A 277,253-nucleotide genomic window follows, 5' to 3' on the forward strand; every position below is an offset into this window, starting at 1 on the left:
ATGCTGGGACTATAAGGTGTGCCCCACCCCACCCCCATACCTGATATGCCCAAACCAATGTCTTCAGTGCAATGGCTGGAAGCTAAATTCCTTAGAAGGGATGGATGCTTTCTACTGCCTTGTTAGCTTGCACCTCGCAGATTCAGGGACAAATCCCAGGCCTGTCCATCCCCAAACAGCCTCAGCTATACTGCAGCCCCCTGACATTCCCATTGACTGGGATCAGGGCTCTGTTAGAGAGCTGTCTCCAGCCCTTCTCAAAGCAGACCTCCGCAGCCACTCTCCACCCTGCAGGAAGTTGCAAGCAGGAGCAGCAACAGACAGTTCTTCCCCTGCCTCAGCCTCTAGCAGAAGCCATGGACACTTTTCCAGGATGGGTTGGATTGGGTTTGACTAAGAACCACTGGGCCAAAAAGCCCTGAGCCTTCTCCTGACTATATTCAGCGAATATAACTTAGTTCCACGCCCCAAGCCCCACTCCCACCCGTGATGTGTCAGTCGGAATCACTGGCAGGAATGGAGGTGATGCCAGCCCCTCTGAACCTAACTAAGGCTGCCCTGGCCCAGGCTCAGGGTCTTCCCAGGGCTGAGACAATGGCTTATGCTGGCACCTCTCTCACCCCCAGCAAGAGCTGTGAAACAAGCCCAGATGCCCCTATGACACCTCCTGGAACTCCAGTTTCCTTCTCTACTCAGGGAAGAGAACAGAAGTCCTGCCTTATGGGGCCTCCGTGGAGCTTCTGCCTGCTCCTCTCCCTGTCAGGGGCAAAGTTAGAGGGAGCGGAGCGTCACGGGACCTAGCAGAAGGAAGCCCATCTCTGCCTTCTTTCTTTTCTTTTTTATTTATTTTTATTTTATGTGCCTTGGTGTCTTGCCAGCAGGTATATTTGAAGATGCCCGGTTCCTTAGAATTGGAGCCACAGACAGGTATGAGCTGCCATGTAGGTACTAGGAACTGAACCCGGGTCCTCTAAAAGGGCAGTCAGTGCTGTTAACCACTGAGCTCTCCAGTCCCGCCCCTGCCTTCCTTTCAATCAGTCAATCCCCTCCCTTCTCTCAAACAGCCGAGATCAATCTTCTGAAGATCTGAGTCCCAGTCCAATTCCTGCCACCCCGGGACGAGGCTGGTGTCCTAGTTAGGGTTTCCATGGCTGTGAAGAGACACGGTGACCATGGTAACTCTAACTTCACCGGGGCTGGCTTACTGCTCAGAGGTTCAGTCCACTGTCATCATGGCAGGACACATGGCGGCATGCCAGCAGACAGTACAGGAGAGGCAGACAGCAGGAATACAGTGACACTGGGCATGGCTTGAACATCTGAAATCTCAAAGCCCACGCCCAGTGACACACTTCCTCCAACATGGCCACCCAACAGTGCCACTCATGATTCTATGGGGGCCGTTGTCATTCAGACTGCCACAGCTGGACAGATCAAGGGACATTCAGTCTCCTCATCTGCACAATAGGTACAATCACCTTTGTCTTATGCTCTTCTCAGCTCCCCCTATGAAGAGGGGAGGGGTGGGTGCCCATTTGGTGGCCAGTGACAAACTTCAGATGACTTAGAGGCACTGTTAGAATGCACCCATGGATCCACTTCCATAGAGCCTAGGGCCAGGAGATCCCCCTTCACCCCAGAACCCCCCACCCCTCCCGAAGATGCCTCTCCTTCCCTCCCTGGTTGATAGGCTTCAGACTGGGCATTTCCATCCTAAGACTGACTCCCAACTGTCTTCATTAGACAAATGCACGAACTGTGATAATGAGCCGTGGAGGGGTTTGCCCACATCCTCCAGTCACAGCTTCCCTTATGTTTGGCCACAAATGCTGCAGGATTTAATTCTCTTACTGAAGGATTTAATTCTCTTATTGATGGGGAGCCTACTTTTTTTTAAGATTTATTTATTTATTATATATGAGTACACTGCAGCTGTCTTCAGACACCAGAAAAGGGCATCAGAACTCATTACAGTTGTGAGCCACCATGTGGTTACTGGGATTTGAACTCAGGATCTCTGGAAGAGCAGTCAGTGCTCTTAACCTCTGAGCCATCTCTCCAGCCCAAAGGAGCTCACTCTTTTTTTTTTTTTTTTTTTTTTGGTTCTTTTTTTTTTCCGGAGCTGGGGACCGAACCCAGGGCCTTGCACTTCCTAAGCAAGCGCTCTACCACTGAGCTAAATCCCCAACCCCCCCCCCCTTTTTTTTTCTTTTTTCTTGGGAGCTCACTCTTGAAAGCAGCCCTTTTTGCTATAGGACTGAAGGTGCCAAGCTGGACTTCATGCTTCCTTTTAATAAATGTGACAGCTGGTACCCTTTTCCCCCCAACCCCTCTCTCATAAACACACACACACACCATAAAATACACCACATACATACCACATACTCCACATGCACCAAAGCACACACAGACACATAGAAACACACACACACACACACACACACATCACACAGATATATACACACCACACACTCATACACATTCACACACACACACACACACACACACACACACACACACTCACGACAGGACAGACCACAACACACAACACACATACATCACACACAAACCACAACACATACTGCACATACATTATATCATACCACATACACCATAACACACAACACAACACACAGTACACTAAAAACCGTAACACACACTCACTCTCACACACACACATACACACACACACACACACACCACCATCACCACCACCCACCACCAGCAGTGAGTCAGTAGCCTAACTTTCAAATATTTGAGAAATGCCATCTCATAACTGGTTCCCAGACTCCTCAGCTAAATCCTCCCGCTCTCAAAGGTTGTGGGAACCCTGGGAACAGGAGAGTTCTGAGCTCTTTTCCTACTTCCCCTGTGGGAATTTTTTCCCAAGATGGTCAAGAAAGGAGTCTTTGTCTCCCCACCCAGCACTTCCCATACCCGGGGAAGCTGACCCTGTTCTAACTTTGCACCTACCTGGCACCGCCCTTTAAGAAATTCTGGTCAAGGGGCTGGGGATTTGGCTCAGTGGTAGAGTGCTACCTAGGAAGCGCAAGGCCCTGGGTTCGGTCCCCAGCTCCGAAAAAAAAAAAGAACCAAAAAAAAAAAAAAAAAAGAAAGAAAGAAATTCTGGTCAAATCCTGATCTCCCTCACCTGCCTCCCACCCTGTCACCTGCTACTGCCTGACTTCTGCTTTGATGGGGGTACAGCACCCGTTGCTGCAAGCTGGAGGCCTAGAATCTGCTGCCTAAGGTTCTGGGGGGAATGGGGAGAGAGGCCAGGCAGGAGAGGGTAGTAGTCAGATCCAGGAGGAAGGGATGAAAACTCAGCAATGGGCATCAGATCCCATTACAGATGGTTGTGAGCCACCATGTGGTTGCTGGGATTTGAACTTGGGACCTCTGGAAGAGCAGTCAGTGCCCTTAACTGCTGAGCCATCTCTCCAGCCCTGGTGGTACATACCTTTACTCCTAGCACTTGAGAGGCAGAGGCAGGCAGATAGATCTCTGTGAGTTGAAAGCTAGCCTAATCTACAGGACAGCCAAGGTCTACAGGGTGAATCCTATCTAAAAATGAGAGAGAGGGAGAGGGAGAGGGAGAGGGAGAGGGAGAGGGAGAGGGAGAGGGAGAGGGAGAGGGAGAGGGAGAGGGAGAGGGAGAGGGAGAGGGAGAGGGAGAGGGAGAGAGAGAGAGAGAGAGAGAGAAAGAGAGAATGTGTGTGAGCTTATTAGCACTCACCTACTCAGACAACTGAGGCTGGAGGATTGCGAAGTTCCAGGCTACGTATTAAGACTCTAGGTCAAAAACGAACCCAACAAATACTTACAGAGCTAAGATTGTGTTTTATTTTATTGCTTTAATTTTTACATTTGTTTATTTGCTTGTTTATTTTTTTAGTTTAGTTTAAGTCTTCCTCCAGCCCTCACCCTCACCCCACACACAAGATCTCACTACAAGGCCTGAAACTCTCTATGTAGACCAGGCTGGCCTCAAAGTCACAGACAGCCATGGTTTCAGAGAACTAAAAGCTCATGACACGATGCCTGGCCTGACCCTGTTCATTTTAGTGTGTGTGCATGCATGCGTGTGTGCATGTGTGTGAGTGTGTGTGTGCATGCGTGTGGTATGTGTGAATACATGTGTGTGTGTGCACATGTGTGTGCATGTGTGTGGTGTGTACTTGATTACGCAGTTCTCACATGACAGGTTTCCCCATTCTCTGACTCTCTGGTTTTCTGGGTTCTTTTTAAAAAATACTTATGGGTGTTCTGCTTATATACCTGTCTGTATATTGTGTGTGTGTGTATGTGTATGTGGGTGTGTGTGGGGGGGGTGCACATGGTGTTCACAGAGGCCGAAAGGGACTGGAATTACAGGCCATTGTGAACTGTGAAGTGAGTGTTGAGAATTTAACTTCAGTTCTCTGGAAAAGCAGTCAGTGCCCTTAACTGCTGAGCCATCTGGCCCCAAGTTACAAATATTTCATATTTTATGTATACATGGATTTGGCCATCCAGCCCCAGGTTATATATATTTTATATTTTATGCATACAGGTGTTTGGCCAGTCTGAGGAGAGCACTCAGGACTCGGTCCATACATAGCATGTACTCTAGGGACAGCAAGATGGCTCAGAGACAGCAGCTGTTCACTTGTGGGTCACAACACATTACTGAGAGTCAAGCAACCCTTTCACAGGGGTCTTATATCAAATGTCCCACATAGAAAATATTTGCTTGGGGTTGGAGATTTAGCTCAGCGGTAGAGCGCTTGCCTAGGGAGCGCAAGGCCCTGGGTTCGGTCCCCAGTTCGGGGGGGGGGGGATATTTGCTTATAGTTCATAAAAGTAGCAAATTACAGTTATGAAGTAGCAACAAAAATAATGTTATGGCTGGGGGTGGGGGTGGGGGGTACCACAACATGAAGAACTGTTGGAGGGTCTCAGCATTAGGAAGGTTGAGGACTACTGGCTCCCTGGAATCCACAGTAGAAGAAGAAAACCGCCTCCCACCAAGTGTCCTCTGGTCCCCACATGTGCACGTGAACATGCACACAAACAATTAAAAAGGAATACTAAGAAAGAATCCATTCTGCCCATAAGTTACACCACCAGCCCTGTTCCATACACATCTTTTACCACAATTGGAAACAAACAAACAAGCAAGACAACCCTCAAAGTGGGAGAAAATAATTGTTAAAAAATAAAAGTAGGCCTCCCCAAGAAGAAGCCCCAGGGGTTCTGAGGCCTGGCTCTGAGTCAGGCAGACCAGAGGAGGTGGAGACCCCACACAGCGTGGGAAAGCAGGGTGATTCTGAAAATCCTCCCTCCCCTGTGGTCTTCAAGCCACCCCCATAGCAACCCTGAGCCAGAAACCCAGAAACCTTGAAAGCCAGAAACCTTTAATCTCAGAACCACCTCAGGAGAGCAGACCCAGGATGCCACAGAGAGTAGTGTGGCCTCAAAGCTGGTACCCAGGCCCCAGAGTTGCCCTTAGCAGGAAATGAAGGCCTGTGAGAGCCCAGCAGGGTTCCAGCATAGCCTAGACCTTCTCTCCTACCTCCAACCCTGCAGAGGCCCCATTCTACAACCCCTACACACAAACCACCTCCTACTCTGCCCAAACTCTTCATCTGACCTCGGAAGCCAGGCATGTGGTCCAGGTGCATGGTGATATGAAGATCGGGGCTCTTTGGCATCTAACAGTATACCTCCTGTAAACCTCCTTCCTTCCTTCCTCCTTTCTTTCTTTCTTTCTTTCTTTCTTTCTTTCTTAAGATTTATTTAGGGGCTGGGGATTTAGCTCAGTGGTAGAGCACTTACCTAGGAAGCGCAAGGCCCTGGGTTCGGTCCCCAGCTCCGAAAAAAAGAACCAAAAAAAAAAAAAAAAAAAAAAAGATTTATTTAATGTATATGAGTACACTGTCGCTGTCTTCAGACACACCAGAAGAGGGCATCAAATCCTATTATAGATGGGTTGTGAGTCACCATGTGGTTGCTGGGAATTGAGCATTCAGGGCTGAATCCGTTCCTTTTTTTTTTTTTTTTTTTTTTTTTTTTTCGGAGCTGGGGACCGAACCCAGGGCCTTGCGCTTGCTAGGCAAGCGCTCTACCACTGAGCTAAATCCCCAACCCCGAATCCGTTCCTTATATTCAGTCCTTCATCTGTAAAATGGGTACAATAATGCCTGTTTTTGAGTTATGTTGAGTATCACAGCAAATAAATGGCTTACGTTGATAGAGGCCAGCATAGAGTGGTACTTATTCAATGGTCTTTTGCTTCCATTTCTACTGTAGGACCCAGTGAGCTAGCAGTGTTCCCTCTCCTCAGCCACTAATTTCCGGGTTAACTAGGATGAACCCAGTGCCATTTTACCCCACTGCAAAATGCATGCATACACGTGTCAGATGCTGGGCTGGGGAGATGGCTCAGAGGTTACGAGTACTGGCTGCTCTTTCCAGAGGTCCTGAGTTCAAATCCCACCAACCACACGGTGGCTTATAACCATCTGTAATGGGATCCGATGCCCTCTTCTGGTGTGTCTGAAAACAGCACACTCGTAAATAAAATTTTAAAACAAACAAACCAAGTATGGGATGTTTCAACTGCCTAAAGAAAAGGCCAGCCTAGGTCGAGTGAGACCCTGACTCAGACAAACAAACAAACAAACAAACAAACAAACCAGGAGCTGGAGAGATGGCTCAGTGGTTAAGAGCACCGACTGCTGTTCCCAAGGTCCTGAGTTCAAATCCCAGCAACCACATGGTGGCTCACAACCATCTGTAATGAGATCTGATGCCCTCTTCTGGTGTGTCTGAAGACAGCTACAGTGTACTCCTATATAATAAATAAAATATTAAAAAAAAAAAAAAACAACCAAGGCTGGGGCACGCATGGAGGTTCACACCCTTAATCCTAGCACCTGGGAGGCAGAGACAGGCAGATCTCTGAGTTCGAGGCCAGCCTGGTCTACAGAGTAAGTTCCAGGACAGGCAAGCAGGGCTAAACATAGAAATTCTGTCTCAAAAACAAAAAGAAGGGGTTGGGGATTTAGCTCAGCGGTAGAGCACTTGCCTAGCAAGCGCAAGGCCCTGGGTTCGGTCCCCAGCTCCGAAAAAAAAAGAAAAAAAGCAAACTAAAACTGATCAGCTGCACCGGAGTCATCTTGAAGATGTAACACAGAATGGTCATAGCAAGCTCCCTGCCAGATGTGGAAGACTCCAGCACAGTAACCTGCTAGGATCAAAGCCACGAGAAACGTCATCAATTTGCGAGGAAGACGCTGGCTACAACAACACCAGGGACACTTCTGGGGTGCTGGAATGTTCTTCAGAGCAGTCTAGGCCGGGGCTACACAGGCCTATAGCCTGGAAACTCGGGGAGCTGGAACTATTAAGTTCCGTTCGTGCATCCAGCGCCACCTAGTGGTACAATGTCATCCCATCCGCTCCCCAGGCTGATGCAGAAGGAGCGTTAGTTTAAGGCCAGCCTGGGCTACAAAGTGAGTTGAAGGCCCAGCCCAGGCAACTTAAATGAGACTTTTTTCTTAAAGTGAACAGCAGAAAGAAGGCTAATCATACAGTTCAGAGGTAGAGTGGCTGCCTAGCATGTGTGAGACCCGAGGTTCAATCAGTCCCTGATGCCGGACCAGCTCTCTTTCCGGCTTCTTTCCTCACTTTTGCTTTGTCATCACATCCTTCAGCCCAGTGAGCCCTTCCTCCTCCAGCCTTTCGTATTGCAGGTCTTTTCTTCCTTCAGATCCTTCATCGTTCTGGTTGGGTGTTTGCTTAAATGTCGCTGCCTCAAAGAGGCCTTCCCTGTCCCGGAAGTCCTGCCTCAGTCTCTCTCTATTGCATCATGCTATTCTCCCCCCACCCCCAGTTGTTACACAGTACTGTCCTCAAATACCAGGCTTTCCCTGTTCTCTGACTCCCTCTAGGAGCATGTGAGCCTGAGAGGAAACACTGACCATCCTGGTTTAACATATTTCCACACAAAGCCTCTCAGCTATAATTAAACATTCATGACTGAGAAGGCTGTTACCAGAGCTCATCAGAACTGCACTTTGAGGTCACAAGAGGAGATTCAATATTTGTTTTTGTTTTCTACCCCATGCTTTAAAAAAAAAAAAAAAAAAAAAGGCCTACGATGTACCAGGACAATCTGAAGCCTCAAGGTGGTGTCATGGGGCAGGAGAGGAAAGAGGGAAGGACCGTGCCCAGAGCAAGCTCGGGATCGGCTCCATCTCTGAGTTCCTAGTGTCAATGCCCCATTGTGGATGCTAGGGGTGGCAGTGGTGGCAGCTGAGCGACAGAGGTCTGTGCCTTGGCAGAAATCCACCCACTTTTAAAAACCCAGAGAGCACCAGCCAAAACCAGGCACCTGTTGCTGAACCAACTGTCCCAAGCCAATGGCACTGAAGAGGCACAGGGCCAGGACTTGACAGACGTCCTCTATGCCTCCTTTCTTGAGAGAGAGGTCCTTGGCCTATCTGAGCTGCCAGCCACAGCAGAGATCAGCGTTGTGTGGTCTTCTTGAAACAAAGTATCATGTCACTCATGCTGGCTTCCAACTTGCTATGTGACCAAGGGTGACTTTGAACTCCTGGTTCTCCTGCCTTTGTCTTCCAAGTATTGAGACTCCAGGTATGTCTCACTCAGTTATCACCATTGTGTGTTTGTGTGTATGTGTGCACCATACACAACTGTGTGCACTGCTGCCTAGTACGACAGTGGGCAGCTTCTCCCCCAGATGGGCTGGGGGATGCAGTAGGGGGAAGGATGATGTCTTTTTTTTTTCTTTTTTTTCTTTTTTTCGGAGCTGGGGACCTAACCCAGGGCCTTGTGCTTGCTAGGCAAGCGCTCTACCACTGAGCTAAATCCCCAACCCCAGGATGATGTCTTAGTTAGGGTTTTATTGCTGTGAAGAGACACCATGACCAAAGCAACTCTTTTTTTTTTTCTTTTTTTCTTTTTTTCGGAGCTGGGGACTGAACCCGGGACCTTGCACTTGCTAGGCAAGCGCTCTACCACTGAGCTAAATCCCCAACCCCCAAAGCAACTCTTATAAAGGAAAACATTTAACTGGGGTGGGCTCACAGTTTCAGAGGTTCAGCCCGTTATCATCATGGCAGGAAGCATGGCAGCATCCAGGTAGGCATGGCGCAGGCAGAGCTGAGAGTTCTACATTTTTTTTTTTTTTTTGTTCTTTTTTTTGGAGCTGGGGACCGAACCCAGGGCCTTGCGCTTCCTAGGTAAGCGCTCTACCACTGAGCTAAATCCCCAGCCCCAAGTTCTACATTTTCATATGATGGCTGCTAGCAGAATACAGGCTTCTGGGCAGCTAGGATAAGGGTCTTAAAGCCCATGCCCACAGTGACACGCCTACTTCAACGAGGCCACGCCCACTCCAACAAAGCCACACCTCTAAATGTTCCTTCTCCCTGGGCCAGGCATATTCAAATCACCATGGAGGATAAGAGCTCTGCTTCGCTGAGCATTTACTATGTCCATAGGCCACCCTCAATTCTTTCCAGGTGTTTGTTTTGTCTCATTGAATTTGTATTGCTTGGTTTTGTTTACGGAGTCTTCTTATGTAGCCCAGGCTGCTCTTGAACTCACGACGTAGCCTAGGCTGGCTCTGAACTCATGGCATCCCTCTTGCCTTACTGCTGGAATTATAGGTAAGAGCCACCACACCTGGCTGCCGTGAAGGTCTTCATTCCAAGTCACATGAGCCCTCTGCTGCATGGGCTGTTTCCCCTTCGCAGAAGAGAAGAATAAAAGCGACCGGTGACATAACTTCCTGAAAGTCTCCTAACAGGCCGTGAAACAAAAATTAGAACCTGGGCAGCGGGGCTCCAAAGCCTTGACCCCAACAACAGGGAGAGCATCTCTGCTACTGGTGCTGCAGCCCGGCCCGGGAAGATAGTCGCAGATGAAGGCTTTCCCTGGTCTCTGCTAAAAATGGGCAGAAATAACCCCAGTGGAAAGTCCCAAGGAAGCGAGAGAGGTACAGGGGCCTGTCCAGGGCAGTGGGGTAGAAGAGGGCAGCCTGGCTCAACCCCTGCCTTTTGGCTGTCAGCGGAACTCAGCCCTGGGGAAGGATTCTCAGCTAAGGACTAAAGAGTATCGGGAAGGAAGCCACCTGCTAGACCGCCTCAGTGGCCAGTTCTGTGCTTCCTCTCCTTTACTCACAGGTATTCCTGGGCCCACTAGGAGCCTGGCAGCATGCTAGACCCAGAGGATTCTGAATTTCACAGATGGTAAACCAGAGTGCCCTTGCAGGACCTGTGTTCCGCAGGGAAGCAGGCAGCAGGCAATCAATAGCCCTTTGAACCAGGGCAGTGGTAGCTCACAAGTCTAATCCTAGCACTCGGGAGGAAGGTGGATCTCTGAGTGCGAGGCCAGCCTGGTCTAGGCAGTGAGTTTCTAGTGTAGCCAGGGCTACACAGAGAAACCTTATCTTGAAAAATAAGCAAAAAAGGGAGGAGGGGCAGGGGAGGGGGGTGGGGAGGGGGAGGGGGAGGGGAAAGGAGGGGAGGGGAGGGGAGGGGAGAGAAAAGAAAGCAGGGAGGGAAGGAAACCATCTTAACAATTCCCCACCATTCAAGCCAGAGAAGCTTTGGGTAGGTGTGGACAGAAAAGTAGAGTGGAGTGAACGGTGACTCTCAGGACAACACCATCAGCAACTTGGCAATGAGGGAAAATGTAGGGTCTAGGAGAGGGGTGAGGGTCAGGCTGTAAAGTAGGAGTGGGGAGGTGCATGGTGGTCTATCCAACAATAATTTGTGGACAGAGGAAAATGTGGAAGACTTGGGTGGGGCTTTCTAGAACTTTCTTTGGTCTCTTCCACATGCACTCCAGTTTCTGTAGTCACCCTTGTAACATCTGCTGCCAAGGTCACAAGCACACTGCTTCCTGCCAGCAAGCTGTTCAGAAAGCTTGGAAGCCAAGGACCAGGCCAAGATGTCAAGAGTCCCTTCCCCTACCTGGCCTTCAATAACCAGCCCAGCAGAGGACAAAGGAAGATAAGGCCCAGGAAACAGTTCGGAGGTAACATTTCACTTTCTTTTTTTTTTTTTTTTTTTTTGGTTCTTTTTTTCGGAGCTGGGGACTGAACCCAGGGCCTTGCGCTTCCTAGGCAAGGGCTCTACCACTGAGCTAAATCCCCAACCCCAACATTTCACTTTCTAATTGGTTAATACCAGTCAAAAAAGATTACATAGTATCCAATAAGTAACTTGTTAGTTTTAAATTATACACATTCTGTACTATCCGGTGCCCAGGATAATTAACCTTCCCTTGAGCCACCTACCAGCCATCTAAGGTCAACTGTCACTGTTTGTCAGTGTTAGTGTTCCTGTAACTTTTTTGGGGGAGAGGGGTTGGCTTTTCGAGAGACAAGCTTTCATTATATAATAGAGCCTTGGCTATCCTGTACACACTTTGTAGACTAGGCTGGCCTCCACTCCACCTACCTCTACCTCCCCAGTGCTGGGATTAAAGGCGTGGGCCACCATGACTGGCCTAGCTATTTCATTTTTGAGGCAGAGTCTTATTATGTACCCTTGACTGGCCTGCAGTTTGTAGGGATTCTTGGTTCTTCTGTCTCTCAAGATGGGGATTGTAGGCATATAATCAGCTCTGGGTGTATAGGTGTGCATGTATGTATATATGTGTGTGCATGTGTTTGTATGTGTGCCTATATATGTGTGTGCATGTGTATGTATGTGTGCCTATATATGTGTGTGCATGTGTATGTATGTGTGCCTATGTATGTGTGTGCATGTGTATATGTGTGTGTTCAGGTGTGTGCCTGTGTATGTGTGTGCATGTGTATATCTGTGTGCATATGTATGCATATGCATATGTGTATGTGATGTTTCTGTGTGTGTTCTCAGGGGAGTATGTGCATGTATGTGTGTGCATATGTGCATGTATGCGCATATGTGTATGTGTATGCATGTGTGTGCTTGTGTATGATGTGCATGTGTATATGTGTGTGCATATGTGTGCATGTATATACGTGTATGTGGTGTTTATGTGTGTATGTTCTTAAGGGAGTATGTGTGTGTGCCTGTGTATGTGTGTGCCTGTGTTTATGTGTGTGTTTGTGAGAGAGTGTGTGTGTGCCTGTGTATGTGTGTGTTTGAGTGTGTGCAGGCGTGTATGTGTGTGTATATGCATGTGCGGGTATATGTGTATGTGTTTGTGTGTTGACGGTCTCAGTAGCCCAGGTTAGTCTCAAACTTATTATCCTGCCTCAGCCTCCTGAGTACTAGGCTTATAGGCATGTTCATCACAGCTCGCCCAAGTAACCCTCGTGAAGCCGAGTACATCGGCTCTGGTCTATAATGCCAGTATTAGGCATGCTGAAGCAGGAGGATTGCCATCTAGACTACACAATACCCATCCAGAAAAAAAACAAAAACAAAAACACAAAACCCAGGCTGGAGAGATGGCTCAGTGGTTAAGAGCCCTTGCTGCTCTTCCAGAGGTTCTGAGTTCAATTCACGACCATCTGTAATTAGATCTGATGCCCTCTTCTGGTGTCTGAAGACAGCGACAGTGTACTCACATGCATAAAATAAATTATTTAAAAACAAAAAACAAAAACAAAGAACCCACAAAACCCCACAAAATCCAAGCCCCTGAAAAAACTTAAAAATCAAGTAATGTGGGGTTGGGGATTTAGCTCAGTGGTAGAGCGCTTGCCTAGCAAGCGCAAGGCCCTGGGTTCGGTCCCTAGCTCCGAAAAAAAGAAAAAAAAATCAAGTAATGTTCTTTTACTTAATACAATAGATGTTCTATCTTGTAGTTAGCCATTCTTTTTTTTTTTTTTTTTTTAAGATTTACTTATTTATTATATGTAAGTACCCTGTCGCTGTCTTCAGACCCGCCAGAAGAGGGCATCAGATCTCATTACAGATGGTTGTGAGCCACCATGTGGTTGCTGGGAATTGAACTCAGGACCTCTGGAAGAACAGTCGGTGCTATTAACCGCTGAGCCATCTCTCCAGTCCTCCCCCGCCCCCCCGTTAGTCATTCTTATTAATCACTTACTGTGTCTAATTTATACACTTTTGTTTTGTTTTTTTAGAAGGGATCTCACCGTTCTGGAACTTGCTATGTAAACCAGACTCTCCTGGAACTCACAGAAGTCTGCTTGCTCTGCTTCCCGTGTGCTGGGATCACAGGAGGGCCACTACCACACCCAGTTTTTTGTTTTGTTTTTTCTTTTTCTTTTTTTCCGGAGCTGGGGACTGAACCCAGGGCCTTGCGGTTGCTAGGCAAGCGCTCTACCACGGAGCTAAATCCCCAACCCCACACCCAGTTTTTCTTTCAGTACCAATGTGACCTTGGGCAGGAACTGAAGCGGTGAGATCCTCAGTGTTTTCACCTGTGAAATGGGAATAAGTACACCTCCAGAGAACAGCTGGAGAGCCACCCCCCTTGGAGCTGTGCCAAACATGGTTTCCTTTCACCAGGGCCGGGATGACCAGGAGCTGATGCAGCTGGTTTGTTGTGTTGTCGTTTGAGAGAATTTCACTATGATGCGAGGGACCCACACATCTGACGTGGAATTGATACAGCGGCCTTCACTGTTGTATGAGCGTTTCACTCATACACGTGTAGTAACTTATCCCGGAGCTCATGATGTAGACCAGGCTGGCCTTGAACTCACAGAGATCCTCCTGCCTCTGCTTCCTAAGTTCCGGGCTGAAAGGTGTGCATCCCAACAGCTGACTTCTTAGAGGCTCTTCCTTAGTCTTGATGGAAAGCACAAGTTTGGCACAGCAGCATCTCACCTTAATCCCCCAGCATCTAGAAGCAGATGCGAGCCATAAGAATAAAGGACTCTTAGTGTGGCTGCGGTGAGAACAGATTTTTACTTCCAAGGAATTAGCTGTTCTGTAAAGTACTTCCTGCCCCATTGAGAGTCTCTGGCTAATCGCATTAACCGTCCTGAGCATTCTCAGTAGGTGCACCTCTCCCAAGACGCCTTTGAAGTCCGGGGCCCTTTGATGTGAGTGGGGAATGCGCTTTGCCTGGAGATCCTGAGACCCCTGTGGTCAGTGGTCCACAGAGCAAGGATGCAGGGAGTCTGGGCTGCAGGTGCCTCCTCCCTGCCTGAGGTGACCCAGGGTGGGCTTTAGAGTCATAGAGCTGAACTCTAGTGCTAGTCCTGCCATTAACCGTTGTGACCTTTGGTCAGTCACCCAGCCTCTGAGCCTCCCACGCTTCCCCTTTGAGTGAGGAGGATAGAAAAACCTACTGGGGGGTGGGGGACGGGGGGGGGGGCAGTCCCTCATCTCACCTGCTTAGGAGCAAGACTCTCTGAAATGGCAAATCTTCCTGGATCTCCTGCAGCCCCCAAAACGAGACTGCCTTCCAAAGACCTTAGAGAATTATAAGCTGTATTCAAAAATATTCTCTCCTAACCGTAGTTTTCTTCAGAGTTAGGAACAAACATATAAAGAAGAGTGTTATGTTTCCATTGTTGACACTTAGTTTAAGGAATCTGTTTCTTCAGTCTTATCTGTTTGTTTGTTTGTTTTTGGTTTTGGGGTTTTTTTTGGGGGGGAGGGGGGTGTTTGTTTTTTGCTTTTGAGAGCTCTGGAAGTCCTGGAACTTGCTATGTAAACCAGGTTAGCCTTGAACTTGTGGCGGATCCTTGCCTCTTTCTCTCAAACGCTGGAATTACAGGCTGCTGGGAACCAAACCTGAGTCTTCTGGAAGAGGGACCAGTGCCCTTAACTACAGAGTCATCTCCCAAGCTCCCAACCATGAAATCTTTTAAAAAATTTCAGTAAAGCATTACAAAATGGCTTTGTAAGTCTTTACTGTTTATCCTTTTGAAGTTATTAAAGATTCAAAGAAGAACACTTATAAAAGTAAAAAGTTCCTGGGTTCGGTCCCCAGCTCCGAAAAAAAAAAAAAAAAAGTAAAAAGTTGGGCTGGAGAGATGGCTTAGTGGTTAAGAGCACTGACTGCTCTTCCAGAGGTCCTGAGTTCAAATCCCAGCAACCACATGGTGGCTCACAACCATCTGTAACAGGATCTGATGCCCTCTTCTGGTGTGTCTGAAGACAGCGACAGTGTGTTTATATACAATTAAAAAAAAAAAAAAACAACTAAAAAGTATCCCACAACTCTGACTGTGCATATAATTTTTTTGTTTGCTTGTTGTTTATTTGTTTTGGCAAAGTCTCAGTGTACAGCTTTAACTGGCCATGAAGGCAGATGCCTTCAATCTCGGCACTCCGGCAGGCAGAGCAGATGGATCTCTGTGAGGACAGCATGGTCTACATAGTAAGTTCCAGAACAGCCAGGCTACATAGTGAGACCCTGTCTCAATCAATCAATCAATCAGTCAGTCAGTCAGTCAGTCAGTCAATCAATCAAGTCTCACAGTGTCTGACTGGCCTGAATCCACTACGTGGTACAGGCTAGGCTTGAGCTCATGACTGTCCTCAGCCTCCTGAGTGCTGAGAATGTAGGCTCAAGCCACCATAGGGCTCTGTCTTTTCTGTTTCGGTTTGTCTTTTGGTTTGGGTTTTGAGACAAGACCTTGTGTGGCTCAGGTTAGCCTCTCACTAGTACTTACTAAGTAATGAAGGATGCTTTTCTTTTTTCTTTTTTTTTTGGTTCTTTTTTTCGGAGCTGGGGACCGAACACAGGACCTTGCGCTTCCTAGGCAAGAGCTCTACCACTGAGCTAAATCCCCAACCCCGAAGGATGCTTTTCAACTCCTGATCCTCCAGCCTCCGCTTTGAAATGCTGGCATTGTAGCCAGCTGCTTGCTTTTAGTGGGTACCCTACCTGATCATCATCATAAAGCAATTTGGGGGACAATCTGCACCTTCGCACCTAGAAAACAGTTTGGGTGTCATTACATCCCCCTATGTAGACACACATACACATACATGGGGATGGGGGTGGGGGGCACTCTGGGCTCAGGGCTCAAAGCTGAATCAGCAGTGACTTCCTCCAAGGGACAAGAGGGAGGAGAGAGACAGCAGACAAGGGCTGTGGGAATCTCAGAAACTCCACAGTGGGAGGAGAAGCCATCTTCCTGGTGGCCTCTGTGTTTGTTTCACAGAACTGTCCCACTCCCCAGGGTTCCCAGGCCAAGGGACCTCCTGACCCTGTGGGAAGCACCCAGCTGTGCTCCCACTGGATAGGGCCCAGGATGAAAAGTCTCAGGAACTTCAGACCTGCCTGGCCCCTGGTGTTAGTCCAGTTCAATCCAGTCTGTCAGGTCAAGATGGTGCTAGCCCAGCTCAGGACGCAGTTCTCACCAGGTTCCTGAGAGGTTCACACAGAAAGCCATTGACACAGACATCATCTGGTCCTCTGTCATGGTCCCAGAAAAGTTGGGGAGAAGACTCAGACCAGAGGAAAGCGGTGACCTGGGGCTCATGTCCTTTTGGTAACCACAGCACCAAGAAGCATCTGCCCATCCTCACCCTCTCCCACCTTGAATCCCCACCCCAACTCCAGTGCAGGCACCGGGTAACATGTACTCATGCAACAGACACATGTCGTGTTTCTTTATGTGTGTCAGAGATAAGCCAGTGGCCCACTGATGAATTCCTGTTGTAGCTCGAGGATGGGGCTGAGGAGGAGACCGTTAAAACGGAGCAACTGGCCACAAACGCAGTGAGTTCATTTCTGGTGAGGAAGGAAGTGCCCTGGAGATGCCCAAGCCTCTACCACACAGCACTGCCACACAGGAGGCTCCTTAGCTGCAGGGAATGAGGGATGGCCTCCCTGGGGAGCCCCTGGCCTGGGTTTACAACTCTGGAGGACTTAGGGCTAATCCCAGCCTGTTAGGTCTCTTTCTTAAGCGAGCTGCTAAGCCTTCTGAGTCTTCATTGCTGTCTGTAATGTGGAGGTCAACATCCTAGCAGCTCCTAGGACTCGTAAGGGGTCCATACTTAGTGTGCTTCTAGTTTACCCAACCTGATGATCACCATCAGGCTAGGTGATCATAGGTGATAGTCACCATGGGGGACAGTTAGGAGTGGCAGGGGATATCCAAACCTTCCTGAGTCTTCACTTCCTGATTCCAGGTCTTTCTCAATATCAATTTCAATATTCAGCTGAGCTTACAAACCATTTGACTTTTTTTTTTTTTTTTTTTTTTGTTTTTCAAGGACAAAATTTTTTTCTGTGTAGCCCTGAACTCACTCTGTAGACCAGGCTGACCTCGAACTCACAGAGATATCCACCTGCCTCTGCCTCTAGAGTGCTGGGATTAAAGGCATGGGTCATCTTGCCCATGGGTTTGTCTACTGTTAACGATTTAATTAAAGAACCTTTGAAAACTGACAGATAAGTCACTGCTGTCGGCCAACCGGCTGCAGGCACTTTGCCGTCTCGGCCCACGAGTGCCAGGCCCTTTGCTCTGCACTCAAACCGTGTAACCGGCCTGTTTGCAGAAAGCTCTCACAGTTTTCTTTCTTTCTTTTTTTTTTATTCATTTATTATATATAAGTACACTGTAGCTGTCTTCAGACACACCAGAAGAGGGCATCAGATCCCATTACAGATGGTTGTGAGCCACCATGTGGTTGCTGGGAATTGAACTCAGGACCTCTGGAAGAGCAGTCAGTGCTCTTAACCACTGAGCCATCTCTCCAGCCCCGCTCGCACAGTTTTAAGGACTCCTCTCCTAAACAAAGGACAGGCAGGGATCATTCCTGAAGGACAGGGTGTTGTGAAGGAGCAGCGGACAACGACCCTGGAACTGGATTCTGAGGAACATATTGTTTGGTTTCAGACCCCGGGACAAGGGACCGAGGTGGATATTTTACCTTCCAAAACAGACCTGGCCTCCAGATTCTCCAAACATCCCTCAGTCTACCTGGCATACCCTGCCCCCAGCTCTGAGCTTTCCAGCCCAGGGGCTGGGCTGCACTTACCCAAGATGCTCTTCCCTGTATAATCCAGACATTTTGGTCTCTTTCTCTCTCTCTTTTTTTTTTTTTCCGGAGCTGGGGACCGAACCCAGGGCTAAATCCCCAAACCCAGGTCTCTTTCTCTATTCCTTTTCTCTCTCTTCCCTCCTCCTACTCCCCAACACCCCCATGGTGACTTCCCTCACTTTGGTCCTTGGGGCCAGTGAACTTTGGGGCCACAGAGCTTCCCAAAAAACCTGCCATTAGGGCTGGAGAGATGGCTCAGCGGTTAAGAGCACTGACTGCTCTTCCAGAGGTCCTGAGTTCAATTCCCAGCAACCACATGGTGGCTCACAACCATCTGTAATGGGATCTGATGCCCTCTTCTGGTGTGTCTGAAGACAGCAACAGTGTAGTCATATGCATAAAATAAATCTTTAAAAAAAAAAGAAACCCTGCCATTAATAAAATCTAATCTGGCTTGAATTGGCTCATTTCACCAATGGTGGAGAAATAACCTATCACAAATAAAAATGCATGTATACATTTACTTATCATTTGGGTTTGTTTTTGTTTTTAATATTTTATTTATTTAATGTATATGAATACACTGTAGTTAGCAGTCTTCAGATGCACCAGAATCTGTTACAGATGGTTTTGAGCCACCATGTGCTTGCTGGGAATTGAACTCAGGACCTACAGGAAGAGCAGTCAGTGCTCTTAACCGCTGAGCCATCTCTCCAGCCAGGTTTTTGTTGTTGTTGTTGTTGTTGCTGTTGCTGTTTTGTTTTCTTTTAGAGCAGAACCTAGTTTCCCAGGTTACCCTTGAACTCATAATTCCCCTGTTTCAGCCTCCGGATTATGGATATTACAGGTGTGAACTGTCTATTTATTGAACTAACTAATTAATAAGGGCAGGGTATACGTAGCCCACACTGGTCTCAAACTCCCTTTGTAAGCTGAGGATGACTTTGAACCTCGACCGCCCCCACACACACACCAGTGCTGGGGTTTATACCAAACCTAGTTTATGTGGCTTTGGGAGTAGAATCTTGGGCTTCATGTATGCAAAGCAAGCAAGCTGTCAGCTGAGTTGGATCCCCAGCTCCACTTACTAATTTTGAGAGGAGTTCTCCCTGGGTTACCCAGGCTGGTCTCAAATTTATGGACTCAGATCACTTTTGTCAGCCTTCTTAGAAGCCGAGGCCATTACTCAGAATCCCCATACTCTGGTGATAGTAATGTTTTGTGGAACTAAAGAGACAAAAAGATTTCTGGCAAAGTAAAAAGAAAGGAAGGAAGGAAGGAAGGAAGAAGGAAGGAAGCTGTGAACATCAGAAAAGGGCAGTCATTTTGTGGGGCTGGAGCACACTTGGGGTGAGGTGGGAGGCTGGAGGGGAAGACGGTGAGCTTCGAGCTAGAGAACCTCAGTATCTCAAGACCACAGAGAGCCCGGCAGGGGCCTAGACAGGGACCTCACAGCTCTGGGTGTCCATCTCCCAGAGCAGTAGTATGGGAAACAGATGGGGTGGGACCCTGAACGTGTAAGCAAGAAGCAAGCCTCATGTCGGGGTACCTCTGCCCACTGCTGCTGCTATTTATGGAGTCTCTCCAGTTTAGGTCACAGAAAGCAATGATGGTGGGGCTGAGGGCTTCAGAAAGAAATCAGAAATTGTCCTGCTTCTAGGAAACTCCGTCTGGTGGCTGTCATGGGTACATGGCAATGCATGCTTGCTTGCTTGCTTGCTTGCTCGCTCACTCTGTGTGTCTGTCTGTCTGTCTGTCATTTTTTGAGGTAGGATCTTACTAGGACAGCTGCTGAGCAATACTTTAGTCATTTACCCATTTATTTATTTATTTATTTATTTTTTAGATTTATTTATTTATTATATATAAGTACACTGTAGCTGTCTTCAGATACACCAGAAGAGGGCATCAGATCTCTTTACAGATGGTTGTGAGCCACCATGTGGTTGCTGGGAATTGAACTCATGACCTCTGGAAGAGCAGTCGGGTGCTCTTAACCGCTGAGCCATCTCTCCAGCCCCCATTTATTTATTTTTGAGAAGGGGTCTCACTATGTAGACCTGGCAGGTCTGGGACTCAGAAAGATCCACCAGCATCAGCCTCCGGATTGCTGGGATTGCAGTCACTTGCCCCTACGCTGGCTGGTAGAAGCTTCTCTATGTATCAGGAGTCTGTACAGAGAAGAGGGTGTCCCCTCATCCCCAAGTACTGGGGGGAACCTAGGTCCTTGCACACAGCTAGCAAACTACACATTCACATCTCCAAATCCTCTGAGACAAGGTCTTCCACTAAGTTGCTGAGGCAGGCCTTGAACTCGTGATCCTCTAGCCCCAGCTTCTTTTTTTTCTTTTCTTTTCTTTTTTCCCCCGGAGCTGGGGACCAAACCCAGGGCCTTGCGGTTGCTAGGCAAGCGCCCTACTGCTGAGCCAAATCCCCAACCCCCAGCCCCAGCTTCTTAATAGGCCTTTTGGCCCCAGCTCCTGAGGAACTTTTATTCTGTGTTGCTAGAGGAGTTGGGGCATACTGAGGAGAGGCAGTGGAGACAGTGGAGAGATGAGAGTCTTGGGCCTTACTTTCTGATTTTTTTTTTCTTTCTTTCTTTTTTTTTTTTTTTTTTGGAGCTGAAGAACCCAGGGCCTTGCGCTTTCTTTCTTTCTTTCTTTTTTTTTTTTTTCCGGAGCTGGGGACCGAACCCAGGACCTTGCGCTTGCTAGGCAAGTGCTCTACCACTGAGCTAACTCCCCAACCCCTGGGTCTTAACTTTCTCAATGGGAGTCTGTTGAATCATTTGGTACATGTTATAAACGGATGCTAGAAGCTGCGCTGGGCACTGAAGGGATGGAAGCTGGAAGGCGGATGCTCGCCACCGCCACAAAGAACTCGATACTGACTTCTTTCTCTGTGTGTGACTTCCGTGTGCTAACACATACAGTTGCCCAGGACTTCTCCCAGGCACCAAAATCAGCCGAGGCTCAAGTCTCATACAAAACAGCTCCAGGTCTACTTATAAACTATATAAACCTCCCAGAGGCTCTTTACAAAGTCTCCTGCAGCCCAGGCTGACCTTGAACGTCTGATCTTCTTGCTTCTACCTTCCAAGTGCTGGGATTACAGCTGTATGCCTCACCACGCCAAGTTTCTGAAGTGCTGGGGAATTGAACCCAGGGCCTTGCTCCGTGTTAGGGAAGTACTCTACCAACTAAGCTACCTGCCTAGCCCTTCTCACACACTTTAGACTATCTCCCAGCAATTCATAAAACCAAACACAAAGAAAAAGCTGGGCGAATGGTTATTACACCCTATCTGTGATAAGTTAGTTTTCCTAGAATCCAAAATGGTTGAACCTATGGGTTAAGAACCTGCAGACAAGGGGTTGGGGATTTAGCTCAGTGGTAGGGCGCTTGCCTAGCAAGCGCAAGGCCCTGGGTTTGGTCCCCAGCTCCAAGAAAAAAAAAAAAAGAAAAAAAAAGAAAAAAAAAAAAAAAGAACCTGCAGACAAGGAGGCTCGGATAAAGGCAACCGGTGTCAAACCGGGCACTAAAGCAGAGTGTGGTGGGACATGCTTTTAATCCTGGCACTCGGGAGAGTTAGAGGCAGGAGGATCTCTGTGAGTTTGAGGCTAGCCCAGTCTACAGAGCAAGTTTCAGGACAGCTAGAGCCTTGAAAAACCAAAATACCAAAATCAAACAAATAAAAAAGTAATCATACATAATGAATGTGTCTGATTCCCTAAGAATCACGTCTGAGGTACCAGGCTGAGGCACTATGGCACGACCCGATTTATTGAACGAACTGTCAGTTGCTGCACGTGGCACGTCTCTCTGCATGTCCTATCTACGGCACTTGTGTTATTCAGACATTATTATTGATCTTCGTTTTTTTTTTTTTTTTCCCGGAGCTGGGGACCGAACCCAGGGCCTTGCGCTTGCTAGGCAAATGCTCTACCACTGAGCCAAATCCCCAACCCCTGATCTTTGTTTTATAGTCACTCAAGCTGCAGCATCAAAACAGATCTGCCAAGAAGGCTCGGCAGATAAAGGAACAAAGACCGGGACCCACAAGGAAAAACAAAAGACAACCCCGATTCCTTTGCCCTCCACACACATCATGATCACGGCACATGTCTGGTCAGTACATCTGTACACATACTCGAAATAAATCAGTGCGGCTGTTGTTTTTTTTTTTTTTTTTTTTTTTTTTCAGAGCTGGGGACCGAACCCGAACCCAGGGCCTTGCGCTTGCAAGCGCTCTACCACTGAGCTAAATCCCCAACCCCGCGGCTGTTGTTTTTAATTTAGTGAGCGACTGGTCCTATACATTGAGGGGGTTGGGAGAAAGATCCAGATCTGCTTTCCAAAGCCTGACTTCAGATCCCTAGAGCACTCCCCCAGCCCCACACTAATGCTCAGGTTAGGAGAGGGAGGGAGGGAGGGAGGGAGGGAGGGAGGGAGGGAGAGAGAGAGAGAGAGAGAGAGAGAGAGAGAGAGAGCAGCCTGCTGCGGGAAGCCTTTTCGATCTCAGGAGACTTTGCCCTCCACCCCACCCCCAGCAGCTGCTAGGGCCTCAGAGGTTATCTCTCAGGTCAGTCTGTCTGGGGAAGTGAGAAACTGTCACCCTCTGCCTGAGGAAAGAGCACTTCTGGCCTTTCAGGAAACAGCCCTGGGACTAACTATCGAATGTCCTTCGTTACCAGAGAAGGTTGATGTGACAGTGGCCTGTGTCCTGAAGAGGCTTGGATCCCCTTCCAGTGCAGCAAGGGAATGCAGGAAAGGGAACAAGCTTTGTCAGACAGTCCAGGGAGAAAGCCCAGATCCCCGTGCAGATGGGGGCCAATACACACAAGGAATGAGCTCTGTCTGCAGCCCTGGGTCACAGGAGGGCAAGACTAAAAAAACTCTTCCTCCAAGATACACATTTATTTCATTTAGTTTGGTTACTATGTAGCTGAGGCTAGCCTGGAACTGCTGGTTTTTCTGCCCTCATCTCCTGGAATTCTAAGATCACCTATATTTCCTTTCCTTTCCTTTCTCTTTCTTTTTTTTTTTTAAGATTTATTTATTATTTATATGAATACACTGTCACTGTCTGCAGACGCACCAGAAGAGGGCATCGGATCTCATTACAGATGGTTGTGAGCCACCATGTGGTTGCTGGGAATTGAACTCAGGACCTCTGGAAGAGCAGTCAGTGCTCTTAACCACTGAGTCATCTCTTCAGCCCTGATTTATTAAAAATGTAAAACATGTACTTATCTATTTGTGTGTGTTGTGGCATGGCAGAGGACAAGCTGCTGGAATCAATCTCCCTTCACTCTAGGGGTCTCAGGGATACAAATTCAGGCCACCAGCATTGGCTGCGAGTGCTTTTCTCCACTAAGCCATCTCACAAGCTCTTTCTTCTCCTTCTCTTCTCAGTTCTCTTTTATGGGGAAGCCCGGGAATTGAAACGCGGTCCTGGGAAATGGGTACCCCTGCCTCTCCCTCCTGATGGCTGTTTCTAGTGCCTCCAGCACAGCACGTCCTGTCCTTAGCTTTCGATCTGTTTCAGCTGTCTTGGACATGGGATGGATAACGCAGTCAATGGAAGCTTCCAGCAGTACGGCCGATGTGCTCGTCAATGTAGCCATTGTTAATATCATTAACTTCAACTCAGTTCTTACACTTTCCATGTGCCACACGAGACACGGAATGCCATAAGATTAATGATTCATTTCAAGAAGCTTCTAGCCTGGTATTGACGGTAGATACACCGCCTTTATCGTTCCTTCTCAGATCTTGGTGGGTAAATCTGCCCTTAGCCACCAGAACATCCCAGGAAGTCAGAGAGTGGCAACCCTGAGGGTTTTAGAATTCCCATCTCTTCAGCGTATTAGTCCGGATCTCGCCATGTAGCCGTGGCTGGCCTGGCACACCACCTGCAACTGACCCCTGGAACCTGCTCTGCAGGATCAGGCTGGCCTTGAACTTACAGGGCTCCTAAAGCCTCTGTCTCTGGGGGAGTGCTGGCATTAAAAGCATTTCCCCCTATACTTAGCAAGCTGTCATTGTTTGAGCTGTACAGGCTAGGATCCAGGTGCCGACAGCCTCTGGGGAGGGGTCTGCTGCAGGAGGCAGGGTCCCCTCATTCCCCATAGCAGATATTTGTTCAATCCTTTCCCCGGGGTTCAGACCCTCCCAAGCACTTTAGCTTTAAGTGCATAGGAGGAGATCTCGCCAGCTGTTTTGCTGGGGACACATCCTACCCTGTAACCTGGCCCGCCCAGGCTTCCAAAGCCTTCAGATAAGAACCGCTGGGGTGCCTGATGAATATGTAGATCGACACGCCCTCTCTCCAGATTCGACTTCAGAAGTCTGGAGGGAACTGTGGAGTTTCACAAACAGCTCAGGGGACAGTATCCTTGGGCAAGTCCACACACGTTCTCTGCACGGTGGGTGTGAAGCTAGGGCTGGAGCTCAGTTCCTATTGTTTTTACTTAGCACACCGGAGGCCATGGGTTTGAATACCACGTAAACCAGGGCACAAGTAATGACTACTTAGGAGGTGGAGGCAAGAGGAGTCATCAAATTCGGAGGTCGTCCTCAGCTACAAAATGAGTTCAAGGTTAGCCTGGGCTACACAAGACCCTGTTTGGGGCGGGGTGATGCTGGTGCTTAGAACTAGACTGTGGTATTGGATGGGACGGCAGGATAAGCCAACGGGTAGGTCATCAGGATCTGCAGGGGTCCTACAACCCCAGGCTCCTTCCAGCTGTTTAGAACAGCTCCCAGATCACGAGGGGCTGCAGGCCCCAGGGTGTCTCTCTCTACTTCTAACACCTGTTCACCTTCCAACCCGTAAAAGAGCCCAAGTGTGTAAAATACCCACGCATAGTAGGTGTCCAGTAAATGTTAGGCAGCTGCTAATGAAGGCTTGAAAAGGGTCGGGTGGGGGTGGGGAGTAACTCAGGAGAAAGCCTGCAGCAGAGGAAAACAGGGGCGGGGGGGGGGGCGGACTTCGGGATGAAATTTACATTTCTTTAAAGGTAATTCCAATCCCGCCTTTCCTTTTGGAAACACAAAGCCTAGGGTCTCTCCTTAATGGCTCCCTTCCTATGAACTCAAATCATTTACACAGTGTGAAAGAGTGTCCACCCCTTATGCATATGACGTATTTGTTATGATGAGTTTCCACACAAACGAGAAGACTGAAGACAGTTACTTTGAGAAAAATAAGACTTTTAATTCCCTTTCGTTTCGACCAGGTAAGTAGGCCTCAAGCTGAGCATCGGTCTGGAGAGGGACTAAGATCTCCCAGGGCTCTGTCCCCACTGGCAGGAGATGCAGCCAGCAAACCACCAGCTTCCCCCCACTTCAAAAACTCCCATACCAAGCAGTTAAGGGCCTGTCACCCCCAAACTACCTAGGTTGCCTATAGGTGGAGCTTCAGCTCCCACGAAATTTTCCTTTTGCTCCCCAGGAGGGCACTTTGGTATTTGAAGCTGGCATTTGTCACCAAGGACGCTCCCCTAGAGCTCACCTTTGTTCTCCCAAATTCCCAATACCCTGAAGTTACCTAGGGGCCTTGCCAATGAGGGCTGTAGCCCAGGCTGGCCTGGTGCTACCCAGAACAGAGGATTGGCCCCTATTCCAGCACTCCCTACCTGCTTTTGGGTGAACTGGAAAGAGAGGACCGCCTGGGGTCCAGAAAGGGCAGAGTAAGGAAGCTGTTATTCTGGGGTTGAAGCCAGCAAGGGCTCCAGCAGACCTCCAGCTCGGCGATCGCTCAATTCGGAACAGGTACTGGTCGGCTCTGTCTCAGCAGGAAGACTTGGGGTAGAGGGGCAAGGTGCGGAACAGCCTAGACTCAGCCTCTGTATCCACGCCCCCCACACCCCCCCCCGCCCCGGTCCCAATTTATCAGAAGTCTTTCTCAGCACATCACACCTCCTCCCAGCAGGGACTCCCCTGCCCTGCCCCTCCAGGGGGTGTTATAGGTTCTTAAGGTTTCTTCGGAGGGAGGAAGGGAGGGGGGGCGGGGCGGCGGCGGCTCAGATATAAGGGACCCGGGCGTTGTTGGAGAGTCCAATTAGCCCACCATGAGTGTCCACTGCCTTCCCGTTCTTCTTCTCCAAACCTGCTGGACCCTACTCCACCCGCGCGTCGCGACCGCGGCCGCTTTGCCTCTGTGGACACGGGGGCAGCCCTCGTCACCGTCCCCTCTGGCGTACATGTTGAGCCTCTACCGAGACCCTCTGCCTCGGGCGGACATCATCCGCAGCCTCCAGGCGCAAGGTAGGCTGCAAGCCTGGCCGGGTCAGCACCCAAGCGCGCACGGCGGGGAGGCGCGTGATGGTTGCAGTGGGGACTGGGCATCGAGAAGCGTCAGAGTCTGGGATTAACTGTGTTTCCCTGTGGGTAGGATCAGGGCACAGCGCTGGTGGCCCGGTCGGAATGGAACCGGGGGTCACCGCCTTTCCAGCTGGTTCTACCTCAAATGGTAGAGGGTAAAAAGGGTAGGGCGAGGGCCTGATCGCACCACTGAGCACCTGCGAATCTAGTAACTCGCAGGACCTTCTTGATTGATAGACTTATGGAGGGGACTAGGTGGCAACGCCCCATTTCCCCCCATATACGCTCTGCACAAAACCGGGCGTACAAGAAAACAAGTCGTTACTGAGTTTTATCCCGGCTGCAGCAGATGATACCAGGAACTAATAAGGCTCAACGGTCCGAAATTAAAGATGGGGTGTCGGAAGTCCAGAACTCAGGCAGCTGTCATTGGGCGATGTCAGGTGTCCTGGGTGACCACAGGGTCGGAACCTACTTGGATGGAGGTGTTCGTGTATGTAGTTGGCCCAGTGACCTGAGTGATGCTCTCCGGAGTAGGCCGACAGGTGGGTGCCCAGGAGAGGGAGTCCGGACTCGGGATTCCTTTCCCCGGTGCAATCAACATCCCGCCCCTTGGGCAGCTTGGCCAGCCTGGTCCTCTGTTCTCTGGGGCCAGACGGCCCTCCGCGGGACCCGGACTCAATCCACATCTTCTAATCCGGTCTGACCCGCCGCCCGCCGGCCGGCCCTCGCGACCTGGAGGCGGAGCCCCTAGTCCCTGCCTGCGACGTCTAGGGTGTGACTGCCGGTGACCCTCTCCTGAAGGGTCATCTGGGGACCACGGAACAGGACTCCCTGGAGGGCAAGGCAATGGGAAATCAGTGGAGTGCTAGGCTCCTCCACCTAGGGTAGGACAGAGGTAAAGCCGGAAAAACATACCTTTCCAGTTCACTTCCCTTCTAGAAAGTTCCGGAAGGTTTGTATGGTGATGGGACAATCTGGGAGGCAGGTAAACTGCCGAGGTCCTTCAAATTATGTTTTGCTCTCGCCTGAACCCCCGGCAACATCACCTCGATTTTTCTTTGCTTTTGTAAATCAGGGGACTGCTGTCTCTTGGCTTGTTCGTTTAAAATATACCCAACTAACTTTAGCGTTTTAACTATTCGATAATGGTGTCAACGGCCTCCATTTCAGCAAAAAGGCTCTACCTGGAGGGAGTCTAGAGGGCAGCATCTTCCTCTCCATTCCCTCTCAGGCCACTCCCCTCCCTCGCTCAGAACTTCATCTTACTCCATGGGGTCCGCCTGCTGTCTGTGCCCGCTTGTTCAGCAAATGGTAGTACGAGGGTGTGGAGGCAGGAGACTGTTCATGTAAGGCCTGGGCATACGAGAAGCAGAAAGTAGCAAAGATCTTATGATAGCCCCTTGCCTCCTGGGCGGAGGGGAGGGACAGGTAAACCACCTCCGTTGTAGCTCTTTTCTTTAGAATTGGAGGTGGCTAAACGTGCTAATGGTTCTTGCTAGATCCACACTTGGAAGAGTACATTTCGGGTGTCCGTGAACCCCTTCCTCCTGCCCATCCGTTCACATTTATAGTGTGGTTTGTTTAATGAGCTACAGTTGTATCGGGGGGACTCTCTATCCCAGGAAACCCTGGGAGCGGCCTGTGAGGAAGTAGTTTCTTCCAGCCTGCACACACTGATGAGTGAGTGTGCTCAACCAGTGTCACTAACTGTTCTCAGCCCAAGGTCTTGTTGTGCCTGACTAGCTGGCTACCTCATTTCATTTCTTACTTCTGGGCCTAGGCAAAGAGAAGCTTGAAACAGACAACCTTTGAATACTTTGGTTATGCTGGGCAAAGCCTCTTCTTCGAGTATCTCAGGAAATCATAGCACAAGCTATTTGAAGCCCAGAGAAGGAAAACCACTGAGCCAATGTCAAACCGGAACTCCTCAGGTCATGCTGGCCTCTGCTTTTAGCTTCAAACCTTTTGCAGACACTTAAGATAAAAGTTTCAGAGGCTGGAGAGAGATGGCTCAGTGGTTAAGAGTACTGGCTGCTCTTCCAGAGGTTCTAGAAGAGTTCAATTCCCAGCAACCACATGGTGGTTCACAAGTATCTGTTTTTCCCAGCAACCACATGGTGGTTCACAAGTATCTGTTTGTTTGTTTTTTAAATTATTTTTTATGTATATGAGTACACTGTAGTTGTCTCCAGACGCACCAGAAGAGGGCACCTGATCTCATTACAGATGGTTGTGAGCCACCATGTGGTTGCTGGGAATTGAACTCAGGACCTCTGGAAGAGCAGTCAGGTGCTCTTAACCGCTGAGCCATCTCTCCAGCCTGCAGTCAGTGCTCTTAACCACTGAGCCATCTCTCCAGCCCCACAAGTATCTGTAATGGGATCCGATGCCCTCTTCTGGTGTGTCTGAAGGTAGCAACAGTGCACTTGTATAACTAAAATAAATAAATCTTATAAAAAAAAAAAAAAAAGAAAAGTTTCAGATCACTTGCAGGCTGTTGGTACAGGGTGCAGAAGAGCGTATCCCACCTAGCACCCAGGGTCAGTGGTATTTGGGGAGTCTCCGAAAGGGCTGGCTATTGATGTGGCTAAAGAGGAAGGACGTGGAAGTTAATTGAGAAGGCAGTTAGAGACAGGTGAAGGACAGGAGTAGGGGTTAGGGGGGAAGCTGCCAGAGGCTGAACTCTTGTCAGCCCAAAGATGAGCCAGGAGCAGCTGGAGCACCCCAGACCTCCGCCACCTCCAGGACTATTCAATACACCCATCGGAGTCCTTCCGAGTCCTTGCTTTGCTGTTGGTTGGCCTTATTATTTATCTCTGATGAAATAGGCTCGTGTGTAGGGCTCTGGTCTTACATTTGCTAGATTCCCAAAGCTGGCCTTGAATTCCTGGCCCTCCTGTTTCTATGTAAAAGCCTTACACATGGTTGTAATGCAAAGAGAAAAGCAGGCTTGAAAAAAGTGAAAGATCACTTCACTTTTTTTGTTTTTTTTTTGTTGTTGTTGTTTTTTTTCCGGAGCTGGGGACCGAACCCAGGGCCTTGTGCTTCCTAGGCAAGCGCTCTACCACTGAGCTAAATCCCCAACCCCTTGTTTGTTTGTTTGTTTGTTTGTTTTTTTTTGAGACAGTTTCTCTGTGTAGTCCTGACTGTCCTGGAATCCACTCTGTAGTCTAGGCTGGCTTTGAACTCAGAGATCTACTTGCCTCTGCCTCTGCCTCTGCCTCTGCCTCTGCCTCTGCCTCTGCCTCTGCCTCTGCCTCTGCCTCTGCCTCTGCCTCATCCAGAGTGCAGGGACTGAAGGAGTGTGCTGCCACTCCTGGCTCACTTTTTTTTTTTTTTAATGTAAACTGGCATTTTAGCCTGCATGTATTTCTATGTGAGGGTGTCAGATTCTTGAGTTACAGACAGTTGTGAGCTGCCATGTGGGTGTTGGGATTTGAACCTGGGACCTTTGGAAGAACTGTCGATGCTCCCAACTGTTGAGTCATCTCTCCAGTCCTGCTTTAAACTAAAGATTTATTTATTATATATAAGTACACTGTAGCTGTCTTCAGACCAACAGAAGAGGGAATCATCTCATTACAGATGGTTGTGAGCCACCATGTGGGTGCTGGGATTTGAACTCGGGACCTCTGGAAGAGCAGTCTGTGCTTTTAACCACTGAGCCATCTCTCAGTCCCCCCTCCCTCCCTTTTTTTTAAAGGCACCATAGTGTCTCATTCTGCAGCCCCAACCGCCTGCAGACCCACACCTGGACGCTGGGATTGTAAGCATAGGTGACCACGCCCACTTGGTCACTTTTAAAAGGACATTGATGCATACTGGTTCCAGACATTAAACAAACTTCATCTAGGACTAAAGTAAATGGGGTACACTACCCCAGTATTTCTCACTGAGTGAGAGTCGCTCTGTCTTGGGCTTGAGGTTCAGGGGCTGTGTGCCTGCCCTGCCTGTGTGAAGAAGCCAGACACATAAGCGGTCAGGGTGAGCCTCTTGCTGGTAGATAGGAAAGGCGGAGTCGGGAAACCGAGGGCCTCAAGTCTGTGGAAAGTAGCTTCTGAGTCTACAGGGGAAGGTGGGGAGAGGTTGGCCCGTCTGTTGATCCTTCCCTGACAACTCTGGAGTATCTGTGATATTTACATCTACTCAGCTGAAGCAAGCTGCCCTGTCCATTGAGAAACGTAGGCCTGAGATGGTGACGTACTCGAAGCTCAACAGGACGAGTAGAAGCCCAGGGTCTAGGTGTGACAGCCTCAGCCTTAGACTTTTGGGTGAGGTGTAGCAAAGCCATCTTTTTGTTTGTTTTGTTGTTGAGACAGGTTTTTTGTTTTTTTTTTTTCTTTTTTTCGGAGCTGGGGACCGAACCCAGGGCCTTGCGCTTGCTAGGCAAGCGCACTACCACTGAGCTAAATCCCCAACCCCGAGACAGTTTTTCTCTGTGTGAAGCCCTGTCTGTACTGGAACTTGCTGTGTAGAACAGGCCGGCCTCCAATTCACAGAGACAAGCCTGCCTCTACCTCCAGAGGGCTGGGATCGAAGGTGTGTGCCACCAGTGCTGTTCTCTGACTGCCCAGGGTCAGAGGTGACCAGAAGAGAGATTTGAGCTTTGGGCTTTGCCGTCAAGCAATTTGAAGCTTACTCCTAGTTCTCTCTCTCTTGCCCCTTCTTCCTTCCTTTCTCTTGGCCACCCAATCCACCCAATCTCTAGCCCAGAATGACCTTGAATTCTCAGTGAAGTCAAGGATGACTTTGAACCGTTTGAGTCTCTGATTCCGCCTCTGGAGGGCAGAGATAGCAGGCTTGCTCCATCACACCCATAGTTCATGCAGTGCTGGGGCCAAATCCAGGTCTTTGGGCTTCTAGGCAGGCGCTCTGCAACTGAGCTACGTTGCTTCCCTTTTCAAGATAGAGTCTTATGGGCTAGAGAGATGGCTCAGCTTTGACTGCTCTTCCAGAGGTCCTGAGTTCAAATCCCAGCAACCACATGGTGGCTCACAACCATCTGTAATGAGATCTGATGCCCTCTTCTGGTGTATCTGAAGACAGCTACAGTGTACTCAAATAAAATAAATCTATATTTAAAAAAAAAAGTCCTTGCCTAGCAAGCGCAAAGCCCTGGGTTCGGTCCCCAGCTCCGAAAAAAAGAAAAGAAAAGAAAAAAAAAGTTTTATGTACAAACTCTCATACCTCCAAGGCCTGAATTTCCTTCATCTCTAAAATGCACTATTCACACACACACACACACACACACACACACACACACACACGTATGTATACAATCTATGTGTGTATGCATTTATATATATATAAATGCATATATATATATATAAATGCATATATATAAACTGAGTGTATGATCTATCCAGCTATTGAGAGGCTGAGACAGGAGGATGAGGCCCAGTTGAAGATAAATAATAGCAGGTTCCAATTCTGTCTTAGTATGAAACCATTTCAAAAGGCCAAAATAAATATGGACTCAGTAATATTACAAGTCAATGGGGTGGGTGAGGGTGAGAGGTGGGTGGTAGACAGTCCACCCGGCTTTAGTTAACAGAACTCTAACTGTCTCCACGCTGGTTTCTCTCCCAGATGTGGATGTGACTGGGCAGAACTGGACCTTCACGTTTGACTTCTCCTTTTTGAGCCAAGAAGAGGATCTGGTATGGGCGGAGCTCCGGTTGCAGCTGCTCAGCCCTATGGACAGCCCCACCAAGGGTCCACTCACCATTGACATTTTCCACCAGGCCAAGCCGGATCCAGAGCAGGACCCGGCTGACTGCCTGGAGCGTGTTTGGATGGAGAGGATCACCGTCACTCCTTCTCAGGTCACGTTTGCCTCAGACAGCACAGTCCTAGAGGTGACCAAGCCACTCTCCAAGTGGCTAAAGGACCCCAGGGCACTGGAGAAGCAGGTGTCCAGTCAAGCAGGAAAGTGTTGGCATCAGTCCCACACCCAGCCTGTCCCTGTCACCAGTACCAGTGTGCTCATGCTTTACTCCAACCGGCCTCAGGAGCAGAGGCAGCTGGGGGGCGCCACTTTGCTCTGGGAAGCGGAGAGCTCCTGGCGGGCCCAGGAGGGACAGCTGTCCGTAGAGAGGAGTGGATGGGGCAGAAGGCAACGCCGCCATCATTTGCCAGACAGAAGCCAACTATGTAGGAGGGTCAAGTTCCAGGTGGACTTCAACCTGATTGGCTGGGGCTCCTGGATCATCTACCCGAAGCAGTACAATGCCTATCGCTGTGAGGGCGAGTGTCCTAACCCTGTGGGGGAGGAGTTTCACCCTACCAACCACGCCTATATCCAGGTATGATGCTTGGCTTGGAACAGGATGCTAGACAGGGGATGGGGCTCAAGGTTTGCTGTGAGATACCTGGGTCTAGTCATTCACGCACCTCTGTGCTAGCTCTTGTGAGGATGTGGCGATGCATTATTACAGCGCGGAGTCCTGTTCCCATGGAGTTACCTTGGGAGAGGGCATTCGCCCTCGCTTTCTGACACCTCCCCCCCCCCCCGACCCCAGACACATATTACATGGCCCAGGATCACTTTGAACTCCTGATCTTCTTGCTTTCTCAACCCTAGTGCTGTGATCACAGGCATGTACTACCACAGCCCGTTATTTCAATACCGGGGATCAAATCCAGTACTTTGTACATGCTAGGCAAACGACTGAGCTGCATCTCCCTTTTTCTTGTCCCCCATAATTAGATGATGAGGAGGGAATAGAGCAGAGGACCTCTGCTCCTCCAGCTCCGACATTCAGAATTTGGACTAGGCAAGCTTCCCCACTCACCATTACTGGGTGACATTAAGCTGCGTATTTGCTGAAACCTGTCTTTTTCGAGGCCCATTCCACAGGCATGGCGTGGGGGTTCGTGAGCTGGTTGTCTGTGCAGCATTCTATTTGTTTATGAAAATAATTTGCTATTTTTGTACCAGAAGCTAATTTTTCACTTTAGCCAGAAATAGTAATTCTGCCTTTGCCCCAGTGTAAACTGACTCCCTCCCCCCCTTCCTTTTCAGAGCCTGCTGAAACGTTACCAGCCCCACCGGGTTCCTTCTACATGCTGTGCTCCCGTGAAGACCAAGCCACTGAGCATGCTTTATGTGGACAATGGCAGGGTCCTCCTGGAACACCACAAGGACATGATTGTGGAGGAGTGTGGGTGCCTCTGACAGAGCCAGGAGGAATGCTGAATCATCGGCTTGCCCTCCACAATGCTGGTGAACTCTAAGGAGACTCCATTGTGTCTATCCGGGGAGCAGAAGTGGAAGAGCTCTGCCTGCTGGAGCTATAGGAGAAGGCCCCGCCCCCTGTGCATACAGGGCTCTTAGACCCAACAAGCCAGAGGCTACTGTGGGAAGGCAGGATTGGGAAGCCTTGCAAGGGCTGGCTGGGCTCCCTGGAAACAGAGTTTATGAACTGCTTAAAAGTGTGCAAAGGCTGGAGTGTATATTATATATATATGTATTTATTTTTGAGGCCATCTGTAGCTTTTTTGTATTCTCAAAAGTGGTCTGTGACCTGCTGTCCCTCCCTCAAGATTAGTATAATTTTATTAGATTAAAACTAGCCATTTCGCTCTCCCTGCTTCAAGCTGGGCTAGGGGAGCCCCACAACTTTTTGGCTGGCTGACTGGCAGTGACAAGCTGGCCTTGGTCAGGGTCTCTCTGATCTCCAATGAGTTGCCTAAACAATAAAGTCACTGTCCAGTTCTCCAGGGCCAGCTGGTGCCTTTGGCCAGAAAGGTGGGCACTTGTCCAAGAGGGGACTGGCCATGGTGGACTTTAGAAGCCAGAGCCCTCGGATGTCTGCTTGGCAGACACAACCCAAGTCTATTAAAAGTCAGTGACAATTCACCTCCGTCTCACAATGTGTTTCTAGGATCCTGAGGTTCCCGCTCCAGCGGGGGATGGGGTTGTGGTCACAGCTTTTGCAGAGGCTGTGTGGGGTTTGGGGAACTCACTGCCTAGCCTCTTCTAGTAAAACAAAAAGTGGGAGAGCCTGCTTAGTATATGTAGGACCCTGGCTTAAAACTCAGCATGAAAAAGCTAGGCATAGTAGTGCACGCCTTTATTCCCAGCAGTTGAGGCAGAGGCAAGCAGGCCTCTTGAGTTCTAGGACAATCAAAGGGAGGGCCATGGGCCTTCAACTGGATTGTCTTCTAGGCCTTCTCCCGTCTGAGTGCCTTAAAGTTTAAGGTTAAGCCTCACCCCTGTTCTAAGTCCAGGTTCTGCATCATAGCAGGTGACACAGCACACCCTAGGAAGCTCTCCCACTGAGATGTCCGAGTACCTCTCTTTTGGCAAGGTGAGGGAGCTGCTTCAGGGGAAATGCAAGTCCACAGGACACCCCCTCTCCTTCCTAGGGTGCTCATCCACTCTGTTCCAACCTTGGCTGAAATCAAGGCAGTGAAACTGGTCCGGGCAGAGACTGGGCTGGCTACAGCCAAGTCTGGGATTGAGAAAGCAAGAACACGGACGGGGCAGAGCAATGGATTCAGTCACCACAGAGTTCTGCCTTGGGTTTTCTTTTCAGCTCAGCCTGGCTTCAAATTCTAGGCAATTCTCTCTTCCTTGATTCTCAAGTACTGGGATTACTCACCTCTACCACCAAATGATTTCACTTTGAAAACAGCCTTATGAGTTTCACTTGTCTACTTTCCTAAATGATACCCCAGGAAGGCCTTGTGGGCGTCACAGCAGAGTTGAGAGATCCAGGGCACCTGAATGGCATCTAGAGGACCAGGCTGACCTAGTTTAGACAAAGCATTGTCTTCCAGGACTCAGGCCCACTGTAGAGTCTAAGTTCTTGGAGGGAAGTGGCCTCTCAGGGCTTTGGGAAGCAGGTGCCTGCAGTCCCTACACAGCCTGACGGCCGGGCCAGAGGCCACGGCTATTTGTGGCTCCAGCTTGTGGGAGTGTTTACAATTGGCTGTTCTGTAATCTTGGGACAAAGCTTCCCCCCCCCCCCCCCCCCCCCGTGACAAGGCACTGCCCTACCTCAAGTGGAGGATGAGGACACAGTGGCCACCTGCAAGTGCTGATTGCGTTCACCATGCTGGCTGTAGCGCCACTGTGTGACCCTGGCCAGGGCTATCTGGGTATCAGTTCCTAACAATGGTTCTGGACCTGGTCCATGGCTTGGCTGAAGGCCTTGCACATTCTGGAGGGCTGCCTCTGAGAACTGTCCTATCTGAAGGTGGGCCTTCAACAGTTATTTGCTCTTAAGGTAAAGGTCTGACACTTTGTAACTGCAAGCAGAGCCAAAAGGAAACAACCGCCTTGCCTTCCTGGAGGGCAGTGCATGGGTCTGGCAGTATCAGAGACAGATGGGAACCAGAAGACAGAAAGCACAGCTGTGACCCTCTGCACCATAACCTTGGTTTATCTCTGCTTAAGCGGGGGAGGGGCTGAGGCTGAGAGGTTAAGAGCACTGGCTACTCTGAGGTCTTGTGTTCAAATCCCAGCAACCACATGGTGGCTCACAACCATGTGTAATGGGATCTGATGCCCTCTTCTGGTGCTCTGGAAGACAGTGACAGTATAGTCATATATATTAAATTACAGCAGGAAGACCCCATCCCTGCGAACCCACACACACCTGCATGGAGGCTCTCCGCAGGCTGGTGATTCCTTCAAACCCAGCTGAGCTTAAAGCATTTTGAGAAGAGTCTCACAGCATGGCCCATGCTGTTCTGGAACTCATGGTATTACATTCTGCTTCAGCCAAGCAAGTGATGGGTGTTCGTACCACTTCGGTACTTTTACAAGAACCGGTTGTACTGGTATCTAAAAACCTGTAAGATGATTTCTTCATCCTGATAAGATGGGAGATCTAAGAATCATGACATGAGCAGTGAGCTCCTGACCAGCACGGCTGAACTAAGGCTGATCTAGCAACTAAACCTCCACAGTCTTCACAAGACGCCTCGTTTCTCTGCGGACCTGTCCAGAAAAGAGGCCAGGCCAGGCTCCTGAAGAACAGCCTAGCCTCTAGGCCCTGTCATACATACAAGGCAGCACACCGGTTCTGCCCGGCTACTCCAGGCCAGGGCTCACCAAATGTGACTAACTCGCAAACGTGCACTGCACACTTCTGTGGTTTTGTGTCTGGTCCAGACTGGCCTAATTGTCAGCAGCTTTCTGCCTTGGTCTTCTGCCAATTAGAATTACATGCATGGTGCCTGAATTTAAAAAAAAAAAAAATATACCAAGAGGCTGGGTGTGGTGGCAACCAACCCCTTTAATCCTAGCACTTGGGAGGCAGCAGCAGGTGGATCTCTTTACCATCAAGGCTAGGCTGGTCTCCATAAGTTCTAGGCTAGCCAAGAGCTACAGTGAGGATCTGTCTTAAAAACACAAACATTAATACACCAACTTCAGGCTGTCTGCACGGCTGTTTGCCCTCAGCAAATGACAAATGCAGGCTTCAATGCCCAGCACACAAACCACCAAGTCAGTATTCAAGGTCTTTATTTAACTGTAACAGCAACCGCTGGTGAGGATTTTCTCTTAGTTTCAAACACCTGCTTGTTTGGCAGGACAGTGAAAACAAACCGGTTATGGAATCACACATGGTCTTAGGATGGCATTGCTGACAGTGACTGGGGATGGGTGGGGGCACAGCACACCAGAGGAACAGAGGGGAGGCCAGGGAAAGCGCTGGCAGGCGGTGAAACCCCATCCCACACGGCTGGGACTGCAGCAGTGAGCAGGGAAGGGTAAAACAGAAAACATAAAGATGCTAAAAATGGACAACTGGGAACCAGAGTCCTTGGAGGCTCCTCAAGTCACCTTAGGGATTACTGGAGCTGGCCCGCATGGGGCAAAGGCATTGGTGTGAGCCTGTGTGGTCCCCACGGGCCTTGCCTCCTGCCACTATCCCCTAAATCAGGGCTGGGCAGTTTTCAGAAGACTGAAGTGGAGAGGAAGGGGGTGCAGAGGCAAGCATGGGCATTCTGTGCTGGATTCATGGGATCTGGGTCTGAAGCCCTGATAGGGGCTCCCTGGGCAAACACCAGCACAGCCATGTGTCCACCAGGCATCCAGCCTCTTGCTGCCACCCTCCCACTACTGGGCATGCAGTACGGCCACCAGGGCTACAAGAAGAGCTGAGCAAGCAGGGAGGAACCATGGCCCCCTGAAGACTAGAGTTACTTTCTGCCAATAGGCACCAGGTCCCAGAACCCGCCTGGAGGAAAGCTACAGTTTCAGAGGGTGGCGAAGGTGTCTTGGTTGGTCAAATGGAAAAATAAGGACCTGTCAGTCATCCTTACAGTCTTCAGTCAAGTTTCTGTGAGCTAGCCTCATTAAAGCCACCACGTGGAAACCCATTACCAGAGAAGGAAACACTGCTAAGCACTGAAGGACCAAGCCAACTGAGGAACCCGAATTCCCGGCACTAAACGCCAGAGGCTAGGGGTTAGGGCAACCACACCTACTCCAAGTTCAGACAGAACCTTCTTCCCCAAGAGACGGTGTCCCCTGCTACACGGGAAGGCCCCACCTTCCCTCGGGAAGGACAGGTCAGTGATTGAGTTTCGCAGATTGATAAATAGCTGCCATGGGCATGGAGTCCAGAAAACACATCAAAGGGCTTGAGCCACATGAAGACAGCGGTGCTTTCCTTCTGGAGGCAATGAATGGATTATGGCACACCCTCAGGCAGCCAACATTCAAGGTGGAGATGGGAAGAAGGTTCCATCCTTGTTACATGACTGCCAGCACCAGAGCCTTGTACGAGCTGGCTGGACTTTCAGTGCAACACAGCTCCAGTGAGAAGGCCTGAGAAGCCCAAGGAGACAGTATCCAAGCCATTCCGGGCCCCTCCTCAGATCAGAAGGAAACCCACAATCCACTAGTACCTCAAGTACACACTAAACAAGCATGGCTACAGGGAAGAGACTGTTAGAGAAGGGCAACGCATCAAACCCAACAAGAGCTTCCACCTAAGGAAGGTGAGACCGGCTAGCAGGAAGCAGCAGCCGTCCTGTGAGGCACTGGAGAGCTACCTTTTAAGCTTCTCTTACAGGGTTTTTTAAGAGCACACTTCCAACAGGGCACCCAGGAGGCAATACGCTAGTCTGCATGCCACACTGACCAGGGCTATCAAGTGCACGAACATCTGCATTCTCGGGTGTTCCTGGCTCAGGGAGAAGTTGCTTCTGGGTGGGAGACCTTGACTAATGCACTGACTCAGGTGGCCCCTGGCTTCCAGACCATCAGCAGAAGGGAAAGAGAACTGCTTCTTGTTCTGCAGCTCAGGAACCTGCAGAATCTAAGCCTGTTCTTATTTAGAAAGCTTGTGTAGTTCCACAGAAATGCCCCCAATTTCTTTAGTCAATTCTTAGCTAAAGGAAACCAGAAGTGGTAAACAATGCTTAAGGTGGCTACCTCGGAGACTTACAGAGCAAGCATTCTTGAGAAGATGGCAGCTGAGGATGCAATCTGGGAATCCTTACTTCCTGCCACCTCTCCCTAAGACAAGCAGGTAGAGGTCTATCTTGTACCCTGGTTTGGTCCCAGCTATAAGGCTGTTCTGATAGCAAAATGCACTGAGCTTATGGCTGTGACTGCCTCCACCTCCCTCATCTCATTTTCCTCATTTTAGGGCGTGGCGACTTAAAGGCACTGCAACTTTCTTCCTCCACCTCCTTCTCTGGTATCAAGTTCAGGAGGAAGCAGGGTTCTCTGGTACAACATCTACCCCAGAGACCCACGGGGGCATGATCAAGGAAGGGATCCTGCTGATAGCCACAGAAAAAGGTGGAATTCTCCAGCTGCAGATGACAGCGGCCCCTGTGCACGCCCATGCTAGTCTCCACGCTCAGCAGCTCCCAAATCCCTCCCTACCCAAGGGAAGGCCCCCGATGGCGGACCATTTCTTACACAGCAACAGATAACCCATACAAGCAGGACAGGGCTTGTGCCAGCTTTCCTGCTCCTTTGCCCCAGAGAAGGCGGTTCCTATTTCAGAACAGGAGAGCTGGGAGCTCACAGGGGAGAGCACTGCAGGGCACTGGGGAGAGGCTCTTCCTCATGAAGGCTGTTGTCCCCAACAGAGAAGGGGCACAGATGGTCACTAGGATGTTAACACCTGTCTCACTCAGAGGGGGTGGGGGACTGGCAAACTAGAGCATCGCACACCTCCACTTAAGGCTCCAGCTATGAGGCTCTGTACACACCCAGAGGTGAAGCCCGAAATGGACTCTGCTTACTAGAAAGTGGCTCACGTACAAAGAGGCTGTCATTGGAAGCTTATTTCTTGTCTTGTGCAATTATCTTACAGCGCTGATTCACGGAGGTCAAAGAGCGGGTGACAGCTCAAAGAATACTAGACCATGTCCACTGACTGAGGGAAAAGGAGGTGCACATGCAGACTCCCCAAGATGGCAAGAAAAGGGAACCAGTTCCTTGCTCGGCGCCGGCTCAGATCCATTCCCAGCTGTGGTCCAGAAGGAAGCTGCTCTGCCGCAGACAGCCGCTCCGTGAGGAATCAGATGCTCTTCTCTCACCAGCTCCTTCCTTCAGCAGGATTCAGAGTCCACAGGAGGCACTGCCAGTATGTGAGGAATCATGAGCCTTGCTCCCAAAGAATCAAGCTCCCAGGTAGGAGTGAGGTCCTGAACAAGCTTCTTAGCCCAGTGATAGCACAGCTTAAGTTTTTCCAAGACTCCATAGGAAATGAAATTTGGAGTTTAATTAAAAACACAACAGATACATTTAACAGAGAAATAAAACTCTTGTGATTATCACCTTGGAGACTCCAAGAATCCCCAAGCAATGGAGACCCCCAAGCTTATTCCTGAGACAGAGACCGTCACAGAGGGTTGCACTCCGAGCTATTCACATTGTGTAGCAGAAACCAGAACCAAGGTCTGAAGATGCCCTTTCTTTTTCCTAAAGTCTTCACAAAAGAGGGTCTTTCCATGGTTCAAAAGAAAAACAGCTTTCTTTCCCAGCCAATGGGGACCTGAAATCTTACTAAGAAGGCTTAGTATAGGCAGCCTATACAACCAGAAACTCCCAGGGCACCCTGGCTGCTTTACTGTCTTCCTATAGGAGGATAGATGTATGAGCCTGTCTGTCAGAAGCCGCTCTCCTGGGATCTCCTCGTGGGCCCATGGTACCAGGAGAGTGGGGGTTTGGGGGGAGGAGAGGGGGGGAGAGAGAGAGAGAGAGAGAGAGAGAGAGAGAGAGAGAGAGAGAGAGAGACAGACAGACAGACAGAAGAGGAGGGGAAGAAAGAGAGGGGAGGGGAAGAGAGTTTTCTTCAACAGCTTATGGCAAGGCAGACTGGTCCAGTTCCACAAAACACCCATTTCACACTCCAGATAGCCCCCAAAACTTGAGGGCACAGGAAAGCACTCAGAAGGAGCTATGGGAGACAAGGGACAGTGACAGCAGGGGACATGCCTACAAACATTGTTTTTGCTTTTTTTTCTTCTTTTTTTAAAATAACCTTCCCAATACTGGAAGATGTTTTGTTAAAAAAGTCGCAGTTCAAAATTGTACTGAAAACTTATCTAAAAATAGGTCTGTAGTCATCTTAAAAATAAAAGGTCTCTCCTCTGATAAGGAGAGACAGATATTATCAGATACCAACATGGGAGGCATCTCTGATGTAGATTTGGAAAATGGCCCGGTGGAAGAACCAGAAGGAAAGAGAGCGAGGGGGAAAGACAAACGGACTAATGATGAGGAGGGCGAGACACGTGGGAGGAATGAGCCTCAGCCCGTACTTCTCTCTCTCTCTGCAGCCAAGCACAAAGCAGATCCGAGGCAGGGAAGAAATGTGGGGACTCATGGTACAGTGACCTGCAGAACACCAAACCTACCAAGGCGGACCCGGTTTAACCATGACCGCTGAGGCTGGCTGCACCGTGGCTCAGTCCTCAGCGGCCACTGAGATATTCTCAGGCGGACTGCTGCCACCCAGCTGTACCCACCAGGTGCAGGCCAGTGTTGGCACTTCTGCTCTGGGAGCAGACAGAAGTCACAGGGTGTGTCAGGGTGGAGAGGCTCTGCCTGCAGGATGCAGGAAAGAGTGTCAGACAAGCAAAGACCAGCTGGTCACCAAGGGGTCACCAAGTGGGGCTTAAAAAATACCCGTGCCAATGAATTAGGTAAAGGAATGGGGGGGGGGGGGAGATGAACTATCACACCCAAGACAAGACAGAAGCCTTCCTCCCAGAGAAAGGGAGGCTGATGTAACACGTCTCAGGACTGTAGTCGGAAGTGCGGGAGGTACAGGAGCTGTGCCCCCGTGCTGAGGACAAACATCCCCCCCCTCCAGCACGCCATCAGCAGTAGGCTGCAGGGAAAGACAGGGAGAGCCCAAGAACAGCAATGGGCACTAAACCTCCTTCACCCCCAAGCCCCTGCAAGCAGAGGTGCTGTTTGGAGACTGTCCTAGACTGGGGGCAAATCTTAATAGGGCAGGACGATTCTTGGGAAATGACCAGGGAGGCTACAAGGACTGCTTTCGTCTGTGGACCGGTCAGCTCCACAGAGTAATCCATGGGCTTATTCATCAGCCTAACCTTAAGTGGGCAGAGGGCAGGAGATGGGAAGATGTGGCTGGACAGAGCACATCTCCCATTATTTGGCACCCAGAGGGGGCAGGGGGACTGGAGCTTCTCTGTACACGGTGTTCCTACTGGTCCAGTCAGGTGCACACGGGCCGTGTCAGGGGCCGCCTTCGACACTGCAGCAGGGTCAGATGTCCATCTCAAACTGAGCCTCATCCCCTGGTTAGCAGGAAAGAAATGTAAGTTCAGTCCAAAAAGAAACAGCAAAGCTTTTCCCGTATCTTTCTCAACTTGCAGAGGGGAAACTAATACAATCTGCCCCGTGCTCTGCGGCCTCAGATACCTACTCCTGAGTGCAATACTTAATCAGTACTCAAACTTATTAATACTCAAACTCAGTATTTAAACAGCTCACTTATTTTCTTTCGGGTGGTCTACCTCATCTGGGGTGGGTGTGGAGAGAAGAGCGGTCACATGGGGAAGGTACAAGAGCATGTTTGCAGGTACAAGGAACACTCTTCTGGAGGCTTTGACCTGACTCTTGCAGTGGGTGATGGCAGCTTACACCCTAACTCAGGCACACAGGAAGCTGAGGCAGGAAGACTGCTGCAAGGCTGAGGCCATTCTGTCAGCTTGGCCAATAGTGAGACCTTGACTCAAAAAAAGCCAACCAGACAAAACCAAAGGAAACCTCAACTGGAGCTGAGGCGAGCCTGGAGCACAGAGACAGAGGTGAGCGAGATGCTAGCCCACCTCACCCACTACAAACAGCCCCTAATAAAGTCACTCTGGGAAGAAATCAAGACCCCCTCTCCCCCCACCCCGGTCTCTCTGTAGGGCTTCTCTGGGTTACCCTGGCAGCCCTGGAATTTGCTCCATAGGACCAGGCTGGTTGGAATTAAAGGTGTGAGCCACTAGCCCCTGGTCAAGTTTATTCCTAAGGCCGGTGGGGTGTGTATGCGCATGTGTACACTGGTTTATTATTATTATTATCGAGGAGGTTGAAGGGGCAACATGTGCACAGCCATGTCTATGTGAGGGCAATCCCTAGAAAATAAAGCCGCCTGCAGGCATGGTTCTAATCCACATCTGGGGCCCTGGCTGCTTCACAAAGACCTGCCCGTCTCTGCTTCCCGTCTACTTGGACTGAGGCATAAATCTGGCTTCCTTCCTGATTTGACTGTTTTTCCTCAAGCAACTAGGTGGACACGGAAAGCCTCTTAGTACATGTTTAGGAAGAAACCATCAGACATACAGCCAAGCAACATCTCCAATCTACAGAATACGGACAGTCCAGCCCAGAGCCTTCCCTCCCAGCCCCGCCCCTCACCAACTGCGTGCTTCCTGTCGTGATTGTTCAGGTTGTTCAAGTTGTTCACTTCTACTTTGGAGTCTTCCATTAAGGCGCCAGGACTGGTGACTCCAGGGATATTGGGCAGATGGCAAGGTGGGGTCTGCGCCATGGGAGAATTGCGACGGTCCAACAGAAACTTTCGGTCATAAATGATTCGTGTTCCTGAAAAACAGTATTGAAGAATTTCAAATAAATTAAGGCATCAACACAATGACCACCAAGAATGGCTGCCTGCGTGGCTCAGTCCTCTTCAGAGGCCACCGATATATTCTCAGGCGGACCACTGCGACCCAGCTGTACCCACCAGGTACAGGTCGGTGTTGGCACTCCTGCTCTGAAGCAGACAGAAGTCATGGTGTGTCAGGGTGGAGAGGCTCTGCCTGCAGGATGCAGTAAAGAAAAATGGCAGACAGGCAAAGACCAGTTGCCACCAAGGAATTCCTTTAAATGCCACTTAATTCTTAAAAGCCGTCAACTCTGCCAAGAGGAGAGTCTACCCTCTTCCCCATGAACAGGGGGGTGCTCTGCCCCTGGGAAACTTCTACTGGTTCTCCAACACCACTTCCTCTAGGAGCTAAGTGCCCCCCTCCCACCCCCGACTCTCTCCATTCACTCAACACATTACCTCACCTCCCACAGGACTCCCCTGTGTACCAGCCTGTCTACAGACTCCAAGCTCCACAAGTCAGCCATGTTGTATTTACGACCAATACCCTAACATTTTCAATCTTCAAAGCAAAGTTGGTTCTTTCTTTTTCTCCTCCTCTTCCTTCTTTTAAAGAATTTAACCTAGATCTAAATCTTGTTTCAGCTACTAACCTACTAGACCAGTAACTTAACTTTCAAAGAGTTTTTTTTAAACAATTTACTTATTTTTATTTTATGTACATTGGTGTTTTGCCTAAATGTATGTCTGTATAAGGCTGTTGGAGCCCCAGGAACTGGAGTTATGGACAGTTGTGATACGCCATGTGAATGTGGGAACTGAACCTGGGTCCTCTGGAAGAGCAGACTCTTAACTGCTGAGCCCCCATCAAGGCAAACTTCTTTTTTTTTTTTTTCGGAGCTGGGGATCGAACCCAGGGCCTTGCGCTCTACCACTGAGCTAAATCCCCAACCAAGGCAAACTTCTTAATGAAAGAATAAACAAGAATATCAAGTATGTGAAAAAGTAGACAACCGCCTTCTGTTTAAACAAGCTTGGCAGCTGACCTCCTCCCTAGAGAGACAGAACACCATATTCCTTCAAATATGGACCTGAAGGCTGGCTTAGCAAGTGGACGATGCACTTGCTGCCAAGCCCGGCCATCTGAGTTCAATATCAGGGTCTCCCAAGGTAGAAGGAGTCTGGGGAGTCCAAAAATCTGTCCTTTTTAAAAACAAGATTTATTGTTACATATGAGTGATTTACCTGCATGTATGTGTGTGTGCTGAATGTGCCGAGAGGTCAAGAAGCACTGATGTCCTGGCACTGTAGTTACTGATAATATGAACATCTGGAAACAGAATCCAGGTCCTCTTGAAGAGCTTGCAGTGCTCTCAAAACACTGAGCCATCTCTCCAGCCCCAAAAGTTGTCCTTTGACATTTGCACACACTATGTATGGCAAATATGAGACCATGACACACACACAAAATATATAACATGTAGTAAACCAGATGCCCCACTTCTGGTCAGTCACCTAAGGTTTTGTCAACTACACATTACACAGGGTCCATGTTACCTGACAGAAGCAGGAAAGCCTGCTACTCGTATGAGTTGTCTTATAGGCACAGTGCTGATAATCTCTGAACTTGAGATTGGGGCAAGAACTGCCAAGAGTTCCAGGCTAGCCTGGACTACAGCAAGAGACCTATCTCAATGTCTCCTGCTAAAAATAAAGGAAAACACACCCAAGGTTCCCAACTCAAGTTGTAACAGGCACATGAAGAAGATATGCGGGGCTGGGGATTTAGCTCAGTGGTAGAGCGCTTACCTAGGAAGCGCAAGGCCCTGGGTTCGGTCCCCAGCTCCGAAAAAAAGAACCCCCCAAAAAAAAAAAAAAAAAAAAGAAGATATGCAAAGCATCACCAAACCTTCAGAGAAACGCAAACCAATACCGCAAGAGATGAGTGCTGGCCAGGCGAGGGAGAATGATGAGCTGGTGCAGCTCATAGGGTAGAGGCAGTATGGAAAATGGGATGGATGGATGAGTGGTCCTCAAAAACTTACAAACAGCACTTCTAGAGTCCGCCCATCCTACCTGGTATAGCCCCAAGGAAATGAAATTGGTAGCTCAGAGACAGACTTAGAGTTACTCTTAACGCCACATTCACTGTCTGTCAGAATTGGTGGGGGTGGGGTGCAGGAGAGCTGCTACCAATATGAGGTCAACCTGAGCTACACGTAAGTTACAGACCAACCTTATAGGAATGAGACCTTGTCTCAAAAAGCCAATAAACCAAGACGGGTGCCATAGCACATGCCTTTAATCCCTTGGGAAGAAGGTGCATCTCTGAGTTCAAAGCTAGCCTGGTCTACAGAGTGATTTCTAGGACAGCCAGGGCTACATAGAAAAACATTGTCTTAAAAAACAAAACCAGGGGGCTGGGGATTTAGCTCAGTGGTAGAGCGCTTACCTAGGAAGCGCAAGGCCCTGGGTTCGGTCCCCAGCTCCGGAAAAAAAAGAACCAAAAAAAAAAAAAAAAACAAAAACAAAAACAAAACCAAAACCAGGGGCTGGAGAGATGGCTCAGCAGTTAAAAGCACTGGCTGCTCTTCCAGAGGTCCTGAGCTCAATTCCCAGCAACCACATGGTGGCTCCCAACCATCTGTAATGGATCTGATGCCCTCTTCTGCTGTGTCTGAAGACAGCGACAGTAGACTCATTAACTCAGACAGGCATCTGAATTATGAGCACTGAGGCATTCTAGACTGCAGAAGACAGTCTGCATAAGTGTTTCTGAGTAGCTGACATGGTACATATTTATCATCCCTGCACCCAGCTTGGGTTACACCTGAAGTCTGATGCTAGCTAGGAATTCAACAAAGACAGCAATAACAACAAAATCTTCTGGTTCTATTCAGCCACACTTTGTGCAGCTGAAACTGTTACACCCAGTGCTCCTCCAGGTTCCTCTCAGGTGTTCCCATGACACAATACCATAGACTGCCTGGAGGTTTCTAGTGGTGGACTGACAGGTGGGAGAGAAGCAAGCTTGCAGCCCTTCCTACTTATGAAGGTGCCAGCCTCATCATGGGAGTCTTAGCCTTCACGGTCTCATCTATAGGCAACCTCCCCAGCACTCAGTCCCATCATAACTGCGCAGCAGAGCGTCTCTGCAACTGTGGGCACAGCAGATTCCTAGCTACCGCAGCCCGATGCTTCCTTCTAACATGTCTGGAAACCCATGGTCTGCTTTTTTTTTTTTTTTTTTTTTTTGGTTCTTTTTTTTTCGGAGCTGGGGACCGAACCCAGGGCCTTGCGCTTCCTAGGTAAGCGCTCTACCACTGAGCTAAATCCCCAGCCCCCATGGTCTGCTTATTATCATGCTATGACTTGACAGAACGTGGCTAGAGGGGCAAAAGGCTGAAAGGGGGCGACATGGCCTTTGTAACCCGGGAAGAGCTTTAGCTCTACATCCCCACTTTTGACCAACATATTTATGATGTTCATATGTATATTAGCTAGTTATTAACTTGGGGGTAGTTGGCACATTTACTACCATAAATTTTTATCATTCCCCCCACCCCCCCCCCCGGAGCTGGGGACCGAACCCAGGGCCTTGCGCTTGGTAGGCAAGCGCTCTACCACTGAGCTAAATCCCCAACCCTCATTTTTCCTTTTTTACAAAAATTATTTATGTTTTGCCTACATATATGTATATATAGATATGTGCCTATGGTTGGTTGTTTTGCCTACATGTATGTATGTATTTATGTATGTGCTTATGGTTGGTTGTTTTGCCCACATGTATGTTGTATGTATGTATGTATGTATGTATGTATGTATGTATATGCCTATGGTTGGTTGTGAGCTGCCATGTGGGGATGGGCACTGAAATCTGGGTCCTCTCCGAGAACAGCAGCGCTCTTAATTGCTGCACCATCTACCCAACCACAATATCATTTTAGTTTTTGAGACAGAACCTCCCTATGCAGCCCTGCTGGCCTTGGACTCAAGCGTGTAAGCACAGCACAGCCCAAATGGTCTTGTTTGTTTTTTTAAAAAATTATAGTATGCGTGTATATACACGAATAGGCATTTATGTGTCAGGGGTCTTTAAAAAAAAAGATTTTGGGGTTGGGGATTTGGCTCAGTGGTAGAGCACTTGCCTAGGAAGCACAAAAAAAAAAGATTTATTTATTTATTATATATACAGCAGTCTGCCTACATGTATGCCTGCAGACCAGAAGAGGGCACCAGACCCCATTACAGATGGTTGTGTGGTTGGGAGCCACCATGTGGTTGCTGGGAATTGAACTGAGGCCCTCTGGAAGAGCAGCCAGTGTTCTTAACTTCTGAGCCATCTCTCCAGCCTGGTCAGGGTTTTTTTTCTGTTCTCTCCTACCAAGTGGGACTGGGGGAATTGAACTCAGATCATCAGGTTTTTCAAAGAGCACCAAAATTTCTTGATAGTACATTCAAATCCCATCTTCTAACTATGGCTACGCAATAATCTGCGTTTTCAAAGTGCTAAGTGGACAATTTCAGTTTCAAAGACTTCCTAAGTTTCAAATAACTTGCATTAGGACAGCATGGTTCCAATTATCATCAGTTACTGCTGAGCTCTTGCTGTTTCAACTAACAAACGGAGCTCACCACAGGGAGAGAGGGAAGAAATCAGCAGCAGGGTCTACTGCTCCCTGCATCTCCAGCACTGGAAGCCCTTCTGAAACCCACCCCTGGGCGGGTCGGGGAGATGCCAGTAATGTGTACCTCACATTTGTTAATCTCAGCAGCCGACTGGCATATGGCGGTTGCAACACCGTAACCTTCAGGAATGACACTGATTCAAGATCTAGATATCCACATACAGGTTATGGTGTTAACAGCCATTCTCCCGGAGGACACACCAACACGGAATGGCTAAGTTACATGCTAACCGGTTTCGGAACTGCTGTTTTCCAAATGACCTCAGACTTCACACTACTCCTGTCGGCAGTGTGAAGGCACCAATTTCACACAGTGCAGCTGACAGTCAAGTCTTTTCCTTGCTGGGCACCCTAGCTTGTGTGTGCTGGGCAGGCACACTACTTCTGGCCTCTCAATTCTTTCCCAGTGATACGCATGCCAATGCAAGTCACAAGTTTTGAACCCAGGAGACGAGAGTCCTCCGAGTCTGTATTTTTATTTTCTACAACCACGTGGCTATGTCAGGTCCCTTAGAGTTCCATGTGAATTTCAAGATTGCTCAAGAATGACAGCTTGGGCTGACCCCCTACTGTGTACATCATGTACTGGTCTATCCTCAGAAGTGCCTCTCCATTTACTTAGGGTGTCTTGAATTTCTTCTAACATTAATCTTTAGTCGCATTTTATTTATTCACTGCGTGTGCACGCACACACACCTGTGTGTCCGAGGGCATAAGGCTATGCAGTGCCTGTGGACAGTGCAGAGGACAACCTGCAGGAGTCCACCCTCCTAGCACGTGCATCCTGGGGATCAAGCTCGAGTGTGGCAGCAGGCCCCTTCCCTGCTGTCCACCTCAACAGCCACCCAACACCCTGCAGCACAAGTTGTTCCTGCTGAGCTAAATTATTACCTTGCTGGACCAATTATTCAATAAATTTAAATTTAAAATTTTCACTGCAGGTGGAAAAATTTACTAAGTTATCTTCCCCATGGAACACAACAAAATAACAAGCAGTGTGCTAGCAATTAACATGCATGTGACATTCCAAAGAACCAACCACTCTTAGAAAAATGTTAATTACCAGAAAAAATCCTTTAGCTTCTAATGAATATATCTGTGCTTACTGTAAAGAATCAAAGACAATCTATTAAAAATTCAAATAACCCACATCCCTGACACATATTAACTTGTGTGTGGAAGGAAGCACGGTCTTACCCCATCACTCAGGCTGGCCTTGAACTCACAGCAATCTGCCTAGCACACTTGGGAGTTGTAGAAGTGCAGTGTGTGGACTATAGACTAACTGGGTGGAGAACCTTGCCCGGCATGGGCATGGCTGACACAACAGAGGAGTGTGCTTGTGTTCCTAAAGCTACACAGAACAGGACTATCTATCACTGCCAGGGCAGCAGAGACCATGAGAAGGCCCTTCAAGCTCAACTGAATGATGACCATGGGTAGGCTGGGCACAGTGAGCACAGCCCTTGCTGGGCATGATCTTGGCCCAACGCAGCTCCAGAACGGGGAGACAGGGAGGCGGGGAGGTAACTGCATTTAAAAAAACAGGAGCCAACAAGGTGACTCAGTGGCTTACAAACCTTAAGCCTGGAGCTCAACCCCTGGTTCCCACAGAAGGACAGAATGACTTCTAAAAGCCATCCTCTTACTTCCACACTTGCACCTCAGCACACACACCAATAATTTGTGTGTGTGAGTGTGTGTGTGTGTAATTAAAAAAAGAAAAAAGAAACCAGGCTGAGTGTGACAGCATATTCTACTAATCCCAGCACCTGATCTCCATTGTGAATTACAGGCCAGCCAGGGCTACACAGTCAGACTGTATGAAACAAAACAAAACAGATTAATAACCCAGCACTTGGCTAGCAGCCTTGGTGGTCTGTGGGAATCCTTCTTTAAGACTTATTTTTCATCTTTAATTATGCCCATTTGTTTATAAAGATATGTCCACAAAAATGCAGGTGTCCAAGGAAGCCAGAAGGTGCTGCCTCATGGAGCTGGAGTTACTGGCAGCCGTTAGGACTGATGTGGGTACTGGGAACCAAACTCCACATTTCTGCAAGAGCCATACACACTTCTCAGCCACTGGGCCCTCCTCTAGCCCTGAGGTGTGTCTTTAGCCCTAAGGCTGGCCAAGAAACCATGAACAGCAGCCAGTGACTTTGATGCACTCAGAAGGCTGGGCCCTCCCCACCCTTTATGGTGGAAGATGCTGCTGTGAAGGGCTCCACGGAGTTTACCCCCAACCCAGGAAGCTTTGTCTGCCTGCACCAGAGCCTGGAGGAAAAAGTTAACACACACTTGTTCATAGAGGCCCTCAGTGACTGCTAAAAAGCTCTGTGGCTGACAAACCAATGAAAACCAACATGCCTAAGCCACAAGCTCCTGGGAGACTGGTTGGTGGCCAAACAACATTTACTTTGCATAGCCACCAAATCCCTGTCGTACTAATAAAATCTGTCAGTTTATATAACTGCCTTATAACTGAAGGCACAGTGGAGCTTGAGGCCTTTTGTCATAATGTGACTAAGTGCTGTAGCAAATGGGAACCTCCAAAGATCTGTGGATGGTCTAACAAATCCTTTAAGCCCATGCCCCAGTAACGGGGAGCAAAGGCCTCCAAGCACAAGTACTCGAGGATGATCCCCATCTGATTTCTGCACAGCAAGAGAGGAATGGCTGTCTCCTACTAGGACGGTTCATTGTTGGGGAGACATTGGAGAGCAGCCCTCTTTACAAAGAAAACAGTCACAGTGACACAGGAGACACAAGACAGTATAATTAACGCAGGTACTCAGGTAAATCTGGTTTTCTCAAGACTGGGTTGCAAAATCAGTTGAATCAGGTGTTTTTTAGCTAATAGCTGGGGTCTGGGGATGTAGCTCAGTTGGTATTCACTTGCCCAGCATGCACAAACCTGTAATCCCAGCATTTAGGAACTAGAGGCAGGATCTTAAATTCAAGGTCATCAAAGGCTCCATAGTTCTGATGAGACTAGGCTACAAGAGACCTTGTCTCAAATCAAAAAGGAAAAAAAAAAAAACAAACAAACAAACAAAAAAAAACAAAAAACAAAACCCAGTTAATACTAAGTCCAAAATGGCTCGTGACCTGTAAATGAACCCAGCCTGGGGGCTTCTACTACTGCTTGGATGTGAACATTCACACATGATTTAGCCAGAGCACCAGGCTGACTTGACGTTGGCAAGTCAATTACTGCAATATACCTTAAAGAATAAGAAACAAGTCACATGATAACCTCAACAAAAGATTTGCGGACAAGAGGGTCACCCAAATGCCCAAGTGCTTAGTAGTCAAGAGGCCTTGAGCTTTGACCCTCAAAGTCACCCTCTCAGAAGACCTCTGATATTCTTTCATGATGACTATATCCACAAACCAGGAACAGAAGTCAAATCCCTCGACTTCTAGTAGAAAAGGCACCTGTAAGAACCACAGCTAAGATACCTAGGAGACTGACGGGAGACTACTTTCTAAGGTCAACGTGCCCCATGCCACCACACTGAGGGCCCTACCCAGGAGAACTGGGCAAGAAAAGCAAACCAAACACACATCTAGACAAGGATGGAGACCTTCAAGTGCAGATAACAGGAACCCACAGGACCAGGATTGTATTTCCCAATTTATTTTTGCTTTTGAGGTTTTTATCTTCTTAAACTACTCAGTGAAATGAAGAGATTCCATTTGTCAGGACATGTGCCACAGAAAGCTATAGTCAATATTAAAATGGAAACGTGCAAACATTCTGAGCTTCTAGTTTCAAACTATGGCCTAAGAACCAGATAAGGAGGTCTGTAAAGAAGGGCTCTCCATCCTGCAGCTGTGGTACAACCTGTAAACCCAGCATTGGGCAGGCAGGGGCTGGAGGTTCTCTGTGAGTCTGGGGCCAGCCTGGTCTACCACTTACCAGCAAACTCACCAAGTGGAGCAGTTGTAACTTTCCTGTTTGGTCTGTAAGGTTTACACACACAAACTACTAAGCCTACAGAGTTCACAACGTTATAGAATCCCTCTGTGAAGCTGCCTGTCTTAAGCCTCCAGTCCTGGAAAGGTCTCTGCTGATAGGCTGATGCCAGTTTCTCTGTCCTCTGAAGGCTGGCTGGCAGAGGAGGGCTACCTTCCCTGTCACTCTCTCCCAGTGTTGCCTGGCTAAGAAATGACCTTGGCCTCCCCCAGGTTTGCAGGAAAGCTGAAGGACAGACACCCCGGCCAGGTGAGCACACAGCTGAGGCTGTGGAATGTCACTTCGCTGCATTTTGTTATTGAGGATCTGAGTTCAGATCCCAGCACCCATGTAAAGCTGTCTGTGGCTCTGGGTGGCCTGTATTCCAGAGCTTGTGGTTTTTTTTTTTGTTTTTTTTTTTTTGTGGAGGGAAAGGGAGGATGGGAGGAGGTTGGAGGTTGGAGGTTGGATGTCAGTTGCTAGAATGTGCTGCCTAGTCAGGCCAAAACCACCAAAGCTCAAGTTTCAGGACAGACCCCCTCTAATGGGAATAAGTAGAGAGGAAGCAATGTTTCTCTCTGGCCTCGGGTCCACAGGGGAACACAAGACATAAAAGAGAATTAAAGTTAAAGACATTGTGTTGGCTCAGAATAAACAGGCCACACTGACTGAGATTCCCGAAAGCTTACAGAGCACTGCTCATCCCTCCAACAAAGGACCACCTGAAACAGCAGTTCCCTATATGCTTTTGATACAGCTCACTTTAGTCTAAAAGACAATGCTTTCCCTTTTCAGACCTTATTTATTTCCAGATTCTTCCAGTGGTCCTCAGGTAACTCTACCCTAGGACTCCAATAGCAGCAGAGAGGCGGGAGCCACGGATTTCAGGCCACAGTGATTGGTGGTTCTCTGCTCCTACGTGCAGTGTTCTTTCCCATAGCTGGAATGTGATTAGGGAGCGCAGTGAAGAGGAAGGCTAACATGGGTCACTATAGCTCTGCCTATTCCCTAGAGAAACATGGTGCCAGCCAGCATTCCAGAGGTAGAAATGTCTCAAAAGGTCTGCCAGCTTCCTTTCCCAGGAGGCTAAGCATCTAAGAAGGCAGAGGTAGAAACTAGGCAGTCACAGGACTGCTCAATCTGAGGCTACCCACTGATACTGATTGACTGGCAATATCAACAGGTTAACGTCTTTGGGTCTCAGGGTTGTTTAATTACAAAGTGAACTCATTAAGGTCCTCCAGCTACCCTGACTGGCAGAGAGGAAAACTCAACTACCGGAACAAGCTCACCTTCCCTGAAGGCGGCACAGCTTCTACTGGATGAACCAACCACCACCAATGGCGCTGTGGGTAGACAGGAGAAAATGAAGCAAGCTTCCTTGTCCCTCAGTAACTAGCAGAGTCCTCTTACACAGCAAAAGCAGCTCAAGATGTCACAGCAAGTCTTGCTTTTAGCTCAGCTCTCATTTTCAAACCAGAGAGTTTTAAGAAAGCCTCCGGGTAGGCTTGGTTCCTATGAATCACCGCTGAATGAATAAAAGGGTCTTGCCCCACCAGGGCCAATCTTACAAGGCAATCAGCAAATCAAATGTGATCCAGGAATGGTCCCTCCAGGGTGTGGCACTTCAGGTTTCAGACACGAAGGCAAGAAATGCATTCCTTTCCCTTCTCATTAAAGAGACTCCCCATCCAACCCTGCAGTTTTCAGATCTGACATTCAAGCCAGTCACTTGGCTATGCTGTTTACCCTACCCACGGCTTCCATCCCTTCCAAATCAAGGGGACCATGCAGAACAAGGACTACACTTAATACTTTATTTTTTGAAGACAGGGTATCATGTAGTCCAGGTTGGCCTAACTCTATCTAGGACAAGCTGTCTTTGGATTCTTTTTTTTTTTTTTTTTTTTTTTTTGGTTCTTTTTTTCGGAGCTGGGGACCGAACCCAGGGCCTTGCGCTTCCTAGGTAAGCGCTCTACCACTGAGCTAAATCCCCAGCCCCTGTCTTTGGATTCTTGATCCTTTCTCTTTTTCTACAGGCCCATGCCACCTGCCTAGGTCTGCTGTCTTGTTTCCTGTTAAGTGCTGACCACAAAACTCACTGAAGACCTTATCAGCCACTGAGGTAAGAGGACAGGTGAGAGGAAGGGAGATAAAGCATCAGAGGGCATAAATTTTCCCAAGCAGGACGTATCGGGATAGCCCAGAGGTAAAAGTGCTCACCACACAAGTCTGATGACCTGAGTTTGATCCCAGAAACCCCAGCGAAAGGAAATCAAATGTTGCCCTCTGACCTCTATTGGCAAGTCAGCACACTTGTGCATGCATGTATGATCTCTCTCTTTCTCTCTCTCTAACACTCACACACACACAACACACACGCCTCGATACCAGTAAAAAAACCTGTTTTTAAAATGTTTTTGTAATAAGCATACGTCTGTGTGACATATACTATGTGTGCAGAAGCTGGGGAAGATGAGACTATCAGATATGGAGCTGGAGGTATAGGCTGCCCAGTGTGGATGCTGGGAACTGAGCTCAGGTCTTCTTCCACAATACTGGCAGGCACGTTCTTAACTGCTATGCCCTCTCTCTAGCCCCAATAAAGGCCACCTTAAAATCATTCCAAAGGGGTAAAAGTCAGCAAGCATTGTACATCTCTAAATGCTGCCACCGAGCTAAATGCTATCTATACAAGACTGTCTAGCATGCCATGGGGCGCATATTTTTAAACCCAGCACTAGAGAGGCAGAGCTGGTCAGGGCTACACAATGAGACCCTGTCTCAAAAATCAAATCAAAACCAACTCAGCTCCAACCCCTCCCCTGCAGTGTCATCTCCTTACAACCAGGAAGCAAGCACTCCTCATCAAAATCCAAAGACTGCTAGGCACCGTAGCCTTTAATGCCACTGCTCAGGAGGCAGAGGCAGGGGCATCTCAGTGAGTTCCAGAACAGTGAGACCCTACCTCTGAAACAAACGACTATGTCTGGAAGCTCTATAGAGGCAGGCTGAGAATGCCCGGGCATGCAGTGACTACATAAGAAGGGTAAATGAACGAGTATTTGCAGCAGACCTTCCCAAGTATCCCAGAGCTAATTCAAGCTGCAAGACAGCTTCTACCTCTAAAGCGAGGCTTGGAGACTCAGTGCCTTTCCTGCTTCTGAAAGCAAGCAGCTTGGTGTTTGCAATATGACCACAGGCTTTTCCCTCAGGAGAACAAGATTAATGTCAGTTAAAAAGTCTGCTTCCTCCCCAAGTAAATCAGAGCTAAACGTACCTGCTATGGTCACATGTGCTCTGAGCTGCTAGAAGCATGGCACTTTACTGACTCTGGAGTAAATTACAGTTCTCTCTCCCACACCTTAGGAATGATTTTTTTTTTCTTTTTTGAGACATGCTCTTACTATGTAGCCTTAGCTGTCCTGGAACTCACTATGTACAATGGGTTAGCCTTGAAATCCCAGAGATCAACCTGTCTCCGCCTGGCCAGTGCTGGCCACTAATCTCTGTTTCTTAAAAGTTATCTGTTCAAGTGGAAACAATTCCACTCAGGGCTGACCAAGATCTTTTCTGATTTTTGTTACACCAGATACAGAGGGACACACACCAATAAATCCCAGCACTCAGGAGGTTAAGGATGCAAGGTCATGGGTTTGGGGATCACTTAAAGAGGTTCAAGGTATATGTATATGGACCACATGGAGAAACTGTTTCAAGAAAAAAGGAAGAGGAAAGAAAGATTATAACCTGCTGGAAAAAAAGCAGATAAGAAAGCCGTCTTCAGCAACTTAAACAGCTGCCCCCTCAGCAGGATCTCCACTGTCTTTCCCATCTTAAACACAGCTCTCCCCAATGAATGCAGCTTCCTCTTGCCTGGGCCATTTGAAAGGTCTTTCAGGGCATTTATGTCTTTCTACTATCCTTTCTCTAGACCTGCCAGGCTAGATCCTCTGCCAGCTTTTCTTCTAGATGTTTGCTTTGATTTTTTTTTTTTTGCCCCCTTCCTTGTTTGGTTGGTTTTTTGTTTGTTTTCTGAGACAGGGTGTGATGCTGTAGCACAGGCTGTCCCGGAACTCATTAGGTAGCCAGGGCTGGCCTTAAAACTGCCATTCTCCTGCCCCTTCTTTCTGGAGTAGTAGGATCACAGCCCTAACTACCACACAAAGCCTTCTGGATTGCTGTCTTTTGGTGTTGGCAAAGTCCCCTTATTCTGTGCCTTCCAATTGCACAAGATTTCAGGACGGCCAGGCCCAGTTGCAAGCGATTGGTTAGGAGTCCTGCCTCATGATCAGCGATCTATAGACTGCAGGGGCTGCTTATCCTCTAGCCAAAGGCCAGCCCCCGGGTCACCAAAAGAAGGCAAAGTTCTAAGATTAGAAACGAAAAGCCAGTTCCCTTCATTAAGGCACCAAAGAACGCTTTCCAAGCTCCTCCCTCTTAGAGAACAGCCCAGAAAGGAGACAAACAACCTTTGCGCTTCCTCCTCGTGACCAATTCAACTTGCTTTACCTCTTCTCCAGTGATAGTACACAGTTCCCGGCCATCTTTCGAAAAGCAACTTCAGGAACCTCCCTTTGCCTAGGATCAAGCAACCTAACCCGACTAGGGTGTGCTGTCTGACAAAGCACCTTCAAAGCCGCTCCTCGAAAGCCCTGGTCTGAAACCTGACAGCGCCTCTACTAAAGCCATCAACTTCTTGGATACCAAAGGAGCTATTTTACACGCCCCACTTGTGAGAGTTGGGGCTCCCCCCAACCTGTGAATGACTCCTCCAACAAAGTAAACAATGCTGTCAAAGGAGGTTAACACTGGGCGAGGCATGCAAAGTGCATGCCAGCCTGGTCTCGGGACTCTAAGCGCAGCCAGAAGTCATCTTACGCTTCCGCGCCTCCCTTCCCTAATGCCCGTAGGACAACTCTAGAGGTAAGCTCCGCCGCGCAGAGTGCACGGTCTGCAGCCCACTGTCCGGGCGGCGGAGAGGAAGCTGTTGGTCCAGCGTGTAGTGTGCCACGCGCCAGCAGTGATGGCGGGCAGGCCGGGCGCCGCTCACCTCCCGGTGTTGTGGAGAACAGCGTCCCCCCGGGCGTGGTGCAGTAGTCCTGAGGTAGCTGCGCTGCGTCGCTAATAGCCACGGTGCGTGTCGGAATGGCGCGGCTCTGGCTGGGCTGGTGTCCACCACCGGCCGACGCGGACATGGCTCCGGGGCGGGCTCGTGGCTTTGTGCAGCGGCGGCGGCGGCGGCGGGGCCCGGGCGGCTGTGGCTCCTCGCGCTTGGCTCTCAGCGCTCTCGCTCGGTCCTGTTGCGCTCCTGCTCCCGCCGCCGCCGCCGCCGCCGCCGCCGCCGCCCGGTCCTCCGGCCTCCGCCTGCAGCCTCAGCAGCAGCAGCAGCAGCAGGAGCAGCGGCAGCAGCGGCAACGATGACTACCGGAAGCGGGCGAAGGCGGGAGCAAGGGGTAGTAGAGGGAGGGAAATATGGAGACCGGACATGACGCTAGAGGGCGTGTCTAGGGATGGTGGGCGGGGCTGAGGGCGGGGCTGAGGAAGACCTAGGCTAGAGGTAGAGGGTAAACCCGGAAATCCGAGAAAAAGGAAATGGTCAAAGGTGGAGCCTTAGGGTCTGGTGGGCGGGACTTGGAGGGGCGGGTCTGAGCTCTGTGGAACGGAATAGAGTTGACGCGAAGCTGAGTGTAGGTGATTAAGGGAGGCGGGGAAAACTTGTTTGTGGCGTATATGTCAACTATCTACTTTCCCGGTGCCTACTTCAGTTTCCCATCTATATCTAACCATTAAAAGCATAACGCTGGGGGGCAGGGAGGGCGGCAAAAAAAAAAAAAAGCATAATTCTGGGGAGCCGGTAAGATGGCTCAGCGGGTAAAGAAAGGTACTTGTCACCAAGCCTGCCGAGTTCCATCCCCAGATTCCAGCCAGTTGTCCTCTGACTTCTCCACACAGCCCATGAGCACCCATTCGCCCGCCCATAAATAAATAAATGTAATAAAAATATTTTAAGGAGTATAAATTTAGTTTTAATTATTATTAAATAAAAGCAATGCATGTATGATGAACTAAGGGTTAAAAAATCAAGGACTCTGGGGTTGGGGATTTAGCTCAGTGGTAGAGCGCTTGCATAGCAAGCTCAAGGCCCTGGGTTGGTCCCCAGCTCTGAAAAAAAGAAAAGAAAAAAAAAATCAAGGACTCTGAGGAAGGGCTCAGCAGTTAAGAGCACTTGATGCTCTTGCAGAGCACCAAGAGGACCAGAGTTCAGTTCCTAGCACACATGTGGTGGCTCAGAACCATTCATAACTGCTACAGTTTCAGGAATTTGACCTATCTCATTTTCTGATTTTTGTAACACCAGGCACGCGCGCACACACACACACACACACACACACACACACACACACACACACACACACAATGCATATACATACATGCAGACAACACACTACAAGAAAATAGGATGGTTAGGAGTTTAAGGCCCATCTATATTGCACAGCTAGTTTGATGCCAGCGAGGGATTCAAGAGACTGTCTGAAAAAGTCATGAAAAGTACAAGATGAGACGGGTCACCTGCTTGCTGTGTAAACATCACGACTTGAGTTCAATCCTTATCACCCACATTTAAATTTTTTTTTCTAAAGCCCAGATATTCCAGCACTTGGGAGGCAGAGGCAGGTGGATCTCTGAATTTGAGGCCAGCCTGGTCTACAGGGTGAATTCCAGAACAGCCAGGACTACACAAAGAAACCTTGTTTTGAAAAGCCAACAAACAAACAAACACCCAAAACAAAAAAACAAAAGCCCAAGGCCATATATGAAATATCCCCACGCTGTGAAGAGAGGAGGGGCTGAGGGTTGTAACTGGGGTTTGCTGACTTCATTAGATCGGTGCCTTTAGACAATCCTGTGGGGTGGGGCATTTTCTTCATCTTTTTTAAAATTCTATTCACTTATGTATTTTTTTTCCTTAAGATTTATTTATTTAGGGCTGGTGAGATGGTTCAGTGGTTAAGAACACTGACTGCCCTTCCAGAGGTCCTGTGTTCAATTCCCAGCAACCACATGGTGGCTCACAACCATCTGCAATGGGATCCAATGCCTTCTTCTGGTGTCATGAAGACAGCTTCAGTGTACTCACATACATAAAATAAATTAATTAATAAATAATTCTTTTAAAAAAGATTTATTTATTTATTATATATAAGTAAACTGTAGCTGTTCTCAGACACACCAGAAGAGGGCATCTGATCCTAATATAGATGGTTGTGAGCCACCATGTGGTTGCTGGGAATTGAACTCAGGGCCTCTGGAAGAGCAGTCAGTGTTCTTAACCACTGAGCCATCTTTCCAGCCTCAGGATTTTCTTGATTAATGATTTATATGGCAGGCTTCCATCCTATTGCATGTTGTCCTAGATGATATAAGAGAGCAAACCAAGGGTTGGGGATTTAGCTCAGTGGTAGAGCGCTTGCCTAGCACTGGCAAGCACAAGGCCCTGGGTTTAGTCCCCAGCTCCAGAAAAAAAAAAAAAAGAGAGAGAGCAAACCAAGGGGGGAGGAGTGCTAGGACTTTAGCTCAGTGGGTAGGTGCTTGTCTAGTATGGACTCAGTCTCTGGCACCACATAAAATTTTGTTTGGTGGCACACACTTGTAATCTCAGCACTGGGGAGGCAGACGCAGGAGGATCAGGAGTTCAAGGTCATGCTTAGTTGCATAGTGAGTTTAAGGCCAGGCTGAGATACTGGAAACCTTGTCTCAAAAATGAAAAAAGAAAAATTTATAGAGGATCCCCAAAAGCTTTTGTTTCCATGGTTTCCACTATTGCTAATCAGCGTGTTGCAAATTAAAACCATGATGGCTTTAATAGTCTCATTAATTCACTCAACAAAAACCCATGCATACTGCTCTCATACCGATCAGATTCATTGTAGATATAATTTAAATTGTTTTGTTTCTTTTTTCAAGGCACGGTTTCTCTGTGTAGTCCTGGCTCTCTCTCCTGGAACTCATTCTTCTGTAGACCAGGTTAGCCTAGAACTCACAGAGATCTGCCTGCCTCTGCCTCCCAAGTGCTGGGATTAAAGGCATGGACCAGTGTACCTGACTTTGAAATTTTAATTTTTTTATTGATTAAAAAAGAATCCCTTGGGTTGGGGATTTAGCTCAGTGGTAGAGCGCTTGCCTAGGAAGCGCAAGGCCCTGGGTTCGGTCCCCAGCTCCGGAAAAAAAAAAAAAAAAAAGAATCCCTGTTTCCAAGGCGAAATAATAACAGATCATTTAGTGTTGCAAAAACAGTGGCACCTGGCCAAACGGAGGCAGCTGATGGACATGGCTGTCCGTGTGTTCTCTGTTGCAATGTCTGTTAGGTCAAGTTACTCAAGACAGCTCAGCTTCCCAGAGACTTGTGCTGCAATGGAAGGTGTCAGGACCCTGTAGACCACACTTTGAAGTCAGGTGAGGCGCAGCAGTGTGTTTTATTCCCATTCTGTGAATGAGGAAACTCAGACTAAGAGACATGAGGGTTTAGCCCAAGGAAAGGGTCACTATTCCTTATTCAAAAGGCAGACGGGGGTGGGTGGGGGTGGGGGTGGGTGGGTGTGTGTGTTGGGGATTTAGCTCAGTGGTAGAGCACTTGCCTAGAAAGCCCAAGGCCCTGGGTTCGGTCCCCAGCTCCGGAAACTGCTGCTGACCCATTGTCCTTGACTCAAAAGGCAGACAGGTGATTAACACAAACAGAAGGATTTGGGGGATGGGCTAAGGCATGCCATGGGGCTGATTTCATGATGTCAGCACTTTGATGCAGAAAATAGAGTTCTCTGCCTGCCCTGAAGTCTAGAAAACCCAGGACTGGAGAACTGAAAGACTGAATCCAACCTTGTAAAACCATTATAACTACCTGTGGGTCCAAAGGAAAGGAAAAGTTAGATTCCAGTTTTGGATATCTGGAGAGCTAGCCAGACATTTGGTTTACAAAAAGAAAAACTGCCCTTCTTTGATTGTTTTGTTTTTCTTTTATTTTTCTTATAAAGGACAACATTTAATTGGGATTGGCTTACAGTGAGATGGTCAGGCTGATTCCATGACAGGCTTCAAACTGGCAATTCAGGAGACTAGGCCTAAATCTCTCTTTCCAAGAACTGGGCAATTCCAGGCAAGTCCAGGTCTCAGAAGCTGCCCCAACACCTGGCCTGAGGCAAGGACAATGGGTCAGCAGCAGTTTCCAGACTTCCTTAGCTATTTCCACAGTATCAGTTTCCAGACCCCCCAGCAAGTTTCCAGCCCCCATTCCCCAATAATGGAGTGTTCATAGAGATGGACCCAACAGATTAAAATTCTAGGGATTCCCTAATGTGCTTTAAATCAGACATGCAAGCTCACTTGGTTGTTTCTCTGTATTGGTAATGGGAGACCCCAACATGCTGGACTTCTGTGGAATAAAACACTCTTTGTGCTTACATACTATTTTAGTCCAGGGAATCATTCTTCGGTCGATCATGGACCCTTACAACAGGTCCAGAAGTTCAGTCCATTATCATCAAGGTGGGAGCATGGCAGCATCCAGGCAGGCATGGTGCAGGCTGAGCTGAGAGTTCTACATCTTAATCTGAAGGGTGCTAGAAGACTCCCCTCTTGATTCTTTAATTACAGATTTCTAGAATTCTGGAGTCAGTGAGGATGGCTGTTTTGTCTGACCAAAGGGTGAAGACAGCAGGAAAAAGGTAGACACAGAGGGACTGGAGACAGGAGCCAACAAAGTGAAGGAAGCCTGAACTGCATAAATCTGCCTTTGTTTATATTGTCAGTGGCTGAATCATTTCATGTTCTTTCCAGCTGAGGATCAACCTTTTATTTCTAGGTTCTTAACAGTTCTTAACAGTTATTAATGTCTGTCCTTTGACTTTAGCCACCCTGGACACCAAAGGGATAGCTTATTTTACCATTAATTTGTATTTCTGTTATGATTATGAATGTTGAACATTTCTTTTTTTTTTTTTCCTCTCTTTTTGGAGCTGGGGACCGAGCCCAGGGCCTTGAGCTTGCTAGGCAAGTGCAATACCACTGAGCTAAATCCCCAACTGAATGTTGAACATTTCTATATAATGTCTTTGGGGAACTGTCTGTACAAATCACTTGTCTATTTTTTTCGTTTGAGTTACTGGACTTAGTGAATCTTTTCTTTACATTTATTTATTTATTTATGTATTTATTGTATATAAGTATCCTGTAGCTGTCTTCAAATACACCAGACGAGAGCATCAGATCCCATTACGGATGCTTGTGAGCAACTACGTAGTTGCTGGGAATTGATCTTAGGACCTCTGGAAAAGCAGCCAGTGCTCTTAGCTGCTGAGCCATCTCTCCAGCCTAGATTTAGTGAACCTTAAGAGCTCTTTATATCTTCAGAACCTTGACGCTTCATGTGATAGATATGTGACTTAATTTTTTTTTTCTTCTCAGACTGTGGGGATTGAGTGAGAGCTTGCCTCAGGGTGAGGTTTTCCGTAGGGAAATCAAATCCAGGCCATCTACTTCTCTAGAACCACAAATGTCACTACCTATAGGTATTTGTGTTGTTGTTGTTGTTGTTGTTGTGTGTGTGTGTGTGTGTGTGTGTATGAGCTTGTGGGCATGTGGGTGGAGGACTGTATGCACATGCATGTAGAATACCAATCTTCCATTTCATTTGTTTACTTATCTATTTATTTGTTTGTGTTTTCCCCAAGACAGGCTTTCTCTGTGTATCCCTGGCTGCCCCGGAACTTCCTCTGTAGACCAGGCTGGCCTCGAACTCTTAGATCTGCCTTCCTGTTTCCCAAGTGCAGGAATTAAAGTTGTGTGCCACCACCACCTGGTTCAACCTCAATTTCTTAAGAAATATTTATTTTCTTTAATTTTTATGTGTGTGAGTGTTTTGGCTGCATGTAAGCACATTTCATGCGTGCCTGGTGCCCCCAGAGGCCAGAGGAGAGCACCAGATCCTTGGGAACTGGAGTTATAGACAGTCGTGAGCCACCTAGTGTTGGGAATCAAACCTCAATCTTCTGCCAAAGCAGCCAGTGTTCTGAACTGCCAAGCCATCTCTCCAGCCTCTCATCTCATTCTCTGAGCCAGGATCTCTCACGGAAGCTGAAGCTTGCTGGTTCAGCTAGACTATCTAGCCAGTCAACCCTAGGGATTCTCCTGTCTTTGCCTCCCCAGAAATGGGATTAAAAGTTTCTGGCTTTCTTCATGGGTTCTGGGGATTTGCACTCTGGTCTCCATGCTCACATACTGACACTGAGGAGTGATTTTCTCAGTCCCAGGTGTTTTCCTTCTCTCTTTTAAAAATGTATTTATCTTTATTGTATGTGCATCGGTGTTTTGCGTGTATGCCTGTGTGAAGGTCTGATCCAATCTCTTGGAGCTGGATTACAGACAGTTTTCAGCTGCCATATGTGATGTGTTTGTAAAATATGTTCTATGGAGGTATGAGGCATCACACACACACACACACACACACACACACACACACACACACACGCGGGCGCACTCACTCACAACTCCTGGGACCAGCCACACAACAGTATAGTATAGAATAGAGTTTATTCAGGGCATGGGAAGGGGATTTAAGAGGGTAGTAGAGGCAGAGAAAGGCAGAGGGGCGGGGAGAGAAAGGCAAGAGCAAGAGAGAGAGTGGGGGAGGGCAAGCAGCCTCTTTTATAGTAAATCAGGCCTACCTAGTTATTGCCAGGTAACTGTGGGGTGGTTGCTGGGAATTGAACTCAGGACCTCTGGAAGAGTAGCCAGTGTTCTTTTTTTTTTTTTGGTTCTTTTTTTCAGAGCTGGGGACCGAACCCAGGGCCTTGCGCTTCCTAGGCAAGCGCTCTACCACTAAGCTAAATCCCCAACCCCGTAGCCAGTGTTCTTTTCCACTAAGCCATCTCTCCAGTCCCCAGGTGTCTATTTCTTTTGCTTGTCATTTCCTCTAGGAAGTGCATTCAATCTCCTGCCTAAGTACAGCTGGTGTTGAGCCAGGGAAGAGGACCCTTGTGGTTCAAAATGGTGTACAGTGTACCTTCCCTAGGTCACAGTTAAGTATCTATAGACAGACACAGGGTCTCATAGGCTTCTGACACCCATTGTTCGGCAGCTGACCAGGGATACCTCTCAGCCCCTTGTTCTGTGAGAGATGCTCTGTGCAAGATGAAAGTTGATTCTGCTCCTCTTAGCCAGACAAGCCACACAGCACAGCTCTTTCCCACCTCTCTCTGGCTATGCCTTGCCTTTCTGACTACAGACAGACCTGAAGGGGCTAGGGAGCCGCTCTGTGATGGAGGGCTTGCTAGCATGCTCTAGGCTGCCCTGAGACAGACAGACAGACAGACAGACAGACAGACACACACACACACACACACACACACACACACACACACACCCCCCTGTTTGTTTTTTGGTTTCTGTTCTGAGGAAATCAAACCTGGGGTGTGGACGGTGCTAGACAAGAGTTCTACTGCCTCCCCACTGTTTGGTTTCAGACCCCAGCACAAGGTACTGAGGTGCATATTTCACACATCAAAGCAGACCTGGCCTCCAGATTCTCCCAGCATCCCTCAGTTCCTATCTAGTATACCCTGCCTCCAACTCTGAACTTTCTAGCCCAGAGGCTTGACTGCCCATCACCCAGATGCTCTTCCCTATATAATACACACACACACACAGCCCTCTGCCCCCATACCCCTTCTCTCTTTCTCTTCCCCCTCCTATCTTGGTGACTCCCTTGGCCTTAATCCTTGGGACCAGTGAACCCTCCCAAGAGCAGCTTCCCAATAAACCTGCCTTTAATATGACCCAATCTGGGGGTTGGGGATTTAGCTCAGTGGTAGAGCGCTTGCCTAGGAAGCGCAAGGCCCTGGGTTCGGTCCCCAGCTCCGGAAAAAAAAAAAAATGACCCAATCTGGCTTGAATTGGCTCATTGCACTGGTGGAGAAATAACCTATTACCCACACCCAGTCCTGATACTTAGTCCTTGAAATGTTACGTTTTCTCTCTTCTCTACCCTCCTTTTTGTTTATTTTTGTTTGTTTGTTTGTGTGTGTGTGTGTGTGTGTGTCTGTCTGTCTGTCTGTCTTTCTGTCTGTCTGTCTGTTTGTAGCTTTAAGATAGGGTCTTGCTATGTAGCCCAGGCCAGCTTGAATTAGTAATTCTCCTGCCTCAGACTCTAAAGTACTGGAATCACAGGAATGTTGTATTATGTCTGAGCAAAATACAAAATGCATAGAAATTAGAGGAGAAGCCTATTTCTGTCCTTCCCTAGAGTCAGCTATGGGCTCTTAGGAGGGTCTCACCTGGCTTTCACGGTGCTGGTTGGATAATATATAGACCTGGACGAAGTTATCCAGACAGGTTAAGGACCCACAGCCATAGAATTCTAGATGTACATCTAGAGTATTGTCAAGATACAGCGTGGAAAAACCCACGTGGGTGGGTGACTGTAACTTGGAAGTTACATTTTATTTATATTACTAAAGTTTTGCTAACTGAAAGTGTCTGAGCTGTCCCCAAGGCACAGTCCCCTTCCTGTAGTCACCTAGTCCCGTGGTTTGGCAGTGTGCCCCACCCCACTCAGACTCACCCTTCACACCTGCCTGCTCTCTCACTGCTCTCTCCCCAGGGCAGAGGTGATTCAGCCACCCGCAGCAGATCCGTATCATGGATGGATCACGGGTGGATGATGGGCCCTCACGGCTGGGAAACAGTTTTCCACTTTACAAAGCACTTTAGCAGCCAGTATCTCAGGAGCCAAGGCTGCTGCGGTGGGGGCCGGCTGGTTACTGTTCTCATCTACTCTACAGAAGAAGAAACTGGGATGCACACAATCACTGGCTTCTCAGAGTGGTGCAGGAACACCTGATGGAGCTGGACTAGGAGCCCTGGCTTCCACCAGATGGACCCCTGCCCTCCCTCCTTCTGCATTCCCTCCCTCTGTGCTCCCCCCTCTACATGTGTGCATGTACATGTGTACATGTATCTCTGTGCATGTGTGCATGAGCATGTGCATATGTGTATGTGTGCATGTGTGCATGTGCAAGTGGGCCTGTGTGCCTGTGTGCATGTGCATGTGTGCATGTGCATATGCACATGTGTGCATGTGTGTGTACTTGTGCATATGCATGTGTGTGCATGTGTATATGCATGCCAGCATGTGCATGTGTGCTTGTGCATGTGTGTGCGTGTGCATGTGTGTGTGTGCATGTGTGTGTTTAGGCTAGAGGACAATGTTAGGGCCTTTTTCTCAATTGCTCTTCACTTCTGCTGCTGCTGTTGCTGTCTCTGTCGTAAAATTTTATTTTACTTCTTGTCCATAGTTAAGAATGGCTCATGGTGCCCAGGTACTAATACCAGGCATGCCTTTGTTCACATGTTGGCTCCACCCCTAGCTTGTTATTATATAACCATGAACTGCAAGCCTGAGGTCTGAAGATTACCCCTGCTCTGTAGCGCACACTTCTGAAGATTCCTGTCAGGGCCAGCCAAGCTTTGACAGCCAGGGATGGTCATCAGGAATCGAACAGATTCAGAAGTTTCTAGAAGTAACCAAAGCTGGCGGGTAGACAGGTCTATATATCTGGTTATGTCAGAGGGAACCCAGCTTTCCCCACAGTATTCATCTCTTTAAAGGTCTCGGCAGATGGGGTTCACTATCTCTTATCACAGACTTCAGAAAACGGGGTTGGGGACTGTGGGGGAGTCTCAGTTGGTAAAATGCTTGCCCTCCAATTATGCCATCTGGACTCTGTGGGTAGACACACACACACACACTTGTATACATATATACATACATGCAAACACAACAAGCACATTCTCCTGCATATGTGCACGCTCATGAGCACGTACAACATACATACATGGAAAGGAGGGAGAAAGGAAGGCAGGTGGGCAGGAAGGAAGGGAAGGGGTGCAGCTTGCTTAAGGTTACGTAGCCCTGATAAAGGGCTCTCTTGAAGCCAGTTTTGAGCACGCTGGTTTACCAAGACAACCTGCCTCTGGTGTCTTTCCTCTCCACTCTGACATTCACGAGGATTCTCCAGATCCAGCTCTCCTATTGCCCCAGGTCTGCACGGTGAAAGCAAGGTTAGAGCCCACAGCAGCCGCGGTACGATAGATGCAGGAGACTCAGCTCCAACTGGAGAAAGGACGGTTGGAATGGAAACGCACAGTCATCCAAACAGAGTGAGCCGGGCCACACCCTGCTCCCGCCTCAGCCCACAGGCAGGGTACACTGTGTACCTAGCCTTCTAGCCAAGAGCAGTGCTTGCCAAGTTGAGGCAAGGGGTGCTGTCTCGGGAACTTACACCATCTCTTGGGTGGATGTCAAGGTTGTCAGGGGAAATTCTGTATGGGTGAGCATAGTGGGGGTTCACGGTAGAGGACAGACCACCAGGGATCTGATTCTTAGATTAGGGTATGGACAAACCACCTGGCTTTTTTTTTTTTTTTTAAATTTATCCATCAAGTAATTTATTCTTAAGTACCCAGTTGGTGCCTGCCGGCTGCAGCCCTGCCTTAGGGTTCAGTGCTAAAACAAGCTTATCCACATGGAGCTCCCAGATGGCTATGGGGCCCACCAGCCTTGGCGACAATTCCTTGTACCCATGTCTATTGGACAGTTCTGGACTGGGCCGTTTATCTATAGTGTCAGTGACTGGCCATGTATGTTGGGTTGTGTTACCATTCTCTCTTCCACCGCTTTCCATTTCTCTGGGAATCGATGAGAAGCCCCTTTGGGTGCTGGAGAAATGGCTCAGTACTTAATACTTACTTACTGATCACACCCAAGACCCAGGTTTGATTTTTTTTTTTAAAGATTTATTTATTTATTTTGTATATGAGTACACTGTAGCTGTCTTCAGACACAGCAGAAGAGGGCATCAGATCCTATCACAGATGGTTGTGAGCCACCATGTGGTTGCTGGGATTTGAACTCAGGACCTCTGGAAGAACAGTCGGTGCTCTTAACCACTGAGCCATCTCTCCAGCCCGATATTTTTTTTTTTTTTTTTTGGGTTCTTTTTTTTTCCGGAGTTGGGGACGGAACCCAGGGCCTTGCGCTTCCTAGGCAAGCGCTCAACCACTGAGCTAAATCCCCAACCCCGATTTTTTTTTTTTTAAGATTTATTTATTTAATGTATATGAGTACACTGTAGCTGTTTCAGACACACCAGAAGAGGGCATCAGATCCCATCACAGATGGCCGTGAGCCACCATGTGGTTGCTGGGAATCAAACTCAGGACCTCTGGAAGAGCAGGTACTGCTCTCAACCTCTGAGCCACCTCTCCAGCCCCAGGTTTGATTTTGATCAAAGATCCAGGTTTGATTTTGATCAGTCACGACTGGTTTTTTGTTTGTTTGTTTGTTTGTTTTGTTTGTTTTTTTTTCAAATCAAACCAAAATTTTATTCCAAATGTAAAAGAACGCTTTTTTTTTCTCTTCTTTTTTTTTTTTTTTCGGAGCTGGGGACCAAACCCAGGGCCTTGCGCTTGCTAGGCAAGCGCTCTACCATTGAGCTAAATCCCCAACCCCCAAAAGAACGCTCTTAAATGCTAGTGAACCAGCAGGAGAGTACAGTGCTTCCTGTCCAGCCCGGTTGTGCACATAGAGTGTGATATACAGTGCTGAGTGCTGGCCGATGCACAGTAGTGAGCGCTGTAAGGCCATCCATGTTTTGGTAATGGAGATTCTTTGTCATGCTTACTGGGTTTACCCCGCTACTGAGCATGAACAAGGGCCCCTGCTCCTTGACCATAGCCGAATCCCTTGGGCCCAAAGTTCTTTGAGTAGCACCCTTTACAGTAGATTTCACCTTCCTTCTCAGTCAGAGTTGTAGACTCCAGACTCTTCCCACACTTGGCACATCGGAAAGTTTTTGTGCCAGGGCTTTCCAGCTCTAATGATCTTCTCAGCAGCATACACAGAATCCCCACACCTGGAACACTTCTCAGCACCTCCATATTTCTGGGCAAATTTAGAAGTGTTTGGGTTTGTTGTAGGCCTGTGAGGTTGAGCACTCTCTGGCTTGATACCCAGCTTCTCACGACGGCCCATGTTGAGCGTGCCAGCGCCCTGGCCATAACCATAGCCTTTTGGTCCATACTTCTTTCCGTAGCATGATTTGCAGTAGATCTCTTCATCATGAATTGCCACTGTTGTGCTGTCTAAATATTTCCTGCAAACCATGCACAGAAAGCAGCACCGGTGGAAGCTCCGCCCGTCACACTGCACCTCTTCAGCATGGTACACCGTTCTCCCGCAGGCCCCGCACTTATTTCCACTGCCCCAGACAGGCATTCCGAGCGGGAGGCCGGAGCACGCGGCGGGAGGAACTAGCGAGATCCAGACAGAGGAAAGCCGCGGGCGAATCCGGAGCCAGTCACGACTATTAATGTCAGAGGATCTGGTGCCCTCTTCTGGCTCCCGTGGGCACTGCATGCGTATGACAGGCATGCCGGCAAAAAGCCCTCCTCTCTCTACAGTCACCACTAGAGTCCACCCTGTTCTCACTCGACTTCTCCTGTTGGTCTGATAGTCATGCTGTCCTGGGGCCTTTGCACGTGCTACTCTCTTTGCTTGGTTGTCCCTTTGTGGCAAACAAACCTCAAGGTGAATCTCAGGATCCCGCCTCCTGGTGACGCACCCGCAGTGGGCGGTGCCTCAGACTTCGTACTAAATAACAGCAAAAGTGCAGGAGGCCATTGCTGACCTTAAGTTACTTTCCGCTTCTCCTATGTTCAGTCTATCCTCCGCTTATTGGGGTGCATAGATGTTTCCTTTGTATGTTCCCTAGAAAAGTCATATCACATGCAGGAGCAGAGCACTTACCTAGAAAATGCTGTGGTCCCAGGTTTGTCTTCAGTCCAAGCCTCCCTGGCCACTAGCTTGGAAGATGGTGGCTGCTAATTGAATAGAGTCGCCGCACTGTAGCAGTAATGGCAGTAACCTTCTGCCTGGAGTAGGACATCACTTGGCTGTTCTATGTGCCATTCTGCAGAAAACGGGTTGCCCTTCTCACTGCAGGACACCCCCTCTAGCCCCATCCCCCAAAAAGGGCAATGACTGGGTGTTCACACAAAGAACACTTCACACTGTATCTGTATCTGTATCTGTATCTGTATCTGTGTCTGTGTCTGTATCTGTATCTGTGTCTGTGTCTGTGTCTGTGTCTGTGTCTGTGTCTGTGTCTGTGTCTGTGTCTGTGTCTGTGTCTGTGTCTGTGTCTGTGTCTGTGTCTGTGTCTGTGTCTGTATCTGTATCTGTATCTGTATCTGTATCTGTATCTGTCTGTATTTGGAGTCATCTCTGATAACTCCACTAGGGGGCGCTCTGAACCAGGTTTGCCTGAATTCTGCGGTAGTCTTTGTGCCCCATAAATTAAGGGAGTTTGGGAGGCAGGGTTTGGAGTTTCAGACAAATAGCTACTCTGAATCGCCCATGATCCTGCACGCCACCTGGATAAATGTATTCAGTCACCAAGTTTGAGCTGTGAGAATATTTCTAAAAAAAAAAAAAAAAAAGGGCTGGGGAGATGGCTCAGCGGTTAAGAGCACCTGACTACTCTTCCAGAGGTCCTGAGTTCAATTCCCAGCAACCACATGGTGGCTCACAACCATCTGTAAAGAGATCCGATGCCCTCTTCTGGTGTGTCTGAAGACAGCTACAGTGTACTTATATATAATAAATAAATAAATCTTTAAAAAGAATATTTCTTTGGCCTGTACCTTCCTCATTTAGAAATAGAACTAACTCTCTATCTATCTATCTATCTATCTATCTATCTATCTATCTATCTATCTATCTATCTATCTATCTATCTATCTATCTCTATCTCATGTAGCCCAGTCTAGCTTCTAACTCACTCTGTAATTGAGATTGGCCCTTAACTCCTCATCCTCCTGCCTCCACCACCTCAGTGCTAGAATTTCAGAGATACACCACTGTGACTGTGTCAAATGTTTTGCTGTTTGTTTGTTTGTCTTTTGAGACAGGGTCTTACTATATAGCACAGGTGTCCTGGAAATTCAGTCCTATCTCAGCTTCTCCAGCACTGGAATTTTAGGTGTGAGTCACCAAGCCCCGCTGAACAAATGGGTTTTTTTGTTTTTGTTTGTTTAGGTTTTTTTTTTGTTTTGTTATTAGTGTTTTCTCAGAAAAATCATGAAACAAGTTTAGTGGGAGAGCACTTCTGCAGTGCGTCTGCACTTCCACAGCACGTGCAGGGCTCCGAGTTTGATGGAGGTGTATGTGTGGCTGGAACCAAGTCGTGAGGCGCTTGACTCTGAGTCCTGTATTCATAAAGAAGCTTGATTCAGCCAACACCCAGAACGAACTTGGAAGCCACCTTCCGCCGTTGACCCTCCATGAGAGCACTCAGTCCTGACTCATGCCTTCTCAGCAGCCTTGCAGAGGGCTCTCTGTGCAGAAGTAGCTGTCAAACCGTTTCATGGGTGCCCCTCACCCACACCAGCCATGTGAACTTTGCATTTTGCCCTATAGGCAGCCCAAGAAACCAGTCCATACTACCATTCCTCCTTGTGTCTACTCCACTCAGAGTCTTCTCCTAGGACAGCCTCAAGTTCCAATCATCTTTTCTCGGCCTCAGGAGTGCTGGAATTATAGGTGTAGTTCTGTAAGACAAAGGAGACCATGGAAAGGACAAAAAACGGCAGCCTACAGAGTGGGAAAAGATCTTCACCAACCCCACATCTGACAGAGGGCTAATATCTAAAATATATAAAGAACTCAAGAGATGGGCTGGAGAGATGGCTCAGCAGTTAAAAACACTGACTCTTCTTCCAAAGGTCCTGAGTTCAATTCCCAGCACCACATGGTGGCTCACAACCATCTGTAATGGGATCCGATATATGCCCTCTTCTGGTCTGTTTGAAAACAGCTATGGTGTACTCACACACAAAAAAAAAAAAAAGGACTCAAGAGGTTAGGTGTCAATAAACCAAATAATCCAATTGGGGTACAGACCTAAACAGAGAATTCTCAATAGAGGAATCTCTAATGGCCAAGAAATGTTCATCATCCTAAGCCATCAAGGAAATGCAAATCAAAGAGACTCTGAGATTCCATTTTAGACCTGTCAGAATGGCTAAGATCAAAAGCACAAGTGACAGCTCGTGCTGGTGAGAGTGCTGGGTTAAGGGGAACACTTTTCCACTGCTGGTGGGAGTATGAAACTGTACGGCCACTATAGAGATTAACCTAGCCACTTCTCAGAAAACTGGAATTGATCTACCTCAAGACCCGGCTATACCACTCCTAGGCTATACCCAAAGGTTGCTCCACCTACCATAAGGACACTTGCTCAACTATGTTCAGACCAACTTTATCTGTAACAGCCGGAGACTGGAAACAGCCCAGAGGCCCCTCAACTGAAGAATGGATAAAGAAAATGCGGTACATTTACACAATGGAGTGTTACTCAGCTGTTACAAACAATGACATCATGAAATTTGCCAGCGAATGGATGGACAGAAAAAAATATCATCCCGAGTGAGGTAAACTGGACCTAGAGAGAGAAACCTGAACTCACTTCTAACTGGATATTAGCCATAAACTAAAAGGTAACTGTGTTACAATCCACAGAGCCTGGGAAGAGAAATACCAAGGAGAACTCATGGCTGTGGCGGGGGCTGGGGACGCATGACTTTCATAGAGAAGGGAAATAGAATCCATTGGGGTGAATGTGGGGAAGAGACTCAATAGGGTTGGAGTATGTATGGGAGCAGGAGGGATCAGGTAGAAGGACAGAGGGAGAGGGGACCAAGAGAGACAAGAGAGACAAGCCCTTGTAAAGCCTGTCTCTGAGAAGCACAGGGAAAGTCTGGTTTGCAGCATGGCCTGATTCCCTGGTGTATGATGACCCCGCAGAGGAGCTGGGTCTAACTGGCTCTCTGAGTCTGCTTGTGTGACTCAGGCTCACCGCTGGGGGCGCTAAGACAGCAAAATTAGGAAGGTGGTCTGCTGTGAGTGGGAAATGAACGTTTTTTTCATGGTTCGGGTTTTTGTTGTTGTTTTGTTTTTGTTTTTTGTTTGTACCAGTGAATCTTAACTTTTGGGGATCTTTTTCAGACGGGGTCTTTCTACCATAACATATCTCTTTTTTTTTAAAGGTTTATTCATTTATTATATATAAGTACACTGTAGCTGTCTTCAGACACACCAGAAGAGGGCATCAGATCTCTTTACAGATGGGTGTGAGCCACCATGTGGTTGCTGGGAATTGAACTCAGGACCTGTGGAAGAGCAGTCAGTGCTCTTAACCGCTGAGCCATCTCTCCAGCCCCTACCATAACATATCTTTCTCCCTCATTTACTCTCTCCCTGGCTCCCATTATGGTGCTGGGATGAACCCAGGGCTTCCCACAATGTGTTAGGTAGATGCTGTGTCACTGTGCTCCCTAACACCATTTTGAGACAGGGTCTTGCTAAATTGTCTGAGCCTGTCTTGAACTTTTGATTACCGTGTCGTGTCTCAGCTTCCTGAGTAGCTGAATCACAAGCCTGTATCATCCATCAGGTCTGGCTCTCTCCCCCTTTCTTTTCTTTTTCTTTTCCTTTTAGATGAAGTTTGAACATGTTTCTCTGGCTGGTTTCATGAGCTTGTGTGTGTATGTGTGAGTGCATGTGCAGGCCAGAGGCTAACTGTGATGGTTTGTACATGCTTGGCTCAGGGAGTGGCACTATTAGAGGATATGGCCCTGTTGGAGTAGGTGTGTCACTGTGGGGGGTGGGCTTTAAGACCCTCAGCCTAGCTACCTAAAAGCCAGTATTCTGCTAACGGCCTTCAGATGAAGATGTAGAACTCTCAGCTCCTCCTGCATCATGCTTGCCTGGATGCTGCCATGTTCCTGCCTTGGTGATAATGGACTGAACCTCTGAACCTGTAAGCCAGCCCCAATTAAATGTTGTCCTTGTAAGACTTGCCTTGGTCATGGTATCTGTTCACAGCAGTAAAACCTTAACTAAGACACTCACTTTGGATATATTCCATTGTTCTCCATTTTTTACTGTTCTTCTTTTCTTTTTCTTTTTTTTTTTCCGGAGCTGGGGACTGAACCCAGGGCCTTGCGCTTGCTAGGCAAGTGCTCTACCACTGAGCTAAATCCCCAACCCCTTTTTACTGTTCTTTTGCAAGACAGGGTTTCACTGTGCAGCCCTGGCTGTCCTGGAACTTTGTAGAGCAAGAGGGTCTCAAACTCACAAATATCCACCTGCCTCTGCCTTCTGAGTGCTGGGATTAAAGGTATCCCCCTGCCCAACCTGACTTTATCTTTTTCTTTTCTTTTCTTTTTTTTTTTTTTTGCAACAGGGCAACAGCCATCTTCGTGCACCTAACCAGATGGTATGTAGACTGGCTGACTGGCCGACAAGCAAGCGCCAAGAGTGTTCTTCTATCTCTCAACCTAACTTTTTTTTTTTTTTTCAGTGCATGGATAGGACAGCATCTCACTATGCAGTCTTGTGTAGCCCAGAGCTCATGTGCAGGGATTAAAGCTGGGTGCCACCATGCATTCTATTCTATAGTTCAGTACTTATTCTCACTTTGGAATATTTGCACATAGACGGTGAAATATCTTGGGAGTGGAACCCACAGATTTTCCTGGAAAAAAAACTGTCAACTTCGTCATCGGCTATTATTATTATTGTTGTCATTATTATTATTATTATTATTATTATTATTATTATTATTATTATTATTATTATTATTATTATGTGCACCTTCATTTTGACTTTGGCCTCTCCCATGAGAGCAGGTGTGGAATTTTCCACTTGTGGGGTCATGTTGGTGCTCAGAAATTTCTGGAACTTGTCTCACTTCCAATTTTGAATATTCAGGTTTCGGACAAACTGCTTGTGTATCTTTCCTACATATGTCCCCTATAATAAATCCACACATGCACCAAGTAGCTATTTATTTTTAATTTTTGATTTTGAGATGGGGGGTCTAGTTGAGAGGGTCTCAGGGAAGGTGAACCTCGGAGACGATACACTCTGTTCAGATTGACTTTGTCAACCTGCACCAAGACTTCAGGATTTCTGATACCAAGAGGTTTATTCCCAACAAATGGAAACACAGAGTAATTCAGAAACCAATTTCCTGCTGTAATCCAATTCCCGGCAGGCAAGGAAGCATAATTATATTGAAAGTCTACCCAGGGCACATGCCATTTCTCCCAAGTAGAAGGGTTCCAGAGAGAGGTGACCTGTACTAGCTTAAGGACCTAAGGAAACGTCTAGCCTGGTCTCAGTCATATCGAGAACGTGGAGGCCTTGGGAGAGCCCTTGACAGTAAGGGTCATTTAGATTACTAGCCACTTCCGGCCCTGGTTATAGGAGTTTGATATGGCCGGGCACAACAGATGGCACAAAGTTGGGGAGGAAAGGGTTAATTCAGCTTACACTTCCACATTGCTGTTCATCACCAAAGGAAGTCAGGATTGGAACTCAAGCAGGTCAGGATGCAGGAGCTGATGCAGAGGCCATGGAGGGATGTTACTTACTGGCATGCTTCCCCTGGCTTGCTCAGCTTGCTCTCTTATAGAACCCAAGACCACCAGCCCAGGGATGGCATCACCCACAATGGGCTGGGTCCTCCCACCTTGATCACTAATTGAGAAAATGCCTTATAGCTGGGTCTCATGGAGGCTTTTCCTCAAGAGAGGCTCCTTTCTCTGCGATAACTCCAGTTTGTGTCAAGTTGACACACAAACCATCCAGTACAATTGACCCCTTGTCAGCAAAGTTTCCGGATGGAAGGACATGTCTTTCTCATTGAAAAGACAAACACCACATGCTTTTCATGCCTGGTTTCTCTGGAGATTTGTGGGTGCAAGGACCTTCCTGCTATGCTCCCAGCAACTAGGTATGTTGCCCAGTTTGTTCTTGAACTCATAGGTTCAACCATACCAGGTGCCCTGAACAGCCAGGACAATACAGCTGGGTAGTTAAAAACAACAGATATTTATTCTCTCATAGCTCTGGGATCTAGAAGTCAGAATAGAACGTGACAGGATCCAAGGCCTGGGATGCTATTCTTGACTGTCGCTAGCTTCTGGTCCACCAGCTTTTCCGGCATTCCTGGGCTTGCAGGAGCATCTCTCCATTTCTATACCTATCATCACATGGTGTGCTGTGTGAGCCTCTCCTCCCCTTCTAGGCCACCTGTCACACTCCAATGTGACCTTGTCTGCATTAACAATACCTAGAATGGCCCTATCTTCAATAAGGACATGTTCTGAGGTACTGCCGATTAGGTGGTTTCTTCTTCCTTTTCGTAATGGTCTTATTTAGCCCAGGTTGGTTTGAACCAACTCAATAGCCAAGGATGATCTTGAACTTCTGATCTTCTGGTCTCCCCCTTCTGTGCGCTGAGATAGCAGGCATACACCGGCTTGTTTGGTTTTTGAGGTGCTGGGGACCCAACCCAAGGCTTCGTGCAGGCTCAAGCACCCTATCAACTAAGCTGTACTCCCAGCTCCAGGAATTAGAATTAACTCATAGGCTGTTCTACAGGGTGACACAAACCCTTAGCCCTAGGGAATGTGCTGCGCTGTCTGCTGCCTAAGCCGAATTCAATGGTCATTCTCCAGACCTCCCCTTAGTTAACGAGTGTGTGTGTGTGTGTGTGTGTGTGTGTGTGTGTGTGTGTGTGTGTGTGTGTGTTAGAGGGTAAGGGGTCTCATCTTGTTTGCCTTCCCTTATCCCCTGTAATGGGTGTGTGGGGATGTCAATGGCTATGTAGCCATTAGCAGGCCTAGAAAATACTGGGGTCCGCAGGCCTCCCTTGAGAGAAGTATCAGCTCAGCACCCTTGAGACTAAATCAAGACTAAATTCTTACCGCAAAGCAGATTTCTTTGCTCCAGGACAGGAAGTAAGAGAGAAGATAGAGGATGAGGAAGAAGGGGGAGGGAGTCAGGGAGAGAGAGGAGGGGTATTTGTCCCCCAAGGACAAAGGATTGCCGCTGGATAGAGAAGACACAGATGTGGCACATCAGAAAATGACAGTTTATAAAGGAACAAGAGGAGATTCCATGTTAGGATGAGGTGTTTAATTTGAATCGGGCTTGTTAATCAGGCGAGCCAAAAGGGGCTTTTGATTGCTGGACTTTAATACTTAATAGCTGGACCTTGGTAGTCAGCCTCAGGAGGAGGAAGTGGCCAAATAAGGAAATAGACCTTTGCGGCCAGCTTTTGGAATGTAATCTAACAGTTTTTTAGCAAGGCAGAAGTGTAGAGAGAATCTCTTATAAGCATCCCCTGTCAATAAGAAAGCCGATAGCCAATGAGCTGAGGCAGGAAATAGGAGGTGGGACGCTAGCAGAAAGAAAGGATTCTGGGAAATAGTGAGAGAATAAAAGGAGACAAAGGGAGAGATTTAAGAGAGCCACCGAGAGATGGATGTAAACCAGCAGGCAGTGAACTCAGGAAGACGCTGAGAGAGACGCTGAGGAATAAGGGCTGGGCTTGAAAGAGAGGTAACTAACCAAATGGTAGTCATAGAATAGTTTAAATGGTTTAAAAAAGAACTAACGGGGGGGTGGGGTGGGGTGGGGATTTAGCTCAGTGGTAGAGCGCTTGCCTAGCAAGTGCATAGGCCCTGGGTTTGGTCCCCAGCTCCAGAAAAAAAAAAAGAAAAAAGAAAAAATGGGGAAAAAAAAAAAAGAACCAACCTGGGAATGAGCCAAAGCCCAGGACTGGGAAAGGAAGAGTGGTTTAAAATTGTTTTAACACAGAGGGAATGGAAGAGAAGGTGAAGCCTGTCAGAGCCCTGCTCAGCGGGCTCCTGCTGACCAGACCCCTTCATCCCTTATACTCAACAACTTGGGAGAGCAAGGACTGAAACAGTAGCACTCTATTAGCTGCTGAGAGAAATAAGACCTGAGTCATTTTGCTCTGAGAGATAAGACAAGCTGAATTGTCTGGAAAGTTATTGATAGACTTAGGTCCTGGAATCTTAAGCCTCAGAAGTCTCCTGTATACCAGCAGGCTTTCTGACAAAGTGTAGTGCACGTAGCGGTGAGCCAGAGGTTCTATCTCAAACGAGGTGGAAGGTGGGGACCGCAGGTGAAGTTGTTCTCTCACTTCCACTTACATATGCGTGTGCTCACACTCACAGATGAATAATACACACACACACACACACACACACACACACACACACACATACACACACGGACAGACATACACTTTTTTAAAAAGTCAATTCAAAGAGGTCTGTCAGGAACTTCAACAGGACAAACCCACTAGGGAAAATATTACCTGTTCTAGAAACTTCAGAAACAGCAGAAGGCCTGCCTAAAATGTACCAGGTAAGAAAGTGGTCCTTGGGTTCATTGTTTATGCTGGTGTTGTAAGAGTGTCCTTTGCTTCATTAGGCAATAAGATATCGTTAAGCAATGTGTCTTGTCTCTCTTTTTTTTTAAAAGATTGATTGACTTATTGATTGATTTACTATACATAATAAGTACACTGTCGCTGTCTTCAGACACATTAGAAAAGGGCATCGGATCTCATTACAGATGGTTGTGAGCCACCATGTGATTGCTGGGATTTAAACTCAGGACCTCTAGAAGAGCAGTCAGTGTTCTTAACCACTGAGCTATCTCTCCAGCCCATCTTGTCTCCTTTCACAGAGATCTCAAGGATGGAGAAGCAGAAAGGTCTCTAAGAGCCCAGGCCAGTGTATCCCTAATAGGAGGTGTTGGGTTATGAGTAGCTTGTTGCTTAGCCTGGTACGGAGAGGCCCAGTGAATCTGGTCAGTTTCAGGAACTTCCTGAAGCTATTTTGGTTCTTTTTTTTTTTTTTTTTCGGAGCTGGGGACCGAACCCAGGGCCTTGCCCTTCCTAGGCAAGTGCTCTACCACTGAGCTAAATCCCCAACCCCTCCTGAAGCTATTTTGAATTGTTGACTTTAGTTTTTAAGGAGGTTCCTGAAGCTATTTTGAGTGGTTTATTGCTTAAGGAGCTTCCCACAGGATAGTGTGTTTTTGGAAACCGTTACACAACAGGAGATCTGTGAAATGGCTACATTTTAGAAGCTGTGGTTCTGGGCGCTGGAATACAAATTACTGAAAAGAACTGTATCTTTTGCTCGTCTGTTTTACTGATTAGAACTTTAGTGATACACAGAGGTTGGAATGTTGCAGGTCGGGAGGCAGATTATTTTGTGGCATCTTTATGCCCTTTAACAACTATTGATTGTTCTGCTCTCTACCTGGCCTAACATCTTTGTAACTATACAGTGAGTCATTTAGAGTCTGTGAATAGATCCCTAGTTTCCAATCAACCAAAGGGCTAAGAATGACCTCAGATTAGCATCTGGGCCTATAGCTGAGATCTTTCCCCCTTTGCTGTAGCCTGCTTGTTTGGTGTCCTTAACAACATAACTGAGAAGTGTCTTGTTTTATGTTTTTCTTCTTCATCAAGAGGCTGGAGAGATAGCTAGACGGCTCCTTTATAGAGGACTAGGGTTCAGTTCCCATATACATAGCTGTCTGCAACTCCAATCCCAGGAGATTTGACCTCTCTTCTGGCCTCTGAGGACACCAGGCACACACGTGGTGCACAAATTTATATGCGGGAAGATACAAATAAAATAGATCTTTAAAAAAAGAACACAACTTTATCAAACTGTTACCATGTTGGAACATGAAATTTGGAATAATTTGTCTGTGTTTCTGGGCTAGGGTCACTCCTATTTGGCTCCAGGATAAGCCATTTTGAGATGAGAGTTGTGATTTTTTGCGTCGCAGCAGCGCTGGACTTCACAGTCCCTTCATCAATTCTCACAATGACCCGGTGAAGCAGGTATTTAGAGACTTTAATTCCATGTTTACTCTGCTTTGGAGAGATGAAGTTACAGTGCGGCTTCAATTAGCGTTTCCTTGCGTTTTCCAAAGTTTCCCGATCTGCCGAACTCAGCCTCACTCGGGGGTGTGGTGGGAAAGCAACTCAGTCAGGAGAAGCATCCTAAACAAGAAGGTACAGGAGCCCGCACCTAGCACTTGCTTTGGCCGACTCCACACAAAGCGGTTCCTCCCTGGGTCCCAGAGCGCGCAGCTTCTGCGCGCTGATTGGTGCGCGTGGCCGGAGCTCCGGCCCCTCCCCGCCCTGGGTCTCATCCTGGCGTCGCTATTGGCTGAGCGACAGTGCGCGCTGAGCTCGCTGCCCCTTTAGCTCCGCCCCTCGGGCTCAGAACTTGCACCAGGTGCCGGCGGTCGCCGCGGGAGCGTGAGTGCTGGGCGCAGGGCTCTAGGACGCGTTGTCGCCGTAAGTGCTGCCTCCAGCGGCCCACAGGCTTCGCGCCGCTCTGCGTAACGGTGGCCAAGAGGCCGAGCGTGGCAGGGGCAGAAGGGAAAGCACCGTCCTGGGCTTGGCCGCGTTCCTTCCCCTCCCCCAGTACACCAGGTAGCACCGAGTCATGGCTCGGGCGGTGCCCAGGGGTCGTGGACTCGCCAGCTGGAGATCGCTTGCCTGAGTGTGAGGCTTGTGGTTAGAGCTCCCAGGCAGCCCAGCTTCCGTCTCCCCAGTGAGACGCCCGTGCCCATTGGGGAGAGTCAGCTGCGCATGTCAGTCGGGAGTGCTTTTCCGCTCCTGGCAGTGTGGGACGCCCCCCGGCCTCTGTGATCACCAGCCTCCCCTCCTCTGCTCGCTCCATTTGCTCTAGTCCCTGTCTGCCAGGCCAGCGCGGGACTGGAGATGAGTAGCCACTGTCTGAGGGTATGGGGTCCGGGGGATTCTGTCCTTGGTCACTGTGTACAATCACGGGCAGGTACAGTCTAAGGATGCTCACGCAGGGCTCTCCAAACCCTAAAGCTCAGATCAGAAACCAGGCGCCAACGCGTCCGGATCATTGCCCCAGCGGGCTCTTTCCCTTGGGTGACAAAGTGGGTCAACTCTGCTCTGGTCTCGGGTGGACCTTTGGGACTGTTGGGGTGCGACTAGTACTGTGCCTCTTACCTCCCCACATCAGCTCTTGACCTTGACAGGGTCCCGAAGTCTGTCGGGAGCCAGTGGTGGGGCAACTTGTGTGCATGGCTCCAGAGGCTCGGGTTGCCCCACACAGCAGCTGCCAGACTCTAAAGTTCCCAGTTGACCACAACAGTAACTAAATATAGGACCAGCTGGTGCGGCCGAACTGTCGCAGTGGCTCCTTTGCAAAGATCTTAGGGCTGCAGATAACGAAGTTGAGTTCTGACCCTTAAAAGACTGGGCCAGTGCCACGGTCAAAGTTTAAATACCCCAGCCCCAAGTTTGGAATTTAGGTGAGACCAGTTTCAGAACTGGCAGAGAAATTATGCAGTGCTCATAATCATAGCTTCCACAAAGCAGAGTAGCACACGTACCTTCAGTTTATTATATGCAAACTTCCGGTCTATCCTTGTTTGATAACCTACTGATTGGTCATGCCTTAATGTAGGAAGCCCTTAATGGCTTGCAGAGTCTTTCCTTAGAAGTGAATTATCGTCAGTTAATTTGCATTAACAGTTTCATTGAGAAAGGGGATGTTTCCATCTCACAACTGGAGCTGCCCCACAACATTGAGAACTTTCCAGAATTCTGCTTGGATTAGTTATGCTCCTCAGAGGACTGCCTACTAGGAAGGCCTCCAGAGATCTGAAATAGACTGCAGGCCTTCTCTCTGTCTCTTTGTCTACCTGTGTCTGGTACCCTATGTGTTCTCTCTCTGGGGTCATGCTACAGGCTACAGGCCCCCTACCCCTAGGCTGTGCTGACATATAACTGGCTCATTCTGTCTCCCAGTGGGAAGCTTGCAGCATCAGGCATGTCCAACCTGTAGCCTGTGGGCCCAGTTCATCCCAGGAGAGGTAGCAATGCAGCTTAGTAGATGTGCAGCTTAATAAATACCATGTCGCAGTTTCGGAAGGTGGGGGGCACCTCGAGTCCATACCCTGTCTCTGTCTTTTTCTTGTCTGGTGTGGCTTTTATAGATGGTGACCAGAAGATTTCAAATTTAAACACGTCCTGGGGCTACGTCACAAACTGCAGTGGGGGCCAGGGCGCAGGCGAACAGTCTTGTTCTGTAGCTCAGGCTGACCTGGGACTTGAGGTCTTCCTGTTTCAGCTCTCCTTGTGCATAGGTAACTTGCTACCGTGTCCAGTTTCCTTGCGCATCCTGAGTCTCCCCCACCCAGAATCCTGGTTAAGTGGCACTGGTGATACCAGGGCCGCTCAGGCCTATGTGGGCCCATGGCTCTTGTTTCTCCCTGACTCCCTGCCGCCACCTTTCTTAAGTAAAGGACTGCCTGGATTCCTGCTTCTAGGAGCCTAGGAACCTGTGGGGCTGGCCTGGGACCTGTGGATTGTTCTGGTTCCAGAGGGGGCCCAGTGCTGTGATTGTTCAAACAGTGCTGATGTGCGGGCTCTGGTGAATGGACTCAGTTTGTTCATGGAGCTATGGGGGCAGCCCACAGCCCTGTCTCTCCTTTGAACAGGACAATGGTCTGTCCCTCTTTTTAAAACATAGAGAAGGGAAAGAGAACGCCATGTGTCCCATCTCATCCTTCCCAGACCCCACCAGTACTGGATTAAATGCAGGGCCAGGGGAAAAGTCTCGTTATGTTGCTCCTGAAGTCACTTCTGTACTCCAGTCAGGTCTTGAACTTACAATTCTCTTGCTTCAGGATTACAGGCCTGCGCCACCAGCACCAGCTGTTCTAGTCTTTCTCTCCAAGTTTCTATTAGATATTAAATACATCCCCGTAGGTTAATTGGCTGGTTAGATCCCAAACAGGCCCAGGCTTTGGGGCCAAAGGAGCTGCCAAATACAGTTGAATAGTTTCCTCAGTGGCCTTTGGTGGGGCCAGGAGCCCACTCCATCCCCTCAAGTGTGTTCTCCTCAGCTCTGGAGCCTTGCTACCGTCTCTGGCCCCTGTACAGAATGTACTGTTTCTCTGGAGAGGCGGATGGAGCTGGAATAGCAGGTTAAGCCCCAGGTTAAGAGTTAGGAGAATTGGGGGGGGGGTGTCTGTTTCCATCTAACTGGTTGACCTGCCTTCTTGGCTCTTCAATTTCCCAGTGAAGGAGTTAAGTAAGGTAAATCCCCTGAGGACCAGTGAGATGGCTCCTTGGGTAAAAGCATTTGTTGCTAAACGTTGATGAGCTGAGTCTGATCCAAGAATCTATAGTAGAAGGAACACACTCCGGAAAGTTGTCCTCTTACCTCCCAATGTGCCTCACAGCACACTCGTGCCTGCAAATGCGCACGTGCACACACAGGCACAAACACGTTCTCAGTTCTCATACACACAAATGTGTGCACACACGCATGTGCACACACACTACACATGCACACATTCTCTCATACACACACACATGCATACGCATGCTCTTGCCTGCACTCACGCAGGCGCACACGCACCTGCACACGCACCTGCACACACACATGCACACACACATGCACACATGTATATGCGTGTACTCATAAGTAAAATTAAAAAATAAAGATAGATGAGTCCCTTCAATTTTGACGGCACTAATTCAGGTTTGGGGGGTTGGGCTAAGAAGGTACATATTGGGGGTGGTGGGGTCCCATTTGCCATACCCTCCCCCGCCAGTCACTCACTGCCCCATGCTCTGCAGACTATTTTAGGCGTGTGAACTTAGGATCCTGTTCAAATTGGACCCTTATCTTAGACATGTTGAAACATGGACTTGCATGCAGGTTTCAAACCCAAATGGTGTGTGTTGAAGAGAAGCATCGGGTGGATGTGCTCCCGGGCCAGTGGGGGAGGGGCGGGGTGGGGCGGGGCTAGAAAGATTTTTATTTTCTTTTGTTTGTTTTGAGACAGGATCTCTATATCATGTAGCTCTGGCTGTCTGGAAACTCATTTTGTGGATCAGAGCAGGCAGGCCTTGAACTCCCCAGTGCTGGCATTATTAAGTGTGTGCTACCATGGCCAGCTAGAGAGAGACATTTTGAAGCTCCTAAATAACCTGAGTGACTTGTGCTGAGTCCTTAATTACCCTGGAAGCTCAGAGGGAGGAGGGACCTCCAAGGTGAGGCAGGAACAGTCAGGGGACACTTTCTGGGAGTGGAGGGATGGGATCATTACTCATTCCTCGAGGATGAGTTCTCCCCAGGTGTTGCTTAGAGTCCTCTGGGTCATCCGTGAAAGATTCATCGCTGGCGTCACACCTGCACGTGCCACAGGCTCCTATACCCTCTCAGCTGGCTTTGGTTGAGGGTTTATGAGTTCTGGACTCAGAGTGAGGCAGGCTCGCATCCTTGGCACAGCTGTGCACACCCACCAAGAGAGATGCTATAGGTTCCAGTGTAGCTGAGACCTCCTCTGACCCGGCCCAGCTACTCAGTGGTAGAATTGGATCTTTGGCCTTTCCCATGGCCAGGATGTTCTGGTCCTTCAGTGGGACACACATGCTGGGGACCTTTGTCCTCCTGCGCTTGACCTTGCTTGCCCCTGTCTGGCCAGCTCCAAACACTGTCCTCACACCTCTTCTTTCTGTCCCTATTCTTCTGTCTCTGGTCCCTGACTAGGGTGGATTTGTTGACACTCCCTTCATAGCTACTGAGTTCAGGACTGGGGACAGGGCCAGGAGAGACAGAGGAGAGAAGAGGGCCTTTAGCATTGCCTGTGAGTTCCTTCCTCTGTATGGTGACTTAGGTGATTTTCAGAGGCGAACACCAAGTATGAAGTGACACAGACCCGATTATAGCTCCATCACTTTGAACTTGTCCCGGGTACCTAACCGTTATTTGTGTCTTGGTTTCTTTCCCTGTAATAACAGTCTTGGTTACTTCTATGTCTTTTTCATTTCCTTATTTATCTATTTATTTAGTTGAGACAAGGTGTCATGTTAGCCCAGGCTGGCCTTGAATTTATTATGTAGCCAAGGATGACCTTGAAATTCTAACCTCAAACTTCCTAATACTTGGATAACAGGCACATCTCCCCATGCCTGGTTTATTTGGTGCTGGGAATTGAACCCAGGTAAGAATTTTACCAGCTAAGCTGCATCTCCAGTTTATTTTTCCATTTTTTTAAAAAAAATGTACATGGTGTTTCATCTGCACGTATATCTGTGCACCGTGTGCATGTCTGGCACCTGGTGCCTTCAGAAGCCAAAAGAAGCTTATGAGCTGCCATGCGGGCACTGGGAATTGGACTCAGGTCTTGTAGAAGAGCAGCCAGTGCTGGTAATCACTGAGCCATTTCCCCAGCTACACGCCCCCCCCCCCCACACTTAAACATCTTCTCCCCAGTGATCCAATTTCTCTTCTTCTATTTTTTTTCTTTTTCTTTTTTTTTTCGGAGCTGGGGATCGAACCCAGGGACTTGTGTTTTCTAGGCAAGCGCTCTACCACTGAGCTAAATCCCCAACCCCCCAATTTCTCTTCTGTTTTAGGGTTTTCTTGCTGTGACAAAACACCATGACTAAAAAGCAAATGAAGGAGGAAAGGGTTTATTTGACTTTTACTTCCAAGTCATTGGAGGGAGTCAGGGCAGGAACTCAAGCAGGGCTGGAACCTGGAGGCAGGAGCTGATGCAGAGGCCATGGAGCAGTGATGCTCACTGATTTGCTCCCCTGGCTTTTTCAGCCTGCTTTCTTAAAGAACCCAGGACCACCAGGCCAGAGGTGGTGCCAGCCACCCTGGGCTGGGCTCTCTCACTAATTGAGAAAATGCCTTACAGCTAGATCTCATGGAGGTTTTCATCAACCGAGACTCCTTCCTCTCGGATGACTCTTAACATTCGTCAAGTAGGCACACAAAACCAGCCGGTACACCTTCTTATTTCCAGCCCTCTCTTTTGCCCTGCAGATAAACTCCAAAGCAAGCTGAGAATGAGGTAACCTTCCCTCTTACCTGGCATGCAGGTAGGGTCTTCTTAGAGACCAGCCACCTGTAGGCTCCAAGGTCCATTTGCCTTGGCACCACGCTTCCTGCCCTGTAGTAGGGACCTGGTAAATGGGGGTGGTCAGCGGGATACCTGGCCTCGTTGTGTTGATTGAGCTCTGGCTGGGAGGCTGCAGAATAGACAGGTGTCTCTCTCTCCAGTAGTTAGCTGACCTGGCCTCTTCCCCAACACTCTGCCCCACCTGTTGAGTCACAGGTCGTTTGAGTCCTCACATCTGCCTGGCCACTGGCTTAAGTTCTGTGTATGGTGAGGTCATGTGTATATGGTGAGGTCACGTGTGTTGATCCTCCCAGGAAAGTGGTAAAGCCCAGCTGCCCTCACCCTCTGGGTGGCAGATCAGAGCAGTCCCTGCAAAGGTTAAGCTGGATGTAGCCTGGGTTCGAGAGGATGAAGAGGGGAGGGGGAGCTGGAGGGGAAGAGGGAGGAGGTGATGAGAGGCCTGGGAACTCCTTGTAGCTTCTTGTTGGCCTGGCCTGGGTTCCTAGGGAGAAGAATATTGTTCAAGGGACCCTAGCAGGCGGGTGCTTCATGGTCCTGTGTCTTCCCTAGGCACAGACCCCTTTGTGAGTAGCAGACCGGCCTGGAGGCTGGGAGCCAAACACCCACGTCTGCATGCTGAGGAAGATGGGGGAGGCCGTGGCCAGAGTTGCAAGGAAGGTCAACGAGACTGTGGAAAGCAGCTCAGATACCCTGGGTAAGTGAGGCCTGGCTCTTCTACTCTGTGACTGGCTTGTGAACTCAGAGATGGCTCAGAAAGAGATGAAGGGGACAGAAGTGTGTGGCCAGGAGGACAAACTCTGCATGGAACTTTCACTACAGTTGTGGTAGTTGTGGGTACTGTGTGTCCTAGCTTACATTTTGTTCTTTGGTTTTTGTTTGTTTGTTTGTTTGTTTTGATTTGTGTTTCTGTTTTTTGAGACAAGATTTCTTTGTGTAGTCCTGGCTGTCCTGGAACTAGCGCTCAATACCAAGCTGGCCTTGAACTCACAAAAGATCTGCCTGCCTCTACCTCCCGTGCTGGGATTAACAGTGTACACCAGCACTGCCTAGCCTAGACTTTGCTCTTGTTTTGGGTGCTGGTCAAAGAAATTGGGAGCGTGCCGGGTTGTGGATTCTGCCTGCTTAGATAACTTCAGTGACCTGTATGTGTGCGTATGTTCCCTTGAACTGTCTTAAAACATCATTCTGGACATGCATGAGTCACCCCATGTTGGAAGCCTCTTGAGTGGCTAGCCTGTGTGGGCTTTTGGGTTCTCCCAGCTGGAAGTCACTTTCACGCTCCACTGTCGTGACATACATTTTTTAAAAAAGAATTTGAATCAATCATAGCGTTTCAGCCTTTTACTTGCACTGAGACTTCAAACATTTAAGCAAGCCATCCATCTAATTGAGTTCTGTAGATGTGAATGACAGGAGAGACCGGGGAGGTCAAACAATTATCTTTGTGTATGTATGACTTAGTGTGCGCCTGCGCCTGTGTGAACATGAGTAACTGATGTTTGAATGGTACTTGTGTGTTCTATATATACATAAGTGTGTATGTGCCTGTGTGTGTGCATGCGCACATATGCACATGTGTATGAGTTCACAGGAATATCAGTGCCCCTGAAGGGACTCAGGCATGTTGACTTATAGGAACCCAGATTGCTAGAGCATATCCCTGCCTATGGGGTGAGAGTGCATATGGCTGAGGTGGGCTTGAATTGACAGAGATGGATTTTCCAGGCATGTGGGGGTTTGTGTGCACATGTGTGTGTTTTCATAACAAGGAAGTGTTTTGGTGGTGGTTATTATTGGAGCAGAGACCCAGGTGTGAGCTCCCTTTCAGGTGTGTCTGGAATGCAGGCTCCGAGTCAGACGATGACAGGGACTAGAGAAGCAGTCAACCTTTCTACAGGCTTGGTCACTGCCTTTTCCAGGAAGCCCTCAGTTTTATCCCATCTACCCTTCCTCCTCTGTGGTCACCCATTTGGCATTCTTAGAGGGCAGGAACACCATGGCCTTTTTTTCACCAAGTATCTGGCTGGAATGGAATGCTATGTTATAGGGACCAGACTGGCCTTTGAACTCACAGCAATGTGCCTGTCTTTACCCCCTGAGTGCTGGTGTTAAAGGCACCTGGCACCACGTGCAGTTGACTGTGTGGTGTTCTGCACCCGCTCTCTGAACCTAGTACGGCATTAGGCACCATGCTGGTATGTGGAGGGTTTGCTGAGCTGGGCCAAAGGATAACAGGTTGTCAGGAAGTGGAAAGGTTTCTGCTGGTTTTGGAGGGAGCCTTAGGGACACCTGTGAACTGTGGCCCTCTAGAATTCTGGAGTCACCCTCAGCTTTCAAGACTCTCTGCTTGGCTTTGGGCTGTTGGGTCCTGGATGTGAATCTTCCCTCTTCTACCTACCAGCTTGGCATCTTACCAGGTCACCTACCCTAAAGTGGGGATGGTAATTGTGTCCTCCTCACGGGGTGGTTTGGGACAATTAAACCTGTCAGTTGCTTGAGATGCAGGAAGCTTGATAATCGGAAGCTATTATTTTTAATTTTTCTCTCACACCCAGAGGTGGAGGCGGAGGCTAAGTCCTAGGTGACACAAACACATCTCCACAGGTGCCAATCATCCGGGTGACACAGGCCTATTTCACATCCCCTCTGAGAGGACCAATGCAGTATATGTTGGCATGTCTCTCTGAGGTGGCAGGGCTGGAGGGACCGGGCGGCTCCTTCTCATCCATAACTGGATGTGTGGGACTCAGTAGGCCGTGAGAATGCTCGGGGGGGGGGGGCAGCTAAAGAGGGAGAACTGAACTCTGACCCCAGAGGCTTCTAGGTGGAAGCAGCCGCTCTAAGGGGACAGAAAAAAGGGACTGGGTGGAGTTGACTGGGAGAGTCCCCTGCCGAGTTAGAGTTGTCACCTCAACCTTCAGGAGGTATTTTTTTGGGGTGATACCCCCCCGACCCCAAACACCATGTTGCAAAATCTGGAACTCCAGAGACCAGCGATTACAAATGCATGTGTGCAGTGGTCAGGTGCAGAGGTCAGCAAGCGAGCAGGAGTAGGGTCTGTCTAGGTAATGTGTGGGGGATGGTTAGGGTAGAACATGGTGCACCAGCTTCTGCACTGGCGAGGGTCCATGCCCGCTGAGGAACCCAAGGCACCTCCAGCCACCCTGCCAGGCCACTGCGGTGCCATCCTGGGATTGGAGCCCGCACTGAGGACATGGGAGCTGAGTCCCTCTCTGTACAACACAGCCTTGGTGTAAAGCGGTAGCTAGTGATTGCCAGGACTCTGAGGACAGCAAAGTTCCAGTCAGCATGGGAGAGCCCACGGCTGGCCATAAGGTCCTGCTGAAGCTGGAGACTTTCCTGACGCACGAATTGGGCCTTTAAAGTCAAGGTTGGATTGTACATGCCTTGTCATCCTTTCACTGACCACAGAAGCGAAATGTGAGACCTGGGCACTCCGAGCTCCCCATCAGTCTGCCTTTTGCCTTTTGGAGGGTGACCTGACCAGGCTTAAACAGTCTGAAGGATCTGGGCTTTAAGAAGCACCCACATATTGAGCACCTACTGTGTGTCACCTGTCTGGGAAAACAAAAACAAAAACACAAAAACAAGGCCTTGTTAGATGGCTCAGTGTATAAAGAGGCTCAGTTCAAGGATCCAAGCTTAACCCTCAGACCCTACGGCAGGAGAGACTCAAGTCCTATAGGTTCAGACCTCTACATGGGTCCTGTGACATTTGGGTGTATACACACAAACACAGACACAGACACACACACACTCTTTTTAAAAGATGTTCTTTGATGAAGTATACACTGCTCTTTTTTTCAAAATATATTTTTGGACTGGAGAGACAACTCAGCGGTTAAAAGCACTGGCTGCTTTTCCAGAGGTCCCGAGTTCAAATCCCAGCAACCACATGGGTGGCTCACAACCATCTGTTTTTTTTCTTTTTCTTTTTCTTTTTTTTTTTCGGAGCTGGGGACCGAACCCAGGGCCTTGTGCTTGCTAGGCAAGCGCTCTACCACTGAGCTAAATCCCCAACCCCGCAACCATCTGTTAATGGGATCTGATGCCCTCTTCTGGTATGTCTGAAGAGAGTGACAGTATACTCATATGAAAGAAAGAAAGAAAGAAAGAAAGAAAGAAAGAAAGAAAGAAAGAAAGAAAGAAAGAAAGAAAGAAAGAAAGGAGGGAAAGAAGGAAGGGAGAGAGAGAGAGAGAGCGCAAGAGAGCATACACACACACACACACACACACACACACACACCCAGAGGCCTGTGATTTCAGAATCTATGAGGAATTTTTTCTCAGTGTAGAGGCAAAGAAAGATAAGACAAACAGATAGACAGACAGACAGACAGACAGACAGACAGACACACACACACACACACACACACACACACACACACACAGAGCCTTCTTCCTAGCACAACCTTTTGCTGAAGGTCACATACTTTAAAACCCCCAGCTCTCTGCAGGGACATGGCCTCAGCTTGGTACCTTGATAGGCCCAGTATGCCTTCTTCCTGCCCACCATTCTGCCTCCCCAGTTTTTCTACTCCCCAGGTACTTGTGTGGGCACTTTGCCAATCCTGACTCATTTAACTGTCTTGAGAACTTTAGGACGTTAAAATCCTGTTTTAAAGGAGATGAAACAGGCATGTTTTGTTTTTTCAATTTTATTTTTCTTGGATATTTTATTTATTTACATTTCTTTTTTTTTTTTCTTTTTTTCGGAGCTGGGGACCGAACCCAGGGCCTTGCGCTTGCTAGGCAAGCGCTCTACCACTGAGCTAAATCCCCAACCCCCATTTATTTACATTTCAGATGTTATCCCCTTTCCCCCCTCTCTGTACCCGGTCCCTGCTGCCCCTGCAGCTTGAATGTTTTAAAAGGGCACTCTATTCCCTATGTGAGACTACTTTTTTTTTTTTTTTTTAAATTTTGTGACGTGTCACTGTGTAACCCAAACTCAAGCATGCTGACCCCCAAAGTCATTCAATGGCCTAGGCTAGCTTTGACCTCACTGGATGGCCCAAGCTGGCCTTGAACTTACAGTGATGTTCCTGCCTCAGGCTCTCAGATGCTGGAAATAAAAGCGTATATCACATCATGTTGTGGGAATTTTACAGACACAGCTAGGCACAGCGTATGGGTGACTTTGCTGTTGATCCAGCTGAGTGGAGGTCAAACCACAGCTCATCCAGCCCTGTGTGGTTCAGAGCCTGACGTGGCAAACACTCTGACGCCCTATGAGGGGGCAGGAGCTCAGTAGCTGGAGTCTACCCTAGCCTGTCTCCTCTTATGTCTCAGAAACACCCCTGTGAGCCTGCCTTTTCCTTTTCTTTTTTTTTTTTCATTCCTCTTCAAGGAATCACTATGTAGTCCTTTAAACATTTTTTTTAATTTTTTTTTAGATTTCTTTATTTATTATATATAAGTATACTGTAGCTGTCTTCAGATACACCAGAAGAGGGCACCAAATCTCTTTACAGATGGTTGTGAGCCACCATGTGGTTGCTGGGATTTGAACTCAGGATCTCTGGAAGAGCAGTCGGGTGCTCTTAACCACTGAGCCATCTCTCCAGCCCCCTTTAAAATTTTTTTAAATTTATTTTATGTATATGAGTACTCTAGCTGCATGTACACCTGCATGCCAGAAGAGGGTGCCAGATCACATTTCAGTTGGTCATGAGCCACCATTTGGTTGCTGGGGATTGAACTCAGGACCTCTGGAAGAACAGACTTGTGCTCTTAACCTCTGAGCTATCTTTCCAGCCCCTCACTAGGTTGTCCTAACTAGGCTGGAACTTGCTCCATAAACCAGGCTGACCTTGAACTTGCAGAGATCCTCTTGCCTCTGCCTTTGCCTCCCAAAGTGTACCACCATATTTGCCTTACAGTTTTAATTATGTGTACCTGTATGTGCTCGAAAATACAGATGCCCTCAAAAGTCAGAGGAGAGCATTGAGTCCTCTAGAGCTGGAGTTACAGACAACTGTTTTCTGAAAGAGCAGCAAGTGCTCTTTTAAAAAGTAATAAAGAGGGGCTGGGGATTTAGCTCAGTGGTAGAGCGCTTACCTAGGAAGCGCAAGGCCCTGGGTTCGGTCCCCAGCTTCGAAAAAAAGAACCAAAAAAAAAAAAAAAGTAATAAAGAAAGAAACCTTTTTTATTTAAGTTTTTTTGTGGGTTACCCTGTCCCTTCAGTTTTGCCTTTTACCCTTGTACCTTGCCCCCAACCCCAAATAAAAAACACACAGACAGACAAACAGAAACAAAGCATAGAAAACATCTCTTCGTGGAAGCTGTGTGTCCCACAGTGTACCCCTCTGTCCGCACAGCTTCACTTGCAGTGTGCAATGTTAATTGCAATGAGTCATTGGTCTGATCCAAGATATTTGGGTTCTGCGTCGCCATCAGAATTGGGTCCTTACCAGGCCTCCTCCCTGTTATTCTGTTGCCCTGTGTCATGGAGATCAGAACTGGCCATTCATGCATCCCAACCATTTGCAGTTGATACAGATTTTAGGGTGGGCCAACTCAGAGCCCTGGATCTGGGCCTGGGTGGTAGCTGGTTAGCACTGGCTCTCCTTCATTCACAGCACCAGGGTGAGCTCCCCGCACTGTTCACAGTAGACCACCCGATGCTGCCATCTGCAGGAGGCAGGGTCAGCTGTCACGTCCTTGGGCCTGGCTCACCCGAACCCTCGACTCCAGAGCCAGCGCCACTGCGCTGCCCAGGCAAGGCTTAGGGCCCACTCTCCTGAGTGCTGCAGCCTGTGAGGGGCTGGGCCAGCTCTCGACTAACTCAGTGGGGAGGATAAGAGGGCACCATCACCCCTCTGGAACCCCTGCCACCTCATGGCAGAGCCAACTTTCTCTCTCTTGCTCACAACTTTGGGATCAGCTCAATCAGGCCACCGGGGCCAGCCCAGGTCAAGGTGCAGGGTCTGTTCTCTTGAGTGCTGCAGCCAGTAAAAAAGTGACGCTGGTTCTCCAGAGCCCTGCAGCCAGTGAGGGGTGCAGCCCATTCTGCACCGCCCCTGGACATCCACATGGTCCCTCGGCATCTGCCCCAGCCAGGGATGTCCCCTTGTTCTCTAGTCTAGTATGAGCCATGGATATTGACACCGACCCTGCTGCAGCACAGCCAGTGACCCGGACATGGGACTCAGCAGCAGCTCAGGCTGGCTCACCATGGCCTCAGGTGCAGGGCTCACAACAGACTCCTCCTCTCCACCCTCGAGTCTCCAGTTCTGTCTCCTCATAATAAAGCTCAGGCTGCTCCGTTTCTCTCTCTCTCCCATCTGTCCACCACATCCTCACACAATGTGGTGGCTCCTGTGGTAGCCTGGCTAGCCCCCGGGTGACATCCTCTGGCAAGCTTGTGTCTGTGGCCCACCTGTGCAGTGCCCCGGAGAGCGGGTCTGCAGATGGTGTTGGACCACAGGTGTCTCGACCATCTTCCTCTCCTGCTCTGCACCTCTTGGTAGAAGGCAGGGTTTGTGTGTCTGTGGCCTGCTTGCGCTATGGAGCAGAGGACAGGTCTGTGTGCGCCTTTCCCTGCCAAACCGCATGGCATGGCGGAACACAGCTCCTGTCTGTCTTCCTCCTCTCGCACTCAGCTGCCCGGATTTGATTCGATTTGACGTTTAAGGAGACCTAGGCATATAACAGCTTTGGCCACCAAGCTGGGCATCAAACTCGGATCAACAAAGGACTGTCATCCGCTCTACCCCTGACTGATACGGGAACAACAAAATGCCTCTTCACCCACTGCCAGGGCCCAGCAAGTGTTCTTAGCCACTGAGCCATCCCACCAGCCCCCATCCTTAGCACTTTTAATTTTTGTTTTGTGACAGTTTCATTAAGGTTGTCTAGCCTGGTCCTGAGCATGCAATCATCCATACTGCTTTAGCCTCCCACAAGGCTGGGACTCCCGCCAGCCACCTCTCCTCAGCAGCCTGTGTGATTTGCACCCCGGCGTGCGAGAATCCGTGGGCTGCTTCTTTCTCCCCTGAGTGGGGTTAGTGGTGTGGATGTAGCTGCAATCCGACTGGAGGACATGTGGATGATTTCTAGGTTTCCCACATCCTTAATGTGTCATCGATGCTGACTTGAAGGTTTTTTAGTGCTGTAAGCGGTTGCTGGGCTGTGAGTGATGAGGGAGGATTTGACTGCTCAGGGCTGAGGGAGGTTTGACTATGCAGGGTGAGCATGATTTGACTATAGAGCAACCCTTCTCAAGCCAGATCTCTTCTTCAGCACTCAGTATGGTTTTCAGTTCAGGGGTGAGACGACACCTCTTGTTGCTTTATTTGCAGTTCTGTATTGATGACTAACGATGTTGAAATCTTTTCTTGTGACCCCACCTGTCCATCTCTGATGATATCTGTGTTCCCAACTTCCACTGTCACCCATTTAAAATAAGTGAGTTTTCTTTAAGTTTGAAAAATTCATTAATGTGTGTGTGTATGTGTATGCAGGTATCTTTGATTTCCTCCCCCCTTTTGAGGTAGTGTCTTTCTACGTAGCCCTGGCTATTCTGGTGTTCGGCTTTTTTTTTTTTTTTTCCAGAGCTGAGGACTGAACCCAGGGCCTTGAGCTTGCTAGGCAAGCGCTCTACCACTGAGCTAAATCCCCAACCCCAGCCCTGGGTATTCTGGAACTCAATGAGATCTATTTGCTTTTGTCTTCTAAATGCTAGGACTAAAGGCATGCGCCATCCTGCCCAGATTTAGAAACATTATATTCTTTAAACGTTACATTTATTCTCTATTTATTTATTTATTTATTTATTTATTTATTTATTTATTTATTTATTTATTTATTTATTTTTGGTTCTTTTTTTCGGAGCTGGGGACCGAACCCAGGGCCTTGAGCTTCCTAGGCAAGCGCTCTACCACTGAGCTAAATCCCCAACCCCTATTCTCTGTTTATTATTGGGTGGGGCCCTTGCATGCCATAGTGATTACATAGAGGTCAGAGAACAACTTCCCCCAGGCTTCCTGGGGTCAGAATTCAGTTTATCTGGCTTGGTGGTAAATGCCTGTATCTACTGAGCCATCTTGCTGGTGCCTAGTCCTTTATGTATTCTATTTCACAATTTTAATTTTTTTTTAAAGTTTGACATAAGGTCTGGCTATGTAGTCCAGGCTGGACTGCAGCTCCTCCTGCCTTAGCCTCCTGAATGCTGGGATCCTATGTGTTCTCTTATCATGTCCGGTCAGATGTGTTTGGCTAGCTTAGTTTCTGGACTCCGTCTTGTCCTTCAGCCTTCTAACCATGTCTTTTGAGAGACAGGTGTTTGTAATATTGATGAGGTCCTGTTTATCACCCCCACCACACACACACACACAAACACACACACACAGACACACACACACACAGACACACACACACACAGCCCCTTAGTGGTGCTTGCCAAACTCAGTCCTGTGCATCCTCCTCTTGGAACTCTCTGGAAGCTGGGCAGATGCTTGGACTCATGGGCCCCATGTCTCTGAAAGCACGAGGTTCTCCCAAGCAGTACAGGGACAAGAGCTTTGCGTGAGAGTCCCCTCTGCCTTGAGGTCTAAGGTTTGGCCAGGTGGGTTGTCTGGTAAGCCTCCAGATGAGTATTAGCAGTCAAAGTGAGCATTCGTTGGGAGAGACCAAGCCGGAGGATGGGAGATCAAGGTTAGGGAGAGAAGGGGTGTGGCCTCCTCTTCCCGTTTCCAGGCTCACTTGCTGTTAGCTACTTCCCCCGCACTTACCAGCAGATGGCGCCCTGTCACCAGCTGGCCTGGCTGTTACTGGGTTTCAGTCCTCCCCAGCCAGCTCATTTCCTGTATGTGTACTTACTTGTCTGACCCTTGTAGGAACTACAAAATCTGGAAACTCCTTGTTTGCTTCCTTCCCTCTTTCCCTCCCTTCCCTCCCTCCCTCTTTTTAAATTAATTTTTTTTAAATTTTGAGATAAGATCCTTTTTTTTTTTTCTTTTTTTCGGAGCTGGGGATCGAACCCAGGGCCTTGTGCTTGCTAGGCAAGCGCTCTACCGCTGAGCTAAATCCCCAACCCCAAGATCCTTTTTTTTTTAAAGATTTATTTACTTATTTTATGTATATGAGTACACTGTTGCTGTCTTCGGACGCACCAGAAGAGGGCATGGGATCTCATTACAGATGGTTGTGAGCCACCATGTGGTTGCTGAGCTTTGAACTCAGGACCTCTGGAAATGCAGACAGTGCTCTTAACCGCTGAGCCATCTCTCCAGCTCTGTGATCCCTCTTTTTAAATTAAACTTTCTTATTTTTGAGATATGATCCACTGTGCAGTCCTGGCTGTCCTGGAGCTCCTTATGTAGACCAGGCTGGTCTCAGACTCAATAGAGGTTCTCCTACCTCTGTCCCCCGCGCATACGCAGCCCAACAGAACTCCCTTTCTTTTTTTTTTGGTTCTTTTTTTCGGAGCTGGGGACCGAACCCAGGGCCTTGCGCTTCCTAGGTAAGCGCTCTACCACTGAGCTAAATCCCCAGCCCCCAGAACTCCCTTTCTTGAATGATGGTATTTACTATGCACTTAGTACGAGTCTGACTGAAAATGAACTCGCTACTGGCTCTTTTCCCAACAAATATGTACTGAGTATTGACCGTGTGCTCAGAAGAACTAGCTGCTCTGGTGTGTATGGTGTGGAAACTGAGGTGGGTCTCCGCCGCTCCCCCCCCTCTGTACACATACACATTGAGGACTAGGGGAGCAGCCAGGGCTGTAGCAGGAATGACCTTGTCCTGGCTGGGAGGTAAGCCCTGGCCTTAGTTGAGGTTAGCCTGCAGCTCCTGGGGCAACCTGTGGGTTTGGGGCTTATATGTTTCTAACCTGTGGAGTCCCCAGGGTCTACCAGATACAGCCTTTCTGAGGGTATGGGGGCAGGACAGGCTCCTGAAGTGTCCCGTAGCCTCCAGTGTCTGCCCCCTATGAGTGACAGAGCTTTTGTCCCACGTTCCTGAGTCCTGCCTCTTATGGGGCTGACAGACTGGGTGCTGACCATCTGTCTGCTGCAGAGCCCTCTGCTGCTCTCCTCAGGGACCCTGAGTACCTGTGTGATGGGAACCCCCCCCCCCCTGCTCTGCCTCTGTGTGACCTGTGGGCGTGAGCATGGGGAGGGGGTGTGAGCAGCTTTCTGTCTGAACTGCTGATAGACAGTCTCTCAGTACTGCAGGGTTTGGGGAACCAAGCATGAACCTTCCCCCAGCACCAGAGAAGCTTCTCTCTCTCTGGAGTGAAGAACCTTTGGAAGGAGAGTTATGTATCCAGGATTGGGTGTCCACAGTCCACACTGCTCACTTCTGAGCTGAGCCGACCAACCGTTTCTCTAGAGTGCACCTTCCCTCCCACACTGCGGCTATAGCCCTGCCCTCTCTGTGGTTTAGGACCCTCCCTGGGTCAGACCCAGAGATTCTAATGCCCCTGTCCATTCAGGCTACTGTGATAGAACACCACAGCCCCAGTGGCTTTAGCAGCAGAAGTGCTAGGGAAAGAGCTCGGAGGTCACAATGCTTGCTATGTAAGTATGAGGATCTGTCTGGATCCCCAGAATCCACACAAAGCCGGTTGCTGTAGCACAAGCTGGAGGTAGAGATGGGATGTCTGGGAGCTCCAAGGCCAGCTGGCCTGGTGGGCGGGGTGGTAAATAACAAGAACGATGCTCGAGGCGGAAGTGTTACACCCAAGTCACAGGGACCCCAGAGACCACTGAGGAGCCAAGTCTGATGTAAACACATCAGAATCGAGGTCTTTATTATGGACTCAAGAGCAAGGACCCTCACCATCCCCATCACAGTGGGGACAGAAGTGAGAGCTTTGAGTCTAGTGGTGTGAGGTATTTACTGTATTTACAGCAAGCTAAGGGAATTTCCATACAGCAGTCGGCAAGTTAATATTTTAAAAACTGCATTTCTGAAGGAACCGACCATGGCGGGGTGGGGAGCAAAACCACCTGACAAACATGAACTCTCTCTGTCTCCAACCCCGTGTGCTCGACGTTTTACCACATAAAACTTTCTGTTTCTTCACTGTTCAGAATCTTCCCTGAGGTTGCTTGTAACCAGTTTGTTCTGGGCATCCCTGTGTTATATATTTCATGAGCATACGAGCCCCTGTGTGTTTAACTATAGCACTGTTCACAGACTCGGGGCTGCCCAGCAGGTCTCATGCGCTTAGAATTCTGTAAGGAGAGGCCCGGCCTGGAGGCATCCTCTCTAGGTTGTTCAATGAAAAAAAAAAAGAAAAGAAAAGAAATAAAAGGCATGGTGGAGACTGCTTATTCTAGATATGTGGGGGAGCAGAGCCAGAGGCAGAGGCAGAGGCAGAGCCAGAGGCAGAGGCAGAGGCAGGCACATCTGGCAGAATCTGGAGTGTACAGGACCCCCAGTCTTATGAGGAGGGGAGGAGAAGAGGGAAAGGGGAACCAGGTACAGCAGCCAGGAGGCCCAAAGGATGAGGTAACTGAGATGGTTGCATGATATAGGGAAGGGGACTTGGTGGAAGGGCAGCCCAGCCTTTGGGCTGGAGAAATTTAGGGAAGAGGGGTGGGGTGTGCCAGCCAGGGGTGCCCTTGCATCAGGTTGGGACTAAGGGACGCAAAGAGAACCAAGCCGACTGCCAGTGTGGGCTTTGATAGGTAAAATAGACACCTCTAATGCTTCCAAGGTTTGAAACCTAACAGTATGTTGGCCTTTAGGGAAGACATCATTCAGGCTGGTTTCTTCTGCCAGACAGGCAGAGCCAGCAAGTGGGACACAACCAGGGTCCCTGTGGCTCCATTCCTCCCTCTGACAATAGGTCTGTTGGCGTGAGGCTTGAACCTTAGCTCAGCCCTGTCCTTGCTGGGTGAACTTGGCAGTTACTTCCCAACCCTGGGCTGAATGTGTGTCAGTTCTACAGGTGCTGAGGAACCAGCCCCCTCTCCAAGATGCTTTGTTAACTCTCAGGTCACTGGGGTCTGGGAAAGTGGGCTTGTGTGGGCCGGCTGTGGCTGCAGCAGCCGTCAACAAGCCTCGGAGGGTCAGAGGCTGTGAGCCTGGCAGGATGTGTCAGCTCAGAGAGAGCGCGCGTAGGTGGGACCCCGGGAATGTGAGGGCACAACTTAGAAGCAAATAACTGCTTGAAAAGGAAAATCAATAGACTCGGAGGAGCAGAACTTAGCTGTGCCACCAGCATATTGGCCTGGTGCCTAGGCCTGCTGCACTTCAGTGCCCGGCCCCAGCTGAGGGCAGCTTTTGTTTCAGAAGCTTGCTCCCTGGAGCCTCTGGGGCTTCTGAACTGGTGTCAAGGGGCCCAGAACTGCGAATGCAGAGTGTCATGTCCAGGCAGTGGGAGGCAGGACGAGACTGGGAAGCTTCCAGTAAACCCGATCCTCTATTCTTTGTGTATTGTTTCTTTGTGCCTAGGTGGTCATGGGGCCTGCCTAGACCGCTCAGCCTCAGGTACCTGGGGCAGGAAAGGGAGCCACTCCAGGGTTTGAGAGGGAGTGGCCTTGCTCTAAGGCAGTGGTTCTCAACCTTCCTATTGCTACTACCAGTTCCTCATGGTGTGATGACCCCAACCATAAAATTATTGCTACGTTATGACTAGATTTGCTGCTGTTGTGTATCATAATGTAAATATCTGATATGCGGACACCGCCAAGGGGTCTCGACCCACATGTTGAGAACCACTGCTCTAAGGTCCAGCTGTGGCCTTCATACCTGGAGGAATACTTGAAACAGGCAGCTGGTCAATAAAGCAGCAGCAGATGTGCTGGGATGCAGCTCGGTCCGGAGAGTGTTTGCCTAGTAATTCAAGCCTGGTGGTGTACTCTCTCGATCCCACTACTCGAGAAGGGGAGACAGAAGGATCCAAGTTCAAGGCCATCCTCAGCTACGTAGTCAGCTCAAGGCTAGTGTGAGGTACATGAGACCCTGACTCAAAAAAAAAATCAACAAAAACCTACTAATCAAACAACAACAACAACAAAACAGGTGTCCGGCACGGTAGTACTTACCTGTAAGCACCCTGGAGGTGGAGATCATGGGCTCCAGGCTAGTTTAGGCTGTATAGTGATACCTGTATTAAAAACCAACCTTCCAGGGCTGGAGAGATGGCTCAGTGGTTAAGAGCACTGACTGCTCTTCCAGAGGTCCTGAGTTCAAATCCCAGCAACCACATGGTGTCTCACAACCATCTGTAATGAGATCTGATGCCTTCCCTCTTCTGGTGTGTCTGAAGACAGCTACAGTGTACTCATAATAAATAAATAAATCTTAAAAAAAAAACAAAAAAACCAACCTTCCACCCCATCCCACCCCACCCCTACCCAGCCAGAAGGAAAACAAAAATCAAAATCCAAGCACAGAAAGAAGCTATAGGTGGTCAGTGGGTGACTCCAAGGCTGGGAAGGGTAGGCAGTAGGAAGCTTGCTAGGTTTTCCCCACCCTGCCCTTGCTCTCCCCCCAACCCCCAGTCCCTTCCTTTCTGGTGCAGTGTCTTGTGGGACCAGAAGAGCAGTTATGAAGGTATTAGAGTCAGACTGGCTGGCTGTGGGATTGCTGGAACAGACAGTGGTCAGTGGGAATCGTAAGCTGCCTCAGTTCATGGTAGTGGTGAGAGAGACCCCATAGCTCTGCGGATGGGTTCCAGGCCTCTCCCTCCCTCCGAGTTCTGGATCCATTTGGAACTGTGAAAGCATCCATTGACTGAGCCTCATTCACCCTGCTCTGACCTCACTGAGGGCTGAGGAGCCCACACACCCAGATTCCAGGAATGGAAGTCAGTGCTAAGGACCTCTAGCCCAGGCCACCTATTGCTTCGCCCCCCGGCTCCAGTTCCCTACCACGTTGCCCAGTCAGGGGACTTGCCGCAAGCCAGTGCCCACACTGGAGAAATGAATCAAACTCCATTCACTTGCTTGCTTCCCCTCCAGCGTCCCGTTCTCCATCCTGCCGCTGTGGAGATGGCTCAGGTGTGGGAGGTGGTTCCTCTCCAGCAAGGATGTAAGGCCCAGATGTGGCGGTGGTCTGCAGACATGCTGCGGTCCGTGGAGACGGGGCACCAGATGGAGAGGTGGTCCTTGGGTTGTTCAGTCCTTGGAGAGGGGGAAGTGAACAGAATGTAGACGAACTCTGCTTTCACTGTCCACGCTTCTTGCACACTCGCGTGCACACAGGACTTCGGCTACCCATCTGCACTATGGGCTTTGCATCGAGTTGGGCGCAGGGTGCTGGCAGGGGGCCCGAGTAAGGGTGCACTGACTACTCTTCCAGAGAACCCAGGTTCAACTCCCAGCACCCACATGTCGGCTCACAACTATCTGTAACTCCAAGATCTGTCACCCTGGCACAGCAGAGACGTCCGTGCAGGCAAAACACTAATGCATATTAAGTAAAGCTAAATTAACTGGAAAAAAGAGAGGTGCCCATGGGTAAGGGTGGTAGATCCCTGCCGGGAAGGGCAGGGCCTTTGTGGGTAGAGGGGCCAATTAGGAGGTGAGGCGGGATGGCCACTGTAATAGTTTGTGCGGTGAGGTCCCACCTTATACAGGGCCAGGATCTAACGAGTCTGTCTGAAGATGGAACATGTCTTAGGGTTTCACTGCTGTGAAGAGATGCCATGACCAGGGCAACTCTTCTAAAGGACAACATTTAATCGGGGCTGGCTCACAGGTTCAGAGGTTCAGTCTGTCATCATCAAGGCAGGCATGGCTCTGGAGGAGCTGAGAGTCGTACATCTTGTTCTGAAGGCAAACAGGAGAAGACTGGCTTCTAGACCGGTAGGAAGGAGGAGGGTCTCAAACCCACCCCAAAGTGACACACCTACTCCAACAAGGCCACACCTCCTAATAGTGCCACCCCTGGGCCAAGCGTAGTCAAACCACTGCAGAAAAAGCCACTGAGAATCAAAATGCCTTATAAAGAGCGCACATCCAATTAACTGTTCATGAGGGACCAGGCTGTCTCGGCCGCTGGATTTGCCTCCCTTTTCATCCACACCACCTTGGAAGGTTCCTCCAGCTCCTTGGGCATCCAGAGAACGCTCGGATGCCCAGTTTGGTTTCATGTATCCTATGAACACTGTACCAACTGGGCTATATCCTAGCCCCTAATTCTGGGCTAACAGATGAGGAAACCGAGGCACAGGGACACCAAGCAACTTTCCGAGGCTGTACCTTTCAGGGAGGTAGGAGGAGGGGGATTTACACCCAGCCAGAGTTCTCCCCAGGGTGGAGCACAGGTTCATACCTCTGAGGAGACTGCTGTTTTTGGGTGTGGGAGCGCTTGAGGTCGCGGGTTTGTGGCCAGCATGTCCGTGTTGTAAGGAAATAGGAACCATCCATGTCAGAGTCACGCACTGCCTCCAAAATGAGCTAAATGATTTCGTGAGCTGCCTCTGCCATTCCTGATCTGGGTGGTGATAGAGGTCTCTGGTGGCTTCTGAGCCACAGAGCTGCATGACCTGCCCGGGTCTAGAAAGGTCACTGCTGGATACAGAGCACGCGTGAAACCACCTTCTGGAACCCAGGGAAGAGGTGGCGTGGCACCTTTGTGGGCAAGGAGTAGGCAGTTAGGCGTGCTCTGCGGAACCTGGTTATGATTTGATGAACAGGGAAGCCTGGGTTATTTGGGGTTGGTGATGGGGAGTGTGATGAGTTTGGGGGCCTTGTGGGACACCATGGGGAAGCTCATTGCAAGGAACAGGACAGATGGCTCGGCCAGCTGGCACTAGTGATTTCTGCAGAAGAACCGCTGCCCCAGGAGGCTGCCCCACTTCAGGTTGCTCCCTCCCTCAATCCCATAGACCTGTGCAAATCTTTGGAATTTGCAGGGCTAATGATGCAGCTTCAAATAGTGCACACGGGCAGAAGAGCGAGAACACCTACCTTCAGAAATCAGCAAATAGATCATTTCACAGCATCAAAAGCTCACGTTGCTCCGGCATGAGAGCGTTAGCCTTGGGCAGTCAGCTTAATGAGGAGGCTGCAGAGTTTATTAAAACTAGATTTGTCCACAAATATACATGCGACTGGCTATCAAAAGGTGGCAGGGGACGGAGGTGCAGATGGGAGGGGACTGGCCAAGCCAGCAGTTCTGGAATTGGAGCCTCGTCTGGGCTCTAAACACCATCCCGAATGAAGGTGCCGGAAGTGATCTCTAGCTTGGGAGGGTTGAGAAATTGCATTGGCTTGAGGAGACGGTGCTGTCTGGCCTCACCCTGGGAGGTGAGGATGAGGTTAAGACCATTGGAATTGTCCTGCCTCGGTTGACTGTAGGTTGCCAAGATGCACGTTTCTGTCATGCTCTGGTTTGTCTGGGAGGAGTCTTATTTTCTCAAGTCCTTACTTCCAAATAGTATCTGTTTTGGATCATACAAAGAGGGCCAGATATGGTGGTATATCTCTCTAAGTCCAGCATTCAGGAGGCTGGACATGAAGGTTGCCAGTTCGGGGCTAGCTTGGGTTATATAGAGGGAACTATATATAAAAAAAAACTTCCCTGAAAACCCCCAAAAGTTGGGGATGTAGCTCACCAGACAGCTGCCTGGCATTCGCAAGGCTCTGGGTTCAAATTCAAGCACTGCATAAAAAGGAAACGGAAGTAGGGGTTGTTTTCGACTCTTGTAGCCAGCAAATCTGGAGCTGGAATTTGAACTTAAGTCTGTTGGCCTCTTGACACAGTGTTTTAAAATGCTATCTGCCTCAGTGGAACCCAGTCTCTACCTTCAAGGATTCCTCTGCCTGACCAGGAAGAGATGGATACATTAACAATGTCCTTTTGATCACTTTTGGGAGAAAGTTAGAAAAGATAAAAAGAAACACTTACATAAGATACTACGGGACATGGAGAGGTGCCCCCAGGCCTCTGAGTAAAGTGTTTACCTTATGAACACGAGGACTTGGTTCCACATCGCCAGTGCACACAAAAGCAACCCCTGCAGCTCACACCACCACATGCTCCCCCACTCCCTCTCTCCTTTTTGCAGCAGGAGAATTTGAACTCAGAACCTGGCACATGCTAGGCAGCTGGGTACCAGGGTGGAGAGATGGCTCACACCACCTTCTGAGGGCACTTTGCCTCACGTGCACACACCCATACACAGACAGACATGCGAACTTATAAATACAAATCAAATCCTTGCAAAGAGGCTGGTATAGTAGCACACACCTGCGATCCCAGTGCTGGCTGGTTGCGAGGAGACAGGTGCCTTGCGGGGTTCACTGCCCAGTCATTCTGGCAAATGGGACTCCATGTTTAGTGAGTCCAGTGGTGTCTACTTAGTTTTATCAGTGATGTCTGTAAAATAAGGTGACGTTGATGTGTGAGAGAGTATGTTGTGTTTTATAAAAACATGGAGGAAGTGGTATGTTTGGTGGAGGTGAGGTATGGTGTGGGGGGAAGGTTGTCTCTGGGGCCCGTGGGGTGGGGAGGGAGTAGAGAAGTAGAGGTCAGCCATGAGGATGTGGAGAGAGGGGGAAGAGGAATGGAGAGAGAGAGGGTAAGGAGTGGGAGCAAGAGAAAGAGAGTGAGGTGGGGGCAAGCAGCCCCTTTTATAGTGAGTCAGGCACCCCTGGCTGTTGCCAGGTAACTGTGCGGTGGAGCCTAGACTATGCTAACAGAGGATATGGGAATATGTGTGTCCAAGTAAGCATGATGCATGCATGCACGTGCACGCGCCTGTACACACACACACACACACACACACACACACACACACACACACAATGTAAGACTCTCAAGGGGTGGGACATGAACACAGGGGGCTTGAGGTGAGAACCGAAGAGTGTCCAGCCCATTTTCACTTGTGAAGAGTAGCAGCAGATCAGGATTTGGGTCCCCAAATCCTATGGGGCCATAACCTCAAGAGAAGGCAAGCTCTACCCGTTCTCTATTTAAGGGATGATTTTGAGAAAAAATTCAACTCCTCTGGCCTTAGCCTCATCTGCAAAAGGGGATGTCAGTATCTCCTGTCTCAAACGTGGTAGTTACGCTTAGCCCAGTGATGCTCAGACTGCCGGGCCCTTATAGAAGACCCTAGGGCCGTGGCTCTCAACCTTCCTAAGGCTGCTATCCTTTAATACAGTTCCTCGTGTTGGACTGACCCCCAACCATAGAATTATTTCGTTGCTACTTCCTAACTGATTTTGCTACGGTTATGAATTGTAATATAAATACTTGATACGCAGGATATCTGCTATGTGACCCCTGTGAAAGAATTGTTTGACTCCCAAAGAGGTGGTAGACTGACAGGTTGAGAACCACTGCCCCCCCCCCCTAGGGCCTGTGCTTTCCACTCCAGCACCAAGTGGCCTCTGCCCAGACCAGTTGAGGGCCCCTACAGAGCTGTTGGTCTCTGCTATAAGCAGCGTCATGTCTGCTGTTATGACTTCTAACTGAGGCTGGGATGAGTCACTGACTAAATACAGTGTCTCAGATCATAACTGGCGTGTCATTTATGCATTCCGTGTTTTCAAAAGGAACTTTATTTTTACTTCTTAATGGAATATTGGTGATTTTTTTCTTAAAATAGCAAATGAGCTTGTCAGCAAGGAACAAGGAGTTTTTTTTCTTTCCTTTTTAAAAGATGCTGTTTTTATTAATTCTTTGAGAATCCTATACAGTGCGTTTGGATTATATTTATTTTTCTCCCCTGCTGCCTCCCGGATCCCGCACCTTTCTACCCACCCAATGTCATATTCTCTTGTTCGTGCCTCTCTCTCAAACCCGTCAGGTCCTGTTTGTGTGGGCCGACTGTCCCTGAGTATGAGGTCTGCTCGGGAGTGTGAGCAGTAAGCCAGGGGTCACATCATTAGAGGAAACTGACTCTTCTTCCAGCAGGAGTATCTCCTCAGCTTGGAGTGAGATGTCATGTCCACTTCCCTTTATGCTGGGATTTCCCCTGGCTTGGGCATATATGTCTTATGCGTGCTGTCAGAATAGCTGTGGACCCATGCATACATCTGCTCCACTGTATCCAGAAAGAGCTGTATTCCTTGTGGGAGGGGTACATTGTACCCCATGTATATCGGTATAGATGGGTCTAGATGTACCCATCTAGAGCCGCGTACTCCAAAGTCTCTTACTCTCTGCATGCTGGCCAGTTTTTGGCTTTCTGTGTTGACAGCTAATTACAGCAAAAAGGAACTGCTGATGAGGCTTGAGAGATGCTCCCATCTATGGATAAGCAGTATGTTATTCAGAGTCATTTTTAACATTATGTCCATTTAGCAGAATAGTGGTATTAGGGTCTCCCCTAGAGCCATGGTCTATCTAGCTACAGGCTCTTGGCCTGGTTGACAGTGTCAGGCATAGGTTCTCATGTAGTTGGGTCACAAAGTGGTTGGTTACTTCAGGTAACAGTTGTGCCATTGTTGCACTGATGTTAGCATATCTTACTTTCAGGGCTCATAGGGGGTGTGAGGCTCATGAGGGATGAGGTTCATAGTGGGGTGAGGTTCATGGGGGTTGAGGTTGATAGTGAGGTGAGATTCATGGGGGATGAGGTTCATGGGGTGTGAGGTTCATGGTTACTTTTCTTTCTTTCTTTCTTTCTTTCTTTCTTTCTTTCTTTCTTTCTTTCTTTCTTTCTTTCTTTCTTTTTTTTTTCTTTTTGGTTCTTTTTTTTGGAGCTGGGGACCGAACCCAGGGCCTTGCGCTTCCTAGGCAAGCGCTCTACCACTGAGCTAAATCCCCAACCCCTCATGGTTACTTTTCTTCTCTGGTGGTGTGCACAGCACTTTCCAGCGCTGTGAGAGCTAGCAAGTAGGGCTAAAGCTTCCTGTTGAGCACCAGCTAGATTCTCCATGTTCTATGCCTGGCTCAAGTATGTGATATCTTCAACAGTATCATCAAGTTCTGGAGGGTAATCAAGCACTGGCGATAGCTTACATTGTTTGGGAAGGGACAACTCTAAAAGAAATAACCCATTCCGGGCAATGTGGCTTTTATTTGGTAGTATATAGTGTCTACTTGGAGTGTTGTCCCTCATGACAGGGCAACTCCATTTACATTCTCTATATATGTGTATATTTTCATAGTAGCTTCCTATGGATTTTCTTTCTTTTTAAAGATTTTAAGACATGCTTACTTTTATGCATATGAGTGTTTTGCTTGCATGTATATATGTCTACCACATATGTGCCTAGTGCTCATGGAGGTTAGAAGGCAGCTGTAGATCCTCTGGAACTGGAGTTAGGAAGATGGGGAGCTATCATGTGGGTGCTGGGATCTGAACCTGTGTCCCCTACAAGAATAACAATTACTCTAAACGGCTGAGCCCTCTGTATGGCTTTTCCTAAAGGTCTTCAGTGTTCATTACCCCTCCCTATATTCCTTCCTCCATCTTGTCCTCCCGTTCTTCCCCCAACCCATTTCATTCTTCCAGTTCTCCTTTATCTGTCATAACACTGTGTTTTCTTTCCCTTTCCTTGAACTATCCCTTCCCCTATGGCCCCTTACTGCTTACCTGACTTCTCTAGGTTCCAAATGAAACACACATCTAAAACTTATTTTTATTTTTAAAAGATTTATGTATATATGTATGTATGCTATGTAGATGGGTGTTTTATCTGCATGTATGTCTGCACACCAGAAGAGGGCATCCTATCCCATGGGGCTACAGTTATAAATCATTATGAACTGCCCTCTGGATGCTAGGAATTGAACTCAAGCAAGACCTCTGCAAAAAAAGCTGGTGCTCTGTAACCACCGAGCCATCACTCCAGCCCCATATCTAAAATGCTAACATCACATGTGAGAGAAAACTTGTTTGTCTTTCTAGGCCTAGTGTACTTCACCGAGGATGATTATTTCCAGCAAGGAACAGGCTATCGTTTTGTTCTGTTTTTCCTAAAAGCCCCATATCCTGGGGCCTGGGGAGGTAGCTCAGTGGGTAAAGAGTCTACTGGGCAGGCATGAGAACCTGGGTTCGGTGCCCAGAACTCTAGTAAAATGCTGGCTGTGGTGGCAGTTTGCTTGCGCTCCTAGTGTCGGAGGCAGAGAGGCCAGCCAGCCTAGCTGAAGTAGTGAGCTCCAGGCTCAGTGAGGGGCCCTGGCTCAAGGTAGCTGGTAGAGAATACTGAAGAAGACATGTCCCCCAAATCCCCTCCTGCTCTTAGCCCCCCAGATGTGGATGCAGGAGGATGTAGACCCAAGACCGCCTGAGCCATGTCACCAGAGACCCAGTATAGAAATCGAAAGGAGCTGGGAGGATGGCTCAGTGGACAAGTGCTTCCTCAGATCCCCAGAACCCATTTAGTGTTGAGTAGGTGTGGCCACTTGTAGTGCTAGCACTCAAGAGGCAGAGGTGTGTGTGTGTGTGTGTGTGTGTGTGTGTGTGTATGCGTGCGTGTGTGTGTGGGAGGGCATTCCCTGGGGCAAGCTAGCTGTCTTAGATCAGCCAGGGTTGGTGAACTTCAGGTCCAGCAGGAGACCCTGCCTCAGTAGATGAAGAAGGTAATAATGATGGAGGGTAACCATACCCAATATCAACTTTGGACTTACATGGTTACTCACACATGCATACACCCTTGCACACATGGGCAAAACAAGGAAATCAAGGGGAAAAAAGGAAGCCAAACTAAGAAGCAAATGAAGACCACCCCCAACACACACATACACACATATACACACAGACAGACACACAGACACATGTGCATGCACACATACACAGGCACACATAGACATGCACACACACAGACAAACACACACACAGAGACACACAGGCACACATAGGCATATACACATACAGACATGCACACATAGTCATACACACTCAAACGTATACAGATACACACAGACATACACACAAACACAGATATACACACAAACACAAACATACATAAACATATATATATATATTATACGCACATGTGCACACACACACAAGACACACACACAGACACTAATACAGACACACACAGACATGCACAGACACAGCCACACACAGACACACATAGACATAAACACAAAGAGACATATACATACACAGTGTCACAGAGAGATACATGCACACACATGCACACACACATACACACACACACAAACACAAACATGCACAGACACACAGACACACAGAGACATACACACAAACAATAGACATATACACACATAAACACAAACACAAACACATACATACATACATAGATACACATGCATGCGCGTGCACACACACACACGCACACGCACACATGCACACACATACAGGCACACACCTATATCTCTTCATTCCACAGCAGTGAATCCTGCTTATTATATGCAGACTGCCTGGTAGGCACCGTGCCAACACCTTGCGTCAAACACATTTCATTCCATGGCCATAAATTGGTGGTTTTTAGTATAACTACAAGATTGTAAAGCCATTAGCACTGTCTAATTCTAAAACATTTCCATCACCTTCTATATGAGCTTTTCACCATTAGCCGCAAGGCCTCGTGTCCCTGTTTGTCCTGTCCCCTGGTCACCACTAATCTATTCTCTGTCTCCATAGACTGGCCTTTTCTGGACATTTCTTATATATGGGACATCATATATAGTTTATCCTTTTGTGCCTGGCTTCTTTCACCTCTTAGAAGGTTTTCACAGTTGAGCCACATTGTAGGTCGCATCAGGATTCTGTCCACATTTATGGATGAACATTATTCCATTGCATACATGCCGTGACTTATTTCTCTGTTCCTCCATGGATGGAGATTTGGTTGCTTTCCCCTCTCAGCTGTAGTAAGTGTTTCAGCTGTAGACATTCACACACAGGTTCTGTGTGGTCCTTGTCTTGTCCTCAGTATATTGCACAAGTGTCTGTGCTAGAATCTGTGTCTGAGTTGAGAATCTGCCCCAGGTCCCACAGCCAGAAGGATTTGTTGGCCTCAGAAAAGCTTTGGTTTGGACCTGAGGAGATCACCCTTCTTGGGCCTTTGTCACCCCTACTATGTGAAGAGTGTTCTGATGGATACAAAGGCCTGGGGCCTGGGTCCACAGCTGAGCCTTTGAGAGAGACACCTACAGTCACCTTGTCCCTTGTGAGAAGGAGACGTTGCATTGGTTGGTGAGGAAGGTTCAGTCAGGTTCAGGAAGCATGTGCCTAGTGTATGACATCCAAAGGGCATCAGCACAACTCTGGGCTGGCGATAGTGCTCCACAGTGATGCTGTGAGCTTGCCCCCCGGGAGTGGAAACCTCCCATATCTTCTTTGATAGTCCTTTCTGCTGGTCCAGTCTTCTTAGCACTGGAGGGAAGTCTCCGCCCTGGGAAATGCTTTAAGGGTTTCTTAATTAATTAAAATGATATAAGTTTAGATTTAGTTAGTTTTGAGACAGGGTTTCTTTTTTTTGGGAGGGGGTTTCCTTTTCTCTCTCAAGGTTCCTCTGTGTAGCCTTGGCTATCCTGGAACTCACTATGTAGACCAGGCTGGCCTCAAACTCACAGAGATCCACCTGCCTCTGCTTCTAAGTGTTGAGATTAAAGGTGTATGCCACTACATTGGGCTACGATTTATAACTTTTTTTTTTATGAATATGAGCGTTTTGCCTACATACATGTATGTGTACCATGTGCTTACCCGATACCCTTGGAGGTTCTGAAGAGAGTTGGATCCATTGGAACTGGAATTACAGAAGGTTGTGAGCCATGTGTGGATGCTGGAAACCAAATCTCCAAAACAATAGCTCTAAGAATAACAGCTGAGCCATCTCCCCAGGCCTTGGAGTATATGTATCAACCAAGGATGGAGAGTCTAGTCATCCTTGACTATGTATTGAGGCTAGCCTGGGCTACTTGAGACTCTGGTTCCTTCTTCTCCCAAAAGTCTCAGGCCGTGTAAGAGTGAGCCATTATTTTCTTACTTTTACAAACCCTTTCAGGACTATCTTCTGACCAGGGCAGCATTATACAGACTGATAGGCTTTATGGAAAGGTCTTAGGCATGGCTTGGGCCACTCTGGGCTCAGTCCCAATTCTGTGCTCTCCAGCAGTGAGATATGGAGGTTGCTTGTCACAAGAAGACTCATGTTCTAGCACGAACTAAACGTAGGCGAGGCAGCCTTTACATAGAATCATGGACCCATTTAATAGATGGGGGCTAAGGTAGAGCTGAGGCTTGAGATCTCCGAGGCTCAGTGGCTGACCTTAGAGACTCCAACAGGAAAACTTAGGTGTCACCCAGGTCAAAGCTTAGGCCCCCCGAGTGTCATCCCAGGGCTGCTTCCGTGCCAAGGGCCATGCATGCATGGGGCTCTTTGAGAAACAGAAAAGAAGGAGATGGTGTCTACGTCTTGAAATGGTCTTGTTTAGGGGTTTGGCATGAGCCCAGAAATTAACATGAATGAATCCAAAGTCCATCCACTGTCACGAAGAGCTGACACTCAGAAGTTCTTGTCAGGGGAACTCCCCATGCAGACCAAGTTGAGCTTGGGGTCACAGATATCCACCTGCCTCTGATTCCTAAAGATTGGAATTAAAAGTGTGCACCACCACATCTGGCTCACTCATTCATCCACTCATCCACCCATCCACCCATCCACCCATCCACCCACCCACCCATCCATCCATCCATCCATCCATCCATCCATCCATCCATCCATCCACCCACCCACCCATCCATCCACTGTGTGTCAATGTGTGTCTCCCTGTGTGTGATTTATTTAGTTGTTTAGTTAGTGTGTCTCTGTGTATGTGTCTCTTGTGGTATATGTGTGTGCAGATAAGGAAAAACTTAGTGTCATTCCCTAGACACTGTCAACATCCTCACGCAAGGCAAGCTGGCCTCCTGGACCTTGTTTCACTTCTTAAATAGCAGTGTGTACGTGCGAGAGTGCATGCATGCATGCGTGCATGTGTGCGTGTCAGAGGGCAAGTCCATCCTTTTTTTTTTTTTTTTCTTCTGCCATGTGTGTGTCCTGGGGATTGAACTTGGGTCCTCAGGCTTGGCAGCAAGCCCCTTAAACCACCTGGATGACCTTTTTAAGAAACTGTTTAATAAGTCAGGTGATCTGAGCAAGCCATTTCCTCTTCTGTTTAGGGATACATAAGCACACAGCTGCTCTCACAGAGCAGAGCTGGTAACTGAGGTAATGAGAGGCCTGGAGCCCAGCATGGTGCTCGACTTCAGTGAGCCATGGCATTAGTTAATGTTGGACAGAATCCTGCAGGAGAGGAGCCAAAGTCAGAGGGTGGCAGCTCCCACCTGTCTGAGAGGACTGTTAGGGACCACAGCGTTGCTTCTACCTGGACAAAAGTCTCTCATTTTCTCAGTTTCCTGGGAGCCAGCAGCAGGTGGAAGGGAAGGGGGCAGGTGCAGGCATTCTAGAGATCAGTTACACAGCATGTGACCTTACTCAGGGCCACCGAACTGCAAGCTCAAACAGGGTTACATTGGTCAAAAAACTAATAATAATAAAAACTGGATTTTTTTTTGTGCAGTTTTAAGTTTGTACAAAATGGAGAGGGAAGTAGTTTCCACAAACCTTCTGCCCAAACCTCCTCCCTGATCCACATCACCAGAGTGGTCCGCCATTAAGTTCCTTTCTGATTGCTGTGAGATGTACCCAACAGGAAGAGAGGGTTTACTTCGCTCGTCTGAGGATATGGCCCACCGTGGCCCTAGGCTGCTCCTCACAGACAAGGAGCAGAAGCAGTTGAGAGCGGATCCAAAGCTTGCCTTTTCTTCAGCCCAGGACCCTGGCCCATGGTTAAGGGTAGGCCTCCCCACCACCTCCACTATTGAAGTCCACGAGCAGCTCCCACAGACACGGCCAGAAGCTCGTCTCCTAGATGAATGGAGATCCAGTCGAGTGGATAGTGTTAACTATCACAAGTGTTACACAGTTAACTGCTGATCCTGCATCCCCGTATCGTTTTCATGCCCCAAACAATAGTTTATTCAAGGTCCCGTGCATTCTCTAGCTTTCTGAGAATGGATCATGGCCTGCGTCCACCATTGCAGGACCAGGCAACGTGCCCCCTGCTTTGAACACCGTCTGTGTTCTGCGTAGCCGCCCCCCACCCCAGCCCTCAGCAGCTCTGATAGTCGGTTCCTTTAATTTTTTGTTTTATTTTTAGTTAAAAGAAATGTAAACTTGCAGATGTGTGCGCACACACGCACTACCTTGGGGAAATGTGACGATGTTTGGTGTGGTGTGCGGGTCAGAGAGGACAACTTTCAGGAGCCCTCAGGGCATCTTCTTCATCTTTGTTGAAACACTTTCTCCTTTCCGGGTTTTTGTTTTTGTTTTGTTTTTTGGAGATAGTCTTCTGTAGCCCAGGCAGGATTCATATTCACTGTGTACCTGAGGATGACCCTGACCATCTGATCTTCCTGCCTCTGCCTACTGAGGACCCTCAGTTTACTCGCGCTGAGGAATGCAATCATGGCCCCTTGCACCTTAGCAGGTAGTCTTCCAATCAGCTGCCCTCCCGTACCCCAGGGCAAACTTCCCCAGCACGCCGCCGGCTACCCCACCTGCTTCTTGGGTTTTGTTCACTGGGTCCCGTTTCTGCCCCAGGTTATGTGTCACCAGGTACTTACGGGAATGAATATGTTGGATAGCCTTTCATAAAGTGCCAGGGCTTTTGGAATAGAAGGCCTCTTTATTAACACTAAGTACTGCTTTAATTAGGAATTTGGAGGAGGGCACAGTTCAGCCTTCTTGCAATATGTGTAATTATAAGGATAATTACGCCTGGCGTTAACCAATGCTGTCTTCCAGGGAACGCTCAGCTAGGGCAGCAGGGTGTGCTAGAGAAGGTCACTGGCCCCAGGTGTGCTTCAGTAGTGACACAGGAGCTCAGGGTTGCCCTGGTTCGTTCCCCGCCAGCCTCCGCAGGCTCTGGTAACCCTCTGGATAAATGCCACCAGGTAGGGCAGGATTTGAATGGCAGGAGCCTTCATCTCTGGGTCAAGATGAAGCTTGGGAGACCAGGGAAGGTAGACTAGGAAGGTGGAGACCTCATGGAGAGAACCCTCAGGGCCTTTGCACATGCCGTTTCTCCTCTTAAGTGGCCTTTCCCTCTTCCGTCTGTGTCAGCCACCTTCGATTAGCATAAATTCAGGGTGACTCCAAGCATCCCAGTTTGAGGGGACATGGGACTCTCCACACTAACGTTGGGGAAGTCTTGAGCAAAAACCAGCTGCAAATGACTCCGTTGGTTGCCCTGCTCGAATCTCTGGTCTGTGACTTTCATGCTGATTTATTGGCCCTGATGTCTTACCAGAGTGATAGTGGATGACCACCTGGCAGCACAGCCCTGATCGTCCTGTCGAGGGAAACCTCCTAGATGGTTCTGGGAATGGAGTTCACGGATCACAGTCAAGAGCTCATTCCTATTGGCACTGTGTGTTCCACTGGGTACTGGGTTAAATGAGACCTTTGAGTTCACCAGCTCAGCTCCTGTGATGGTTTGCATATGCTTAGCCCAGGGAGTGGCACTGTTAGAAGGTGTGGCCTGGTTGGAGGAGGTGTATCACTGTGGGTGTGGGCTTGGAGACCCTCCTCCTAGCTGCCTGAGGATGCTCAGTCTGTTCCTGGCTTCCTTTGGGTGAAGGTGTAGAACTCAGCTCCTCCTGCACCAGGCCTGCCTGGATGCTGCCATGATCCCGCCTTGATGATGATGGACTGAACCTCTGAAACTGTAAGCCAGCCCCAATTAAATGTTGTCCTTCAATTAAATGGTGTCTGTTCACAGCAATAAAACCCCAACTAAGACAGCCCCTATCTGCTATAGACACCTTCTCTGCTGACCCTGGCTTGGGCCTCTTAATCTGTGGTACATCCTTCCTCACTTTCTTTATGACCTGGTGACCTCTTGACCCAGTCTGTCTTGTTTCCCCAGGAAAGGGATCCTCTTTTAAAAAACATTTTAGTAATGCTTTTATATGTTTATGATGTGTTGGGGAGGGGAATGCACACGCTGCAGTATGTACATGAAAGCCAGTGGACAATTCTCCCTTTGAGTCTCCCTCTCCAAGGTGTGGGTCCTGGGGATTGGACTTGGGTCATCAGATCTGGTGGCAGGTGCCTTTACCCGGTGAGCCATCTCCTCAGCCGAAGGTATTACCCGGGCACTGTTAACTCAGTCTTTGCAGGGTTTTTTCTTTGTTTCTGCTACTGGAGATTCACTAGTGCCTGGTCAAGTACTCTACAGCTAAGCTACATCCCATAGCATTAGAACCCACTCTTGAGGGTGCCATCCCGTCTGCAGCCAAGATCGTCCCTTCCCTGGTTGAGGACCCTTTACTTTGTTCTTAGTTGAACCAGATCACTACCTACATCTTGGCCATATCTTCCGGAAGCAATGGCACATGTGTTCGCACAACCAAAGACCCAGTGTTGAATCGGGCTTAGGTTCTGCGGACCTTTAATTCTACACAAAACCATGGTGGGCATCGAGTGTGTTCAGCTTCTGAATTTAAGACTTCAGAGAAACTCGGAGAGAGCGGAAAGTAGGGGAAGCCTGCGGGTCATTCCTGAGACACGCTGAGGTCTTGGAATCACAGGCTTTGAACTGGAAAAGCCTCCAGGAGTTGGTAACCACAGCCACCGTTTCTCACTGAAGTTCAACATTCATTTCCCTCTTATCTATCTGACTTAGAGGTAGATACCTAGCCATGGCCTTGACCTAAGCAGGTGGACTAGCAGAGGGCTTGAGATGAGAATTTACTAGACCAGCAATCGGCTTAACTGGTAGTCATCAAACCTGATGGGTCTAAGTTTGATCCCCAGAACCCCCAAAGTACTCCCACAAATTGTCCTCTGACCTCCACACAGGTACCCACCTTCCCTCAGATACATGTAACAGCCAGGCATAGTGGCACTTGCCTTTAAGTCCAGCAGTTGGGTGGGATGGGGAGAGGCAGAGGCAGGTAGCTCTTAGTGAGTTAAGGCCAGCCTTGTCTACATAGGGAGTATCAGGCCACCCAGGGCTACAGAGAGAGACCCTGTCTCCAAAATCCAAATTAAACCAAAATAAATGTAGTAAAACCTTGAAAAAGGAAGGAGGAAGGGGAAAAGGAAGAGGAAAAAGAAGAAAAAGAAAAGAATAGAGACTCCATCTACCTGGGTCCAAATCCCCGACCCCCAGCTCATAGCCCTATGCCCCAAGTCAAGCAATGGTGGATGAAACAGTGTGTGTGCATGCATTTGTGTGTCCGGACTCGCTCGCGTGCATGTGTGTGTGCACGCATGTGCTCATGTGTTTGTCTCCTAGGGATCGAGCCATCTTAGGCAAGCATTCTCCCACCAACCTATGTTTTCCAGCCCTTTAAAGTCACTCGATAGTAGTTTCCTTGTGTAGGTGTGTATTGGTGCATGTGAAATGGTAGATAGCCATATGGTCACTGTCCCTAAGGGCATAAACTCAAAGGATGTTGCTTCCTGTGTCCTGACACGACAGGAAGATGACTGGACAAGGTACAGGTTTGTCCCAGGATGACCAGGTATCAGGATGTTCGTGTTCTTGTCCTGAGAACATGACTTCTTCCCTTGGGAGATGATGCACGGTGCTGTGAGCGCAGCTGGTGCAGCCTGAGTGACGCATGTTTGCGTCCAGCAGATCTGCTGAAGGAACCCTTTGTGACCTCTGCTTTCAGTGCCAGCCCAGGTACCTGACTAGGCACCCTGTGCCTCTGGTAGGCAGTTTGGTAGGGTTACAGGATGCTGGGGACAGATGTGACAAAATGACAGGAAGGGAACATGCTACGAAGCCACTAGATGAGGGATGGGCACTTAGAGGAGCCTCAGTAGTTAACGGAGGGGCGATGAGGGAGGCAGCAACTGGGGTGCCATTCCTTGTCCTTGGCATCCTTGCAAGGTCAGGATGGTGGTCCAGTGACTTCCACCAGCTAGCCACAGGAAGCTTCAGAGACTGTGCGTGTTGCTCCAATCAGTCTGGCAGGGTAGAGCGAGAGAGAATTCCCTCCCCTTCCGATCGGGTAATTGTCTCACCGTGGAGAATTAATGGACCTTCTACAAAGGCTGAATGGAATAAGAAGTTTCATTTGTGTGGGAGTGACAGCCTGAAGGTGAAGTGGTCCCTCTTGGTGGGTGGTGGGGCGCTGTGGCGGTTGACAGAAAGCTGCATTGCCAGTGAATGTCGACAGCTTTGAGCTCTCACAGGCTGTGGGATGCTGACTGACAGGGAAAAGTGAAAGAGACAGCCACCGGCCTTGGGCTGCCAGCTGGGAGTGAGTCACCAACAGGTTGCCATCAGGGAGCTGGAGCAAGCCGCCTGGCTGAACGCCAGAGTGAACCAGTTGTTTGAAAACAGAAGCATCTCTCCCAAAAAGCCGTACCCAAGCACTTATATAAGCTCAGGTGGGTTCCGACCGACTGAGTATCTTCAAATTAGGGGGAAAAAAAAATAAGGAAGAGTCATTGGGTCACTGGGAAGCTGCCCCAACCTGGGGGAAATTCTCAATTATGGCTGCCACTCAGACCTCTTAGCGTTCTGGCCGTGGTAGCAGAAGTGGAGAAAATGAATAGAAGAAAGTGGGTTAAGCACCCCACACACTCCCATTCTGCCCCTGCACACATGCAAAGCCCCACCCCTTTTCTTTTTTTCTTTTTCTTTTTTTTTTTTTTGGTTCTTTTTTTCGGAGCTGGGGACCGAACCCAGGGCCTTGCGCTTCCTAGGCAAGCACTCTACCACTGAGCTAAATCCCCAGCCCCCTCACCCCTTTTCAAATCTGTGCCTGACTGGCAGCTCTGATAGGGCCCTCCTATCATTTTTTTAGTGAGAAAATTACCTGGCATAAATACTTGGCATGGAGGAAGGACTTAGCGCTATGGTTTCTGACCATCCTGCTGGGAAGATCGCGGCAGAGCAGCTGATTCTGGGAAGGGGGAGGGGGAGGGCTGCAAGCTGTGTTGGGAGGCTTTCTCCTTTCCCTGCGTTTATCCCATACCTTTCCCTCCTAGATCCTCTCTGAGATCTCCGCCCACACACTCAGACATGCTCTACCAATTCTAGACACCTAGCAATCTAATCAGGTTGACAGTCAAGATGGATGGAAACAGCGGTGGAGAGGTTGGGGTTAGGGTTTACAGATGTCTTAATTAGGGTTTCTGTTGCCGTGAAAAGGCACCGTGACCACAGAAACTCTTACAAAGGGAAGCATTTGATTAGGGCTGGCTTACAGGTTTAGAGGTTTAGTCCATTACCATCATGGCAGGACATGGTGATGTGCAGGCAGGACATGGCGCTGGAAAAGGAGCTGAGAGTTCTGTACCTTATCCTTGGGTAACAAAAGGAGACCGTGTGCCACACTAGGTTTAGCTTGAGCATATGAGATCTCAAAGCCCACCCCCATAGTGACGCATTCCTCTAGCAAGGCCATACTACTCCACCAAGACCACACCTCCTAATAGTACCACTTCCTATGGGCCAAGCATTCAAACATGTGTGTATTGGAGGAAGGGGGAGCATTCCTATTCAAACCAGCGCAGGAGCCATTTTCTTTCAGACCACCCCAGTAGACATATTAGTAAAAATATAGGTGGAAATCTGAGAACAACTTGGTAAGAGTTAGTTCTTCCCACCTTTGCCTAGGTTCCAGGCTCAAATACAGACAGTCAGATTTGTACAGTAATCACCTTTACCATTGAGCCATCTTGCTGGCCCGGTGCCCTGTTTCTGATGGCCAACAGCTCTGCTTGGGGCCAGTACCCACTTCCCAAGCCTGGGTTCTTGCACTATGGATCCAAAGTTGATCAATGCCACTCATGGTTCCCACAATCAACAAAATCCTCTCTGAATGGCATACTTTTGTAATCATATCAAATGGCTCTGTACTTTCTGGTGGTGTGTACCAGTGTGTGGTTTTGGATATTAATGGGCCGTCCCAGTAACTCCTCTGTGACATTGTATCAGGAAAGTGCCTCATTATATTCTGTTCTGTCTGCCTTAGCATCCACATCTCCCTAGACAGTTTTCTTCAAATCACTCAAGTCTTCTTAAATGGGAGTTCAAGTCTCTGCCAATTGAGGAAGCCATCTAAAGGGGGGGAACAAGGCTAAACACAGCAGCAGTTACAGACACTGGAGGAGTGATTACCAGGGTGCTTGGGAGACAGGACTGGTTGTTCTGGTCGATAGGCTGCACACGCCCTTCTCCCACTGTGCCAGCCTAGCCCTCCACTTAGCTTAATTTTACTGAGAAGGAAGTGACTGCCTAATTTATCTTCAGATTTGCTGGGCTTTTTCCCCCACGACAGTTCATTTTGTGATACGTGTATTTTTCTGTCGTGAAAGCATCACCGTATACGCCTGTGTTTGACAGATCATCTTATATAAACATAGAGTAGCATTTTGCTTCTGGAAAATAATCATTGGGACTGTTTATGGTAAGGAACAATTAAATCCTCTCAAATAATTGCTAGCAGCATTCTGGTTATTTTTCTTCTCGTCTTTCCCAAGCCTGTATACATTTTACCTAGTTGGAACAACTGTGTGGGTAGAATTTTCTTTTTTCTTTAGAGACATCGTCTGGCAGTTGTTCCTGCTAGCCTTAGACTGCTGGGTTCAAATGGTCTTTCTGCATCGGTCTCTCAAGTAGCCGAGACTCCAGGCGTACACACACCTTCACACCCAGCTTAGCACGAATGCGTTATTGCAAAAAATTGCTGACCCTGGGCTAGAGATGGAGCACCCTGCCCGGCAGGTATGAAACCCTGGGCTCCATCCCTAGCCCAGCATAAAACCACCCGGCAGAGTGGAATCGACCTGTCCCAGCAGTCGGTACACAGAGGCAGGAGGATAAAAAAGTCAAGGGCGTACTCAGCCGCTATACAGTGTGGTAGAGGCCCAGCCCTGTACAGAGAAAGAAAAGAATAGGAAAGATATCTAACCTGTATAACGTAAACTCTGACATTTGGAAAGCGTGGTGTGAAGTCTGAAATGTGAAAGTGACCGAGAGTCACCGGCGAAGGAGCTTTAACCAGCCTTCAGAGAATGACCTCAAGAATCGCATACAGAGGGCTGGAGAGATGGCTCAGCGGTTATGAACACTGACTGCAGGTTGGGGACTTAGCTCAGTGGTAGAGCGCTTGCCTACCAAGCACAAGGCCCTGGGTTCGGTTCCCAGCTCCGAAAAAAAAAAAAAAAAAGAAAAAAGAAAAAGATCAAGAACACTGACTGCTCTTCCAAAGGTCCTGAGTTCAATTCCCAGCAACCACATGGCTCACAACCATCTATAATGAAATCTGGGGTCATCTTCTGCCCTGCAGGCACACATGCAGACAGAAAGCTGTATGATGTATACATAATAAATAAATAAATATTTTTAAAAAAAGAATCTCATACAGAATAACATAAGAAGTGAACAGAATGTCCCATGGGGTAAATCAAAACGGTTAATTGACTGTGATATATAATTAGTCTCGTTACCCAAAGCATTGCAGATGAGACCAAGGGGCACAACTTCCTCTGGTCATATTACCTAGGTATGTTTTTTAAAGCACAGCCCTCTTGTTCAGTCGATTCACAAACTAAGATAAAGTTCTAGAGCGCGGCGTGCAGTCCATGTGAGGGCCGTGTATTTGTTTCTAGCTTTTATTTTCCCTTTGAAACTATCTTCTGTTCGATTTACAGGTTAGTCTTTTAATTTTTTTTATACTGTCATCTAAGCATTTCATCTTATTTATCTTACAGACTTTTTTGCATAGTCCACTGTTTGCCTTATTTTCTTAAAAAGATTCAAGTAAGTGTGTGTGTGTGTGTGTGTGTGTGTGTGTGTGTCTTTGTGTCTTTGCATGTGCTATGTATGTACAGTGTTCCTTGGAGGCCAACGAGGGTATTGGATCTTTTGGAGTTGGAGTTAGAGGTGGATGGGAGCTGCCGTTTGGGTGCAGGGAGTTAAGGGTGTGTCCTCTGGAAGAGCAGCAAGCTCCGTTAGCCACTTCGACATCCCCCCAGCCCCCTTTTTAAATGTTCAGTGGTCTATCTTTTATAACATTGCCGCCTTCTGTACTCTGTAGGTTTGGAAAGATACCTGCACCTAAGAGCTTACATAGATATTAACTGTACTTGTGGTTTTCCTGTTGGAGAGAAAAGATTCCGACTCTTAGCCGAGTCTCTATTGTTTTCCCCCAAGCGAGGGAGCTGAGGAGCACTCTCTTCCCTGATTCATTTGTGAGGCTCCCATTGGCGTTATTAAATTATGACATGTTTTCTTCTGGGATAAACGTCTGGGCTCAATGTTTTCTTTATACGACACTTGTCCTTTTGCCCTCTCCTAATTAGTGTGACTTTGAGAGTGACTGTAACTGTTTCATTTCTCAGATCATTCTGTTTATTCACCGAGAGATGGGATTTGTGTAGAAAAATACAGCAGGCATTCTTTTAAAATGGGCAACGTGGTCCTGAGCAGTGGTGGCGGACACCTTTAATCCCAGCACTCGGAGGCAGAGGCAGGCAGATTTCTGTGAGTTCAAGGCCAGCCTGGTTTACAGAATGATTTCCAGGACAGCCAGGGCTGCATAGAGAGACCCTGTCTCAAAATCAAACAAGGAAAAAGGGCAACTTGGGTTAGAAAGATGCCTCCATGAATGGTTAAGCACCCTTGCTGCTCTTGCAGAGGACCCAAGTTCAAGTACCAACAGCCAGGTTGGGTGGGTCACAAGCACCTTTAACTCCGACTTCCAGGGATCCGACCCCCTCTCCTGATCTTCTCAGGCACCTGCACATCCATGTGTGTATATACACAAACAGGCACACATATGCATGACTTAGAAGTGAAATAAAATTCCTTTTTAAAAAGCAGCACCGGGTTGGGGATTTAGCTCAGTGGTAGAGCGCTTGCCTAGCAAGCTCAAGGCCCTGGATTCGGTCCCCAGCTCCGAAAAAAAAAAAAAAAAGCAGCACCATTTAAGTGTTTTATCTTGTCACCAGTGAACATGTTATCTGTCTTCACATATAAACCTATTCTAAATATATCTGAGCACAGACATGGAAAGATGCTAAGAAAACCTAGGATTAAGTGGTCTAGTGACACTGCATGAGACTCCAGCTTTTCACAGCTGCTCAGGGCATCGAGAAGGCTTCATGGAGCAAGTGCCATTTGACTTAGAGTTGGAACAAGAGGAGAGATCTGAGGGGGGAGGGGCAGTTGCTTGAGGAAGGCTTTAGTTAAATGATAATCACAATTATTATATGATGATTTCCATGTGCTTATTGTTGCTCTTAGGAATAGGACCTTTAAAAGCCACATTTTCCTACTGGGAATACGGCACAGTGGTAGAGCATTTTGCCTAGCAAGCCCAAGGCTGCAGGTTCAGTTCCTAGGGCTGCACAGCAGACAAACAGCAGTGTATGACAACTCCTATTTTATCATTGGCACTTGGGATTATTGTTGCACTTGCATATTCTAGAAACATCTGCAACGCCCAGCAACCCAAGAGAGCCATCTCCAGAAAGATTTCTAGAAGAGGTGTGGAGGAAGCCAGCCTTGAAGCAAATAAAGGCTTTGAACAGAGTGAGGTGGCGATGGGGAGATGCCGCTGTAACACACTATCTGTCTGCCAGCCAGGCCCTTTGTGAGTTACGATTTGACCCCAGTTCATCTTCTCGGCAGCTGCCAGTCAAACACCACCGCCATTACCTTCTACAGATGTGGAAACCGAGGCACAGGGAGCTTACGTGGCTTGGGAGAGCCAGATGGCCTAAGAGCATAGCCTCTGTGCTTCATGTGTTTCTCTGTGCTCACAGCTTTATGGAGTGTGCCGTAATCCACGGGCTGTGGAGTTCGTCCACGGGAAGTGAACCACCTGAGCCTGGCCACGTGGCTAAGTGGATGGAGGGCTTCCCCAGCCGACGCAAACCTCTGGGTTCGGTCCCCAATATTCTGTGAGACTGGTTGTGGTAAGGATCCACCTGCGTCTCCAGCCCTTAGGACGTAGACGCAGGAGGATCAGAAGTTGAGCGTCATCCTTGGTCACATAGGGAGTTTGAGGCTAGGCTACATGTGCTACATGAGACACAGAAGAAAAATGGAAGAAGGAAGGAGAGGAAGAGAAAGAAATCCTTTCCCTGGTATGATGTCGCTGCTGCAATTCGATTTTAGAGCCTTGTGCGGGCCCCTCCCCCACTCTCCCACACCTCTCCCTTACCACTCACAGACTCTCTCCAGCAGCCTGGGGCACTCGTCAGTCTACCTGACATCTGAGTGGATATGGGTCTTCTGAACATTTCAGTATGCAGAGTCAAGTATGTGTGGTGTTTACCGCTGACTTCTTTGCTTGGTACCGTGTTTTCCTGATTCTTCCACGGTGGGCAGGGGCATGTTCCTAGGCACACATGTATGTACGCATGTGTGTGGAGGTCAGAGGACAACCCCATCTTTTCTCAGTTACCATCCATTTATTTTACCTTTTTGGTGGGGGATAGGATGGGGATCTCAGGAAGTAGGCTAGGCTGGCCGGTGACCCCCAGGGCTAAGCCTGTCTCTACCTCCCCAGTATGGGGACCATAACACACACACCACCACAACTGCCTTCTCTGCAACCCATGGACTGTGGGATCACACATAGGCCCTTGTGCTTGCAAGGCAAACACTTTTCCAACCACATCACCTCCCCAGCCCAACTTCTACCCTATAGCTTGCTTTCTTGCCTGCCTGCTTGCTTGCTTTTTCTTCTTTCTTTCTTTCTTTCTTTCTTTCTTTCTTTCTTTCTTTCTTTCTTCCTTCCTTCCTTCCTTTCTTTCTTTCTTTCTTTCTTTCTTTTCTTTCTTTCTCTCTTCCTTCCTTCCTTCCTTCCTTTCCTTCCTTTCCTTTCCTTTTTTCTTTCCTTCCTTCCTCCTTTCTTTCTCTCCCTTTCTTTCTTCCTTCCTTCCTTTCTTTCTTCCTTCCTTCCTTCCTTCCTTCCTTCCTTCCTTCCTTCCTTTCTGTAATAGTCCCTTTTATGGTCATGTCACCCACTTCCCAGTCTGGGGCCACTTGTGCCATGTTTGTTTTCATGCCTTGTGAGCAAAGCTACTAAGGACATCTGTGTACCTTGTGTTCTCTCTCTCTCTCTCTCTCTCTCTCTCTCTCTCTCTCTCTCTCTCTCTTTCGTGGACACACTTGTCCTTGTGTGCTCCTGGGTTTGTATGTAGGAGAGTCCTGGCTGGTTTTGTGTCAACTTGATGCAAGCTAGAGTCATCAAAGAGGAGTCTCAGTTGAAGAAATGCCTTCATGAGCTCCAACTGTAAGACTTTTTCTCAATTAGTGAGCAATGGGGGAGGGCCCAGCCCATTGTAGGTGGCGCCACCCCTGGGCTGGTGGTCCTGAGTTCTATAAGAAAGCAGGCTGAGCAAGCCATGGGGAGCAAACCAGTGAGCAGCACCCCTCCATGGCCTCTGCATCAGCTCCTGCTTCCTGACCTGCTTGAGTTCTGGTCCTGGCTTCCTCTGGTGATGACCTGTGATATTGGAAGTGTATATCGGAAGCAGAATAAACCTTTTCCCGCCCCAGCTTTTTTTTTGGTCATACTGTTTCGTCACAGCAATAGAAACGCTAACTAGGGCAGGTGGCATCCCTCGGTCACATGGTGACTGTGGTTAGCCATTAGCAGAGTGCTAGCCTGTTCTGCTCAGCGAGTTCTCTGCTTCTGCTTGTTTGATCCAGGCCTTGGAAGATGGTCAGAACCAAAGAGTTTGAGCATTGTGGGCATCCAACACAAGTGGTTGTCAAGTACTGTTAAGAGGCTGCCTCATTGTCAGGTGTTTGATTCCAAGGGAATCAGTTCTGTAAGGGAAAGTTCGGAACAGTAGCAACCCGAAGGACCTCATTATTGTGATTTGAAGGTTCTTCTGCCTCTTGGTTTCCGGCTAGGATGCTATGGTAATATAGGTGGGAGCAAACCCATGGTTCAGAGTATGTAAAAGGGACAAGGGAGCTGTACCGCTGATGGGGGTATGGCCCAAGCAGAAATGCATGGAAGCTGGAGGGAGTGGATGGGTCAGATCCACATGGGTCTGGAGGATTCTTGGGCAGCTGGGATTCATGGCTCTGATCTGTCCTTGTCCTTTTTGCTGCAGACCTGGCCGACTGCAAGCTTGTTTCTTTCCCCATCTGCATCTACAAGGTCCTGAGGAACGTCTCTGACCAGATCCACCTCATCACGCTGGCCAACAATGAACTCAAGTCCCTCACCAGCAAGTTCATGACCACCTTCAGTCAGCTTCGAGGTAAGCCATGGGTTAGCTCAGGCAAGGAGAGTGTGACCAGCCCCTGACCCTCAGAGTCTCACTCCATCTGGGGAATGTCCCCAGAGCTAGCCTTGGTTCAGGCAGACCTATAAAGTCATTCCCAAGGGTGGTCTTTGAAGATATAGACTTGTGCCTAGAAATCTCTGGGTCAAATTCTGTTTCCAGCTGGCTGAAAGTTAGGTTGACCGAAGACAAGAAGATGAGACCTGGCCGGACTCTCTGGTCTGACGAGACCAGCAGGCCCAAGGACATGAATGACTGATCCCCTTGTCATCCCTAGCGTGGCTTTCTCTCATGCTCCTTCTTTGGTGCAGTTTGCGACAGGTGCAATGTTGGCTTATCTCTCTGGCATACACAGCGACGGGAAATGGTTCATGGAGGTGTTAGGCAGGAGGCCAGCAGGTGTCTGTTGTGGCTATGAAAAGAATATGATTCTGTTTAAAGACACAAACCTAAAACAGTGGTCCTGTATGAGGAATGAGCAGGCAAATCTCAGATCCCTGATCTCAGCAGGGCAGGCTTCCTCAGGGAGCCGTGGGTGCTGGAGATCAGAAAGCAGAGACAGATATGAATGGGCAAAGCTTGGTGCAGCAAGTGGAGAGGACTGGTGTGGTGGCTCAGGGGGAAGCAGACGAGCTTCACAGCGCATACGGATGAGCACCGAGGCTGGAGTAGTCTGGGTGGATCCTTCTGAATGGAGGTTTTAGAACACAGTGAGCTGTATCTGAAAAGCCCCAGTGCTTGTGACTGACGAGTGGGAGGGGCCTAGGATGGGGCTTGTTTCCTTGTGTGGGAACTTAGACCTGGCTGGTTTCTCTTTTCCATCCTTTTTGGTGTTTGCTTCTTTCTATAGGTGAGGTGGAACCCCATAGGCTTCTCGGACTGTTAGCTCATGTCCCCAGCTGAAATCAGAACCATCCTGGGAACTTCTCTGTACACAAAATCACCCCAAGATGAGATAAATTTGGCCATCTGAGTGTGAGTCTAGGCATTGGCATTAATACAGGCCATGCTGAAATGGTGATAGCCAGACTTGAGACCCACACAGTTAAGGGCTTATCAGCAAATATGCCTAAGAGACTACTTTGAGAGTAAGGAGTGACTTGTATTGAGCACGTGGCAGTAGGGAGCAATGGGGACTTGCCCACCAACCACTGGTATGTCTGTCAGCTGGGTTGCTATGGGAGAAGATGGGCTGCTGGTATCCATTCTTCCGGTCATTTCTCCAGTTTGGGTTTTTTTTTTTTTTTTTTTTTTTTTTTTTTTTTTTTTTTTTTTTTTTTTTTTTTGAGACAGGGTCTCTTGTAGCCAGAACTGTTGTTAAACTCACCATGGAGCCAGAGGTGATGTTGAACTTTCGGTCTTCCTCTCTCTACCTTCTAAGCACTGGGATTGTACATTCCCATGGCTGGCTCCTGAGGATTTCTTAATAAGTAATTATTAAATAAGCAGTTTTGGAGAATTTTCCCAAGTGTTAATGTTACATGGAAACCGGTAGGAGCACATTCACAATGCAGATTTAGCTTGTCAAATATCGGCACGGCCTCTGGCGTCCTACTTCATGGAAGGGGATGGAGAATCAAGGAGGGAAGGTGTCTTACTTTTGGTGTCATTGCTCTGAAGAGACACCGTGACCAAATCCGCTCTTATAAAGGATAACATTTCATTGGGGCTGGCTTACAGTTTCAGAGGTTCAGTCCATTATCATCTTGGTGGGAAACATGGCGGCATGCAGGCAGACATGGTGCTGGAAGATCCGAGAGTTCTACCTTGGTCCAAAGGCAGCAGTGAGGAGGAGACTCTCTTCTGCACTGGCTGGAGCTTGAGCATTCGGAGTCCTTAAAGCCTGCCTATGCAGTGACACACTTCCTCCACCAAGGCCACACCTACTTCAACAAGGCCACACCTCCTGACAGTGCCCCTTCCCGTGGGCCAGGCATATTCAAACCACCACAGAAGAGCTTAGCTGAAGTCCCAGAGCAGAATCTTCAGGGCTTAGACCCTGAGTTGGGCCATCTCGCAGTATTAGATCAAAGAAAGGTCTTGTAGTGTTACGTCCAGCAGTAACCCCCACCCCACCCCAGCAAAGTCTTATTGTAGCCCAGGCTGACCCAACTCTATTTGATTGAAGAAGACCTTTAGCCTTACTATCCTTCTGCCTCTGCCTTCTAAGTGTTGAGATTATATGTCCATCTTCTATGGTGCTGGGGGGGGGTCAAACCCAGGGCTTTATCATACTGGGTAAGCTGTACCCTCCATCCCTGGGTGTTTGCTTTCTAGACAGAGAGGTGGTGGGGATGTCAGGGTCCCAGGAAGAGCACTTGGGTTGCGGCGTCTTTGGGCAGAGGGAGATCTGTGTGCTTTTCCTATCATCAGTCCAACACTTACACACCTGCATTCTTTCAGACCTGAGTCTGAAGTTGGGGAAACAAAGGTGCCCTGGATTGTAAGGTACCCATCCTTAACACTGCCCCGCACCCCGAGGGCTCAGATGCTGGTAAGGGCAGAGTGAGGGAGGTAGACTGCGGGGCCGAGGAATTGATACTTCCCAAGAGCAGCAGAGGCTGGAGGAAGAGATTTCAGAGAGCCCTCTTCAGAGAGCCCTCAGCAGCAGCTTGAGAGAAGAGCTGCTCAGGGCTACCCCCACCACCACTGTGCTCTCTCTAACATCATTGGATCAGACGCCTGTTGAAGGATGCTGTTTGAACTCTCATCTCCACTCCCACCAGCTCCTGACTCCTCTATCCCTCAGCTTGGGGTTTCAAAGGGAAAGCCAGCTCTGTTAGTTGGATTTCATACAGTGGATTGTAGGCTGCAATGGTCAGGAGCTGGGCGGGGGGTGGGGTGGGTGGGTGGCGGGGACAGTGAGTGCTTGAGCCAAGCAAGGCCCACTTGGCTCTTGGAGAGATAGCTCTGAGGCCAAGTCTTTGTTGTGATTTCTCTTTCAACAGTGCGCGCACACATACACTCACACCCTGCTTTATGTGTGTGGAGAAGGAGATAATAGCGTTGTTGACAAGACTCCTGTGCTGTCTTCTGGGCTCTTGACAGAGCAGCCTCCGTGCTACTATCGCCCTGCCTCCCTCAGAGACTCCCAAGAGTACCCTGGGGGCTCCTTGGCTTCCCAGGGTTGGGGCCTCTTTGAGTCTACTGTCCCATCTCCCTAACTCATTTGATATGAAATGAGAAGGCAGGACCTTGTCTGCAGTGCCTGAGGCTCAGCTGGTTGGCTGGGTGTCTAGCATCTAGGATACCTTTGGTTCAGTCCCTAGAAGTGCATAAACCACTTGTGTACCTGGGATCCCAGAACTCCAGGGCTAGGGGCAAGAGGATCACGAGTTCAAAGTCATCTTCTGCCTCCTGGCCCATGAGAGGCCGGCCTGAGATATGGTAGTATGTCTTGGAAACAAAACAGCAGAACCTGAGTGAGGGAAGGGGTCAGGTGGGTCTGGGGAAAGAGAACTCAGTGTCTGGGTGTGGCTCTTCTGTGTATGTGTCCGAATGCTTGCTCTCTGGTCTCACAGCTCTCTTAATAGATTGTGTCAGGACCTGCTAGGTAGGAGGAGTGTAAGGCATACCTAATGCACACCTAAGGATACATACGTGTGTCTCCCCGCCCCATGAGGCACTTAGAGATCCCTGTCCTTGTAATCTGCTATGGAGCAGGAAGCCAACCCATCAGATGCTCTTGGCAGAGGCTCCAGAGAGGGCAGGGGGCTAGGAATGCTTCTTAGCGGAACAAAAGCAAGGGTTTTAGTCTGAGTGACTGCTTGGGCAACTGCTAACGGCTTGTGAAAATCAGGCATCCTTGGTGGGGCTCTAGAATTGGGAAGAGGTAGGTTTAGCTTTCTCCCCATGAGCCATAGCTGGATATGGAGAAAGAAATCAGGGAAGCTCACCCAGGTGCGATAGCTCAAGCCTGTCAGCCCAGTACTTGGGAGGTAGAGGCACAACCCAGGGGTTCAAAGCCAACCTCAGCTGCATCATGAGTGTGAGGTTAGCCTGGGCTAAATGGGATCCTGTCTTAGCAATATTTATCCTGCCTCCCCCAGCCCCCCAATTTCAGAAGCTGTGCGTCATTGAGTCCTGGCCCTTCAAAGCCTGTTACAGGGGCTTTTGCTTGTTGAACAGTTGCTGTACACAATGGTTCCTATGATGTTGACTTAAGTGAGCAAGTGTCTTAGCTAGGGTTTCTATCACTGTGACAAAACACCATGACCAAGAAGCAAGTTGGGGAGGAAAGGATTTATTGGGCTTACACATCCACACTGTAGTCTATCGCTGAAGGAAGCCGTTTTCTCACAGAACCCAGGACCACCGTCCCAGGGATGGCAGCACCCACAATAGGCTGGGCCCTCCTTTATCAGTCACTAATTTAAGAGGATGTCCTACATCTGGATCTTATGGAGGCATTTTCTGTTTTTCTTTTTTCTTTTTTAAATTTTTAATGACGAAAACAAAAATACATCTAAAAGCGAAGCTTCTGGAAAAACCATTTGTTCTTCCCTGTCTTGTATCACTCCTCGAACTTGATCTTGGCCTCCTGCCTAGCCTTGCATTTCAACACTGGGTCTCTGAACACAACCTTGTTGATGACAGTTTTGTCCAAGGGGATCTCCACAGAGTACCTTGTGGGCATGAGGTGGCTGTAGTTAACTTAGAGGACCTGATCTCGGATCGCTTGGTGATTTTCTTCTTGCCCATGGCAGTTGTCACTCTTAGCAGACAGCGGTCAGTTCCAGCCACCAGGGCATGGCTGTAAGGTTGGTCTGAGGTGCCATCATCAATGTTCTTTACAGTGACGGCTTTGCGTCCAGAGTAGCGTCCAGCCAGGATAAGCACCACTTTCCAGGGTTTCATGAATTTGCCCATTTTAAGAGCAAGCAGCCAGCACTCAGCAGAAAGGCATGGAAGAGTTTTTTTTTTAAATTAAAGTTCCCTCTTTTCAGATAACTCTGGTTTGTGTGTCCTAGCCGGCACATCGGGTGTCCTGGGGCTAGCAGGTCCAGGTAATTGGCTTCCTGTGCTACAGATTGTGAATCAGTATTCTATTTGATAGCGGCTTTCACTGTTGTCAGTAAATTCAGTCTTTTGTGAGGCGGGAGTGGTAGGAAACACCTGTAACCCTACCTGGGAGACAGAAGCAGGAGAAATAGTTCAGGATCATTCTCAACTTCATGGAAAGCTGGAGGCTAGCCTGGGCTAAGAAACAAAGAGCAGAATTCAGTCTCTCACACCTTTGCCTTTTTACCCTGTCCAGTGGATGCTCACAAGTGTCTGTCTGGATCACCTTGTGGTACAGCCAAGCAAATAATGGTACAGGAATCCACATTCACTGGGTACTCAAATCTCCTGGCCCTGGGCATAGGGGTTTCTTTTTTCTTTTTAAATTCCATTTTATCATTTTGTGTGTATGGGTACTTAGCCAGCATATACATCTGTACAGCATTTATATTCCTGATGCCCAAAGAGGCCAAAAAAGAATTTTTGTTCCTCTGGAACTAGAGTTACGGACAGTTGTGGGCTGCCACAAGGCCACTAGAAGGCTCCCTGGAAGAGAAGACAGTGCCCTTAACCTCCGAGCCACCTTGCCAGCTCACTCCTCTCCGCCCATGATTTGTCATTGTAAGGCCAGCTCCGTTTGGGAAGGATGAGATTTAGAACTACATAGAGACAGCCCCCCCCAACCCCCCGAGGTCCTCACTGTTTGACAGGGGAGGCAGATGGACTAGGCAGCAACATCGAACCTTACAGAGTTATCTGCTGATGGCTTGCCAGTGAAAGACTCCGAGGCGTGGGTGGGATCTCAGGAAGCTCTAGAGAAGTAATTTAAAGTGGGGATTGTTAGATGAGGAGGTGCTTGCCTGGTAAGTAAGGTGGGCTTTCTGTAGCAGCCTTCAGTAGGTGAAAGGTCTGTTTGGCAAATGAATGTTAAAAATGACACAAGACCAAACTGCAGAGCGGAAGGATGGAACATGTCCTCAGGGACTGGCCTGAGGGAGCTAGCTGCTTAAGCAGGGACATTTGAGAAGGGTCCCGGCAGGATGAATTGGGGTTTGAAAACCCAGTAAGGGACATTGAGGACAGGAGAAGCACTGTGGGGCAAAGTTAAAGCAAGCCCACAGATGCAGTCAGTGAGACCAGCCTTGTATAAGCTAATCTTCAGCCAGGTCCTAAGGAGCCTCTGAGAAGATGGGTCTTCTCTCCTCAGGCAGGGGCAGAAGGGCTGGGCCAGCTGAGAGTACATTGTTCTGGACAGAGTTGGGCCAGGAGGCTTGGGCTATCTGGTCAACCAGCCTGGGAGCCTCTGTGGAGGATAAGCTAACACAAAGTCTATTGTAGAGAAAACAGGCTTGGCAGAGCTGGGCTCGGGGACAAGGCTCTGTTTGGATTAAGTATCAGGGAGTAGGGTCAAATGTGGGGTGACACCTGATCCTTATAATGTGAAGTTGGGATGTTGGGAGTCTTATGATTTCCACGATGATGAACTTATTTGACCCAAGATGGTCATCTCACATAAACCAGGCTGACCTCCAGCTCTTTATGTATCCAAGGATGACCTTTGACTCCCAGTCCTCCTGCCCCCACTTCCTCTGTGCTGCTGGTTCGACAGGTGTGCACCACTGCACCCAGCTGTAATGAGCCACATTGTCCTTTGTTTCTTGTCTCTTTCTTTGTCCTTCCCTAAGCAGTGTGTTCTCTGAACCCTCCAGCTGACAGGAAGCCCAGGCACCCTGTGAAGCTCCAAGACTGTGCTATGTGTACTTCTGCTCAGGCTGCAGGCCCCCCTCGGGGCCTATCTGTTGAGGGCTTCTCAACTCTACAGGCTGCTATTGTCCTCACCACAGGGGCCTCCAGGCAGCAACTTCTTTGATTATTGCCAGAGAAAATTACAATTTACCTCATTGCCTCAGCCAAGCAGACAGGTGCACAGGGAGCTTCATCCTTCTCTGTAGCAAGCCACTGGTGGGAGAGGGCCGCACTGCCCTGCTCATGATGGGGGCTTAGGAGGTTTTGGGGGGACTGGGACAATGTGGAAAGTATCCTAGGATGGCTTAGTTCCTGGTGTTCTAGAAGGAGGCTATGGGGGAGTTCTCTGGGGCATGACAAATCTCCCTAGCTGAGGACGGATTGAGCCATCCTCACATAGACTGTCAGATGGCAGGGCCAAGTGTGACCACTTCATGCTGTGTAGACCCTCACACTAACCTTTCCCCCAGCTCATGCCCTCAGGCAAGGATAGAGAAAGGGGCTGGGCCACCTGACCAGACACAGAACCACTGCTGAAATGGGATGTCCATATCTTAGCTGTTTCCGGGGATTAGTCGGAACTACTGTGCAGGGCACACATATTCTGCCTCTTCAGCATAGATCCCGGTCAGAATCATGGAGCCCAGAAAAACCCATCTCCATGGGGCAGCCATCATCGCTGTCCCTAAGAATTCTATCAGGAACGGAGGAGGTGACAGAGGAGTGGTGGTCTCTGGCTGGTGCTTTCTGTCCTCACTGGTGTCTGACCCTTAGTTATACAACAGAATACAAGTTTAAATGTTTGCGGTAACTGCTACGAGACAGAAAGATCATCTGCCAGAGGCAAATAGACCTTAGAGTTGAAAGGTACCAGTTCAGTTCCCCTCAGAAGGGAGCGGGTGCCATCTGCCATTCAAGCACCCGCATCCTGCCTCGGACTCTCTCGCCAGGGCAAGTGTGCTGGGACACGGGGGTGGGGCATACCCAGAACACAGGGACAGAGTGCTGGGACACGGGGGTGGGGCATACCCAGAACACAGGGACAGTGTGCTGGGACACGGGGGTGGGGCACACCCAGAACGCAGGGACAGAGTGCTGGGACACAGGGGTGGGACACACCCAGAATGCAGGGACAGTGTGCTGGGACACGGGTGGGACACACCTAGAAGGACAGTGTGACTGAATTATCTGTCCTCCAGCTCAGTTCCCAAGCTCACATTTCCAAACCCTGAGTGACAAAGGACTTTGCATTTCTCTCCAGCCCTCATCCCAAGCTCTCTGCACAGATTTACTTTGCTGCTGAGCCACAGGCCCCTCTGTTCTGCACCCCCACTCCCTTCCGTTTCCCTCTGGTTGCTCGCAGCCCCACCATACCTGCCCAACTCCACCATGTCGTTTGAAAGAGCTGGTCCTGTCTGCCTGTTTATTTTTGAATAGACAGTAGACACACAATGCAGTGGTCCAGTCAAAGGGAATAATAAGGGAAATAGGACTCTCTCCTCCCCCAGAAATCTAATTCCCTGCTCAGCAGCAGCTGTCTCTGCCAGCCCTAGAGATGTTGCTGGCCCATGAAATAGAAATTCTTCTATTATTAGTGACATTTACAGCATCCCAGAGCAGGCATCATTGTGAACCCTTTCCAAGTATAAATTGCTTAAAATTTTTACAGCCCTCTCACCTTTTCTCTTCCTCTGCCTCCTTTCCCCCTCGCTGTGTTTCTAGATCTATTGATATTCTTCCCTTTGCTCAGAGAGCACAAGGAACTCGCCCAAGGTCACACAGCAAGAGGGTAGAGCTGAGACCATTCACTAGAAAAGGATACGTGTATCTTTTTACGTCGTCATTGTATATTTCTTTAACTCAGGGTTAATGTTCGTCTAGTTAGGGATGTAACTCATTGGGTAGAACAAGCTGTAGTGTGGTTTCCGGGTGTGATCCTTAGCTCCACCTGTTGTGATAGAACCACAGCTCGGCACTGTCCATCTGGACAGGCCACACCAGGCCAATGTAGTAGGAGAGGTTTGTTGTGGGGGAAACGGGCAACGGAGACAAAATGGGAGAAAAGAGAGAAAAGAAGGGTAGAAGGTCAGAAAGGGTCTGCCTTTTATTCAGACTGTGCCGTAACCCTCGAAAGTAAAGGTAGGAGGTAAACCAAATGGACCAGGGGTGGGGGCTGGGAGCTGGGAGGGGAGATGTATGGCCATTGCCATGGCAACAGATGCACAGGTCCCTGTCACCTATGGGTGACCTCATCACTGGGTTTGGAGGCGAAAGCTGATTCCTGGTACCAACACTGCCTCAACCTGGCATGGCGATGTTTGCCTGTAGTGGTAGCACTTGAAAAGTACAGGCTCAAGAATCAAGAGTTCAAGGCCACCCTCTGCTGCCTAGTACATATGAGTCTCGCCTGGGCCATATAACATGGGAACAGCACTGAGAAAACTACTCTACGAGACTCTCTTAGGTTAGGGCTTTACTGCTGTGAAGAGGCACCATGACCAAGGCAACTCTTATAAGGACAACATTTCGGGGCTGGGGATTTAGCTCAGTGGTAGAGCGCTTACCTAGGAAGCGCAAGGCCCTGGGTTCGGTCCCCAGCTCCGAAAAAAAGAACCAAAAAAAAAAAAAAAAAAAAAAGGACAACATTTCATTGGGGCTGGCTTACAGGGGTTCAGTCCATTACCACCAAGGTGGGAGCATGGCAGCATCTAGACAGGCATGGCACAGGAGGGGTTGAGGGTTCTACAGCTTTATCTGAAGGCTGCTAGTGGAAGACTAACTTCCAGGTAGCCACAGTGAGGGTCTTAAAGCCCATGTCCACAGTGACACATTTCTTTCAACAAGGCCACACCTTCTAATAGTGCCGCCTCCTGGGCCAAGCATATACAAACCATCACAGAGGCCTTTATGGTGGCAGAATGCTCAGCACTTTCTTTTAGTCACAGGCCCGCTTGCTGTCCCACAGTTCACTCAGGAGTATGTTTTCTGGAAGCTTGCCTGTTGTTTTGTTGTAAGACCCCAAAGTGGCCCTACCTCAGGAGAGCCACCCACAGAGCACAGATTGACAAAGTGACCGCTGCAATAGCATGAGGGTGTAAGGTTTTTTTTTCTTTTTTTAGGAGCTGGGGACTGAACCCAGGGCTTTGCGCTTCCTAGGCAAGCGCTCTACCACTGAGCTAAATCCCCAACCCCTGGGTGTAAGGTTTTTAATCCACGTACGTGGGGTTGCTCATCCATGCAGGGAAAGGCAACCCTGAACCCCAAAAGCACACAACCTTTATTCCTTACAGAGGGCAGGCTTCAGCAACAGGGTTAGCTGGCCTATTCTCATTGGTGGAACACAGGACAAAGGATCTGGTCAGGTATTGGCTGGTCTGCTCAAGGGGCTGTTCTTGGCTTAGTCACTTTCCTCATCCAGCCCTGCACCTGGCCTTGGAAAATCTCTGGGAAAGGGCTAAGTTGGCACATCCCTTAGAGCGGGGGTGGGGGGGTGAGGGGGTGGGGGATGGTGGTAGGGGGAGGAGGTAGGGGGGTGGGGGGGAGAACTGGGTGGTTGGGGCAGGGTCAGGATGACACCTTGTGGTTGTTCTCAGGATTCACCACAGGCAGGGGTGGGGGGGTCTTTCCAAGAATGGTTATCTTTGTTTTGTCCTAATTAGCTCGGCCTTGGTCAGTGAGGCCTGGTCATTCTTGACTCAATATCTTGATCACCAAAACTATATCATATCGCTGGGCATCCTGACATCAGATGTATCACTCAGAAAGGTCATAGGTTTGTCATAGGCATCCTAACCCCCAGATGTATTTCTCAAAAACTTGTTTTTTGGAGCTGGGGACTGAACCCAGGGCCTTGTGCTTGCTAGGCAAGCACTCTACCGCTGAGCTAAATCTCCAACCCCTACAGCTTTGTTTTTAACATCTGTGAAACTTTATTTCTTCAGTTTCCTTTCTGTCTTAACATCCCCGGAAAGCTGGGTGTGTTCTACTTGGCACCACCCATGGTCCCCTGGAAAAACACTGAACTGCCCCACGGACATCTAGCGCTGCCAGAGTAGGCAGGAACACAGGATCAGAGCCTCCTTGCTGGCTGAACCTTGCTGGGTAGAGGTGTGTGGAGTTGGCACATGCCCCTGTAGAGCGGCCGCGCTGTCACTACAAGGCCAGCCTTCCGTGTCCCCTAACAGAATCGGCTGTTTCTCTCTTCCTCCAGGGTTAATCGCAGTCAGCCCTGGCAGCTGTCCAAAGCATAGCGGAGTCAAAAGGGATAAGAGGAACTTGATGAAGGCAGGTTTCATCTGACAAACACTGGACACCACAGCTAAGGGCAAGGAATTGTCATTGAGCAAGGAATTGTCACTGCTGGGGCTGCTGACACCTGGAATACCTCCAGAGTGGCATGCAGCAGGCTCTTCTCCCAAAGCCCTTCTGTTGTTGGAGTCCCTGGTGCCTAGACTGTCCTTCAGACTCTGGCCCCTCAGTCATGAGACACTGGGCAGGATGGATGGGAGGGAGGATGGGATAGGGGTTTCCAGAGGAGAAACCGGAAAAGGGGGATAACATTTGAACTGTAAATAAATAAAATACTCAATGAGAATTAAAAAAAAAAAAAAAAGGAGGAGGAATGTCAGCACAATCAGATCAAATGGCCAGGACTGTGTTCTCTGACATAGAAACAGTAGGCAGAAAACACAGGGTTCCAGAGCAGGCCATACGGAAGACAGACAGCCTTGTGGGCCCCGGATGGATGTCTGTAAGTCTCACTCTTTCCCCTCCTGCTTTGTGTAGCCCTAACAAAACTCCCAAAGTGGAGCAATTTCCAGAGCAAAATGGTTTGGCTCCCAACTGGGGCAGCTACAATGGTTTGAACAATATGGCTCTGGTTTCCTAGCTAGGGTGCCTGACCGTACCACAATGTAGCTAAGAGGCTGGAAGGGAACTGGCCACGTGCAGAGAGGGAGTCGCTGCGTGGTGGCTTCAATTTAAAGTGACTCACACTCTTGAGGACTCTTCCACCCTGTGAGAAAGGCAGGGGTCCCTTGATTCACAGTCCCCCCATCCCCCATGATAAACACCTCATGCTTGGTACCCCCACCTCCCCCCACTATTTGAGACGGGGTCTCTGTAGCTCTGGCTGGCCTGAGACTCATTCTGTAGACTCAGACTCACAGAGATCTGCCTGCCTTTGCCTCCCCAATGCTGGGATTAAAGACATGCGTACCAACACACCTGGAACACTGGCTCTAATCTAAGTTCCCTACCCTAGCACCCTCCTTCCTCAGGGGTTAGGCTTTGGGGAACACTCAAACCTAATCTGAACCATGGTCAGAAGCATTCATGCCACAGTGATCCTGTGAGGTTAAAGACAGTTTGTTCAGTGCTTAGTAGCCATCATCCTTGTGACAGGACTCAAAATCACCATGGAAACACCTCTGGTCATCTCTGGGAAGGTCCTCTCAGAGAGGAAAGAAGACCCAGGCTGCATGTGGGCGGCACCATCCCCCATTCCAGATACAATTTATTCTGAGACCAGCCGGTGTTAATCTCTCTCTGGTTCCTGACCCCGAACACCTTGTGACCTTTTACCCCACCTCCTGCTACCACTCCTTATTGCCATGACAGTGTGCCGCTCCCTCAAACTGTGACCTACAAGACACCCTTCCTTAAGTTGTTTTTGTTGGGTGTTCTGTTACAGTGACAGAAAAGTAGCCAGTCCACCTGTGTGGGCACAGGGACCGTTTTGATGAGCTGTGGTTCCGGATAGGATGACAGTTACCTTGGGAGGCTCAGTCACAGAGAGAGGCTCCTACAGGAGAAACTTCAGCAGCACCCGAGCTGAAAAGATTTAAGCCTTCAGAGATGGGGAGACAGGAAGCTCAGGTGGCCCATCTGACCCACCACGGGTAGACGTTCTGGGACTCTGGATCCATGGTCAAGATCTATGCCACAGAAATAGGTGTTTTGGTCAACAGTAGTGACAAGACCTGTCTTCAGCTATTGAAGTGGCTCTCACCTTCACACAAACTAGGTTCACGATGCTGGTCCTGGGCTTGCTCTAGTCTCAGGAGTTAACAGGGGCCATGCAGGGACGGCAGTTAGCATGATATGGGGCCTGCAGAGGTGCTTGGTGGCAATCCTTCGTGGTTTAGAGCATTTTGAGGGATTTGGGCGTGGAAAATTCCAGACAAGCCAGATGTGCGCGTCTGCAGATGTTCGGAGCCTTACACGCTAGTTTCCTAGATCTGACAAAGCAAAAGATCCGCAATTAAGTACGAATTTCAGATTAGCAGTGATTGAGCTTTCTAGATAAATGTGGCCACTGAGACATACAGTGTGAACTCACATTAAAAAAATCATTTATTTTTTATCTGAGATTTGGCCTTGATCAAATGTATTGTGTTTTATCCTGAAACTATCCCAGTAGCTGTAGCATCTGTTGCTCAGTCTCTGTTTTTATCCAGTCTCTGTGTGGGCTGTCCCAGTCCCTGTGTGGTCTGTCCCAGTCTCTGTGTGGTCCATCCAGTCTGTGTTCTTTGTATGGTCCATCCCAGTCTCTGTGTGGGCTGTCCAGTCTCTGTGTCTCTGTGTGGTCCATCCAGTCTCTGTGTTGTGTAATCAGTCACTTGGGCTAGCCCTTTTGAAGTTAATTTGCGTGCATGTTTTGGAGAAATCTGTTGCAGTTTAAAAAAAAAAAAAAGCGTCAGGACTGGTTTCCGAGTTCTCACTCCGCGAAGATTCTCGGGAGCCTCCTGCTCTGGCTGTTTCTCTGCCAGCTGCTTTCACACACTGGCCCCTTGGCAGGTTGTTACCACGCCTGATACACACATCACATTCCATGGTCCACACTAGCCCCAGGCATTCTATAGCCTAGCATGGCTTCCAGAACTGAGACAGGTTGTCTCTCTGCCCGCCGGGAACTTTGTGCATACCCCCTGTAGCCCAGTAAAATCGAAGCTCTAGAAACTTGTAGTTTAACAACTAGATTCATATGTTAAATTCTCAATCTACAGTACATCCCCAGAGTAAATTCACTGTCAATTAATAAAGATAGAAACCTCCCACCTAGACAAGATAAAGTTGGCCTAGACCACTTGGATTAGACTCATCCTCTGTCTCCAGCTTCCTTTCCTTGCTCCTCCTCCTACTCTCTCCTTCCGGGACTTTTCCCCACCTACCCTTCCTCCTCATCCAATGATAGGCTTCGCCTTGTTCTGGACCCGCCTTGCTGCATAATGACATCACCCTACAGAAATTAATAACAGTCAGTCTTGGAGAGTGAATCACCCAAGTTTATTTGCTTTGTGAGGACATTGATGTCTCACCTCTTAAGAGGTTCTCCCTGGTCAGGTCTAATCCTTGTAAGTTTCATTGATATCCATGTTTTCTCAGTGTATTTTCCCTGTAGATACATAAACACAACCCCCATCTTAAAAGTATTGCCGGTTGCCTGTGTGTCAACACAGCAGATCGGTTCTTCAGCTTTTGCCTCTCAGCTACTGTTGTTCCTTTTTCACCAACATTAAAAAAACTGAAAGTTAACAAAGCATTATTCAGTCTGTCCCTCAGGGTTTTTACTCTCCCGTTTTGTTTAATAAGCATTTCCTTTAAGGTGCGATTGACTCTTTCTATGATCACTTGCCCTGTGGGATTGTGTGGTATACAAATACCATGCTTTATATTGTAACATACAAAGAGTTATTTCGTTGGATACATGTGCGGGAACAGTCATTTTTAATTGTGCAGGAATCCCTATAATTGACACTTTCAATGAGTACGTAATAACACAATCTTCAATCAGCCCTTTCAGAACTTAAAGCAGTTGCCCATTGAAACACTGAGTACATGCCAACACTGCAGTGTGTAGACTTTTGTTTTCCAAATTCTGCCAAGTAGAAAACATCCATCTGCCAGATGTCATTTCTTTTGGAACCCTAGGATCACTACCAGCAGGTGACAGAGTTTGGTTATATAGAGAACATGTAGGACATTTTTTTTTAATTATTCCTTTTGCTTGTTGCCAAGTGATGAAAATTTTTTTCTTTAAATGTTTCCCATTAACATGATGTTTCTCATGAAATTTTGAGGCTTCTAACACATTTCTTATTAGCAATTGGTTAGTTTCATCATTTCCTTGAGCTTACGAACCATGCAAACCTATATGAGTATGAGTAACATATAACGGATGGTTTCTACTTCTAATGGCCTTTTGCAATTATTGTATAAACAACAAAGTTAATTCTGAGTTATCAGGTACAAATTCAGCAGTCTCTATATGCAAAAGAATTCTTTCTGCCCATAAATAATCCATAATTATGTTAAGAGATTCAGGATAATCTAATAATATCATAAGGATTGTATACAATTCTGATTTTGAACTGATGTAAATGATGTATATGTATATGACTTTGGACCACCTTGCTTATTTTATCTGATTTATAGCTTGCCATCCCCATCTTATTTGCATCAGTATAAAATGTTGGTGCCTCTGGTGTTCTCTTTTATATATACATACATATATATATGTACATATATATGTATATATATGTGTGTGTATGTATGTTCATATATATATGGAAGAATCCAATTTATTCTTTTTAAAAACTATATATTTGTTTTTAGGATACTTGTTATTGATTTCACCCAAGTAATTATTACAAGCTCTTTGCCAATCCTCACTGATCATCCATGATGACATAATCTCGGCATTTGTAAGTGGTACCACAATTTTGGCTGGATCTGTTCTTGACAATTGATGTAGTCTTAATCTACTTTTTATAATCAATTCAGAAATCTTTTTCTATATATTCCTTTTTTAATTTGTTTATAAGGTAAGAAAATCCATTCCATAATACTGTCTTCCCTTTGCATAATGAGCCCAGTGAGAGAATGAGTTGAAGGCAAAAATGACCAAAGGAAGGGGTTGGGGATTTAGCTCAGTGGTAGAGCTCTTGCCTAGCAAGCGCAAGGCCCTGGGTTCGGTCCCCAGCTCCAAAAAAAAAAAAAAAAGACCAAAGGACAATCAAGTTTAGGATGGATTCGATCCACATATGCTTCTTGCAGTCTTTGTTCTACAAGAGCTAACTCTTTTTCTGCTTCAGCTGTTAGACATCTTGGACTGTTTAAATTTGAATCTCCTAGTAATGTTTGCAACAACTTACTTAGCTCATATATACTTCATCTAATTGTAGACCTCAGCCAGTTAGTGTCTCCCATTAATTTTTGAAAATCGTTGAGTTTGCAATTGGTCCCTACAGACCTGTACTTTCTGTGATCAGATTTTTTTGTTGATTGATTCTATAACCCAAATAACTAAGTAAATCTGCTCTTTGTATTTTTTCTGGAGCAGTCTGTGACTCCCAGCATGGCAGAATTCTTTGTGTTACCTTAAATATGTTCTGTAAAACATTTTGTTAGAATAGCCAACAAAATGTCATTCAGGTAATGGTAAATGGAAGATTGTAGGAATTGCTTATGAATCATTCCTAATGGTTGTTGTAGGAAATATTGACATAAAGTTGGACTACTTAACATTTCCTGTGGAAGTAACTTCCAGTGGTATCTTTTCATTGGACCACTGTTGTTGCTAGTAGGTACTGAGAAAGTAAGCCTTTTCCTATTGTGAAAAAAAAAGCAGTCTTTCACGTCAATTATTATTATAGGCATGTTCTCAGTGACAAAGTTGGAAAAAGAGGTCTAGGCTGTAAAGGACCTATTGGTTGGTACCTTATTAACTGCTCTTTTTTTTTTTTTTTTTTTTTTTTTTTCGGAGCTGGGGACCGAACCCAGGGCCTTGAGCTTCCTAGGCAAGCACTCTACCACTGAGCTAAATCCCCAACCCCCTCATTAACTGCTCTTAAGGGAATTATCATCCTTCATTTACCTGATTTCCTTTTTACAACAAACACTGGAATTCTATAGGCTGGTAGACCCTTCTCTAGGTTGAGCCTCCAGCTGCCCTTGTACCAGTTGTTTAAGTTTTGCTTTTGTTATGGCCACTGCTCTTACCATACAGGTCTGACTGATTACCATTTTAGGGGCAAGGCGGTCAGTGTGTCAGCAGTGGATGCTTTTTATTTTTTATTTTTTTTTTTATTTTTATTTTTTTTATTAACTTGAGTATTTCTTATATACATTTCGAGTGTTATTCCCTTTCCCGGTTTCCGGGCAAACATCTCCCTAATCCCTCCCCCTCCCCTTCTTTATGAGTGTTCCCCTCCCCATCCTCCCCCAATTGCTGCCCTCCCCCCAACAATCTAGTTCACTGGGGGTTCAGTCTTAGCAGGACCAAGGGCTTCCCCTTCCACTGGTGATCTTACTAGAATATTCATTGCTACCTATGAGGTCAGAGTCCAGGGTCAGTCCATGTATAGTCCTTAGGTAGTGGCTTAGTCCCTGGAAGCTCTGGTTGCTTGGCATTGTTGTACATATGGGGTCTCGAGCCCCTTCAAGCTCTTCCAGTTCTTTCTCTGATTCCTTCAACGGGGGTCCTATTCTCAGTTCAGTGGTTTGCTGCTGGCATTCGCCTCTGTATTTGCTGTATTCTGGCTGTGTCTCTCAGGAGCGATCTACATCCGGCTCCTGTCGGCCTGCACTTCTTTGCTTCATCTATCTTGTCTAATTGGATGGCTGTATATGTGTGGGCCACATGTGGGGCAGGCTCTGAATGGGTGTTCCTTCTGTGTCTGTTTTAATCTTTGCCTCTCTATTCCCTGCCAAGGGTATTCTTGTTCCCCTTTTAAAGAAGGAGTGAAGCATTCACATTTTGATCATCCGTCTTGAGTTTCATTTGTTCTAGGCATCTAGGGTAATTCAAGCATTTGGGCTAATAGCCACGTATCAATGAGTGCATACCATGTGTGTTTTTCTGTGATTGGGTTACCTCACTTAGGATGATATTTTCCAGTTTCAACCATTTGCCTACAAATTTCATAAAGTCATTGTTTTTGATAGCTGAGTAATATTCCATTGTGCAGATGTACCACATTTTCTGTATCCATTCCTCTGTTGAAGGGCATCTGGGTTCTTTCCAGCTTCTGGCTATTATCAATAAGGCTACGATGAACATAGTGGAGCACGTGTCTTTTTTATATGTTGGGGCATCTTGTGGGTATATGCCCAAGAGAGGTATAGCTGGATCCTCAGGCAGTTCAATGTCCAATTTTTTGAGGAACATCCAGACTGATTTCCAGAATGGTTGTACCAGTCTGCAATCCCACCAACAATGGAGGAGTGTTCCTCTTTCTCCGCATCCTCGCCAGCATCTGCTGTCACCTGAGTTTTTGATCTTAGCCATTCTCACTGGTGTGAGGTGAAATCTCAGGGTTGTTTTGATTTGCATTTCCCTTATGACTAAAGATGTTGAACATTTCTTTAGGTGTTTCTCAGCCATTCGGCATTCCTCAGCTGTGAATTCTTTGTTTAGCTCTGAACCCCATTTTTTAATAGGGTTATTTGTCTCCCTGCGGTCTAACTCTTGAGTTCTTTGTATATTTTGGATATAAGGCCTCTATCTGTTGTAGGATTGGTAAAGATCTTTTCCCAATCTGTTGGTTGCCGTTTTGTCCTAACCACAGTGTCCTTTGCCTTACAGAAGCTTTGCAGTTTTATGAGATCCCATTTGTTGATTCTTGATCTTAGAGCATAAGCCATTGGTGTTTTGTTCAGGAAATTTTTTCCAGTGCCCATGTGTTCCAGATGCTTCCCTAGTTTTTCTTCTATTAGTTTGAGTGTATGTGGTTTGATGTGGAGGTCCTTGATCCACTTGGACTTAAGCTTTGTACAGGGTGATAAGCATGGATCGATCTGCATTCTTCTACATGTTGACCTCCAGTTGAACCAGCACCATTTGCTGAAAATGCTATCTTTTTTCCATTTGATGGTTTTGGCTCCTTTGTCAAAAATCAAGTGACCATAGGTGTGTGGGTTCCTTTCTGGGTCTTCAATTCTGTTCCATTGGTCTATCTGTCTGTCTCTGTACCAATACCACACAGTTTTTATCACTATTGCTCTGTAATAAGCAGTGGATGCTTTTATAAATTTAGAAACTCCATCCCTGTGATGTCCTGTGTTTGGCCAGTGGGCACAGCTTATGGTGTTCTCAATCACCTGTATCAATTAGCATATCACCCCTGATTTCCTCATTTGCTCCCCCTGGAATTGCAGAAATATTAACTTGAATACCCCGTTGTTGTAAAAGATCCCTTCCCCATAAGTTTATGGGTATGTCAGCCACATAAGGTCTTAACTACCCCATTTGCCCTTCTGGTACCACACAGGTAATCCCTCAGACACTTTGTCTTACTCATGATAATTTACCAATTCCTATAAATTGTGTGTAAACCTTCTGATGTAGCCAATTTGGATTCTAAGAGTTTTGAGAAAGTATACTAAGATCAGCTCCTGTATTCACCAAACCTTCTATATCAACATCATTCATTTGTATCATTAATTTGGGTCTCTAATCATTAGCCACTGCTTGCCAAAACACATTTTTCCAGTACTCCCATAAGCCCCTGTCCCTTCTACTGGAGCAGCTTTCCCCTTGATGTAAGGAAACAACAATGGTTGAGCGATTCTATCCCTTGCATCAGTTTGCATATCCTTTCTTCTTTGTTATCCCCATTTACTGTATGTGGAAGTACAATAAATCCTTGAGAAGTTAATCCACTTCTTCCCAAGATTATTCCCACTGTCCCTGAGGGTAAGGGGCATAACACCACTAGGTAACTTGTAACATTCAACCTTGGTGGGAAAATGTAAGAGTTTTTGTGGCCATCTCCAAGGCTGCACTTCCTTCTCTAGCATTTATAAGATCAGAAATACTGTTTAAATTTTCTTGACCGATAGGTACCACCTAGCTGACCAAAGGAAAAACAGCTCATATTGTTTGCTACAGGGCCTTGAGCTGACAGGCCCTTTGGTTCCCAATGGCAAGAAGTTACCTTGTATGTCTCTCTTGGGCTGACAATCCTTAGACTAATGTTTCCCCTTTCCACAGTAGCTACAATGGAAGCCTTTATGCCTCGTAGCTACCAGACCTTCTTATTCTTTTTTTTTTTTTTTTTTTTTTTTTTGGTTCTTTTTTTTCGGAGCTGGGGACCGAACCCAGGGCCTTGCGCTTCCTAGGTAAGCGCTCTACCACTGAGCTAAATCCCCAGCCCCAGACCTTCTTATTCTTGTCTGCAAATACTATGGTCTCTAGAATCAATATGCCTTCTATTTTAGCTCTTTGGAAATGGCCAAATTCACCACAATTAAAGCATTGGGCATTTTGATCTCTGAGACTTTGAGCCATAGCTTGCCCTAGCTAGATGCTCTTGTAAACCAACACCAGTTGTTCTTATCCATTTGTCTATTGGGGTTCCTTGTGCCTTGAGTGGTCTGATGCTCTCTTTCGCTTAGTATCTGCATTCTCAAATGCCAGTGTTCCTGTCAATGACTGATTTCAGGGTCTGATATGGCTCTGTCTATAGCTGAAACCAGCCTCTGTAAGAAGTCTGTAAAGACTTCTGCAGAGCCCTGTATTATCTTAGTAAATGAGGTAGATTTTTCTCCAGGTTCCTTAATCATATTCCAAGCTCTTAAAGCTGCAAGACAACATTGTTCAACAAAGACATTGGCAAATTGGATTTGTTCTTGTAAGTCAGTATAACACCCTTCCCAAACAGCTGGCCTTCAGTAACATTTATCCCTCTCGCTAAATTACACTGTTGTATTTTTGTGTCTTTGTGCCTCCACCAGGATAACTATTGTTGTGGTTGTCCAGCTTTTAGTACAGCTGACACCAATCCCTTCCAATCTTGGGGGATGACCCTATGCTGCATAGCCCAGGTAGTTAACATTTCTTTAATGAATAGATTCCCTGCCCAGTATGATGTGGACTTACTTCCCTGAGCAAGTGAGGGAGGGGTGCTGCCACAGCCATCATTCTTACCCCCCAGGCACTAGGCAGAGCCTTCTTGGCTCTAACTTCCCAGGTTAGATGACCCTACCTTTGCCATTTCTGCATTGATTGATGGCAGAACTGTAAAGTTGTGAGGAAAGTGAGGTCCCCAGTGAACAGGCTGTGGGATGAGACCACTAAGACCTTCAGAGAACACCCATAGTATTCAGAAACAAGAAGAGATAGATGGATAGATGAACATATGGATGGATTCATGATAGATACATACAGACATAGATATATTCATGTGTATATATACATATAGACATAGAGGGATATAGACACAGATAAATGCAAATATAGAAACATAAGTATATAGATACAGACATAGGAACACAGGTATGTAAATACATAAAGAGACACATAAACTAGCATAGATAATTACACACACACACACATACACACATACATGCTCTTACATATAGATAGATATACACATACAGAGAGAAAGATATATAGATAAATGCTCTAGCTCCAGGGCGAGCTACCAGAAAGCTTTCTTATAATCTGCCTTCAGGGAAAGCACACTTCTTACATGTCTGAGTCACGCTGGGGCTCTGATTAGACTCAGGCCTGAATTGGTTTGATAAAGTTCATCATTTTCCCCCTTAATAACAGTTATGATCCTGTCAGGAAATTACAAGTAACAAAACGAAGAGAGGAGAATTTCCCTCAGCCTCTGCAGCGTGTGCACGTCTTACTCTCCTGAATGCTCTCTCTCTCTCCCTCCCTCCGTCTCTTTCCCCCTCTCCGTCTCCCCCTCCCTTCCTCGCCCTCTCTCTCTCCCTCCCTCTCTCTCCCTCTCTCTCTCTCTCTCTCTCTCTCTCTCTCTCTCTGTGTGTGTGTGTGTGTGTGTCTGTGTATGCAAACATCCATCTAGGGAGCAGCAGGTCTGAGACCTCCACATGACATACTGTATGCAGGTGATAGCATGACTATTTTATTAACACTTGCAAACACTTGCTTCCATGTTACTTGGGACATGGTAGGTTTCAGCTCTTTTCTCAGATGCCATTAGAGGTACAGAAAAGGAGGTGATTGGTGGCCCCAGCATTGAAGACTGTCATTCTGTGACTGGGAATAAAAGCATGCCTGCACTGCCACATAATTCTTCATCCTCCACAGGATTGGCTCCTCCCGGCCTCCACTCATAGATCTTTCCTGCAGGATTTATGGATGTCTGTGTGAAGGGCAGCCCCATGCCAGGGGAGAGAGGCTCCTCTGCTCTTATTCCCGTCCTGCAGCAAGTGGCTGTACACCATGGGGCTCACAAACACAGGCTGTCCAGCAGTGCCTCTCAACCTTCCTAATTCTGAGGCCCTGTAATACAGTCCCTCATGCTGTGGTGACCCCCAACCACAAAGTTAGATTTATTGCTACTTCATAACTGTAACTGTGCTCCTGTTTGAATTGTAAATATCTGATATGTAGGATATCTGGTACGTGACTCCTGTGACAGAGTCATTGAACTTACAAAGGTGTCTCATCCCACAGGTTGAGAACCACTGCTCTAGGTTTTTTGTTTTTTGTCTTTTTTTTTTTTTTTTTTGGTTCTTTTTTTTTTTCGGAGCTGGGGACCGAACCCAGGGCCTTGAGCTTCCTAGGCAAGCGCTCTACCACTGAGCTAAATCCCCAACCCCGAACCACTGCTCTAAAGCCGGGTATCCTGAGGTTCAAAGTCAGTCTGTGGGTGGTGACAGTAAATGCCTTTAGTTCCAGAACTTGGGAGTCAGAGGCAGGAGGATCTCTGAGTTCTAGACTAGCCTGGTCTACAGTTCAAGTTCCAGGATAGCCAGGACTACACAAAGAAAGCCTGTCTCGGGGTTGGGGATTTAGCTCAGTGGTAGAGCGCTTGGGGTAAGCGCAAAGCCCTGTGTTCGGTCCCCGGCTCCGAAAAAAAGAAAAAAAAAAAAAAAGAAAAGAAAGAAAGCCTGTCTCAAAAAACCCCACAAACCAATCAATCAGTCAATCAAAGTCAGTCTGGGTGTGGTGGCATACACCTTTCTTCTTAGCACTCCGAGGCAGAAGAAGGTGGATCTTAGTGAATTTGAGACCAGCCTGCTCTATGGAACTGGTTCCAGGACAGCAGGGCATAGCATGAGGCCCTGGGTTGAATCTCTAGCACTGTATAAACTGGGCATGGTGACATTGTAATTTACTAATGTATAGGCCCAACACACACACACACACTCACTCACACACACACACACACACACACACACACACACAGACACACAGACACACACTCACCTCCTACATAGTTACAGTAAGTCAAAATTTTTTTTTCTTTTTCTTTTTTTTCGGAGCTGGGGACCGAACCCAGGGCCTTGCGCTTGCTAGGCAAGTGCTCTACCACTGAGCTAAATCCCCAATCCCCAAGTCAAAAATTTTTTAAATTAAAATAAAACCTGGGGCAGCAGAATGATTTACTTAGACAAGCTTGAGAGCCTGAGTTCCATCCCTAGAACCTACAGCAGAAGGAGAGAACCAGCATCCAAAACGTGGTCCCCTGGCCTCTGTTGGAGCACCCTTGCACACCTGTGCCCACACCCTCGTATGCATGTACAGTGCACACACACTAATAACAGTGTCTTCGATGGCCTGGTGTCACATTACCCCTGCTGTGTGGACTGCTCAGAATTGCCAACTCCTACGTGAGCTGTCTGGCTTCACTGACCAAAGAGGCAGCCGGGCAGCATGTTTCTGCAAAGTGGAAGCTTGGAGAATCACATTGCACAGAGTCTGAGGAGCCGGAGAAGGTGGGCTCACCCTCCTGGGAATGAATACCCAGCTGCCGAGATGCTCCAGGGAGCCGCCTCTGGGCGATGACCTCATCACCTCCCCCTGCTGTCGTCTGCCTAGGGCCTGGAGTCCTTATCTGCCAGGATTCAGTGAGACTTGAACAGTACTTTTTATAGCAAGCAATAATAGTTCTTCTTTTGTTCTCTTTGATGAAAAGAACACATCAGTGTAAGGAAGAGCTCCGATGCACTGGGAGCTGGGATGCTGCAGGATTGTGCGGGTGACACTGAAATCCGTTCCCTGCCCTTCTGTTTATCTGCCCAGTATTTCCCAGTGCTCACTGTGGACTGGAATGTCTGGGACGCTTCTAGGGCAGTTTATGTCCTCAGAGAAGGAGGCAGACAGAATGCTGACAGGCGGGTACGCTCAGGAAGTAGTGGCTCTCCGGAGGTGGGTGCTGACCAAGAGGAGGGGATCCCGCTTTAGATGGGGCGGTGCCTGAGTGAAGTCACTCAAATCAAATGAGGCAGCAGGCCTGGCACATACACAGCAGAGATGAACACTGTAAAAGGCGGGAACTGAGGACCTCCTGTAACCCCAGAACTTTGGAAGCTGAGGCTAGAGGACCACACAGTTTGAGGTCAGCCCGGTTTGCTAGCTCTCTGATCCTGGGCACCAGATATAGCGAGGTGTGGTGGCACACACCTGTAGTTCTAGCACTTGCGAGGTGAAGGCAGGAGAATCAGGAGATGAAGGTTGTCCTCTGCTACCTGATGAATTTGAGGCTAGCCCTGGCCGCAGGAGATCCCATCACCTCAAAAGAAAGGGAAAAGGGGAGAAGAAGAAAGGGAAGGAATGAGAGAATCTGTCAATCAAACTGTAAGTGTGAGAGCCCCCAGGCAGCAGGCTGCTCAGCATGAGATAACGGAGCTTGGCCGGGGCACAGTGGGCTAGATGTCTAACATTGCCCCCGACACTGTAACCTGGTAACCAGTATCCAAGACAGCAGGGTTTGGGAGATATGGGATTCCAGATGCCTGAATTCAGAGCTCTTCCTTCCTGAGCCTCCTGGGTACTGGATGACTGATAATGGACCCACTAGATAGGGAGTCTTATGATTCAGGCCTGGTATATGCATGAACTGCTGAAGGAATCCTTGGTTGCATGGAGCAGGCCTTGAGATCTACTAATTGGACCTCGGGTTCAAGATGTCATCAAAGATAGGACACTGGGGGGCACCACATGACATCCTCTCCCATCACTTATTGGATACTTACTGAGTGGTCATGTAAGTCCTGAAGGAGGCTGGTTATAGAAAGAAAGAAGAACCACAGGAAGTTCCTGCCTGAACAGAGCAGAGGACTTACAGTGTAGCTAGTGGGTGTGGCGTGTTCCTGTGCGCACTCGAGTGTTTGTGTGCGTGTGTGCGTGCACACGTGTGCGTGTGTGTGTGCGTGCACACGTGTGTATCTGTGGATGTGTAGTGCCTCTGTGTGTACACGTATGCATATGTCTGCATGTGTCTGTGTGTACAGAGGCCCTGCAGAAGGGAACAAGGTTCTGAACCCTCACCGTGGCAGACCCTAGGGTGATCTGTACGGATCTCAGGGCAGGCCATCATCACAGGAGCCCTGCATCACAGCAGCCTTATGAGAACCCAGAGCACAGAGGGCTGGGTCAGCTGTAGAGTTGGGGTGCTAGACTCTGGTTCTGGGGGAAGGGCTGTAAAAATAAACAGGAAGCTTTCTCTGGCTGTCCCTCACACAGCTTGGTGTGCTGCTTTTCCTTTGCTGGTTAACGTCAAAGTAAGGAAAATAAGGACTTCGGGTGACACCCGAAGGACACCCTTCATCTTTATGTCACACAGAACCCGTGTGAAGTGCGATTACGGCAGTTAGCTCACACACAAAACCCCGGAATTAGACAACTTCTGCTTTATCTCTGGCTTTCAGAGGTGCTGTGAGTGGGCCAGAGAGACCCATTTCAGCCAGGCTCAGGAAGGTTAGCAGGAAAGACAGAAGGAGGTCAGTCCCTGCCCTGGGCCACCCATGATGCCAGGTGCCAGTGTGTGCACTGTCAGACCTCAGAGCTGCTGTTCTGCTCTTAGCAGATGCCTCCAACTTTGAGCAGACAACTCCATCCCTCCATTTTTAACTCCGGGCATCAAGATCTATTTGGTACCTGATACCTGGGGCAGGGATGGCTCAGGGTCACTTCTGCCAAGATTCCGTCTTTACTGGCCACCTACACCCGGTACACTATGGTACTGCAGCCCAGGGTCCCTGGGCAGGAGTGGGATAAGGGACAACCACTGTGTCCCAGCCTGAGATAACACAGGCTGACTGATGCTTCCTACCAGAAGTAGAGGGCTACAGAAGTCCAGAGCAAGCCTAGCACAGGCCAGGCAGATCTGGGGCCCAAAGGAGAGGGAAGGGAGGCCGCAGACAGCCCAGAGATAGAGGCAGACCTACATGTGAACTCAGCCATCCCAGCTCAGAGCTGCTTATAAAACAGAGTTGAGTATAATGATAAAAGCTTTCAAGATGGCGTGTGGGAGCCAGCTATGCTGGGACGCTCCTGCAATTCCAGAGCCTGGGAGGCTGAGGCAGGAATATCTTGAGTTTGAGGCCAGCTGAAGCTATGATGAGGCTGAGTCTCAAAACAGACAGAACGCAGCATATCGGAATTCCACTCCAAAGGAATGGGACCCTATGCGTCTTCATCAGTCACACGTCCACAGAGTTGGCTCTGGGTAGAAGAACTGAGGGACATGGCATGACATTTCAGGGTCTCCATGTCCTTTGGGCCAGACAGAGTTGGGACAGTCGTGTCACAGACGAATAGCCTACAGTAAAGGTCGCATGTGGATGACCTTGTAGTCTTGCTCATGGATTAGCCTGTCCCGACTCCAGAAACAGATACCCAATTCCCCCCTCCCCTGGTGCTTTCTCTGTGCGTGCTGACATAGTTAGCCACATCCCCACGAGGCAGGCACCTACCGGCCTCTGTGTCAGATAAGGAAACTGGGATCTAAATGCGCATGATGCCTAAGTCAGCCGGAGTAGCCAGGCTGGGGTTTGCCTTTGAGCAGGGCTCAGGATTTCCCATTGTATGTAGTTCTACAGAGCTCTACAGCTCTGCCCTGTTCCTCCTAAGTTGGTTTTTGTTTGTTTGTTTGTTTTTTGTCTCTTCTTCTATGAGGGCTCCTAGGAGAGCCTCGTCCTTCCTTCTGTTCCGCATTATTTTGATTAACCCTATTTCCGACCGTAATACCATGGCCACATAGTTACACCCGCCTTCTACTTCCGTTGGTTTTCATGGAATAGGAAGAAAGACAGACATGTGACATGAACAGAGCTAAGAAGCAGTCACCGCCAGGTGGAAACCTCTCAGGTTAGCCAAGTTGAGGAACATCCGCGGTGGTTTGCAGCGCATCTCTTCCAATCCATTCATTTCGCCGCCTCCCCTTGCGTGAATCTGCTTCCTATTGTCTGTGGCCATTGTGTCCTTGCTTTGTGTACCTGTCACCGTCTCAGGATCTTGATTTTTTTTTTTTTTTGAGTTAAAGATTTAAAAGGCAGGAAAAATCTCACATGTGGCATGTAGCAGCAGGGAAATTCTCGAAAACAGCAGACAGTGGGAGCTTGCTTCTTTCTTTTTGATTGTGGTTGTTGTTGATTGTTGGGTCTCTCTAGGTTGTTCTGACTGTCCTGGAACTCACTCTGTACACCAGACTGGCCTTGAACTCATGGACATCCACTTGCCTCTGCCTTCAGAGTGTTGGGATTAAAGACGTGCTATGATACCTGGCCCAGGAGACTTTTCCAAGAGGCTTTTCAGCTTCAGCCTGCCCTCTCAGCCTCTGGCCTGGTCCATCTCTCAGTGCTGTCTGGGCCTCATCAAGAGGGTCCCTCACATAGGCCAGTGACCACTTCAGGGGAAGAACCTATTCGTTATCTGGTTGGTAGTAACTATGTGGGGAATAAGGGCACTTAACAGAGCAGCAGCCCTTGTTACACTTGGGCATATCCTGACACATTCACAAGGCCCGTCTGAGGGAGCTATCACAGGTGTATCTTTGGGCCCCAGGTTCTGTCAGGAGACCCCCCCCCACACACACACACAGCAAAGTGCAGTACCTCTGCTGGGATAATGGCAGAAGGGGCCCTGGGCAGTGAAGGGCACAGGCCTGGAGCCATCCTCTTTGGGCCTTCCTGTGAGGTGGGGTCTTTCTCAGTGTCCTGGCAGGGGTACTGGAAACAGGCCTAGTAGCCTTTGGGCAGGCCTCCCTTCCCTCCTAACTGTCCCTCCTTGAATCCTGTGGCAGAGCTACGCCTGGAGGGCAACTACCTCTATCGCCTCCCCAACGAGGTCAGCAGCCTGCAGCACCTCAGGGCCATCGACCTGTCCCGAAACCAGTTTCAAGACTTCCCAGAGCAGCTGACCACCTTGCCTGCGCTGGAGACCATCAATCTGGAGGAAAACGAGATAGTGGGTGAGTATGCATGACTACCGGCGCCTGAGGCTGTGTAGGGTGTAGACCACTGGAATTTATTATTATTATTTTTTTTTTTTTTGGTGGGCTCAAGGGAGGCTCCAGTTTGCTGGGCCATGACACCTGAGCAGACAGTGAGCCTGGGTAGATAACCACTGCCCAGCCCTGCCCTCTGCCAGGTGCTAGCCTTCTCTCAGCTGCCTGGGCTCCAGTCTTCTCTCTTCACAGTAAGTCACTTCCCAGTGCTGAGCAGTGTGCCCTCCCCCATCTCAACTCTGTCACACCAGGGCCTCACAGAACCGAGTGTCCTCTCCGCTCGGAGCCTGATGTCCCCAGAGAGGTCAGGTGCTCACCCGTCTCTGTGTCCTTACCTCCTTGGCCCTTGCTTTCTCATCCCTGCCTCAGCTTGGCCCTTGCTTTCTCGTCCCCGCCTTAGCCCCTCACTCTGCTTCTCTTAACGCCAGCTGGGTTACCTCTGATCCCCTGCGATTCTGCTCTTATATTTCCCTTAGCGTTTTCATGGCCCTTTTATGCCACTTGATTAAAGGCAGTGGGCTTTTGAGTGTTTTGGGCTGCAGCAGGGGAATGCCTTGTGCTCAGTGCTTGGTAGTGAGTGCCTGAATACCCAGGATGCTGCGGGCAAGACTCCTGACCTGGATGGGGGGGGGGGGGGGGGAACGACTCGGGATCACCTCGATCTTTTCAGTTTTGGTTCTATTGTTTGTTAGTCGTTGTTCATTTTTAAATAACATTTATTTATAGTGTGTGACACACACACTCGTGCGCACATGCCAGCACAGCACATGTGGAGGTCACAGGACAACTTGTGGAAATCAGTTCTCCAGTCCTCTCCTTCTGCGTGCATGTTGGGGATTGAACCCTGGGTCATCTGGTTTGGCAGCAAGCGCCCTTACCGTCTGAGCCATCTCACTGAATCTGTTCTTTGAGCACTGAGTAAAATGAGCTGCAGGGCATTTTAAGGGGCATCAGGTTCCACAGAGAGACTGCAGAAGAGAAAAGCGTGATTAGGAACTTTAGCCCTGTGTCTATAGGCAGGGCCCTTAGGTCATGGATGGGCACTCCCACGGCCCTGAACAGCCTGGTCTGAGTTGGCTCACTTGATCCTCTATAAGGTCTCCAAGCATAAAGAGTGTCCCTCGGGGACCCTCTCACTGCAAGGCTCCCATCTGCACCACCTCACTCACCTAAGCTGTGCTCAGCTCTCTGTCTCATTGGCGGATCTGCTTCCTCTCTCCCTCTTCTCCCTCCTCTCCTCCTCTCTCCTCGTCCCTCCCTCCTCCCTCCCTCCTCTCCTTCTTCTCTCCCTCCTCTCCCTCCTCCCTCCCTCCTCTCTCCCTCCTCTCCTTCCTCTCCCTCTCCTCTCCTCCTCTCTCCTCCTCCCTCCCTCCTCCCTCCCTCCTTTCTCCTCTCTTCTTCCTCTCCCTCTCCTCTCCTCCTCCCTCCCTCCTCTCCTTCCTCCCTCCCTCTTCTCTCCCTCCTCTCCTTCCTCCCTCCCTCCTCTCCCTCCTCCCTCCCTCTCCCTCTCCCTCCCTCCTCTCCCTCCTCCCTCCCTCCTCTCCCTCCTCCCTCCCTCTTCTCTCCCTCCTCTCCTTCCTCTCTCCCTCTTCTCCCTCCTTTCTCCCTCTGCTCCCTCCTCTCTGTCCTCTCTCCTTCCTCTCTCCTTCCTCTTTCTTCTCTCCCTCTTCTCCCTCCTCTCTCCCTTCTTTCCCTCTCCTCCTCTCTCCTCCCTTCCTCCTCTCTCCTCCCCTCTCCCTCCTCTCTCCTCCCCTCTCCCTCCTCTCTCCTCCCCTCTCCCTTATTTCCCTCTCCTCTCTCCTCCCTCCCTCCTCTCTCCCTCCTCTCTCCTCTCTCCCTTCTTTCCCTCTTCTCTCCTCCTCTCTCCTGTCTCCTTCCTCTCCCTCTCCTCTCCTCCTCTCTCCTCCTCTCTCCCTCCTCCCTCCCTCCTCCCTCCCTCCTCTCTCCCTCCTCTCTCCTTCCTCTCCCTCTTCTCTCCTCCTCTCTTCTCTCCTTCCTCTCCCTCTCCTCTCCTCCTCTCTCCTCCTCTCTCCCTCCTCTCTTCTTTCTCCCTCCTCTCTCCTCCTCTCTCCCTCCTCTCTTCTTTCTCCTTCCTCTCTCCTTCCTCTTTCCTCTCTCCCTCTTCTCCTTCCTCCCTCCCTCCTTCCTCTCTCCTCTCTCCCTCCTCTCCCTCCTCTCTCCTTCCTCTTTCCTCTCTCCCTCTTCTCCCTCCTCCCTCCCTCTTCTCCCTCCTCCCTCCCTCCTCCCTCCCTCCTCTCTCCCTCCTCTCCCTCCTCTCTCCTTCCTCTTTCCTCTCTCCCTCTTCTCCCTCCTCTCTCCCTCCTCCCTCCCTCCTCTCTCCCTCCTCTCCCTCCTCTCCCTCCTCTCTCCTTCCTCTTTCCTCTCTCCCTCTTCTCCCTCCTCTCTCCCTCCTCTCCCTCCTCCCTCCCTCCTCTATCCTTCCTCCCTCCTCTCTCCCTCCTCTCCCTCCTCCCTCCCTCCTCCCTCCCTCCTCCATCCCTCCTCTCCCTCTTCCCTCCCTCCTCTCCCTCCTCCCTCCCTCCTCTCTGCCCTCCACTTCCTTGCTCACTCTGATACCTCTGCTTATGACTGCAGCCAATCCAGGTGAGCTTGTCATGGGCCAAGGGCTCCTGTGGTCAGTGGCAAGCCCAGAGCTGAGCAGGTGGGTCAGGACAAGTGCCACCGTGCAGCTCTCTGTGTAAAGCGCTGTGCAGTCAGTGGCCACCTGGTTCTCTGATCATCTCTGGTTACCCTAGAAGGTGGTTCAAGATGAGAAAAAGAGAGAGTCTCTCTTCCAGACTGGGGTGCAGACTGAATATCTGTGCTGGGTGTGGCCCATAAAGTGATTCACTAAGGCAGCCCCAGGGGTCTCGATTCTTTCATGCTTCCTTCCCCTCAGGGTTGACAGTGTCCCTCCTAGGACAAACAGCCCCACACCTAGGACAAACAAACTTTGGCTCCCTGTCACATACACACACCTCTGCCTTTCTATGGGATGACAGTAATGATGTCACCTGTGCTTACTGCTTAGTGAGTCCATGATGTATTTCCTTGAAGTTGAGGCTCTTAAGAGCTCTATTAGCCTTTGTGGCCAAGTCCACATGGCACACTTGGCCAGGTTAAAGAGAGCTCCGTGCTGAGGCTGTTTCCCAGTCAGTTTAAGCCCTGGTCAGAGAACTGGGCTGGGGATACAGAGATGCCAGGGGGGAGGGGGAGCTGTCTTTTTTCTAGCAGAGACCGCCAATTCGTCCTTAAGCAGCAACTGCCATAGAGGTGCCCATTTAACCTCAGGTAGCCATCAGGCTGCAGGAGAGTTGAGTGTTCTCATCTAAAGAGAGGGACAGGGGTTGGGGATTTAGCTCAGTGGTAGAGCGCTTGCCTAGGAAGCACAAGGCCCTGGGTTCAGTCCCCAGCTCCGAAAAAAAAAAGAACTAAAAAAGAGAGAGAGAGAGAGAGAGAGAGAGAGAGAGAGAGAGAGAGAGAGGGGGACAGGACAGAGGCAGCCATCATACCCTGCTGAGTCACCCCAGTCACCCAGGTCTGCGTCTTCCTGATCCATTCTTGTTATCCAGTGGTTGTTCTGCTTCCCAAATCTGTGAGAAGGCCATACTGCAGCCTTCACAGCCCTTCTGGAGGCCTGCAAACCTAAGGGCAGGCCAGAGGGGGGCTGTTGGCAGGTGAACAGAAGGACCAGGATTCTGCAGTGGGACTTTGCCTGTTTGCCGGCTCCATCTCCTCTCTCACAGGACCTCACAGGCGCAGTTGTAGCCAGAGCTTGGGATGTCTAAAAAGTGACTTTCTTCCCCCTTAGAACCTTATAAGGGAGTTGGAAGAAATAGAGCTAAATTTTTATGAGAAATGTCTCTTTTAAACAAAACCTTTCACCTGCTGGACAGTGGCAGCTCTTGCCTTTAATTCTAGCACTGAGGAGGCAGAGGCAGCTTGATCTCTTGTGAATTTGAGGCCAACCTGGTCAACAAAGTGAGTTCCTGGTCATCCAAGACTGTTACACATAGAAACCCTGTGTTGAATAACACAGAACAAAACAAAAAGCGTTCCATGGGATTTTTATTACACGTATTTACTCTATCATTGGGAGTGGGGGTGGGCATGTGGCTGAGTGCACATGAGGAGGTCAGGGAACAACTTGCAGAAGTTGGTTCTCTCATGCCTGGCACAGTGGTGGTTGGGGTAGAAATCTCGGCTCGTGTTCAGACAGACCACACATCAAACCAACATGGTTCCACGTAGAGAGGTTTAATGAGAGAAGAGTAGAAGAGGGAAGGAGTAAAGGCCAGCCATGAGCAGGTGGAGGGAAGGGGGAGGGGAATGGGAAGAGAAGGGACAAAGGGGAAGAGGGCAAGAGCAAATGACAAGAGAGCAAGTGAAGAGAGTGAGGAGGGGCCAAGCAGCCCCTTTCAAAATGAGTCAGGCATAGTTGGCTGTTGCCAGGTAACTGTGGGGCGGAGCATACCTGGATATTGCCAGGTAACTGTGGGGGTGGAGCTTAGACTGAATACCAACAGCGGTGTGTACCTTTAACCCCAACACTCTGGAGGCAGAGACAGGCAGATCTCTGAGGTTGAGACCAACCTGATCTACAGAATGAGTTCTAGGAAATTCAGTCAGGGCTATGTAGAAAGAAAGGAAGAGACTGTCTCAAAACAAACAAAACAAAACAGAGGAAGAAATTTACCCTTTGGATCCTGGAGCTCAAACTTAGGTTGTTAGGTCTGCCTCAGGAATATCTTTGAGATTTCTGAGTTACTGTAAAGTTTTTACCAAGCAAGCAGAGTGAGCTCTGAGCCAGCTTTAAATGCTTAGAGGGACACCCCCACCCCCAGTCCTGAAGGATACCCCCCCAACCAGGCATCCTATCTGAGCCCTGAAAGACTGAGTCCAGTAGCATCCATGGTCAGCCCAGCCACCTTGTTCTTCCGGTTAGTACCGCCATCTGATTCTGCTCTACCCTTGGCACTGTTCTGGGCTGAGAGGAAGAATAAGGACGTAGAGAAGGGACATTCTGGGACCTCTGCGGCGGAGCATGTCAACCGAGAGGAGTAGGGACACTTCTGATAGCTTTCTGAGGTTCAGGGTGGGGTAATACATCAGTGTTTTCTAGTGACTGAGTGTCCTCGGGCGTCATGTCTGTGAGGCTGTGTAGATGGTCTCTGGTCTGCCTGTGACTCGAATGCTCTCTGCTTTCTCCTCTGTAGCATTCCTGCTACCCCATGTGCACTGCACACAGTGTCTGCAGATCACCGGCTGGGAACCTCGCCACCACAGAGCAGGGATTTGATAGCCTTTGAATGCCTCTAATGTCCCCAAGACCAAGTCAGGCTGAGCCTTTCAGCGTCAGGCTGTGATCCACTGGGGAACTGTAAATGGTAAATTAGTGGGTTGAGACCAGCAATTTTTTAATAGAGTAGAAAATATCAGGGTACATCACATGAAGCATGATAAGTTGTTTCTTTTGTGTCTTCTAATTTCAGTTTTACCCTGTGTACACTCAGGTGTGTATTTGGAGTCGTGGTGAAAATTTGTGTTTCTTACCATGATGGTAATAAAATCTACCAGGGCTGGCAAGGGGTAATGTGCTTGCCACCCAAGCTGGCGAGAACCTGACCACCTGAGTTTAATCCTGGGGCTCACACAAAAGTAGAAGAAGAAAACTAATTCACAGAAGTGCTCTTTGAAACTGAACATAGTGGGCACACACCTTTAACCTCAGCATTTAGAAGACAGAGGCAGGAGGGGTCAAAGTCAGTTTGGTCTGCATAGTGAGTTCCAGGACAGCCAGGGCTATGTAGAAGGACCCTGTCTAACACCAACCAACCAATCAACCAGCCTCACCAAAAAGTTGCCCTTTGGCCTCTTAGCACACATACACATAATACTAAAAATCAAATCTTTAAAAAACAATAAAAACTACCTAAAGATACTAAGTCGTCCTCTAGACTGTTGGACTTCTGCTCCTGTCAGCCTGGCCACCAGTTCCTATGCTCCAGCCGTGTCCTCAGCTGTATGGTACAGTCTTACTCTGGTATCCGCTAACCCCTCTGTGGTCTGCAAGCTTTGTCTGGAAGACCGCCTCCGTGTCTTAGTACCCTCTCTGCTGGTGGCTAGGTTCTCCAGTCTGAATGCCTGGTTCGGATAAACAGGAAGCAGAGCAGGTGACATTGTCTGCTTCCCCCTTCCCCAGCTTTCTGGATGTCAGGAAGCATGGTTGTTTGTTCTGGGGGCAGGGTCTGTGTTTGTGACTAAAGAATAATTTGTTCATCACCAAGATAGATGGTAGAATATTTTATCTAAGTGCCAAATATAAATGGACCGGACATTGTGAATGTCACTCCTACCTAGTAATTCTCATAATTGTTTCATTTCTGTCCCTATTGTACGCTGCTCATTATTGTGAAAGAGGCTTTTTATTTAGATAAAAAAAAGACGAGGAATTGTTGAAGTTTGGTTTGTTGTTATGTGTTATAATGCCAAATTCTGTATCCCAAGGTCCAGTTGCTTCAAGATGAGTGAATTAAAACGTATGTCAGTTTTTGTTGTGCAAACCTAGCTCCTTAATTTAAAATTATTGGTCGAATAAAGATGTCCACAGCCTATAGCTGGGCAGAAGAGAGGTGGGTGGGGCTTCAGTTCCCAGACTTGGGGTCCAAGGCAGAGACCCCCCAAGAAAGAGGAGGAAGAAGGAAGAAGGCGCCATCAGATAGATGGAGGAGGTAGGTGGATCTTGAGTGCATGACCATGAGGCCCACTTGTTGGAGTAGGAGTGGCCTAGCTTGGGGTCATTGACAAGGAAGTAGACAAAATAGCATAGAGGGCTGATATCTGCCCAGCTCTAGTGCTTTAAGGTTTATTATAAATGCATGTATATATATACATACGTAAGTACATATGTATATATTCATTCAATGCCAGGTGTGGTAGCACATACCTTTAACCCTAGCACTGGGGAGGCAGAGGGAAGCGGATTTCTATGAGTCCAAGGCTAGCCTGGTCTACAAAGTGAGATCCAGAACAGGCAGGGCTGTTTCAAGGAGAAACCCTGTCTCAAAAAATAAAACCAGGGGTTGGGGATTTAGCTCAGTGGTAGAGCACTTGCATAGCAAGCGCAAGGCCCTGGGTTCAGTCCCCAGCTCCGAAAAAAAGAAAAAAAAAAACCCCAAAACAATCAAACGGACAAAGTGTATTTGCCCAAACAACTGTCATCTAAAAGTTTCTGGGGTCTGAGATGGTTCCTAGATTTTCCAAACCAGAGAGTGGTCCAGTCAGTCATCTCTCAAAATCCACAGGGGGTGGGTGCCGGGACACTGGAGGTTACCAAACCTGCCAAGATGACAAGGGGAAAACCTTAGTACAACTTACCGTGGCCTCCGGTGTACTCAGAATCAGCTCTCAGTGTAACACCCAGTGAGAAAAGATGCTGAGTGGGTGGGTAGCTGATATCACAGGGTTTAGGGAATAACGCCAGGAGAAGTCTGCACGTGCTCAGTACTGGCGTGGGTTTTCTCTGACAAGTTTTGGTCTATGGCTGGTTGACGTGCTGAGTGAAGTATGTTCAGGTAGGGAGGACTGACTCGAAAGTATTTACGAACAAAACAGCTTGGAGGAGATACAATCTCTGGAGAGGCAGAGGCTTCGTGTCCTGACCTCCATCTGGCCTTGCAGGTGCCAGTGTGGACACACACCAACTAACTTCTTGAAAGGACATCGCCAGTTGGGGAGGGCAAATGCGCTAGGGCCTGGGCATAGAGAGGTCTCTAGAAAGGCAGATGGCTCCGCATGCACTTTTAGGAAGGGACTCCCAGAGTGCTCCAGAGAGGCTGTCTGAAGGACTGAAGTGTTTAGACTGACTGTGAGTAGTGATGTGGTGTTCACGACAGGGTGCCAATCCCACGAAGTCATCCTCTTCCCACCTCAGGAGTCTACATGTGGGTTACGGTTCAGAGGGAGCACGGCTGTAGATCAGAGGGAACATAGCAGCATTATTTATATACTCACTTGCCAGCACTCGCTGCTGCCGGCAGTTCAATGCTGGAACATGTGGGGGTGAGGAGAAAAATTACACGTTTCAATGACTTCATATTGCTAAGCAGGGGACTCCCAGTTAAGTAAGAATTTGGCTTTCCGTGACCCTCAATTTTGTTATTGTTTTGCACCCACACCATTCCAGAGAGCAAAGGGTCATGGGAAAACCCATTCTTGTTAGAGGCTTGATAAAAAGCCAGGCAGAGGTAATATCAGGTGTTCGAGGCCAGCCTCAGCTACATGGTGAATTCCAGGCCAGCCTGAACTACAGGATTTAGTAAACAAGGGCCGTGGCTATAGCTTAGTGTCAGAGTTCTTGCCTGATGTGTGGGTCTTACAGTTAGGATTCAGTACCTTTACTTGCTGTGTGGGCTGTTTTTTATGTCAGCCTAACACAAGCCACAGTCATCTGAGAGGGGGGATCTCAATTGAGAAAATACCTCCATAAATTTGGGCTGTAGTCAAACTTATTAGGCATTTTCATAATTAGTATCAATGTGGGAGGGCCCTGCCCTTTGTGGGTGTTGTCCTCTCTGGGCTGGTGGTCCTGGGTTCTATAAGGAAGCAGGCTGAGCAAGCCGTGGGGAGCAAGCCAGTAAGCAGCACCCTCCATGGCCTCTGCATCAGCTCCTGCCTCCAGGTGCCTGCCCTGTTTTGAGTTCCTGTCCTGACTGCTTTCAATGAGCAGTGATGAAGTGTAAGCCAAATGATCCCTTTCCTCCCGAGGTTGCTTTGGTCATAGTGTTTTATCACAGCAATAGTGACCCTGACTAAGACGCCTGCAGAGTCACTCGACATTCCCACCCTCACATCACCCTCATTTTGAAGCAAGGTCTCTCAGTACTCAGAAAGTAGGCTGGACTGGCCGTCTCTGCCTCCCTAGCACTGGCATTACAAGTCTGTGTGGAGGGGTTGCCCTAGAGAGAAGGCTCAGTGGTCAAGAGCATTCGCTGTTCTCCCAGAGGACCCAGGTTTGATTCTCAGCACTCACATGACAGCTCACAAACTGTTCAGTCCAGTTCCAGGGGAATCGCCTTCCTCTGGCCCCCACAGACCAATGCCTGCAAGTATTGCACAGACATGTATGTAGACACAATACCAAGACACGTGAAATGAAAGTAAATATTAAAAACCAACAATAACTGTTGTTGTAAAATTATAAAAAAAATAGAATGCTGTTTTTATTCCCTCTAGATCCAGCACTGCCCGGTGCCCCAAGATATCTGCTAGATATCTTAAGTCTCAGTCAGCAAAGCCTTTCATCCTCTTTGCTCTATCCTGTATCTCACTGCCAAAGGCCCCTCTCTGAGCCTGGCAGTAATCTCTCTACCTATCTAGTTCCCTAGGCAGGTTTCCATGCCAGAAACACATCCCAACTCCGCAGTGGCCCAGTGTCTCTAGCTGACCCATACTTTCTTACACTTAAATCACTACATGAAAGAACACACAACACAATAACCTTTGATCCAATTGATAAGATATAATTGCCCACCTAAACATACAAAGCCCTGTACACATCCATCCCTTAAGAACATTTATAACAACCTGTAAAGGTACAGCAAGGAATCTTAACCTCAGCTTCCATGTTGTCTCTCTCTCTCTCTCTCTCTCTCTCTCTCTCTCTCTCTCTCTCCTCCCCTCTTCCGTTCCAGTCTCCTCTCCCTTCAGACTTTTCTCCCGCCCATCCTTCCTTCTCATCCAATAACAGGCCTCCTTCTATCCTGTACCTGCCTCACCTGTGACATCATCCCACAAATAACAAAAACAGGCACCTCTCACCATGCCCAGCTCTAGGACTGAACTCAGGTCTTCATGCTGGAAAGGTGTCTTAGGGTTTTCTTGCTGTGAAAAGACACCATGACCTTGGCAACTCTTATAAAAGAAACCAGTTACGGTCTCAGAGGTTCAGTCCATTATCATCATGGTGGCAAGCACGGCAGCGTGCAGGCAGATGTGGTGCTGGAAAAGGAACTGAGGGCTCTACATCTGGATCCACAGGCAGCAGAAGGGGACTATGTGCCATACTTGGTGTAGCTTGAGCATAAGAGACCTCAAAACCTGCCTCCCACAGTGACACACTTCCTCCAATGAGGCCACACCTCCTAATAGTGCCCCGCTCTACTCTCAAGCATTCAAGCATGAATCTATGGGGACCAAACCACTAGGCTTATAGCCGTAACATAATGCAAAAAATGTATTCAGTTCAGCTTCAACAATCTGCATGTTCTATAACAGTCTCCAACTTGTTTAAAACTCCAGATTTAAAGTCTCTTCTGAGATCCATGCAGTTGCTTAACTGTAATCCCCTATTAAAAACAAAAACAGACCATATACTTCCAACATGTACATGTGCATTACCATTCCAAAATAGAGAAAGGGGAACTATGTATGGAAATCATTGAACCAAAGCAAGACCAAAATCCAGCTGGACAAACACCGACTTTTCCTCTCCAGCTCCTTTCAGCCTTGCTGACTACAGCCCCTTCCTTCTTTGGGGCTGGCTCTTCTTCCTCTGTGCAGCTTTCCTCACACAGCTCTAGCACCTCTAACATCTCGGGGTCTCCAAAGCAACTTCATAGCTTCATGCAGTGGTCGCTCTGAGCCTCCGTGTAGGGACACCCCTGCCACTCCGTGACTTCCCTTAGCTACCGAGGAGATTCCACGAACCCTTCTTCTATTCTTGATGCTAAAGCCAGAGCTACGTGGCCAGAGCTGCTAAGTGGCTTGCTGAGTCTAGAACTCGACTCCTTTGTTCAAGCACATCTTCACCAGCTTTCTATTGTCTGTAGTCTTCCTTCAGTGCCTAAGCTTGGCTGTCCTGGAACTTGCTCTGTAGACTGGCCTTGAACTCAGGGATCTGCACACCTCTGTCTCCTGAGGGCTTGGATTAAATTCATGTACCACCATGCCTGGACCTAAGCTTTTCTTTAACAAATCTTTATAAGCATAGCCACTGTGCCACAAGATCTGGATTAAAGGCGTGTGTTGATCTGGATCAAAAGCGTGTATCATCCCACCTCAGATATGCATTAAATGCATGTTGTCTTCCTGCCTCAAGATTCAGATCACAGGTTTGCTCGCCATTACTGTATGGTAGTTCATTCCAGATACAGTCAAACTTGACAACCGAAAAGAGCCATTATAATCCATCCCTTGTCTACTTAACACACAGTCATATCCCCTATGTCCAAATGAAAGCAATATCCAGGTCATAATAAAGCCTAATGTGAAATGACTCTCCCTTGTACAACAGCAAACACATAGTGAATTTTGAATAGGTTGCAATGTTCCTTGGAGAACATCCTTTTCACAAGATAGAAGCTTAGCTGGATGGGCTCTTGCCCTGAGGTCACCACTCTTAATTTTATTTTATATCTTTAATCTGGATTTAGCTCTATTCTACTCCCTGGTTCACCTTTACTCCTTGAACCATATATTTTGTATTTTTTCTTGTACAGCTTGCTCTATTTGCAAAACACTGTCTTTGTAAGAATGATCCACAGGTCCAGAGTCTGTCTATGCTAGGCTGGATTTCCTTTGTCAATGCAATTAATCTAAATCTCTTTACTTTAACCTCAGGCAGACTCTTCAGACAAGGGCAAAAAGCAGCCACATTCTTCACCAAAATATAACAAGAACAGTCTCTAAGCAACATTCATTCTCCTTTGAAATCACTTGAGCCAGGCCCTCACAGTTCAAATCACCCTTGGCAACACTGTCTTCCATGTTCCTGCTAGGATAGCCCATTAAGCCCCACTTAAATCATTCAAGTGATTTTCTAATCCACAGTTTCAAAGTCCATATTCTTCCAAGCAAAAACATGCAAAGGCCCATCACAGCAATATCCCACTCCTGGTACCAACTCCTGTCTTAATTAGGATTTCATTGCTGTGAAGAGACACCATGACCAAGACAACTCTTCTTCTAGGAAAACATTTACTGGGGGCTTGCTTACAATTTCAGAGGTTTAGTCCATTATCATCATGGTAGGAAGGATGGCATTGTGCAGGCAGACTTGATGCTAGAGGAACCAAGATTTCTCTTGATCCCAAGGCAGCAAGGAGGAGGTTGGAATTCCACAGTGGGCAGAGCCTGAACACAGGAAACCTCAAAACTCACCCAACAGTAAGGCAATTTCCCAAGTAAGACCGCACCTACTCCAACAAGTCCACACCTCCTAATGGTGCCACTCACCGTGGGCCAAGCATTCAAACATGAATCTATGGGAATCATTCCTATTCAGACCACCACAATATCAGGATTCAATCCTTGATACTGGGGAATACTGGGGAAAGTGCAAGTATGAAAGTGGAGAACAGGGGTTGGGGATTTAGCTCAGTGGTAGAGCGCTTGCCTAGCAAGCGCAAAGCCCTGGGTTCGGTCCCCAGCTCCAAAAAAAAAAAAAAAAAAGAAAAGAAAAGAAAAGAAGAAAAAAAAAGAAAGTGGAGAACAAGAAGCCACAGGACAACTCATTGACCCCAGTCCCTCATGCAAGGCCTTGTTTGGGCAGTGGGTAACTACCCAAGACAGAAACTCGTTCTGATATTGCAGTTGTATCAGTTGCCAAGCCTAACTGCCAGGGTTCAAGAAAATGAAGGCTTTCTTTCCAGATTTTTTTCAGTGTGTGGGTGTCACCATTTCCTGCAGTGACTAAAAGAATAGATTAAAAGAACTCATTGTAGCTAACTGATAGGCAGGAAGTTGTCTATTCAGAGTGGCCTATGGTGTGTAGTACAGAGTCAAACAGAGCCTTGCAGAATATAACCATGTTATCTTAGTTACTTTTCTATTGCTGTGAAGAAATACTATGACTAAGGCAACTAATAAAAGTTACTAGGGCTCCATTTCCTGAGGGTTAGAGTTCATGATCATCATGGCAGGGAGCATAGCAGTAGGCAGACAGACATGGTGCTGGAACAATAACTGAGAGCTTACATCCTGGTCCACAAGCAGGAGGCAGAAAGGAAGAATTAAACGGAATGGTGTGGGCTTTTGAAAGGTCAAAGCTCACCTCCTGTGACACACCTCCTCCAACAAGGCCACACCTCCTAATCCTTCCAAAGGGTTCCATCAACTGAGGGTCAAGCATTCAATCTATAAGTCTACTAGAGTCATTATCATTCAGATCACCACACATGACCAGGGGAGTTGTCCAAGGTTGCACAGTGACTTTGCTCTAGCATGTAAAGATTAGAGCCAATACAGGGCAGTACAGACTGATAGTCAGCTTTAGATACCTAACAGTCTATTGGCATGAGGGTCCTTTCTCTCCCTCACTCCCTTTCATTCAGCAGGATTTGAAAGCTGGGGAGATATCTCGGTCAAACATGAGGACCTGAGTTCAATCCCCAGAGATCTCAGAAAAAAAGAAAGCTGGGTATGGGCAGGTGAGATGGCTCATGGGTAAAGGCACTTGATGATAATAGGCCTGATGCCCTGAGTTGATCACCAGATCATTGCTATCAGCAATGAGAAAGGAGAGAGAACCAACTCCCACAAATTGTCCAGAGAGAGAGAGAGAGAGAGAGAGAGAGAGAGAGAGAGAGAGAGAGAGGTGGGGGGAGAGTTGGGCATGTTGATGTTCTTATAATCCCAGCATCAGAGAAATAGGGGCAGGCAGATCCCTGACACTAGCCAGCTTGACATACTTAGTGAGCTCCAGGCCAGTAACAAACCCTGTTTCAAAAACCAAGATGCACAGCAGCTATAGAATGACACAGAAAATTGTCCTGTGGCCTCCATATATACACATGTGCACCTGCACACATGTGAACCCAAAGCACACATTCAGCGGAAAACGGTGGGATTGGCGACGGCCTCTTAGCACTTGAGGGGAGGAGGTCACGGTCCCCACAAGTATTTGACCAGTCAGGGCCCCTTAGTCTGGCACATCTGAAAGTACAATGCTGAGATGTTCCTCCCCTCTACCCCTGCAAACCAGGCTCAGGGGGAAGATGGAGCTAAAGCTTTCCACCTTTGCCTGGTGGCTGTGCAGAACATCCCAGGACTGCAGAAGGACAGTGCACCCTCCCAGATGGCGTTTGCCTGCATATACAGTAGGCAGGCAAACTTTTCTATAGTGACAATTGGGAATTTTGGTTTCTTAAAAAAAAAAAAACATACAGAGACATAGTATAAGAATATGTTTTTTGTTTTAATCCCAGGTGTGGGATATCGGGCTGGTTCAGACTGTCCACAGCAGTTGATGGTGATTTGCCCCATGCTCTAGCAGGGGTGTGATTTTTGCTAGCAGCAGATAGTTTCTGCGATTGTGTGACTTTTGGAATTCTGGGGACTTTTCCAGAGGGGGTATAAACACTAGAGCCTTGAAAGGCATGGTGGGTCATTGGTTGTCAGTTGGTTGTTGTTGGCCGTGGTTTGTTAAGTTATCATATGCAAAGAAGAAACAGGAAAAAATTAGATATCCTGAGGGTGAAGATCAAACTTGCCCCCACGGAACTCCATGCCCCTAATCAGCAGGAAGAAGTCTAATATAATGCCTCCCCCTTTCCCTTCTATCTATTTTCCTCTCCTATCTAGTGTCAGAGGGTTAAGGGGGGAAGAAGGGTGGCAGAAAGAAGAACCTGCAAATTAGCAAACACCGGTTATACCTCACTCATTTGCCTGCCACCTGCAGAGTTATGTATTTTGTTGGTGGTCGGTACAGGCATCTGTATTGCAGTCACTGGGCAGACAGTATAAGAAAGCACCCTCTGACCACAGCTGTGGTGTCGACAGATGGGATTCAACAACACTTAATGCAAAGACGAGCTGGCCCTGAAACCCAAGTGGAGGGAAGGTCGTGTTTGCAGCCCTGACCCTGCACAGGTGCAACCATAAGGGACTAGCAAGGCCATGTTTAGGCAAAACCTTTCATACACTTAGTCTTTGCCCAAATGGCATTCTCTGTGCAGGCTACTGTGTGGTGAGACCTTGATGAATGAGAACCTCTAGTTATCCAAGATGATGTGGGCACTTGGCTGGCTGTACACAGGCATGTTGTGAGAAGTCCTTTGACACTTGTTTAACATGTAACTGAAGGTTTGGCAGGGACTAGGCATGTAGAAGCTCACTTGGTAGAGTCCTTGCCTGGCATGCGCCGACCCTGGGTTTGATCCTTAGCGCCCTGCTATCTAAGTATTATGATGTCTACCTGTAGTCCCAGCACTTGGGAAATGGAGGCAGAAGGGTCAAGATGTCAAGATTACCTTTAGTTATGTAGTGAATCCCTTAGGCTCCACTTTTGCATTGGTCTCCCAACACCTCCAGCACTTGGCCCTGCCTAGAGTGCTGGAGGGGTTTGTGCAATGGTCTAGGTCTATACCCAACCTTGCAAGGGTGCCTATCCAGGGCAGAAGCAGCCTGTTGGAGTCATAGACATGGGGGTCTAGCTGGGGTACATTAACTCTGCATTAGGCACTGAGCTGAGACACAAAGAAAAACAAATCTCGTTTCTCACGTGGGGCTCCTGGCATCATGGCTTCCTAAGTAGCTGGTATTTACCGGTTGTCCACTTCATGCCTAAATGTTTTCTGAGGGCTTTTCAAGAACGCTCTCATTTAATCCCCTCTGTATGTAACCTTTCAGAACAAAGTCATACCATCTGGACAGAGCAAGGGTTCTAATCCAAGTTCCCTCTGGTCACTCCTGACACTTTATACAGGAAGAGGGGAGTTTTCTAGAACAGAGAACCCCAGGAGAGCCGTGGTCCAAGCACAGAACGGTGGCTAAAAGGGAACCGCAGTGAGGCACAGAGGATATGTAAGGCAGACACTGGAGGCACATCCTGCCAGCTCGGTCCCACACAGCCTCTCAGGGTTGATGATCCCATGAGGATCTCCACAACCTTCTAATGAGCCCCCATGGAGAGAGGAGATGGTGCTCACACCAGCTGCACATTCGAGTCATCCAGCGCGCTTTTAAGCACACCAGCTCGGGATCACATCCTATACCCGTTAAACCAGTCTCTCCTGTGGTGGAATCATGATGTGGGAAGTTCTTAAACTCTGCAGACGAGGTTCAGGAGTGGCTCAGAGGATAAATCATCTGCTGAGCAAGTGCAAGGCCCTGAATCCCAAGCACAAGAACCCACGTCAAGCCAGATGCAGCTGTGTGGCACATCTGTAATCCCAGCACATCTACAAGAGATGGGAGGTGGAGACAGGAAACTCACAGAAGCTTGTTCACGAGCACCCACACACACCCCACCCATACATCATGCACAATAGAAAATAAACAGTGTCCCAGATGATTCCAGCGTACAGGCAAGACTGCAGCTGAGCTAGGCCAAACCTTCTGTCAAATAAGCCTTACGAATAGGGTCTTTCCTACTTGGAAACACATGCAAACCCCAGACAAAACCCCATTTCAGTCCCTGGAAAAGCTCTAACTAACCCCCCACCCCAAACCTCTGGAGAAGTGTGTAGTTCGTGGGAAGTGACATTCTGCAGGGGGATAGCTGTGACATTCATCTTACTCAGCTGAACCGTCTCCTGGACCCCAGGAATGGTACTGTACTGGTCCTCTGACGCCCCAAACTCACTGCCTTGGTTACTTTTCTCTCTCGCAGCCTGTCACCCCCACCATCCTAGGCACTGGGCTTCTGACAGCCCATTACGCAGTTCCATACCTCTGATTAGAGCCTACCAGCTCCGTGGGAGGGAGTGGCAGACACATGAGAGACAGAGAAATTGTCTTGAGTAGCCAAGCTGGAGCCCTGGTGGGTTGGAGCTGACCAGAGGAGGGAGAGCAGGCCAAGGCAGGAGTGGTAGTGAGCTGCTGAGGCAGACTTATTTCTAACGAGAACTGTCACGGTCAGATTCCATTGCTTGTCAGATCTGGGTACCAGAGGCTTTAAGGAAAGTCTGTGTGACTAGTGAGTGGCCTCCTTTCTGCCCACTCAGCCACTTTCCCTGTCAGCCTGTGGGAAGCCAGGGCTTTTCTCTGTTTCCTTCTCTTGTGGCCCACACTTGTGACAGGTTGCATTTGTGTGTAGGTAGGAGATTGTTCTTGGTTTCTTCTGGATTCTTAAGAAACTGCAGGCCACTGGGCATGGTGGCGCACACTTTTAATCCCAGCACTGGGGAGGCAGGAGCAGGTGGATCTCTTGAGTTTGAGGCCAGCCTTGTCTACAAAGTGAGTTCCAGGACAGCCAGGGATATACAGAGAAAACCCTGTCTTCGGAAGGAAGGAAGGAAGGAAGGAAGGAAGGAAGGAAGGAAGGAAGGCAGGCTACAGACTTCCTCCCCATCCTCTCCAAAGGGTTGCCTACTAATGCTCCTCAGGAACTCCCTCCTCCCTGGAAAGCAGTTCATGGTCCTCTTAATATACCTGTGGCCACACTCAACAGTCAGTGAGGCACAAAAGCATCTCAGAGAGTTTAAAAACCAAGCACTGTGGCATGCGGTGTATTCTGTCATCCTAGCCTTTGAGAGAAGCATTAGGGAGTTTAAGGTCATCCTCAGCTACCTCGCTTGCCTGAGGCAAGCATGAGCTGTCTGAGAGCCTAAGTACACACGGGCTGGGGAAACGGCTGAGTCTGGAAAGTGCTTTCCTTGCAGATGTGAGAACCCCAGTTAAGATCCCCAGCACCGATTTAAAAAGGCAGGCATGGTTTGCTTTCTGTTGTGATAAACACCATGACCAAATGCAATCTGGGGAGGAAAGGGTCTGTTGTTGTGATAAACACCATGACCAAATGCAATCTTGGGAGGAAAGGGTTTGTTTTAGCTCACAGGTTATATTCCATCATGAAGGCATGCCAAGCCAGAGCTCCAGGGAGGAGTCTGAAACAGAAACCAAAGAGAAAACAACCCAGACTCTCCTGCCTAAGGAATGGTACCTCCCACAGTGGGCTAGCCCCTCCTTCATCAATTGTTTATCAAGACATGTCCACAAGCCAGTCTGATGGTGGCAAGTCCTCAAGTGAAGTTCCTTCTTTCCAGATGTGTCAAGTTGACTGCCAACATTAGCCAACAGACAGTGTTGCACCTCTGTAATCTGAGCTCTAAGGAAGCAGAGACAGGCACCCTGAGGCTCACTGGCCAGCCTGGCTAGCTCAGTGGGTGACCTTCCAGTTCAGTGAGAAAGAGCCAGAGAACAAGACATCTGATGTTGACCTCTGGCCTCTACATGCAAATGCATGCACACCGCAGGCCTGGTGGTACACATCTCCCTAGACAAGGTAGAATCAAGGCAATCTTGTTTTTAAGGCCAGCTTGTGAAGCCTGTATTAGCCAAATTCACTCTGTAGCTGATTGGGAGACTGGGATCTGGGCCTCAAGCCCCATCTCTTCAGGAGTGGGTTTAGAACTCCCCATCATACGTAGCCTTCCCAAAGGCTGGAACTCAACATGAGGGATTGTCTGAAACCAGCTTTGTGCTTCTTCTCCCTGAAGGCAGGGGACTATTCTATTTCTGTTGGCTTCCTGCCCGTCTGTTGGTATTGGGGAGATGGGAGGGGCCTAGTTGCTCCCCCATCTGGCTTCCAGCCAGCCACTAGCACAGTCTGAGGAACTGAGTGTGTCCCAGATGCAGCCCCGTTGTAGGCATCACACACACACACACACACACACACACACACACACACACACACCCTCCCAGCTGGGTCACCTGATTTTATGTGCTTGTCTGTGGCATTTTGAGTGGGATGTGAAGCTGTGCTCTGTGTGACATCCTTCATCTTACTTCATTTTGTTTCTAGGCACCAAGAGTTGCTATGAGGCTTAGATATGAAGCCAGACCCTGCTTCCGGCCAGCCTGGATTCCCAAGAATCTAAAGTCATTCCAGATACACTAACCTCTGCTAATTAACTGCGTGCTGGGAACTTGCCACCCCTCCACACTTACCTAGGCCCAGTCTCCCCCTCCTTCTCCTCTTGGTCCTCCTCCTCCCCCTCCTCTCTCCCTCTTCTTCCTCCCCCTCTCCTCCTCCCCTATCCTTCTCCCTCTCTGCTTCTCCTCCTTCTCTTCTTCCTCCTCCTCCTCCTCCTCCTCCTCATCCCCCCTCCTCCTCCTCCCCCTCTCCTCCTCCCTTATCCTTCTCCCCCTCTCCTCCTCCTCCTCCCCCTCTCCTCCTCCTCCTTCTCTTCTTCTTCTTCCTCCTCCTCCTCCTCCTCCTTCCCCTCCTCCTCCTCTTCCTCTCAGCATCCTTTTGGGCCATGGGGTGCCACATAGATAAAGAACATTACTCAGGGAGATGGCATTCGTCGCTTTGCCTCTCAGCTGGTCCTTCTGGATTCACACAACTCGGTCAATAGTGCTAATGACCAGCAAGAGGAAGTCAAGCTGAGACTTAGCTGGCTTCAGGGCAGTGATGTCTGTAAATTCTGCCCACTTGGGTGCTGCCGAAATTGATTACCCAAGCCTCCCATCAATAGACAGAGCCCAGGAAGGAGCATCCTGGATGGCAGGGTATTTATCCTGATTGGAGTCTTTCTCAGCAAGGTTTGACAAGTCTGTGGCTACAGCCCCCACCTAGGACAAAGTCTTTGTAACCCTCTCCATATACTAGTGGACCAAGAGAAATTTAAACGAGCCTCTCGGGTCTTTGTTCCGTATGTAGCCCAGGCTGGCCTCAAACTCCCAGTCCTCCTGCCTCAGACACTCCCTTCTTTTGTGACAGATAGGGTCCCATGTGGCCTCGAGTGGCCTTACCAAGGATGACCTTAAACTTCTGGTCATCCTGCCTCCACCTCCCAAATGCTAAAGTTATATATATATCCCACCACATCCGAGTGTGGTGCTGGGGATAACCTGAGGGTTTTCTTTCCTGCGTGCCAGGCAGGGACTCAGTCTGAACTACCTCCCTAGCCTCTACCAGAGCCTCACAACTGCTGGGGCTAGTCAGCATTTTCAGGTGGCCACCACACCTGAATCCTTAGAGAGTTTTGCTTTGGCTTCATGAGGGGATTCTAGAACCTCCTCTCATATATCCTACAGCTGAAGGAGACAGAAGCTGCCCCCCAGAATGCCTTGTTAAACCCATAGCATCTTATGTGCCCTGACGTGGAATAGAAGCTTAATGTCTAGCAGAAGCAAGAGCGAGAGGGGTTGTGCATCCCTACGCTGAAACCTTATCTCGAAAAGTAAAAGGGGAGTCTGGAGAGATGGCTCAGAGGTTAAGGACACTGACTACTCTTGCAGAGGACCCAGGTTCGATTCCCATCACCCACATGATGGCTACCAACCATCTGTAATAACAATTCCAGGGTATCTGATCCTGTTCTCTGGTCTCTGCAGGCACCGGGTACATACATAGTGCACAAATACACATGTGTGCAAAACATCTACACATGCAAAATTAATTTTTTTCTGGTAAAAATATGCAGGGTACAGTGGTACATACCTGTAATCCCAGCATTTGGAGAGCAACAGCAAGGTGGTTAGGAATCAGGTCAGCCCTGGCTACCTGATGAGTTTGGGCCTAGTTTAAGCTACCTGAGACCTTGCTGCAAAACAAAAACCAGAACCTGGAAAGATGGCTCAGTGGTCAAGAACACTTGCTGCTTTTCCAGGAGACCTGAGTTTGGTTCCCAACACTCACACCATACTGTTCATAATTGCCAGTAATCACAGCCCTGGGGCATCTGATTGCATCTTTTAGCCTCCACAAGTGTGCTTATGCACGCACGCGCGCGCACGCACACACACACACATTCTCTCTCTCTCTCTCTCTCTCTCTCTCTCTCTCTCTCTCTCTCTCTCTCTCTCTAAAAGAGCAACAAAAAATGTTATATATGAGTTTGAAGGGGCCACCAAGGAATATGGCAGGAGGTGGCCTTCGAGCCAGAGTCAGAGGAGCAGCGGGAGGTCCCCAGCTCTGAGAGGAAGTGCAGGCCAGAGTGACAAGGCCTTTTCCATTAGTAGTGATACAGTGACATGCTCTAACCCAGGGAACCGCATTTGACAGGGACACACCAGGTGTCCTCATCCTAAGGCATAGACCACCTCCTCTCCATCCTCTGTCTCCGCAGTGCCCCAGTTCTGTCCCCTCTGGAGCATAAATGATCTTTCTTAAGCTTCATCTCGGAGCTCCCGGCTGGCATCCCGAGCTTGTCATCTGTGGTGAGACTGCTCCGGTTTGTCAGTCGCGCCAGCGTTAACACGGTCTGTGGCTCCATAGCTCCTACCTCTGAGCTGCTTGTCACTCTAGCAGTCACTGGAGAGAGAGTCAGGACTCAAACGAAGGCTCCAAGGCAGGTCTTTTTTCTGCAGCACCTAGCAGTCTGTAAGGCAGTGCGTTACAGGGAGACCCTCTTCAGGGACACCAGCAACTGTGTAGACCCCTCGAGTCCCAGGCAGAGGGACAGAGCAATCATGAAGTCCACCATAGAGACGGGTCCTTAGCAATGCCCCAGTTCTGTCCCCTCTGGAGAAACCGAGGCGAGAGCTTTGGTCTCCAGGGGCAGGAAGAGAGGTGGAATAGTTTAGCAGGTCAGAGCTCCATCTCTGAAGTGGGAGCAGTCTGACAGTCAAGGTTACAAGGCCTGAGCAATCTGCTCAGCACCACTGCCTTCAGGAATGGAGAAAGCAGGTTAGTATCTCCATTTGGTCCTGGCCCCCCCAGGTGGGACAGGATCGGGGGTCTGCCCTTCCTGTTTGACGCCCTGTCTTAATGACCTTGATCACCAAGAATCTGAGACTCAATTTCTTCATCTAGGAAGTGGATCTGTGGTGGTTTGAATGAAAATGTCCCCCAGTGTTGGAGGAAGTGTGTTGTTGCTGGGGACAGACGTTGAGGTCCCAGCTAGTCCCAGTGTCTCTTCCTGCTCCTGTTGATTAAGATGTAGAACTCTCAGCTCCTTCTCCAGCACCATGACTGCCTAGACACTGCCATGCTAAACCTCTGGGACTGTAAGCCAGTCCCAATTAAATGTTTCCCTTTATTAGAGTTGCCATGATCCGGGTGCCTCTTCACAACAGTGAAGCCCTAATGGAGACAGGGTTGTTGTGAGGAACCTGTTAAGGACAGGGTCTCAGACTTCAGTTTCTATAAGTATCTTGCTGCTAGGCCCTCTTAGATAAGCTGCCAAGCTCCCGTGTGACAGGCACTTAGAAGCAGCTTTTGCTAAAAGGGATTGACTTCCTACTTGGGGCTTACAGGTCACTCAAAGCAAGACAAAAGCCTGACATCTCTGTTTGTCCCCTTGACTTTTACTCCTTCCTGACAGGCTTGTTAATCACTTAGGAATGTGCTCTCTCTCTCTCTCTCTCTCTCTCTCTCTCTCTCTCTCTTTCCCTCTCTTTCCCTCCCTCCCTCTCCCTCCCTTCCTCCCTACCTCCTCCCTCCCTCCCTCTCTCCCTCTCTCCATCTCTCCCCCCCACTCCTTCCCTCCCTGTCCCCCAGTCCCCCACTCTCTTTGAGGCTGATGCAACACAGAGATGAGTCACTGCCCTACCTTGGATTCCAGAAGTAGCAAAGGCTGGCAGGACAAATGACAACCCCAAACCCACCAGATGTAGGGATTCTCAGCTGGGAGCCCATCATCCTGCCAGAGGCATGTTCAATGATGGCTTCGGTTGACAGTTGAATAATTCATTTGTGAGTCCCCTTTGAAGGACCAGAATGAGATAAGCTTCACCAGGATTCCTTAATTATATGCACACCTCTTGCCCCTACCCCAATTTTTTCTTTTTTCAAACCTAAATGTCCCATCTGTACCTGTTTATAAGGGACGTGGACTCAGATTTGTAGCAGAACTATATAAATTAAGACCTGTCTATCCGACCACATCTGAAACCTTTTCGCTGTTGCTAGTTTTTAGTTATCGTTGGTTTTGTTTTACTTTGAATCGTCAGGCCAAGAGCTAGATCAGGCCCGTTCATACTGTACGGAGAGGCTTGATATTTGATAACGTACAAACTGTGGTTTCCTTCCCATGGTCTGAGAATCAACTTCGCCTTTTTTAAATTTTTAAAAATGATTATTTTCATTATTTTACATGTATGGGTGTTTTGTCTGCATGTATGAGTGTTCCACATTTGTGCCAGCCCCACCCACCCACCCACCCCAAGGCCAGAAGAGAGGGTATGATTGATCCCCTAGCCCTAGAGATGGTTGCTGGGCAACTGCTGAGGATAACACAGTTTCCCTGAAAAGAGCAGCCAGTGCTCTTAACTGCTGAGCCATCCCCAGCCCCAAGATCTATTTTATTTTTAGTTGTGTGTCTATGGGGAGGTCTTCCTGCAGAGGTCAGAAGAGGGCCTTGGATCCCCAGGAGCTGAAATTACAGCTGGTTATGAACCAACTGGTATGGGTGCTAGGAACCAGACTCCAGTCCTTAGCGAGAGTGTCAAGCACTCTACCCGTGAGCCATCGCCAGTTTTAGCAGATCCCAGTGGTGAGTCTTTAGCTCACCCAGCAGCCAGGGGCAAACTAAAACAGTGTCTGTGAGCCTCGTTCTCAACAAGGAAAGGACATACCCACCAGGGACTTGAGATGCAACTTTTAAAAGGTTCTCCCTTCCTTCCAAAGGACTGTCTGTGGGGAAAGAGACAATTCAGTGGGTACAGTCACTTGCCACCAACCCTGATGGCCTGAGTCTGATTCCTGGAACCCACACGGTGAACATAGAAAGCTGACTCTGGCAAGTTGTCCTCTGACCTCCACACGTGTGCCATAGTGTGCAAACACACACACACACACACACACTAATAAATGTGATAATTTTTTTAAGCTGTACATCATGTGTGAGCCAACAGTTAAGGGCAGAAATGCTGGGCCAGCTTTGAAAGGAAAAGATTTACCATGCTGATGTCGCAGGGAAATCCTCGGTGACTGAGATCAATATTGTCAGGAACATAGGCCACAGGAGAAGGGAGGGAAATAGACATGCCTGGGCCCACTCAGTGGCACCGGGCCTGCTTGGTATGTACGTTCAGAGCTGGGTCTGAGTGGGAAACAAAGTAATCTGTCCTCTTTTGTGGGGTGAGCTGTAAGTTGCCATGGCCTGAGAACCTCGTTGCCATGGCAAGGGGAGGGCATTTCTGCTCAGAGCCATCAGTCAGAGGTGGTTGCTGAACTACAGGAGTCGATCTCCTGAAGGAGATGGGGGTGTGGGGTCCTGGAGGAGGCTGGGTCCCTTCCCAGTCAGGATGCTTGCAAGTGTGAACTGGAGTGGGGAGGGCTCTACAAACACTGGTGGTATGAACTGGAGGGGGGCCTCTACAAACACCCTTGGTGTGAACTGGAGTGGGGGCCTCTACAAACACCCTCGGTGTGAACTGGAGTAGGGGGGCCCTCTACAAACACCCTTGGTGTGAACTGGAGTGGGGGGCCTCTACAAACACCCTTGGTGTGAAATGGAGTGGGGGGGGGCCTCTACAAACACCCTCGGCGTGAACTGGAGTGGGGGGCCTCTACAAACACCCTTGGTGTGAACTGGAGTGGGGGCCTCTACAAACACCCTCGGTGTGAACTGGAGTGGGGGGCCTCTACAAACACCCTCGGTATGAACTGGAGTAGGGGGGCCCTCTACAAACACCCTCTGTGTGAACTGGAGTAGGGGGGGTCCTCTACAAACACCCTCGGTGTGAACTGGAGTAGGGGTACCCTCTACAAGCACCCTTGGTGTGAACTGGAGTGGGGGGCCTCTACAAGCACCCTTGGTGTGAACTGGAGTGGGGGGCCCTCTACAAACACCCTCTGTGTGAACTGGAGTAGGGGGGCCCTCTACAAACACCCTCTGTGTGAACTGGAGTAGGGGGGGTCCTCTACAAACACCCTCAGTGTGAACTGGAGTAGGGGGACCCTCTACAAACACCCATGGTAGAGGTAGTTGCATAAGAGATTTCCTTCCAAGGAATAGGGTTTATTTAGTTAAACTTCAATGATAGCAGAGGGTGTGGGGGTAATAGAAGTGAAATGACTTGATCTCATTAAGCCAGACCCAAGGGGGTTTCCTGATTCTGGTGATGGGGCATGGGGGGTGGTGTTGCCTGGTTACCTCCTCTCAGCCACTGTCTAGAAAGGAATGAGCCTTTATCTTCTTGCCATTAGCTCCACAGTCGACAAGGGGCAGCAAGGAGCCTGCCAGGTGGCAGCAACTGTTCAGCCGGAAGTGCGAGGAAGTGGGCAGGCACTGACAGGTGTCAATCACTTTGCTTTCCATCTGCTCTGAGGAAGGGAAATGTTTTGACCTGCATTCTGGGACAGAGTACTTACCTCAGACTCTGGCCTCTCCTAGTCTCTTGGGCATCACCCTGTCCTTCTGTCTGCAGTAGTTCGTACTTACCAGGCAGGTAGTGATACTCCCACATGTATCCTGTAGGCTGTCTTCTTGCTGGGTTCCCCTGTGCAAGCTGCACACCAAAGCCCTGAGTGGAGCCCTGACCTGAGAACACACAGCCCTCTCTCAAGGAACTGAGTGGCCCATTACCCTGCCGTCTGAGTGGCTAAACATCCCTTTTCTAATCCTTTCCCCCTGAAGACTTGGCCACCTGTATGTTGCTCTCCTCTGGTAACCCTCACCCAGCTAAGGAAGGTGACACAAGCCATGTTGTAAAGCTGCTTGGGAAATGGCAGAAGGGACACAGGGCCAGTTTATTACTTAGCTGGGGCTCCTTCATGAATCTTCTAACCAATCTGGACTGTGTCCTACATGGAAGATCATGCTAATCATGGGAAACAGGGAGGGCTGGGGAGATAGTTCGACAGCTGAGATCTGGTATTCACTTGCAGAAAACTGGAGTCTCAGTTCCAAGATGTCAATATCGAGTGACTCACAGTACCTGTCTTTCCAGCTCTGGGGAACCCAAGGCTCTCTTTTAGTCTCCCCAGGCATACATACATGTATACACACTCTCCCCAGGCATGTGCACACGTGCACATGCATGTGTGGGTATTCCCACGAATAAAAATAAAGTAAATCGTAAAAAAAAACAAAAAACAAAAAACAAAAAACTAATGGTACTCAGCTAGTTCAGTTATTGAAAATGTTGAGTTAAAGATGTTAATAATTTTTAAAAAGAAGGAGAATGTTTTGAAGCCAGGCATGATGGTGCAGGCCTTTAATCCCAGCACTCAGCAGGCAGAGGCAGGCTCATCTCTCTGAGCGGCCAGCCTGGTCTACAGAGTGAGCTCCAGAACAGCCAGGACTGTTACACAAAGAAACCCAAAAAAAGGTTAATAATTCATGTTTAATCCCAGCACTCAGCAGGCAGAGGCAGGCTCATCTCTCTGAGCGGCCAGCCTGGTCTACAGAGTGAGCTCCAGAACAGCCAGGACTGTTACACAAAGAAACCCAAAAAAAGGTTAATAATTCATGTAGATCACACATTTGCAAGCCCTCAATACCTTCTACCTAAAAAAGAAAACCTATAGCACCATCGTTAGATATTTCTGTGCATACTCAAGCCCTGGCTTCATCCCCAGCACCCCTCAAACTGGATGTTGTGGAGCAGATGTGCCTTGCCAGCTGTTGGGAGGTGCAGACCAAAGGATCCGAAATTCCATCATCCTTGGCTACGTAGCACATTCAAGGCCAGCCTTCAATACACAAGTCCCTGAGTGAAAATAAAAAGCAACCAAAAGTTCTATCAGCAACAAAACTCAGCCCAGCACAGAGGTCCCTAGAAGCCTGTGTCACTGCAAAGTCCCATGTGGTTAGGCCTGTGCTGGCCTTAAACTGCTTTGGGAGAAAGAGGCCCCTGGGAAATCCTGTAGGTGTGGAGCCACCCACCTATCAGGCATTGAGGTCTCTTTCTCCCACCCCATGCCTACAGTAGCTCGCCCTCTGTAGAAGATGCTTTGGAGCAGGTAGCCCTATTCTTGGCTTGGCCCCTGCTCTGCTCAGTAACCAAATGTCCCCGAACTGAGCTTTCAGGTCCCCCCACCCCCCCACCCCGTCTGTGAAGTGGGCAGAGAGGTGGGTCCCGGAGCTGCCCAGGCTTCCTCGGCCCCGGCACTTGAACAGGAAAAGGCCGGTCAGAGCTGTTGGCCTCTCTTTGTTTTCATCCTAGCAACCAAACCCAGAGGGGAGAGCAGCATCTGTGCTATGGGAGCCTTCAGAGTCCACCACCTCCTGGCCGTAGCACCCTGGGCGCTCTTCACCATCCTCAAAGCATCTAAACGGTGTATGTCAGGAGGGAGAGCAAAGGAAGGTCTGGGCTGTATCTCTGCCGTGGATAATGGGGGCCAGCTAGGCCTGACAGCCTCAGTTGAAAGCTCTGAGGAGGCAGACTGACCAGAGCTAGGGCCCACGAACCATCAAAGGCAGCCATACACAAATCCTTTGATGGAGCCGTTGACTGTTCGCCTCCTGGCATGCAGCCAAGGGCATTCTCGAGCTAGCCTTTAAGGACAAATGATGTAGCCTGTATGTCCATCACTGGCAGAGAACAGGGGAAGAGGCAGCAAGGGACAGAGCACGGGACACTTGGCTGCAGTTCAAGCAGGAGATTAGATATGTTCAAAACCTTGTCAATGGATCCCACAACATGCCTTAATACATCCCAAAATGGCTGGGCGCTTGCCAACCCACAGAGCCAGAGGTGGAAGTATAAGACAGAACTCTCGCTAGTAAGCTCAGTAGCCGGCACTACAGAATACAAAACACAAAAGCCATCAGCCAGTTTGAAGGAGCTCCCGCAGGCCAGATCTGGAACAAACTGAGCAACAAATTAATTAAACACGACAGCCATAAATCAGTACAAGCATAGGAGTCCCTGTTAATAATCAGATGGTCGGCCAGGAAGGGTAGCCTGTGTTCTACAGCGCAATGCTGAGCAACGGGGGGCATTGGAAAGCCGTCTCTCTGCAGCTCTCATGAAGATGGAGGAGATAGCAAGGACCGTGTGTGGACCTCAGGGCCGTGGCAATGGGTGGGAACGGTCGACGAGGAAACTCTGCCTGCCTGTTCTTAAATTGTGTCCCCACAGAGTTCTGGCTATTTGCAAATGAGAAAAAGAAAAAGAAACACCAAACAGCAGTTAATTATATGGTGGAGGAATCTAGCACCCTACTGACAAGAGTGGTCACAACAACCTTCAAGATGACTGTGCGGCTGTGCTCCTCCCAGACGCACGCCACCTGCGCACACAGGCTTGCAGCTGAGCATCTGTGTCCCCACAGGTCTAAAATTACTGTGGAAGAAAGCAGGGCTGCTATGGGCTTGCTGATACATTGTATTCATTTGGGTTTGGGTTTTTTGTTTGTTTGTTTGTTTTTTTTTTTTTTTTTGGTTTGGTGGTTTTTTGTTTGTTTTTTGTTTATTTTTTTTTCTTTTTCTTTTTTTCGGAGCTGGGGACCGAACCCAGGGCCTTGCGTTTGCTAGGCAAGCGCTCTACCACTAAGCTAAATCCCCAACCCCTGGTTTGGTGGTTGTTTTTGTTTGTTTGTTTGTTTGTTTGTTTTTGAGACAGGGTCTATATGTATACTCCTGGCCGTCCTGGAGCTAGCTCTGTAGACCAGGCTGGCTTCGAACACACAGAGATCTGCCTGCCTCTGCTTCCTGAGCCCTGGGATTCAAGGTGTGTGCCACAACAGCCTGGCATTACTTTTGTGCTTATTGATTGTGGGAAGGGGACATACCACAGCGTGCTTGTACAGGTCAGAACTTGTAAATATCAGCTTTCTTCATCTACCACGTGGGCATCAGGAACTTAACTCAAATTCCCATAAGTCCTTTACCAGATGAACTATATCCCCAGCCACCCCATTTCAGACGTTGTACTGGAACTTAAATGAGGTCATTACTACCTATATTTTTGCCTTGGGTGTGTTTTGAGGGAGGCCCTAATGTCTTTGGATGAACTGAATGGGTGATAATTTGAAACCTGATTTCTGCATTGTACACATTAGCATTTGGGACCCTGAGCTGTGACAGGAGAGAGTCTGACTCCTGACCATCCAGAGCACTCCTACAGGCTTGTGACACAGGGGACATGATGTAGGGAATCCTGATGAAGTCACATTTTGAGTCCAGGTCTGCATGGTCTACAAGTAGTGGGTGGATGAAGCAAAGTCCTGCTCTAGGGATTCCTCAGGGCAGAAGTGGGCCAGATGCTGCCACCATCAATGAGAATTCCGGAGCTGGAGAGATGGCTCAGCGGTTAAAAGCACTGACTGTTTTTCCAGAGGTCCTGAGTTCAAATCCCAGCAACCACATGGTGGCTCAGAACCATCTGTAATGGGATCCGGTACCTTCTTCTGGTGTGTCTGAAAGACAGCTACAGTGTACTCATATACATGAAATAAACATTTTTTTTAAAAAAACGAGTATTCTACATGTCACCTGATGCAGCCTCCTCACTCATCAGTTCACATACATAATACGCTTTGTTCTTTTTTTAAAGATTTATTTATTTATTTTAAGTGAGTACATACATACATATATACTGTCACTCTCTTCTGTGTCTGAATGTTGCTCCTTTTGTCAGCAGACTTCAGTTCCATCTCATTCACATACCCATCCGTGTGTTGGTAGATTCTAGACTGTTGTGACCAGCTCTCCTGTTTCCTTCATGCAGCAGGATTTAAGTACCTGCCTTTGATTCATTTGAGCCTACATAAGAGTAAGACTGTGACTTATACAGCGATTCTGTCTTTCCGACACCTGATCCAATCTCCCCACCCCCATAACTACTTGCTGGTTTTCAAACAAGGTCTTGTGTAGCCCAGGCTACCCTCAGACCCACTATGTAGCAGAAGGTGACCTTGAACTCCTGATCCTCCAGCCACTACTTCCCGAGTGCTGGGATTACAGGCGTGGGCATCCATGCCCGACCTGGGTCTTCATTTATGAAACTGTTTTTCCACACATGGCTTCAGTATCCTGGTAAGGCCCTGGAGTTCCTCCCCTCGGGGTCCCTGAGCTGAGCCCATTCGTGGTGGTCCATGAACATCATGAAGATGTGTCTATTTCATGTATGTAAGTGCTCTGTCGCTGCCTTCAGACACACGGGAAGAGGGCATCAGATCCCATCACAGATGGTTGTGAGCCACCACGTGGTTGCTGGGAATTGCTGGTCTCTCTGTATACTCCAAGTCTTCCCATTCTAGCTTCCTTCCCAGCCTGCTGGTTCCTATCCCTCTAACCTGTCCCCTCTCTTCCCAGCAGATGTTCCGGTGGAGAAGCTGGCCGCCATGCCAGCTCTGCGCACCATCAACCTGCGTCTCAACCCCCTCAGCGCCGAGGTGCGTGTGATTGCCCCGCCACTCATCAAGTTTGATATGCTCATGACTCCAGAGGATACACGGGCCCCTCTGCCTTAGGACATGGTCCTGTGCTCACTCAGCAAGGGACAAAGGATACTGGCCTGCCACCCTGAGAGGAGGGAGGCCCATGGGAAACCAAGCTAGGAAGCGGGGTGGGTGGGCCAGGCAGCATACAGAGGGAGGGGCACAGCTAAGCCAGGGTGGGGATAGCTTAGCACTGTAGGAGCCCTGGTGCTCCAGAGGGAGGAGGTAGGTGAGGCTAGAGCGAGGCTCAGGGCACTCACAACTGCTGTGCCGACTTGGGTAGGTCTCTTGCTCTCTCTGAGCTTGGTTACTTGGGAGGAGGAAAAATAGTGACAAATCTTTCCTACATGGGACTCTTGAGAGGTTCTGTCCCCACACCAGGAGTTGGATGCCCTCTAAGCTCACGGATGAGCCTTGCTGGCATTTTATGGACCTTGTGATTTGAAGCCTTGTTTCTAGTGGGAGAGCCAGGCACCATCCTGAGGAGACCACCTCCGTTTAATTATCACCTTCTGTGGACTGAACACAGCGACACCTGTCATGTTGCCTGGCCATCGGGCTCCCTGGACTGGTTGGAGCCTGAACCAGGAGTTGGAATGTCTGGATACTGGTTGGGCCCTGCAGCAGGAATGTTTATGAAAGAACCCTTAGACATCTGGCCAGGGTACAGAGGGGCAGCTCCAGGCGGCTCAGTCTACCTTGTCCCAAGACATTGTGTGAAAGACTTTCTACATACTCCCTGAGAATGACCTGGCATGGTTAGGCATTCCCTGCAGGGCCACAGGAGAGGTGGCCCAGAGAAGACAAAGCCATTTGCACTTGTGACTGTCACCCGAGGTCCTTAGGTGACCTCCTTCACCATGGCCTTCCTCGCATGATCTCCCTCTAATGACAACCTGGTTGCCTTGTCCTGGCCCAGTACCACCAACCTCAAGGCTATCACCAAAATGACCTGCCATCTTGATGACCTTTGCCTGTGGTCTAGGGGCTACCAGCTGCCCCAGTATGCCCAGAATGGTGGCATTTCCCAGGAGGTAGCTGGGCCCTTGCCCCTTGATAAGGTCTGTGCTTGGGGCTATCCCTAACCCCCTCAATCTCCGTGTGTCTACCTCCTCCCCTGAGCAGCAGGCCTATCAGCCGCCCCCAGTCCTGGCTGCTCTACACCTTTGTGGAGGACTGTGGAGGTCCCAGGACACAGGCAGGGGTAAGCCACTTTGTCTCCAACATTTTGCTGTTTAGAACTCAAACTATTGTTCAGAGACCCACCACAGAGTTTGTCTGGGTCCCTGTCTCCTCACAGTGACTCTTGGTAAGGTTCCTGGCTCTTGGTAAGGTTGTCATGGGTAACCATAGTGTCACGGCTGTGTATCCTAAAAGAAACCTTGGCCATTTCCTCTCTCATCCCAAGACCAGTCATCCGGGTAAGGAAGTAGACACAGGACCCAAGCAAGGGCTGTGTGCAGGCCAGGCTGGACTGGCTCCTCCCTTCCACCCTCTATCCCTGAGTTGGGGGTTTCACCTTGTCAAGGAAGAGGGTTGTAAGTGCCTGCCAACTCCAAGTGTTGATAGGCTAACACCAGCTTGCTAGAAACACAGCCTCCAGGGGTGTACATGTGTGATCCAGCAGGGGCGGGGGGTGGGGGTTAGACTGTAGCATTGTGGGTTCGAGGCCAGCCTGTGCTGTATAACGAGAGCCTGTCTCAGCACAACAACAGCAGACAAAGTAGAAGAAGAGTGTCAGGCACAGTGGTGCCCTCTTGTAACCCCCGTCCTCCGAAAGTAGGAGCAGAAAGATCAGGAGTTCTAGGCCAACCTTGGCCTAGAGTAAAGGGTCCCTGGGCTATGTGAGACCCCATTTCAGTAAAGGAGAGGGCAAGTACAGTGCACAGCCTCCCACCTCATACTGGCTGTGAGTCGGAGCTGTGTTTCAGCAAACACTGAGGCTGATCCTTCTAGGAATGTCAGTTTGAGCGTCAGCAGAGGGCCTGGGCGACCTGGGCACGTGCAGAGTGAAGGCTGTACCCCTCCTCCACTTCCTTGGATCGGAGCATATGCTCAGCCTCCCCCTAACTCAGCACCGGGAGACCGCTGCACCTCAGATCATGTCCCCATCGTTGTGTCACTCAATGGTCTACCTAGTGATGACAGGTGACGGTTAGCCACGCCCTGTCTTCCCATCCGACCTCTGGTTATTCCTGCATGCCAACTGGGGTTGTTCCTGGAAGTCGTTCTCTACGCTGCCTAGACATTATGATGTGGCCTGTCTAGACAAGCTTGGGCAGTCAGAACCCTCCAGATCCAGGCTCAGAGTGTGAAGAAGCCCTGCGCTGCTTCAGCCTGCAATAAAAGACGCTGTGCTGGTCTCATCCACTGGTGCTTGCTGTATGGTTTGTTTCTTCCTTCCTTACACCCTCCCTCCTTCCCTCCCCCCACCCTCTCTCTTTCCTTTCTGAGTGTATATGTGAGGGATTTGGTTTATTCTCCCAGTACAGACTCCCAGAAATTAGGGCTGGGTGTCACCTGCCCACCTTTAAGGGGAACTGCCCCCTGCAGAAAGCATGCGTTCCAGAGAGCTTGGTTCTCTGAAGGACAGCCACCATGGTCATTAGATCAGTTGGCCGGCCTGCCTGAGTCCTCGAGGAGTGATCTGTGGACTGGGGACGTTCTCTCAGAGGAGGAGTCAGTTCATCAGACCCACATTGTGAGATGCCAGCCACTTTCCCAGCCATTTGTATATGGGCTGGAGAATGTTAACAGTCTCCATCTATATGGCTACAAGAAAGCCATTACCCATGCTGGGCAAGGCCTTTCTGGTGAGGGTTTTGTTTGTTTTTTGTTTTTTGTTTTTGGAAGGGGGGGGTCACCCACACTCCTATAAACAACTCCTCACCCATGCTCTCTGTAAAGAAACCCAATACTACGCATTGGCTCCCCAGATTTAACCTTAGTAGACTCAGACTTTGGGTTGACACTGGTAGAGAGGTAGACATTGCTTATATCTGCCCCAGGGGAGGAATTCTCAAAACCACAAGGTAAAGAAAGCTGCCTTGGGGCAGACACACAAAATGGATGCCTACAGCAGTGCCAGGCTGAGCAGTGAGGTGGACTTGGGCTCGGAGGGGACTGTATTGTGGGAAGGGAAGGATGAACAGCTCACAATTGGCTCTTACTTGCGCCGGACACGTTGTCACCCACTCCTCCCAGTCCCTGGTTCTGTGAGGAGAGTCATAGACTGGGCGAGCTGGAGGCTGGTTAAAAGTGCAGCGGCTCCACTCATTCCCGATGCAGAGCTGAAGCTCAGGCTGGTGCTGCACAAAGAAATCCTCCTGGCGGCTTTGATGTCCCAGCTGGAGAGCCCATGTTCTGGTTTCAGGCCTTGGTTTCTTTGGTTTTTGTGTGGTTTTTTTTGTTGTTGTTGTTGTTATTTTTGTTGTTTTTCTAAGGGTTGGATTGGCCAACTCGAATTTACTTTGAATTGTAAAGCCAGATGTACCACAGTTTCTTATTGAATAGACACAGGGTTCTCAGCAGGCACCAGACTCATCGTGGCTGTTCACGTGTTTATCTCTTGGTGCCGTCTTAGCAGCTGTGTGGTTTCCAGAAATCCCTGCCTCTCTCCAAGCCTTGGTTCCCAGCTGCAAAATGAAGGGGCTGTGCGAGGAGGTTGCTGAACAGCTCGCTGGAACTCCCGTGATCCCTGTGTCTTGGACCCCTAAGTGTTCTGCTATTAAATGCCCTCTGCAAACCAGGCCTTTCCTGTCAACCAGCTTTTAGGACTTCTGACTTGTTGGCCGACAGAAAAGCCTCCCTCCCGTTCCTGTAGAGAGTTTCCTCTGAGCCGTTTGAGACTGGATTTTAGGCAGGGTTTTCCATGCAGACAGAAAGCCTTGGCCAAGACAGTGCAGTCGAGACGGGTAGACTGGACATGCGCTGGGCGGTGATGGTGTACATCTTTAATTCCAGCAGAGGCAGGTGGATTTCTGAGTTCTAGGCCAGCCTGATCTATAGAGCGAGTTCCAGGACAGCCAGGACTATGCAGAGAAACTCTGTCTTGAAAAACAAACAAAAAAGTCTCCTAGGGCTTCTTTCCCCCTGTGCCCTTGCACATTTACCTGCCTCCCCACTCCCTGGTGTGTGTGTGTGTGTGTGTGTGTGTGTGTGTGTGTGTGTGTGTGTGTTAAAAGGGGATTTCTGGTGGGTTTTATTTATTTACTTTGTAATTTGTGATTTAATGTGCATTGGTGTTTTGCTTGAATGCATGTCTATGTGAAGGTGTCAGATCCCCTAGAACTGGAGTTACAGACAGTTGAGGGCTGCCATGTGGGTGCTGGGAATTGAACCCAGGACCTGTGGAAGAGCAGCCAGTGCTCTTAACCACTGAGCCATCTCTCTAGTCTTGTTGTCTTTGTTTTTAATTTTATTTATTGTTTTGAGACAAGGTCTCACATAGCCCAGTGGGCCTGGACCCCAATATGAAGCCTTGAGTTTCCAGTCCTCCTTACATCTCCCTAGTGCTGGGACTGTCAGCACGTGCTACCATGCCTGGTTTATATCCTCCTGGGGATAGAACCCGGGACTGTCAGCACGTGCTACCATGCCTGGTTTATAATCCTACTAGGGATAGAACCCGGGACTGTCAGCACGTGCTACCATGCCTGGTTTATATCCTACTGGGGGGACTGTCAGCACGTGCTACCATGCCTGGTTTATATCCTACTGGGGATAGAACCCGGGACTGTCAGCACGTGCTACCATGCCTGGTTTATAATCCTACTGTTCCTGTTAAGCAAGCATTCCACTAACTGAGCACGTGGACAGCTCTTTTTCATTTTTTTCTTCTTTGTTTCTGAGACAGAAATCCCACTATGTAGCCCAGAATAGCCTCAAATGCAAGATCCTCCTGCTTCAGCCTCCCAAGGGCTGGAATTAAAGATGTGCCTTTTAGCTAGTGTGTACCACCCAGCACTCAGGAGGCAGAGGCAGGTAGATATATATGAGTGAATTTGAGGTTTATAGAGTGAGTTCCAGGACAGCCAGGTCTACAAAGAGAAACCCTGTCTTGAAACACACACACACACACACACACACACACACACACACACACACATACACACACTCTGATATTTTATCCCTAGGGAATCGGGACCCTCTCCTTAATCAAACAGTACAGACTAGGATGGAGAGACCCACACTCATTCAGTATGTGACATCCTCTAAGGGCAGATACCCACTGTCATTCACTGTATAGTGTATGCTAACCCAACATCCATCCTGTCAAAGATCCTCACTGGTGTTGAAGGACTTGCACAAGGTCTGGGCTGGCTTGGCATGTGTACTCCTTCTCTCCAAGCAGGGTTGGAAGTGTGTTCTGAGACGCCCAGCAGAGTTGGTAAGTGTGCAGGAGAAGGCTTGGCATCGAGCCAAACAGTGCCCTCTGGGGCAGCTCTTCTGTGGAGGAGATGCCAGGCACCTCCAGTGGGAGACTCAGTCTTTCCCCTGGCTGGAAATGCCTAGGGGCCTTTGGGGCAAAGGAAGCCATTGAGTAGCTGTCCTCTTCCAAAGGCTCAAAATTCTTAGGGTGGGGGAAAGGGATCTCTGGATGGTGCGGATGTGGCCCTGGGAATCAGACCCTGCACTGCGGACTTCTGCAGTGTATGGTTTTTGTTTGTTTGTTTGTTTTTTTATTCTTTTTTTTTTTCAGAGCTGGGGACCGAACTCAGGGCCTTGCGCTTCCTAGGCAAGCGCTCTACCACTGAGCTAAATCCCCAACCCCTGCAGTGTATATTTAATGGAGGAGAGAGGTTTCCTTTACAGAGTGGGGCTGGGGTAGCTACAGAGAGCCTGAGCTTCAGGCAGGAGTGGGATGTCTTCCCGGAGCCTGGAAACAGCCTCTGAGGAACATTTCATTCTAAAAGCATCCAAATGCTTATTAGCAAGCCCTCCCCAAGGAAGCAGGTCAGCGGTGTTCTCTGCATTTATAACTGACAATAGAGGGCTCAGATGGCTGGCTCCATCCAGCTGCAGCTGGATAGAAGCCACCAGAGAGATAGAGAAGCACAGGGAAGTCCACAACCGGCCACAGAACCCAAGCAGGGAGCTAGAAACCTGGGTATTCTCTTCACAGAATGGTCCCCTGTGCATCCTCTCTTGGGAACTCAGCATCCACATCTCTACAGCGTGAGAGGTGTGGGTAAGAGAGAGCATCTCACAGCCTAGGTATATGGAGACTTCTGAGAGGCTGGGGGCAGCATGAGGAAGCCTGTTCCCAGGCTGGGGTTCACACTCTAGATTGTGACAATGGGGGCTTTTGTGGAGGGCGCTGAGCCAAGAAGGGCTCAGATACATCTCTCTAAGGCATCTCCTCACAAGTTATAGAGGACCAGGACATTAATCTGAGATGGCAGGGGAGGGGACAGTCCACAGGCTTCCTAGAGCTTAGGTAGCTGAGGTCCTCCATAAGCCACCAACCGACCTGGACCCTCTGATACAGTTCCTCATACTGTGGTGACTCCCAACCATAAAATTATTTTTGTTGCTACTTCATAGCTGTAATTTTTGCTACAGTGAGGAATTGTAGTGTAAATATTCTTGGAGACAGATTTGTGAAAAGGGTTGCAACCCACTAGTTTGAGGACCAGTTCTTCCAACTGGGAGCTTTCTGGTGATATGTGACTTCGACTGCATGCTCCATTGTCTTTCAGCCTGTCTCTTCATTTCTGTAGCCCAGGCTAGCCTAAAAGCTGTCATCCTCCTGCCTCCTATGTGCCGAGATCACAGGCATGCACTACAGTGCCCTACTTGTATCTTCTATACAACACAACAGACTGTTAACTACCTTCCCTGTTGTGGGGGCCACTAACTCGGACAGTAACTGGAGACTCGAGTAGCCACAGACAGTGTCTTTATTTTACCTCATTTTTTAAATGTAATTTTATTCCTGAGACAAGGCCTCATGTAGTCCAGACTGACCTCAAAACTCCTTGACCTCCAACTTTAAAGAAATCATTTATTTCCTGTGAATGGGGGTTTTGCATTCACCAATGTCCGTGTGTCGTCACCCATCTAGTGCCTGCAGAGTCTTGAAGAGGGTGTAGGATCCCTGGGGACAAGAGTTATACAGATGGTTCTGGGTTATCACTTAGGTGCTGGAAATTCAACCTGAGTGCTCTGGTAGGGTGGCCAGCATTCTGACCTGCTGAGCTAAACCTCCAGCCCTTCGTTGATTACTCGGGTTGGGTACAAATCTTAGTAAATCTTAATGTAAACTTTTTGATTCGTATATAATAAGAGAACCCCAGCCTGTCATAGTGGCTGGTACCTAGAGACCCAGCACATAGGAGGCTAAGCCAGGAAGATTATCTTAGGAGGAATTTAGGGCTAGCCTGGACCAAACAAACAACAACAACAACAACAAAAAAAAAAAAAAAAAGAGGAAGGAGTGGAGGAGAGAAGGGAGGAGGTGGAGAGGTAAAGTTTGTTCTAATTACTCTTCCTGGTGCTGTGACTAAGTAATTAACAAAAGAAACTTAAGGAAGGTGTCTTAGTCAGGGGGTTCTATTCCTGCACAAACATCATGACCAAGAAGCAAGTTGGGGAGGAAAGGGTTTATTCAGCTTACACTTCCACATTGCTGTTCATCACCAAAGGAAGTCAGGACTGGAACTCAAGCAGGGCAGTCAGGAAGCAGGAGCTGATGCAGAGGCCATGGAGGGATGTTTCTTACAGGTTTGCTTCCCCTGGCTTGCTCAACTTGCTCTCTTATAGAACCCAAGACCACCAGCCCAGGGACGGCACCACCCACAATGGGCTGGGCCCTCCTACCTTGATCACTAATTGAGAAAATGCCTTACAGCTGGGTCTCATGAAGGCGTTTCCTCAACTGAGACTCCTTTGTCTGTGATAACACCAGCTTGGGTCAAGTTGACACACAAAACCAACCAGTACAGAAAGGTTCCTTGGCTCCCTTTTTGGTCCAGGCCATCGCATGGGGAAGGCTACAAGAATGTAAGGTCACACCATGTCTGTGGTCAGGAAGAACAGAAACTGGCTGCTTAGTTCTTTTTCTTTTCTTCCATTTTTAGTTCAGCCACGCCATTTCAGAGTAAGATAAGTTTCTCTGGAAGCATCCTTATAGATATGCCCAGGGTGTGTCCTCTAGTGATTCCAAATCCAGTGAAGTTGGCAACGGAAGTTAACTATCACCATTAAGAAGATGGCTCAGAAAAAAAAAATAAAAATAAAGAAATAAAGAAATAAAGAAAAGGGCTGGAGAGATGGCTCAGTGGTTAAGAGCACCCGACTGTTCTTCCAAAGGTCATGAGTTCAATTCCCAGCAACCACATGGTGGCTCACACCCATCTGTAAAGAGATCTGATGCCCTCTTCTGGTGTGTCTGAAGACAGCTACAGTGTACTTATATATAATAAATGAATAAATCTTTAAAAAAAAAAAGAAGAAGAAGATGGCTCAGCGGTTAAGAGCACTGACTGCTCTTCCAGAGTTCATGAGTTCAATTCCCAGTAACCACATGGTGACTCACCACCATCTGTAATGGGATCCGATGTCCTCTTCTAGTGTGTCTGAAGTCAGCTACAGTGTACTCACATACATAAAATAAATAAATAAATCTTTAAAAAAAGAAGTGGAGGAAGAAGACATGAGGAGGAAGAGGATGGAGAAGGTGGGGAAGAGGAGAGGAAAGTAAGAGAAAGAAGGAAGGGGTTGGGGATTTAACTCAGTGGTAGAGCACTTGCCTAGCAAGCGCAAGGCCCTGGGTTCGGTCCTCAGCTCCGGGGGTGAAAAAAAAAAAAAAAAAGGTGCACATGCCCAACTTCCGAGTCTGTCTGTCTGGCAGCTCAGGTGGCCTTGGGATTTGTCACGTGTGATTCTTTTTGTTTTTTTTTGTTTTGTTTTGTTTTGTTTTTGGTTCTTTTTTTCGGAGCTGGGGACTGAACCCAGGGCCTTGCGCTTCCTAGGCAAGCGCTCTACCACTGAGCTAAATCCCCAACCCCTTTTTGTTTGTTTTTAATACAGGGTTTCTCTGTGTATCCCTAGCTTCCCTGGACTTTGCTCTGCTGACCAGACTGGCCTCAAACTTACAGAGATCCCGCCTCTGCCTCCAGAGTGCTAGGGTGAAAGGTGTGCCCTACCACGCACGCCCAGCGTCCCCATGTGGTTCTTAGAACCACTCCTGAGACCTGACACTGCCCCAGGCGCAACTCCTGATCTCAAAGTTTTCTGAGTGGAAGGTGTCAGTTACACATCACCCACTCTGTGAACTGTGTGGTGAGTTAGGCCCTCAGAGCTCGCCCTGGAAGGTCCCCTATCCTATGGGGTCCCCCACTGACAGGAAATAGGGCGCACAGGTGCCTCTGCTTGCAGGAATCTGGTTTCGCTCATGTGGAATGCCATGGCCTCTAGCTGGGTCTCTCACAGCCACCTCATCACATGGCCTCATCAGCCAGCCTCAGAAGCCTGGTGCAGGTGTTTGTAGACTGACCGGCTTTTTGTTCTTTGAGACGTGGTTCTGATGCTGTAGCCCCGGCTGGCGTCCGCATCACAGCAATCCCCTTGTGCCTCCCAGATGCGGAGTTCACAGCCGTGTAAGCTTCTGAATTATGAAGAAAGGTTCCCTCCCCATCAGCGTCCAGATGTCCTGTGGATATATGTCCTGCAGCTCTTTGTGGCAACAAGAGGCTACGTTCTTGTCATAACACTGAGGACTTTTGCTCACGACGGTGGGCATTAAGTGGCTGTGAGAGGCAATCTCAGGGCATGGCCGGTGTGTAACATTGATGTCCCCACCTGTGTTGTGGAAACTGCTCTCATGATTAGAGGGGGAAGCAAACGTTTAGAGGGGGCCTTTTCCCAGGATCAGGCCATCTGAAGAAAGCCATTGGTCACTTTTATGCAAGCAGGCCTCCTGTGTGAGGCCCAGGCTCACACCAAAGACACCAGACCAGCAGAAGCAAAAGAGGCTGTCCTAAAGCCCTGGTTCCAGTGCTTCCGGGTCATGCGCTTACCCCTTCATCCCTGTCTGCTGGTAGAGGGGGGATGCTGCTATAACAAACAAGGACACACAAGTCCCTTGGGGACAGGGAGCTGGAGAGAGGGCTGAGTGGTTAGGAACACTCCTTGCTCTTGAAGAGGCCTGAGGTGGAATTCCAAGCACCCATCTGATGGGTCCTAACCATCCATGACTCCCATCTCAGGTGCTCAGATGCTCTCTTCAGACTTCCTCAGGTACCAGGCACATACACGATAGGATACATAGGATACACATGTATGTACATACCTACATATGGGCAAGTAAGACACTTAAAATTTAAAAATCTAAAACAGGTCCCTTCCTGGGACACCTGGATGTTAAGAATTCCTCTCTCTCTCTCTCTCTCTCTCTCTCTCTCTCTCTCTCTCTCTCCCTCCCTCTTCTCTCTCTCTCTCTCTCTCTCTCTCTCTCTCTCTCTCTCTCTCTCTCTCTCTGACAGGGTTTCTCTTTATAGCCCAGGCAGACCTGGCCCTCTCTTTGCAGACCATGCTGGCCTTGAACTCAGAGATTCACTCTTGAGTTCTGGGATTAAACCTACTTATCACCACACCCAGTGCAGTGTCACCTTTCTTAGGGATGGGTCTGACCTGCTTGGCCCCGAGAGCCCAGCAGAGCATAAAAGCATGGTCTTGCTGTTTGAGAGCATTTTCTCTCAAACCTACCTCTTTCTTATCTGAAACCTGCCCTGTTGTGGATTTGGTCTAATGCCTGTATTATGTTAATTGGGTCCCCCAAATTGCACGGGAATCTGCCGCACATAAGCTGCTGAGGGTCCCTGGCCCCAGTTGGTTTTGACTGGTTAATGAAGTTGCTGGCGGACAGTGACTGGTCAGGGAGACAGAGGCCGGACTTTAGGATTCCTGAGCAAGGGACCCAGGGGAGGAGGAAGGAGCTAGAGCTGCCCTACAGGGAAAGGAGTAGCAGCCACGCCTGAGAAGTAAAGGATGGAGAGACAGCCAACTTGTAAGAGCCGGGAAGAGCACTCCAGGCATGCCCCTGCCTCCACTGGGTCTAGGGCAACAAAGATGGAGTATAGATTTTTAGTAAGTAATAACTCAGGAGTATCGGAAAAGAGGTGTTAGCCACGTGGAGGTTTGGGAGTGACCCAGCCATTAAGCTGTTTAAGACAGCATATTAAAATGTTAGTCTGCGTGTGCGTGTGTGCATGCGTCTCTCTGTCTGTCTTTCATTTGGGAACCCAGAACACTGGGGTGGGTAGTGAAGCCCATGCTGCCACCACCGGGTCGATTTGAGTAGAGATTAACTGGCAACTGCAACACTGCCTTTCCTGACCGTGGCTCCTCTTCCAGGACTCTCCTGAGGTAAATGGCAACTCTCCCATCCCTTGGCTTTCTGAAAAGGGACGAGCACATTTCAAGCAAAGTGTAGCTTCAAAGCAAGATTCTAGGGGTCCGACAGTGCTGTGTTTCGGAAAACCAACAATGCAAACCCTCTGGTCCTACACTGTGCTATCTCCCAGCATGCACTATTCTTCTGTCATCTTATATACAGCCACCCCATCCCAGAAACCTCTGGCCCAGAAAATAAAAGCAACAAATATGTTATTCAACTCAGGAAATCTCAGAATCACTTAAAGGAGGTTTCAGACTGTGTTAGCAGCAACAAAAAAAATGCTAAATCTCTTTGAATCCTTTGCCCCTAATCACTCTCTTACCATGTGCGCCCATCTTTGTTGTCCGTCCTGGCTGTCCTGGAACTCTCTCTACAGAGCAGGCTGGCTTTGAACTCACAGAGATCCACTACCTACCTCTGCTTCCCACCAGTGACACCACTATCCTGATGGAATCTTTATCTTGGACTTAGCGGCTCCCAGAACACGATGAAATATATCTCCATTGTGAAGATGTGCAGCCTGTGACATTTTCTTACAGGAGTCTGTGGAGAGAACAAAAGAGGGAGAGGATCATAGAGCTGTGGGGAAGTCGGACAGAGAGAGGGACAGGACTGCAGTGTCACTGTCACAGGCAAGGGCCTCACTCTGCTGTGTGTGACTTGCCAGGGAGCTTCACATACCTCCGATCTCCCTACCACCTCAGACTTTCCGATTTATTTGGAATAAGTGTGATCTGAGTGAGGGAGAAGATGGCCGTTAGAATCTTCTAGATGATTCCAAAGTAAGTTCAGGGGAAGTTTAGGCACCACCAGCCAAAGAGTTGTGTAAACTTGAGAGCAGAGAGCAGTGGATGGGGTGAGGGGTGGGTGATGGGCAGGTGAGAGGGGTGGGCAGGGAGACCACGCAGGGGCACAGCATAGGGGCAGGTAGAGGAATGGAGAGGAGCTCAGTGAGAGGCACGTTCAGTGGTGGGAGGGAGAGGCAGGATTAGAGGTGGAGAAGTGGACCAGATAGGGCCATGAAGAGGTGCTCAGGTTTACATCAGTTGGTACCTAGAAGCCTCAAGGAGATGAGGGGTGGGTGTCACAGTGACATTCACTATTTCGGAGGATCAAGGGTGTTCATCTGGTGAGTGAACCACTGTTAAGACATCTTTGGTTGGTTTTGTTTGCTGTTTTTAGAGACTGGGGTTTCACCTTGTAGCCACGGCTGGCCTGGAACTTGCTATGTAGACCAGGGTGGCCTTGAAGTCAGAGGTCTGACTGCCTCTGCCTAAGTGCTGGGATTTTGTTGTTTTTTGTTTGTTTGTTTTTTCTTTTCTTTCTTTTCTTTTTTTTTTTTTTCAAGACAGGGTTAGTCTGTGTAATCTTGGCTGTCCTGGAACTCTTTCTGTAGACCAGGCTGGTCTTGAACTCTGAGACCCACCTTTCTCTGTCTGAGTGCTGGGACTCAGTATGCACCACCGTGCCCAGCTAATTGCTGGTACTTAAAGACACCTCCCCACCCCCCACCCCCCGTGTGATTCTAATTTGAGGGATGAATTCTAATTTGAGAGTGCTGGTTTCTAGATACTTCAGAAGTTACAAAAGAGAACAAAACTTAGACTCCTGAAAAGGGGGAGTGGTCCGTTCACTTTCTTCTTTCCAATGGCAGATGTAAAATGTTGTCTTCTGGCTATCTGACAGGGTCTGAAGATGGTCAAGGCAGTGTTCTTCAGTCTGCTGGGCAGAAATGTACACACTTGCTTCTCTCAGAACCACTTTACAGATGCAGAAACTCAGGCTCAGGGCAGATACTTGCCCAAGCCTGGTCTATTTGATTCAGTAGCCAGGGTCATCCATCAGACATCTTGTCCCCGTTCACTGGGGAGAGCTCACCGACTTCTCTCTAAGGGTCCCTCCTGTGTAGTGACGGCGACTTCTTGGCCTCTTCAGAGAGACAGTCCTGGCTATCGTGGTGGCGAGTGCGGGGCAAGCTGGGCTCAAGCCACGTAAAGAGTGGGGACAGAGGTTGGTGTGTGTCCGCCAGGGCTACGGCGGGCACCGCCCGCACTTTGGAGGGTGCGGGGTCCTGGGAGAGTTTGCGGGGGAGGTGCACGGGGCGCCCTCGCTCGGCCGCACAGGTGTGCCGGGTGCCATGGAGACGGCGCGGCGCCAGCCCCCCTCCTTCCCTCCGGCCGGGGAGGCGCGGGGCGGGCGGCAGAGTCCGGCGGACCGCTGCGCTGTGAGGGCGCTGCACCCCGGACCCCAGGGAGTGAACGCCCCCTGCCCGCCTGCGAGTGACGGGTGAAGCAGGAACGAGGGTAACCCACCCAGACCCCAGACCCTTCCTGGGCCCCAGTCTACCCGCTTGAAGGTGCCCGCCTCCTTTGGAGAGTGTCCCGGAGCAGACAGTATGGAGGGTAAGTGGCACTAGAGTAGGGGGTCAGGGTTGGGTGGGCTATAGACCCAGGAGCCGGGACAGGGGCGGGGATGGGAGCAGGCAGGGAGAAGAGACACTGACCACCTTGGCTGCCAGAGACAGACACTGATACTCGTGTGTTTGTGTGACAGACAAACACACACACACACACACACACACACACACACACACACACACACAAAGATGCAAAGACCCTGAGTGAGGGTCAGAGATCGATCTGAGGGTGCCTCTGTATTCATGGGGTTGGAAGAGGGGAAAGACTTCTGTATGTGTGTGTGTGCGTGAAAGAGACAGAAATAGAGAAACACTGAGAGATACAGGGAGTGAAAGACCCAGAGAAATGACAGAGTGATGTGCGGGTGCTTCTGTGTCCAGATTATGTGTGTATGTGTGTGACGAGTTGCGGGGACGTCTGCGCCTGGAGTGCATGTGCATGTGTGTGCATGCATGTGCACACCATCTCTAATCTGTAAACAGAGGCTGTTTTATGACCAGGTGGGGATAGTTTAGGTACTGGCTTTAGAGAAGTGCTGCCAATTTAACTGGCTTGCTGGGCTGGGGAGAGGGATGGAATCCAAGAGGAGGTGGCCTCCATGATTTGCCTAGGAAAGGACGTAAACTCAGAGCCTGAGAGGAAGGAGAATCTAAGGCTTAGCCTGCTGGCTTTGGTTGTATCAGGTGAGGGTCCAGACCCCTCTCTGTGTCCACATAGATAAAGGGAATTACATTTAAGAAACTAAAGGACCCGAGGCTGGTCCACTGACTTGCTGGGTGTCTCCGACATGGTGCTATGCCTTTCTGTGCTGATGTCTATCCAGCCAGGGACCAGAGGAACTTACATGCATGGCGGGGTGGGGGAGGTGGGGGGGAGGTTGCGAAGATAAAATAGGACTAGATGTATTGAACATATTCATATCAGTAAGTAGGAGCTATTGAAAGCTTTGGGATTCCAGTGAGTAATTGCAAGGGGTCACCATTGGAAATTAAAAGGGGGGGGGTTCTTATAGGAAACCTTGTGAGGTGCACTGTCAGCTTTCCAATGAGCTAGGCTTTGAAAAGCCCATACACACAAAGAGATTCAGGAGGAACGCACAGCCCAGAACAGTAGGATCTATAAGAATGAAGGTTAGCAACGTGCTGAAGCCCCAGTGAACAGAGACAGGCAAAGAGTACTGTGAAAAGAAGATCCACTCAGGGTTCGGGGTTCTGGGACAAGGGACAGACAATTTTGCTTCATCCTGAGCTGAGCAGAAGACCAATGCCCCGGAGGAGTGAGTGTAGTGGACAGAAAGCATTGAGCCACCTGCAGTGAGCTCACCTTCAAAACCAGGACATATGGCATCCCGGGGACCTGGAGACAAGTGTAGATCCAGTCGTTGCTGTAGAGGAAATTACAGCAAATGAAAGAAAAAAAAGGGGGGGTGTGGGGGAAGCCCTGAAGATGGGCACATGTTCTGATTTTCAAAAAGGGTAGAAGGATCACTTCTGAAGACCACTAAACTCCTCAAATGAAATGCTGGCCCCTTAGTATGCCAGAGAAAATTATTGAATGGGGAGTGAGCATTTGCAAGAAGTCGTTTGGTGCTTTGCAGAGGAAGCCATTCTGTCCTCCTACAGAGACCTGAGTCTGTGTTCACCCAGATACTGTAAACTAAATGAACTAAGTCAAAGATAAGGTACGTCTGCAGTGACAAGACATTAAAGAAGGCACTTAAGAGCTGGGGTGGGGTGGGGAGGTAGGGCTAAATGGTACAAGAGCAAACAAGGCCCTGAGTTCAGTCCCCAGCATGGGGACATGGGGAGACCGACTCCATTTAGGATTGTATTTATTGACATGGAAATGTGTTCATTGTCCACGGTGGATGGATTATGTTATGTGAGTCTATACTATGAATATATTTACAGAGTATCAAAAAAAACCAAACAAACAAACCAGACTTAGAATACATGCAGAATGGGGTTGGGGATTTAGTTCAGTGGTAGAGCGCTTGCCTAGCAAGCTCAAGGCCCTGGGTTTGGTCCTCAGCTCTGAAAAAAAAGAAAAGAAAAGAAAAAGAATACATGTAGAATAATCCCCTCAAGCAACATTACACAGTTTTGTCAATGGATATCTATCTATCATCTACCCATGAATGAACCATGTATACCATGAGAGTCATTAGCACGTATCTCCTTTGGCGTCTCTGGTTTTGAAGGTATCCCCTAAGATAAGAGTTGCCTCAGGGAAGAAGAATCGAGAAACAGAGAGAGAGCAGAAAGACAGAAAGCAGATTCGGGGTGTAGGCCTGTTGATAGAGTGCTGGGTTCTATCCCCAGCAATTCATAAACTGGGCTTGCTAGTAAATACTTACAATACCAGCACGTGAAGGGCAGAGGCCGCTTAGCAAGTTCAAGGCTAGCCTGGGCTATCTGCTGCTTGTCCCTCTCTGCTGGTGGAAGGTTATCCCACTCGGTAAGTTCTGGGTTGTTCCTGCTATGGCTTCAGAAGGTAAAGCAGAGAGACTCTGGGTGCAGGCAGATGGGACACTGACTATACAAGGAGGCTGCTGCCTTAGCTGAGGTCTCTGAGCTAAGGGGACACGGTGTAAAGCGATCAGATGCATTGATCCTGTGGGTGTATCCCAGGGCATCCCCATCCAGAGGCTTTCCCTGTCTTTTGTGGCACTGCGAAATTTGGAGCCGGGGTTGGAACTTGGCAGGCAAGCACTTGCCTGGCACACCTCAGGCTCCAGGTTTGAGCTCCAGCTCAGCAAAACAAACACAAATTTTCAGAAAAAAAAAAAAAAAAGAAAAGAAAATCTAGTGTTCATTAGAAACCTATGGAAGAACAAAACACGCCAAATTTCCTGTCTCAGCCTGGGTTCCTGGGAGGTAAACAGATGAATTCTAGCCATTTTAAGTGAAACGCTCACTCAGTGCACAGGATCAATGAGAGGACTGGAGGGCAAAGGGTGTTGTTAAAGCTCGAATCTCCGCTTGCCCCAGAAGGGGAAGGAAAAGCACGTTTATCACAGCATCTGTAGCTATGAGCCCAAACAGCCACAAGGCAACAGACTCAGGATTTAAAGCTGAGGCCTGGAGAAGTGGTCCAGTGGGTAACAGGCTTCTGCACAGGCCTAAGCTCCTGAGTTCAGACCCTCAGCACCCACAGAAAAGCAAGGCGGGAGGCAGGCGGCTGTCATCTTAGTGCCGGAGGAGGGAGGGAGGGGGAAGTAGATCCTGGGGGTGGTTTGGGGGGGGGGGTTGAGAGGGGCTTGCTGGTCAGATCTGCAATAGCAAAAAGCTCTAGGTTCAGTGAGAGACCTGTCTGAGAAAATGAGGTGGGAGCCAGGCTGTGGTGACGCATGCCTTTGATCACAGCACTCAGGAAAAGCAAGCACATCTCCACGAGTTCTAGTCCAGCCTGATCTACATCCCCTTACCCTAACCTAATTCTAACTGTAATCGTAACCTTAACCTTTACCCTAACCCTGACCCTGATCCTAACTGTAACCCTGGAAACGACCTTAAGTTTCCTGTTTAAGATATACGTGGGCAGTTTTCTTTCTATCACAGCCATTGGAGAAATTAGGACAGACGTTTACACAGGTGCTAATGCAGTACTTTTAGGAGATATGGGACTTCTGCCTTCATTAAAACACACGTGCTAAAGTGCAGGAAAATAACAAAGACAGTGTCCTGTTAGTAAAACAGCGCCACATCCATTACAGAGATGACTAAATGCAATTTAAACATATAAAACACAATATGTTTTGGGGGGGGGGGGGACCTTGAATTTCCTTTTAAATATACACGTGAGCAAGCAGAGTTTAAAAAAAGAAAAAAGCCAAGGCTACATAATGAAATTCTGTCTCAAAAATAAAAGGAAATTGCTAGATAGAGTAAGATACCCAAAGCTGAACTCTAGCCTCCACACATGCATACACACCACACATACAAAGTAGATAGATCTGATTCCTGGCTAGAGGGTAAAGAGAGAATTTTTTTTAAATGTATTTGTTTATGTTGTGTGTGTGTGTGAGCACTGTACCTGTCACAGCTGTACGTGGAGGTCAGATGACAACTTTGTGAAATGTTTTCACTGTCCCCTTGTGCTACTGCTTCTGCCCTGCTCCTACCACCTCCTCCTCCTCCTCCCCTCCTCCTCATCCTCCTCCTCTCCTCCTCCTTTTCCTCCCTTCCTCTTCTTCCTCTTCCTCCTCCTCCTCCTCTTCCTCTTCCTCTTCTTCATCCTCCTCCTCTTCCTCCACTTCCTCCTCCTCCTCCTTCTCCTCCTCCTCTTTCAACAGGGTCTCTCTATGTAGCCCTGTCTGTCCTAGAACTTGCTACATAGACCAGGCTAGCCTTGAGCTCACAGAGATCTGCCTGTCTCTGTTCCTAAATGTCAGGATTAAAGGGTTCTGAAGATCAACTCAGGTTGTCAGAGTTGTGTACAAATGCCTTTACCTGCTGATCCAGGTTGCAAGCCCAGAGGTGGAACTCTTGAGTAGCTAGATCAGATCTGTGACCTGGAAGGGGACTCTGGGCCACAGAAGCTTCCTCTTAACCCCTGAAGATAGGCACTACAATCTGCAGAGCCCCCGCCTCGGTCCGATGCCACTGGAGCAGGCATGATGAGAGCTAAGTTGCGAGAAAAACTACATCCCACCCAGACTGCAAAGCAGTGGCTTTTTCCTGGAAGCCCCTGGCAGCCCTCACAGCTAGCTGGAGTTGAGATACTGAGGCTAGGGCTGGGAGTGTAGCTCAGCGGAAAGAGTACATTTGGAAAGTCCTGGGTTCAGTCCCCTGCGCTGAATCAAACTGGGTTTCATGGCACACATCCACAATCCCAGCAGTGAAAGCAGGAAGATCAGAAATTAAGGTCATACATAGAGAGTTCGAGGCCAACCTGGGCAACATGAGACTCACTTAGAGACAGACGGACAGACAGACAGACACATAGTATATGAATATGAATGTATGTATTTCCGCCAGGTGTGTTAACTCCAAAGCAAACAACTCAGAAAGGTCCCTGCTCTGAGAGTCCACAGGGTCCTGGCTGAGTGGGAAACTGAGAGTGTGGTCAGTAGGACATGGTGAGTTTCTACTGATTCTTCTTCTGCACTACAAGTTCAGTCTCTGCTCCTCCCTAGCCTTTTGCTGCTCTCATTAGCACAGAAATTGCGTCAAGGGCACTTTCGGAGCTGAGGCTTGACTCCTTTTGAAATGCAAATGGCACAGAGACTCAGCCTAGAGAACTGTCCTGAGTCATTTCCTCTGCTAGGGACCAAGTTTTGCCAAAGTCTCTTTTTCAAAGTCAGGTCTTCTCTTTGTAGCTCCTGGCTGTCCCAGAACTCATTTTTGTAGACCAGGCTAGCCTGGAACTCATGTGCCTCTGCCTCTGTGGGACTAAAGGCGTGCACCACCATGCCCTGCTGTCTTTTAAAAAAACAAAACAGGGGGCTGGAGAGATGGCTCAGTGGTTAAGAGCACAGACTGCTCTTCCGGAGGTCCTGAGTTCAAATCCCAGCAACCACATGGTGGCTCATAACCATCTGTAACGAGATCTGATGCCCTCTTCTGGTGTGTCTGAGGACAGCTACAATGTACTTATATATAATAAATAAATAAATCTTAAAAAAACAAAACAAAACAGGGTTCCAGGACCGGCAAGGCTATACAGAGAAACCTTGTCTAAAACCAAAAAACAAAAAACTTTTAATTATGTATGGGGGCAAACTCTTCCCCAGGCTGGAAGAGGAGGTGGGATCCCCTCCACCCCACAACCCAAAGTGGGTGCTAGGAGCTAACACTCCCCCCACTGCTTAGCCAGTTCTCCAGCTCCATCGATCGAAGTCTTTCCTTAACAAGATGCTGCTGGGAAGTGAGAGAGAAGAAACCCACTTGGGACAGGGACACTGAAGCTCTGGGTGCTGGCATGGGGTTGGGAAGTGTTGCGCAAGAATGGATTGGAAGAAGTTAGGATGCCTTCCGTTGCTCCTTAGCTGAGTCCTGAGTAGTTCTGGTTCTGCCTCAGACCTTGTATATCTTCCTTCTTCAGCCAGGTTTTCTTTTGTTTGTTTTGAAACAAAGTTTCATGTAGCCCAAGCTGGCCTGAAAGTTACTCTGTAGCAGAAACTCAACTTGAACTCCAGAACCTCCTGCCTTCACCTGGCAGTGAGATTACAGGTAGCCACCTTCGCACCTGCCTTCCGGTGATGTTTTAAATGATCCTTCTGGTACTTGGGATGTCAGATGCGCATAGGCATCGGAAGTCAAGGCCCTCTCCTGGTTAATCAAGGAGCCCTAATTGGGCACTAAAGGGTTTTACAGGTGGTGTAATGGTTTCAAAGAAGAGGGAGAGATGGCAGATGAGAGTTGGCAGAGCAGAGGCTCAAACTCACATGTCCCCAGATTCCTTGATGGGTCACGAATCCTGAGGTCAAGTAGCGGGAGAGACCCTGTACCACCCTGTAGTCTGAGAGCAAGTCTCCTTGTCTTTGAGCTTTGGTTTTCTGGTGAAGTGAAAAGGTCAGAGGTAGTTTCTGGTCAGAGGTAGTTTGATACAACATAAAATACAAAAACTGGCAAGGTGATGCATATCCATAATCCCAGCACTTGGGATGCAGAGGCAGGAGGATGAAGGGCAGCCTAGGCAGTAACGAGACCACCCTTTCCCCTGTTGGAAAGTGCCAGTAACCCTGAAAAGAGCAGAAAACAGAGCCTGTGCGGGACAGCTAAAGCAGTACATAGAGGAAAATTCATTGCTCCTAGAAGTAGGTACCAACTTCCATTCGCCATCTCTGTTCTAGCCACGCACTTGATGGTGGTAGCATTTGAAGCTGAATGAGGCATGGCTGCCGCCCCTAAAATGTGTCCAGTGTAGAGGCAGGAAGTAACCTTCTATATGTAGCTGTACTAGGAAGGAAGCGGGATAGGGTGAGCAGGGTGGTATTGAGAGATGGAGCAGGCTGGCCTGGCAGCAGCAGCCACCACAGAACCTAGACAGGAAACTACAGAGCATGCTCAGCCTGACCTAGGGCAAGATGGAAGATGCTAATCTCTTTTCCCTTTACGTCTGTCTGGATTTCACTTACCAGAACCCTTACCAGGCAACAGATGCCCTGGAACTGGAGTTGCAGATGGTTGTGGTTGCTGGGAACCAAACCCCACCCCTCATCAATTGAGTGTGCCTAACCACTGAGCCACCCACCCAATTTTCTAAAGTCTGGAGTCCCTTTCAATGGGCTGAGGGGATAAGCTTACTGTGGGCGACAGGAGCAATCCAGTCTCCAGAAGTAAGGACTCGAAGTGTTTCTGATACAGCAGCCAGATGATGGTGGTCCACGCCATTAATCCCAGCACTCAGGATCAGAAGCAAGCAGATCTCTGTGAGTTCGAAGCTACCCTGGTCGAGAGATAGAGATAGAGGTAGAGAAAGATAGATACAGAGAGAGAACACCTGGTATTTGTCAGAAAGCAGCAGACAAGAAAGAGCGAAAGAGCTGGTGGATGAGCTCTGCAAAAGCCCATTTCAGATGGAGCTGCCTCCTTCACTTCAGCCACTAGATGGGGACTGGGCTCTGGGAAGTTGTGTGTCCGCAGAACTAAGGGAAGCCTTTTCTTCTTCTTCTTCATTTTAAATGTATTTATTTATTTTATGTATGTGAGTACACTGTTGCTGTCTTCAGACACAGCCGAAGAGAGCATCAGATCCCATTACAGATGGTTATGAGCCACCATGTGGTTGTGAGAATTGAACTCAGGACCTCTGGAAGAGCAGTCAGTACCTTTAACCGCTGAGCCATCTCTCCAGCCCAAGCCTTTTCTTTTTTTCTTTTTTTCTTTTTTTCTTTTTTTCTCCCCCCCCCCCCGCCCCGGAGCTGGGGACCAAACCCAGGGCCTTGCGCTTGCTAGGCAAGCACTCTACCACTGAGCCAAATCCCCAACTCCCCAAGCCATTTCTTTATAACAACTTTGCTGTGGGGACAGGCATGATGTGAGGCCACTGGGACTTGAAGGCACTTAGGGAATTTGGCCAGGGGGTGCAGAGATAGGACCAGTCACATATATTATATACCCTGTTATATCTGCCGTTAGCTAGGGACTGGGCTTGGGACAAGTATGGCTAAATCATTCCTATCTTGGGTGATTTGTTTCCCAGCACCAGGATGGGCATTTCTTAATCTCCAGCAGGGGTTGGTCAGTTGAAGGGGGTGGGGCTGGATCTCTCCAGGCACTGATCTAATTGTAACTGCCCCGCTGGGTCCAACGAGCATTTAGGAGATTAAAAGGCTTGCTTGAGGCTGAAGAGGAGGTTCCCTGGTGAAGAGCACTGTCTGTCACAGCTTACTACCTTCTGTAAGGACAGTTAGTGGTCTGGCGCCCTCTTCTGGCCTCTGTAGGCACCAGGCACCCAAATGGCGTACAGATACACAGGCAGGCAGAATCGATACATACAGAAAATTAAGGGCGGTGGGGAGGCTCCTTTGGTACTTAAGTGAGCTGCTCAGGTTTGTCCGCTCCAAGGATTCTGGGAGACTCACTTGCTCTCACTTACCAAGATGGACAGGGATTAGAAAGACCAGTGGTAAGGGCTGGAGAACGTGGGTGTTGGCTCTGTCTGTAGGAGAGGTGGCGGGATTCCTGTACCCCAAGCCAACCCCCCACCCCTGCCCCGCTACACACCTGAGTATCCCTAGTCTAGGCTCACTTCCTTGGGAACAATTCCAAGCGAAACGACCATCAATGTGGTCCCCTGTGCTTCCTGGTAGGCAGCAAATGCCATCAGGAGGCAAGCCACAATGGAGTACAACTTCGATTCCAGTATTCAAGAGGCAGGCAGATCTCTGTGAGGTTGAGGCCATCCTGATCTACACAGGTGGTGCCAGGCCAGCCAGAGTTCCACAGAGAGACCCTGTTTTAAAGAAACCAACAAAAACAAGATAAAAAAGAAGCAAGCCAGAGGTGTAGTCCAGTTGGTATATAACCTGCTTAGCACGCTTAAAGCCCTGGGTCCCCCTCACCCTCATAAACTGGGCAGGTGGAGGCAGCAGGATTAGAAGTTCAAGGTCATTCTTGACCACATAGGGAGTTCAAGGCTGGCCTGGCTACTTCAAACTTCACAAAAGCAACCCTGAGCTAGTGACTTAGTTAGGGTCTCTCTGGCTGTGACAAAACACCATAACCAAAAGGCAGGTTGAGGACAAAAGGGTTTATTTGGCTTGTACTTCTACATTGTATAGTCCATCACTGAAAGGAGCCATGGCAGGACCAGGGTTGGAACCTGGAGGCAGGAGCTGAAGCAGAGGCCATGGAGATATGCTGCTTATTGGCTTGCTCCCCATAGCTTGCTCAGTCTACTTTTTTATAGAATCCAGGACCATTGGCCCAGGGACGGCCTCACCCACAATGGGCTGGGCCCTCCCCCATCAATCACTAATTGACAAAATATCTTACAGCAGGATCTTATGGAGGTGTTTTCTCAGTTGAGGTTCCTTCCTTTCAGATAACTTTAGCTTGACATAAATCTATCCAGTACAGCCTGTGAGATGGCTCAGTTTGTAAAGGTCTTTACTACAAGGCCTTAAGACCTGAGTTTGATTTCCCCAAACCTACCTGGTAGAAAGAGAACTGACCCCTGCAAGCTGTGGGACTTCTGACCTCTGGAAGTAGACACAGCACTGAAGTAAATGTAAGGAGCATTGTTTAGTCAACTGTAAGCTATAGTCTCTAGCCTCCTTTTCAAACCAGGTTGCTGTCCCCCAGTCCTTTTACAATGGATAAGTGACAGTCAGTGGCTACCAGCTTCCAAGCCAGGTTCTCTGATCCTTAATCAGTATCCTTGCCTTTTTGGGATAGCGTTGCCCCCATGGAAGGGCGCATGACCTATTGAAAGGCAGTGGAGGGGTTGGGGATTTGGCTCAGTGGTAGAGCGCTTGCCTTGTAAGAGCAAGGCCCTGGGTTCGGTCCCCAGCTCCGAAAAAAAGAAAAGAAAAAAGAAAAAAAAGAAAAAGAAAGGCAGTGGGGTTTGGAGAGAGAAACCACAAAATCCTACCATCCTCTTCTGCCTGCCCCTATCCTCGGGGTGCTAAACTTGGACTCTCAAGACACTCCTCTCCCAGAGGCCCAGCATGACCCACCTCAATCCCCTTATATTAGCCAAGATGCTGAGGTTACAAGCAACGGACGCTGGTACCAACTAACTTGCCCAATTGGAAATGTATAGGAAGGGGGTTGGGCAATCATTGGGTGACATGGGAGCTGGATTACCAAGACCAGTCAGATCCAGAGCAAGAGAACTCCCATGGGCTGTTATTTGGCGAGGGGTGGGTGCACACTTCTGATTGATAGTGGTTCCAATGCAGCATGCAGGGAGAAGGGCTGGCTCCTTCCGGGAAAACTCACTGTGCTCCAGGATCCAAGAGTAATGGATACAGCGTGGTCCCCACCTGCCTGTGCTCACTGTTCCCCTGAAAGTGTGTGCTCTGTTGAGAGAAAATCCAACACAGTCAAAGGCCATAATTTCCCTCTAGATGGGAAGCATTTCATACCAGATCAAGAGAAAGCCCTAAAAAGCCTCTGAAAAAAAAAAAAAAAAAGAAGAAGCATCGAAATACATCAAAGGCTTTGGTGATTCCCGTGGATGAAGCTTCACGAAAGCTTAGTACGTAAGGGGAAAGATAGCAAAAGTCAGTGGCTCTGAAATCACAAGGGACTCATCAGAGGAGCTTTTAAAGAGAGCATTCGCAAATGTCACCTCCAGCTCCTGACCCACAGGGGGTAGAAGGAATGTCTCTTTAAAATCGGGGTGATCGCGGTGTGCGATCCAACGGTGTTTTATCCAACGTTGCCATTTCCCTACGATCAGAAAAGTCAAAAACCAAAAGTTAGAATGAAAGAAACAACAAAGTCACCCGAGGAAATACCACTCCTCTATGGACAAAGACTGTCGGTCATTCAAAAAAGAAATCACGGGCAATTTGCACAAGCACATTTTATAAGAAATAGAGATGAATGACAGTGCATGTTTATACTGTTTTGTGACCATTACAGCTGAGGTCAGTATTTCCCCACGCCATGAGACCTCCTTTTTTTTTTTTTTTTTTTTTTTTTTCCGGAGCTGGGGACCGAACCCAGGGCTTGCGCCTGCTAGGCAAGCGCTCTACCACTGAGCTAAATCCCCAACCCCGACACCTCCTTTTAAACGTCGTGATAAACCCCCGAAGTGGAGTGGCAGGTTTGGGAGCCAGGCACTCACTGAGGCGCTGGCAGCTTTGCCTCGGTCTGAAGCCTCCCTGACTGGTGCGCCGCCCCTGCTGTGCGCAGCCGCACTCCAGACTCCAGGAGCACCGCTGTCTTTGCCAATCTGAGGAAAAGGTTACACTGAGTTATTTTTTAAAAGGGCATCTCTCACATTGCCAATGAGTTTGAACTTTTTGTTTCGTGTGGCTATTAGCCATCTGTCCTGAATGGTGTTCTATGCCGTTGGCAGCCCCTAGTGTGGTGTTTTTCAGGGGTTCCAAGGGTTATATTGAATGGGTCTTGGGGAGGAACTTTTCATGTGTTACCAGGACAAACCAGGAGGTGGCGCGCACGATCCTGTCGGTGGTAAGAGGGCTGTGGACTTCAGGGCACACCTAGACTTGATCATGTATGTGCTCCTTCATTTCTGTGTTTGACCCAGTATTCTCCAAATTGCTGCAACTGGACTGCCATCACAGTAGCCTGCATCGGTGTGAACTTGACTTCTGTCTGTTGTAGTACGAGGAGTCTCTGGTTCCCAGAAGTGAAATGATCAATCCTAGGCCATAGCCAGGAAATTATCTATCTATCTATCTATCTATCTATCTATCTATCTATCTATCTATCTATCTATCTATCTATCTACCTATCTACCTATCTACCTATCTACCTTTCTTCCTTCCTTCCTTCCTTCCTTCCTTCCTTTCTTTCTTTCTTTCTTTCTTTTTGTTTGTTTCTTATGGCAGTGACAGGGTCTGAGCCTTGAGCCTTGTGCATGATAGGCTAGTACTCTACGGCCAAACCACATCTCTATCTAATGCTTTAAAATTTAAAACAGCGGCTGGAGAGATGGCTCAGCGGTTAAGAGCACCGACTGCTCTTCCAGAGGTCCTGAGCTCAATTCCCCACCACATGGTGTCTCACAACCATCTGTGATCAGATCTGATGCCCTCTTCTGGTGTGTCTGAAGACATCGACAGCGTACTCATGTAAATAAAATAAATAAATTCATCTTTTTAAAAAACTTAAGGGCTAGAGAGATGGCTCAGTGGTTAAGAGCACTGGCTGCTCTTCCAGAGGTCCTGAGTTCAAATCCCAGCAACCACATGGTGGCTCACAACCATCTATAATGAGATCTGATGCCCTCTTCAGGCAGGCAGATATATATGCAGCCAAGCACTCATACATTAAATAAATAAAAATTAAAAGAAAAAGTAAAGTAGATGGCTGGGAGCTGGGACCGGGAGAAAGAGCACCTGCCGACCAAGTGGGAGGCCCTAAGGTCAATGCCCAGCACTGCAGAAAAGCAAATAAAAATAGGAGAGGGAGATGGTTCAACTGCCAGCATGCGGGGGACCTGAGTCTGACCCCATCCTCAGAACGCGCACCAAAAAGCAGGGGAGGGGGGGCTGTGGCATGCATCTGTGCTGGGGAACCAAAGACAGGAAGATCCCTAGGGCCTACAGTCTCGCCATATTGGTAAGGTTTGGTATAAGCAAATAACAACAAATGAAGATACTTGCCGGACTGGAGAGATGGCTCAGTGGTTAAAAGCACCGACTGCTCTTCCAGAGGTCCTGAGTTCAGTTCCTAGCAATCACGTGGTGGCTCACAACCATCTGTAATGGGATCTGATGCCCTCTTCTGCTGTGTCTGAAGACAGCTACAGTGTACTCATATATAATAAATAAATAAATCTTAAAAAAAATTAAAAGAAAAGATATTTGCCATTGCTTCTGGCCTCAAACTCACACATATATATATTTCTCTCTCTCTCTCTCTCTCTCTCTCTCTCTCTCTCTCTGTGTGTGTGTGTGTGTGTGTGTGTGTGGCATACATACACACACTCTCTTACCAGATAGAAAGACTGGACAGATGGTTTAGTAGTTACAAGCACTTGTATTCTTGCAGGGACCCTGGTTCCAGTTTCCAACACCCATGTGGTGGGTCACTACCATTTGTAACTCCAGCTCCAGCGGATAGGCAACCTCTTCTGGCCTCCTCAGGCACCAACCACAAGCATGGTGCCCATAAATACATTCAGGCTAAAGTAAAGACAAATCTTATCTTGAGATAAAACAAACAAACAAACAAATAATAAAACAGAGTGTTGATTCCCATCCCTCCCCCAGGGTTCCTGGCTCTCTGGGTCAGGGATAAAATCTAAGACTCTCTGAGGAGTTCCATTTAATGCTGATGCTGGTGGCTAAAAACCACACTTCGAGAGACACTGTACTCTGACCTCTCTAGCTCGGATTTTGCTGCTTCAGGTATAGCCTTAAGCTCATCAGGGTACCCTAGAGGCAGCTTTCATTATACCCTGAAGCCCCCAGGGAACCCATCCAATTGGGGAATGTAATTGGGTTCAGCGGAAGCAAAGTTCACAGGATACAAGGGCAGCTGGCCGATCCCAGAAAGGTTGAGCGAAGGGTGTTAATGAGGCTCCCGCTGCTAGCATGGACTGTGAAGGCTCCAGGTCAGGGGGAGCTGACGGAAATAGACAGGTTTTCCTCTGGGATTATGCAGGGCTGGGAGCTGGGTTAAGCCTCAGGATGGATGCCTAGGTATTCAGACATCAGAGGTGGGCAGGGTCATCCAGACACTTCACTTCTCACGGACAGACTTTGGGTAATGAGCTCAACCAAGAGCTGAGCAAAGGAAGTAGGGGCAGCAGGTTAGGATCCAGCCTGAAAGGCATCCAGCAACTTCCTCTACCTATTTATCCACTCCATTATTATTGGTTGTTTATTGAACTGTTTACTACTGTCAGGGGACTGACAAGATACCAGGGACACTGCAAACAATAAGACAGGGAAGCAAGAGCCCTACAGCCCAGGAGATGGCTGTTTGTTTGTTTTTTCTTTCTTTTTTTTTTTTTTCCAGAGCTGGGGACCGAATCCAGGGCCTTCCGCTTGCTAGGCAAGCACTCTACCACTGAGCTAAACCCCTAACCCTGTTTGTTTTTGAGACTGGTTTCTCTGTGTAGCCCTGGCTGTCCTAGAACTCACTCTGTAGACCAGGCCAGTCTCGAACTCACATTCACCTGCCTCTGCCTCCTGAGAGTGGGCATGTCCCATGACCGCCATGCTCTTAAGCACTCTTAAGGGAAAAGGACAGTAAACCTTCAAATAAATAATTGGCAGAGGGAGGAACACAGACAAGACCCAAAGAGAGGCATTGTGGGAGCACCTACTTTAAACCCTGTCATCAGATTCAGCTTCTCTAGGAAGACATTAGAGTTAGGAGGGGAAGAGCAAAGTCCCTGGGGTTGGAAAGTGCGGGGGGGGGGGGGGGGGATGTGCAAGCATCCAGAGTTTGATGCTCAAGGGGGAAATGGAGCTTTCCAGACCACGGTGAGGCCAGCGGTGGTCAGAGCCAGCTGTGGGTTGAAGACGAGCTAAGGAGAGCAGGTGTGGATTGTCGGAGCAGGAAGATCAAGAGTTGGAGGCCAAGGGCTCTTGTATCCCTGTGATAGATGACTCAGTGGTTAAGAGCACTTTCTGCTCTTGCAAAGGACTTGGATTAGATTCCCAGCACTCACGTGGCACCTGTAACATCACCTCTAGGGGTGGGGGACTGTATACACATGGTACACAGACACAAATGCAGTCAAAATACTCATACATGTAAAATAAAAATGGCAAATCTTTAGATAGATAGATAGATAGATAGATAGATAGATAGATAGATAGATAGATCGATCGATCGATCAAGGTCAGTCTTAGCTATTCAGTGAGTTCATGGTGATCTTGGGTGATATGAGATACTGAAAATGAGACACTTTTTAAAAGAGAGAGAGAGAGAGATTAAGCAGGGCTAGTCCCAGCACTTGGGAGGCAGAAGTGGGCCGATCTCTGAGTTTGAGGCCAGCCTGGTTTACAGAGTTCCAAGACAGCCAAGAATACACAGAGAAAACCTGTTTCTAAAACACACACACACACACACACACACACACACACACACACAGAGAGAGAGAGAGAGAGAGAGAGAGAGAGAGAGAGAGAGAGAGAGCCAATTGAGATCACCAGGCAACCCAGACAAACTCTCCGATTACACCTTTAGCCTTAACTACAGATTCCAAGAACCCCAGAGCACAGAGAGTAGAGCCTAGGAAATGGTACCATAAGAGAGCAGGCAGCTTGTAACATCCAGCCTACCGAAAACCACAGACAAGCTGCTTCATCCTCAAGACAAAGGAGTTGATTGCAGGACTTGGGAAGTGGGGAAGAGACAGGGGAGTGGCAGCACCTGTGGTAGGGCGGGATGGGTTTTCTTTATTTAAACCTTCCCCTTTGATGTATATGTGTACATGTGATGCATATGTGTGTGGAGACATGATTAGGATGTGAGCGGAGGTCAGAGAGGACAGTTTGTGGGCATGGTTTCTCTCCTCCCACCACGTAGGTCCCAGGGATCAGACTCAGGTCATCTGGCTTGACAGCAGGCACTTTACCTGGTGAGCCATCTCGATGGCCTGGTTTGGTGTGGTCGAAAGGTCTTATGTAGTGGAGGCTGGCCTCAAATTCAGTTTATAACCAAGGATGACTTTAACCTCTCATCCTCCTGCCTCTGGGGTTCCAAGTTTATGGGTATACACTGCTACTTGGCTTGTGTGGTGCTGGGAATGGAACCGGTGGCTTTGTGGACGTGAGTCAAGCTTTCTACCAACTGAGCGACATGTCTAGCTCCTGGACCATGAGCCATGAGGTTTTTTTTTTTTGTTTTTTTTTTTTGTTTTTTTTTTTTTTAAAGTAGAAGTCATTAAAAAAAAGAAGATACAGAACTATTTTTCAGTGGAAAGAAATGTTAGCTCATGCTCGCTTCAGAATAACAAAGCAGGGGAGTCGATGGTTGTTGGAGGTGGACACTATTCCCGTGGGAGTCCTCCTTACCATTCTTCTCTAACGGTTCATTAAACTTTATGCTGCTGCATATGTTCACCAAAATAGTCTCTCTTGTATGTGCCTGATTGTTTTTAATATTCTATTAAAGGTGTTTGAGTGCTGTTGGAGCTCTTGAAAGCCCCCCCCGAGTGTGGGGGAGTGCCATCCTCTCTCAGCTGCCCCATTAATAGAACCCTCATCCCACCACACCCTCCTATGGCCCCCACTGGCTCCTGCAGCCCCCTGATGCTGCCACTGCACTAGCCTGCTGCCCCCAGACATCAGCCTCCAGCCCGCCAGTGTGCCTCACTCTCTTGTTGTCAGTGGCTGAGCTCTGGGCTCCACAGAAAGACTCCCCAGGGCCACTTCATCCTCCTGAATGGGCCCCATCCAGCCCCAAAGGAAGACAGGAGGGGGACTTTTGAGACAACACCATGACTCACCACAGCTAATGACTTCCCAGAAGAGTTAGGATTGGACACTGGGCTGCTCCCTCTGAAACAGGACTAGACTAATGAGAAGCATGTGGACAGGGCACCTCCATGGATACTTACCCCAGGGCAGACAAATACAGCTTGCTATTCCCGCCAGCAGGGCTATTGGTGCAAAGAGAAAGAAGAGGTTACTTCCGTTGCTTGGGAGATCTAGAACCATGGACAAGGAGTGTCTTACTTTGTTTTTCAATTGCTATAACCAAACATCCAAGATTGAGTAGTTTAAAGAGAACAGAAATGTAGCTAGTGAGTCTGGAAGTCAAGAAGTCCAAAAGCCCATCTGTTCAGGGCCTGTTTCCTGCATCCCTACATGTTGTGGGCATTGTGTGGAAACTAGAACAAGCACAAGGCACGGAGACAGGCCCCGGCCATCAAATGCCCTTGCTGTTTGTGGTGGTTTGAATATGCTTGGCTCATGGGAAGTGGCACTATCAGGAGGCATGGCCTTGTTGGAACAGGTGTGGCCCTGTTGGAGGAAGTATGTCACCGTGTAGGTGGGCTTTGAGGTCTCCTAGTGCTCAAGCTCTGCCCAGTGTGCAAAAGCCAGACTCTTCCCGGCTGTCTTAGGATCAAGATGTAGAACTCTCAGCTCCTTCTGAGGCACCATGCCTGTCTGCATGCCGCCATGATGATAATGGCCTGAACCTCTGAAACTGTTGGCCAGCCCCAATTAAATGTTTGTCTTTATAAAAGCAGCCTCTGTCATGGTGTCTCTTCACAGCAATGGAACCTTAAGGAGTTCAGTTCCTAGCACCCATGGCCAACAACTCACTGTAACTCTTGCTCCAGGGGATCTGGTACTCGCTTCTGACCTTCAAGAGTACACACACACACACACACACAGAGACAGACAAAGACAGAAATAGAGAGAAAAAGAGAGGGAAAAATCTTTTAAAAATACGGAACAAGGGGTTGGGGATTTAGCTCAGTGGTAGAGTGCTTGCCTAGCAAGCGCAAGGCCCTGGGTTCGGTCCCCAGCTCCAAAAAGAAGAAAAAAAAATACGGAACAAACATAATAGCTTAGGACTCTTATGAAATCACCAGTGATGTCATAGGAGCCCCGCCATATAATCTTGTATATGTCTAATGCTCTTCATTTTTAATAATTTTTTTATTTTTATTTAATATGTACATCTGTGTAAGAGTGTCAGATCTTGGATTACAGGCAGTCAGGAGCTGCCATGTGGATGCTGGGAATTGAACCTGGGTCTCTGAGCCATGTCTCCAGCCCCCTAACTAACTCTCAGAAGCCACAGTTCCAAATACCTTTGACACGTGCTTGGAGAATCTAGACACGAGGGTACATTGAAGGCACGATAAAGACTGGCTCTATAGGACAAGTCGTGTGTCTGCTGACAGTATTGGTCCAAGCAGGAAGGGAACCAGGAAGCAAACACTCTTCTCTTTCCTCCCCACCTCGTTCTGGGCCTCCCATTGACCAGGTCTAACCGGAAGCTGGCAGGCTGGGGTCCCCTAGAAGTTAGACTCTGGGGCCTGGGGATGTAGCTCAGTTGGGAGCACAGTCACAAAGCTCCGGGTTCTCACACACACTGAGCATAGTGGTACACTTACATTACACACTTATACTTACATTACATACTCAGCAGGTAGAGGCAGGAGGCTAAGAGTTCAGGGTCATCCTTGGCTACACTGATGAGTTTAAGGCCAGCCTGATACATAAGACCTTGTCACCCAGGAAGTCTTCTGAGCTCCAAAAGATGAAACAAAGGCAGAAAGAAGGTGTGAATGGAGAGTAGCCAACGTGATTGGAGTGTCGTGATTTGGGTCTGAGTTCGGGCAAACTCAAAGTCCTTGATCAGGGGATGAGGGTGGTTAAACGGTTAAGAACTCTTGTTCTGGGACTGGGGATTTAGCTCAGTGGTAGAGCGCTTACCTAGGAAGCGCAAGGCCCTGGGTTCGATCCCCAGCTCCGAAAAAAAGAACCAAAAAAAAAAAAAGAACGCTTGTTCTTGCTGAGGACCCTGATCTGGTTCCTAGCACCCTCCACTGTGAGTCACAGCCATTATTAACTCTGGTTCTAGGGCATCCAATGACTGCATCTGACTTCCATGGGCATCTGGCACAGACGCCATGCACATACATGTGTGTAGGCAAAACACTCAAAATCTAAAACTTAATAAAATAAAATAAAATTCTTGATTAGTGAGCCCAGTTGTCCTTGGGACAGCAGACAGTGATGAGCAGGGTTAGGCTATGTGTGATGGTTTGTTTATGTTTGGCCCAGGGAGTGGCACTATTAGGAGGAGTGGCCTTGTTGGGGTAGGTGTGGGCTTAAGACCCTCTTCCTAGCTGTCTGGTAGTCAGTCTTCCACCAGCAGCCTGCAGATGAAGGTGTAGAACTCTCAGCTCCTGCCCCATGCCTGCCTGGATGCTGCCTTGTTCCCACCTTGATGATAATGGACTGAACCTCTGAACCTGTAAGCCGGCCCCAATGAAATGTTGTCCTTTATAAGACTTGCCTTGGTCATGGTGTCTGTTCATAGCAGTAAAACCCTAACTAAGACAGTATGATACAAGCTGGAGAGATGGCTCAGTGGTTAAGAGCACTGACTGGTCTACCAGAGGTCCTGAGTCCAATTCCCAGCAACCACGTGGTGGCTCACAACTATCTGTAATGGGGTCTGATGCCCTCTTCTGGTGTGTCCTAAGACAGCGACAGTGCACTCACATACATAAAATAAATAAATCTGGGGCTGGGGATTTAGCTCAGTGGTAGAGCGCTTGCCTAGGAAGCGCAAGGCCCTGGGTTCGGTCCCCAGCTCCGAAAAAAAGAACCACAAAAAATAAATAAATAAATAAATAAATAAATAAATAAATAAATAAATAAATCTTAAAAAGAAAAAAAAAGACAATATGACAAATGAGATACAAAGAAACTGGAACTTTTCCTTGTTTATTTCTTCTTTTCGGAGCTGGGGACCGAACCCATGGCCTTGTGCTTGCTAGGCAAGCGCTCTACCATTGAGCCAAATCCCCAAACCTGAAGCTTTCCTTTCTTTTCCTTGAAATCTCAATTGGTTAAGGTTGGTTTCAAACTCTCTAAGTAGCTGAGAGTGTCCTTGAACTTCTGATCCTTTGGCCTCCACCTCAAAAGTGCTGGGATTAAAGGTACGAACCACTATACCACTTTATGTGGTACCGGGGATCAGCCCATAGCTTCACGCATGTTAGGCAAGCAGTCTGAGCTGCATCACCATCCAAAGGTTGGCTTTTCAGTGGTGAAAAGCCAATTAACTCTTCTTTGTATTGGTCCTGACTCTTGTGCTCCTTTCGCCCCAGCGGAGCCCTCCCAGCCTCCCAACGGCAGCTGGCCCCTGGGTCAGAACGGGAGTGATGTGGAGACCAGCATAGCAACCAGCCTCACCTTCTCCTCCTACTACCAACACTCCTCTCCGGTGGCAGCCATGTTCATCGCGGCCTACGTGCTCATCTTCCTCCTCTGCATGGTGGGCAACACCCTGGTCTGCTTCATTGTGCTCAAGAACCGGCACATGCGCACTGTCACCAACATGTTTATCCTCAACCTGGCCGTCAGCGACCTGCTGGTGGGCATCTTCTGCATGCCCACAACCCTTGTGGACAACCTTATCACTGGTGAGTACGACCGCGGGGCAGCAGGAAGGCCCTCACGCTTCACTTCCACTTCCCAGCTAAAGACCGAAGTGGGAGCCCGGAAAACGGAGATCACCGAGCCACTCAGCCAAGCGGCCATTGTCTCAAACTCTGACCGAGAGGTGTTTAAGAATAACGAGCTAATCGGGGTTGGAGATTTAGCTCAGTGGTAGAGCGCTTGCCTAGCAAGTGCAAGGCCCTGGGTTCGGTCCCCAGCTCTGAAAAATAGAAAAAAGTATAAAAAAAAGAATAACGGGCTAATCAATTTCTTTGTGCCAGGCATGATGGGACGTATGATTTGTACGTTATCTTAATTAATCCCCAGAATATTCCAACCAAGCACGGTTTGTTATTAGCCTCATTTTGCAGTTGAGGAAACATGCTCAGAGCAGTTAAGTGACTGGTCTGTAATTAACTTGTCAGCGTCAAAGCCAATAACCCCTCTGTCTAATCCTATCTCCTTTGGCCACAGTCTTGTTCCCGTGGACAGAGCTAGACAGGGGAGAAGTAGGAGGTGGGCAACTTTCTTCTGCACAAAGACCTGGAAACCCACTCCTGTCATCTGTTCTCCCACAGAAGATGCTCTTGTTGGGGCTGGGGATTTAGCTCAGTGGTAGAGTGCTTGCCTAGCAAGCACAAGGCCCTGGGTTCAGTCCTCAGCTCCAAAAAAATAAGAAGATGCTCTTGTCCTGTAGTCAATGAGTTCCCAGTGGCTGGGAGAGTCCGAGCCTCTCAGCCAAGGGACTGGTTGGCCACTGAGCTGGGATTGAGTCACTGGTCTTTAAATGGAACGAGACCATGGCCTCTAAAGTCCCACAGTTGTCAGAATGTCACACACTCGTCTCTGATGATAAACCTGTCTTGTCTGTCTTAGCATCAGAGTTTAGAGACTCAAGCAGTGGAACCCACACAGGTCTGAGGGGGGAAGATCCCCCAGCTCTCAGGGTTCCCACCAGCTTCTAGGGATTCCTGCCTGGTCTCCACTCCCTCTTTATATTGGCTGTAATGACTCAGGCCCAGGGAGGGGAAGCCTGAGTGTGTGCAGGCTCCTGGACCCTAAAGGGAAGTCGTGCACAGGCTTCTGGCTGTGTGCATGGTGGAGACTTTACTCTGTGTTGAGTTCTGATCCCCGCCCTCAGAGATACCAAACACAAACTGTACAACCTGATTCCAGCACCCACAGACAGTCTAACCCACTCTGGCCTACAAGTCTCAAACGGGTATTTACGATATAATTATTTACATGACATTTTCAAAGGCCAAATCGTATTTTCTGTCCCTAGAGATAGCAAATTGACAGACTCATCAGATTGAGGGAGGGTCCGGTAATGAGGGATTGAGCGGAAGCTTCCAGGGCTGGTGCAGTATTTCTGTATCTTCATGGGAGCTGCCCAGCTGCGTGAGTTCCTCTAACCTGTGGATCTGTACGCCAAAACCAGTGGGCTTTATTGTTTGTTGAAAAGAATTTCAGTGTGAAACAGGCCCATATTTTAGTCCGTTTCCAAGCTCAGATAAACATGGTGGGTGGCAAGATGGGTGAGCAGGTGAGTGCTTGTTACCACGCTGCTTTCCAAGTTTCATCCCTGAGTCCCATGCGGTGAAAAGAAAGAACCTACTCCTGCAAGTTGTCCTCTGACCTCCATGCGTGTGCATGCACACACACACACACACACACACACACACACACACATGCATATTAAATGTGAATTTTTTAAAAAAGAGAAGGGGTGGAGAGATGGTTCAGGGTTAGAAAGATGGCTCAGTGGTTAGAGATGGTTCAGTTGTTAGAAAGATGGCTCAGTGGTTAGAGATGGTTCAGTTGTTAGAAAGATGGCTCAGTGGTTAGAGATGGTTCAGTGGTTAGAGACGGCTCAGTGGTTAAGAGTTCATACTGCTCTCCAGAGGACCTGAGTTGGGTTCTTAGCACCCATGCTGGTTAGCTTACAGATGACTAGCTCCATGTTCAGGAGATCTAACCTCTGGTCTCCATGTGTACCTGCACTCATGTGTACACACCTAAACACAAATACGCAGATAGATATACACATATATAAATACGTTAAAAATAAGATTAATCTTGGGCTGGAGTTCAGCGGTAAGAGCACTGGCTGCTCTTCCAGAGGTCCTGAGTTCAGTTCCCAGCAACCACATGGTGGCTCCCAACCATCTGTCATGAGATCTGATGCCCTCTTCTGGTGTGTCTGAAGACAGCTACAGTGTAGTTATATATAATAAATAAATCTTTTTTAAAAATAAGATTAATTTTTTTAAAAAGTCATGAAAGACAGGCAACATCTGTGGCCTCCCAGAGGACAACTCTGAGGCCGGAAGGGAGTCTTTGTTGCTAGGTACTTTTTAAAAGGGCCTATTTTAGTATGTATGTATGTATGTATGTATGTATGTATGTATGTATGTATGTATGCATGCATACATTTGCCACCACTGCCCTGCTATTTTTATTTTTTATCTTATTTTATGTGTTTAGGCATTTCGCTTGATGTATAAATGTGCACCCCATGTGTCTCTGGTGCCTGCAGAAACTAGAGGGGAGCATCAGATCCCCTCGAACCATTCTAGCTCCCTCTTCTGGCCACATCAGGTACTACATGTATATAGTACACACACGCAGGCAAAACGTAACTAGTTGTTTTGGGTTGTTTTTTTTAAAGGTTGACAGTGTAAAATAGAAGCAAAACTTAAAAAGAGCAAAAAGTCTCAACCTATGAAAATATGATAAGTTGTACTTCAGGGTTCTATTGTAGACAGCCACAAAGAGGTCATGACCAAGGGATGGCAACCGCATCATCAATCGTCTGCTGCCTGTCTTGGACTGCAATGCATATCTTCCTCTCTTTCCCAGCAACTGCTTCTTTTTGTTTCTTTTATTTTCAATTTCTAAAGAAGATGTACTTATTTTATGTGCAAGTGCTTTATCTGCACGTACACCTGCACGCCAGAAGGGGGCATCGGATCCCATTACAGATGGTTGTGAGCCACCATGTGGTTGCTGGGAATTGAACTCAGGACCTCTGGAAGAGCAGTCAGTGTTCTTAACCACTGAGCCATCTCTCCAGTCCCTTATTTTCAGGTTTTAAAATGACATTTATTCTCTCTCTCTCTCTCTCTCTCTCTCTGTGTGTGTGTGTGTGTGTGTGTGTGTGTGTGTGTGTGTGTGTGTGTGTGTGTGTGTGTGTGCATCTGTTACTTTGTGAGGCAGGGGAATGCATGTAGCTTAACACACATGTAGAAGTCAGAGGACAGCTTATAGCGGTAAGGGGCATAGTTTCTCATCTTCCGCTCTGGGGGTCTTGGAAATTGAACTTAGACTTGTCATGTGGCAAGCGCCCTTAACTACTGAGCCATATTGCCAGTTCTTCTTTTGTTGTTTTTGAGCAAAGGTTTGGTGCAGCGGGAGGCGACCTTGAATGCCTGGGTGTAGCCTAGGGTGCACTTGAGCTCCCCCAGCTCTGGAATATTGTAATTACAGGCCCATGCCCCACGCTCAGCTCTCATGCGTGCTCTGTGAGGTAAATCTTCCTTGCCTTACACACTCAGGCTCATAGTCTCTTCTGAAGACATCCTTGCTGTCACAACCAAAACCACGACTTTCCAGGTCTCCAGGTACCCTGCTTTCCTGACATGACGTGGGTATCCTGGGATAACCTGGGCACACCGATACTCCTTCTGTGGAGCTCAGCTTGAAGCCTCCACTCTACAGTCTTCCACAATTTGAAGCTTTCAATTTTGGCTCTTAGGGTTTTAACATTTAGGAGTTTAATATTTCCAGAATGTTGCTGTGGGGAGTTTAGTCTCGATCTTTCTGGTGTTCGGGATTAAGATTATAACCACTTGTCTTGCCCAAGGTCAGACCTAGGTTCTCCAGCTGCTTTTAATGGTTTCCTTCCTTCCTTCCAGACCCCAGTGCTAGGGACTGAAATTAGGCTTCAATCACACTTTATCACTAAACTACATCCTCAGCCCTCTTTAAAAAAAAAAAAAGATATATGAGGCTGGACAGATGGCTCAGTGGTTAAGAGTATGTGCTGTTCTTGCAGAGGACCCAAGTTTGGTTCCTAGATCTCACGGTGGCCCACACCCACCAGTGAACTCTACTGCAAAGGTCTCAAGCCCTGGTCCAGCTCTGAGGGCTCCAGGCATGCATAGAGTACATGGGCATATATGCAGGCAAACATGTATACACATACAGTAAAAAGTCACTTTATTAACTTACTCATTTATATGTGTGTGCGCACGTGTGTGGCGTGTTTGTGCACCATACATGTGTAGGTACCCATGGAGGTCAGAATCAAATCCCAGAGTCCTGGACTTATTACAGATGGTCGTGAGCTGCTACTGTGGGTGCTGGGAATTGAACTCCAGTCCACTGCACTGCAAGAGCAGCAAGTGCTCCTCTTAACCACTGAGCCACTTCTCCAACTCCTTGGCCTCTTTTTAATTTGTACTTTTGTGTGTGTGTGTGTATGCACACGCATGCATGCATGCATGTATATTTCTCATGTGTGTGTGAGTGTGTGCATAGGAGCTGAGGTTGACATCTTCCTCCTTCAGCCACCTGAATAGCTGGGATTAAAAGTCTGTGCTGCGGGGTTGGGGATTTAGCTCAGTGGTAGAGCGCTTGCCTAGGAAGCGCAAGGGCCTGGGTTTGGTCCCCAGCTCCGAAAAAAAGAACCAAAAAAAAAAAAAAAAAAAAAAAAAAAGTCTGTGCTGTCAGGGCCAGCTCACTGAAGTGTTTTCTTACCTCCCTCCAATCTGCCACAGGGGCCGGGTCATGACATCACACATTTGGGAGCTGCTGATCCATTATTTGCAATATGGGCTCTTCTGTTGTTTTCTCTGATGCCAGCCAGGACCTTCACATTGGTCCTGGGATCCTTGACTAAGGGGTCGAGGTAAACAGCCACTTCCCCAGATGTGCGTATAGTGAAGCTGGGATCAGGTTGGGTTCTCTAGCACTGCAGATGCAGCACAGAACCTCAGTGAGATGCTCTTTGGGTCCAGCAATGGCAGGGTGGGGGTGGGGGTGTGTATCTAGTCTCAGTTGGAGGCCTGTGCGAATGAGCAGTCTCAAGGCTGTAAACATCCTAAATATCCCGGCAGACGTTGCTAGTCTTTTCATACATAAAAGTCAGTCATAAATGCTCTGGAACCAAGCCTGGTGGCACATATGTTTAATCCCAGCACTAAGGAGGCAGAGGCAAGCAGATCTCTGAGTCCAAGGCCAGTCTGGATTATAGAGTGAGTTCCAGGACAGCCAGGGCTACACGGAGAACCCCTGTCTCGAAAAAGAAAGGAAGGAAGGAAGGAATGAAGGAAGGAAGGAAGGGAGGGAGGGAGGGAGGGAGGGAGGAAGGAAGAGAGAAAGAGAAAAGGGAAAAAAATCATACTCTTAACTCTTGAGGATCATACCGCCATTCTTCTTGAGCCTGGCCCATGGGTAATGGCTTTGTGGGTTCTAGATCACCTCACATCTTTCTTACATCAGCCCTGGAATTAACTAGTTCTTTTAAAAGCCCTGTTTCCGGGGTTGGGGATTTAGCTCAGTGGTAGAGCGCTTGCCTAGGAAGCACAAGGCCCTGGGTTCGGTCCCCAGCTCCGAAAAGAAAAAAGAACCAAAAAAAAAAAAAAAAAAAAAAAAAAAAAGCCTTGTTTCCTTTGAAGTATACTACTTATTTCTACTTTATGCACATGAGTGTTTTGGTTGCATGTATGTTCATGTACCAGGTACATACCAAGCGGCGTTGAAGCCTAGACATGGCTGCACCCACATCAACAATATTCATTTATGGGGGTTGGGGATTTAGCTCAGTGGTAGAGCGCTTGCCTAGGAAGCGCAAGGTCCTGGGTTCGATCCCCAGCCCCGAAAAAAGAAAAAAAAAACAAACCAATATTCATTTACTTAGACCTTTACTCCTCCCGTGCTGCCTCTGCCCCCCACACCTTGATTAGATTCGGTATAGCCATTCAGGGGAGAGCAGCGTGGATCCATGGGGCAAGGCTCAGATTAGCACAGAACCTTTTGCTTGATTGCTCAGGTAAGTGCTGCCTCTCAGCTACGAAGCCAGCACTTCCCCCTCTCTAATTATGAGGTACCCTACAGGGTGATCTCTGAGACCATGCAATTGTCATGGCTCGTTAGATTTCTGTGCCAACTTCGTACTGTTGCCGCCCACAGCAGAGCTTCCCATCCTGTTCCCCCTTAATGACATCCACATCCTCTGTACTTACTAATTGGATCTCTGCTTCCTGGCTTTTAATCCAACACAATTGTTTATTTTGTTGCTTCAACTGCTCTAGGTCTGGCTATTGGAAGCTCACTGCGGCTGGCTTCTGTGTCCTTCCTACATACTACCATGATGTTTGGAGTATTTCCTTACTCCCTAGTTCTACAGAATGTTCTAGATCATCTCACGTTTTTCTTACACCAGCCCTGGAATTAACTAGTTCTTTTAAAAGCCTTGTTTCCTTCAATCGGAGTATACTGTTTATTTCTATTTTATGCACGTGAGTGTTTTGCCTGCATGTATGCTCGTGTACCATGTGCACGATGCCCACAGAGGACAGAGGAGGACATCAGAGCTCCTGGAACTAGAAAGTTATGGATGCTGTGAGCCACCATGTGGGTGCTGGGGACTGAAGCAGCATCCTCTTCAAGAGCTTCAAGTTGTCTTAGCTGCTGAGCCATTTCCACAGGCCAAGAAATATAATATTTATAAGCAAAGGTCCGACTTCCAGGGGTGCCTATCAGTATTAGACTGTCTTGATTTTAGACACTGAAGGGACAGAGCTGGGAAATGCATACAAATTGCCACAGAGTTCTTTGACACTTTTTTTTTTTTTTTGAAACTGGGTCTCACTATGTAGCCTTGGCTATCCTGGAACTCACTATGTAGCCCAGGCTGGCCTGGAATGTTTCCCAAATGCTGAGATTAAAGACATGTGTCACCACACCCAGCTACGTCTTTACTCCTGTGTCTAGCCTGTATTTCAGAAACTATGGTCCATGCTAACACTTCAGATTCCAGTCTGATATCAGAAAATGCATTTTAATGTACAACCTCTTCCCTTATTGGTAGCTTTGTTTGTTCTCAGCCTGTTTGTCTGTCTGTTCGGTCCACTTCAGTATATGAGTGTGATAATAATATGCATTCCGTAGATATGATAATAACAGGATAATAATTGGGCTTCTTTGAGGGAGGTTAATTCCAGGAAGGAATGGCCTCCCTCCTGGGCTAGATAACAGGCTCCAGATATCAGGCAGGGCTAGATGACCTGAAGGTCATAGACACAATCAGCTGTCAGCTGAAGGCCATCTTCCTAAAAGCAGTGTTCCCATTAGTGGAATGGTTGGCTCCTCGGTCACGGTCACTGAGACCTCATAACCCCTCACAGCACAAGGAAGAATGACCCACATTCTCAGGAGGCCTTGGCTATGTGGCTGTTGCCCTGTGTTTTGTTGAATAGGAACTTTCACCCTGTGGGGACCTCTGTCATTACAGGTTGGCCTTTTGACAACGCCACATGCAAGATGAGCGGCTTGGTGCAGGGCATGTCCGTGTCTGCATCGGTTTTCACACTGGTGGCCATCGCTGTGGAAAGGTGAGTGACTTCCCTGGGTAATTCTGGGTAATTCTGAGGCTGGCACTGAGAGAGGTGATACCTGCGACATTGGGCTAGGTGGAAGGCCGTAGGGACAGATCTGCTGAGAATAGCACCCCATCCCTGCGCTCCCTCACTCTGGGAGGTGAGGTCCCTCCCAACAAGGTCTCATAGTCATTTCTGGGGTCTGCTAGAAGCTCAAAGCAGTCTGCATCCTGGGCATCAGGAGTTCTACCTCTCCTCTGTTTGAGCCCTGGGTACCAGAGCTAGAGGGGCCTGACTACAGATGGGCTTGGCATCGCTGGAAAGGAAGGTCTTTTTCTGTTTCTTTATCCCATCTACCTGCTGGTTCCTGAAAATCCCGGCTTTACTTAGTCTCCATGTCATCACTTCTGGTCACTCAGCCTCGGCCTCTAGCAGAGTCTACTAGATTAATAATTACTAAAAAAAAAAAAAGAAAAAAAGAAAGAAAGGGAGAAGGGAAAGGGGTGGGGTGAGAGGGGAACTTTAAAAAAGAGAATTACGGGGTTGGGGATTTAGCTCAGTGGTAGAGTGCTTGCCTAGCAAGCGCAAGGCCCTGGGTTCGGTCCCCAGCTCTGAAAAAAAAGAAAAAAAAAAAAAAGAGAATTACTCTGGATGATGAATGTTCTGTACGTGTGGCCATGTTAAGCGTAAGCTCTCCTTCCCAGAACACACAGCGGTGACCCCACCCCTGCTCCTCATTTAGTTCAGTGTGGCTTGAGCAGGAGCCTCTTTCCCCAGGGACCAGGACGGCTGGAGATGGCTTTTGTCCTCTTCATCGTGATAGTTGTTAGCAAGCATGACAAGATATAAACTTTTTCTTTCTTTTTTTTTTTTAAAAGAATTATTTATTTATTGTATATATGTGCACTGTAGCTGTTTTCAGACACACCAGAAGAGGGCATCAGATCTCATTATAGATGGTTGTGAGCCACCATGTGGTTGCTGGGAATTGAGCTCAGGACCTCTGGAAGAGCAGTCAGTGCTCTTAACCACTGAGCCATCTCTCCAGCCCAAACTTTTTCTTTAAAAAAGATTTATTTATTATATATAAGTACACTGTTGCTGTCTTCAGACACACCAAAAGAGGGCGTCGGATCCCATGACAGATGGTTGTGAGCCACCATGTGGTTGCTGGGAATTGAACTCAGCATGTCTGGAAGAGCAGTCAGAGCTCTTAACCGCTAAGCCATCTCTCTCCAGCCTCTAGATATGAATTTTTAATAAGAACAGGGCACAGTTGAGTGCCCTTACTATCTGTGCCTGAGAGTCTGGCTGACCTCAGTTTCAGTTTTAGCTTTAGCAGGAAGGCCAGTCAGGATCTAGCAAATTGTTTTTCTCACTTCAGTATAATGGTTAAGATGACCCAGGGGTGGTGGCCTGTCAATATTCTCCACCACTCATCCGCCCCCCCAGTCCCAGCTCCTGAGGTTTTCAGGGGAATCTATAACAGCTTAAAATCGCACCTGTTACCTGGTGTTGCCCTGGTGAAGTGGCTCAGGAGATAAAGCTGTTGTCGCCTCCGCGACTCTTGACCTGAATTCAATCACTAGGACCACACGGTAGAAAGAGATTGCTGGCTGTTGCAAGTTGTCTTCTTTTTTTTTTTTTTTTTTTTCTTTTTTCTTTTTTTCGGAGCTGGGGACCGAACCCAGGGCCTTGCGCTTGCTAGGCAAGCGCTCTACCACTGAGCCAAATCCCCAACCCCCGCAAGTTGTCTTTTGTGTGGAGAGGGAGAAAGGGCTAGGCGAGGGAGAGGGAGAACTAAGCACTAAACAAATGTGTTTTGAAAAACAATTGTATATTTGCCTAGTCAGGTTTCCCAAGCACGGAATGTTCCCCACACACTGGCTGTGGTGCCTCCTACTGAATAAAAGAAAAAGAAAGAAAAGGAAAGGCCGTGACTGCACCTAGGTACGATGGAGGAGAAGGTTAATTATGGATATGTGGCTGAGAACTGCCAGAGGCAGATGTATCTGGGAGAGTCCAGAGTGGCCATGATCTGGAATCATGTGGGGAGAGGGGGAGGGGAAGGGAGAGAGAGGAACGAAGGACAACAGCCAAGAGGCTGTGCAAAAGAAAGGTAGGTAGCCAAATTGTCTGGGTTGTGTAGGGAAGAGCCTTTGCGGGACCGGCAGCCCAGTTCCCGGGTTGGAGAGTTCACGGTAGAGGGTGGGGTATGCCAACCAAACCAGTAACAGGTAGCAACCTAGAGTTGCTGGAGAACCTGGAGGCCAGGTCCGCTTTGATATGGTAAATAGGAACCTGGAAGGTTTGTCCTGGGTTGAACACTTAACACTGCCAGCTAACTAGTCCTAAAATAAAGATCTAAGCCTCTAATGAGAGGCTGTACCTCCTTCCACCTACTCCACTAAATCCACCTAAATCCAGCCTGGGTGCCTGAACAATTTAGCCGACTGAGCTGCTTCCTTCGCAAAAGACAAACCAATTTACTTGTAAATTAACCTGATTAGTGTCTAAGCTGTCCCCCGACGCTGCCTAAGTGTAGTGATGAATGTCAGGTGTCCTCTTCCAGCAGCCCCTAACCAGGCCTCCAGAGACCCTCCCAGACTCCTCTGTTTCTCCTCCCAACCCCCAACCCCGGCTGCAGGTTCCGCTGCATCGTGCACCCTTTCCGCGAGAAGCTGACCCTTCGGAAGGCGCTGTTCACCATCGCGGTGATCTGGGCTCTGGCGCTGCTCATCATGTGTCCCTCGGCGGTCACTCTGACAGTCACCCGAGAGGAGCATCACTTCATGCTGGATGCTCGTAACCGCTCCTACCCGCTCTACTCGTGCTGGGAGGCCTGGCCCGAGAAGGGCATGCGCAAGGTCTACACCGCGGTGCTCTTCGCGCACATCTACCTGGTGCCGCTGGCGCTCATCGTAGTGATGTACGTGCGCATCGCGCGCAAGCTATGCCAGGCCCCCGGTCCTGCGCGCGACACGGAGGAGGCGGTGGCCGAGGGTGGCCGCACTTCGCGCCGTAGGGCCCGCGTGGTGCACATGCTGGTCATGGTGGCGCTCTTCTTCACGTTGTCCTGGCTGCCACTCTGGGTGCTGCTGCTGCTCATCGACTATGGGGAGCTGAGCGAGCTGCAACTGCACCTGCTGTCGGTCTACGCCTTCCCCTTGGCACACTGGCTGGCCTTCTTCCACAGCAGCGCCAACCCCATCATCTACGGCTACTTCAACGAGAACTTCCGCCGCGGCTTCCAGGCTGCCTTCCGTGCACAGCTCTGCTGGCCTCCCTGGGCCGCCCACAAGCAAGCCTACTCGGAGCGGCCCAACCGCCTCCTGCGCAGGCGGGTGGTGGTGGACGTGCAACCCAGCGACTCCGGCCTGCCATCAGAGTCTGGCCCCAGCAGCGGGGTCCCAGGGCCTGGCCGGCTGCCACTGCGAAATGGGCGTGTGGCCCATCAGGATGGCCCGGGGGAAGGGCCAGGCTGCAACCACATGCCCCTCACCATCCCGGCCTGGAACATTTGAGGTGGTCCAGAGAAGGGAGGGCCAGTAGTCCTGTGGCCCTGACCCTTAACTAAGATGCCCACGCACAATAGCAGTATTAGAAGAGGGTGCCAAGATGCCTCCTTGATAAAAAATGAGACAGTGAGGCATCGAGACCCAGGGAGAGGTGACAAGTCTCACCGTTGGGAATCCCACCTAACCCAGGCTCCAGTGAGTCTCTATGGTATCCACACCAATGGTCTCTCCAGGTGAATGTGTCACTGGGTGGTTAGGAAGAGGTGACCTCTGTCTACACACTGAGCCCCTGTGATGGAGTTCCCTGTGCTGTGTGACTGAGGCAGCTCCCCTTGGCCCTTTCCAAGATCTCCTCTTACCAGCGTCAGTGTTTTGGTCTGTTTTATTCCAGGAGGTGTCTGGGACCATAGCCACTTCAGCACGTCACAACTGAGCAGCTACAAGAAGAACCCTAGGGAGCCCCTTTAGATTTCAGGGCGCTCTGGGATGAACCTAAGGGAGGCTCCCCTCCCCTACCTCCACCACCCTAAAGCCAGGCAGAGCTTCTGGCAGTACCAACAGCTCATGGGTGGCAGGCAAGAGGGAAAGGAAGATGGTACAATGCCAACACTCTCCTCTGGAAATATCTTACTGGGCCTGTGAGCATGAACCTTTGTCCCAGCATTCCTCCCTTGCTTACTGGGAAGGAGGAGTTGGTGAGTTGGGAAGTGGCAAGGCCCCTGCAAGACAAACAGAAACCCTTCCACAGGGCGAGCATGACTTACAAACCCTAAAAGCTGAAGAGAGCAGGAGAGCCTGCATGCACCCCAGCTCTCACCCAGTGTGTCTGCAATCATCTTGACAGATGCTCGCACCCTGGCTCTCATCCAAGGAACCACACAACCACCTTGGCTGAGTAAAGCTTCTCCCCAGGAGGTGAGGCTTGCCCCTGCCGATTTCTCCTGCAGCTTCACAAAGGTTCACTTAACTGGACACGTTCTTACCTCTATTACCACAGTTGTCAGAATTTTTAGGAATTAACAGAAGGGAAACATTTCCAGGACCCAGGGCTCTGCGCTCCGTAACACGCTCTGTTTGGCTCTTTACTATTGCAGGTCTGTCATCAGCAATGGCCACGGTGGCAGAAGAAACCACCTCACGGTTGGTCATACATGTCCAAGCATGTCTGTGAACACCGTCATCTGACTTATAAAATGTTCTTGCCATTTTGCAAAGCGACCGAGGCCCAGTAGGGCCAGGGTCACAGGGCCACAAACAGCAGTGTTTGGACTAGGCTTGGCTCGGATAGCTTGAACCGTATTCTGCCTTTCAGAGAAGATGGGCATGGCAGGGTGGAGAGCCTGAAACTTCCTGTCTAATATGAAAAGGAACGCCAAGGAATGAATTTGAGTACTGGGGTCAGGGGAGGAAACCGGCTCCATTGTGTTGACCTTGTGACTTCCAGCCAGAGCTGTCGTATGCTGGGGAAACTGCCAAGCACCCTCAAGGTGCTGCTTGGTCTGGGAGGCTGGGAGTGATTGGTGTGAACAGGCAAGATGTGGTCTGAGCTGGTACTCTGCAAGGTCCTCAATGTTGGTGCTGTTCGAGTATCACACACACTGCACAGTGGCCTGAGAATTGCTGGCTGTTTACTGGGAAGACTTGTGACTCTGGGCTCTAAAAATAGGCTTGAGCAAGGACCATGTCAACCCTGTCCCTGTGACCCCGGGGAGCTGTGGGAGTTGCAGACTTGCTCTCTGCCTTGGCCTTCAGCATGGCCTCCCAGGGACAAAATCACAGCTCTCCTCAGAAATCCTGTCCACCCGGGTCTCTGCTTTAGTTTCCCCAAAAGCCCTGCTCTGAGAGTTCATGATTGCCAAAAGGCAGCACACCTGACACGGGTGGCAATCTCCATGAATGTGTCCTTGTCCTTACTTGAGTAAGAGCGGAGGCAGCACCTGCCTGCCCACAGACTTGGTCTGAATGCTGACAGGCCCCAGTCCATGCTGTAGAAGAGCCTGTGAATGTTGGGGGCTGGCTTGTTTCTTTGTACGTGTGTTAGAATACACCCAGTGTACAAACTTCCCCGTTAGCCATTTTTTTTCTTTTCTTTTTTTCAGAGCTGGGGACCGAACCCAGGGCCTTGTGCTTGCTAGGCAAGTGCTCTACCACTGAGCTAAATCCCCAACCCCCCGTTAGCCATTTTGAAGTGTACAGTTCAGGAGCACAGAGTATTCATGTTGCAGTTAACCCACATCCTTTCTAGCACAGTGTTAGCCTAAATGGAAACTGTGGACCCATTAACCAACTCCCCATCCCTGCTCCTCCCTGCTCCTCCCTGCTCCCCCCCCCCAAGCCACTGTCCTTCCTCTCTGAATTTGACAGCCCTGTAGTTCCCTACAAATGAAACCACTCAGTATTTTTTCCTTTTGTGACTCTTACGACACGCGAACACCTTTCAAGTTCCACTCATGTTGGTGCATGGGTCAGAATTCCTTTCCTTTTGTGACTGCACTATTCCGCATTGTATGTCTATTTGACCTCTTGCTTCTCCAGCAGTGTGTTCTTGTTTCTGGTTCAGCTGTTACAAGTCAATATGTATGCATGGGAGATGTTAGATAGTAAACCCAAGTCTGTGTGAGCCCCGAGGATGGAGACCCCCCAACGCTTCTCTCAACTTGGCATTTAGGGGTAACCGAGACCGTGCTCAAGCTGCTGCTCTGTGTTTCCCTCTTCTGTGTTCCTTCTTGGCTAGAGAAAAAAAAATATGTTCTGTTCACAAGATATTTGTATGTTGCTCTTTTTATAACTGTTCCTTTGTCAGCCTCGCGAGATCACTGTGTCCCGACACGAGGTTCTGAGTGCACCTCTGGTGCCTGCAGCACTCAAATACAATCAAGGAAGACCTCTCTGAGCAGCCATGTTCCATCAGGGACCTGTCAGGTCTCCTGAGGTGACTGATCCTCCCGTGGGTGGAAAGTTTGGAGATGAACAGTGTGTGATGGGGAAGGGATCCAGAGGCCTGTGTACATTGAGAGCCCTACCCAAGGGGGCTCTTGGAGGGACGCCGTGTCCTTCCGTGCCATGTGCCACAAGAGTAGTCATTCTCCAAGCGGGTCTCCACGGATGAATGGGCTCTTGACTTCCCCAAGACCATGCGGACACATTTGACCAATGCGAGGGAAGGCGGTGCCCACCAGGGCCCACAAACCACAGACTGGCCAGCCTTGGGCCGCCAACTTTCTCTAGGGGCCTGGAGGATTCATGGGCTGACCTGGGTTGGAATAGAAGGTAGAACTGGTAAAGAAGCCAGGAGCCCCCTATCATTAAGTTACTGTGCATTCATCCCGGAACCAGGGACGAGCCAAGCCCGGGGCTGGAAGGACAAAGCATTGCTATTAGGCTCTGGACCTCTTTGTATCCTTTTCCTCAGCTCACCTCTCAGAAAGTGCCATTGAGAAAAGACAGATGAGGAAGAGGTGACCCGCGGCTTCATCACAAGCAAACAATGTTGAAGCAAAACAGATTCCTTGGTGAAAAGCCCAATTATCACTGGCTGCTTGTTTCTCTACAAAAAAAGAGAAAGCTGCAGAAAGCGTGGTGGGAATTTCACAAAATATAGATAAGCAAAGAAGTAAAAGCAAAGCACTTCAACTAAACGGGAGACACACGTTTGGTTTGTGAGCATAGATGAGCATATATTTAAATCTGGGGGGTACCCTTATGGAGGGATAGCACATTCTAAAATTCACCCATCTGCTCTGACCATTCAGGGCATCTCGTGTTTTGGTTCACTAAAGCTATTTTCATCCTTCTGAAATGCTCTGTCATGTCAACGCCTGCCTTTCTCCCCCATCTGGAATCAGACCGTGGACAGCGTTTTGAGTCTGTCTTCTTTCATTTGACAGGATGACCGAGGTTTGCTCACCTCACAGTATTTCTTAGTTCGTTCCTTTTTGAGGCTGAGTAGTACTCCATTGTGTTGTGTGTAGTGACACAGTCTTATCTGTTCACCCGGTGACCATCATTTGGGTTAAAAATTTGATTATCATGGATGAAGTTGCGGAAGTCATTTCTGCACAAGCCCTTCCACGTACACATATGTTCAGTTCTCTTGGTGAACAGGGAGGGAGGGTTCTGGGATGTGCTCTGAGTATATACTTCTGTCTTCTAGCAGTGACCCATTCTGGCATTAAAAAAAATAATGTTTTCCTGGCACAGTAGGTGAGTTGCAGTTGTTCTGTGTTTTTGCCAACACTTAGGATTATTGTTCTTTTAAAGTTCTCCTGATGACTAGTGATGTTAGGTATCCTCTCATGTCCCTAATGGCCGTCTTTATAGCTTTTCATTTTAACCAACTATTGTGTAAGTTCCTTGCTGTTGTGACAGCTTAACTGACCAAGGCAACTAAAGGACAGGAAAGGTCGGTCTGGCTCACGGTTTACGGATGTGGCTCAGTGTGGTGCGTAGTGGTCCAGCTATGGGGAAGGATTGCGAGGATGCTGGTCTCACGTGCATCTGCAGCCAGGAAGCAGAGAAAGATGGATGCTGGAGCACAGCTGGCTCTTTCCGTTTTCCCTTTTTATTCAGTCAGAGACCCCAGCCCGTGCATGGAGCTGCCTACATTTGGGCTGCATCCTCCCTCCTCAGATAAACCTAATTGGAAGCAACATCACTTACACACCCACAGGTGTGATTACCAGGTGATCCCTGGTCCAGTCAAGCTGACAAAGTTTAACCCTCACAATTACTATTATCTTGGTGTCTAAGACTCCCATTTCACTAGGTAGCCCAGCCTGGCCTTGAACTCACTAAATTACACAGGCTGACATTACAGGCCTATCATCTGAATGGGTTCATACACCCTCAAATTCTAGCACTTAGGAGGCTGAGGCAGGTAGATATTCTGTGAGTTTGAAGCCATTTTGATCTACATAGAAAGTTCTAGGCCAGCCAGAGCTCTATAGTAAGATTATATCTAAAGTAAAATGAATGAGTTTATGCAACATAAAAGGCTAGTTTTAGAGGGTTTGGAATGGCCTCTTCAAGGAGGTAACATTTGAAAAAAATAATCTCAGTAGAGAAGGAGAAGCTGTATGTCTGGCTGGCCAGAGTAGAAAGAGAGCCAGCCAGAGCAAGCAGCATGTGGGAAGAACATGAGATAAGAGAGGGATAGATAAATAAGGGGTTAAGATGTAGCAAAATGCTACTGACTTATCAGTTACATTTCTGGTTAACTCAAAACATTTTATTCAGTGCTTGTTAATTTGCAGGCCTGGGCTTGGTGGGTAAAAATGCTTGTCTCATGAGTCCAAGGACCTGAGCTTAATCCCTGAGACCTGCCATAGAAGGTGTTTCCACAAAGTTGACCTCTGACCTCCCCGCAAACTGTTGCACATATGCACCCGAACTCATATACACACACCCCAACATACATGCACACACGCACACACACACATGCATGCATGCACACATGCACATACCCTAGGCATGGTACCAAATGTTATCTGTCTGTCTTATCAATAGAACACAAGCTGAAGATTCATGTCCTGGTCTTTCCCCCTGGGACTACATTGACCTGTCTCTCCTACGTTTGAGAAACTGAGCTTCAGAACTAAACCAAGAGGCTTGACGGAGGTTTCCTATAATCCTAAAAATAAACTCAGCCAGCCACAGGCTCCGGGCTGCTGCTTTGGTCCCCGGCCACGTTTCCCTCACATTCAAAGCTTTCCAAAGATTTGAGATGGAAGGAACACCAGCAGCCCAAGGTATAAATACAACCTGGTCCAACACCACGGCAAGCCCTCCAGGGAACCCCGGCTCCCTTGCCCTGTGGTCACGGAAGGAAAGAAGACTTCTGGCCTGACTGTCACGTCCTGCCCTGTTGTTTGTGTTCTCTTGCTAACTGCCTCACAGCCTGGTCTTCGAATCCGGCCACCAACAAATGTCACTGTTGTCATGTAGACCAATAAACATGGGTGGAAAAACCCAAAGTTAGCGATTGGAGTTTATCTGTGGCACGGCCAGTGGAAGTATTAAATCACCCCGTGTTTAGGGGTATTTGCTGTCCCCCTCCAGTCCCCGCTGTCTTCCCTTCTGTGCAGAGGTCAGAGTAACCAGACACTGAAAAGCCTTCATTTCCCTTCTGGCTCCCAGGGAAGGACCCTTGTTTGTCCGGTGGTCCTCCAACCCAAATGCCCTAGTCACAACCTCCTTCTTTATTTTCCCCTTCCCGGTCTTTGGAAAATGAGTCTGGTACCTCTGCCATAATTGCAGAAAGTAAACTTGTGAAAGGGTTTGAGTGTCTCAGTTTTTAGTTCTGTTCCCTCCGTAGTTTCTCTCCTTTTGAGTCATGAAGAAAAGGTAACAGGAGGGGGTGGCTTTCAGGTAAAACCGCCAGCTTTTTCAAGAAGATGAAGATTAGATGATGCCCCTCTAAGCCATGGGGGATGCTCATTTTGATGGAACCAAAGTGAGTGTTGTTAAGGTGTGGACAATGCTTCCAAGTCCATAGAGCACATAGGAGAGACCCAAGCAACATGGCAAGCTTTGTCCAGTGGGCTTAGTTTGTTTTAATTTTTTTAAATTAAAAAACAAAACAAAACAAACAAACAAACAAACAAAAAAGCCGGCTGGGTATAGTGATGCAAACATTTAATCCCAGCACCTGGGAGAAGTAGTTTCCTCTTATAAAACTTATAAAACTTCTGAATGGGATTGTTTGCCACCTTTCTTTTACCAGAGTGACCTCTAGGGCTTTACTATTTGCTTATCTTTATATTTAACATCAGTAATATCAGAGTAGTTGTATTTGCTTGTATGTGTGCGCATGTGTGTGTGTGTGTGTGTGTGTGTGTGTATGTGCATGAGAAGAAAGGCAGACAGAGCAAAGGAATGTAAATACGACTCTCTTATGGATTTCCCTGAGAGCAGGAAGCAGCTGCCTTCATTGGCCCAGCCAGCCTCTCACATGGGAATGCCCGTTATATATTCCTTTCTACAAGAGGCCCTCCCTCCACTCTTTACCTTTGGTTCAAGATCAGTCAAAGCTGGCTCATCCTGGGGTCCTACATCCCATCCAGCCTCTGATTCTATTGTCTGGGGAAGGGCTGGAGGCCGTGGAGAAGAGGAACCCATGTGCAACAGTAACTTTTATTCCACTGATGCAGTTGTCCTCTGGGAAACTGGCTGCCTCCATCTGCTAACTTAGACCTGGTCCTGGAACCTTCTAGCCTCCGCAAAATCTAATCTAGACCTAGAATGCTTTCAGCCTCCGAGACTTGCTGCGGAGCAAGTTTCTTTCTAGTTCTTTCTGTACTCTGGCTGGCTGGTTCAGCTCAGCTGCTCTGGCTCGAAACATGCGGACTGACTCAAAATGGCTTGTCCCAGCTTCTCCATGAGTTGCTCTGCTTGGCCTTAAACTAACTCTAGCAATCTCTTCTGGTCTTCTGACTCCTTGTTCTCTGACTCGTTCTGTCTTTGCCTGTGTCTAGCTTGTATTCTCTTCAACCTGTCTTTACAAGACTCTCCTAATAAAACTGCCTCTCTCTCTCTCTCTCTCTCTCTCTCTCTCTCTCTCTCTCTCTCTCTCTCCCCCTCCCTCCCTCCCTCCCTCCCTCTCCCTCCCTCTCTCTCTCTCTCTCTCTCTCTCTCTCTCTCTCTCTCCCTCTCCCTCTCTCTCTCTCTCTCTCTCTCTCTCTCTCTCTCTCTCTCTCTAGTAGTTTTCCTTTCCTCTCTCTCTCTTCTCGTGGGAGTTGGGCATATCCTATTCAGTCAAATCTTTTTCTGATTTATCACTTTGTCACTCAACTAGACATCACTTTCAAACATGCGTGCTCCCTTATACAAACTGACTTTACTGCTATTGTTTGGGATTAAAGGTGTGTACTGGGCTGGAGAGATGGCTCAGTGGTTAAGAGCCCTGACTGTTCTTCCAGGGGCCCTGAGTTCAATTCCCGGCAACCACATGGTGGCTCACAACAATCTGTAATGGGATCTGATGCCCTCTTCTGGTGTGTCTGAAGATAACAACACTGTATTCACATAAAATAAGTAAATCTAAAAAAATTTAAATAAACAGATAACGGCGTGTACTAAGGGCATGTCTGTATTCCAGCCAGAGGGATTAAAGGTGTGAGCTACGGGCTGAGCCACACCTAGAGACACAATCTCGGGGTTCACCATACGATCAAATATCTTCAGCACCCCAGAGCATTGTTAGGGGCGAGGTTCTTCACTTTGTGTCTTCACTGTAGACTTCTGTCACCACAGGGTCCTCTTCTCCAGCATGATAGGTTGTAGTGAGTGAATTCCACAGCCATGCCCAAGTGCAGGGAGAGAGGGCCTCTTCCCACATGGCTCCCACAGAAGCAAGAAAACCTTTCCCAGAAGACTCCCTCACAACTCCCCTTATATTATGAGTCACACAACCACAACCAAACCAGACATTAGCAAGAGGGACAGAGACATTGTGATTAAGCTAGACTAATCAGGACCCCCCTCTAGGGTGGACAGAGCGTTCCATGAAGCACAAGGATGCGCAGGAGGCAGGTGAATGGGGGTCTCAGAACAGCAGCCCTGTGGGGACGGAGGAAGAGGTAGGGAACGGATGTTGTCCACTAGGATGGACCCAGGGAAACCTCAGGTCAGCTGCATGGCGGTACAGCATTGCGGAGGTAGAAGGTTTAAAGGAGAGATGGTGAGCGTAGTGTTAGACTTAGTAACATGAGCCACCTAAGCAGGCAAGCCAGCTGTGGCTTCTAAGACATGAGCGCTCCTCACATCCTTCCATGGTCTCCCTTCTCAGAGCCTTCCAGAATACAGGGGCTCCTCAGGGTTCTGTCCCCTGCCCTTCTCATTCTACCAAATTTCACTAGGACAGAGGTTCTCACCCTGTGGATCATGATCTCTCGGGGGAGGGGTCCAGAAAACCTGATATAGGAATCCCCTAAGATCATCAGAAAACACATTATGATTAATGACAGTAGCGAAATAACAGTCATGAAGTAGCAACGGAAGTCATTTTCATAGTTGGGAGTCAGCACAACTTGAGGAACTGTGCTAAAGGCTGGTGGCATTAGGATAGTTGAGAGCCACTGCTCTGGGTGGCCTGCCATCTTCAGCTCCCACTGCCCAAGGTAATGGCTCCAGCTCACCTTTCGCTTCTTTTTTTTTTAAAAGATTATATATGTATATGTATATGTATATGTGTATGTATATATATATGCACTGTAGCTGTCTTCAGACACACCAGAAGAGGGCATCGGATCCCATTACAGATGGTTGTGAGCCACCATGTGGTTACTGGGAATTGAACTCAGGACCTCTGGAAGAGCAGCCAGTGCTTCTAACCACTGAGCCATCTCTCCAGCCTTCACCTTTCACTTCTACTTCCAGGCCCATTTCTAAGCAGCCAACTTGGGCTTCCAGCCTTCCGAATGCCTTGCTATCTATAAAATCCTGGCCATAGTCATTGGTGATTCAGGTAATTTTCTGTTTTATAATAACAGACTATGAAAATAGAACTTTCCGTTACCTTCTCTGACTCTATTGCTGTGCTGAGCCTGTTGTGCCTACTTTCCTGTGTGTGTGTGTGTGTGTGTGTGTGTGAGAGAGAGGGGGGGAGGGAGGGAGAGGGAGAGGGAGAGGGAGAAGGAGAGGAGAGAGGGAGAGGGAGAGGGAGAGGGAGAGGAGAGAGGGAGAGGGAGAGGGAGAGGGAGAGGGAGAGGGAGAGGAGAGAGGGAGAGGGAGAGGGAGAGGGAGAGGGAGAGGAGAGACGGAGAGGGAGAGGAGAGAGGGAGAGGGAGAGGGAGAGGGAGAGGTAGGGAGAGGGAGAGGGAGAAGGAGAGGGAGAGGAGAGACGGAGAGGGAGAGGAGGAGGAGGAAGAGAGGAGAGAGGGAGAGGAGAGAGGGAGAGGAAGAGGGAGAGGAGGAAGAAGAGAGGAGAGGGGGAGAGGGAGGGGGAGAGGGAGAGGGAGAGGGAGAGGGAGAGGGAGAGGGAGAGGGAGAGGGAGAGGGAGAGGGAGAGGGAGGGAGAGCTACTCCTGCAGAATAGCTTTTTTGGACCCAGTGTGGTGTTGTGTGACTTTAAATCTCAATTGGGAGGCAAAGGCAGGCGGATCTCTAAGAGTTTGAGGCCAGCCTGATCCACATAGAGAATCTCAGGCCAGCCCTGTCTTGACAACATTCTCAATAGCCTGCCAAGGGTATCCAACATTGTGTTGTGTCCCAGCATTCATGCTACTCCTGTAACAGCAGTGTGCATCCATCGTTGCCCTGCAGTAGCTCCCGCACGTGAGTAGACTTCCCTACTGCCTTGACATTGAACCTGATTGCATGATCTTCCTTTGGTCAATGGAAAGTGGGCAGTTGTCAATATGGCTGGAAGCATTAAAAGCCACTATGCCCTTAAGTGTGGTGACCTTTAATCCTAGCACTTGGAAGCCAGTGGGAGATGGATATAATGAATATATATATATATGTATATATATATATATATATATATATATATATATAGGATCCACCACACCTCCATGTACCATCCACTCCTCTATCCACCATCTACCCATCTAACCAGCCATCATCACCCCCCCATCCATCCACCCTTCCACCCATCCACCATCCACCCACCTACCTATCCACCCACCCACCCCTCTATCCTTCTATTTACCCATCCCTCCATTCCTCCATCACTCTGTCATCACTTCCTCCATCCATCTATCCAGCATCCATCCACCCACCCACCCATCCACCCATCCATCCATCCATCTCTCTGTCTCTATATCTCTCTGTCCCTGTCTCTGTGTCCCTGTCTCAGTCTCTCTCTCTCTCTCTCTCTCTCTCTCTCTCACACACACACACACACACACACACACACACACAGTAGTTTACTTATTTCTCCCTTCTTCCTATGATGAGACCAAAAAAGACATGGAGCACTTTGTTTCCTGCAACAAAATCAAGAGTGTGGTGGGTCTTGTGGGAAGAAGGTTGTCTGTTACAAGAGCAACATACTGGGGCTGGAGAGATGGCTCAGCGGTTAGGAGCACTGACTGCTCTTCCAGAGGTCCTGAGTTCAATTCCCAGCAATCACATGGTGGCACCCAACCATCTGTAATGGGATCCAGTGCCTTCTTCTGGTGTGTTTGAGGACAGCAATGGTGTACTCATATAAATAAAATATTTTTTAAAAAAAAACCCAAGAGCAACGTATCTCTAACAACATAGTTTTTAAGAATGGACTAATAGGGGCTGTGGACGTAGTAGTTTTGTTAGTGAAGCATTTGTCAAGCATGCACAAAGCCCTCAGTGCTGCAGAAGAAAACTCAAGTGGGCGTGGTGGTGTGATCTCATCGCTGGAGAAGTGGATTGGGAGGAGCAGAAGTTCTGATCCAATGAGTTAGTTCTCAGCCAGCCTGGCTTCCAGGAGATCTTGGCTCAAAAAAGAAAAATTGAAAAAATTGAAAAAGAACAAAAAGAAAAATAGACTTATTGCATAATAGTACCAGGAACAAAACACGGTGTCATTTGTTTTGGGACCTGCTGGTGAGTCCTTCAGCCACTTGGAAATCGGGTTAATCACCAAATAGCGTACAGTTTGAGCCAACTGAGTGCCAGACTTGGTAGCACACACTTATAGGCCAGCACCTTTTAGTACTTAGGAAGTAGAAGCAGGAGGATTGGAAGTTCTGGGTTAGCCTTTGTTACTTACTGAGTTGAGGCCAGCCTGAGCTACAGTAGATATTTTTTTTCTTTTTTTCAGAGATGGGGACTGAACCCAGGGCCTTGTGCTTGCTAGGCAAGTGCTCTACCACTGAGCTAAATCCTCAACCCCTACAGTAGATATTTTTACCACTCTCTCTTGGCTGCTTTTAGATGCATGTGGCAGGGTTGAGCGATTGACTGATTTTTGGCAAACTGTCTATGTAGCCCTGACTGTCCTGGAACTCTGTAGACCAGAACTCAACCTCATAGAGATCCACCTGCCTCTCCCTCCTGAGTGCTGGGATGAGAGGTATGGACCACCATGATGGGCAGGGCTCCTTCTATAAGCAAGAAATGAGCTTGGAAAAGAACTGGCTAACTAAGCAGGGGATGGAAGGAGAGAGTTGTGATTTGTGGCAAGGGACACAACTATTGCGTGTCTGTAACAAAGAGAGTCTGGAAATTGAGAAATCCATTGAGTCACAGGCAGACCAGGTATGAGTTAGTTTTGAGACAGACCCGTGGATGGAAAAACCTAGGGCATTTTAGATTGTTCCTTAGTAATTATTCCTGCAGAGAACAGGATTACAGATGTGATGGCCAGCCCATGGGGCCGCCTGGAACTACAGAAGCTGTCCATGTGCTCAAGAGTGTTGTGTAACTGAGGAGCAACCGGCCTGGGTAAAAGGGGACTGTGGCTGTTGAAGAACAGTCTTTGTGTTCCTACGTCTCTGTGGGCAGACGAAAAGCTTGACAAGTATTTCCCACATGTGCCAGGGTGCATGGTTGTAATAAAAGGATCACTCAGGATGAGAAAGCCTTGGAAAGTGATAACAGGGGGCCTCTGCGGGGAGACTGAAGCAAGCGATGCTTCCTGGGCATAGTTACAAGCCTAAGCTGTGTGGTGGTCCTTCACCACCCACTCTTTCAGTGTGAAGCTCAGTATTAATCCCAGTGGTCATTCTGGGTGTTTTGTTTGCTTATGAGACTAGGTCTTATGTGGCACAGGCTGCCCTCAACTCAGTAAGCAGTAGAGGCTAACCCAGAACTTCTGATCCTCCTGCTTCTACTTCCTAAGCGCTGAGAGGTACCGGCCTGTAAGTGTGTGCTACCAAGTCTGGCCCTTAGTGTTTGTTCAGAAAGTGCACATTAGGACTACATAGAGAGCACAGCACCTGCTTGTTTTGTATTCCTAAGTCTCTGGATTAGAGGAGCATCTTTGGATACTATGTTACAAGCAGCAGGGGCCACTACTGTACAGTCACTGGGGAGAAGACAGATAGTAAAGACATTAATGAGAGAAAGGATCACTGTTCCCAGTGTCTGCCTCTTTCTTCACATACGTGCTTGCCTGTTGGTACTACCCCTTTAATGAGCTCATTTCTACACACATTGACATCAGATAATATCACGGGGCTTTGCTGATGACATGTAAGCCAAAATGATATAATATACATATATAAAACATATATAAAGATATAAAACATATATATATATATATATATATATATATATATATATGAGAGAGAGAGAGAGAGAGAGAGAGCCAGGACCTTGAGCTTATTGGAATCCTCCTACCTGCTGGGATTACAAACTGGACATACATATACATATAAATATACATACACACACACACACACACACACTTTTCCTTCACACACACACTTTTCCTTGCCCTGCAGTAATGGCCCACATTATTCAGCACTGTGTGTCAGGATTTCACTTTTGTCCAGGTCATCTGCCTGTTTTAGTCAAGAGGCTTTTGACTTTGTGTAACAAAAACTTTCAATCAAACTCAAGGTTTACCATTAAAACTGCAAGGAATTTATTACAAAATGGAATGAACCATTCAGAGGCCAAGCAGCATTAGTCACTTGTATTCATCATTTTTTGCTGGATTATGCTATCATAACCCCTAATTCTCTATGGCTTGGAAAAAAACAACATTTAGGAGTATATATGAACATTGAGATAAGGAAATACTTCCATAAGACATGAGCAGTCTCTAACAGAACTGTGTAACACTTACATGTTACTGTGGTTGTTAGGGCCAGAGCCCAGGTTCTGATCTAAAGAGACATAGTAACACTTACTTAATAAAGGAAAAGGGAGCGAGGCAGTAGTGGCAGTGCTAAGGCAGAGGCAGGTGGATCTTTGAGGTCCAGGTTAGCCTGATCTATATATAGAGTGAGTTCCAGGACAGCCTGGTTTACATAGCAAGTTTCAGGACAGTCAGGGAGGGCAACATAGTGAGACCATGTCTTATGTTCCTCAACCCAAAAAATGAGAGAGAGAGAGAGAGAGAGAGAGAGAGAGAGAGAGAGAGAGAGAGAGAACAAAGGAGATTTATTTAAAGTGATGACCACACTGGGGAGTGGAAGTGAGAATGCCTGCTCCATCTCCCTCCCCAAGCTCCTCTTCTGGGTCCTGACATGATCAGATTTAAATAGAGGGCAAGCGGCCTGTACAGCTCAACAGCCCTGGTCAGGGTCTTCCCAGCATCAGCATCTCTATTCAGATCGATCCTATAAAGCTGTCTGACAAGCTGTCAGAACTGGGTGATGCCTCTTTCCCAGAGACACGTTCACCTGGCTGTACCAGGTCTCAGCTTCTTCATCTCTCAGCATGAAGATATCACGAGGGGATTCCGATTGGGGGTGGTGGTGGGACACAAATGTCTCCTTAGATTACCTTCATTTCTGCTTATAAAGTTACATGACCAGAAGGAAGGAATCCTTCCTTGAAGGTGGAGTGGGAGCCGGTGCCTTGGAGCAAGACATGTCCAGAGACCGTTCCTCAGTGCAGTCTGTAGATAAGGCTTCTGGCATCCTCTGTTTCTACCAACAACCATCCAAGCTGTGTGTGTGTGTGTGTGTGTGTGTGTGTGTGTGTGTGTGTGTGTGTGTGAGAGAGAGAGAGAGAGAGAGAGAGAGAGAGAGAGAGAGAGAGAGAGATTCTTCTTTCTTTTGGTTGAGTTAGGGTCTCTCACTATAACTCAGTCTGACCTCAAACTCACTTTGTAGCCCAGGATTACCTTGAACTCCTAGAAATCATCCTGCCTCAGCCTCCTGAATGCTGGGAGAGAATTTATTTTTAATGCCATTCAGATGTCAGGCCTGATAGAGCAGGCCAGTTATTCTAGAGCCCGAGACCAGATGATGGGAAGCTCAAGGCCTGCCTTGGCTACAGGACCAGTGGAAGGTCAGCTTGGGTAACTTAGTAAGACCCTGTCAAAATAAAAAGAAGAGGGCTGGGCATAAAACTTACTGATTAAACTCTTGCCTGTCATGAGTGAGGTTCTGGATTCAGTTACCAGCACTATTAAAACCAAGCTAAATAAATAACTCCAATTTGGATCAGGTAATTTTCCTACTGAAAATTTTGTATAGACAATTATTCCTCCCCTTCTTTTTTTTTTTTTTTCTTTTTCTTTTTTTTCGGAGCTGGGGACCGAACCCAGGGCCTTGCACTTGCTAGGCAAGCGCTCTACCACTGAGCTAAATCCCCAACCCAATTCCTCCCTTTCTTGCTTGAGTGCATGGGCTTCTTCTCCTCTTCCTCCTCTTCCTCCTCTTGGCAGCACTAGTGTAAAATGACTAGAATTGGCACAAGACACATCAAGACTGAGTTCTCAGCACAAGGGACATTTATTTGCCCTAACGGGACAAAGGGAAAGGACTGAGAGACAAAGACAGGAGACCTAGGATGAGAGGGAGAGAAGGGGAAGGGAACAGGGAGAGGGGGAAGGTGTCGCGCGCCTAATGTCCCACCAGTAAGAACGACGAGTGGCAACAGGATTCTTCTGCGAGCAAGCCTTTACTGTGTTACAGCTCTTCTTAGTGTTACAGCTCTTCTCAGTGTTACAGCTCTCTTAGTGTTACAGCTCTCTTGAACAGGGACCCCGAGCAGCAAAATCGCTCGGCTTATATAGACAACAGTATGCTAATTATCTCTCAGGGATTGGTGGGGCTTGGATCACCCCACTACTTGTCCTCCAGGGATTGGTGGAGAATGAATCACCTCATTAGCATATTAACGGTCAACTAACACCTGGTGCATAAACCGCACATGTGCAGTACCGCTGTTCACCACTAGAGGGAGCCCTAACAAGGGGACAAGCCTGCACATGCGCAGTAAGTCGTTTATATCCAGACAAGGCTGGATGTCGGCGCCATCTTTGTTTCGCCGCGCCGCTCTCTACAGGAAGGGCTATTTGCCCCATGGAACAAAGGTCTGCCTATGGACAGAGAGGAGACAGACCTGGCCTGTAGGCAAAAGGCAGACAGGGATAAAGGGAAAGGGGGAACCCCAAGTTAGGATGCCATGTTTGATTTTGATTGAACAGGTTAATCAGATGAGCTGAAAGGGGGCCTTTGATTACTGAACTTCAATATTCTGATATCTGGACCTTGGTGGTCAGCATCAGGAGGAGGAAGTGGCCAAATATGGAAATAGACTTTGGCAGCTAGTTTTAGGAATATAATCTATGGTTTACAAGAAAGAGGGAAGGACAAGGCCTGACAGTTTCTTGTTTGTCATGTTTGGGCCCACTAGAGCTCTTCCTGGTGTATTTCAGGCTGGCTTCCTGCTTCAAAGCAGTTATAACCAAGAATGAACTTGAATTCTGTATCCCTTTATCTCCATCTTGTTGAGCCCTAGAATTATAGACATGTGCTGCCTTGCAAGCCTGCCTTTATGTGGTACTGGGTACTGTTAGCATTCTGCCTAAGCTCCACCCCCCACAGTTACCTGGCAACAGCTAAAAGGGGCTTACTTGCCCCCTCCTCACTCTCTTGCTTCTTCTTGCTCTTGCTCTTACCCTCTTCCCCCTTTGTCCCTTCTCTCCCCATTCCCCTCCCCACTTCTCTCCACATGCTCATGGCTGGCCTTTACTTCTCTACTTCTCTCTTTCTCTGCCCTACTACCCTTTAACTCCCTTCCCCATGCTCTGAATAAACTCTATTCTATACTATACCATCTTGTGCTGGTCCGTGGGGGGAAGGGATGTCTCAGCATGGGCCTGCTGAGGCACCCCCTTTCCTCAGACCTCCATAGAACATAATTCTTTATCTTTTTACCACACATCAGGCACTGAAGCTCAAACTTTGTACAGTCTACCAATCGAGCTGTCTCCAACACACATTTCTAACATCTTTTGTCTTTTTCCCCCCAAGATACAGCTTCTCTGTGGAAGGTGGAGGGAGGAGAGGGGAGAGAGTGAAACCAGATGTGGATTGTATTAGGAAGGGCAGTTGGAGAAACCCTGGACTGGAGAAGTTTTAGGTAGGGAGCCAGGTGGAGTGTACACCAGCCAGGAGGATTTTCTTAAAGGTAGCGCCTGAGGGTTACAGGGAGAACCTGGTCATTGTCAGCTTTGATTTGTTAAATAAACACCTCAGCCATTTGTCCCAGGGTTTGAGACTTAACACTCCAGAAGCTATAACCCGGCACTAGATTTATAGAGGGGTTGCCCTGTGACTGTTGGGAACTGAACCCTGCGTGCTCTGTGACAGCACAAAATGCTTTTAGCTGCTGAGACGTGTCTCAGCCCCCCCCCCCCCCCCCCAGCACTGTATTTTCAGACAGGGTTTTACTAAAGAGCCAAGGCTGGCCTGTAACTTGTGAGCCTCCTGTTTCAGTTTCCCAAGTGCTAAAGTATCTGACCATGCCCTCAAGCCTGGCTGAACAAGGCCTGAGAGGCTCAAATACCCTTGCCGGCTGCACAGGCCTGGGCGGTTTACCATAGTGATTACCGATTGGCTCTTTGAACTTATTCAATGGATCAGAGATAGAGTGTAAGTCCAGAGGTCAGAGAGCCATTATCGCCTCACCTGGCTCTGAGGGAAAGTGCGTGTGGGTCCTTTTTATTATTAGTGTGCTATTTCTGTCTGTTCAGTCAAAGATGAGATTCAGGGTTTTCCCAAGAAAACTGGTTCTGCCTAGTCAAAGACCGAAAGAATGACGAAAGGGACTCAGTTAGAGGTGCAACCCCTAGCGTATTCCCAGATCGGGCACTACTTATTTACTGTTTGGAAATCCCTGCTGCTTTTGTGTCTACGGTGTCTTGCCAATCAGGCTGTCGCTCTACCATTTTTTTTTTTCTTTTTCTTTTTTTTCGGAGCTGGGGACCGAACCCAGGGCCTTGCGTTTGCTAGGCAAGCGCTCTACCACTGAGCTAAATCCCCACCCCCGCTCTACCATTTTTATAGCCTTCATGTTCTGAGACAGAATGCTGTTGTGTTCAAAAGTTAGTGAGTCATGGCCTTCTGAAAAATTAATAGGTGTCAGCAGGGCCAGCAGTTGGGAGGAGGAACGGGTGGTGGAGGGAATGACACAAACTAATGCTAGATTTATCTTTTTTTTTTTTTTTTTTTTTTTTTTTTTGAGACAGAGTCTCATGGAGTCCAGACTGGCCAAGGATGACCTTGAACTCATGATCTTCCTGCTTTTGCTTCCCAAGTGTTGCAGCTACAGGTACATAACACCGTGCCAATTGAGAAATTAATTTCCTTAGGCTTTCACCTAATACGTGGTTTATGCATTCCACTTTATATATTAGAGATTGCCTTGAAAATAGTTGAAAGAAAAACCGTCTTTAAGATACAGTGAAAGGAATATTTTACTGTGTATCTTTTTTTTTTTAAAGATTTTATTTATTTTATATAAGTGAGTACCCTGTCACTCTCCTCAAACACACCAGGAGAGGGAATCAGATTGTGTTGCAGATGGTTGCGAGCCACCATGTGGTTGCTGGGATTTGAACTCAGGACCTCTGGAAGAGCAGTCAGTGCTCTTAACGAAAGGAATATTTTAGAAAGATATTCTACCTATCATTTAAAGTAAAATTAGCTTTTTTAAAAACGTGGATAATAAATAGATTTGTTATAAATAGATTTGTCTTATTTTTAGATAGTCTCATACTGGAGCTCAGGCTGGTCTCAGAACTCAGCTTCCTGAGGTCTGGGGTTATAGGTAATTAGAGTTGTGTTATACACAGAAGAGAGAGAGAGAGAGAGAGAGAGAGAGAGAGAGAGAGAGAGAGAGAGAGAGAGAGAGAGAGAGACTCTGAGAAAGTTAGCAATGTCCACAGCGTCACACTCGGGAGGGGTGGAGTCTGGCCTGAGGTGGTTCAATAGAAGGAAAACAAGCTCCAAGAAGCTACTCCGGAGAAATGTCCTCAAGGGGTTCTGAGCACACTCCTGGGCCTTCCCAGAGCTTCAGTGTCAAATCCCAGAGGATCTGAAGTGCCTCAGTAAGGAACTGGGTGGGGAGAGATAGCTGCAGTAACTGGGGAGGGCAGGAATAATCGGCTTGACACTGGTCCAGGCAGTCCAACAATCCAGATGAGAAACCGAATCAGGGAGATTAGTAAAAGCAAATTTGCCCAATGTCTACCACTTGGAAAAACAGAAGTCACAGCCAATAGTTTTCAGAGCCTAGTCAGCCAAACCCCCAACTTAAATAAAGGCTGCTTGGGGCTGGGGGTTGTTGTTGTTGTTGGTGTTAGTATATTCCCAGCATTTGGGAGGCAGAGGGAGATGAATATCTTTGAGAAACCCTGTCTCGAAAATTCAAAAAAGAAAGGAGGTGACTTATCAAGGCCTTCTGAGATAAGGAATTGCTCCGAATGATGTGACTGAGTGGAATCAAAGGTGAGTGATTCGCGAGCCTTTGGAGAATAACTAGCGCTCTGTCCCGGTGTAGCCACCAACCGGCTGTCAGCTTCCAGAGGGCAGCCGGCGCCGGCCACGTGGCCAAGGTTGGGAGCCTGGGCTGTACTGGGGGCGGGGCGTGAGGAGGCTCGTCGGGAAGAGTGCGCCTGCGCGGATGGGCGGGGCGGGGCAGGGTGCAAGGCGAGCCCCATGCGTTAAAGGCAAGGCGCCGGCGACCAGCGGGCCAGCTCGTGGTGCGCAGGCGCGAGCTTCCTCCACGGTACAACCGCTCCGAGGCTGGGCTGTGTGGTTGTGTAGCTGTGCAGCGGCGGCGACGGCGGCACAGGCACATCTCGGACACCATGAGCAGCTTCAGCAGCGAGGAGCGCGCAGCGCCCTTCACCCTGGAGTACCGCGTCTTCATCAGTGAGTGGCGGGGGCCCTGGGCCCGGTCACCCATTCATTCCAGACTCTCTGGAGAAGCAGGCGGGCGCGTCCCCTTCCTTCGGGCGGGCGGGCGAGCGAGCGGGCGGGCGGCGGGACCAGCGAGGGCCTCCATCCCAGTGCCCACCGCGAGCGCTCCCTCCACACATTCGAACTTGGGCCACGTGGGAAAGGAAACCACTGAGTCACCCTTAGAAGGTGCCGGGAGGTGATACAGACCGCCTAAGAGGATTGTCCTCAGGATCGCGGGCTGGAGGACAGATTTCTCAAGACCTTAATTCCGTGCCAAACAGGATCGATTCCTCCCCAGTGTTCTAGAGATGGGAAACTAAGGCCCAGGTCTTACGTGGTGTGTGGTGAGGCTTCTCTGAAGCACTGATGGCCCGGAGTGCTCTCTAGGAGACTGAAGGCTTTGCCTCCCCAGACAGGTGATGTCCAGCTGAGGACCTGGAGGGAGAACAGCCAGGTTCTTAATCCGGGTGCAGGGACCCGAGTCCGGACGTACTAGTTACACCCCCAACCAAAACCCGCCCTGCACTCCAAAAGGTGGAGTCGATTATCGGCCTTCCACGTTGTGTCAGCTTTTCCTTGTAGGTACTTGCAAACTGCCTGGGTTTCTCCTGGAAGCCCTTAGCTTGTAGGTATACATTCAGGGAACTAACAGAGACTTTCGATGCTGTCAGCAAAGGCCCTTCCAATTTGTAATCTCTTTATGGTTAATCGGAAGGGATGGGCATGAATCTCGAAGAAAAGAGCAATAGGCATTCCTTAAAGAATGAACAGAGAGTGCCTAGCAAATTTAAGTCTGGTTTGGAGCAAAAAGGACAGTGAACTCCTAAACATATATCTAATGAAGATTAAACCACCAGGGAAGATCTAGTTAATTTTTAATTAATTGCCGAATCAAACAGTAAGGACAGAATGTAGGAACTTGTCATGGAAATAATGTTGGCTTCAGAATTTATCAGTGACCTTTAGGGTGACCCTGTGGGTCGCTGGGAATTGTCTTCAAACTATATGTGCAGAACAAACATATTGTTTTTAATGTATTTAATGCGTTGGTGGTGAGTATTTTACAGTTGTTAGTGGAGAGCAAAGCCACTCCTCGACTTTGGACTAGGCTGAAGTTTATCACATGGGCTATCTGGAACTTAAGAAATACTAATAACTTAGTATCGCTGTGTAATTTAACTAGTTCTCGTTCTTTGAGCTTTTTAAAAAATGATATATTTGAGTATTTTTCTCACCCTTTTTTGAGGGTAGTGGTGTGGGGGCCACAGTGTTTTTCTGTTTAGCTCAGCCTGGTTTCAAACCTGAGATTCTCCTGCTTCAACATCCCAATACTAGCAAATAGATTGGTTCAGGCTCCACACCTGACAGCATCCATTCTTTTTATTATTATATATCTTATTAATATATATGATATATTAATATAATTATATATCTTATTAATATATGATATATTAATATAATTATATATCCTATTAATATATGATATATTAATATAATTATATATCCTATTAATATATGATATATATTAATATAATTATATATCTTATTAATATATATAAGATATTACTATAATAATATATATGTACGTACACTGTAGCTGACCTCAGACGCACCAGAAGAGGGCATCAAATCCAATTACAGATGGTTGTGAACCACTGTGTAGTTGCTACGATTTGAACTCAGGACCTCCGGAAGAGCTGTCAGTGCTCTTAACCACTGAGCCCCCGAGCATCCATTCTTAATAGAAATAATTCTTTTTCTTAATAATGCTACATTTTCCAGTCTCTTTAAAACATATAAAAGTCTAATTTGAGCCGAGGACAGCTATGCATATATCCCTCCACAAAATAAAGGTAAAATCCTGACATTGCAGAGGCAGATGAGGGCAGATCTGTGAGTTTGAGGCCAGCCGGATCCACAGAGTGAGTTCCAGGACAGCCAGGGCTACACAGAAAAACCCTGTAATAAGGGCCTGTACCACCACACCTGGCTTTTATTATTTATTTTTTGAGGCAGGGCTTATGGAGCCCAAGGTGGCCTCAGACTCACTATATGTAGCCAAAGAATGACCTTGAATTCTTCATCCTCCTGCCTCGACCTCTCCAAAGCTCAGATAGCAGGCATGTGCCATCAAACTGGGCTAAAATTACTTTGCAGGTTTGATGGTTGTAGAATAGAGAAGATGTCATTGTGACTAGATCATTCTTAAGCCAAGTAGGTCTGAAGTGTCCGGGAAAACAGTGTGAGTTCCTAAGGTAATTGGTGGGTTGGTCTCTTTCCTGCAGGTAGTTCACCATTTGGTAAGCAGTTAACTGAAATAGTTAACTGAAATAGTCAAAACAGTTTGATCGCCTTGTACTTAGTAAGCCCTGCTGGGCAGGAGGTTCAGCTAAGTCATTGCACTCACAATAGGAAGTAACACCCAGGGTAAAGCAGAAAGTGCAAGGAGAATAGAAACCTGGTCCCGGAGAGGGTCAGGGATGCAAACCGCTGTATCTGTTTTTAAACAGTGTCTCTGTCCCCTGGCTGGGGTAGAACTGCCTCCCATGTAGACCAAGCTGGCTTCAAAGTCCCAGAGCACTTCTGCCTTGGCCTCCTGGGTGCTAGGTTTTGTTTTGTTTTGTTTTGTTTTTATTTGGTTCTTAAGTATTTTTGAGATGGGGTCTCCTAGAGCATCTCCTGGGTTGGCTTCAACCTGACTGTGTGGACAGGTATGACCTTGAACTCCTGATTTACCAATTCCTGGGTTTGCAGTCTTGCAAACTGTCTGGTTCAGCCGGACAGTGGTTTCCTGGGTTTTGTCTGCCTCCAGCCTGAGGAAGATTGAACCCAGAACTTAGCACATGGTAGGACTGCACCTGCATGCACTGTCCTATGCTGTCTGCCCCTTGTTTTGGTTTGTTCTTGTTTTAAGGCATAGGAATACACCTTGCTGTTCAGAAACGTCTATTTTGTGCGTTTGGAAATGTACCCAGTCACAACAGCTTTTCTTATTTATTTACAGAAAATGAGAAAGGGCAGTATATTTCTCCATTTCATGATGTTCCAATTTACGCAGACAAGGTAAGAATCCCTGTCATTCAAAAATGGTCTCACCCCTCCCTTTTTTTTTCTTTGCTTTTTTTTTTTTTTTTTTTTAATACATGGTCTCTAAGTATTCCTGCATGCCCTGGAACTCACTCTGGTCTTGAACTCAGAGACCCGCCAGCCTCTGCCTCTGGAGTGCTGGAAGGAAAGTCACGCCACCACGTCCAGCAAATGCAGTGTCTTTAATTGGCTCCCTAGCTGTGCAGACTGCATTTTCTTAATCTCCAGAAACTTGAAATGCCTCCTGTGCCTTCAGCTAAAGGTTCATTGAGCAGCTAAGAGGCCAGAATTGAATCAGATCATTGGCTTAAAAAAGCAGCTATCAATTAGAGGAGGAATGGAGGTTTAAGCTGCCTCTCTGTGGGTGTGTGTAACATTGCTATGCAGGTTTGGAACTGAAGCCTTCCGGCTTCATTAATGGTTTAAAATAAACCATGTGGTATGTTTATTAAACATTAAAAGTAAACTCAATAAATACAAGAAAACTCAGTACTTTTCGTCAGTTAGTGAGTTTGCAAACAGTGTTAAGAAAGGTAAGTCCACAGCTCTGAGGAGAAATGTCTGTTCTTGAACGCACCAGTGAACTGGAGAAATCTAACAGCACAGATTGGTGTGGGTTTACCGCAAATTAGTAAGAATCCTTACTTTCTTAAGAAAAAAGTTTACAGGGGTTGGGGATTTAGCTCAGTGGTAGAGCGCTTGCCTAGCAAGCACAAGGCCCTGGGTTTGGTCCCCAGCTCCGGGAAAAAAAAAAAAGAGAGAAAAAAGTTTACAGCTTTATATAATATGTGGTTGCTGGGAATTGAATTCATGGCCTCTGGAAGAGCAGTCAGTGCCCTTAACCACTGAGCCATCTCTCCAGCCCCTTCTTTCAGGAACTATGAGTCACATTAGAGACAAAGTTTTGTATGCTGTCGGACTTCGTTTATTTGTTTATTGGGGGCAGTGTGCGTGTGTATGCGCGTGCGTGTAGATCAGACGACAGCATGCAGGAGCTGGTTCTACCGTGTAGAATTGGGAATCAGACCCAGGTTGGCAGACTTGGATAGAAGCGCCCTTGCCTACTGGGTCTTCCTTCTCTGGGGCCCTCATTAACCCTAGCTCAGTGTTGCTCCCTAGCCCACATGGATACCGTAGCGCACCCGGAATGATGCTGTCAGGTTGAAATCTTCACTTCTTGTTCATACCATTACTGTTGCCTAGATATAGACCCCAAAGAGCTGGGGTGGTGGTTCAGAAAACCAAAACAAAACAAAACGCTTGCCCTGGAAAGAGAGAGCCCACCTCTACAATTGTCTGTGCATGTGTGTTCGTGAACACACATATATCATATATCATATATACACAATAACTTTTTTTTAAGTTAAAAATGAGAGAAATAAACACATTGGGTTGTATTCCTACCAGAAAGCGTCCTGTAGTTCTCCTGACCCCTGAACTCTAGCAAGAACTGCAGTCTGCAGGTAGCGGCAGAGGACCCTGTCTGACCCAGACTCCGCTTTGGAGGCAGTGAAGCAGACAAAGCCAATTATGTACCTAAGTTGCAGGAAGGACCTTTAATTGGACATGGCTTCCTACGGGAACCTCACAGTTATATTTGCTTAGGTTCTCTGATTTGTTGTATATCAATCGCTTCCTGACAGCTGATACGACTTGCTGAGTCTCCCCATTGAACTGGCTTGTTGGGTTGGCTTGAATTATCTCATACGGTTTAATAGGAGCGTGCTACACAATCCTAACCCAGGGTATTCTGAGTTAGGAAGACGTAGGAACCAGAGAGTCTGGGTTTACTGATGGTATGTCCACGGGTGTCCATGTCCTTTGTACACTGGTGTGCTGAGGAGAGAAGTCTCTCGATACAGAGCTGGGTTTCCATGTTCACAAGTGGTTTACAGTGATCTCAGGACACTCCACAGGAGGGAATGGAGCTGACTCTGATGTCCTCAAAACATCATTTCTCAGGTTCTCCGACGCAGTGAAGTCTTATGAACCTGTCGTGTCTGTTATGAAATATTGTTTGTTTGCTTGCTTGCTTTTTAAGAGTTTCTCTGTGGAGCCCTGGCTGTCCTAGAACCTTATCTGTAGACAGGCTGGCCTCGAACTCAGAAAGTCACCTGCCTCTGCCTCCTTAGTGCTGGGATTAAAGGTGTGCACCACCATGATCTGGTGTGTTTCATAACAGTATTTTTCATAAGTGTACAGACTCTTGCGACAACTGGATTTTACCAGTGTTCACACTGTAAGGGCCAGTTTCTGTTCCAAGAAGCCAGGAAAGTTCTTTGGTTTTTACGAAGTTCTCTCATTGGGATATAGATAAGGTCATGGGTGACAGATCTTATTTTGGACTACAATGAAAAAAGCAACCTGACCTATGACAGAGGAGTGTAATTTATGACTAGTGTGGGGGTGTGCACACACAAATGCCAGAGTGCACAGGTCGGGACAACTCAGTGGTGTTAGTTCTCGCTGTATGGGTTCTAGGATCCAACTCGCACTGCCAGCTTGGACAGCCAGTGCCCTTAGCCAGTGAGGCATCTCATCCACTGCCTCTCCCGGACCCCATATTTCAATGTCAGTGTACTTGTGTGCGTTTTTGTATGTGGTTGTAGGTGTGTCATTAACAAGACGACTCAGTGACTCGGTTCCTGAATAGAAAAATGTCCGAGGATTTAGAGATTGTATTCCATGTCAGAGCCTTTGTTCAGTCCAGACAATATTGTGTTTGCATTAGCTAATCCAGCCAGCGAGATCAGGAAATTCTTGTGAATCAGGTATCCTGCTTGGATTCAGTCCAGATATATTGGGTAGTAAAGGGCAAGGCAGGGGTTTACTCTTGTTGTTAATTGCAGAAATGTGTTTTGTCTCTATTTTGGGCTCAAGTATAAAAGCATCTGTCCATGAAATTATCTTCCAAGTCCGTACACAGAGATGACAGAAAACAAACTCAGAACAATGCCAGACTCAGCCTAATACCAGCGATAGGAAACATGGGAAGATGAAGATCAGCTTGATTCTGGTTTTGCTTTTGGTTTTGAGTTTTATTTCCTCCTGTTACTGAGAGTTGAACCAGGGGTGATGGGCCCAACCCCCAGCCCTCTTTATTTTTGAGGCAAGATCTTACCGAGTAGCATGAACTCATTGTGCATGTGCAACCAGGCAGGCCGTGATCTCACCATCTTTCTGCGCAGCCCCCGAGTAGCAAGGGTTAGAGGCAGTTTGCTAAGGCCCATTCTGTGCACTGAAAGTTGACCTCTAACTGCCGATACCCCTGGCTCAGTTTATTTCCACCAGTATACGCCATGGGCGTACACCACACCCAGATCTTAAAATGCATTCACAAGCTTGTGTTTCTCTGGGCCATGCCTTCAGTGCTTATGTGAAGTAATAGAACTGACTGTGTTCCAGGCTCCTGGTGGACACGGATACATCTGAAGCTGTATCTTTTCTTCTGTTGGAAAAAAAAAGTAGTCATGCTTTAATCAGATAGACTAACGCTTACATGCTTAGGCATTAAATCGTAGGCAGTTTTGACAGCTGAAAACCCAAAATCTTGCTAGATTGGTAAAGAAGAGACACTGAAAGGTCTGGTTAGCGATCTCACCGGGTTTCAGTCATTCTCCAGCATTTCTAACGAGGAGACAGGGGCTCGTTCTTAGGTGATGTGATAGATTAAGTCACGTTTCATGGGTGTCTATGCCTATTTCTGACCACAGGAGTGAGATTGACTGACTTAAGTGAAAGCTTTAATTGTAAGACAAAAGGCCCTCCATTCCGGCATCCATGAACTGAACACTCAGAGTCTCAGGTTTCAGAGTGTTTGGATTACTGGATGAACGTGCTCACCCAGTAAAGCCTATGGGATTATATCAGTCTAAGGATCTCTGAAATCTGAGACATTTACGGGCCTGACCATTTTTACGATTGTTAAGGGAGTATGTATGCGTGGGAAATGTCCACACTGTGGTGCAGGTGCGCAGGTCAGAGGACAAGTTGTAGGAATCCATTCTCTTTTACCACGTGGGCTCCAAGGATTGAACTCCTATAACTATTATTATACTTGCTGGAAAGCACTTTTATCCCACAAGCCATCCCACCAGCCCCTGTCCAAATATTGTGGGTAAGGGAACACTCAACTTGTATTGCTGGACGTTTGGTGTGTGTGTGTGTGTGTGTGTCTGTGTATTGTTATATACTCTGATTCCTAACACTGTTGAGCACCAGTCTTCCCCTTGGTATATATCACATTTTCTTTGGTGGGATTGATTTTTTTTTTTTTTTGAGGAAGATGACAAATGCCTTTAGTACTCTGAAGGACCAGCAGCAGGTGTGGCAGTCACAGGAATCACTGGCTGTAAGTTACAACTCCACATGTGGAGGTGGCACGACTGTGTCAACTTTGACCATTGTATTTTCCTCAGGTACACTCTCAATTATGGACAGAATAATTCAGAAATTTATTTTATTTTTTCAAATTAAAAAAAGTGTACAAAAAAAAGTGTACAAGTGTTTGTCTGCATGTATGTCTGCACACTGCATGTGTGCCTGGTGCCTCCCTGGAGGCCAGCAGATCCCTGGGACTGGAGTGACAGATGTTTGTGAGCCACCATGTGGGTACTGGGACTCCACCCAGGTTCTTGGGAAGTGGCCTGTGCGTCTCTCCAGTCTTCTGTTTACTTGCATCTCCTTGTATGACATAACCTCAGAGACTGAAGAGGAAGGCTAAAGTCCCTTATCACTCAGTGCGCAGTGTTGAGTATCTTGGTACTTTTTTGAGAGCACCATTATCAGGCAGAGTGGGGTGGTGCCTTCCCTAATCCCAGCACTTGGGAGGCTGAGATTAAGTTTAAAGCCTGGACTACATAGCAAAACTCCGTCTCAAGACAAGTGTTGTTACTGGGCAGGGGCATGTCCTTATAAATACACTGCACTCTTCTGATAATGTTTCCTAACTCTGAGGTTAGATTGGGCAGTGTTTATTTATTTCTGAGGCAGGGTCTCATGTAGACCGTACTGCCCTGAATTGCTATGTAGCTGAGGATGGCCCTGGCTGCCTCTGCTTCCTGGGTGCTAGAGCTTAGGTGTGTACTGCCATGCCTGGTCTGTGAGCCACTGAGAGTCCAACCCAGGCCTTCGCCCACGCTGGGCTAGCACACTACCAATTTCCATGCATCCATTATTTTCATTTTTCTTTCTGAGACAGGCTCTCACGTAGCCCAGGCTGGCTACCACCCTATAACCGTGGATGGCCATCAAATCCTCCCCCCCCCCCCTTTCGGAGCTGGGAACTGAACCCAGGGCCTTGCCCTTGCTAGGCAAGTGCTCTACCACTGAGCTAAATCCCCAACCCCTGGCCATCGATTCCTGATCCTCCAAAGTTCAAGGATTATAGGCATGTGCATCATCATGTCTTCTTTGTCCAGGGCTGGGGATGGACCCCAGGTTTTTATGTATGTAAAGCCTTCTTGCTTTAGAGTGTTTGCAGTAGAATTTTGTTAATATTTATTTTATGTATATGAGTACAATGTAGCTGTCTTCAGACACAGCAGAAAAGAGGATATTGGATCCCATTACAGATGGTTGTGAGCCACCATGTGGGTGCTGGGAATTGAACTCAGGACCTCTGGAAGAGCAGTCAGTGCTCTTAACCTCTGAGCCATCTCTCCAGTCCCTTTTTAAGTAGAATTCTTTTCTGAGGATTTTTTTTTTCTTTTCTGCATTTACAGGTTTGCAGTAGTAAATAGTTTTAGAGTCTTTGTCTTTTAATGTCTAGCGTGTCCGCGTTGTTCCCAGCTTCTGTCTGGTGACTCAGCTCTAGCTGATCCTTCGTGCTTCACTCTGCTGCTCTACTCCCATCTCGCACCATTCTACCTGCTGTCATCCTGTGGTTTCATTTTTTTATGTTTTGAGATAAGGTCTGAAGTAGCCAAGACTAGCCTTAATTTGTCAAAGAGGCTGGTCTTTTGAGCCTCCTACATTCACCTCCTCAGTGCTGAGATCACAGCTATTTGCAATGTCCAGGCATTAGGTGCCATTTCTTGTGGGGAAGGAAAAAGAAAAGAAAAATTACCAACTATGTTCCTTGATTCCCCCGCAACCCCCTTCATTTAATCTTTCATGTTGCAACAGTGCCACCTTGTGGATCTTTGGGATATTGCTGCTGGAAATTAAAAGCCTTGATTTTATTTTTGCTCCTTTCCGTTTATTTATTTTTTTTTCCGGAGCTGAGGACTGAACCCACGGCCTTGCGCTTGCTAAGCAAGCGCTCTACCACTGAGCTAAATCCCCAACCCTGCTTCTTTCCTTTTTTTGAAACTCTCGTGTGTGTGTGTGTCTGTGTGTGTGTGTGTGTGTGTGTGTGTGTGTGTGTGTGTGTGTGTGTGTGTCTGTGTCTGCGTGCATGCGTGCATGCTTCAAGAAAGCTTCAAACTCGTGATGCCTCCCTTGTGCGGTGGTTCTAAATGTGTACCATCCCTGGCTGAAAGATAAGCGAGCCATGCCCGCACCGCCTTGATTATACCACATTATGTCTGTTTGCTGTCACACACACCGCCCACCTCTGCGTTTTGTTGAAATGTCCTTGACTTAAATTGTCTGGTAGAGTTAATAGTTTAACTTCAGAGGGAAGAGGCCAGACACACTGAGATGAGGACCGGGGGTTCTGCTCGCCTCACCTTCCCTGTTTTCCAGGATGTGTTCCACATGGTGGTTGAGGTTCCACGCTGGTCAAATGCAAAAATGGAGGTAAGAGAGGTCGTCAGACTTGGCATATTGGTAATCTTCATAAATTATTTTTATTTAATTTGTCTGTGTGGGTCTGTGAGTGTGCCACGTATGTTGAGGTATCTGCAGAGGGCTGCAGTGTGTAGGATCTGCTGCAGCACAAGTTACAAGTAGTTATGACCTGCCCGGCATGGCTGTAGGAACTAAACTGGGTTCCTCTTCACGAGCACCAGGCTGTCTTCTGCTGAGCCCTCTATCCAGTCCCAAGCACGTAAATTAGATTTTGATCCAGGCAAACTGACTAGTTTAAAGATGAGAAGTATGCAGACTTCTGGTTTCCTGTGTCTGGTCTCACTGTTTCCCGGGTCTGCCTCCCCTGCCAGCCAGTCTTTTCTCTGCTCCAGGTAACCTCGCTCATGTGCTGGCAGCACACATGTCCCCAGATGCTTCCCCAGGCTTCTGCTTGTCCCTGCCACTGTTTCTGATGGTCCCTAAGTGGCGTCAATGTTTGCTTTTTTTCTTTTCTCTTAATCCTTTCTCTTATTCCTTATTTTTATCTTTTGTCTTAGTGAGATAAGGTGCTGCTGTGTAGCCCAGGCTGGCCTTGAACTTGGCCTCAGCGTCCTAAGTGCTGGAACGTCAGGCTTGTGCGGCCACATCAAGAGCTCTCTGCTCCTGGGCATCTCAGCAGGAAGAGCTTGATGGGCCTGTGTAGTCCTAGAGCTCAGTATGTAGACCAGACTGGCCTCTACCTTACAGGACCTGCCAGCCCCTGCCTCCTGACAGCTGGGATTAATTAAAGGCATGACTACCATGCCTAGCTAGGTTCCTTAGTTTTCTTTTTCTTTTTATTTTTTCTTTTTCTTTTTCTTTTTTTTTTTCGGAGCTGGGGACCGAACCCAGGGCCTTGCGCTCGCTAGGCAAGCACTCTACCGCTGAGCTAAATCCCCAACCCCTAGTTTTCTTTTTAAAACAGTGAGTACACTCATGTCCACCAGACTCTCAGATGTTTGAATAATTTTGAATAGAAAGGAACACTGAAGTTGGATAATAGTTATTTTGTCCTTCTCCTACAACTCTTTTTTTAATTGTAATTATTTGTTTAATAATTTATAGAAGTGTACCTTGTACGTGCATGTGGCTGTTTGTGGCAGACAGAGGACAGCTTGTAGGCCACTGGGGACCAAGCTGAGGCAGTCTGGCTCTGTGGGATGGGACGGGACAGGACGACACAGACCCCGTATAGTTGGACTGGGATCCTTATTCCAGTAGTGTTGCACAACCCTGCCGTTCCGTTTCAGATTGCTACAAAGGACCCTTTAAACCCGATTAAGCAAGACGTGAAGAAGGGAAAGCTCCGCTATGTGGCCAATCTGTTCCCTTACAAAGGCTACATCTGGAACTATGGCGCCATCCCCCAGGTACGTGTCCAGGAGCTCAATTACTTCCTGAAAACATACTTTTTTCTTTTAGCTTAATAAAAATGAATTCACTTTTGATCAAACATTTAAATGCACAAAATGCTGGCTAACGTAGAACAGAAAAGCACTGGGCAGGATAATTTTATTTTAAACATTTTAATGACCTCTTTCCAGGGTTAACTAAAAGGAATATGTCCATGTTTAAACTCAGATTTTCTAAAATGTCCCTTTTCTATGGACTCATTGAGGACTCTCAACTGTGCGTTCTTCATAGCTTTAGTAGCGAGTCTGCTGAGAAGAGGGAGCCTGGGTGCTTAAAGCCTTGGTTTCTAGCCAGGCTTGGGGCACACCCCTGCCATCCCAGCCTCCAGGGGGAGTGATGTAAATCGGAGGAAACCCAGTTCTGGGACGGCCACAGCTACATAGTGAGAGCCAGAGAGCTGACTGGGCAGTTGAAGTGCCTGCCAGATGCTCAGCGACCTGAGTTCCAAGGTTGTATGGCAAAAGGAGAGATTTCCTGTAGGTCGTCCTCTGACCTTAATGGAACATATGCCCACACAGTACCGCCTGCAAAAGAGAGAATCACAGCCGTGCTTTCTACCCAGATATCATATACATCTGCACACTCAGCACTCCAGATGCTGAAGAAGGCCGAGAGCCGAAAGCTTAGCTTTAGCAAGACTCTTGTCCCCAAAGAAGCCCACACCAAGTGGGGTGCAGACACACCCGTCTCCCTCCATTCTCTGAGACATAAATCACACTCAGCCTGGACAGTTGTTGGGAAGAAAAGAGCCCTTCATGTCTTCCTGCCCATGCGTGTTCTTCCTGCCATTTCCGGGAAGGCGTGGTTCTTGAGGCCAGAATCTCTGTGGCTGGATAAGGATGAGCTCCCCTTTTCTTTTTTTCTTTTTGGTTCTTTTTTTTCCGGAGCTGGGGATGGAACCCAGGGCCTTGTGCTTCCTAGGCAAGCGCTCTACCACTGAGCTAAATCCCCAACCCCGAGCTCCCCTTTTCTTAACAGCAGAGACCTTGCAAGCAAACAGGAGGATGCCCTTGATTGTGGGATGGCGAGCCTTAGACTGCAGACCGTGGGTGCCGGGGGGTTAATCCCAGCACTCAGACAGAGGGAGGCAGATCTCTGAGTTCAAAGACTGCCTTAAGCTACACAGAAAAACCCTATCTCAAAAAATCAGGAAAAAAAAAGGCTTGTGTCAATTAGTAAAGGTCATACATTTGACCCTGTGGCACTTTAACAACTTAGTTCTTCCCTCGGGTCGTGGGATGTTACTGTCCATCATTAGGTGATGTTAAGTGGAGTCATTGTGAAAGCCAGAGGTTATTAAAATGTAGGTCAGACTCACCTGCTTTGTGGGTGATCACAGAGTTATTTGTCTGCCCCAATTACAGCACTTTACTCGTGCTCGCTTGCTCGAGTTGATTTGGTATTTGGCTTTGATGTGTGGTCCCTGTGGGGAAACAGTGCTGAGCTCTTCTTCTCTGGCCTTCCTAGGCCTTCCTAGTGGCGGAAGCGTCTTGCTTTATCCCAGTTCGCTTTGATCTTTTTCCTCTGGCTAAATAAGGAGGTAAATGCAAGTCATTAGTGTGTTCTGGTTAGGAATAAAAGAACCTAACAACAGCCACAATTCAAACCCAACAGCCGGCAGCACACTCGATCAGTTCTTTGTTAGATGCTCTGCCGTTCCTCTGGCCTACGATTTAACAAAGAGAGAAAGGCAGTAATTGAAGCTTTTCGGCCTTGGCTCCCAGCCAGCAAGGATGCGCTCACCATCAGAGGCTGCCGTTTCCACTCCTGGCTCTCTGCCTCCTCATCTGGGCTGGAGACATCTGTGATGAAGAGACTCCAGCTGACAGGAGGCAGATACAGCAAGTGCCCGGCGCAGCTAATCAACTTGTTTTCTTCCCAGGGCTGCTGCTCAGATTCAGGGCCTTGCAGTGCTAGACAAGTGCTTTCCTCCTGAGGTACACACAAGTGCTTTCCTCCTGAGGTACACCCTGCCCCTCCACCCTCACTGTTGTAGATGCCCAGGTCTTTGTGTGTGGCTTAGTAAGACCTCTGCAGCCTGGAACGTGAGATTCTGCCTCAGTTTCCTCGTGCTGGGACTGCAGGCATGCACAGTCAGGTGATCTAAGTAGGATCATTTTCTGGTTTTGTATTTGAGTTTTTGAGTCAGGACCTCGCTGTATAGCCTTGGCTCATAGGGATCTGCCTGCATCTGTCTCCTGGGATCCAAGGCATATATCGACACACCCAGCTTAGAATTATATATGTAATAGAAGCTCCAACATTTCATTAAAATTCTTCTGTATAGTTAAAAGTCCTCATTGGAAATTGTAAAGTTGTCGTTTGTTTTTTCCTTGACAGTTTCGCTGTGTAGCCTTGGCAGTCCTGGAACTCTGGAGACCAGGTTGGCCTTGAACTCAGAGATCCACCTGCCTCTGCCTCAGCTGTGCAGGGTCAAAGCCATGCACCTCCACATCCAGCTTGTAAAAGTTTTAAAAACAGTTTATATTTCTCAGCAGAACTCGTGTGGTGTTGCACTTGGTCAGCGGTGTGCATCAGACTGCTGTGCTCTAACCCTTGATTTGTTTTAGACTTGGGAAGACCCAGGACACAGTGACGAGCACACTGGCTGCTGTGGTGACAACGACCCAATTGACGTTTGTGAAATTGGAAGCAAGGTAATGAAGTTGAATTTTTTTCTATGACATTAAAATGAATGAATCATCCTGGTTTCTATTTTGAAAATCAGTGAATGAACTGTGAGCACTGGTGAATAGCTGGGCCTCCTGAAGGATTTGGGATGATCCGTGAGCGACTCTAGCCAGGTCCTCCTGATGTGAGAGGCGTCTTCTATAGAGGGATTCTTCTATAGAGTCGGCTGTTGTTCTAAAATTCAAGATCTCAAGCTCAGTAAAATAATAAACAACCAAAGCCAGTGTTGTTAGGGTCGTAAGTCAGACTTTCTGTCTGCTTTGTTGTGGTTCTGGGGATTAACCCAGAGCCTCAGTATGCTAAGGACATAAGACTAGCTTAGTTCAGTTGCTTCTGCAAACGATAAAGCATGGTGCAGGCTGTGTTTGAAACACATTACAGAGGCCGCATTTAGCACTGACAAAGACAGCATAGGAAAGGTTAAATACCCTCAATTATGCTGCTGTTTCCTTATAGATGGAGGTCCGGAGCTAGACCAATGGCTTAGCAGTTCAGAACACGGGCTGCTCTTACAGAGAACCTGAGTTCAGTTCCCATAACCCACTTGGCAGTTTACCACTCTCTGTAACTTCCCTTGTAGTGGATCTGACTCCCTCTTCTGGCCTCTGCAGGCACGAGGCATACAAGTGCATACATGCAGCAAAACACAGACATAAAAATTCAATCTTTACTTTTTAGTTTTTAAAAAGTGCAGAGCAGAGAGCCCTGGCACACGCCTTTACTCCCAGTGCTTGAGAGGCAGAGGCCGCAGATCTCTGGGCGTTTAAAGCCAGCCTGGTCTACAGAGGGAGCTCCAGGACAGTCAAGGCTATGTAGAGAGAAGTTGTCTGAAACAGTCAGAGAATAATACAGCTCCTGAATATCCTGTTTCCAACCTAAATGGAACTAGGAAATATTTATTTGTGTGGCTCTTGAAAGTTTGCTTTAAGAGGTGGGCATGATGACACTCCTGTGACTATAGTAGAGGAGGGAGGCTGAAGCAGGCTGATGGCAAGTTGGAAGCCAGCCTGGAATAGCAAGTCCTAGCTACCCTGAACTACACAGGAAAACTGTGTCTCCAAAAATATAGTGTTGATGAGAAGGCTCAGTGGTTAGAGGTGATTGCTGTGCAAACCTGGTGGGTGGGGCTTGATTCCCTCAAACCCCTGTTAAAAAAGGAAGGAAAGAGTGGGGTGGTGGTGGTACTCACCCTCAATCCCAGCACTGGGGAGGCTGAGGCAGGCCTCAGTTCAAGGCCAGCCTTGTAAACAGAGTGAGTCCAGGACACCCAGGACTACACAGGGAAACCCTGTCTCAAAAAACTCAAAAGGACCGTGGGGGGAGGGACTGACTGGACAGAGTTATCCAGTGACCTCCACGTGCATGCAGTGTGATTGCATGTGTATACTCCCCACCTCCATCACACTTTGTGTATGTATAGGGGTGTGTGTGTGTGTGTGTGTGTGTGTGTGTGTGTGTGACAGGACCTCACTTCGAAGTCCATGCTATCTGGCCTTGAACTCACAGAAATCCACATACCTCTGTTTCCTGAGTGCTAGGATTAAAAGTATGTGCTGTCATGCTTGACAACAAAAGTATTTTTTTAAAAACTCTTCACTCAAGTCTATTAAGTGAACAGACACACACACACACACACACACACACACACACACACACACACACACACATCCCTTTCTTACTTGTTGCCATCTCCGAGATAGAACCTGCAGCCTTCGTTGTGTAAGATTGTTTGTGCTGACTCTGGCTGTTTCTTAGGTATGTGCCAGAGGTGAGATAATCAGGGTGAAGGTCCTGGGCATACTGGCCATGATCGACGAGGGTGAGACCGACTGGAAGGTCATTGCCATTAATGTGGACGATCCAGACGCAGCCAATTACCATGGTAAGGAAATGGGGAACCTGGGAACAGAAAGTCTTCCACTAATCCTGTTGTTGTTGAGACAGGGTCTTTCTCTGAAGCCCATGCTGTCCTGGAACTCCTTGTGTAGACCACACTGGCCTTGAGTGATCAACACAAATCTGATTGTCTCTTCTTGGGTAAAGTAGCACCGGTTCTGATGCTTCCAAAAACCCACGAATGACAGTCCGTGGTGGCACACTCCTTTATTCCCGCCACTGGGGGCACAGAGACAGTCAGGTCTCTGAGTTCTAGGCCACCCTAGGCTTTAACATGAGTTCCAGGACACCCAGGGCTACACAGGGAAAGACTTCCAAAAACCAACCGACTGACCAAAATGAGCCTCCATCAAAGAGGGGCACAGACATTTTACATTGTAACCCAGAACAGAAGGATACCCATGCAACCACAGGAGGAGCGAATACGCAGCCGGGGAACATAGGAAATCTCCCACACAGACTGTCAAGAACTTGGTGTGCCTGTGCTAGTCTCAAGCGGTGAGGCTACGTCCCTCTGTCACTGTAGGTTTTGTATTGTTTTGTAGCCTGGCTAGCCTTGAGCTCTACATTGGACTGCTTCTGGGTCCTTGAATGCTGGAATTATAGCTATGCGCCACCATGCCCATCCTTACTTCTTGGTACTCGTCTGTGCAGAGCAGGGATTTTGTGACTTTGAATGCCTGTACTGTCAAGTAGTCCATTCGAATTCAAAATGTCACTCACCCGTTAGGCAGTTAGCTTGGTGACTTGTGTTTGCCTAGCTTGTACAAGGCCCTTGGTTTGATCGCAGTGCTGCAAAGTAAGCCAATCAGGTAATTATTGTTATTTTGTTTTTTGAGGCTTGATTTCTCTGTGTAGCCCTGGCTGTCTGGAACTCTGTAGACCAGGCTGGCTTCAAACTCAACAGAGATCCACCTGCCTCTGCCTCCCAGCTGCTGGGATTAAAGACGTGTGCCATCACCCCTGGCCTATTTATTTGTTTATTTATTTTGCTTTTTGAGCCAGGGTTTCTGTGCGAAGCCCTGACTGTAAGTAGAATGTATTACCCATAAGTGGATATAGTTGAGTCTGCTTTTCCTGTTCTTTTGGTGTGTAATTGGAGTTTGAGCCTTCGACATAGAGCCCAGCCTCAACTTGCCATTTTTAGTATCTCATACCCTTCATAGAAATGACGCTGGCTGCCAAACCGGTTTGATTATCCAGCCCCACTCATTTCTCTTCCTGGATCTAATAGCAGTTAGTCAGGCTTGATCACTCTCTTCAGTTCTTAATGTCAAAGCTGCTCAAAGATGCCAGATGAAAAAAAATTTTTAAATTTTTAAGCATTCTCTTCTGAGCTCTAATATTATCTTGGGCTTCTTTATAATGTTCCCCATATCTATCTCCGTGTAAACTCGATGTTTTTGTCAAATGCCTAAATACTTATACGAAGTGTGGCCTGCCGGTTTCCTCTCCTTAGATATTTCTGATGTGGAACGGCTGAAACCCGGCTACTTAGAAGCTACCGTTGACTGGTTTAGAAGGTATAAGGTTCCTGATGGGAAACCAGAAAATGAGTTTGCATTCAACGCAGAATTTAAAAATAAGGTAATGAATCTTTGAAAACTGGCCTAGAGCATTTGAATTGAGACTTAGCACTTACTGTGTTGTTCCCATGAGAGAAGGGGCCAGGGATACGCCTCCATGGTATGTATAAGTGCTTGTATTATATGTGTAGTAAGGCCCTGGGCTCGATCCCTAGTACCTACCCCCCAAAAACACCCATGAAAGAAAATTCTAAGATGCAAGATAGTCTTGGTGTTTTATTTATATAAAAGAAATACACCTTCCCTTTTTAAATAAAACTTCCTTTGGTTAAATTGCCTCCTGACTCCAAAACAAAAAAAAATATGGAGTTTTGGGGAAATGTAAGTGGTCAGAAGACACCCCCTTATATACTATCCTAATGCCTGTCTTCAATTACAGGAGTTTGCAGTTGACATTATTAAAAACACCCACGATTATTGGAAGGCATTAGTGACTAAGAAGACAGATGGGAAAGGGATCAGTTGGTAAGTGTTAACTCTTCTGGTACCTTTAGCACATAGCGGAGTGGTTTGCACCAACACTTCCCTGACTGTAATGTTACCAGTGGTAAGAGTACAACAGGAGTTTCCGGAATCTTTGCCTTTTCCTCAAAGAACTAAATAAAACAAGGATGCACACAGATTTGCAAACATAGCCAAGTACGTCTCTTCAGAGTGAAGCTATGGTACAGGTTAGAAAGGGATTACACTGTCCTGATAGATTAGGGCATCTTTTCCTTCCCACAATCCTGTGCGTGACTAATTATGCATAGTTGTAAGATGCTAAGTGGGGGACTTGCCATTTTACCCCCAAGTACCAAAACCATTGTGAGACAAATTGCTTTTCCATTCTTAATACAAGATACGTTGGAAACATACTTGAGTAGACTGTCTCAATTTAATACTTGTTCGGGGCAGAGAAAGTTAGACAACAGTTAGGTGTCATTTTCACAGAGTGGTGTGTATGCACAGTGCTCGAACATAAAGTAGCTAGGTTCACAGTACATTATTAGCTGTGGGGTGGGCTGGGTGGGCTGCATTTTCCAAACCGCCTAGACTGTCAGGAATATATACTTAGTTATTCCCATGCCTCTGCATACTCTTAGATTTATGTAGGAATAAAAGCTAGAGTAGTAAGGTGATTCTGTTGGATGAATTGCTTGCTGCACAAGCCTGGTGATCAGCTCCCAGAGTTTGCCACAGCATGTGCATTTTCAGATATGCACATAATGCTTGTACATGCACACTCGTGCAAAAACACACAATAATAAATGAATGAATGAATTTTTTAAAAGGCTGGAAATGGTAGTACATATCTTTATTCCACACAGGTGAGAGGCAGAGACAGGTAGGTTTATGTGAGTGCAAGGTAGTCAGTCTGCATAGCAAGTTTCAGGCCAACCAAGGCTACATAGTGAGACCCTTTCTCAACAAATAAATAACATAAAAATTGATTATGCTAGTAGTTTCTAGTCAAGTTTATTCATCAGCAACATAGAACTGTCCGGAAGGTCCTCTCTAAGGGAGCTGGAGTGGTAACAGCACTTGGTGCTCTTCAAGTTTGGTTCCCAGGACCTCGGGTGGTTCGTGACTGGCTGACTCTAGTTTCGTGGGATCCTACACTTCTGGCGTCCTCAGGTACCCGCTCTCACATGCATGTACCCAACTGCAGAGACACACAATCAAAAATAATGAAAAGAAATATGTATTTAAAGTCCTCTTGACAAATACATACTCCATGCATATGGGTGACAGTGAGGCCAAAGCGTGCGAGTCTCTAGCATCAGGGCGCAGCAGATAAAGGTGTGCGTGCATTGCTATCAGATATGAATGAGTGATGTGTGAGCCAGGGTGGGGTAGAATCTGCAGCTTCTCTTCAGACAGCCTGGAGGACCGGACCATCAGCACTGCTTCATGCAGACATTGGGAAAGCAAAGTTCCAAAGAAGGCTGTCTTGGGACATCAGTGGAACTCGTGTGTCTGAAGGGTGGGCGGCTGGCTTCCTCTCCACCATGGCTCCTAGAGTTGGTGGGACATCACATACCCTACCTCAGTGGCTGTGGCTTCATTTCCCAGAAAGCACTGTTGGCTGCATTCCAGTCAGGTTTTGTCTCTGTGGACCCGAGCTCTTTTGGGGATCAGTGGTTTTAATTGTACTAAGTGCTGTGAGTAAAGCAGTCTTTGCTCCACCAGGATCTCATGCTCACCAAATTTACTTCTACTCATAATAATAGTTATGTTAATTGAGGAACTAATACTTGCCAAACATGAAACAGATACAGGCGTGAGCCTAACCAGAGTCACTCCAGAGTAACTGTTGGTACTTTATCTTGAAAATACCAGGGTTCATGTCCCTATACTGGGGAAACTAACAAAAAAGCAGAAGCAAATGTGGGCTTCGAGATAGCTCATCAGGAAAGACTCTTGCTGCCAAGAGTAACTCCACATTGTCCTCTAACCTCTCTATACTCTGTGGTATGTGTGTGCATACACATGAAATAGATACATTTTTTGAAAGGATTCAAAAGGCCTTAATCAGTCATAATTTATAAATGGTTTAGTTGTCTTAAGTCCCTGTTTTATTGCTCTGAAGAGACACCATGACCAAGAAAGCTCTTATCACTGTCAAAGGAAATATGGTTTCAGGGCTCCATTGTCATCGTGGTGGCACATGTATACTGGAGCAAGAGCTGAGCGCTACATCCTCCTCCACAGGCCAAGAGAGAACTGGGCCCGGTATGGGCTTTGAAGCCTCAAATCCCAACCCCAGTGACACACTTCCTCCAACAAGGCCACACCCAATAAGCCACGCCTCCTAATATTTCTCAAATACTGCCACTCCCCAATGACTAAGCAGTAAAGTATATCTTTCTAAGAGAACCCCCCCCCCCCCCCAAAAAAAACAAAAGACATTAACTCACTGTAGGAAAGCTAGGAAGAAGTTTAGTTGTTAGAAAATACACAGTCTTAGTCATAAACTTAAAATTCAGATCTAAGGCTGAGAGTAACTCAGCCGTTGGAGTGTGGGCCTGGAGTCCACCCCCGGTGTTGCGTAAGTCAGGTATGGTAGCTGTTCCTGTAATTCAAGCAGTCAGAGGAGTGTCTGAAGGTCACGATCATTCTTGGTTTTAGCCAATTTGAAGCCAACTTGGGCTATAAGAGGCCCCTGTCTCAAATAATAAAATACAGTTTTAAGGGTTAAAGAGATTGTTCAGTGGTTAAGAGCACTGACTGTTCTTCTAGAGGTCCTGAGTTCAATTCCCAGCAACATGGAGGCTCACAGCCATCTATAATAGGATGTGAAGCTCTCTTCGGGTGTGTCTGAAGACAGTGACAGTATATTCACACATATAAAATAAATTTATATTTTAAGAGGGTTGAGAATTAGCACTAGTTGACTAATTTCCTTATGCATGCAAGATCCCAGCTGCACACAACTGAGTATATTAAAAACATAGTTGTTGTTTTCCTTTTTTTTCTTTTCTGCTTTTTTCTTTTTCTTTTTCTTTTTCTTTTTTTCGGAGCTGGGGACCGAACCCAGGGCCTTGCGCTTGCTAGGCAAGCGCTCTACCACTGAGCCAAATCCCCAACCCCTCTTTTCTGCTTTTTGAGACAGGGTTTTCTGTGTAGCTTTGGAGTCCTGGAACAAGCTCGGTAGACCAGGCTGACCTGGACTCACTGAGATCGCTTGTCTCTGCCTCCTGAGTGCTGGGAAATGAGCGTTTGCCTATACATGGTCCAACATTCCATGCTGTTGGGGTCCAGGAATCACCTCACAAACCACACGAACACCGAAATCTGATCCCAGTCAGACAGGACTGGCCAAGCAGGCCCATGGTCCAGATTTGGGAACTGAACCTTGACCCCGACAGATCCTTTAGGATTTTTAAGCTCAAAATCCACAAACATCTGTGCCAAATTATTTCACATTATTAGGATTTAGGATAGGGATTTCCTTAGGAACGTGTCTTTGTTGTATACTTATCCTGCTCCCATTGGCTGGGATATCAACTGTGGCAGGGGACTTGCCTGCCTAACATTCATGTCCTACCTTGTCTACCAGGATGGCACTTGTCTAACATTCCTGTCTCAACTTGCCAAGCAGGATATCAGTTTCCCACGTATATGTCTCTTTCTGCCAAGGAGGATGTCAGTTCCCAGGGAGGTCTTGGGAACTTAAACTTTGGGGTTGGGGATTTAGCTCAGTGGTAGAGCACTTGCCTAGCAAGCGCTAGACCCTGGGTTCGGTCTCCAGCTCCGGAAAAAAAAAAAAAAAAAAAAAAAGGAGAGAGGGAACTTAAACTTTCCTGAACCAATACTCAAAATGGAAGTCTTATTCCAAATAGTTTCTTGTACTAGTGTAGGTGTCTCTCTTATGTTGGGGTCCATCCCAGGGGCATCTTACAAAGGCCAATACCATAAAAGCTTATTCACAGGTGCAGGAAGTGCTGTTGGGTGGTTGGTTCGGGTCCAAGCTTATTGTGGGTAACTGTACAAAACAGTTCTCTGACTTCTGTCATGACTGGTTTCCAAGGCACAGAACATACCAGAATATGTAATCAATCTCAGCATTAGACAGTTTCCTAGTAACAGCAGAAACATGTGAGGAAGTTTTCTTATAATGGCAGCCTCGCCAGGTAAGTTACCCAGGCCTTAGCAGTCTATTTTGTCCATAAGCCATTTTTCATCATTCCTATTGGTAATCATTGATTGCTTCCAACCATTTGTTGTTGTTTTTAAGATTTATTTATTAATATATAAGTACACTGTAGCTGTCTGCAGACACATCAGAAGAGGGCCTCGTAGACCCATTTGTGGGCTTTAATGGTGAATGTCTTTGTAGGGTCCTAACTTCTGTCAAGATTTCTGAATTCTTTGAAGTTCCCAATTCTTGAATTGGGAAAGATGTTACAGATTTTAATCTGTGTTTGTGTGATGTTTTAGTGAGTTCTACAGAAGATTTAATCTTAGATTCTTAAGTCTAATCTGAGAGATGAAGTAAATCAACAAAAGCATCTGTACCTGCTAGAATAAATGATCAGAATGTTTAGGATGGGTGAGAACGCTTTAGGTGGAACCAAATTTAAACGCCATCTGGCCCAGGCGTGGTAGCATGCACCATTAATTCCTATATTCAATGTGAGTTCTGGGCTACAAAAAACCATCTGGTCGACCATCATCAACGTAGGTTTTTTTTGTTTGGTTGTTTTTTTGTTTTTTTCCCCCTCAAGGCAGGGTTTCTTTGTGTAGCCCTGGCTGTCCGAGAACTCACTCTGTAGACCAGGCTTTCCTCTAACTCAGAGGTCTGACTGCTTCCTCCCAAGACCCCAGCACTGGGATTGAAGGTGGGCACCAGCACCACCTGGCTCAACTTAGTTTTTTAGAACATGAGAAGGCTTTAGTGTTCATCTGTGTTCTGACTGTGTTCGTTTCATTCAATAGCATGAACACCACAGTGTCTGAGAGCCCCTTCAAGTGTGATCCTGATGCAGCCAAAGCCATTGTGGATGCTGTAAGTAACGCTGGGCTTGTGACTGGGTGGCTGAGAGCTAGGGTGCTCCAAGGGAAGAAATGCTTGTTGCAAAAGTATTTGAGCCCGTGTGCATGTTACTGTGTGACATCTTGGAGGGAAAACTGACGACTGGTACTGGTCATCCGGAAGTTGACCCTCAGCAGAGTAGATAACTTGTAAAAAGCAGAGTGATGGGTTGCACAGTGTTCTTCCCAGAGTGTTGATGGTGCAGTGTACTTAGTACCATCTCCTATAAGAAACCACATAGGAATGTCTGACTTGTGTGGAGCAAAGACACTTGAGTCCCTAAGGGATACGGGAGGTTCAGAACTCTCCACCATCATCTGCTCAGCTCCTTGTAGGAGTGCTTTGCTGTAAATACACCCCTGGCCAGAAGAGGGCATCGGATCCCCTTATAGATGTTGTGAGCCACCGTGTGGTTGCTGAGACTTGAACTCAGGACCTCTGGAAGAGGTTAACAGATAGCAGGCAAAATACTCATACATCTAAAATACAATAATTCTTTTTTTTTTTTAATTGAAATGTTGTGTTAAAAAAATCAAATATATTGACCTCTTAGCAGATCCCACCCTGCATTGTTCCTGTAAGTTATTTTTAGAGCCAAGTATTCTTAACTGCTGAGCCATCTCTCCATTTTTTTGAGTAATTGTAGCTGGCTTGGAAATGGCAGCCCTGCCCACCCACCTGTGTACCGAGTGGTGTGCATCGGTGGTGTGCACGTGCCTGCACACTTGGCCTCTGAGCTGATTTTAATGATCTCATTTGGACTTAGAAAAGACTGAACTTGATCATTTAAAAACTCTTTTCATTTATGGGGCTGGACAGATGGCTTAGTGCTTGAGACAATGTGCTGCTTCTGCAGAGGACCCAGGTTCTGTTCCCAGACCTAAAGAGTACCTTACAGCCGATGACCAGCCTGTAATCTGGCTCCAAGGGGGTCCAACCTGGGCACTTGTATGCACATGGTGTACAGATACATGCAGCAAAACACAGACAGAAAAATAAATCTTCTTTTCCTTTTTTCTTTTCTTTTTAAGAAAAACCATTTTCATTTAGGCCATCAAAACTGACAAACAAAAGAAAATGACCTTTGAGTTGCCCGGCTCACCAGTGAGGCACCAAAGACTTGATGAGCCCGGGGCATTTAGGTCCATCTGTTTGCACCTGAGTCCTGACAATGAGATGAACAGGAAAAACAAAACTCCGCTTAGTGGCTCTAGAGATGGAGTCAGGGGGATTGCTAAGAGTTCTGTGCTAGCCTGGGCTATACCACCAAACCCTGCTGGAGTGGGATAGGAAAAATGGAGTCATGCTGGGTTTTATTTATTTCGTAAACATTCTTTCATGTGTGTCACTAAGAGACTTGTGTAGAAGGAATGGAGAAATGGCTAATCAGTTAGAAGGGCTTCCCTCTGCAGGACCAGGGTTTGGTTCCCAGCATCCCTACAGTGGTTTAAAACTGTCCATAGCTCTAGTCCCAGGGGATCTGACTCGAACTTCCACAGCCACCCAGAATGTTCTTGGTGCACATCCACATGCAGGCCAAATGTCCATGCACACAAAACTAAGGAATTCTTTTTTTAACAATTGAAATATTATATTGAAAAAATTGTATATATCGCCCTCTTAGCAGGCCTCACCCCCCGTCGCTCCTGTAAGTCATTTTTACTTGGAGGGCTGTTGGCGTCATTCCCAGTGCTGTCGGGGTGCATTTCGCTGTCCCTCTTGGGGTAGGACTGCATTTTAACGTTTTACTGTTTCCTTGTAGTTACCACCACCATGTGAGTCTGCCTGCGCACTACCAATGGACGGTAAGACCAAGTTCAGAACAGTCCTACAGAGTTATGTGTCTGTATGCAAATTATATATATATATATAAATATAATTTTTACTTGACAAATAGTTATTTATAGTTATAGGTATAAGTTGTTTTGATGTGTGTTTATAATATGGAAAGATTAAATTAAGTTAGGAAATCTGTCACCTCACATACTTATTTGTGGGCAAATATTTAAAGTCTACTGTTGTAACCACTTTGAAATATGTAATGGGACCAGTAGGGTAGATTGAGTGTGTGCATGACATGCTGGAGAACCTGTGTTCTTTCCCAAGCAGCAGGAAGAAGAAATCAATGTGCAGTGTATTGTTATTACCACAGTCCCCATTCCATTCAGTATACCCAGAAAGCTCGTTGCTCTGACTTGACATCATCATTGTGCCTGCTGGGCAGCACCATTCCCCTCTAACTGCCCTGGCTGCCCTCAGCCCTGGCAACCAGTCTCTACAGTTCCACACCTAAGTACAGCGGCGCTGTCTGCCTTTAGCCTGTCTCTGTTTCCCTTCACAGGCTATGCTAGCTATGCTAAGGTTCCCAGTCCATATGGGTGGCACAGACACTGCGTCCCACCTTTCCTTTTTCCATCTTCTCCTTTTTAGGCTACATTCCATCACCCTGCCCCTTAGATTCCATGTGGACACTAGGAGGGACCCCGCATAGACTGTGTTCTCCATTCTCATCCAAACACCCGACCCCTCTTTAGATCTTAGAACTTTCTGTGAGAGGCGTGGTAATGCATACCTGTAATCCAGCACTCTAGAACCTGAGGCTGGAGGCCGGTCTTGGGTTACATAGCAAGACCCTGTCTGAAAAAAACAAAGAAGGGCTGGAGAGATCGCTCAGTGGTTAAGAGCACTGACTGCTTTTCCAGGGGTCCTGAGTTCAAATCCCAGCAAGTACATGGTGGCTCACAACCATCTGTAATGAGATCTGATGCCCTCTTCTGGTGTGTCTGAAGACAGTGACAGTGTACTTACATATAATAAATCTTGAAAGAAAGGAAGGAAGAAGGAAAGGAAGGAAGGAAGAGGGAAGAAAAGGGAGTCTCTAAATTTCTTCTGGTGAGAAAAGGGTTCTGCCACTGAAAAAAATTCAAAGGGCTGGGGATTTAGCTCAGTGGTAGAGCGCTTGCCTAGCAAGCACAAGGCCCTGGGTTCGGTCCCCAGCTCCGCAAAAAAAAAAAAAAAAAAAAAAAAAAAATTCAAGCTGGCATTGCATGCCTTTAATCCCCAACGTCCAAGAGTTTGGGAATAACCTGGGCTCCATAATGAGTTTCAAATCAGCTGAGACTATATGAGCCCTCATCTGAAGGCAGGAAGGGAGAGGAAGGAGTGGGAAGGCTGCAGGTAACTGCTGTGCTGAGTACCAGCCCTGCAACTGTAACTTTGCATGCATGTTCTGGAAGCCTCGGGGAGAAGCCGTGCAGATCAGTTTAGTGTTCCTTGGTAGGCAAACATTCTCCTGCTGAGTTACCTCGCCAGCTTTCTCTTTGTTGTATGTTAATAATTTGGGTTTTTAACAGATTCTAATTTGGGTTTTTGTTTGTTATTGTTTGTTTTTTCTGGATACAGTGGATAAATGGTTCCATCATCAGAAAAACTGATGCGATTCCTTGGGAGTGCAGGCTGATACGGCTGTATCCTGTTCATCTGGAAGCATTAGACACAGAAGTGTAGTAACTTCTCCATGCTCTGAATTTCTATGCTCACCTAATGGGGTAGATTCCGCTGTGACTGGTCCAATATGTTCAGAAGGTTAGCCATCTAGACACCTCACATCCCAACCAAGACAACTTTTACTAAATGTTAGCTCTCAAAGCTGAGGGGACATGGAAGTCATTTGTGGATAGATGTGTAAGGTGGGCACCTATTGGATGTATATGTTTATCATGTTAGGAAATAAAGTTATTTTACTGAAACTTGGTTTAGGATAATTTTTTACTCTGGAGCCAACATTCCTACACTGGCATTGGTACTAAAACGTTTGTTTCCTACCACTAGTCTTAGAATTGAGTTACATATTAGATAAAAACTGCACAGTAGCGCATACTTTTAATCCTTGTGCTCAAGAGGTCAAAGTAGAATTCTCTTTTTGTTGTTGTTGTTGTTTGTTTGTTCTTTTTTTTTGGAGCTGGGGACCAAACCCAGGGCCTTGCGCTTGCTAGGCAAGCGCTCTACCACTGAGCTAAATCCCCAACCCCCAAAGTAGAATTCTTGAGTTCAAAGCCAGCCTGGTCTACATTGCAAGTTCCAGGCTGATCTAGCAAACATTTTGAGTACCTGATTGAAAAAAACCAAGCTGTTTGTTTTTAAGAGTCTGAGAATGGACTCTCTTGTGCATACAGAAGTCCCCTTCCATGTCTAGTTCCCAGCATCCCTTTCGAAAGCAAAAGCCTTTATATTACTATTATGTTAGCAGACAGTGGAAGCTTTATTGGAGGTGGAAGTAAACGTGATATTTATGTCTGCAATCAAGGAACTGAACCCTTAAGTCATTTACATTGCACCAGAGTTAGCTTCCTGAACTATTTTAGGTGAGTTCATGGCCTTGGAGCTAAGATTCCTCAGCTTGGATCCAGGCCCGTCTATCAGTTCTGCACTCAGGCAACACACAAACATTACCCATTTCCTCATCTATAAAAGTGTCAGGTGCTGACTTACCTTCATGTTTAGTTGTCTCCGTTCTACCTCGATTTTTGAGGCAAGCCCTCACTGAACCTGGGGCTTGCTGACATAGCTAGCCCGTCTGGCCAGCAAGGCTTCAGGATCCTCATGCCTCCATCACAGGCACAGTGGTGTCCCCTTGTCATTTTTTTTTTTTTTTTTTTGGTTCTTTTTTTTTTTTCGGAGCTGGGGACCGAACCCAGGGCCTTGCGCTTCCTAGGTAAGCGCTCTACCAACCCCTTGTCATTTTAATCTCACTTTTTGTCATGGGGAAGGATGGTAAGCATCTTTCATGTGCTTGTGTCTTAGTCAGGGGTTCTATTCCTGCACAAGCATCATGACCAAGAAGCAAGTTGGGGAGGGAAGGGTTTATTCAGCTTACACTTCCGCATTGCAGTTCATCACCAAAGGAAGTCAGGACTGGAACTCAAGCAGGTCAGGAAGCAGGAGCTGATGCAGAGGCCATGCAGGGATGTTACTTACTGGCTTGCTTTTCTCCTGGCTTGCTCTCTTATAGAACCCAAGATCACCAGCCCAGGGACGGCACCACCCTCAATGGGCTGGGCCCTCCCCCCTTGAACACTAGTTTAGAAAGGTTAGCCATCTAGATACCTCACATCCCAACCAAGACAGCTTTTACTAAATGTTAGCTCTCAAAGCCGAGGGGACATGGAAGTCATTTGTGCATAGATGTGCAAGGTGGGCACCTATTGGATGTATATGTTTATCGTGTTAGGAAATAAAGTTATTTTACTGAAACTTGGAAACTTACAGCTGGATCTCATGGAGGCATTTTTCTCAATTAAAGCTTCTTTTTCTGTGATAACTCTGCTTGGGTCAAGTTGACATACAAAACCAGTCAGTACATATCTCATCTGTGTCTCCTCTTTTTGTCTCTAGTTTATGTTGTGGCCAAACACCTGAGAGAACATCAAAAGGAGGAAAGGCTTGTTTAGGCTCACAGGGTTCAGGTCATCTTAGCTGGACCCATTGCTTTGGGCCTTAGATGAGAAATGCTAAGACGTAATAGCATTTACATGGGAGTGAGGAAATAGAGGCACCATGGGCCTGGGCACCCCAGGTTCATACCTAGTGATCTATCTACTTCCCAACTCTTTTTTTTTTTTTTTTTGGTTCTTTTTTTCGGAGCTGGGGACCGAACCCAGGGCCTTGCGCTTCCTAGGTAAGCGCTCTACCACTGAGCTAAATCCCCAGCCCCTACTTCCCAACTCTTATACCACCATCTCCCAGTAGTGCCCTCATGGGAAAACATCACGAATCAACCCATTGCTAAGTTAGAATCCTTAAGATCTCCAGGCTTAGTGGTGGAGGCTTATGGTCCTAGCAATTCAAGAGGCTGTGAGACCAAGACCTACATGGATTAAGAGTGACTTCAAGGGCTGGAGAGATGGCTCAGCGGTTAAGAGCACTGATTGCTCTTCCAGGGGTCCTGAGTTCAATTCCCAGCAACCACATGGTGGCTCACAACCATCTGAGATCCGATGACCTCTTCTGCTGTGTCTGACAGCTACAGTGTACTCATATAAATTAAAAAAAA

At 48.2% G+C, this 277,253-nt stretch overlaps 5 protein-coding genes, 1 long non-coding RNA gene and 2 pseudogenes across 15 annotated transcripts; 4 read left to right on the forward strand and 4 right to left on the reverse strand.

The window, feature by feature from the left end:
* Nucleotides 1–25,715: 25,715 nt before the first annotated feature.
* Nucleotides 25,716–34,117, forward strand: Nodal (nodal growth differentiation factor). Its single transcript, NM_001106394.1, has 3 exons — nt 25,716–26,197; nt 31,847–32,562; nt 33,282–34,117. The coding sequence occupies exons 1-3, from the start codon at nt 26,002–26,004 to the stop codon at nt 33,432–33,434; spliced, it is 1,065 nt and encodes a 354-aa protein (NP_001099864.1). The 5' UTR covers nt 25,716–26,001; the 3' UTR covers nt 33,435–34,117.
* Nucleotides 34,118–36,717: 2,600 nt separating this feature from the next.
* On the reverse strand, nt 36,718–57,380 carry Eif4ebp2 (eukaryotic translation initiation factor 4E binding protein 2). Its single transcript, NM_001033069.2, is given in 3 exon segments — nt 36,718–42,010; nt 43,122–43,307; nt 57,014–57,380. Coding segments are annotated over 3 exon segments (363 nt in total). The 5' UTR covers nt 57,159–57,380; the 3' UTR covers nt 36,718–41,978.
* A 10,717-nt stretch (nt 57,381–68,097) lies between these two features.
* Nucleotides 68,098–69,324, reverse strand: Csrp2-ps1 (cysteine and glycine-rich protein 2, pseudogene 1; annotated as a pseudogene).
* Nucleotides 69,325–80,130: 10,806 nt separating this feature from the next.
* On the forward strand, nt 80,131–185,643 carry Lrrc20 (leucine rich repeat containing 20). 4 transcript variants are annotated; one of them, XM_006256465.3, is made up of 5 exons: nt 80,131–80,279; nt 86,459–86,603; nt 124,921–125,070; nt 152,850–153,017; nt 183,149–185,643. In XM_006256465.3, exons 2-5 carry the CDS (start codon nt 86,522–86,524, stop codon nt 183,304–183,306), a joined length of 558 nt encoding a protein of 185 aa, XP_006256527.1. In that variant the 5' UTR covers nt 80,131–80,279; nt 86,459–86,521; the 3' UTR covers nt 183,307–185,643. The 4 variants fall into 4 exon arrangements, with proteins under 4 accessions (XP_006256527.1, NP_001102641.1, XP_063135538.1 ...); NM_001109171.1 differs by having other exon boundaries at nt 80,198–80,279; nt 183,152–185,640; XM_063279468.1 differs by having other exon boundaries at nt 80,218–80,417; nt 183,152–185,643.
* Rpl27-ps8 (ribosomal protein L27, pseudogene 8) lies at nt 129,560–130,486 on the reverse strand (annotated as a pseudogene).
* An 11,418-nt stretch (nt 185,644–197,061) lies between the features above and the next one.
* Nucleotides 197,062–231,210, forward strand: Npffr1 (neuropeptide FF receptor 1). Of its 3 annotated transcripts, NM_022291.2 has the most exons (4): nt 197,062–197,076; nt 216,997–217,311; nt 224,847–224,946; nt 227,579–228,455. In NM_022291.2, exons 1-4 carry the CDS (start codon nt 197,070–197,072, stop codon nt 228,453–228,455), a joined length of 1,299 nt encoding a protein of 432 aa, NP_071627.2. In that variant the 5' UTR covers nt 197,062–197,069. The 3 variants fall into 3 exon arrangements, with proteins under 3 accessions (NP_071627.2, XP_006256547.1, XP_063135561.1); XM_006256485.5 differs by lacking the exon at nt 197,062–197,076 and having other exon boundaries at nt 216,882–217,311; nt 227,579–231,210; XM_063279491.1 differs by lacking the exons at nt 197,062–197,076; nt 216,997–217,311; nt 224,847–224,946 and adding an exon at nt 225,579–227,050 and having other exon boundaries at nt 227,579–231,210.
* On the reverse strand, nt 200,290–216,746 carry LOC134483917 (uncharacterized). The gene is made up of 3 exons (XR_010061112.1): nt 213,757–216,746; nt 204,342–210,364; nt 200,290–203,590 (listed from the first exon to the last, which is right to left on the reverse strand). It is a non-coding gene; the product is annotated as an uncharacterized LOC134483917 (long non-coding RNA).
* Nucleotides 231,211–246,545: 15,335 nt separating the features above from the next.
* Nucleotides 246,546–274,950, forward strand: Ppa1 (inorganic pyrophosphatase 1). Of its 5 annotated transcripts, XM_039098610.2 has the most exons (12): nt 247,966–248,209; nt 251,244–251,302; nt 255,612–255,677; nt 258,014–258,067; nt 259,348–259,467; nt 262,081–262,167; nt 263,957–264,083; nt 265,557–265,684; nt 266,063–266,148; nt 271,105–271,174; nt 272,964–273,006; nt 274,604–274,950. In XM_039098610.2, exons 1-12 carry the CDS (start codon nt 248,146–248,148, stop codon nt 274,633–274,635), a joined length of 936 nt encoding a protein of 311 aa, XP_038954538.1. In that variant the 5' UTR covers nt 247,966–248,145; the 3' UTR covers nt 274,636–274,950. The 5 variants fall into 5 exon arrangements, with proteins under 5 accessions (XP_063135140.1, XP_063135139.1, XP_038954538.1 ...); XM_063279070.1 differs by lacking the exons at nt 247,966–248,209; nt 255,612–255,677 and adding an exon at nt 246,546–246,605; NM_001100834.1 differs by lacking the exon at nt 255,612–255,677 and having other exon boundaries at nt 248,018–248,209.
* Nucleotides 274,951–277,253: the final 2,303 nt, after the last annotated feature.

The sequence above is a fragment of the Rattus norvegicus genome, chromosome 20 (genome assembly GCF_036323735.1).
Source record: "Rattus norvegicus strain BN/NHsdMcwi chromosome 20, GRCr8, whole genome shotgun sequence".
In the NCBI taxonomy this organism is placed as follows: domain Eukaryota; kingdom Metazoa; phylum Chordata; class Mammalia; order Rodentia; family Muridae; genus Rattus; species Rattus norvegicus.

What these genes read in the sequence shown, in the direction of transcription:
- Nodal (NM_001106394.1), top strand. Translation starts at nt 26,002, where the DNA reads ATGAGTGTCCACTGCCTTCCCGTTCTTCTTCTCCAAACCTGCTGGACC. An exon ending in CCGCAGCCTCCAGGCGCAAG is followed by an intron (nt 26,198 to 31,846) that starts GTAGGCTGCAAG and finishes TTTCTCTCCCAG; the next exon opens with ATGTGGATGTGACTGGGCAG. An exon ending in CCAACCACGCCTATATCCAG is followed by an intron (nt 32,563 to 33,281) that starts GTATGATGCTTG and finishes CTTCCTTTTCAG; the next exon opens with AGCCTGCTGAAACGTTACCA.
- Lrrc20 (XM_006256465.3), top strand. Translation starts at nt 86,522, where the DNA reads ATGCTGAGGAAGATGGGGGAGGCCGTGGCCAGAGTTGCAAGGAAGGTC. An exon ending in CACCTTCAGTCAGCTTCGAG is followed by an intron (nt 125,071 to 152,849) that starts GTAAGCCATGGG and finishes ATCCTGTGGCAG; the next exon opens with AGCTACGCCTGGAGGGCAAC. An exon ending in GGAGGAAAACGAGATAGTGG is followed by an intron (nt 153,018 to 183,148) that starts GTGAGTATGCAT and finishes CTCTCTTCCCAG; the next exon opens with CAGATGTTCCGGTGGAGAAG.
- Npffr1 (XM_006256485.5), top strand. Translation starts at nt 216,882, where the DNA reads ATGTTAGGCAAGCAGTCTGAGCTGCATCACCATCCAAAGGTTGGCTTT. An exon ending in TGTGGACAACCTTATCACTG is followed by an intron (nt 217,312 to 224,846) that starts GTGAGTACGACC and finishes CTGTCATTACAG; the next exon opens with GTTGGCCTTTTGACAACGCC. An exon ending in GTGGCCATCGCTGTGGAAAG is followed by an intron (nt 224,947 to 227,578) that starts GTGAGTGACTTC and finishes CCCCGGCTGCAG; the next exon opens with GTTCCGCTGCATCGTGCACC.
- Ppa1 (XM_039098610.2), top strand. Translation starts at nt 248,146, where the DNA reads ATGAGCAGCTTCAGCAGCGAGGAGCGCGCAGCGCCCTTCACCCTGGAG. An exon ending in GGAGTACCGCGTCTTCATCA is followed by an intron (nt 248,210 to 251,243) that starts GTGAGTGGCGGG and finishes ATTTATTTACAG; the next exon opens with AAAATGAGAAAGGGCAGTAT. An exon ending in CTGCGCACTACCAATGGACG is followed by an intron (nt 273,007 to 274,603) that starts GTAAGACCAAGT and finishes TTCTGGATACAG; the next exon opens with TGGATAAATGGTTCCATCAT.